The sequence below is a fragment of the Bos grunniens genome, chromosome 9 (genome assembly GCF_055505025.1).
Source record: "Bos grunniens cultivar Pamir isolate PY7600 chromosome 9, Bosgru_T2T1.0, whole genome shotgun sequence".
Classification (NCBI taxonomy): domain Eukaryota; kingdom Metazoa; phylum Chordata; class Mammalia; order Artiodactyla; family Bovidae; genus Bos; species Bos grunniens.
The window spans coordinates 51,717,136-52,005,493 of record NC_141173.1 but is presented as its reverse complement, the minus strand read 5'-3'; the positions used below and the strand labels follow the sequence as shown (position 1 = coordinate 52,005,493).

General features: G+C 40.2%; 4 protein-coding genes and 2 long non-coding RNA genes across 10 annotated transcripts; 4 read left to right on the top strand and 2 right to left on the bottom strand.

The window, feature by feature from the left end:
• Positions 1-114,080: 114,080 nt before the first annotated feature.
• On the bottom strand, positions 114,081-116,679 carry LOC147365957 (uncharacterized). 2 transcript variants are annotated; one of them, XR_015132351.1, is made up of 3 exons: positions 116,542-116,679; positions 116,141-116,270; positions 114,081-115,534 (listed from the first exon to the last, which is right to left on the bottom strand). It is a non-coding gene; the product is annotated as an uncharacterized LOC147365957 (long non-coding RNA). The 2 variants fall into 2 exon arrangements; XR_015132352.1 differs by having other exon boundaries at positions 114,081-115,375.
• Positions 116,303-117,425, top strand: LOC147365956 (uncharacterized). Its single transcript, XM_086316385.1, has 3 exons — positions 116,303-116,677; positions 116,944-117,028; positions 117,159-117,425. The coding sequence occupies exons 1-3, from the start codon at positions 116,510-116,512 to the stop codon at positions 117,260-117,262; spliced, it is 357 nt and encodes a 118-aa protein (XP_086172511.1). The 5' UTR covers positions 116,303-116,509; the 3' UTR covers positions 117,263-117,425.
• Positions 117,426-118,523, top strand: LOC147365955 (uncharacterized). The gene is made up of 2 exons (XR_015132353.1): positions 117,426-118,032; positions 118,124-118,523. It is a non-coding gene; the product is annotated as an uncharacterized LOC147365955 (long non-coding RNA).
• A 416-nt stretch (positions 118,524-118,939) lies between these two features.
• Positions 118,940-125,357, top strand: POU3F2 (POU class 3 homeobox 2). The gene has a single exon (XM_086316384.1). It carries the CDS (start codon positions 119,327-119,329, stop codon positions 120,641-120,643), a length of 1,317 nt encoding a protein of 438 aa, XP_086172510.1. The 5' UTR covers positions 118,940-119,326; the 3' UTR covers positions 120,644-125,357.
• Positions 125,358-156,541: 31,184 nt separating this feature from the next.
• Positions 156,542-233,561, bottom strand: FBXL4 (F-box and leucine rich repeat protein 4). Of its 4 annotated transcripts, none has more exons than XM_086316379.1 (9): positions 233,427-233,561; positions 213,557-213,674; positions 212,329-212,912; positions 202,992-203,337; positions 193,585-193,829; positions 185,203-185,416; positions 165,482-165,553; positions 162,505-162,817; positions 156,542-157,099 (listed from the first exon to the last, which is right to left on the bottom strand). In XM_086316379.1, the coding sequence occupies exons 3-9, from the start codon at positions 212,838-212,840 to the stop codon at positions 156,936-156,938; spliced, it is 1,866 nt and encodes a 621-aa protein (XP_086172505.1). In that variant the 5' UTR covers positions 212,841-212,912; positions 213,557-213,674; positions 233,427-233,561; the 3' UTR covers positions 156,542-156,935. The 4 variants fall into 4 exon arrangements, with proteins under 4 accessions (XP_086172505.1, XP_086172506.1, XP_086172507.1 ...); XM_086316380.1 differs by having other exon boundaries at positions 213,586-213,674; XM_086316381.1 differs by lacking the exons at positions 156,542-157,099; positions 162,505-162,817; positions 165,482-165,553 and adding an exon at positions 184,744-184,945.
• Positions 223,503-274,079, top strand: LOC147365952 (uncharacterized). Its single transcript, XM_086316168.1, has 7 exons — positions 223,503-223,566; positions 233,036-233,232; positions 236,862-236,928; positions 241,815-242,004; positions 265,609-265,707; positions 266,451-266,517; positions 273,933-274,079. The coding sequence occupies exons 1-4, from the start codon at positions 223,503-223,505 to the stop codon at positions 241,841-241,843; spliced, it is 357 nt and encodes a 118-aa protein (XP_086172294.1). The 3' UTR covers positions 241,844-242,004; positions 265,609-265,707; positions 266,451-266,517; positions 273,933-274,079.
• Positions 274,080-288,358: the final 14,279 nt, after the last annotated feature.

The following is a 288,358-nucleotide window of genomic DNA, read 5'->3' as shown; positions in this document are numbered from 1 at the left end:
CCTTGAATAGATGAACCTTTGTTGGCAAAGTAATGTCTGCTTTTGAATATGCTATCTAGGTTGGTCATAACTTTCCTTCCAAGGAGTAAGTGTCTTTTAATTTCATGGCTGCAGTCACCATCTGCAGTGATTTTGGAGCCCAGAAAAATAAAGTCTGACACTGTTTCCACTGTTTCCCCATCTATTTCCCATGAAGTGGTGGGACCGGATGCCATGATCTTCATTTTCTGAATGTTGAGCTTTAAGCCAACTTTTTCACTCTCCACTTTCACTTTAATCAAGAGGCTTTTGAGCTCCTCTTCACTTTCTGCCATAAGGGTGTTGTCATCTGCATATCTGAGGTGATTGATATTTCTCCCGGCAATCTTGATTCCAGCTTGTGCTTCTTCCAGTCCAGCATTTCTCATGATGTACTCTGCATATAAGTTAAATAAACAGGGTGACAATATACAGCCTTGACGAACTCCTTTTCCTATTTGGAACCAGTCTGTTGTTCCATGTCCAGTTCTAACTGTTGCTTCCTGACCTGCATACAAATTTCTCAAGAGGCAGATCAGGTGTTCTGGTATTCCCATCTCTTTCAGAATTTTCCACAGTTGATTGTGATCCACACAGGCAAAGGCTTTGGCATAGTCAATAAAGCAGAAATAGATGTTTTTCTGGAACTCTCTTGCTTTTTTCGATGATCCAGCGGATGTTGGCAATTTGATCTCTGGTTCCTCTGCCTTTTCTAAAACCAGCTTGAACATCAGGAAGTTCACGATTCACATATTGCTGAAGGCTGGCTTGGAGAATTTTGAGCATTACTTTACTAGCGTGTGAGATGATTTACTAGCAATTGTGTGGTAGTTTGAGCATTCTTTGGCATTGCCTTTCTTTGGGATTGGAATGAAAACTAACCTTTTCCAGTCCTGTGGCCACTGCTGAGGTTTCCAAATTTGCTGGCATATTGAGTGCAACACTTTCACAGCATCATCTTTCAGGATTTGAAATAGCTCAACTGGAATTCCATCACCTCCACTAGCTTTGTTCGTAGTGATGCTTTCTAAGGCCTACTTGACTTCACATTCCAGGACATCTGGCTCTGGGTCAGTGATCACACCATCGTGATTATCTGGGTCATGAAGATCTTTTTTTGTACAGTTCTGCTGTGTATTCTTGCCACCTCTTCTTAATATCTTCTGCTTCTGTTAGGTCCATACCATTTCTGTCCTTTATCGAGCTCATCTTTGCATGAAATATTCCTTTGGTATCTCTGATTTTCTTGAAGAGATCCCTAGTCTTTCCCATTCTGTTGTTTTCCTCTATTTCTTTGCATTGATCACTGAAGAAGGCTTTCTTATCTCTCCTTGCTATTCTTTGGAACTCTGCATTCAGATGTTTATATCTTTCCTTTTCTCCTTTGCTTTTCACTTCTCTTCTTTTCACAGCTATTTGTAAGGCCTCCCCAGACAGCCATTTTGCTTTTTTGCATTTCTTTTCTATGGGAATGGTTTTGATCACTGTCTCCTGTACCATGTCACGAACCTCATTCCATAGTTCATCAGGCACTCTATCTATCAGATCTAGGCCCTTAAATCTATTTCTCACTCCCACTGTATAATCATAAGGGATTTGATTTAGGTCTTACCTGAATGGTCTAGTGGTTTTCCCTACTTTCTTCAATTTCAGTCTGAATTTGGCAATAAGGAGTTCATGGTCTGAGCCACAGTCAGCTCCTGGTCTTGTTTTTGCTGACTGTATAGAGCTTCTCCATCTTTGGCTGCAAAGAGGTCAGGGGCGACGGGCGGGGGGAGCTACCACATGCCCCCATGCCCAAGGCCAGGGGCGGCGGCCAGGGGGAGCAACCCCATGTCCAAGGATCCATGGCTGCGCGGGCACAGGAGGGCCTAGAAGAGCTATCCCACGTTGAAGGTCAGGAAGGGAGGCGGTGAGGAGATACCCCTCGTCCAAGGTAAGGAGCAATGGCTGCACTTTGCTGGAACAGCCGTGAAGAGATACCCCATGCCCAAGGTAAGGGAAACCCAAGTAAGACGGTAGGTGTTGCAAGAGGGCATCAGAGAGCAAACACACTCAAACCATACTCACAGAAAACTAGTAAATCTAATCACACTAGGACCACAGCCTTGTCTAACTCAATGAAACTAAGCCATGCCCGTGGGGCAACCCAAGACAGGCAGGTCATGGTGGAGAGATCTGACAGAATGTGGTCCACTGGAGAAGGGAATGGCAAAACACTTCAGTATTCTTGCCTTGAGAACCCCATGAACAGTAGGAAAAGGCAAAGTGATAAGATACTGAAAGAGAAACTCCCCAGAGCAGTAGGTGCCCAATATGCTACTGGAGATCAATGGAGAAATAACTCCAGAAAGAATGAAGGGATGGAGCCAAAGCAGAAACAATACCCAGCTGTGGATGTGACTGGTGATAGAAACAAGGTCCGATGTTGTAAAGAGCAATATTGCATAGGAACCTGGAATGTCAGGTCCATGAATCAAGGCAAATTGGAAGTGGTCAAACAAGAGATGGCAAGAGCGAATGTCGACATTCTAGGAATCAGCGAACTGAAATGGAATGGAATGGGTGAATTTAACTCAGATGACCATTATATCTACTACTGTGGGCAGGAATCCCTCAGAAGAAATGGAGTGGCCATCATGGTCAACAAAAGAGTCCGGAATGCAGTACTTGGATGCAATCTCAAAAACGACAGAATAATCTCTGTTTGTTTCCAAGGCAAACCATTCAATATCACGGTAATCCAAGTCTATGCCTCAACCAGTAACGCTGAAGAAGCTGAAGTTGAACAGTTCTCTGAAGACCTACAAGACCTTTTAGAACTAACACCCAAAAAAGATGTCCTTTTCATTATAGGGGACTGGAATGCAAAAGTAGGAAGTCAAGAAACACCTGGAGTAACAGGCAAATTTGGCCTTGGAATACGGAATGAAGCAGGGCAAAGACTGATAGAGTTTTGCCAAGAAAATTCACTGGTCATAACAAACACCCTCTTCCAACAACACAAGAGAAGACTCTACATGGACATTACCAGATGGTCAACACCGAAATCAGATTGATTAATTCAAATAATAGGCCAAAATAGCTATTTCTAAGCCCACCAGCTTCACCCTCCTCAGACCTCCCCCCGCCCCACACACACACACACACACATTCATCTGTGTTCTATGATATCCCTGCTGCTGCTGCTGCTAAGTCGCTTCAGTCGTGTCCGACTCTGTGAGACCCCATAGACAGCAGCCCACCAGGCTCCTCCGTCCATGGGGTTTTCCAGGCAAGAGTACTGGAGAGGGTGCCATTGCCTTCTCTGATGATATCCCTAAACTGCCCCAAAACAGATTTTCTTATGTGGGGTTAAACATGGACATTCATAGTCTTGAAAAGAATCATTCTAGATTCTCCAATGCTGTATCTTCACAAATAGAATCCAATTTTTGCAAACCCACTAAAAAATGTGTCAGATCAGGTGCTGTGCTTTGCTCAAGTAACACTGCTAGCAGGCAGTGAATAGCAGGCCCTCACGTCTGCTTCACCATTACCACTCACTCTACCTCTGTTATCTGCCTTGTAATAGCTTAGTCCATAACCTCTGTCTGTTCAGGCAGCCTTCAGTTTAACCAGAATAATGCATACTCTTCACTTTGCAAAATAATATATACACTTATATACATATTGGGCTTCCCTTGTGGCTCAGCTGGTAAAGAATTCGCCTGCAATGAGAGAGACCTGGGTTCGATCCCTGGATTGGGAAGATCCCCTGGAGAAGGGAAAGGCCACCCACTTCAGTATTCTGGCCTGGAGAATCACATTGACTCTATAGTCCATAACGTCGTAAAGAGTCGGACACAACTGAGCAACTTTCACTTTCACTTTCATATATACATATTGCTGTGTGTGCTTCATGCAACACACAAATTGCTTCAGTCGTGTCCAACTCTGTGCAACCCTATGACTGTGGCCCACCAGGCTCTTCTGTCCATGGGATTCTCCAGGCAAGAATACTGGAGTGGGCTGCCATGCCCTTCTCAAGGGGATCTTCCCAACACAGGGATCAAACCAGCATCTCTAACATCTACTGTACTGGAAACCAGATTCTTTACCTTAGTGCCACCTGGGAAACCCATATACATATTATATTTATATTAACTATGCAGGTCAGGAAGCAACAGTTAGAACTGGACATGGAACAACAGACTGGTTCCAAATAGAAAAAGGAGTATGCCAAGGCTGTATATTGTCATCCTGCTTATTTAACTTCTATGCAGAGTACATCATGAGAAATGCTGGTCTGGAAGAAGCACAAGCTGGAATCAAGATTGCCAGGAGAAATATCAATAACCTCAGATATGCAGATGACACCACCCTTATGGCAGAAAGTGAAGAGGAACTCAAAAGCCTCTTGATGAAAGTGAAAGAGGAGAGTGAAAAAGTTGGCTTAAAGCTTAACATTCAGAAAACGAAGATCATGGCATCTGGTCCCATCACTTCATGGGAAATAGATGGGGAAACAGTGGAAACAGTGCCAGACTTTATTTTTCTGGGCTCCAAAATCACTGCCGATGGTGACTGCAGCCATGAAATTAAAAGATGCTTACTCCTTGGAAGGAAAGTTATGACCAACCTAGATAGCATATTCAAAAGCAGAGACATTACTTTGCCAACAAAGGTCCATTTAGTCAAGGCTATGGTTTTTCCAGTGGTCATGTATAGATGTGACAGTTGGACTGTGAAGAAAGCTGAGTGCCAAAGAATTGATGCTTTTGAACTGTGGTGTTGGAGAAGACTCTTGAGAGTCCCTTGGACTGCAAGGAGATCCAACCAGTCCATCCTAAAGGAGATCAGTCCTGGGTATTCATTGGAAGGACTGATGCTAAAGCTGAAACTCCAATACTTTGACCACCTGATGCGAAGAGCTGACTCATTGGAAAAGACTCTGATGCTGGGAGGGATTGGGAGCAGGAGGAGAAGGGGACAACAGAGGATGAGATGGCTGGATGGCATTGCCGACTCAATGGACATGAGTCTGAGTGAACTCCAGGAGTTGGTGATGGACAGGGAAGCCTGGTGTGCTGCGATTCATGGGGTCACAAAGAGTCGGGCACCACTGAGCGACTGAACTGAACTGAACACACATATATATGATTACATGATATACTTATGACATGCGATTTTTGGGAGTGTAACTGTACATGTGCAGAATGATTTTTCTGTCTAGCATAAGCAGCGGTTGATGACAATGGGTACCCAGAAGCTCTTTTACAATTCTTGCCTCTTTCTCTGGTCAATCCAAATTTAACACCTGTGTTTAATAGGAACTCAGGGGGAGAGAAAGAAAATGCCTCTCCCCCAGCCTTGAGTGTAGAGCAGTAAAAGATAAAAAGTTATGATAGTATTCTTGTCTTGAGAGAATCAGAATGCCTATTTATTTCTCTTTTGTGAAAGTGCACTTGAAAAGTAAAACGTGAAACCCGACCCCAGTGTGAGATTAAAAGAAGAGGGAGGTTTGCCTCATAACTACAAATGATCTACACGGAGAGAACAAGTAATGATGAGTTTTGGAAAATGATAAGATTGTAGCAATCCAGAGCACTGCAAGAAATTGGCAAATTGTAAACCGACCAGAAGGAGCCCAGTGACACTCTGATTTTGCTGGCTCTCCAGCCTCAATGAAAGAAAGAGATGCAGGTGACAGAAATGCTTTGCCTCTTTCCAGGGGCCACCAAAACTTCAAATCATGACATGCAGGAGGTTAGCTGTGTGGTCTTGGTTGGAGAAAGTTAAATGATAATGGCCACAGGGCACAGGGCAGTTGAGCTATCTGTCAATTCATTTCTGTCATGAGGGAGGGACACAGGTTCCTGTTGGCTTTACTGAAAGGGGTAACTCCCAGCATGTTATGAACACTAACAGGGTCTGCAGAAGTGACCTCCACTGCTGACTGCATGGCTCCCTTTGGGACAGGGTCACAACTTCCAAGCATCAGGCAAATTGATGCCAATTTAAAGAATGAGACCCTCACAGTCAGGGAAGACCTCAGAGGCATCTGAAGCTACTGGTCACCTATCGGTAACTAACTCCTTGATATCTGCAGACCAGAATTTCATCTGTTTAAAATTCTTATTTTTTAACAGAAATATGTGCAAATAAAACATTAACAATGAAACTCAGAAGTTCCCAAACGTTTATACATTTTTATAAATCTGAGACACGCCATCCCCCCAATTTTTGAAAAGTACTTGGGATTTCTTGGCCATAGATGTGAAAGAAATAAACCATTAGATATTCTAAAAAACTATGACTTCAAAGATGGTACTGACAATCCTACACGCAGGACAGCAAAGGAGACACAGATAAAAACCAGACTTTTTGACTCAGTGGGAGGAGAGGGTGGGATGATTTGAGAGAATAGCACTGAAACATATACGTTACGATAAATGGTAAAACAGATAACCAGTGAGCATTTCATGTATGACACAGGGCACCCAAAGCCAGTGTTCTGTGACAACCTGGTGGGATGGAGTGGGAAGGGAGGTGGGATCGGGGTTCAGGATGGAGGGCACACATGTATACCTATGGCTGATTCATGCTGATGAATGCAAAAAACATCACAATATTATAAAGTTCCTAAGGTTGCTCCAGCCTTGACAATGACAAAGCAATACAACACTTCTAGGAAAGTGAATAACTATTGCTATTTCCTTATTTACTATATTCTAATAGCTATTTCTATAAAGTCTTTATTGTTAGTTATTTTCCATATGTCAATGTTGCTTCCTATTTTCTTTAGTTTTTTTGTTCTTAAAGATGTGAGCAATTAACGCAACATCTTAAATATGGTAAAATGTAAAATGAGCTTTATACTAAACTTTATGTCTTAATTTGGTCATCTTCTCTTGATAATACAGTATTTTTATATAATTTTTATAATTATTTTTATATAATTTTATAGTTGATTTACAGTCAATTTCAGGTGTGCAGCAGTGATTCAAAAATTTTACAGATTATATTCCATTTAAAGTTATAAAATGCTGACTATATTCCCTATGCTGTACAATATACCCTTGTAGTTTATTTTATACATATTAGTTCACACCTCTTAATCTCCTACTTCTGTCTGGCCTCTCCCCTCATCCCTCTTTTTAAAGATCTCTAAACTCTTCAATTCACTTGGCTTCTGTTGATTCATTAAATCAAAAAACATTTATCCCTTCCATTTCCTCAATTTTTTTGCATTATTAAATATCTCATCCAAGAGTTTTCCTGTGATTGGTGAGTCATAACTAATGCTTCCAATCTTCCAGTTATTTCAAGGTAAACATTTCCAAACTGCTTTTATTTCCATTGATTTGCACACATATTTACCCTTTCTCATCCTAAGTAATGGATTTTTCTTTTCTCTATGCTTATGTTTAAATATTTCCTTTATTTGTTACATATACCTTTCCTTTGCAAAATAATTATAGCTACAGTGTATAATTGCAGTTTAATCATGGCATGCATTCTGTTCAATGATCCCTTTACTAAGTGGAATTACATGTCGAGTTAACACCCTTATCAAGCACTACTTTTCAAAGAATAATCTGCACAGTCTTGCTGAGTTTTTCCCAGCACTTGCCTTTACCCAGAACAAAAGATTCTTCCAGAGTGAATGGTTTACAAAAATCTGATAACAATTCAGTCTGATAGAAAAAAATGAAAATTCTTTATTTTGGTTGTGTTGTAGGTAAAAAGGAATTATGAAACTGAATCAATCTTCAAAATGTAGAAATTGACTGACTTTTTAGAGATGCATTAAATGGTTCACCTTTTAAGATTCAACTTTTAAAGACATATTTGAATTGAATTTTAGAAATACCAACAACTTTTGCTCTTACAACAGTTTCAGGGTTTTTTTCAGATGTTTTGCTCTGAAGAAAACTTCTCTGGAAATAAATAAAATTAATATATAATCCCCGTTTTACCTTTGATTTTTATTTTATCACTTCAAATGCCCTTTTAAAAATACCATAAACCTATTAATAAATAGAATAGTGTCTTTATTAGTCATACTTATTTTTAAGTTCCTACATGCTGGGTACTCTACTAAAGTCTTTACATGGATCATCTTCTTTGATCCACAGGCAAAATGATGTTGCTCCTATTATTATCCTCATTTTACAGATGAGCTAACAGATTTCTAAAAGGTTAAGTGACTGCCCAAAGTCACACAAGTATTGTAATTATAGCATCAATAGTAAGTGACCTCATTCGAACCCACATGCTGATGAAGTCTGCAAACTTTGGGCTTATATAAGTTTAATAGCATTTCCCAAGGTCATCATGAAAAAAATGGCATCTGTTACCTTAAAATGACTGAGTAAAGGAAACCTATCACTAAACTCACACTTCTGCAGCCACCACTGCAGGTACCATGTGCCCAGAACTTTTGTGGGCTCACTCACAACAGGTACATGAGAACTTCAAATTGCTCTTGATTTCTTTCCACAGTATAGTGATAACCACCTGGCTGCTGTACTATCATTTTTTTTTATTAAAACCAAAAAATTTTCTAGCAGTCAGATTACAAGTTAGAAAAACCTACCATCATTTTGTAAGCTTCAGCCAATGCCTTTGATCTGCCAAGTGTCACAAATGAGCCACAAAACTGTCTTATATATATGCGTGTGTGTGTGTGTCTGTATGTTATATAGGTCTTATTATATAAAATATTATACACATGTCATATTATAAAAGCAAGAATAATTTATTATCTTACATATCTTTAAAGAACATGAACTATTAATGTTTATATGCTTTTATCATGAGATATATTTGTGTGCCTTTTAGTATAAACTCTCAATCAACATGATCTAAATGTGAAATATTTTTGAACAATCTTATAGTTTGTTTCAGAAGTCACCATACATGTCACAGAAAGTCTCTGTTCAAGGAATTCAAAAGCAATAAACATCAAGATTCAATAAGATACCATTTAAGGATTTGACATTGTCTCAGGCTTATGGAACAGATGAGGAGCACAATGAACCACAATCATGTCAATCAATGCACATGTCCAGACAACAAGGTGCTGGTCATAGACATTTTATTATCAATACATATACACACGAACACACATCCACACTATATACAACACAGCAAATAAAATGAAAGTGATATTGATAGTTTAAGCTCCGTTTCTCCACCAAACTCTCCGTAAAAATAATTCACGTTATTTGTAGCCTGGTTGCCCATAAAACTTTCAACAACTGAAAAAATATCTGAGTTCTGCCCTGTCTTTGTTTCAATTTACTTGCTTACCAGCCAGCCTCTTTCCTTTGCCCCTAGATGGAACACCAGGAGCCCCATTCTTAGAGGCATTAATAGGCATTGAGTGCTTAATTTCTTGCATGCTGCATATAAAACTACTCTTATGTGTCAGGTTCCAAAGGCATAATATGAAAAGGAATAAACACTGGTTTTATATGGAATCCTTCATACACAGATGATCCCAAAGAGCTTTACAAACAATGAATTTGACACTGGCAGTCCAGGAGGGTGATGTAAACGAATGTGGCAGCCATTGAGCACTCAGCAATAAGTCACACAGAGGCCTCCTTGAAATGTCAAAAAGTATATATCTTCCCCAGTACTCCTTCCCGAAACAGAGTGTCTGCACATGAAGCCTGCTGTCAATCACAGAACTCCACCAAACTCCACACTTCATCTAAGGGACTTGAAAATCCCTTATTTCAAGGACTGATACGATTACCTGCACAGAAACTTCCCACAGGAAATTGATTTCACCAACGTTAACTAAATTTACTTAGTACCAGGTTTTACTGTACCTATTGATTGCTGGTGGTTAGGATTTAAATATGACTCACCACACCTACCTCATCCTCATTTTCCCCAGCCCCTCCTCATGCATAGACACCCTAAATATCAGTTTCGAACAATCAAAGAGTACTTTAATACTTAGCTTCACTCAGCCTTTTCCCTGCCCTGTCTTTTCTTATTATTCATTTCATTTTAGAGTTGTGTACATGTCTTACTCACCAAATTAACAGTAAGAGATCCAGTGTTGGTGTTTTTCTAGCCACCACTCCCCTCAACTGACAGCATCTACCCAAGTTCAACTGAGCTAGTAGCACTTCCATGAGAGGTTCTCAATATAAGCTGACTAATAAATACAGTTAAGTTATTCCAGGGCATAGACATCAGGAGACACAAAGTGAAACTTTCTAGCTTTTCTTTTGCAAAGCCTGTATCTGCTCTCTACAAGACTGGTCTTTTTTTAATGTTAGTAGAAAAAGTGAGCCTTTCCAACAATCCACTTAGTAACATTCAGATCCCCTTCATCACAACCTCTATGAATTCCTCTGGGTCCAGCAAGCTCGTTCTGATGGAACAGAGTGAAAGACACAGCTTCCACTTTGAATCACCGGCGGTTGCCCTGGGAAGCATCTCCAAAGCATCATTCCTTAGCAGCACTGTACACTGTCCTCTTGAACCTAAGCAGAGTTACTGGCAGGATTTTTGATGTCATGATCTCCCTGAAGGTTGCCAGAAAGGAAAGTGGAAGGGCTCTCTTCTCCCCTTGTGTTTGCAAAAATGGTCTTTGTGAGCTAGTCTCAGGTCACAACCAGGACTGACACCCATGCAGAACTTTTAAAGTCAGAAATCAATAGGGACACAGAGCAGCTGGATAAAATGAATGCTCCACCCCCTCCCCTCCCCTCTGCACCTTGCTCCTCCCAGTAGAGGGCAGTCTCTAAAGGAACAGCCTTCCTGGGACTGCAGTGACCCTGTAAGTTCAAGAGTCTTTCCCTCAGTCTCCACTGAGCTACTTTGCCATACTAGGCACAGCTCATTCAGCCCATCTGTCCTATACCCCCAGCTCTGAGCTCCATAAGCTCAGACCATAATTCATTTTGTCTCTTAACCACCCCATGACCCTCCTCTCCCCTTCCCTTGGCCAGTCCTTCCTTTCTTGTATCTGTGTTCGGGGCTCAGAGACCCATGGCAATCAGGATACTCACACATGTGCCAAAAATCTTACATTCTTTTGATTAAAGAATCTTGGTCTTCTAAAAGACTTCTAAAAGAACCTAACATCAGAGGAAACCTTTCAGATGCTAAAACACAGTAGAGTCTCTGGACATATGCTGCCAAAGTTCAAATGTTGCCCAAATTAGCTCTGGTGTGTGATCTTGAGTAAGTTAATTCACTGGGCCTCATCTCTAAGTAGGGATAATAAGAGTATCTATTTCATATGTTTTTATTTCAGTTAACTGAGTTAACATATGCGAAGTATTCTTGGCCATAGAAGCACTATATATAGGTTGGTTGCTTCCATTATCAATAGTGCTGAATTAGACTATGCTAGTAGCTATAACAGGCAAACACTAACATCTTAGTGGCTTAATAAATTAAAAACTCATTTCTTGGCCTCATAAAGTTCAATTGGGTATTCTGATCAGTGGTAAGGGGTTCTTCTTGGTGTTAATTCAACATGCAGGTACCTTCTCGTGACTCTGCCATCCCTGGTCCTCTGATTGATCTTCTGTTCCAGATCACAGAAGAGAGAGAGCAGGGAGGAAGGAGCATGTGAGGGCAGTGTTTAAGGGCCTGGATGGGAAGGGGTGCACTCTGCTCCCTTGTACATCCCATTGGTGGCCAACACACAAGTCACGTGGCCACATATAGTGAAGGGGAGCTTCCATATAGCCTTGTGCCCAAGAGGAAGAAGGCTTCGGTGATCGTATATTAGTTTAGTCTTTCCCACAGTCACTTGATGACCCTCAAGGGAAAATGTTCCTGAACAGACCTCAGGGCTAATTTAAGACTGAAGCAGTTTAGACACTAATTAACTCACTTTGCATTATCAACTGTTGATATTATCTCCCATCAACCCTAAACCGTCCTTTTTCTCATTTCCTTATCCTTATCAGCATGGAGCAATGGGGTCTTCTAGCTGGATGATTTCTGGGTTAAACAGTTGGGGAGGTGCCTTAGATTTCCAGATTAATTGTTTATGTCATAGGGAATTGTACGATAAAGGATTCACTAAACCAAGTCTGGCCTGGCCCTCTGAAGCTGAGTTGTCATTGCACATAATGACAGTGTGCAATGTACCAGCAAGACTCAACATAATTATTATACTTCCCAAATCCCAGGCTTGTCCCTCACTGAGGAGTCCTGCCACACTCTCTCTTCAGTGAGCTGCTGGGCTTCCAAGTGGAATTTAAGTTACCAGGCCAGGAATAGAACCATCTCTATGGTCCAGGGCCCTCTAACCCTGTCTCTTTCTGAGTTTGGATCTCCTGATTACCCGAAAACCCCTTCTTATCTAGGGATAGAAACCATTGTATAAAAGAGTTCTGCACCAAATCCTGCCTCTTCCTGAAGATTACTAGTTTTATGCTCAAAAATCAAGGGATTCAATTTTCCTATTCCTTCTGCCTAAAATCTGTCATGACTTTGTGTTGGAAGAATTTATCTTTTCCAGATCCCAACCCTGACCTTGGTCTGATGCCTGCTTTTGGTGAGATTTTTCCACTGCCAAGAATTTTCTTAAAGCATTAGGGATCCAGAAGGTTGGGTGCCATATTATATATATTATTGGCACAGTTCACCCCTCCTGCACCACAGCAATACAGAGTAATGGTTAAGAGTAAAATTTCAGAGCCAGCTGCTCAGGGTCCATCACTTACTATGACAAATATATGTGACCTCTGGCTAATAGCTTAGTCCTCACATACCTCAGTCTCCTCTCAGATATTATGGGAATAACAATAACATCTACCTCATGTGTTATGTAAGCATTAAATGATTTAATACAAATGGAGTGCATAGAACAGTGTTTGGCACGCAGAAAATATCTGCCATCATAATTAAAGCTAGGATATAATATTGTCCATCAGGTCATAGACATCATGCCCCTAAAACAAGCCTCTGAGCTAAACAAGCCTCTGGACATATGGAGGATATACACCCCAAGGGTCCTCAGAGAGCCTGGGCTAGACCTTCAGGTGCCCCCTGCTAAAACAGCCTCAATACTTCACCCAAAGCTCTATACCAATATCACCATTCTTCTATGTGCCATGATGTGACAAAGCAAGGAATGCACTCCCTCAAAGATTGCTAGAGAAAATGTAATCAAAAAAAGGAGATCTTTCTCTACTGAATTTGAAATGGAGCAAACAAGGATATCCTCACTGAGTTTTCTATCACACTGAGGTCATTAAAGTTCTGACCCAGGTTGCCTAAAAATCTTTCACAGGGCAGAGGATCACACTAGAGGAGAGAAGACTGAATGCCAGAATTTCTTAAGCCCTTGCCTGAAACTTTCTACCTGTGATTCCTGAACTGGGACTGACGGAGAGTGTCTGACATAGGAAGACCCACGTTGCCAGCCCCAGGATGACATTCATCCTAAGCCTGGCTGCGATTCCCACAGGGACATATCGTGCTCTTTCCACTATGATTGGTCCAGTCTGACTCTCCCAACCTTGGAAACTGTGAGCTAACTGATGCATCCCTGCTCACACTCAGGGCCAAGTCCTCCACGTTCCCCAGCCCTGTCTGGTTCCTAAGGTCACTCATGGAGGGGACGAGTTCAGGCAGCGGCTCCCTAGTTACTCAGATGCCAAACATTACAAAAATGAAAACTATGTACACAAACTGTGTCCACAGTTGTGGGCTCAAAGACAGCCATGTTAAGATTAGGTTTTATACAAAAAAAAAGAATTGCACCAGATATCCAAGAGCCACTCCAGCACTGGTTCAGTCAAGCTCTGAGTCGTTTCAGGTGTCCTTAAATCAGCCCCTCATCAGACCATCCCACAACAAGACAGGTGGTTAATGTACTACTTACAGCCTCAAGTCCACTACACAAAAACTTCTGCAAAAAACAACACTCACGATGGTTTGTCTTTTACATTTTACAGTTTACTGATAAATGTTAGTTCCTCCTGGTATTATGGGGCTTAATTTGGGAGAAGATGATGGTGAGAGTCTTGCTGGAGTCCAAACACCAAAACGGATTTTTCCTCATATTCAGTTCAGTTCAGTTCAGTCACTCAGTCGTGTCCAACTCTTTGCAACCCCATGAACTACAGCATGTCAGGCCTCCCTGTCCATCAACAACTCCCAGAGCCCACCCAAACCCATGTCCACTGAGTCAGTGATGCCATCCAACCATCTCATCCTCTGTCATCCCTTTTTCCTCCTGCCCCCAATCCCTCCCAGCATCAGAGTCTTTTCCAATGAGTCAACTCTTCGCATCAGGTGGCCAAAGTATTGGAGTTTCAGCTTCAACATCAGTCCTTCCAATGAAAACCCAGGACTGATCTCCTTTAAGATGGACTGGTTGGATCTCCTTGCAGTCCAAGGGACTCTCAAGAGTCTTCTCCAACACCACAGTTCAAAAGCATTAATTCTTCGGCACTCAGCTTTCTTTATAGTCCAACTCTCACATTCAACATGACCACTGGAAAAACCATAGCCTTGACTAGATGGACCTTTGTTGACAAAGTAATGTCTCTGCTTTTTAATATGTTGTCTAGGTTGGTCATAACTTTCCTTCCAAGGAGTAAGTGTCTTTTAATTTCATGGCTGCAGTCACCATCTGCAGTGATTTTGGAGCCCAGAAAAATAAAGTCAGCCACTGTTTCCCCATCTATTTGCCATTACAGATGATTAGTAGAGTTATTTAAAGAGCCATGATTTCCTGAGCTCTTAATACATGCCAGGAAAATGCCTCTAATATTAAATAGTTTATCTATTTCCCTCACTAAACTGTAAACCTAGTATCCATCAAAGAACAAGGGGATTCCCATTTTCTTGATGGAGCAGCTTGATACTTCCATTGCTGTTGCTGTTCAGTCACTCAGTCATGTCTGACTCTTTGCGACCCCACAGACTACAGCATGCCAGGCCTCCCTGTCCATCACCAACTCCCATAGTTCACTCAGACTCATGTCCATTGAGTCAGTGATGCCATCCAACCATCTCATCCTCTGTTGTCCCCTTCTCCTCCTGCCTTCAGTCTTTCCCATCATCAGGGTTTTGTCCAATGAGTCAGTTCTTCGCATCAGGTGGCCAAAGTATTGGACTTTCAGCTTCAATATCTGTCCTTCCAATGAATATTCAAGATTGATTTCCTTTAGGATCGACTGGTTGGATATCCTTGAAGTCCAAGGGACTCTCAAGAGTCTTCTCCAGTACCACAATTTGAAAGCATCAATTCTTCAGTGCTCAGCTTTCTTTATAGTCAATCTCTCACATCCATACATGACTACTGGAAAAACCATAGCTTTGACTAGATGGACCTTTGTTGGCAAAGTAATGTCTCTGCTTTTTAATATGCTGTCTAGGTTGGTCGTAACTTTCCTTCCTCTTTTAATTTCATGGCTGCAGTCACCATCTGCAGTGATTTTGGGGCCCAAAAACTAAAGTCTGTCACTGTTTCCACTGTTTCCCATCTATTTGTCATGAAGTGATGGGACCAGATGCCATGATCTTAGTTTTTTAAATGTTGAGCTTTAAGCCAACTTTTTCATTCTCCTCTTTCAATTTCATCAACAGGTTCTTTAGTTCTTCTTCACTTTCTGCCATAAGGGTGGTGTCATCCACATATCTGAGGTTATTGATATTTCTCCTGGAAATCTTGATTCCAGCTTGTGCTTTATCCAGCCCAGCATTTCTCATCTTGCCCAGCGTGTCTTCATATGGTTTGGGACTTCTCAAAAGTTGGATCATAGAAAAAGCAAGAGAGTTCCAGCAAAATATCTATTTCTGCTTTATTGACTATGCCAAAGCCTTTGACTGTGTGGATCACAAAAAACTGGAAAATTCTTCAAGACATGGGAATATCAGACCCATGGCACCTGACCTGCCTCCTGAGAAGTCTGTATGCAGGTCAAGAAGCAACAGACTGCTTCCAAATTGGAAAAGGAGTACGTCAAGGCTGTATACTGTCACTCTGTTTATTTAACTTATATGCAGAGTACATCATGTGAAATGCCAGGCTGGATGAAGGACAAGCTGGAATCAAGATTGCTGGGAAAAATGTCAATAACTTCAGACATGCAAGTGGTCTCACCCTTATGGCAGAAACCAAGGAGGAATTAAAAGGCCTATTTATGACCGTGAAAGAGAAGAGTGAAAAAGCTGGCTTAAACTCAACATTCAGAAAACAAAGATCATGGCATCCTGTCCCATCACTTCATGGCAAATAGATGGGAAACAATTGAAACAGTGACAGACTTTATTTTCTTGGGCGCCAAGATCACTGCAAATGGTGACTGCAGCCATGAAATTAAAAGATGCTTGCTCCTTGGAAGAGAAGTGATGAGATGACCAACCTAGGTAACATATTAAAAAACAGAGACAGTCAGTTGCTGACAAAGGTCCGTCTAATAAAAGCTATGGATTTTCCAGTAGTCATGCATAGATGTGAGCGTTGGACCATAAAGAAAGCTGAGTGCCGAAGAATTGATGCTTTTGAACTGCGGTATTGGAGAAGACTCTTGACAGTCCCTTGGACAGAAAGGAGATAAAACCAGCCAATCCTAAAGGAAATCAGTCCTGCATATTCATTGGAAGGACTGATGCTGAAGCTGAAGCTCCAATACTTTGGCTGCCTGATGTGAAGAACTGACTCATTGAAAAAGACCTTGAGGCTGTGCAAGATTGAAGACAGGAGGAGAAGGGGACGACAGAGGATGAGATGATTGGATAGCATCACCAACTCGATGGACATGAGTTTGAGCAAGCTCTGGTAGCTGGTGATAAACAGGGAAACCTGGCATGCTGCAGTCCATGGGGTCGCAAAGAGTTGGACATGACTGAGTGACTGAACTAAACTTGGGACTTCCCTGGCAGTCCAGTGGTTAAGACTCCAGGCTTCCACTACAGGGGTCATGGGTTCAATCCCAGTTCAGGGCTGCCAGCAAGCTTTGGCATATGCCCAAAAAATAAAAATAAAAAAAGAATTTCATATGGTTTGATCTAATACAAGGACATATCATAGCCTTAAATTATGGCAGTTAATTTTTTTTTCCAAATTCTGGGAGGTTGCCTGGCATAGCAGAAAAGACATGAATAGGGAAGTTAGTTAAACATTGTTTTGAATCTCCCTCTGCCTACATACTAGCTCTGTGATACTGGAACACTTCTTAGCTTCTCTGAGCTCTTAATTTCTTCACCTGTCAAACATAATTACTACCTGGAAGGTTATCATAAGAATTAAATTTAAAGTATATATTTAAAATACCAAGCACATTGCCTGGCACCAAGAAGACAGTCAACAAATAATCTGCCTTTCCTCTTTCTTTCTTCTTTTTCCTAAATGGAAATCTAATCAACTCTAAAAACTGTAGTCTGAAGGGCAACTGACAAATTGATCAAATAAACAGCTCTAATTTGTTGTGTGAGTCAGGGGTGTGTGTGTGTATGTGTGTGTGTGTGTGGTAAGAGTAGCTACATGTCACGCTTTAACTTGATTTGCCTTTCTGGCAAGAGTTGATCTTACTAAGTGCCTCCAATTTATTTTACCTCAAGTGTAAATTCAAGAAAATTTTCATTTTTTTGTTACAAAAGACTGTTTTATGAATTATTAATCATTTAGCAGATTCATTAGATTATGTCAGCATTACTAACTCTGTGCTTTTAAAATATATTAGCTATCTGAATTTTATTACTATGACACTGACTGGCAAAGAAAACTGGAAACTTTTTCCCTTCCAAATCATTTCCTTATTGTTCACTTTGAGAAACCAATGGGCAGCAAGTTTTAGCCCTTTCTGGACTGAAATTCTCCTTTCTTTTAGATGTCCTCTAAGAATTTGTATCACATCTGTTGGTGATTTGAAAAATCTATGACTCCAGGGGAAAAAAATGGTATTTTTAATTTCTACTTAAATTGTTTTCAAAGAAGGCACAATGAAAAGAATCACAGTTTTTAACATTGCAGCATCACAAGGCCAAATGTTTTGTTTGTGCTTTCTATTCTTTGTTGTTGTTTTTTTTTTTTTTAAATCTGTCCAGTTTAATTTCTGAGTTTTACTGAAACCTTACCAAGTTTTCAGTGCAGGCTTCAGTGCTTTATATAGTCCCTGTTTTGTTCTTTGATCTCCTGTTTTAGTCCTCCAGAGTCAAAGTGGAAGTCGGAATTAAACCTTCCTCATTCCTGACTTTGAAGAATGAGAAGCTAGAGGCAGTTAAAATGTTAAGAGCAAAAATATTCAAAGCATTTATACCATACTTGATCAAGTTTTAAATTCTAGCTACTATATAAAAGAAGGGATTATCCTGTTATAGATATTATATTTAAACTCTCTGGGGTTGATGCTTTTCTTACTTATGTCTAAGACTGGAGTACAAGGTCAAGTGCATGCATGCATGTTGAGTCACTTCAGTTGTATCTGACTCTTTGCCACCCCATAGTCTGTAGCCCACCAGGCTCCTCTGTCCATGGGGATTCTTCAGGTAAGAATACTAGAGTGGGCTGCCACGACCTCCTCCAGGGAATCCGCCCAACTGAGGGATCAAAGCCGTGTCTCCAGCATTGCAAGGCGAATTCTCTACCACTAAGACACAGGGGAAGCCCACAAGGTCAAAAAACAGCAACCAAAGCGATCCGACTCTAAAACATAGAACTACGTCCCCTTCCCTGCCAGAAAGTGTTCTTGACCTTCCCTGCACCTAAATAAAACGTAGATTCCTTACTATGGGTTGGTAGCCATTTAACTACACAGCAACTGAATCCCCTTCCTATGTGAAGGAAGATCCCCATTTTGTGAGTCTTTCAGAAGCCAAGGATCCAAGCATTTCGTTCTCCACTCCCAACCAGGGAGGGCATACAGCCATGACCTATGTTTAGCCAGGTGTGCGCCTCTAGGTGGGATGCTCAGTTCTGAAAGGAAGTCACAGAGCTGTCAAGATAGGTGAGAAATTCTTCCTTACTGACATTAATTAGCAGCACTAAATATCCAGTGGAGGCCAAACACCAGCATCACCTAAGAGATAATTTCTCCTCTGCCATTCCTTGGTACCTGCTCATTTTCCAGTCCTGTTCTCCACAGTCCCCATCAATTATGGATGCAAAGACTCTCTACTACATTCTTTTTATTTGTTTGTTTAATTAATTTACTTATTTTAATTGGAGGCTAATTACTTTACAATATTGTAGTGGTTTTTGCCGTACATTCACATGACTCAGCTATGGGTGTACATGTGTCCCCCATCCTGAACCCCCCTCCCACCTCCCTCCCTATCCCATCCCTCAGGGTCATCCCAGTGCACTGGCCCTGAGCACCCTGTCTCATGCATTGAACCTGGACTGGCAATCTATTTCCCATATGGTAATATACATGTTTCAATGCTATTCTCTCAAATAATCCCACCCTTGCCTTCTCCCACAGAGTCCAAAAGTCTGTTCTTTACATCTGTGTCTCTTTTGCTGTCTTGCATATACGGTAATCGTTACCATCTTTCTAAATTCCATATATGTGCAACAATATAATGTACTGGTGTTTTTCTTTCTGATTTACTTCACTCTGTATAATAGGCTCCAGTTTCATCCACCTCATTAGAACTGATTCAAATGAATTCTTTTTAATAGCTGAGTAATATTCTGTTGTTCGTCTGCTGATGGACATCTTGGTTGCTTCCATGTCCTGGCTATTGTAAACAGTGCTGCAATGAACACTGGGGTACATGTGTCTCTTTCAATTCTGGTTCCTCAGTTTGTATGCCCAGCAGTGGGATTGCTGGTTTGTATGGCAGTTCTATTTCCAGTTTTTTAAGGAATCTCCACACTGTCCTCCATAGTAGCTATACTAGTTTACATTCCACTACAATCTTTATCATAAATTTCTTTCTGCTCAGGATAGCTCTTATGCCTTCCTTTGGCAACCACTGACCGATCTATGGGCTATGAATACTCATTTTTATCAAATTCTCCCCAGGGTCGTTGATTGTATTCAGGTTCACTGGACTTTTTTTCAGTTACTCAAACATTTGAAGGAGAAGGCAATGGCAACCCACTCCAGTACTATTGCCTGGAAAATCCCATGGACAGAGGAGCCTGGTGGGCTGCCGTCTATGGGGTCGCACAGAGTCGGACATGACTGAAGCGACTTAGCAGCAGCAGCTGCAGCAGCAAACATTTAAATCTGTTTTCCTTCCTTTTTTGCCCATCTAGTTTCATTCAATGGCACCCCACTCCAGTACTCTTGCCTGAAAACTCCCATGGATGGAGGAGACTGGTGGGCTGCAGTTCATGGGGCCGCTAAGAGTCGGACACGACTGAACGACTTCACTTATACTTTTCACTTTCATGCATTGGAGAAGGAAATGGCAACCCACTCCAGTATTCTTGCCTGGAGAATCCCAGGGACGGGGGAGCCTGGTGGGCTGCCGTCTATGGGGTCACACAGAGTCAGACACGACTGAAGTGATTTAGCAGCAGTTTCGCTCAAAAGAGGTCTTTTTTTTTCCTTCTTCACATGGCTAGTTCATTCCTTCTTTTGGGTCTCAATTCAAATATCACTAATTCAGAGGGACCATTCAATGTGGTAGAAATGACCCAACAGCCATGTTGCTTCCTTCTTTTTTCTTCCTCCGCATGCATATTAGTCCATAACTTGGCAACTGTTAATTTCTGGGAAGCATACAAATAGCAAATCACATATTCCTTAGGTCATAAATAACCAAGAGGCTAAAATTCTATATCTACCACCATTATCACATTAACTGAACATATATTGCATGCAGAATGTACATCACTTTGAACATGAAGTTTAGTGTTAACAAAGGTATAAATATCACACTTTGTGTAAATTTTCTTACCACAAGTAGTCAGAGATAATCCTCAAGCCATAACATAAAATTTCCGAAGAGTCAGGTTTGAACAAAAGGAAACTGGAAACTTAGAAATATTTGAAATTCTAAAAATCAGAAGGTAGTCTTTAATCTGAATGCTATAAACTTTATGCCAAAGAACATTTTCTTAATAGTTATTTTAATGCCAATAAAACAAAAGACTGATGTCCCAGGTTTCTTGAGCTTCTCTAGATAAGCAAGCTTAAAAGGCTTTCTGCTGGGCTTTGTTAAAGCAAGAGTATTACAAGATTCTTACATTTTCCCTATGCTTGGGGACATTAAAATGAATATTCTCCTACCATAAATTAGAAATCCTGAGACTTGGGGGGCACTGAATTAATCTGTGCTGAAGAAGCAAGTAAAGATGACAACAGAGATTGAAGGATCACCTCGGCTTGCTGGAGACCCCTGTGTGGTGGATATATATCATAAGTATGATATGGGTATTACATATGTACTGTGTAACGTTAGCATAGAGCCTTCTGAGAAAGGCATGCTGGAAATCTGCAATAGGCATGCTAAAGAGCATGAGACTTGGGCACAATGCCCGTTTATGGAATAAAAAAAATTTTTTTTTTCCTCACTGGAGTAAGGAGAAGACTGCCTCCAGATTTTGTCAGTTCCACTTCACGTTTCTATGCTCTTCAACCCCTGCATTACAGCACTGGTATGCAAGTGATCACTCCTAATAATAGCCTCTCCACTATTAGAAGTGGGCCTTTTTCATTTTTCACCAAATTATAAAATAGCTTCCCATTATAACTTATGTTCTGTATACTCCAGCCAAGACTTTTTCCTCATCTTAAAATGTTCTGCTTTAAATGGGCCTCTAATGTATAATTTTATTGTTTGAGCATTTCGTTTTCTTTTTGATTTATGTTTCTTTATAGCTGGTTAGACAGCTCTTTGTGATCTTTTGGTGAAAGATTCTACATAAATAAAATTGACTGAGAAGAGAGACCTTGATGCTAGCTTCGAAGAATGCACTCTGCACTCTGCGAACTGGAGATCGAGATTCAAATCTCAAATGAAAGATTCAAAGAAAGCTCTAGCATTCCTTCTTTCTAATTTTTACTTTAAAAAATTTTATTTTAAAACTTAATGTTAGTAATTGTACCCTATGCTGAATTTAACCTGCTATATAATATCTGAAGGGGTGGTTTGTGTTTTTTTTTTAACCATAATGTATCAAACTGCTAAGACTACAATAAAGAAATAATTGTAATCATTATGCTGACTGAATTCAATACCACTTAGCCTTTAAACTTCCAATTTAAAATAGATAGATATGATATGTAGAACAGACAACTAAATAGATGCCATCATTTGAAAAGCAATAGTTATCTAAAAACTTTGAGATCTTTATGCTATTTCCAAAATCATCTTAAGGAAAATTTTTAGTATTTCCTTACTTATGGTCTACATTCAATTAGTTTTAATTGTCAATGAATCACTGATGCTACCTAAGAAAATCCCTCTTTTCTTCAATACTTTCAGATACTCATGAATGTCTTCATGATTATCTGATTTACTTTTTATCTTTCACCTAGAGTATCAATCAATAGAATCTGCCTTGTTTAAGGAGAAATCTGAACTTTTTGCAGTGAACTTTAGAAAAATAGTGTATACTTGTTGTAGTTTGTATTTTAACCTAAATATTCTTTTCTTTTGTTTTTCTTCTCTAAAATAGCAACATTCCATTTTGAATAATGACAACTGCTATTATTAAGAAATGTTTTTTGAAGAATCATCATGAAAGATAAAGAACAAATTTTAACCTGACAAATCTAAGTGTTTCAGTTCAGTTCAGTTCAGTTCAGTCGCTGTCGTGTCCGACTCTTTGTGACCCCATGAATCGCAGCACACCAGGCCTCCCTGTCCATCACCAACTCCCGGAGTTCACCCAAACTCATGTGCATCAAGTCGATGATGCCATCCAGCCATCTCATCCTCTGTCGTCCCCTTCTCCTCCTGACCCCAATCCCTCCCAGCATCAGAGTCTTTTCCAATGAGTCAACTCTTCACATCAGGTGGCCAAAGTATTGGAGTTTCAGCTTCAACATCAGTCCTTCCAGTGAACACCCAGGACTGGTCTCCCTTATGATGTACTGGTTGGATCTCCTTGCAGTCCAAGGGACTCTCAAGAGTCTTCTCCAACACCACAGTTCAAAAGCATCAATTCTTCGGCGCTCAGCTTTCTTCACAGTCCAGGATCCCCTTAAATCATTTATATAATAACATAAATAGAAAATATTTATGGAGCACAAACAATGGTTGGGCAACATGCTAAGTAGCTTAAGGTCATCATTTTATTTCCTTTTAACCAAACAAATCTATGACATGACTACCATGGCGTTTCAGTTCAGTGGAGAGTCAGCTGGTTTGGAATTTGAGATGAAACTAAGGACACTGGCAGGAGATATATGCAGAGGGGCTGGGAGGAAAAGGTGAAAAAAAAATGTATCCATCTATGACTAGCGGAAGGCTCCTCAGAATGAGAAAAAAATGGAAGATCCTAAAATTTACATTCGGGGACTTCCTTGGTGATCCAGTGATTAAGACTTCACCTTCCAATGTAGGAGGTGCCAGTTCCATCCCTGGTCAGGGAGCTAAGATTCCACATGCCTTTCAGTCAAAAATCAAATCAAAACATAAAACAGAAGAAATACTGTAATAAATTCTATAAAGATTTTTAAAAGTGGTTCACACCAAAAAAAACTTTTAAAAAATAAAATTTATAAATCCTAATAACATACAAAAGATACAGTACACAAAAATTAAGATCGTAGAACTAAAAATGTTACACGGTTAGCATTTTTCTAGACATTATAAAGTCCTAAGTAATGAATATACTTTTTCTCATCTTATAATAGTGGTAAATTTAAATTAGTTTTATTTTTCTTTAGCATTGTTTAGTTCTCAGTGTTGTGATAAAAATGGGAAATTATAAATTCATTATTGGATAATAAAGAGACACTGACAATATACATTTTCAGGGAAAGTTATTTTAAATTAAAACATACAAAAATTTAAAGTTAGGTTTAATATGAAGATTCGGGGCAAGAAATTCATTTTAGAGATTATATAGTAATTTAATGGAGATCACTGGGAAAATAAGTGTCTTTTCCATCTATAATGGCATGTTCTATGTTGAATTCTTTAAAGTAAAACATGGAATTTTTGCCTCCTTCATACATGTCCTCCACCATTATACTGTAGAACTGTTTTGAGGCAGATTTCAGTTTTGTGAAATATCATAAATGAATTTCAGTTAAAAGTTATTGATGAGTGTATTAGGATAGGAAGGTCTATACTGTGATAACAAACAACCCCAAAATCTCACTGACTTAACATCACAAAGTTTATTTCTTGTCCATATTACATATCCAATACATTTCCTCTGCTCCATGCAATCACTTAGAGATCCACGCTGACAAGTGGGTGACACCCTGATCTGCACTGACAAGGGCATAACCACAAGGAAAAGAGCTCACTGGCAAGCAAAGTGGAAGAGAGAGAAATGGCTCACAAGCAACTAAATCCTTCATCCCATAGAAACATTAACCACAATGACCCTGCTCAACTGCAAGAAAGCTGAGATGTATTTTTGTCTTGCTTCTGGATGAGAACAAGATATTGCTGGGTACTGGTAATGTCTCCCATAATGGCTTTTATTGTTTCCTATTGTTAAGCATCCTAATAGCTCTTCATCCAAGATCCTAGCTCTACGGCAGAGTAGGGAAAGAACAGAGGAATTTCAGACAGGACCTAAGCCTCCAGGCTTGTCTTTCCCATAACCAGTTGGTTATACAAATTTGGACGGGTATGTTCAACTCTCTGACTCTTGGTTGCTATAGCTACAAAGGAAGAAGGCTGGACTAGTTATCCCTAAGATTCTATAGGACTAAAATTTTGTGACTCTATTGCATACTTTCACACCAAATAAAATAATTATTAAGCTAGCCATAAAAATGTTTTCAAAAGTTGTTTACAAAAACTCAACAGAGACCTAATTCGTGGTTTGGTCTCAATTTTATGTATATTTTATAAATATGTATATGTATATATTTCCCTGGAAAGGAAAGGCTACCCACTCCAGTATTCTGTCCTGGAGAATTCCATGGACTGTACAGTCAAACTAGAGAGTCAGACACGACTTAGTGACTTTTCACTCCACACGTATATATTTACAGACTCCATTTTTTTTTGTTCCAACATCTACAGAAACCTTTTGATTTCTCACTTGGGCAGAGATTACTATTACTAAAATTTTGCCCTTTCCTTTAGCTTTCCTTTGTTTTCCAACTGTTACCTTTGCTGGTATACTTACTTTGAATGTTGATGTCATAATTAGGTCTTTGGCATTATCTGTAGGTTGATTTCAAAGTTGGAACTTGCCTATGAGCCATAGTCAAGTCAATGGAAAGCTCAAATAGCAAGCTATAACTACATTTGCTTTCACATACAGCTTCTTTCTTTCCTGGAATTCCTCATCATTTTTCTTTCTGCTGCTGCTGCTAAGTCACTTCAGCCATGTCCAACTCTGTGTGACCCCATAGACAGCAGCCCACCAGGCTCCCCCATCCCTGGGATTCTCCAGGCAAGAACACTGGAGTGGGTTGCCATTTCCTTCTCCAATGCATGAAAGTGAAAAGTGAAAGTGAAGTCGCTCAGTCGTGCCCGACTCTTAGGGATCCCATGGACCGCAGCCCACCAGGCTCCTCCATCCATGGGATTTTCCAGACAAGAGTACTGGACTGGGTTGCCATTGCCTTCTCCACATTTTTCTTTCTAGCCTCTAATAATCTCTATCATTTTCTTCATTTTCTAATTCTCCATTTTATTGGGTGTTCTATCCATTTCCACTTTATCTAAAAACCATGCTCCCAGGACACCCGTTCCTTCATTTCTTACCTAGATTGGCTGCTGCCCTGGCATGTCGCTTTGCCCTCATCCCAGGAACTCCCCTTCACTGTTTTTTGGGGTTGTTTTCCACATTCCATGATTTCTTGTTCTTGAATTTGCTGAGAGTTCATCTCATCCTCATTTTGCTGGAGTTCATCTTCAAGTATCTCCCTGAGAAAGGGGGTTTGAGAGGTGCCCATGCAATCTACTCTTCAGGATAAACGTATTTACCTCTGTTGCAGATGTTTTTGGTAACGTAGTAACCCATTGCATCACTTCACAACCCCACTGCTCCAGCTACCTTCCAACTGTGGGAATCTGCACTCTGGCCCTGAGAACTCTTTTCTGGAACACTGAAAAAAATAGAGAAGGTTATGCTGCCTTGACCAGTAATCTGGAGATGTATGAAATGCTGTGTGTGAGAGTTGGACTGTAAAGAAAGCTGAGCATTGAAGAATTAATACTTTTGAACTGTGGTGTTGGAGAAGACTCTTGAGAGTCCCGTGGACTGCAAGGAGATCCAACCAGTCCATCCTAAAGGAAATCAGTCCTGAAGATTCATTGGAAGGACTGATGCTGAAGCTGAAACTCCAGTACTTTGGCCACCTGATGCAAAGAACTGACTCATTGGAAAAGACCCTGATGCTGGGAAAGATTGAAGGCAAGAGGAGAAGGGGATGACAGAGGTTAAGATGGTTGGATGGCATCACTGACTCAATGGACATGAGTTTGAGCAAGCTCCGGGAGTTGGTGATGGACAGGGAAGCCTGGCGTGCTGCAGTCCATGGGGTCCCAAAGAGTTGGACACGACCGAGTGACTGAACTGAACTGAACTGATGAAATGTTGGGGCATGAACACCTGTTAGTTACATACCTAAGCAGGCATTTTCAGGCCTGTTGTATCAATACACCAGCTCCCTTGCCCTCGGAAACAATAATCCGAGATGAGTGCTTAGTCCCTCTTTCCAGAGATTCCCTGTGTGATTAAGTTACGGATGCTCTCAATGACAGCTGACTTGATAGCTACTTATCTTCTCTGTTCTGCTTCCCCCATTTCCCTACCAGTATTCCTTACACTTCCCACCCAAACTTTTACAGCTCCAACTTATATCCCAGGACCTACCTCAGGGAAAACCCAAACTAAGTCAAAAACTAGCAGTTTTGATTTCCTATTTTGTGATATATTCTACTTCATTTAATCCCCACAACAACTCTGAGAAAAATTATTATAGAGACGAGAATAACATAGTACACTAATTACAGATATGGAGGTCTGTCATTAGGTCCAAGGCATGCTTACTCAGTCCACCTGAAGTTCTGTTCTGGTACAACATGGCCCTGTTTAGGAGTGCCTGTGAGCATCTCCTTGTAACCTCCACTTAACCCTGAAGAAAATTCTGATTCCCTAATCCACTCAAAAACTAAAAATCTGTTTTCTTTTGCCACTTCAAATTCCTGATTAAACTGCATGGTATTCATAAATAAATATATTTCTTCTATACCTATTGCCTAATTTTCAATAAGCCAGCCCTGATTTCCTTCAGGCCGTAGGCTTATAGGCCAGTGCTTATTTTCATGGCTGATTAATGGTTCTGATTAGTCCTCCAAGCAGGAAATCCAATATCCCTTAGGGGAACCCTAAAGATGCAGATGACCGTGAATTCAAGGAAGCCTATTCACAACAGAAATCAATGGAGAAAGGAGGCAATGTTAATGTAGACAACAGTTCTACCAGCTTCTAAATGCAAGTGCTCAGACAGAGGCAGTGGAGGGAGGGGAGGGGATAACAGAGAATGTATTCAGAATACCAAATTGCAGTTTCATCACTCTAAAAGCCAGCTTTAACAACTCCCTTCCCAATGTGGAAATTTAAAGCTTCCTTTTTGTGAATTTTAACTGGTTTATAGCCCTGAAAGAAAACTTCACCCCTCTCAGAGATTACCTCTTGGATTGAATGTGTATCCAGGGGCAGAGAAGGCTTGAGTTCACAGAAACCACATCACAACCACAGCATGGGCATCACTGGAGTAATTTCAAGACCTTGGAATTTAGAAAATAAAAAACTGTAGAAATGTGAAAATTATGCTAATTTCTATAATATGTAGTTTATCTGAATGCAGATTCCACTTTTAAGATGATCGTAAAGTTTTCTAATGGGTTTTTAATGGAATAAATTTTTTTTCAATCCAACAATTATTACTCTCCTTTGGCCATGATTTAATTATCCTGTTGGTCAGTTCTTTACAAATACCAGGATAATCGCGCACTTCCACTCCTTCTGATCATCCTGCGGAGCCCATCATAACAGAGTGGGCAGTAGTGCAGGCTGTTCAAGGTCATCACCCTGAGGAGAGGGACTTTGCTCAGTAACTGGTTGTCTCTCCCATGCCTGACTCAGCACCAAGAACTATTATCTTCACAGAAGACCATCTTCTCTTTATCCTCTGCAAGCTCCATTTAGGCTGTTAAACAGTAGCCTGAAGTCAAAGGACTTGTACTTGATTTATGAATCAGAAAAACTTACATCTACATTTTGAAACATTAGCCAGCAACAATTATCACTCCTGTTGGTGCCCAACTCTGTGCTAGGCCACAGATGGGCTACAAAATGGCTATTACCACTTATATTTGAATAATATATTACATACACGTGGCTTCAAAATAGTGTCGTAAGTTCTTTGCCAGTACCAAGAAATTGATGGGAAAGGATAGGATATAGAAGTTGACAGCTGTCTGGTCCCACCTACAACAAATGCTGTTACTTAATTTGTTTCTTTAATTCACACCATCATACTATAAAGAAAATTTTTTACCCTGGAAAGCACAATCAAGAATCAGCTTAATATTGGGAACTTCATATACTGGCCATCTTAAAGAGTAGCCTTTCCTCCCTCATGCTACATACACACACATACACACACACACATACACATTTACAACTAACCTGCAGATGAGACAGTCACCAAAAGAGAAGCACTTCAAGTACCCCAAAAAGTGATGTATGTACAGCATTAGCTTACTACATGGGTGAAAGCAGAAAGGTAATAGTCGCTTGTGCCTGTGGGAGACATCTGTTGATTCTGCCAGTCAGTGTTCATACTCCAAATTTCCTTGAGCACACCCAAACTCTACTTTGAACCCATATATTTGGGCAGAATTAACCCCACTGCCAATTCCAAGAATAGCTCCTGATTGGCCTAAACCAATTAGCACCGCTCATTCCTCTCAAAGTGACTGGGGACAGGCATGTGACCTAATCTGAAACAATGTGACCATGGTGGGGACTTTTAGAACAGATACAAGGATCCTTCCCAGATGGACTTGAACTTCAAAGCATGTAGGATAGAACTGCAACTCTCATCTTTACTCCACATGAATTCTTAGAAGGGGAGCAAAGCCAATGGATAGAAAGAAGCCAGGTCCTGATCACCTTCACTCAGCCATGATTAAAAAGCAACACTCCTGGGCCCTTTTGTTACCTGAGCCAATAAGACAGCTTCTTGATTTAATCCAGGTTAGACTCAGTTCTCTGTCACTGGCAATCAAGAGTCCTAAATGAAATGGTCTATATGCTTTTCTTCCATGAATTCAACAAACTTGTATAAACCTGACATTGATGTACTTGCATCACAATATCCAAATTCCCAATATCATTCATCTTATTGGCACGTGGTACCTATATGTGTGGGCTTCCCAGTGGCTCAGTGGTAAAGAATCTGCCTACAGTGCACGAGCCACAGGAGACATGGGTTCGATCCCTGGGTTGGGAAGATCGCCTGCATGAGGGCACAGCAATCCACTTCAGTATTCTTGACTGGAGAAACCTATGGACAAAGGAGCCTGGCAAGCTACAGTCCATTGGGTCACAAAGAGTCTATCTTTAATACATGGAATTATTTCAAAAATGCAGACAAGGCCTAGTGTAAGGCAACAAAGGTGAGTGTAGGACTGACATTCAAGTCTAACATCTCAAATTTTAGAGGCACATGACATAGTCTACTAAAATCAACAAACGTGGCATAAAAATTAATTCACATAAATTCTAAGAACATGTGACTTCAGAATTACACGCCAGATTTAACAAATTCATCAAAAATTTTCCACAAAAGTTTGCACTTCGCCCTTCCAAGGTGACATATGAGCCTGCAGAACCACTGCCACTGTCCCAAATATTTGGTCTTCAAAAGCTAGTAGCACGTTCAATTATTTCTTTTGGCCACACCACACTGCAGCATGCGGGATCCTAGTTCCTCAACCAGGGATCAACCTGTGCCCGCTACATTGTAAGTGTGGAATCTTAACCACTGGACCACCAGGGAAGTCCCTCATTTGAGGGTTTTTAACTGTGTGAAATCTTTATTCTTAAAGAGAGGGCTTGATTTTTGGAAATAAAATTTATTCAGTGCTAAATTTTGTAAAAGCGAAGGCTAAAAGAACTGCAAATGTATTTCAAACACACATTATTACATAAACTTCTAAAGATGGCTTCTTAGAAGAAAAATAGTGCTTGGATAAACATTTAAGATCTTGCAGGCTTGTAAAAAAAAATCCCAGTCTTATTACTTTTGGTCTAGTCTATTGAACTTAAGATTTTTCCTCCTCAAGATATCAAGTTACAAAATAACAAAATTATGCAGAATTTGGCCTATAATCAAAGCTATTTTTATTTTGGGGCCTCTGGTCCTGCATATTTTAAGAGTAATTTGAGACTAAATTTAATAATGCAGTTTCACTAACAATTCCAAAATTTGTGATTATCCATTAAACAAAGAAATATTACTCATGGTATTTTCTTCCTGAATATTCGAATGACATAAAAACTAAGCCTAAAATATGAATTTTGAAGAAATATTTCTAAAAATAGACTAATTGGGATAAAACACAAATTTACACATTAATGCCATGCATCCTGATGGAAAAGAATATCTTAAAACTTGCACCAGCCTGAAGACATTTAATGAGGTACTATTAATATCAATAAGTTTTCATTTCTTAGTCAAATAAAGCATATCATGGAGTGAAAGAAAGCTGTCATGGAAAAGAAAAGTCAGATTTCTTTCAAATTGCTCTATACTTCTTATCAAGATATCTTCAGGGTCAGCCCTATATGGAAACTGGAAACTCCAAGAAAAGACTCAAGTTTCTAGCTCTGACTCAATGGCTGGATTGGCGAAAGAGAAGGCAAGTAAGAATATTTCTCAGTAATCTTCCCCAATTTTTTTCACCACTCTATTATGAATTTGACTTTACATACAAAGGTAGAATGGCAATTACACTTAAAATTAACTCATTAAAAATTTTAAACATCATATCATTGTTGTTCAGTCACTAGGTTCGTCCAACTTTTTTAGGCACCATGGACTACAGCATGCCAGGCTTCCCTGTCCTTCACTGTCTCCTGAAGTTTGCTCAGACTTATGTTCATTGAGTCGATGATGCCATCCTTCCGTCTCATCCTCTGTCACCCCCTTCTCCTCCTGCCTTCAATCTTTCCCAGCATCAGGGTCTTTTCCAATCAGTCGGTTCTTCCCATATAGTTGCCAAAGTATTGGAGCTTCAGCTTCACCATTAGTCCTTCCAACGAATATTCAGGACTGATTTCCTTTAGGATTGGCTGGATTGATCTCCTTGCTGTCCAAGGGTCTCTCAAGAGTCTTCTTCAGCAACACAGTTTGAAAGCATTCATTCTTTGGCACTCAGCCTTCTTTATGGTCCAACTCTCACATCCACACATGACTACTGGAAAAACCATAGCTTTGACTATATGGACCTTTTTTGGCAAAATGATGTCTCTGCATTTTAATATGCTGTCTAGGTTTGTCAGAGCTTTTCTTCCAAGGAGCAAGCCTCTTTGAATTTCATGGCTGCAGTCACCATCTGCAGTGATTTTGGAGCCTAAGAAAATAAAATCTGCCACTGTTTCCACTTTTTCCCCATCTATATTCCATGAAATGATGAAACTAGATGCCATCTTTTTAGTTGAGTTTTTTGAATGTCACAGATATGCACCATCTGAAGTTCAGAATGTATTTAAACGGGTAACAGATATTACTGCCCATCTTCTTTGGACACATAGAATAGTAATATTGCTGAAAGTGCCTCCCAGACATGTATGGACCACCTGCTTCTCTGTAAGGGAAGAGAAGAAGTCATGATCTGCATCATTGTTGATGCAGTGATTCCTAGGTAGTCATTCCATATTATCAATGCCAAAATTAGATTCCCATTCTTACTTTGGGATAAATAGTGGGTTGCCCTATTGCCCTAAGCCTCATACTGCACAAGTCCAGCTATGCTAGAAGGGCATTTAAAAGGCAGTGGCAGCAGCAAGATTCTGGTAACAACTCAACTTCCATAGCTCATGCCAATCGCATCCTCTAAGCAGATGTACCTTGTTCAGCCACAAACCTGACCCTGCCCAAGGTCAATCAAGGACACTGTGTAGCACACATCTACCAGTGGAGAATCATCAAGCTAATTTCTTGCCTTGTTGATATATATTTTACTGAAAAATAGTTGATTTATAATATGTTATTTTCAGGTGTATAGCAGAGATTCAGAGAGATATATACATATGTGTGTGTGTTTGTATCAGTTTTACCTGTTTTTGAACTTCGCATAGGCTTCTTTTGCTCAATGTTATAATGGGAGATTCATCAATGTTAAATGTACAAAAGTAGTTCATTCCTTTTCATTGTAACATAGTATTAGATTCTATGTGTATGCCAAGCAACTTAATTTTTATTTTAAAAAAGTGAACTTTCATTAAATGCATTTCATGTCTTCTTAGACTCTAATTCTCAATTTTGTTTGTCTATTTTTTAATCTGCCCTAGTTGTGCTTTTGGTGGAGTAGTGAAACATATTGTTTGAAGATGAATTTATGTGAAGAATTTATTGATAATTGCATGATATCAGAGGTAAAAGATAATTTTTCTGTCTCCTAACTGACTACTTGGAGAAAAGACCTATTTACAAAGGTATAGGATTCAAGGAGTTTCAGATCTTGACCATGAACTCAATGTGTAATCTTGTTCCATCTCTTTGCCCAACATCATACTCATCTATAAAATCTGTGTCACTGTCAAACAACAACAATAATAATAGGTATCAAATATACAAATTAGATTAAGTGGTAAAACAAGAAAAATTTAATTCATATGACATGAAGAGTTGCTAAGTATTTCAAGTATTACTTCATTTATTTGTAAGCTAATAGTTATTGAAAACCTACTCTGCCCATTGCTATAAGGAGTGTGGGTAATATATACATAATGCTGAGTACTTAGCATATACCATATGAAGATTTTAAACAAATCACCTCATTTAATCTTTTCCTGTGAAATTGGTGCTACTATTAAACAGATTATACACATGAGGCCCAGTGAGATTAAGAAATATGTTCACATGCTGTGCAGTGTGGCTAAAAAATAAAAAGAAAAAATAAATAAAATTGTTAAAAAAAAAAACTTTTTTTAAGAAATTTGTTCAAGATCTCATGGCCAGCTATGAAATTAGCAATATGCTTCAAAATGATTTGCAGATGAAATCAATTTAATAAATAAAGTTAAAATGATCATTAGAGATGTACACAAAATATGTATAAGGACATGTATTATAGTGCAATATCAATAAAACTTTGGAAATTACCTAAGTATCTAACAGTAAAATTTGTTAAACTATGATCGATCCACACAGTGCAAGAATTGAAGCCACTGACAACGACATTATTAAAAATATCTAACAGCATGGGGAAATGGTTATGATGTGTCTTTAGGTGAAAAAAATAAAACAGACCATAAAAGAAAGAGTATGTAGAATATACTACTGATTCTGTTAAAGTCGGGTGAGTACGTGTGTGTTTATGGCTGTGTGGAGGCTTTGACCCTTTAGACAACGGTATCCATTCCCCATTCTTCTTGATAACAACTCTCCAACTTTCATTTGGTGTCTATGTTTTCCTGTGCAGCCTATGTGCTCAGAAAGAGTTGTTCCTGGAGTCACTCAGCTCCTAGGGAGAGTCTTGTCTGACATGAGCAAATCCTCACTTCCATAACTGAATCAGGGATAAGCCCACAATTCAGGCCTATGAGACATCAGATTTTTCTGGGAGGAAAGGAAAACAGTGTCCTGGCTCTTCAGAGAAAGCAACTAAAAGGGCCATCCTGCCTTCCTTTGGTTGGTACAGTGAAAGAATATGACATCAGAACCAGAGCAGCCATCTGCCCTCATAAGAGAACCAAGCTGAGGCCAAGGCCAGGTGAAGAGGAGCCAAGCTCAGAGGACCACTGGGAAGGAAAATCTGAGTCCTGCTGGAGGAACCCACCTACAGTGAGAGAGAGACCCCCGACCTGCTCAGCTCCACAAGCCAACAAATTCTTTTTTCTGCTTAATCCAGTTTGGATGAGAGTTGTTACATCTTAGAGTTTTAAACATTTTTTTTAATGTGGACCGTTTTTAAAGTCTTTAATGAATTTGTTACAATATTGTTAACTGTTTCATGTTTTGGTTATTTTGGCCATGAGGCATGTGGGATCTCAGCTTCCTGACCAGGGATCAAACCCACATCCCCTGCATTGGAAGGTGAAGTCTTAACCATTGAACTGCCAGGGAAGTCCCACATCTCATAGTTTTAATTGAACAGATCTGTGTACAAAGATTGGGGATGCCTGGGGTTTTCTCATTATGCTTTTCTCTATGTTGCATTCTCTCTACAATATTTTATCATCAGGAAGAATAACAAATATTATTTTAAGTAGTCCATTCAAATGCTTCCCAAGAAATACATCTCTTGATTACTAATATCAGGCAGTATACTGAGCTCACCAAGGACCTGAAAAATAAGTCTTTTTTTCAGAATCTTAGTATGATAAGAGTGATGATAATAACACCACATATTTGTATGACAAGACTTTCTTGTTTTTCAAGCATTTTCCTATTTGGTAAACTAAAGAGGTTCTTCCTGAGAAACCTGTATGCAGGTCAAGAAACAACAGTTAGAACCAGACACGGAACAACAGACTGGTTTAAAATTGGGAAGGGTGTCTGTCAAGACTGTATATTGTCACTCTGTTCAATTAACTTATATGCAGAGTACATTGTGCAAAATGCCATGCTAGAAGAAGCACAAGCTGAAATCAAGATTGCCAGAAGAAATATCAATAACCACCGGATATGCAGATGACACCACCCTACTGGCAGATAGTGAAGAGGAATTAAGAGCCTCTTGATGAAGGTGAAAGAGGAGAGTGAAAAAGCCAGCTTAAAACTCAATATTCAAAAAACTAAGATCATGGCATCTGGTCCCATCAGTTAAGTTCAGTTCAGTCATTCAGTCATGTCCAACTCTTTGTGACCCCATGGACTGCAGCACACCAGGCTTTCCTGTCCATCACCAACTCCTGGAGCTTGCTCAAACTCATGTCTATCAAGTCAGTGATGCCATCCAACCATGTCATCATCTCCTGCCTTCAATCTTTCCCAGCATCAGGATCTTTTCAAATGAGTCAGTCCTTCACATCAGGTGGCCAAAGTATTGGAGCATCAGCATCAGTTCTTCCAATGAATATTCAGGACTGATTTCCTTTAGGATTTACTGGCTTGATCTCCTTGGAATCCAAGGGACTTTCAACAGTCTTCTCCAACATCACAGTTCAAAAGCATTAATTCTTCAGCACTCAGCTTTCTTTATGGTCCAATTCTTACATCCATACATGACTACTGGAAAAAATCATAGCTTTGACTATACGGACCTTTGTAGGCAAAGTAATGTCTCTGCTTTTTAATATGCTGTCTAGCTTTTCTTCCAAAGAGCAAGCATCTTTTAATTCAGGACTGCAGTAACCATCTGCAGTGATCTTTGAGCCCAAGAAAATAAAGTCTGACACTGTTTCCAATTTTTCCCCATCTATTTGCCATGAAGTGATGGACCCAGATGCCATGATCTTAGTTTCCTGAATGTTGAGTTTTAAGCCAGCTTTTTCACTTTCCTCTTTCAACTTCATCAAGAGGCTTTTTAGTTCCTCTTCACTTTCTGCCATAAGAGTGGTGTCATGTGCATATCTGAGGTTATTGACATTTTTCTCTACAGTCTTGATTCCAGCTTGTGCTTCATCCAGCCTGGCGTTTTGCATAATGTACTCTGCTGCTGCTGCTAAGTCGCTTCAGTCGTGTCCGACTCTGGGCGACCCCATAGATGGCAGCCCACCAGGCTCCTCCATCCCTGGAATTCTCCAGGCAAGAACACTGGAGTGGGTTGCCATTTCCTTCTCCAAGGCATGAAAGTGAAAAGTAAAAGTGAAGTCACTCAGTCGTGTCCGACTCTTAGTGACCCCATGGACTGCACTACCAGGCTCCTCTGTCCATGGAATTTTCCAGGCAAGAGTCCTGGAGTGGGGTGCCATTGCCTACATGTAAATTAAATAAGCGGGGTGACAATATACAGCCTTGATGTTCTCCTTTTCCAATTTGGAACCAGTCTGTTGTTCCATGTGCAGTTCTAACTGATGCTTCTTGACCTGCATACAGAATTCTCAGGAGGCAGGTAAGGTGGTCTGGTATTCCCATCTCTTTCAGAATTTTCCACAGTTTGTTGTGATCCCCACAGTTAAAGGCTTTGGCATAGTCAATAAAGCAGAAATAGATGTTTTTCTGGAACTCTCTTGCTTTTTCAGTGGTCCAACGGATGTTGGCAATTTGATCTCTGGTTCCTCTGCCTTTTCTAAATCCAGCTTGAAATCTGGAAGTTCTCAGTTCACGTACTTATGAAGCCTGGCTTAGAGAATTTTGAGCACTACTTTGCTAGCATATGAGATGAGTGCAATTGTGCAGTAGTTTGAACATTCTTTGGCATTACCTTTCTTTGGGATTGGAATGAAAACTGACCCTTTCCAGTCCTGTGGCCACTGCTGAGGTTTCCAAATTTGCTGGCATATTGAGTGCAGCACTTTCACACCATCATCTTTCAGGATTTGAAATAGCTCAGCTGGAATTCCATCATGTCCACTAGCTTTGTTCGTAGTGATGCTTTCTAAGGCCCACTTGACTTCACACTCCAGGATGTCTGGCTCTAGGTGAGGGATCACACCACCATGGTTATCTGGGTCATTAAGATCTTTTTTGTATAGTTCTTCTGTGTAGTCTTGTCACCTCTTCTTAATATCTTCTGCTTCTTTTAGGTCCATAGCATTTCTGACTTTTATTGTGCCCATCTTTATATGAAAATTTCCCTTTATATCTCTAATTTTCTTAAAGAGAGCTCTAGTCTTTCCCAGTCTATTGTTTTCCTCTGTTTCTTTGCATTGATCACTTAGGAAGACTTTCTTATCTCTCCTCACTATTCTTTGGAACTCTGCATTCAGATGGGTATATCTTTCTTTTTCTCCTTCTGGCCCCTCACTTCATGGTAAATAGATGGGGAAATAATGGAAATAGTGACAGACTTTATTTTCTCCAAAATCATTATGGATGGTGACTGCAGCCATGAAATTAAAAGATCCTTGCTGCTTGGAAGAAATGCTATGACAAACCTAGACATCATATTAAAAAATGAACACATGGCTTCGCCAACAAAGGTCCATATAGTCAAAGCCCTGGTTTTTCCAGTAATCATATACGGATGTGAGAGTTGAACCATAAAAAAAGCTGAGTGTCAAAGAATTGATGTTTTTGAACTGTGGGGTGCTGAAGAAGACTCTTGAGAGACCCTTGGAGAGTAAGATCAAACCAGTCAATCCTAAAGGAAATCAACCCTGAATATTCATTGGAAGGACTGATGCTGAAGCTACATCTCCAGTACTTTAGCCAGCTGATGGGAAGAGCCAACTCATTGGAAAAGATCCTGATGCTGGGAAAGATTGAGGGCAAAAGGAGAAGGGGGTGACAGAGGATGAGATAGTTGGATGGCCTCATTGACTCAATGGACATGAATATAGCAAATTCCAGGAGACAGTGAAGGATAGGGAAGCCTGGCACGCTGCAGTCCATGGGACTGCAAAGAGTCGGACACAACTTAGCAACTGAACAACAACAAACATATATATGAGTTAGGTTGAAAGCACAGGAATGAGACCCCTGTGAGGTCACAAGGTACATTTCATCTTTCTTCTTGGCACATGGATATACAACATTCCACAGCCTCCCTGGTAGCCTGCCTGGCAGTGGGGTGACCCCATGACCTAACTCAGCCTAATGGGCAATGAGCAGAGTGATAGGTGCTGGTCTAGGACCAATCTAGAAAAACCTCCCACAAATGATAATTTTCTCCTTCCATGTTTGCTCATCAGGTGCAGGGGATCTTAACCTAAATGTCAAGAAAAGAACTTAAAGGCCCTAGAATTAGTTCAAGCCACAAGATGCAAGGTTCTTGGATCCTTAATTAACTAAGTAGAATGCCCTGGGCTAATATGTTAACCAGAACTGAGCAAGAAATTAAATTTTACCTTACTAAGCAGCACTGGTCACAGTTCTCCAGAGAAACAGAAACAGTAGGATATGTATGTGTATCTATAAAGAGATAGAGATTTATTTTAAGGAATTGGCTTACGTGATTGTGGAAGCTGACAAGTCAAAATCTGCAGGGTAGGCCAGCAGGGCTGGAAACAGAGGGAAGAGCTGGTAGAATTGGAGTCTGAAGGCCTTCTGCTGACAGAATTCTCTTCTCCTCCAGGGAGGACACTCTTTTTTCTAGTCAGGCCCTCAAATGATTGGGTGAGGCCCACCCACATTCTGGAGCATAATCTGCTTTCCTCAAAGAATTTTATCTAAGAAAACACCCTTACTAAAACATCTAGAATGACTTCTGACCAAATATCTGGATATCAGGCTTGGCCAAGTTGACATAAAAAGAATCGTCACATAAGGCAGTGGTTAACACTTGCTGGCACTGAGTGGAACTTTTGCTGAGGAATTTCACTTCTGGGCTCTTCTGAAGAATCTCATTAAATGTCCAGTATCACTAATGCTCCTTTAGTCATGAATGTGTCCAGTCTTCTCAGTGTCCTGGAAAACTGCAAGAGCTGGCTTCTTACCATTCTATCTCTACTGAATACATAAATGTTCTGCTTTAGAACATCTTTCCTTGACTTTGTACAGGATGGAGGAGAATTGCTTTTGGTTTTCTTTCCCTTATTTCTTTCTTTCTTTTTTTCCAGTCATCTTCCTTCCTTTGCCTCACTTCTTGGAAAAACTGAAAGTAAGGAGAAACATCTCTCTGCACCAGTATCTTATGTTTTTTCTTTCATCACCACTTTTTAAAGTTCATTAATAAAAACCATACCGTTTTCCTTACTTGACTTCTACTGGGAACTTGGGGCCAGACACTTCACATCGTTTTTAAACTTTGGGAGGAGGGATATCCTGTGATCCTCCTCTACTCTGCCATCTTTATTCCTAGAATCCTGGTTATATTCGGAAGGAAACTCTTCTATGAAAATATGTTCAAAAAATAGGTTGTCCCAAATTGCAAAGTAGACTCACAGTCCAATCTAAAATAAAAGCTAGGGCAGAATATAATCAAATTTAGAGCCAAAAGCCATATACAAAGTATTTCTAAGCAATAACACAAATTCTGAAAGTTTTCTCATTGAGAAATATTTTTATTTCAATATGTATCTTGATGGCTACATTAAATCATTTCTTTGTACCACAAGATGATGCAACTGCTATTTATAAAGCTAAATGCAATTTGATCAAAATTATTTACCATGTGGGATTTAGATATGTCTCAAAAGAGCCATGGATTTGCTAGAAGGCCATTCATTGTATTGAAAGTCATAGGAAAATAATGTTACTTTTAGATAAGACAGCTATGGCCCTTACCCCACCTGCGTGTGCCGATCATTGCTCAGTGCTTATGTTAACTGCTCCCTGTAATAGCAGAAGGATGGGCCTGACGACCTCTCAAGGTCATCTCAAGCCTTTTGATTATATGAATTGTGTGCTGAAAATTACATGCTAAAATATCTACACAAAAGCTATGTCATTTTCTTTCTACAACTGTCATCTTTAATGCTACCTCAGGTTTCATATTTAAAATGTATACCCATGTTTGCTTGTTGCTAAAATGGTTTAAAAACTGTTAAAGGCCATTCTCAACTTTCAACAGCAATAGAGGCAGATTTCATACAAGGTTAAACAAACTGACTATGAACGTTGCATTTTGTATATATTGTTAGAGCTCTCAGTTTCTTTTATTTTCTGTTTAACATAAGCCAGAGAGACTAAGATATCCATATCAAATCGATTTTTTAAAAATTTTATGTTTATATCTTCTCATTTTTAACAAACTAACACCATAATATCCCACAAAATAAAAACTATCACTGTTTAACTTATTAAAGCAGTTTAACAATGTAAATTCTCAATGGACATTAGTTTGAGTAAGTCCGGGAGTTGGTGATGGATAGGGAAGCCTGGCATGCTGCAGTCCATGGGGTAGCAAAGAGTTGGACATGACTGAGTGACTGAACTGAACTGAATGATGTAAATTAAGGTTCCTATAATTTAGCTCTTACAATTGTTACTACTTTATCTGCATTAGGTATAACTTTGAAATATCTCATCAGGAGATAATTATTGAGAGATAACTTGGCTAATTTGGGGGGCCTCAAAACTGACAAAACAAGATCAATGTAGTTGACATTCCTATTTTAGTATTCATTACTTTTAAGCACCTTGAATTTTGTGTCAAAAACGCTAGATTTATGAAGCTCAACTTAACCTTTAGAAGACATTTCCTGGAACACGGAGACTGTCTTTTTATTATTATTTTATTGTGGAAGAAAAGCTTAACATAATATTTGTCCTCCTAACAAATTTTTAAGTGTACAATATTATTGTTGATTACAGGAATAGTGTTGTACAGATTTCTAGAATTCATTCATTTTGCTCGACGAAACTTTATGTTCATTGTTTAGAAGCTCCTCCTCTCCCCCTAGCCCCTGGTAACCACTATTCCACTCTTTCATTCAGTGAGTTTGATTATTTTAGATACCTCATATGTAAGTGGAAACAAGCATTTTTGGTTTTTCTGTGGCTTATTTCACTTAATAAAATGTCCTCAAGATTTACATATTGTCTCACAGTACAAAATTTGCTTCTTTTTTAAAACTGAATCGGAAGTATCCCATTGTAATATCACCTGAAACCTGCCAGGATGGCTGCTATCGGAAAAACAAAAGACAAGAAGTGTTGACGAGCATGTAGGAAAAGCGAATCCTTGTGCACCCACCATTAGTAGGAATGCAAAATAGTGCAGTCACTATGGAAAACAGTATGGAGGCTCCTTGAAAAATTAAAAATACAACTATCATATTATCCAGCAATCTCACTTCTGGGTATTTATCCAAAAGAATTGAGATCTGAATCGTAAAGGTATAATAGTGCCCCTATGTTCCCTGAAGCAATGTTCATAATAGCCAAGGTAAAGAAACAAATCTAAATGTCCAGCAACAGAGACCTTCTTGAGATACACATTTCCTTTCTTTGTTAGACCCTAGGTTACCCTTGATGAAACAGTGAATAGACATTCTGTTTTTATTATACAAAAAGTCACTCTCTCCCCCTCTCTTTCTTTTGTGACCCTCTCTCTCAAAAATTCTCCTTGAGCATGATCTCAGCATCTTTGGTATCTTCCTGGCTCCTTCTCTCCTTTGGGAAAACAGATCCTAATTTCCAAAGTGCAAAATCTTTACCTACCCTGGCAATCTCCATGGCAAAAAGCCAACTAAGAGTCTCAATGACACAGCTTATCTATCACCTACTGCCTTTTTACACCTGGGAAAAGATGTAAAACTCATTTTTAGCTAAACTGTGTTTTATTCTGTTTTTATTTTCTCCATTTAGCAGCCTTCCAGTGGTAATAATTTTCAGTTCAGTTCAGTTCAGTCGCTCAGTTGTGTCCGACTCTTTGCGACCCCATGAATCGCAGCACGCCAGGCCTCCCTGTCCGTCACCAACTCCCAGAGTTCACTCAAGCTCACATCCATCGAGTCGGTGATGCCAAAATTTTAGTAGGTCTCTTTTAATATTCCTTTCTCTAAAACATTATTCTTTATACCTTTTATCTTGTTTCAACTATAGTTGGTAAATCGGCTGTTGGCTTGCTCACTTGGGCACTGTCATGACTTTCAGAGAAAAATGCACTGACATGTCCTATTTTTCTTCCATCAGGTCCTCTCCTATTCTAAATAATTTCAGCTTTCTCTTAAAGTCAGCTATTCCAAAATTCGCTTGCTTCTGCTTTATCTGGTTTCACTTTCATTTTCATCCTGATCCCAAACACAATGAGGTTGGGATTACAATTTCCAAGATTCCTCTGAACCATTCTGCATGCAATCAGACCCCATGCCTCACACACAATACCCGGGCTGGTATTGTTTCTCCTCCTTACTGCCCATCGCGCTCCATGAATGGGAAGCAAGGTTGTATCACAGCTACAAGCACATGGCCTGTCCTATCTGGTCTGCTTTCTGAAACGCACCCTATTCACGAGAAGTGTAATTCTGCTTGCCACTACTGGCCCCTTGGCTGTTTGTATACTTCTTTTCAGTAACGTAGTAACTTCTTTATTTGAACATTTCTTCCAGTTGTGTGACTTATTAAGAATTCCAGCAAATTTAACTAAAACTTTCCAGTGAAATTGTACAGTTGTGGGGTTGAAGAGAAAGATTTCTTCTGTCAGATGCAATACTAAATATGAATCATTTTGTATTATTAATTTTCTATAAATTGATATTAAAGATGTTTTTCAATCAATATAAAAAATGTAAGATATGTAATAGCTTCCTCTTGTCTTTCACCAGAGATGAGATTTTCTAGATCCCTAAGTTGCTGAAAGGAACCTTTACATTTTAATTTAGAAAAGAAGAAATAAAATGAACATACATCAGTAAGGTATGGTTGAAAAAGCCTGAGGTACCTCCAGTTCATGGATATAATGTTGTCATTAAAAGAATGAGCTAGGTAAAATATCAATTGGTTTGAGAAATATTCATGAAGTTTTGTTAAGTAAGAAAAACAAGATACAGTCAAATATGTGTTTGATTTTGCTATTTGTAAAATGTGGCAAAAATCTTTATGTGCACATGTAAATATTTTATAAAACAAGCAATGATGATATATGAATTATATAATATATATATATATTAGATTATTTTAAGAGTTTGAGGAAAGCATAGAAAAATACAACAAATTATTAACATGGGGCCCATTAAGTAAAGGAAAATGATTTGTAGTGGAAGAGAAATATGAGAGGAGAAGGGAAAGATAAGAAAAAGATTTCATTTTTGTTTTGTTTGTTGTTTAGATGAGGCATCCTGCACAGGGTTCTACTGGTGGTTGGGTGATGCCAGGTCTTGTATTCAAGTGGTTTCCTTTATGTTCAGTTTAGTTCAGTCGCTTAGTTGTGTCTGACTCTTTTTGACCCCATGAACTGCAGCACACCAGGCCTCCCCATCCATCACCAACTCCTGGAGTTCACCCAAACCCATGTCCATTGAGTCGGCGATGCCATCCAACCACCTCATCCTCTGTCGTCCCCTTCCCCTCCTGCCCTCAGTCTTTCCCAGCATCAGGGTCTTTTCAAATGAGTCAGCTCTTCGCATCAGGTGGCCAAAGTATTGGAGTTTCAGCTTTAGCATCAGTCCTTCCAATGAACGCCCAGGGCTGATCTCCTTCAGAATGGACTGGTTGGATCTCCTTGCAGTCCAAGGGACTCTCAAGAGTCTTCTCCAACACCACAGTTCAAAAGCATCAATTCTTCAGTGCTCAGCTTTCTTCACAGTCCAACTCTCACATCCATACATGACCACAGGAAAAACCATAGCCTTGACTAGACAGACCTTTGTTGACAAAGTAATGTCTCTGCTTTTCTGTGAGTTCTCACTATTTGACACTCCCTAGGGTTAGTTCTCTGGTAGTCTAGGGTCTTGGAGTCAGTGCTCCTACTCCAAAGTCTCAGGGCTTGATCTCTTTGGTGATTTGCTAGGACACACACTCTTTATTCTAAACCAGGGGGTGGCAAATTTCCTGATTGCTCAGAAAATTCTTAACCTGTTCTGGGAGTATTCTGGTAACATACTTCTCCAGTATTCTTGTTGCATATCTCATTCCAACAGTGTATGCAGTGATCTACCATGATTATGGAGGCTGCAAAGCTCCATGGTCTGCTGTCTGCAAGCTGGAGACTCAGAAAACCTGGTAGTGTAGTTCCATTCTGAGTCTGAAGGTCTTTTTTCCTTTGTGCCTAGTCTGGTTTGACTTGCTCACAGAGTGCCCCACATAGAGAACTTTAATCTGGTACTTCAGACCCAAGTTCCTGGAGAGAAACAGCTGTGGTAACTACACCTCAGCTCTTCCAGCTTTATGAAGAAGCTCCGCCAAGGACACTCCAGAAAAACATTTTAAATAATAATTTAAAGCTCTGTATTAAAAGATAGCATGTGATATGATCCCATTTGTATAAAATGCTGTTAAGTGTCTGTATGTGTAATAAAGAAACATATGAGAGGATGGCCACCAAAACAGCAAAGCTATCCCCTTCATCGAGGGAGGTGGGATTTAAGTCGATTTTTAATTTCTTGTTTATAGTTGTTTTATATTGCTTGCCTTTTTTTTTTCCAGTGAGTATGGCTCAAGTAAACTACTAAGAGAGAAAACTAAAGCTGTCTTCAGTGAAAGATACGGAGGAGTTTTCTGTAATCATGGGGATTTGATTTTGGTGAAACTGGATCCAGCCCAGAGAAGAACAAAGACTTGACCCCACATGCTTTGTGGGGCTCTGACTGATGTTAGGAGCAGAAGAGCTGCAAGAACTGTCCTGAACTTAACTTTCAGCAAAACCTACCAATACTGACATATCCCCCTAAGTGAACATAATAATGCAAAGAGACTGAATTCATCTTTCTCAAGTGTAGGAGGAGGAACCATCACCAACATACTCAGTGGATGACTCTGGAACTTGAACAGGCTAATGTAGGACACAGGAGTCAAACAGCCGGGGTTCAATCCTGATCCCACCACTCAGAGTTCTTCAGTTTCTTCATATAAAAGCAGATATAATAATATATATAAAGCAGATATAATGATGTTATCTTAGGGCTTCCTAAGATAACTATTGAATCATCACTAGTGAAAAAGAGCCTGCCTGCCAATGCAGGAGATGTAAGAGACATGGGTTCTATTCCTGGGTTGGGAAGATCCCCTGGAGAAGGGCATGGCAACCCACTCCAGTGTTCTTGCCTGAAGAACCCCATGGACAGAGGAGCCTAGTGGGCTACAGTCCATGGGGTTGCAAAGTCGGACACGACTGAAGTGACTTAGCAACACACAATAATATTACCTAGTATAAAGGGTATTTGTGAGAATTAAAGGTCAAAGTACAGCCTTTATAATCAACCTCGCCTCATCATAGGTGGCCGGCATGTTAGCTCACATGCATATGCGTTTGCTGTTTCAGAGAGAGCAATAAAAACTTAATTTGAAACATTTTCTTCCATCAGTATTATTTATTTAATTAATCATTCTTATTCAATTATTCACAACTTACAAATCCATGTTGGAGGAGAATGGAACTTTGAAATTACCTTAGATATTTAAATTTTGAGACCAAAGCTCAGAATGTATGATTTATTCAACAAATACTGGGTCTTACAATACCTGGGTGCTGCTACCTCCGAGATCAGGCTATTTGGACATAATAAAACTTGCCCTTTCTTCACATCTCCAGCAAGTGAGTCTCAACTTCCAATCTATATTTAATCAAAGCCTATGCATTAGTTTACTATGTTGAAAGCACGTTCTCTCCCTATCTCAACCCTCCTTAGATTAAAAAAAGAAGAAATACCAAATGAGAAGAGAAAGTCAGTGTAAAAAAATTGTTCTTCAAGTTGATATAAGAGTAGATATTGATCACTATACCCCAGGATCTCTAGAGCTGGCCTTTTTACCACAGAGGAAAATATGCAAGAAGTCTCAATGTGTTTGAAGGTGACGAAGCCATTCAGGGTCAGGAGATAAGTTGCAGAACGTCAGCTGTTTTCTTGGTCCACCATTGTGCAAAGATGGTCCTTCTTAAGCTTCCACTTGGCCTGCACACGTTTTCTATACACTAAGACAATTCCCTGTCTTGAAATAGTTTAAGGTTCTTAGCTGGTACCTATTTCCCATTCACAGAAAGGTCAAAGCATCTAATACGACTACATTTGAAGTTGAAAGGGTTTTGCCCTAATTTTGACTGACATCATTATTCACAAACATCAGTGTAATTATCTTAGCTGCCAGTCTGGTTGTCAGTAGGTTCTTTAGTGATATGGTAGGGCAGAAGGCACTTCCATAGTGAGAGATGCACTAAATCAAAACTTTTTGACTTTTCTTCTCTCCTCATTCAGGATGCAGCTGACTGTTCACTTAAAACAGTGATCCTCAAATTTTGTGGTCTCAGGATATCTGTACACTCTTAAAATTCATAAACAAACACTAAGAGCTTCTAGTTATGAGGGTTGTATTTATTGATGTTTACTGCATTACAAATTAAAACTGAGAACTTCAAAGATTATTTTAAAATAACAATAACAAATTCACTCTATGTTATCATAAATAACATTTTATGAAAGAATATATTTGCCAAACAAAATTATAGTGAGAAGAGTGTCACTGCTTTACACTTTCGCAAATCTCTTTAATGTGTGACTTAAGAAAGGTAAATGAATTCTCATATCAATCACTGGCAATAACATGTATGCAGCCTCGGGAAATTTCATCTTACACTCTTGAAAGAAAGAGAGTGAAAATGCAAATAATGTCTGACTGTTATTACAAAAATAGTCTTGACCTTAGGGAACCTGGAACCAAATTTTGAGAACCACACATTTAAGGAGAAAGAACTGGACATGCGTGGCTCAGCCACTGGGTCTGCTCCCTTTGGGATCTGCCTTTATCTCGAGAACTCTGCCTTCAGCTCCACCTCTCCATCCCGCCTGCAGTTCCCCTGTGCAGCCTGGGGATGAAGAGGGTGACTGCCCCCCTTCATTGCAAGCACGCCTCACTCGTGCTCTCCAGTGTTTCCATCCAGGAATAAAGCTGGAGCTTACACTTTCATCCATCTGATTTCTTCATCTTTCAACTAGTTATGAGTATGGTGGGAATGGGAGCCACTTAGGTGTGCTCAGTTGCTCAGTGTCAGACTCTCTGAAAGCCCATGGACTGTAGCCTGCCAGGTTCCTCTGTCCATGGGGTTCTCCAGACAAGAATACTGGAGTGGGTTGCCATTTCCTCCTCCAGGGGATATTCCCGGCCCAGGGATCAAACCCTCATCTCCTGCATCTCCTGCATAGGCAAGTGGATTCTTTACCACTATGCCACGTGGGAAGCCTGGGAGCCACTTATAAGTCTCCTCAAACACCAGTAACACCGAACACTTTCATACCCCCGTGGGCCTCAGACCCAACACTGAGGGCAGGAAATTCCAACTGGCCCAGTGATCCAATAACCAGAAGATAGAAGGCCTCTTTGATAATTTTCAGGTTATGTTAGACATCCACACTTGAGAGGAGCAGGCCTTCTTAGAAACAACTTAAAAAAAAAGTCACCATGTAAAAGACCCATGTGGTTTCTACTCTCACAAATGAAAGGATCAAAGCAAGTTGGGAGAAAAGAGAAATTGTGGGATAACTGATGAGCCTCTTAGGGTTTTCTGTCAAGGCCCCAAACCATTTTTTTTCTCCCACTTTTGCAGCATACACAGAGCAGGGTGTTTGTTTGGTTCTGATCATCTCCAACCCTCACAAAGTAAAAATGGAGGAAAAGGGGAAGGGGGGCTCCGTTAAAGCTGACAATACAGCGGCACATGGGCAAGACTGCTTTTTCAGTGCCCCTTAGGAGTGGTGTCTGAAAAGAGACCAGGTGAGCCACCTTAAGCTGCAGGTAATAAAGTCCACTACACCTGCATTTCAAAACAGCATTTCTAGGGGCAGGATTTCTGATTTACTGCTCTTTCCATCTGCTTATTCCAAATGATCCAGAAGAAGCCTGCTTTTCCATTTTTATGGCTTTATTTCCACACAGCGGATCAACTCCTCTCCAATCCAGTTATTCACCATGCACAGCATTCATAAGCCCCACCCATAACTATGAACATTCTAAAATGATGCTTCAGCATCATGCTTTGCAGTCTTAAGTCCCCTTCTCAGAAGAGGTATTACCTTTCCTAATGAATACAATGCATCCCACAAACACCAGCCCCATGTAGTGTTAGGACACCACACAACCCTGTTAACCCGTGCTCTTCTTAAGTGCAACAGTGCACCCAGTACAACTTCAGGGCATCAGATAGACGCTCTCTCTTTTTTTTAAGGGTTTCCACTTGTCTGGGAATGAAGGTGCAACTTCAGGATGACTGTCTCAAAGTGAAAGTAAAAGTCTTTCCTAGTTCATTGTTATTTTGGTTGTCATGGCACTAAAGTATTGCTGAATCAGAGGTATTTTACAGTTTGTCAAAATGATGCTTTCCCAATACAAGCCTTCTCCCTTAGGCAAAGATAGATCTCAACATCAGAATATAGTAGTTCTGCTAGTTGTTTATCCTCACTAAGCCTATGAATAGAGAATTAAACTTGGTTAGTTTATCAGAAAGAAATGGAACTTGACTCATTAGTACGTCTTACAGTGCTTCCAGAAACAGGGCTTGGGTGTACCCTTAATAATAAATTGGTAACAGTTACAAACAGCATTGACTTTCATTTCAGAGGCAGAGAAAATGGCTTAACTTTGCTTAACACGTCTGACCTGAACTAATGTTCTTATTCTCAGGCTCTGCCAGTTCCTTGATTACCTGATGGTCACACTCATCATATATAAACCTGAGGGCCTTCACTCTCTTCGATTTCAAAATGTGGTTTCTTCTGGAAGCCTGTACCAGGTTTTGAGGACCTGTATCTCCACAACTCCCACCTGGGGGAGCTCCAGGGACAAGGAGCTGATTATACTATTATGTGCTTTGAAGGAAGGCATGTGCTCATGCCATGCTGGACAGCACCATACAAACACCATTCTCATCCGTCTTCTTCCCTTCTGTCCTGAACATCAGTCCTTGATCCAACTATAAAGAATGTCATGTCACCCCAAGTATGTATGTACATATTTATCTAATGCATGCATATAGTATTTACTACATGCAGGCACTATTGAAAGATTTTAACTAATAACAGATTGTTTAATCCTCATAGTAATCCTACCTAGAGAGGCAGGTGCAGGTATGATTCCCATGACAGATGCTGGGTCAGGCCAATGACTGTAGAGATTCAAACTTAGGCGTCAGCTCCAGAGCCTGTATGCTCTGGAGTCTAGCCCTGACCTTAGCCTGAAGGATCCAGCCCTGGAGTATTTCATATAAATCTCCTGGATAAACATCTGCAACTGATCTCTGTACCACCTTAAACTTCCATTTTGTAAACTAGACACTGCTCCCTTCTCAGGCCATGCGTGTGTGCCCAGTTGCTCAGTCATTTCTGACTCTGCAACCCCATGGACTGTATCCCACCAGGCTCCTCTGTCCATGGGACTTTCCAGGCAAGAATACTGCAGTGGTTGCCATTCCCTACACCAGGGGATCGTCCCGACCCAGGGATAGAACCTGAGTCTCTTCCACAGGTGGGATTATTTTAATGGATATGATATTCTGAAAGACTCAGACAGACTTGGCAACTTCATATTTTCAGTGTCAATGTCCTGTTGAAGCACTGGGAAGCCGTTCCTGTAATGGAACCATTGTTGACAAAAATGGAGGCTGCTATGATCCTTCACGTCTTTCTTTTTAGGCTTTGTAAAGGGCCCTTCCTCTGTTGGTCTGAAGTTTCTGATCCATTCTTCTGGGTCTCAGCACTAAGCTGGGATCCCAGACAATTTATCTGCTTTAGCTGGTTGATGCTCAATCCAAGTAAACTTTGAAAGTCCATCAATGGCTGTCGAAAAAAACTTACACCGCCTTTCACAAAGTGACACTAATGTCCAGATGTGGAAACACAATTCTGTTTCTCTGAGAGACACCAGCAGATTTGACAGGATGCCAAGTTGCCCACTCAGCCATTCTGCTCTGAAAGCCACCTCCCCTCTTCACCCTCCTTCCTGTCTCCTGAGAGACAGACTCCAAAGACAACCACCTCCCCTCACCTGCTGAGTCTGATCTAACAATCAAAGAACTTTAACAGTATCTGAGAATGTTTTAGGAGAACATCTTTATCTAGGCACACTAATCTAGGCTGGGGGATAAAATGTGAACACATTACCTAAGAGATGAATTAAAATCCCAGTTTGAGTCAGTTGTCCATTTGATTCATCAACAGCCTAGTGTTTCTGTAACATATCAGAGCCTCGTGCATTTGGACTGAAAAGTGTTAACAAGCTCCTAGACAAGATATTGATGAAATTTACACTTCTATAACTGCTTTAAATCTTTTTTTTAAATTAACCAATTTAGCTGTCAAACATAAAATATTCATTTTGTGATTCATATAAGTAATGATCCCCAGCACAAAGGCTAGTTTAATTTTCTATGTGAATTTCATTATTTATGTTTTCTTCCTCCCTCATTGCAGGCAGGATTGTGACAGCTGTCCAGGGGCCCTAATTACACACCTAAACTGGTCCATGTTATATTCACTAAGACACTTAAAAATCACCACCTGAAAACAGCCTTCACCAAACAGCTACCAAATATATTCTGATCCTCCTCCTTACCAGCTATGAAAACCCACAGGCCATTAAGCTAAGAACCTTCTACTCTCATATGGAGAAGAAAAGACAAGCAGATCAAAGTTATTTGGGGAGCCACTTCTTTATTAAAGGAAAAATACTACATCTTTCAGATAAGCATGCTCTCTGAAGAGATTTTTCTCCATCCACCGGCCTTATGGGTGGTCCTGAGACAAATGTGCTCCCTCCCAGATTTCCCAACATGCACTGCTCATCAGCCAGGGTGGTGGGGGAGGATCTGGCCACTGGGCATGTTTCTCGGGGCCTCAGACACACTCTTGGCACTCAGAGATGGTTGATCAGCAGTGAATCTGTTTTGGAGCTTACGGCGGCTTTTATGCTTCATCTCTTTGTGGCTATGCCTTTTCTGGCTATTGGCAGTGCCAATTCCTATCTTTTGATAAACCTTTTCCAGAATCATGAATCCCTTCTACCTACTGTACACAGTTTTTAAAAATCAAATAAATGCTCTCTGGCTAACTTTCAGTAAACACTAAAAGGTCATTGCACCCCCAAACAAAATCATCCTATGAGGAGCAAGAGCTCTCAATGTTTCTCTGTTCCTTTCTATGATCAAAACTGATCCAAGAAGACCTGATGAAGGACCCTTGTTGCAGACAAATGTCAAAAAACATTAAACAGCCAGTGATCAGAAGTCAGAAATGGCAGGTGGCTTGCTATCATAACTAAGACCATTCTTCAAAATCCCATGGCTCCTTTTCTGCAAAACAGGGAGAAAGCTATCCAGTCTTCCTGGATGGAACTACCTCCATTTTCTCAAATGGTAATTTTGACTTGAGGTGCCAAACAGGTTTTGTTGGGTGGGTAGTCTGGGTTTTTTACTCATAGAAAGTTAGTAATATTTTAAGACAATGTTGTGAGCTGATGCTGTTTGGTAGGAATACTTTGCAGGAAGGAGCTAGGGTTCTGATATCCTCGTACTGACATCCTAGGGGAGTTGGGACAAGACTGGTAAAGAAATATTAGTGCCGGAGGTGGGCAGCGTTGGTGAATGACTGCGTCCTTTGGTCCTTTGGGTGACTGATTAGATTCCAGTGGGTTATTGATCTCAACTATATTTGTTGGGTGAGTTGTGATAAATGGATTATGCAAATTATGTCTTTGACACTCCTCTAACTTTAGAGAACATTCCCAAATATTAGCCACAAAGCTTTGCTTTCTATAGCTTCCTTCCTCCTTTCTCTCTCTCTCTTTCTTTCTCTATCTCTCTCTCTTTCTTTCTCTCGTGCCCTTTAGCTAAATGATCTCCAGAAAGTACATGGATATTTATGAGCCCTTTCTTAAGACAATTTTGCATTTATTTCAAAAATTTTACATACAAGGAGAGATGTTGATTTATTTAAATTAGTGAAAGAAAATTCTGCAGAGTACCCACTTCAACTACAATCCCAATTACTTTTTTCCTTCTGTCATCACAATCATTTGAAAATTATAGAAGTCTCAGCACCAAAGTTTGCAAACTCAAGAGATAGAGCATTTTCAAGGCTACATGCTTTAAAAATAGAAACAAACATCCCTTTAAGCCACTTCATTTTACAGATACTACAGATGGACCAAATATATTATTCAGAATTATGATTTTATGATAATAACAAACCCATATTGTGCCACAATGCTATCCCTGAGAAGTTACTTTCTAATAATAAGAAATTGCTTTATACATAAATATGTTTATAATTGATTCTGCTGAACCTGCCAGAGGACACAAACTCTGTTCTTCCCCCATAGACTTCCACTGTCCAATAAGGTAACCATATGTGCCTATTTAAATTTAAATTAAATAAAAAATGTGGTAGTGGCTACCTTATTGGACAGAACAGATTGTAAAGCATGCCCATTCTTGCAGAAAGTACTACTGGACAGCACAGCCTTAGCTTAGACCATGCTAAGTCCCATGTAAAAGAGCATGGGGCTCTTTTACATCAGAGACCACAACTATTCTTCAATAGGGATAAGGCAATTTGATAAGACTATAACATTTAGACCTAAAGCATTCCAAGTCTGATTTGTTCATTCCATTTTGTAGTAACAAATTGCTTCACTTTTTTTTTTTTTTTTTTCTTTTTTGCATGGCATTTAGGATCTTAGTTCATTGACCAGGGATTGAACCCCGGCCCCCTGCATTGGGAGCACAGAGTCTTAACCACTGACTGCCAGGGAAGTCCTCAAAACTGCTTCACATTTTGATTTAACAGTTACCTAACAACACTTTCTAGGGGCTTCCTAAGTGGCTCAGTGGTAAAGAATCTGCCTGCCAAGCAGGAGATGCAGATCCGACCCATGGGTCGGGAAGATCCCCTGGAGAAGGAACTGGCAACCCACTCCAGTATTCCCGCCTGAAGAATTCCATGGACAGAGAAGCCTGGCGGGCTACAGTCCATGAAAAAAGTCAGACACAACTGAGCGACTGAGCATACACATGCAATACTTTCTGTCTCCCAGCTAAGCTTGGAAAGGTCTTAAGCACAGAGATTATTAGCCAATCAGCGAGAATTTATTGAGCACCTACAAAGCACAGCATTAGAATAAATAAGTAGGTAGGTTATATCACATTTTAATTCAATCCAAGAGATTTTTTTATGTCTTGTACTTAGTATTAACCTGAGAGGCAATGAAAAGAAAGAAAGATTTAGAACTGTCTCAAAGATAGCTGTACATTCACTTTTTAAGGACAGCAACAGCACTAACTGGAAGCCTTCCCTGACCCCTTCAGGCAGAAACAGGTCTTCCCTCGTCTACGCTCTGCACAGCTCAGCACATTGCTCTACAGTCATCACTTTGAACTCAAGTATTTTTCCAGACTGTGAGCACAACGAACGCATCCCTATAACCACACTTCCTAGGACCGTGCCCAACACACAGCAGGCCCTCAAAAAATGCTTTCTGAATGAGTAAAAGAATGAGAAGTGGAAGTAAATGCAGACTCAGAAACAAGTTTCTATGCTAATTAGTACTAAAAGAAGATTCATTTACTGTCTCTGTAATCAGCCGCTCTGACCTGATTATGTATTGGAGTCCTGAGGTTCTCTGCAAATAATACTATTTATGCAGCATGTAAATGAAGACAACTGGTAGAACACTGAGAGGTTTGAATTCCCATTCTGTAATACAGGTCTTCTCAATTAATTCCAAGTATCCTTTTGTAAATAACAGCCTGAGAAGTGCCAATGGTTCTGCCGAGCAAGTCCTACTCTCTGTCAAAGTTAATATTGCCCTTTATTTCCAGAGTGTAGTCTCTAATCCTCCTGTCCATGGAAAGTGAGCAAGACACACACGCTCCTCCCTGTCCCATAATGAAAATGGTTCAACTGAAGTTTGTTGTCGTTCAGTCGCTCAGTCATGTCCGACTCTTCGACCCCATGGACTGCAGCATACCAGGGTTCGCTGTTCTTCACAATCTCCTGGAGCTTGCTCAAACTCATATCCATTGATTTGGTGATGCCATACAGCCATCTCATCCTCAACTAAAGTTATACAGCTTGTAAGTGGAGAAGCCAATAGTACTAGAATCCATTTCCTAAGATCCTCTTCTTTCTTTTCCACCACAATCTTTGGACCAATGTTTCTCAAAAGTGTCAGTCGCTCGGTTGTGTGCAACTCTTGCAACCCTATGGACTATAGCTCACCAGGCTCCTCTGTCCATTGGATTCTCTGGGCAAGAATACTGGAATGGGCTCCAGGATCCCTTGGAGAAGGGATCCTCCTGACCCAAGGTTCCAACCCAGATCACCTGCATTGCAGGAAAACTCTTTATCACTGAGCCTCCTGGAAACTAGAGGCAGGAGCCTCAGATAGAGTATGTTATAAATGTGAATTCTTGGGCAGCACCCGGGACCTAGTGAATCAAGGGGCTGGGGGGCACCTACTGTCCCCCCTACTAGGGTTGGGAGTTGAAGGGAAGTAGCGGGAAATGAGGGCCAGCAGTGTAACAGTGTTTTATCAAGTCCTCCAAGTGATTCTAATGCACATTTAGGTTTGAGAAGCACTGCTCTAGATAACTCATTTTAAAACAGACTAATTATCAAAAATTGATTCAAACTATATACCACTTATTTGAAGTAGTGCAAACTTTTCTGCCTAAACTAAAGTTAAAATACAACTTGAAATTTTGGACTTATTCATTACTGATTTTTCATTTTATTACATTGTCTTACTAAATACTGCTTGTGCAAGGATATAAAACTTGCTTTATATGATATTGTTAAACAGTTTGTCACAACTTTCAAATCACTGTTAAGCTCAAATAAAATAATTGTGATAAATTAAAATTTTCATTTACAGTTAATCTGTTTCCATCAACATTATATCAGCTTTAGTGCATACAGCTTATCATCATACTTTAAGGGCAAAAGGACATAGCAGAAGTTATACTACAGAGTCCATTTCAGGAAGAGATGTTTATTGGTTAAATAGTGAAATAAATGGGGAAAGGTAGTGCAATTTTCCATAAATATGACTAATGAAATCTTTGCTTAAGAAATTCATCCAAAATAGAAACTTGGCAGCTTTCCCTTGGAGAAGCTATGGAGGGTGATTATGTCCTTGAATGATCCCTGAATTATAGGCTTCAAGCATCTGAGAGCTAAGCAAAAGTCTATGAAAGGGTCTCAAATAGATTCTACTTAGAAAGATGTAAGAAACATATACTATTAACAAGTACAGCAAAAAACAAAATGTACAGCAGAATAAGTCATTGAAATTACATAAGAGGGGGAGCAAATATCCTTGTGAATTTCCATTATTAAATATTCTTAATTTAGGGAAAAACAGCTTAAAGGTGGTAATGTCAATGATTCTGATTTTATATTTTCAAATGAATAGGCACTCCACTGTGGTCTGCACAGTAGCTGTGTGTAGTCTATATTGAGAATTCTTGGTCTTCACTTTGGTCGTCACTTTCAGGAGGAAAAGAGATTGGCATCAAACCTAGAAATAACCTATAATATTTCAGAGCTGATAATCCAACCTAACCATTATGAACTTTTCACCTTTCTGCTTTTGAAAGTTTAGCTGCTAACTGGCCTCTTTTCCCCCATCCTTTCTTCCCCTCCCCCGCTGGAATATGAGAGATTTCAACAGGCTGTTAATACTCCTTGATTAACTTTGGCAGATTCTACAGTCTCTAAATCATTTTCATGGAGCACACTGCATTCTGGGACAAGTTATCAATTTTGCGTTCCAATGACAGCCTTGTCCTTTTCCATTCACATCCTTTACTCTCACCCCTAAGGGAGTTAATCCTAACCATAAAGTGGAAAACTGTAAAGGGGAAAGTGTCTAAAAGGTTTGAGTACTGAGAAGCACAAAATTGAGCTAAAATAAAGATGTGAGACTACTTAAAGCCTCAGCAATTGGCACAATACCTAGGGTGAAGTTAGTGATCAATTAAAGTTCGAGTGGGTGCAAAACATTAACAGTTATGTCTTTTATTGATGATATACTTCTATATACCAGGCCATTTTTCTAAGCAGTTGATCAACATTATCTCACTGAACGTTCACAAGGAAGCTTCCAACATAGGCAGTGTTGTTCCCACTTCACAATTAGCAAGTGAAATTCAGAAGTTATGCGGTAACAACCATAACACAATCATATGGGAAAAATTCCAAGCCCAGGTGTTCCTGACCTCATGGTCTATGCCCCCTTTATGACCCCAAAATGAATGAAGGGATAATCGCTTTTTTATTGTGGTTTCCAATGACAATTCAGAGCACTGATGCTCAACGACTCCTTCACCCATAGCAGACTGATTTGGAAATCCCATGGACAGAGGACCCTGGAGGGCTACAGTCCCATGGGGGTCACAAAGTGTTGGACATGACTGAGTGACTAACACTTTCACTATGGGGCTTCCCAGGTTGCACTAGTGGTAAAGAAACTGCCTGCCAAGGCAGGAGACACAAGAGACGTAGGTTCAGTCCCTGGGCTGGGAAAATCCCCTGGAGGAGGGCATGGCAATCCACTCCAGTATTCTAGCCTGGAGAATCCCATGGACAGGGGAGCCTAGTGGGCTACAGTCCATGGGGTCACAAAGAATCAGAGAGGACTGAAACCACTTAGCAGGCTCGCATCCTTGACTCCTGCACAACTCTGGTAAGGGATATGCTACTGACAGCACTAAAGTGTCTCCTTTGGGTCAAAGATCATTTCCAAGATGCTGAGGTGCAGGTCATTTATGTGATATGGGGCCAGAAGAACACTGTTCCATCTTGGATTGAGTGCAACAGTCACTGAGTTTGTATAGACAGAAGTTAGGAAAGTGGTTCGGACAAGGCAATGGTAACCCACTCCAGTACTCTTGCCTGGCAAATCCCATGGACGGAGGAGCCTGGTAGGCTGCAGTCCATGGGGTTTTTAGGAGTCGGACTCGACTGAGCGACTTCACTTTCACTTTTCACTTTCATGCATTGGAGAAGGAAATGGCAATCCACTCCAGTGATCTTGCCTGGAGAATCCCAGGGACAGAGGAGTCTGGTGGGCTGCAGTCCATGGAGTCGCTAACAGTCGGAGACGACTGAGCAACTTCACTTTCACTTTTCACTTTCATGCATTGGAGAAGGAAATGGCAACCCACTCCAGTGATCTTGCCTGGAGAATCCCAGGGACAGAGGAGCCTGGTGGGCTGCAGTCCATGGGGTCGCTAAGAGTCGGACACGACTGAGCAACTTCACTTTCACTTTTCACTTTCATGCATTGGAGAAGGAAATGGCAACCCACTCCAGTGATCTTGCCTGGAGAATCCCAGGGACGGGGGAGCCTGGTGGGCTGCTGTGTCTGGGGTTGCACAGAGTCGGACATGACTGAAGCGACTTAGCAGCAGCAGCAGCAGCAGGAAAGTGGTTCAGCCAGACCCCTAATGAGGCCAACTGACAATTTAGGCAAGAGAAAGCAGAGTTCATCGTGAGAACAGAGGATACCAGAGGGAGAGGAAGGGATGGGGGTAGAGGCTTCAAACCATACTTCACCTGCTTTGACATTCCGCTTTGATACAGTAATTCTAATATTTGCAAGACCAGACTCAAAAATTCTCACCATGTCTAACTGTGTTACTGATCAGCTTCCCTGGTAATTGAAAAGTTTTGAGTGTAAAATAACAGAATCATCCTCAGGAGAATCATCCAAAATAAGAGAAAATTCCTTTTAAATTTTTTTTCTCTAGATACTTCATATTTTCCCAATAAAAATAAAATAAAGCCTAATCTAAGTTAATTTTCATCAGGGTAACACTGTACTCATTTTGCTCACATCAGCAGGATAGAAGTTCCCAGAGAAGAAAAACTATTCATCCTAAACAAAGTGTGGATTTTTTAAAAAAAAATCACAAAATGATTAAATCTCTCTTCGGAATACTATTGTCTTCTAGAAAAAAAAAAATTTTTTTATAGGACCAAAAAAACATGAGCCCAAGAAAAGAGAGAGAACCACAATTAATCCATTTCTTTAACAAATGTTTATTAAACATTTCTTCTGTGACAGGCACTGAGGGAAATAAAAACATGAATGGGATCATCCTCTCCAACTGTCTATTTGAGGACACATACACATAAACAACTACAAAACAATTCAACAGGGGCAGCAGCAAAGGTTTACACAAGGCCCAGCTGGAACAGAGAGAAGGGAGTCAGGTGTTCAGCCTCTCTGTATGGAAGAAAATTCCAGAGAAAGGACATTTAAGTTGTTCTTAAAGGAACAGTCCCACGTGCAAATTTCTGGAGGCAAGACAACATGAGGCCTGTTTGGGACCAGAGTGAAATTCCACATGCACTTGAAGGAAGAGTTTTGTATTTCTTGAACATTATGTAGCTGATGTCTACTTTTCAAAGGACTTTGAATGCATGCACTCATGCATTTTTCAATCTTCAAAATACCTTTCAAAATAACTCAGATTTTACAGATGAGAATACTGAGGTTTAGAGAAGTTCAATAATGTGTCTAAGATCTCATTTGAACAAAACTAATATACAAATAGCTGTACTCTAGCACAGGTGTCTTTTTTATAATTTCTACATAACTGACATATAACATTGGATAAGTTTAAAGTGTACAATGTGTTGATTTGATCCATTTATGCATTGAGATATAACCACCACCCGAGCATGAACCAACACCTCTATCACAGCATGTAATGATTTCTTTTTTGTAATGGGAATAAGTAAGGTCTAGTCTCTTAGCAATTTTGAAGTTTATAATACACACTTGTTGTCCATAATCACTATGCTGTAGCACAAGTTCTAACCATTACACCACACTGCCCATGAGGATAGAAAAATAAATTGTGAAGGACTTTATATGTCCTGCAGTAGAATTTGAACTTGATAGAATATGACCATCAAAGGTTTCAACAGAGTCAGAATTAGGATATGGAAATGTTTCTCTAATGGCAGCATGTAGAATGGACTAGAGGGCTTCCCTCGTGTCTCAGTGGTAAAGAATCTGCTAGACAATGCAGGAGACACAGGTTTGATCCCTGATCTGGGAAGATTCCACATGCTGCAGAAGAGCTAAGCTCGTGTGCCACAGCTACTGAGCCTGTGCTCTAGAGCCCAGAAGCTGAAATTACCAAGCCCATGTGTCACCACTACTGAAGCCCAAGCACCTTAGAGCCTGTGCTCCACAAGAGAAGCCACCACAATGAGAAGCCTGCCCACAACAACGAGAGAAAAGCCCGTGCAGCAGTGAAAACCCAGAACAGCCAAAAATAAATTAATTCATTAAATTAAAAAAAAAGAATGCATTGACTTTGGTGGAGAATTTGTTACTTAGAAGATATATTTGTTAGTTATTTGAAGTGCTGCTGCTGCTGCTAAGTCGCTTCAGTCGTGTCCGACTCTGGGCGACCCCATAGACGGCAGCCCACCAGGCTCCCCCGTCCCTGGGATTCTCCAGGCAAGAACACTGGAGTGGGTTGCCATGTCCTTCTCCAATGCATGAAAGTGAAAAGTGAAAGTGAAGTCGCTCAGTCATGTCCGACTCTAGCGACCCCATGGACTGCAGCCTACCAGGCTCCTCCATCCTATTTGAAGTGAGAATTATACCAATTAATGGATCAGACATCAAGGAAATTAGAGGTAAGAAGACCTGTTAAAATTTTATTGCAAAAGCATAAGCAAGACACAGTGAAGATTTTCATCATGATGGTGAGTCTGTGCAGGAAGAAACAGAACAAACAAAAATTTAATGGTTACATTAACAGGGTTTGGTGACCCTAGGAACAGGAGGTGGAGAATGAGGTGGAAACTGGAGTCGAGGGTGACATAGTTTCTAGCCTGAGCCACTGGGGAGATGCTAAGTCCCTTGGTCAAGCATCAACAAAGGTGGAAATGCAAGAAAAGGAAGTTTGATTATGGATGTTAGTAAGTTCCCTTTCAATTCAGTTCAGATCAGTCGCTTAGTCGTCTCCGACTCTCTGTGACCCCATGAATTGCAGCACGCCAGGCCTCCCTATCCATCACCAACTTGCGGACTTCACTCAAACTCACGTCCATCGAGTCGGTGATGCCATCCAGGCATCTCATCCTCTGTCGTCCCCTTCTCCTCCTGCCCCCAATCTCTCCCAGCATCAGAGTCTTTTCCAATGAGTCAACTCTTCGAATCAGGTGGCCTAAGTATTGGAGTTTCAGCTTTAGCATCATTCCTTCCAAAGAAATCCCAGGGCTGATCTCCTTCAGAATGGACTGATTGGATCTCCTTGCAGTCCAAGGGACTCTCAAGAGTCTTCTCCAACACCACAGTTCAAAAGCATCAATTCTTTGGCCCTCAGCCTTCTTCACAGTTCAACTCTCACATCCATACATGACCACAGGAAAAACCATAGCCTTGACTAGACGGACCTTTGTTGGCAAATGTCTCTGCTTTTGAATATGTTATCTAGGTTGGTCATAACTTTCCTTCCAAGGAGTAAGAGTCTTTTAATTTCATGGCTGCAGTCACCATCTGCAGTGATTTTGGAGCCCAGAAAAATAAAGTCTGACACTGTTGCCACTGTTTCCCCATCTATTTCCCATGAAGTGATGGGACCGGATGCCATGATCTTCATTTTCTGAATGTTGAGCTTTAAGCCAACTTTTTCACTCTCCACTTTCACTTTCATCAAGAGGCTTTTGAGTTCCTCTTCACTTTCTGCCATTAGGGTGTTGTCATCTGCATATCTGAGGTTATTGATATTTCTCTCAGCAATCTTGATTCTAGCTTGTGCTTCTTCTAGCCCAGCGTTTCTCATGATGTACTCTGCATATAAGTTAAATAAGCAGGGTGACAATATACAGCCTTGACATACTCCTTTTCCTCTTTGGAACCAGTCTGTTGTTCCATGTCCAGTTCTAACTGTTCCTTCCTGACCTGCATACAGGTTTCTCAAGAGGCAGGTCAGGTGGTCTGGTATTCCCATCTCTTTCAGAATTTTCCACAGTTTATTGTGATCCACACAGTCAAAAGTTTTGGCATAGTCAATAAAGCAGAAATAGATGTTTTTCTGGAACTCTCTTGCTTTTTCGATGATCCAGCAGATGTTGGCAATTTGGTCTCTGGTTCCTCTGCCTTTTCTAAAACCAGCTTGAACATCTGGAAGTTCACAGTTCACGTATTGCTGAAGCCTAGCTTGGAGAATTTTGAGCATTACTTTACTAGTGTGTGAGATGAGTGCAATTATGTGGTAGTTTGAGCATTATTTCGGAGATGTTAAATTTGAGGTACTCCTTGAAATACATTTCAAGTGTTGAGAGGAGGTAAAGCCAGAAGATAAAAATTTGTTTGTCACTGTCAGAGGCATGGCTGAAGCCATGGAGGGACATGAGTGAACTCAGCAGTGATGATAAATTTCGTCCAGAGGTAGAAGAAGAGATCACCTAGGATGTGACTCGTGGGTGAAAGAGCTGAGATGAGGAAGAGAAGTCCACAGACAAAAAAGGAAAAGAGGGAGGAGACAGGGGGGAAAGGAAGCAAAAACAGAGAGAAGTAATAAAAGAAAAGTTGAAGTAAAATAAAGAATTGTTGTTGTTCAGTCATTCAGTTGCTCAGTCGTGTCCAACTCTTTTCAACCCCGTGCACTGCAGCACGCCAGGTTTCCCTGTCCTTCACCATCTCCAAGAGTTTGCTCAAACGCATGCCCATTGAATCGGTGATGACATCCAACCATCTCATCCTCTGTCATCCCCCTCTCCTCCTGCCTTCACCTTTCCCAGCATCAGGGTCTTTTCTTGATGAGTCAGCTCTTTGCATCAGGTGGCCAAAGTATTGGAGCTTCAGCATCAGTCCTTCCAATAAATATTCAGCGTTGATTTCCTTTAGGATTGACTGGGTTTATCTCCTTGCTGTCCAAGGGACTCTCAAGAGTCTTCACCAGCTCCACAGTTCGAAGGCATCAATTCTTCGCCACTCAGCTCAGCTCTCACAGCCATAAATGACTACTGGAAAAGCCATAGATTTGACTCTACAGACCTTTTGTCAGCATAAGGAATCTGACCATCTTAAATTTCAAAAACATAATCTTACTTTTAATAGAAATTTGGCTTGTAATTTCCTTATATTTCATTTTCCCTTTCATTAATGGTATTTAAAAATATGATTATTTTAATAGCTGAATAGCCATTGTGTGGGTTTCCCTGATAGCTCAGCTGGTAAAGAATCTGCCTGCAATGCAGAAGACCCCAGTTTGATTCCAGGGGTGGGAAGATCCCCTGGAGAAGGGATAGGCTACCCAATCTAGTATTCTTGGGGGCTTCCCTGGTGCCTCAGACAGTAAAGAATCTGCCTGCAATGCGGGAGACTGGGTTTGATCCCTTGGTTGGGAGGATCCCCTGGAGGAGGGCATGGCAACTCTCTCAGTATTCTGGCCTGGAGAAACCCCATGGACAGAGGAGCCTGGAAGGTTACAGTCCATGGGGTTGCAAAGAGTCAGACAAAACTGAGCAACTAAGCACACACAGGCACTGTATTATCTGTAAATAACTAACAAATATATCTTTTAAGTAACAAATTCTCCACCAAAGTCAATAATTTCTTAAACATAGAGAGGAGAAGTTTGTCACAGACCTTGGGAAAACCCTGTCCCCCTAAAAAAGAAAGAAGACACTTTCACACAGGAGGAGTTTAGGCATTTTCTACTTTTGCTTTTCCATGAGAGCAAATTCAGATCATTGAACAAAGAGCATTGGTAAATAATTTTCAATGAAGTGAGAATTATACCAATTAAGCAAACATTGACAGAATTCTCATTTGTAACTTGTCTCCACTAATTAAAAAAGAGATAAATATTTGCGTTTCTGATAAATTAATGATAATCATTAAAAATCATATTTGTCTAATACAAAAATGAGTTGGGTTCTTTTTGAAACACTTTTTCAAAGACATGAACATGAATCTCTGTATGTGAGAATTTTTTACATACTGTAACACTGTATCAAGAGAAACAGGACTTATATTTAGTACCCAAATGTGTGCTTCGTGGACCAGTATACCTAGTCTGGAAATAACCAGAGCTGGTGACATCTATGAATCTCACAGCCAGCACTGGATAATTTGATCTCAAATGAATAACAGTGGTTTGAAAGCCAGAACCATGGAACCATGAATGACAGCTCCCTTGGCTATCTTCCTTCTCTCTTTGGTTATTTGTTCTTCCAGCAGTCAGATTTCAATGAAAATCAAAATTATTGGCAATACAAATACCACTTGTTGTTTGAATAGGATAATAAAACTTAAGACGCATACATTATCCATATATGGGTATGAACATTCCTCACATTACATAATCAATATATCCCTTCAAAGTGTTATACAAATAAATTATAGTAAATGAGCTAATATTTTAAGTGCCTGCCACTTAAAGAAATATTATGTTTCTATAAAGTGTCAGTCAGTCAGTTCAGTTGCTCAGTCATGTCCAATTCTTTGCAAACCCATGGACTGCAGCACGCCAGGCTTCCCTGTCCATCACAAACTCCCAGAGTTTATTCAAACTCATGTCCGTCGAGTCAGTGATGCCACTCAACCATCTCATCATCTGTCGTCCCCTTCTCCCATCTTCAATCTTTCCCAGCATCAGGGTCTTTTCCAAGGAGTCAGTTCTTCACATCAGGTAGCCAAAGTATTGGAGTTTCAGCTTCAGCATCAGCCCTTCCAATGAATATTCAGGACTGATGTCCTTTAGGATGAACTGGTTGGCTCTCCTTGCAGTCCAAGGGACTCTCAAGAGTCTTCTCCAACACCACAGTTCAAAAGCATCAATTCTTCAGCACTCAGCTTTCTTTATAGTCCAACTCTCACATCCATACATGACTACTGGAAAAGCCATAGCTTTGACCAGATGGATCTTTGTTGGCAAAGTAATGTCTCTGCTTTTTAATATGCTGTCTGGGTATATGCTATAAAGTATAGCATTTTCCAATAAAATAATTATCTCCTAGGTTTGCTTACAGATGCCTCTGCTAATCCCTTCATAAGTGAATCAGTCCTTACTTGATATTTTTAAAGAACTTAAATTTTCAAACATTTCCCCTAAAGCAGAGCACAAGTACAGCCACACTGCTAATATCATCAAGTCAAACCAGTAGGTAGCTTTCACAGCCACCCTCAGAATGTGGCCACTCCTGGGTTGTGATGAGATTCAAGGACTACAGGCTGCTGTGTAGGGAATGGAGTGCAGGTGGATGGAAGGAGAGTCCAGTTAGGAGGTACTTGTACTGGTCTGGAAAAGATGACGATGGCCTGGACTGGGATGGGGCAGTGGAAATGAGGAAAATCAGATGGATCAGGAGTAGTCAACTAGACATGTTCATGGTTTAGATGTGAGATGACAAAGCAGTGAGTGGAGATTATCTGGATGGATGAGACCCTGCTTCCTGAGATGCAGAAGACTTGATTGGAGCAAGTGTGGCCAATAGTTCTTTTGAGGCCAAGTTTGAGACGCCTTCTAGGTATCCAAGTGGATGTCAATTTTCTCTGACTCTAAAATATTGATAATACGTACCTTGGTGGGTTGTTGGACAGAGTACAAATAGTATATTTAAATCACCCAGAAGACTGGCTAGCCCACAACAGGTACCTCATAGCAGAAGCTGTTTTTATTATTATTGGACATACACAGGAAGGAGGTAATGTTATTGGGACTAAAAGTCAGAATTATCGATTCAGACTTTGGAATCATCTGCACAGCTTAAATTCACTGCAATAGACTTAGAGCGCCTACCTAGCCCAGGTATTGGGCTAAGCAATAAGGAACAGATACAAGAATGACAAAAACACAGTGTTCCCTCTTTCACAAAGCTCAGAGTAAATTGCAGAGGAGAACAAAATGCTCAAAGGGCTGAAATTAAAAAAGAAAAAGAAGAGGCTTCAACTTGGTGAATCCTCTGTTGAACATGCAAGAATTAAGAGGAGCCAACAGAGACAGGGTGGAGAAAACTAGGAAAACAAGCTGGATAAGCCCAGGGTCCCTGCCACCCAAACAGGGCTGTGTTTCAACAATGGGACTCGATGGATATCATTAACTAGAAGGAAAGCTGAAGGTGAATCAAGGCTAGGAAAATGTCAGAAGATCACAGGTGACTTTTGTCATTTTCATGGAGAGTTAAAAAAGTCAGAAACTAGATTGCCAAAGATTAATTAATGAGAAAGCATATAGAAAGTAGTGTCCCTAGGATTAAGAATGCCCCACAGCAGAAGTCTGACAGGGTAAAGAAGGATGGAAAGAAACAAGAGCAGCTCACCTGGCAGGACCTAGGACTCAAAGCCATCAAAGACACAGATGAAAGGTTTTCACCCAATTCTCCCCAAGAGACAAACTGAAGAGTGAACAAAACTCTGGCCCTCAAACAACGGAAGACCTAGGGACAGCTGTCTGATATCTTCTCCAGTGCTTCATTTTATTTACACAGGCTATATATGCATATGTGTGTTTCTATAGACTTATACACACACACACTTAAGGACCTCTTTTATCAATTCTCTTTACCTTATGAGAAAGTTGAACCAATGTAGCATCAATTCATGGTTATAGTTTCAAAAAAAATACCATATTTTACGTTCTCATACTTGAGTTTTTCTGTCTTAACACTGTTTTGCACTCAGGTTTTATTGTGAATTCAAGAGCACCATGGAATGCTGGTTCTTTATTCCAGGTTTCACTATTAGCTGATGCGTTAATAGTGGACACAGAATCTCTGGACACAGAACTAAGCATTTGCAAGATTCTATTCTGATACTTATAAAAGGTGGTTGGAAACCACTTTCTTATGGAAAAAAAGTATGACTGTCTCCACCTCAGGTCACCCTAAGTAGATGAAGGACAATTCTAAGCCTCTAAAAATTAAGGAAAACACTAATTTTAAAATTCAGTAAGCTTGATATTGCCAGGTTTTAGAGATGGATAGGATATAAAGATGGACACAGTCAGCTTGATAGCCAAGTCCATTGCTGGTGCTGCTGGGTGAGGTCACTGTTATAACAGAGAGAAAAAAAGATGAAGAGACACAGGTCACTGTGTAAAAGTGTACATGGCCACGCTCTCGGCATGACTAAAGGGAAAGTCTAGATTGAGATTTATATTATTTAAATGGGAAACATGTTCAACTAATTGAGTTACAGACTCAATTTAATATGCACAACTAGTTCATAAAGGTGTGTAAAGATGTGACCATTCTCAGTTGAAGATATATCTATAGCTATAGATGATAGATAGCTTCACACTGCTTTTAAACGGCCATATTAAATATTTTAATGACTATCCGTAGTCAATTGTGTGCTTAATCTGTGCTAGGCACTGTTCTAAACAGTTTACATGTAGTAATTCAATGACCAACACAACCACATCAGGTGAGGACTATTAAAATCCCCACCTTTCAGATAAGAAAGCAAGACCTAGAAGAGTTAAATAACTTATCCAAGATTATATGGCAAGTAACTGGCAGTCTCGGAATTTGAACCCAGGCAGTATGGTTCCTGTTCATCTATCTCACCATCACTTTATACACTCTGCTACAAATATTTATTTGCCCCCTCACTATATTACAAATATTGGGGTGTGCACTGGGACACAACAGTAAATGAGGAAAATAGGGATTTTATAAAACAATGGAGGATATAAACAAATGTGTATGTAAAATAAAGGATTCTAGGTATCAGCCTAGAGGAGATACAGGGTGCCCTAGGAGCACTGGGTCAGAGCAAAACTCAGATATGTTTGGAGGGAGGAGGAATCTCAGGGAAGGAATCCTTGAAACAAAAACTGGAAACAAGATTAGGGAATCACCAGGAGAAATGAAGTGGGGGTGAGAGGGTGAAGAGTAGGAGAGGGAGAGAGAGAGAGTCCTAAGGGAAGAGAGTGCATAGAGCATCTGCAGAACTGAAGAAGCACTTTTGGAGTTGGGGAAAGACAGACAAGAAAGGCGAGGTAAACTCAGACACGTGAACAGGAGCCAGATCACCCAGGTACCTGCCATGATGAAAACTTTGGATTCTGCTTTCAACCAAAAGGGAGCCAGTAAATGGTGATAGAAGTGGAGTTTCTTGATCGTATTTGAAATGTATGAAGAACATTGACTGCTGTGTGGAGTCACCTGTAGGAAGACAAGCACTAAGGTAGAGACTCATTAGCAACTCAGTGCAGTGATGTACGTGAAAGAGTATAGTGCCCTGATCAGAGCATCAGTCAGTTTAGTTCAGTCGCTCAGTCGTGTCCAACTCTTCGCAACTCCATGAATCACAGCACGCCAGGCCTCCCTGTCCATCACCAACCCCCAGAGTTCACCCAAACTCATGTCCATCTAGTCAGTGATGCCATCCAGCCATCTCATCCTCTGTCATCCCCTTCTCCTCCTGCCCCCAATCCTTCCCAGCATCAGGGTCTTTTCCAATGAGTCAACTCTGGTCACGGGCAAAATGAGAAGAGAACACGTTTAAGAGGAATTTAGGTAAGAAACACAGAACCTTCAGGGAATGGAAATAGGGAAAAGAGCTGTCAGGGTTGACTAACAAATTTCTGGTTTGCCAAGCAGTCTTTTCCAGCAGGTTAAGGCAGCCTGGTATAGGTCTGAAGGAGGCAAAGAACTAGAGTGACCCAGGACTGCAGTTCTGTAGGCCTGTGGGGCAATGGGGCAAGTGGGTGGAGGCTGCTGGCAAGAGAATAATTTAAAGGATGGAGTATAATATCTAAGTTAAGTAGGGAAGAAAAGAGAGAGAAGTTAGAAGGTAAGAAATTAAAGGAACTAGAGGTTTTTACCAGGCTACAGAAAAGATTCACTGAGAAGAAATGATGGATTGTGGTCAGCAACTGGGATGCTGAAACAGAAAAGTTGGAACAGTCCCATGGAACACAGACTTTAACATAGAATGGAGGGAAATATCAAAAGAGGGTTGGGTGTTACCTTAAAGTCAACAGGGTGTCATGTCACAGAGGGGAGACAGGTCTGAATGACGAAGAGGGGGCTGTGTTGTGCTTAGTCCCTCAATCGTGTCTGACACTTTGTGACCCCATGGACTGTAGCCAACCAGGCTCCTCCATCCATGGGGATTCTCCAGGCAAGAACACTGGAGTGGTTTGCCATGCCCTCCTCCAGGGGATCTTCCCAAACCAGGGATTGAACCAGGTCTCCTGCATTGCAGGGGGATTCTTTAGCATCTGAGCTACCACTGACCAAAAACTAAGGATGCCTCTGCCAACCCCTTCTCCCAACCCCAGGCTCTCCCATCCCCTCCAATAGAATCATCTACTCTTTACAGTGACAGCAGGGCTGTGAGGTTTGGTGAATTTCATTACTCCCAACAGGGGCACAAAGGGCTGTTGCAGCCTAGTCTCTAGAGGACCAGGAAAACCAAAGCTTATTCTCATGAAACCTCTGTGACCCTTACCCTGGCTGTTGCCCTCTCAAATGCTATGGTTTCTTCACATGTAGAGAAGAGGAGGGGCATAATGCTTCCCCCTACATTTGCATAAATCACCAGAGGTCTTTCTCCAGCCATGCATTCAAAAATTATTTATTGAGTGCCAGCTATGTGCCAGGCATACAGTACCAAGCAGGACAGATGTCCTACCCGGCAAGCAACCCAGGTCTGTCTCTGAGGACTTTTAAAACCACTATTCCAGCTGGAGGGTGAAGAATCATGCTTGTGCTGGCCTCAAAGAGACACCATACTGGCAATGCAACTGGAGAAATAATAAATAAAGCTAATGTGTGAGGATTTTTTAAGTAAGCAAATTATCATAGATCTCATTATTATTTTCTTGTGTGAATTCCTTGAAGGAAAAAAGTGCAAATTGAGCAGCATAAATATGCAAAATAGTTGGCATGCAAAGGAGAATTTTTTTGCTTTTCCAAAGATTCAAGAATCATTTATTTAATTGATAAATAATTGACATGTAACATTATATTAGTTTCAGGTATACCACATAATGATTTGATATCTATATACACTGTGGAATTAGCACCACATTATGTCTAGTTACCATCTGTGGTGAATGGATGGATAAAGATGTGGCATATTTACATACAATGGAATACTACTCGGCCACAAAAAAAGAGTGAAATTTTGACATTTGCAACAATATGGATGGACCTAGAGGATATTATGCTAAGTGAAGTCAGTCAGATAAAAAAAGACAAATACCGTATGACTTAATTTATATGTGAAATAAAAAAACAAAACAAAACTCAGTGATCCAGAACAGAATGGGGATTGCCAAGATTCATTCTTGAATTATAAAAATGAAAATATTAAGCCTGTGAGAAGAACTGTAATGCTATATGTAATCCAAATAAGTATGTATATGCATTAAAAAAACCTAATAATTTAGAAGCAAGACCATGTTTTAACACCTTCCCAAATAACCAGTTTTAGTTGCCCAACTTGTAATATTCACAAAAGAAACTATTTGCTCCTTTATATTTATTTTCAAAAAATACCCTGCAAATTGTAGAATAGTAGAATGATTCAAATTTCTCTTCTCTATTGATAGATTTTATTTTAATACATTTATAAACATACAGCTCATTAAAATCTTTGGTCTAGACAAAGCCTACAGAACACAAAGATAATTTTAATGCCAAACAGATCACAAAAGGAGGCAAATTTTTGCTTTAGTTATACCAGCACAGTTATAGTACTCAGCTTAAAGCTACAAGAAAAGGTGCATTGTTTTCTCTGTCTACCTGCTTATCTTCCTATTTATCAAAATTTAATTCGAACACATTATTTCAGATCAAGCTAAGATCATTTTAGCAGGCGAAGACTTGACCTACATGCTACTGAATGAAATACATGGTATCTGTGCTCTTCATAGAAATATGGTGAGAAAAAAAATTCATATATATATACACATATATTTGTGTTTATCTTATACCTACACAATAGGTCTGTAGCAATTCAACGACCTATTCGTTAGCATGCCTAAAATATTAAATCTCTAGATAGTTTTAAGTGAACTTGAACTTGATTGTTTCTTAGTTCTGCCTCAGAACCCCATGTTCACGTGCATGCAATTTCCACAGAAGCGGAAATGTGGATGTTGTGGGTCAGTGAGCATTCCTTTCCAGGGTGCTTCTGAGATGAAGCCCCACGATTAACACAGTGCCCTTAATGACGGGCGGGGGACTAAACATTCCAAGATTGGCCTGGATTCTTGCCAGAAGGGAGAGAAAGGGGTCTTTGTATGTGGACATCTGAAGGGCGGGCATAAACATGTTAGTTGATACTTAACACCCAAATCCAGTGCCAAAACCGTTAGCTCCCCTCAATAGCTTCCTCTGATTTCAACTGTCCACGACAATGGAGCAGCCACCTCAATATACAAAACTTGCTCTTTAAACATCCTCCGAGGAATTCCCAAAATAGCAGCTGTTAGAAGCAAACAGACTCCAATTCATAGACCTAAGCAGACCTTCTAATGTTTTTCTGCAGACTTTACTTTTTTTTTTTTTTTTTGGTACCTACGCGACCATCTATGCATTTTTAATAATTACCTTGTAGATTACGTGATGCCATTCCTCCAGGCACTTGGAGAATGAGCCGCGGGATTCACATTCAGATGAAATTGCTAGTTTTTGCGGCAAGCGGCCCAGCTAATTTATGTGGTGAATTTTTTATACGTTTCTCCCCCGGTTCTCCTTCCCTGCTGTCCTCGCCCCCTTTCTTCTTCGGTACATTAAGAGATTCTATGGCGCCTGCAGCCACATCCGCCCCGGTGGCTGACTGCGGCGAAGCCAGCCCAGACTTGCCCGCCGGGGAGCGGACCCTGCGCGCCGCCTCAGCACTGCTCCGCTCCCTCGGAATCCCCTCTGGGGTCTCGTCTGCCACCCCCTTCCACCAGGCCTGGATCTAATCTCACACCTTCAGTAACTTTTGTGGGCTCAGTTTAGTTCCTGGCAGTTATCTGTGTTACATAAATTCCACTCGGAAAGCAAGCAACCTCCTATCTCTAGAGAACCGTAGGCCAGGCAGGTTGCTGCAGTAGCGGCAGCTCCAGAAACTTTGGCTTAGGAGTGGCCACGTGTAGCCAGATAAGAGAATAAAACGGTATGCTTGCAATTCCAAGGGCTTTGATTGCCTTCTCCCCATATTTATTTATGCAAAATAGTAAGTCTACATTAAGAGGCCATTCGGTGATTTTTTTAATATACATAAAAATATATATAGTATACATTATGTATATATATACGTATATAGGACGGACGGTTAATACATTTTCAAAAGAACTAGGGCTTAACTCAGAAATGTCAGTTTTCAACGATCTGCTCAGCAAACAAGTCTGGTCAGCACAGGAGGTTGGCATCAACCTGGATGTTTATTTGGGAAGGCAACATTCCCACAAGCATCAGCCACTCTAAGTAGATCACTATTCCTCATGAGGAAGCCACTTAATGGAGATACCTACAAAACACTATTAAATTTGAAACTAGTTAACACATTTTAAAAATTAAGTCTAAGAATATACATAATAGCTTTTAAATATAAAAATGATAACATGAAGTGGCCATTAGTAAGAATGAAAATAATTTTTTGTTATCCTTAAATATCTTCCATAATTTTTAAATCATCAAGCACTCTAATATATTTTATTTATAGTGTTCAGAAGTTTCATTTAATAAACATCCATTCATTTGGAGTAGAATTACAGTGCTACGGTGAGAAACAACACACTTTTGGTTAACTAGAGATTCCAGTAAAGGTGAAAGCAGACATTACAAACTTAACAAGCCTTTTGTGTGACCTAATTGCATTAGAATATATTAGTAAGGTTGCATATTGTAGGTTTTATGTTTCATTAGAAAGGTCATCTCTGATTTAGGTGGAATCGTTAGAGAAAAGAGACCACACTAGCAGAGTGTTCTACAGGATGAATGTACTTTGCTTCATTAGAATTATCTCACTGTACCTTTGTATTCTGATTTTACAGTAGGAAGAGACCATAGGACAGGTTGGAAGTCCCAGATTCCATACTCCTCTAGTTGAAAACCGATGGTTAATTACACCATGACATTGTTTCTCCAAAACACAAACAACACTGTAAATGCAGCCTACCTATTTGTTCTGATTGTAATCAAAGATATCAGCCCCCAAACCTGGTAAATCATAGAAGACCTTACCTTCCAAAGTGTAGTGTTCTTTAACATTTGGGCCACTGTATTCAGAAATCTTGTGCTGTTTTGGGAATTCCCTGGTTGCTCAGTGGTTAGGACTCTGTGCTTTCACTGCTGAGAGCACAGGTTCAATCCCTGGTTAGGGAACTAACATACCCCAAGCAGCACAGCATGGCCAAAAAAAAAAGAAAGAAATCTTATGCTGTTTTAAGACATCACAATGTTCAATGCCAGAGTTGTTATTGAAACAAATACATTTCAAGTTTTCTGTGCAGAATTCCTAAATGTTTTTATAGATTTAATAAAAACAGAAGCCTCAATAATCCTCAATTGGTATTATCTGTAATTACACCAGGAAGAAATTTTAGTTGCTCTCTTTCTCTCACTCATGACAAATAAATAAATAAACATACATTAATGATTCATTCTAGTAAGAATTTTGTGAGAATTCCTAATTTCTGTTAAAGGATAAAAAAGTATTCTTTCATTTAATCTCTAGATAACATGGGTTGGCACTTGTGTTTGGTTCTTTTTGGTTACAAAGAACTATGCAGATTACCTAGTATAATGGGCCTTATGTAAGGATGCCGAAGAGAGTAAGGAATCAGGATAAATTTTTTCCAAGCAAGACCTGTGAAAATGCTAACCATCACTCACCATCCCACTGAAAAACCTGTCCAGCAGCTACCATCATGTGCCTCCACTTCCTGCTCCTTCTCTAACTTGGGGTTGTGCTTGTCTCATTTCAGAGCCTCCCTTCACTTCAGAGCCATCCTTTTTGGCCTCATTTCGTTCTGTTTAAAGCCAAGCTCTTTAAGAACAAGGATGCAATTTGGGTAATCAATCCTCATGCTGCTGAGAGCAGCCACAATGGAAGGACCTATCTTACCTGACCATTCAAATACTGACCCAGAAGATGGCCCTGGCTCTTAGCACAAAACAAACTCTGGCTGTGGCCAAAGTAGCAAGGTCCTGTGACAAAGCAGGAAATGAGTATACAAGGAACTACTTGCTCACAGGGGACTCTGCGTTTGTGACGATCACTCATAGCACCTAGAGGATGTATCACCTCGGCGCACACAGAGAATACCTCACCAGAGTCAGCGCCAAACTACTTACCACCCATGAGAGAAATTTAAGGGACTTGCTAGCTAACCATCCCTCTACCAGGGTGGATATCAAATGCTCTCATTAGTGCCATATTTTCTACACCCCTGTGCAATTGTTCAGAAACAAAACAGGACACATTTGAAAAAGCTGTGCTTTATATTTAGGTTTAAGCTTTCTGGTGGTCTAAGTAAAAAGGGAAAATTGGACACTGTAAGATAGGGAAATAAACATTTTCTCTGGTGCACGTAAATTTTTTCTTAGCACATATCCCTGAAGGAAATTATTCTTTTATTCTTTTCAGAATATTCAGAACTATTCTTTTCAGTCTTCCTTTTGCTTTCATTTATATTAATGAAAAGGGGAAAATCTTTGTTTTGGAGAACCTTTATTGCATTCTCTGTACGAACACAATTAAGAACATCACATACGAGTCTTCTCACATACAGCTCTACAAGAGAAATTTCCTTCGGGGATATGTGCTAAGAAAAATTTTATGTGCACCAGAGAAAATGTTTGTTTCTCCCTCTTGAACAATTATCCAAGTTTCCCTTTTCACTTAGGCCACCAGAAAGCTTAAACCTAAATATAGAGCACAGTTATTTCAAATGTGTCCTGTTTTCTTTCTGATCTTGTCTTTTGCTCTAATTCCATTTTCCCTTAATCCTGATGTTTTAAATGTTTTATATTTTGCCATTCTTTGTGCAAATTAATTCAAATCCCTTGAGGAAATAAACAGAGTAAAATAAATAATACTTTAAAGACATACATGACAAAATACAGCCTAAAACCCAAGAAAACAGCGTGCTAGTTTATCCTATCATACTAAAGTTCAGAGACCACACAAAGGGCCCTTGCTGGCTGGCTGTTACATTGAACTAAGCGGTCAATTCAAAACCACTGCAGAGGAAGACCTTACCAAAAAGAACTGTCCTAAATGTAAGTAAATATCATAAGCAATTTTAACTATGAAAAATATCACAAGTATTTAACCTCTATGGACTTTCAAACAGCAGTTTATATTATCATAATCACAATGTATTAGTCAACACCGTTTCTAACAACATTTTTGTCATGGACAGTACTGTATAGATGTAAGAACCCAAGTTAAAACTGACATAAATAGAAATATATAAATTTCCATATTTTACCAATAAAAAAGGAAGAAGACTAATCAGCATGATTAGGTGACTTTTTTGTGAAAGAGAGGGAGGGAGGAAGTGAGGAAGGAAGAAATGTAGGTAGGTTAAGGCGCCTCAAATCCTTATTTCCATTGTTTATTCTATAGCGTGAATAAATAATTCCTATTTTTAGTAGAAGAAGGAGATACAGTGCCAAATGGCCCTTACTGAGTCTGCTTCCCCAGTGTTCTTAAATAAAAGGTTGTCCAATAGTACATAATGTTCTTTTAATTTAACCCTAAACCACCTTTGGTCTCCACAAAGTGGGTTTTAGGTGGGTTTTAGGTTTTAGCCAGTGTTCAAAAGTACTCCCGTTCTGAGAAAAAGGGAAACATCCCTGTTAAATGTGCAAATCTAACCCCCAAAACCTTCTCAGGTGGAGCAAAATAATCATTTTATGTTGTCCTTCCAAACAAGATCTCTCTGTATCTCATACATACACATACCCCCTTGTATTCTTCCACCAGACAAACGAAGATACTTTGCTACATCCACAGATTCAGGCAACATGCTGCCTTACAAAATCAAATAGGAACAATAAAATTACACAGAGATACTCTTTCAAGGCAGAAGAATTTTCAAAGTGATAAAGGAGACTCCTAAGTTTCACATCTCTCTCTAATGAAGATGAAAATCATGTTAAATACCAAATACACTTGTCTAATTACATCAGGAAATACTGTTCTGTATTTGCTAATGAAATGTGATGCTACTGTGTTCACTGAGAGCCAAAACAAAGTGAAGATATAACATTCTAATTACAAAAAGGCAATTGGTAAAATGGTTGTATGCTTTGAACTGTAATAAAAATTAATAAAATTATGTAAATACTAACACAGTTACTGAAAACGTGACACTCTAATTTTAGAAAAGCCACAGAACATAATGACTTAAGAAACTTCAAACCATTTTTAACCTCGTTCTCTTCACAGAGAGAAAACTAATGAGAAAATGTTTGTCTAAAAGGCTAATATTTGTTTTAATATATTTACCCCATTGCTCTATGTATGGAAGCCACTCCATATCCTTTTGGCAGTTAAGGGGAAATTTCTAAATAAATAAATATGCAAGCATGAGTTTTCCAGCCACAGCATTTTGCAATCTCCCAGCTAAGTCACCATTGATGCATTCATAAACTTAAGGTCTTAATGGCCTTACTACATAGAATCCTGTTATAATGCAGGAGCCAGAGGATACACACAGCCCCCTTATCATATGCTTTCCAAGTTTCAAGAAAGAAGGAAAGAAGATGTATCATACATCACTATGTACACAAAGAACAGGAGTCGACCTCCACGATCAAGTCCATGGTATAACCAGGTGCCTTGCAGTAGGTCATTATCGTAGCTGGTACTTAGTGGTTCTCCACAGTGGGCTTTGTTCTATACTAATTTTTCATCCTAAAATCTCTTTTAGAGTGTTCATGTTGACTCAAGAAATGTAGTGTCTTTAAAATTAACCTTAGGAATATATGTTCTATTAAATTTTCTAATAATTTAAACATGAAACTCATTACTAAAATTCATATAGCCTACTCCTACAATTTAATTCTTTAAAATTAATGTCTCCATTGGCTGTGACAGAGATCAGTGAAATGATAAGCTTTCTTACTTTCATCACTTAATAATATCTTAGTCAAGAAGTGAATATGGCTCTAAACCAAATAAGCAATTTAAAAACTCTTCAAACGTTGTGTCTCTGAATCATCTGAATAAATATCATATTCTTTACTAACAGTCTTCACTGATAAATGTGCTTATTTGCAATACACTTACTCAAGGAGTTATAAAGAGACTAGAGATAATGTAAAAGGTCCCCACTTGCTTTAGTATGCAGGAAAAAAAAAAACTACTTCAAGCCTGAAAATATATGATGAAGAGTATATCTTCCATTTGGTTCTGATTACTTTTTGTAATCTACCGGGAGTTAATGTAACTGCACATATCTTCTGTGTTTCTATAGAAGTCTTCCCTAAGGTAGGTATGAGAATTAAACCAGCTGCAGAGGGTGTGAATTTACTCCAGTAAAATTGGTACAAATACACTATCAAAATTATGTGTATATGAAAATTGGGAAGATTTTTATTTTCAGTCACTTTCAAGATGTGATTACATCAACAATGAAGGATTTACTTAATCCATAAAAATATAACATTTTTTGTGCTTTTAATGCAGCTCTTAAAAATACACACTTCACGTATCAAGCACACTGGAACAAAACCGGAGTAGTATTTAAAACACCCAGATTAAACATCTAAATGATAACTACTGCATGGTCCTGCACATCTGTTCTTTGTAGTGTTTTCCAGTAATGCAGCGGAGTGCAGCATTTCAGCAAACCAATTCAAACATGAGAATCACTATAGCGCAAAAGCTCTTGTCACTGTTTGTGATTGTCTAATGGTATATGGTTCAGTCATAAAGGGCAGCTGACAGGCTGGTATAAGAAATGAATTTTCTTCTTCCTCCTGACACATCAGGGTAGGGCCCCCTGCTGTAATGCAGAAAATCTTTTATGCAAAAAGAATACACCATCTTTCAGCACATGATTACTATTCAGAAGATTCTGATTAGGTTTTTTGGTGCATTTTTAAAATATTGATACAAAATTGCACAAAGAGTACACTAGGTCTAGGCTGATGCCTTATCTTTCCCCCTTAGTCCTTCTGTGACCTTGGACATGTTACCTTCATTTCCCCATCTTTGAAATGGGAATAGTAATAGTAAAATATAGTACCTGTCCTCCAGCAAAATGAAATAAATAAAATGAATGCTTATTTATTAGTTAAGAATTTCAGCAATGTGGAAAAATATCACCAGGCAATGTTAGGGAGACAATGTTATCTTTTCAAATACTTAAAGAAAAACAATCATAATAAAAGCCCTAGTCAAAAATTAATTAAACACATGACATTTTTAATTTTGATATTTTATATATACTGTATAAAATGTAAACATTTCACTCTCCTGGACACAGAGCAATCAGCAGTCCTGAATAAATCTGTGATGAAAACTAACATTTATTGTCTGTGGGCTGTGTGCTAAGCACTGTGGGAAATACATTATGTTTATTTTTTCATTTAATCCTCACAACTTCTCTAAGAAGTTAGCGCTATTGTTAATTCCATATTACGAAAAAAGAAAACTGAAGCCTGGAGACTTCTGTAAAACAGCCCCTACTCAAAATATCCAGGGACAGGAGGATGTTTTGAACTTTTTAAGAACTCTGGCTGTCCAGCCTGCAGTCATGAACTACTACGTTATCCTGTATTTATTCACTGGATGAGCTACCCAGTATCAGGGGAAAGATGAGAGAGTGGAAAAAAAAAAAAAAACCAGGGAGATGTGGGGGCTGGAGAAGAGATGGGTGCTCACATGGGAGAGGAGCCCTCAGTCCTCTAGACAAAACCCCATGGAAGAGGGGCTCCAACAGGAGGCACATGTAGGTGAGTGGAGGGGCAGGTGCAGAGGCTTGTCAGAGCAGGAGCAGAGTCCTGGGCCTCAGCTAAATTGGTGTGAGAATCAAGAAGGAATGAGGTTTATCTGTACCATTTTTCTAGATTCTGCATATATGCATTAATATATAATATTTGTGTTTCTCTTTCTGTCTTACTTCATGCTGTATGACAGACTCTAGGTCCACCCACATCTCTACAAATGACCCAGTTTCATTCCATTTTACAACTGAGTAGTACTCCACTGCAGACTTAGAGAATAGACATGTGGTCACGGGGAAAGCGGGATGAACTGAAGAGATTGGGATTGACATACATACACTACCACACGTAACACAGACAGCTAGTGGGAACCTGCTATGAAGCACAAGGAGCTCAGCTCAGTGCTCTGCGATGACCTAGAGAGGTGGGGTGGGGAGGGGCATGGGAGGGAGGTCCTAGAGGGAGGAAATGGAACCCGCCTCCCAATGCAAGAGACACAAGTTTGATCCCTGGGTCAGGAAGATCCCCTGGAGCAGGAACTGGCAACCCACTCCAGTATTCTTGCCTGGGGAAATCCCATGGACAGAGGAGCCTGGAGGGCTACAGGCCATGGGGTCTTAGAGTCAGATACTACTGAGGGACTAAACACCATCATAGTTGATTCACTTCATTGTACAGTAGAAACTAACACAACATTGTAAAGCAACTGTACCCCAGTAAAAAAAAGAAAAAGAGTGAGGAAAAGGACTGGGCAGGTGGGCTTCCCCTGGGAGAGTCAGGATGATTATACCAATAACAGAGGTGAAGCTGAGGTTGGGAGGAAGGCTGGAGGCACACTAGTCACCTGGGAAAGGAAGCTCGAAGGGAAGCAGTACTTATGAATGTGATTTATGTGAGTTCATGTTCATAAGGCCATATAAATGCAAGTTGTTATTGCTTGAGGAGTCTTATATTCACCAGAAGACAAGTGTTACAAAAGAGAGATGAAGGAATAAGATATCTCGTGCAAATTAACTGGAGCTGCTAGTCTGTGGCTAAGAACGGCCTCCCTCTGGCTGAGTATCACATTATCTGAGATGGGCAGGGAATGGATTAGTGTTACTTCCAGAGGTGGGGAGAGAGATCTTCAAAGCACACCCTCTCAGAAACTGAGGTGCTGCTGGAATTTTTAAGAAACACAAAGATGCCTCATTCTCTGAGGAAGAAGAGGGGCAACCAGCAGAAATACTTAAAGGGAGGCTACAGTTGGTGGGGGAGTAAGACAAGTCTGGGTGGTATGGGCATCCATGGAAGATACTCTTGTAGGAAGCCTGAATGGGAAAAGGCCTCATCTTGTGAGTTTGAAAACATCTAAATTGACTAAAATGCCAAGTTTTATGTTTACACATCAGTGTTTCTTGAACTGAGGTCTGTGAGTATATTCTGATAACTCTAAGATTTTGTTTGCTGGCTATTTATGGTCACAGTACTTTCTCACAACTACTTGATTGATTTATCACACCTGACATTGTCCATTATTTTAATTCAGAGAAATGGGGCAGAGATTATAGCAAAACCCTGGGACAAGACTATAGAACCCTAATACCATACAGCAGACCCTTCAGTTTTATATGGCCCACAGAGTCAAGTCATAAGCAAAGTAAACTGAGTGGTTACGAGAAGAATCTTAAATAGATTAAACCACTGTGCTGAAAACTTAGGATTTTGACTCCTTTCCAAGAAACCTCACTAAAACGGGGCTGATGTCCCTTAGGAAGAGCCTCATTATGGAGTTAAATGACTAGTCTGAGGTGTTTTTTGAGGTGATTTTTAAATATTCAAGGGGAAACTGTTTTAAATCATTTAGAAAGTCTCTTAAAAGCTATTGCAGAGGATTGGGAAGACCAAGGTCATAAAATGTAAATTAATCCCAAAGTAAAGGGTTTATAATACAAAAGAAACAAAGGGACAAATTCAGGTTTCCTGGGACCTTAAACTTACATAAGTCGGGGTCTTTTTTAAGAAAAAGAATTTTAAATTATAAATTAAAAATACATACTAAAATGAGTATTTCCAAATGATGCTGGTAGGAGCCCAGGCAAATGAGGAGTCTTGAAAATTCAGCATCATCAGCCTCATAGTACATCCACTTCTGGGAGGAGCTAAGAAAGAGGACATTCCCTCATCTTCTGAATCTCACAACACAGGGCCTAAGATCCTTTCACTGGAATAAATTAAAGGTGATCTTTCTCATAATTAGAGACAGCAATAAAGAGAGGTCAGTTGGTGTTCAAATTAATGTATCAAAATGATTCCTATAAGGAGCCAAGAGCCAGGAATACAGTGATTAAGCAGCAGTGGGGGATAAGTCATGGATAATCCTATAGTTTAAAAAAAAAATTTAATGAGCACCGTGTATTAGAAAATAATGTGGCATGACCTTGTCAAGTTAACATCCACATGCTGTAAACCTGACAATTCTGCTCTAAGCGTGTGCATATGTATGTGTGTGTGTATATGTTAGAACAGTTTTGCATATGTCCACCACAAAACATGTACAAAAATGTTCAGAGCAGTGTTTCTTGTAACCGCGAATAATGATCATAACAGCCTAAACCTCCACTGCATGTGTGTGTGCTAAGTTGCTTCAGTCATGTCCGACTCTTTGCTACCCCATGGACTGTAGTCTTCCAGGCTCTTCAGTCCATGGGATTCTCCAGGCAAGAATATTGGAGTGGGTTGCCATGCCCTCCCCAGGGGATCTTCCCAACCCAGGGATGGAACCTGAGTCTCTTAATCTTCCACATTGGCAGGCGGGTTCCTTACTGCTGGGCCACCTGGGAAGCCCCAAACCTCCACTGCCACATTAGAAATAACTGTGGTTAATTTATTCAATAGAATATTAGGCAGCATTAAAAATGCACAATGTAGACCAATTGCAGAAACCACAATACTGAAGAGAGAAAAAGTAAAGTCACAGAAGACTAAGCTATATAATTCCATTTTAATGAAATTTAAGGACAAGAAATACAAAACAATATATCATTTAGGGATACATACATAGAAGGTTCCAGAAAAACATCTACTTCTGCTTCACTGACTATGCTAAAGCCTTTGACTGTGTGGATCACAACAAACTGTGGAAAATTCTTAAAGAGATGGGAGTACAAGATCACCTTACCTGTCTCCTGAGAAATCTGTATGTCAGTCAAGAAGCAACAATTAGAACTGGACATGGAACTACTGGCTGGTTCAAAATGGGGAAAGGAGGACAAGACTGTATATTGTCACCTTGCTTATTTAACTTATATGCAGAATCAAGATTGCTGGGAGAAATATCAGCAACCTCAGATATGAAGATGATAATACTCTAATGGCAGAAAGTGAAGAGGAACTAAAGAGCCTCTTGATAAGGGTGAAAGAGAAGAGTGAAAAGCTGGCTTAAAATTCAACATTCGAAAAATTAAGATCATGACGTCCCATCCCATCACTTCATGGCAAATAGAAGGGGTAAAGTAGAAGGAGAAACAGATTTTATTTTCTTGAGCTCCAAAATCACTGTGGATGATGACTGCAACCATGAAATTAAAAGACACTTGCTCCTTAGAAAGAAAGTTATCACAAACTAGACAGTGTATTAAAAAGCAGAGACATCACTTTGCCAACAAAGGTCCATAGTCAAAGCTATGATTCTTCCAATAGTCATGAACGAATGTGAAAGTTGGACCATACAAGGCTGAGCACTGAGAAATTGATGCTTTTGAATTGTGGTGCTAGAGAAGACTTTTGAGAGTCCCTTGGACAGCAGAGGATGAGATGGGTGTATCCATCATTGACATCGATAGCATCATCAATGGGCATGAGTTTGAGTAAACTCTGAGAAATAGTGAAGGACAGGGAAGCCTGGAGTGCTACAGTCCATAGGGTCACAGAGGGTCCGACACAAATTAGCAACTGAACAACAACGAAGTGTTGAATAAGTGGGTTAATGATTGATCCAAGCAGTAGAGCATGGGGAACTCAAGCAAAGCAATGACAGAAGAGATAGGAGGAAAACTGTGACTACAAAATTAATTAAAAGTCAATTTTCATTTCAAATCCAAAGAACAGAGGGGACATTGGAGACACTGTGGTTTTAATCCAAAGGGATTCTAATTTGCTTATACTGTGCTGTGCTATGCGGTGCTAAGTCACTTTAGTCATGTCCGATTCTTTGTGATCCTACGGGGTGTCCTGCCAGGCTGTCTGTGCATGGGATTCTCCAGGCAAGAATTCTGGAGTGAGTTGCCAGTATGTCCTCCAAGGGATCTTCCTAACCCAGGGATTGAACCCAGGTCTCTTACATCTCCTGCATTAGCAGATGGGTTCTTTACCACTAACAACACCTGGGAAGCCCTTATACTACTTCCAAATAACACCACAGTGAAAATCTCTGTGTAACAAATTGCTCATTCCCTAAACTTCAACAATGACCAATTAAATCATATAATGCAACCAAATTTCAGTAAAAATTTGACTAGTGTCCTGAAATTCGTCAGGATAAATTTTTAGGATGAAATTTGAACTGCAATAGTGAGAGAAAAAGAAGGAACCAATAGAAAAATAGTAAAACTTGCTTTGACACTTATCCTGGTAGAGGTAGGGACATAATAAAAGTATAAACTATTAAAGTGTTCATAAACCATTTTCATTATTGATTGATGTGCTGATCCATGGTCAGTCATCAGAAGCTATTTGGGAAGGCTTGGTATCCATTGCTCATTTTTTAATTACTGAAACCAAAGGGCTCCCCACAATGAGTGCTGGACTCATACTTTAGTGTTCTCACTGTTTCTTGAGACCCAGGTTGGATCTGTTTACTTAAGGATGGGCTGATAGTGACTCTGCTCATTTCACACCCCAACCAATCCTCCTCCTCTACTCCCTGTCCATTCTCTGTATTGCAATAACCTGTCAGGTAAAAAATAAATTCATCTCTCCCAGAAAGTGTCACGAGGTCTAAGAAAACCACAGAGAATGAAAGCACAATAACAGTATACATGTACACATTTGTAAAATATTTAATAGATTTCCTGTCACATAGCAGAAGATCAATAAATGGAAACTGATTGATTATTTCTTCTACTTGACTTCTGCTGTCACTGCCCAGATCATTGCAATAGAAGACGATGAAAGGAAGTAAACATGAGGCCCCTGCCCTCAATGAGCCCAAAGGATGATATCACACCCACATCAAACATGGAGATGCCATTCCAGCAAATAGCAAGGCCAAGCAAATATAACTCTTGGCCACTTCAAACACTGTACATGCTTGTACAGTAACACAGTGCACATTGTACATACCACTAGCCAGAGGAACAACAAATTCAAACCACAACTGTCAACCACAGGTAAGGAAAGGATTGAAGAAACCACCTCTCTCATTTATACAGAAGTCAAACCCCCGAAGGATACACCTTGAACGGATGTGCTCACCTCCTACCCCGGTTGATTTTCCTTCAGTTTCTTTGGTCCTGTCATCCCACTCTACTGTCCTGAGCAGGGAATACAGCCGTTGGGGTCAGGATTTGCAAGTCTTACATGTGTCCTGTAGCCCCACAGTCAGGAACATCAAAGCTTTGGCTCCATCTCTTCTCATTCCGAATTTCTGTCCAGATAAAGGGTGCCATCTTTTGACTTACCATATAGAAACTGCCACTTACATACATTGAGACTTTCTGCTAAAGCTTAAGAGTGATTCTCAAAAACCCACAAGCCTAGAGAAATGTTCCAATTTGAGAGATAAACTCCTTCCTCCGTGACTAACAAATGACAATAACTAAACAGGTGAAACTCCACCTCCTTAGGCCTAACAAGGTAATAATGTATTAATCGTTTGACTGAATGGTATACGAATTACACTCAGAAAAGAACAACAAGGGATTTCTACCACAGAAATTGAACAAAAATAAAACAATTGCCCACGTGGCTAAAATCTTTAGCTATCTTCTCATCTGTCGAAAGTGTCCTGCTTATGTAAGTCAACTACACTTCAATTAAAAACCAATTTTTAAGTGTCATCTTTAGATGTTTGCCAACCAATAATTTAAATTCTCAATTGTAGCACCATGGTAAACATTTTGGCAGAAAAGTTGAAATATGGGTTGTTTTTTTTTTTCTGGCGAGGTCTTTTTCCTGCAAATGACCATTTGAAAGTGAAAATGTTAGTCACTTAGTTGTGTCCAACTCTTTGCCACCCCAGGGACTGTATCCCACCTGGCTCCTCTGTCCATGGGGTTTCCCAGGCAAGAGTACTTGAGTAGGGTGCCATTCCCTTCACCAGGGAATCTTCCCTACCCAGAGATCAAACCCAGGTCCCTTACTTTGCAGGCAGATTCTTTACCAACTGAGCCAAAAGGGAAGCCTCCAATGGCCATTTGATCATTAATAAACATTGAGCTTTTACTTTGTCTTAGGTACTGTTCTAGGCCTTGGGATATACCACTGAACAAAAATAAATCCCAATCCTCATGGGGCTTCTGTGCTACTGTAGAGAGACCAACCACAAAATTAATAATACAACAATAAAAATAATAAATAAGTAAATTACATAGTAGGTCAGAATGTAATAAAAACTATAGGATAAAGTAGAGCAGGGTAGGCAGTTAGGGGAGCAAGGAGGGGACTTGAAGCCAAGATGTTATAACTTCAAATAGGGCTGTCGGGATAGATCTAATGGAAACATTAAAGTTTGAACAAAGATCTGATTGAGGTGAAGGAGTTATCCATGAGACTGTCTGGAGAGAAAGTGTGACAGAGAGAAAACAGTGCAGAAATCTAAGAGGGGACATGTGTGGTGTGCTGGAAACACAGCAAGAAGGCCAGTTGTTTGAGTAGAATGAGTAGACAAGGAAATGACTCACAGAGAAGGCAGAGAATCAGATCATTCCGGGCTATGGACCACTGTAAAGGTTTCAGATTTTACACTGAGAGAAGGCGAAACACAGGTTGGGGTAGAGGGTGTTGAAAAGAAGAGGACATGATTTGACTTTAAATGGATAAACATATTATTATGGGGCAAGAATGAAGGAGCAAATCCACATAAAGATCATCATGGGACTTCCCTGGTAGTCCAGTACTACTGTTCTCCACCCAGGTACCCTTTCCCAATAAAATCTCTTGCTTTGTCAGCAAAAAAAAAAAAAAAAAAAATCCACCTGCCAGTGCAGGAAACACAGGTTCGACCCCTGGTCCAGGAACTAAGATCCCATATGCCGTGGAACAACTAAACCTTTGTGCCGCAACTACTGAAGCCCAGGCACCCTAGAGCCGGTGCTCCACAGCAAGAAAAACAATCACAATGAGAAGTCCTAGCTCCGCAACAAGGAGTAGCCCCCGCTCATCACAGCTAGAGAAAGCCTATCCACAGCAATGAAGACCTAGTGCAGCCAAAATTAAATTAATTAATTTAAAAAATTTTAAAAGACCATCCCAGTGACTGGGATGATAGTAGCTTGAAGGAGGTAAGAGCAATGAGGGTGATAGGAGATCCGATTATGGGTACATCTTGGAGGTAAAGCAGACACCTGGTAAGATGTGAAGAGTGAGAGAGGGAAGATGAAAGGAGGACCCCAGACTCAGCATAAGCAACTGTGGGCTTACTACCAAGTGGAATGAGAATGCTTGTTCATGTTTGGGGGGAAGTTCAGGGCATTCAGAGAACAACACCAAAGAGAAAAAATAATAATAAAAGGAGGAATCCTCATGAGGAAAGAAAGAAAATTCCCGTGTCTTCTTTTGACTCAAAATCAGACAGAGAGCTAAGAATTTATTCTGTATTTGCGTACTAATTTGACACAAACCCCCTCTGTCTTTCTCTGCCTCTCTCTGTCTCTATCTCTTGAAAAAAGAGTGTTTTAAAAGAAAGATATGCATGGAGGAGCTTTCTATGTCTGCAGTTTTTAAAACTGTAGTTGAAAAATCACATTGCTGAAAGAGATCAGGGCAAGATTTAGTCTTTGTAAAATTTTTATTTCAGACTACATAAAGAGATGAATACTTTGTAAAACCCCTCTTGAAGGTAATTTGTCATTCTTGATGGTACTTTGTCTAACATTAATACAGCCACTTCAGCATTGTCTGATTAGCGTGGTGTATCTTTTCCCATCCTCTTACTTGTAATACATTTGTGTCATTATATTTAAAGCACATTTTTGTTGTAGACAGTATATACTTGAGGCTTGCTCTTTTATCCAATCTGAGTATCTCTACCTTTTAAATGAGATATCAAGACTATTTATAGTTAATGTGATTAATAATATAATTTGGTTTAGTCTCCCACGTTCTATTTGCTTGCTATTTATTCCACCGGCCTTTTTTTCTTTTTGTTCCCCTTTTCTTCTTTTTGTTTCTGATTTCCTTTGAACTAATTGAGCATTTTTCATGATTTTGTCTTCTCTTTTGTTGGCTTATCAGATAAGGTTCTTTGCTGCGTTATTTTAGTGATTGTTTTAGGATTCATGTGTAAAATCGCAGCCTACCTTCAAATGACATTATACCACCTCATGTATAATATAAGAATTTTACAATACTGTTTTTATTTCTCTTTCCTGAACTTTGTTCAATTTTTCTCATACGTATGTCATAACCCCAAAATACATTATTATTTTTGCTTTAAACAGTCAACTATATTTTAAAGGGGTTTAAATGTCTTATGTTTATCCATATAGCTACTAATCCAGTATTTTCATTTCTCTCTGCAGATCCAGATTTCCATCTGGTACCATTTTCCTTCTGCCTAAAGGACTTCCACGAACATTTCTTATAGTACTATTCTGCTAGTGATGAGGTCTTTCAGCTTATGTCTGAAAAGCTGAAAAAGTCATTATTTCACCATTGCTTTAAAAAAAAAACTTTCACTGGTTACAGAATTCAGATAAACTGCAAACATCCACTTGGGTTCCCCCTCTCCGCACTGTAGCTCAAAATTCTCTCTCAGAAGTAAGCTGGAGCAATCAGGAGGCTTTCCTCTCTACTGCCCCATTTCTTAGGAATCACTGTCCTTCACTGCATGATGCCAATGTCTTGCAAACTATTACTTCATGTATATTTCTTTCAGTTTTGTAATTGCTTAAAGTGAGAGGGTAAATCTGGTTCTTCTAAAGCAGGTTTTTTAAGATAGGAAAAAAAAAAAAAAACAGGCAATTCCATCCAAAATGACCAGAGTTATTTTCAATTGATGGCTAGTTAAGGAACGGTCTAGGAAAAAGGAGAGAATTATAAATTTGAAATCATGTTGATCCTCCAACTAAGAAAAATTGCTGCTCACCTCCTGTTTGGCTAATTAGCTATTACAGTCTTCAGTGGGATGCTTATCATTTCTATCAAAAATCAAGTTGAACCAAAGTAAAAGAGGAGGAGGAGCAGGGGCAGGAGGAGAGGAAAAAGGAGAAGAAACTTGAAGAGTGGGACTTATTGTAAAAATACAGAATACTAAGGTCAACACTAAATTCCTGTCATATGCTTCTTGTTATGTATTTCCCAGCAAAACATAAAGCAAAGATAAAATTCTCCATCTTCAATACTCTGGGAAAGTTTGCTTCCTTCAAATCTAGGACTTAATTGGATTATCCAGTTTTTAAACTTTGAAGAGCATGATACATAATCTTTTCATATTATTTCGGGCAATAGAATTTAGGGGAAATTTTGATGCAAAATTGACAGCAGTTTTCAGATAGTGACCAGTTAAATTTAAGGAACCCAGCTGACTATGCTAGAACCTGTATTACACTATGGTTTCAAGTTTGATTGGGTGCTACTATTATTTTTTCCCATGAAATAAACATTTTTATTCGGGGCTTCCCTGGTGGTTCAGTCTAAAAGAATCTGTCTGCCAATGCAGGAGATGTGGGCTCAATCCCCAGGTCAGGAAGACCCCCTGGAGAAGGGAATGGCAACCCTCTCCAATATTCTTGCCTCGGAAATCCCATGGACAGAGGAGCCTGGCAGGCTACAGTTCATGGGGTTGCAAAAACAGGGAGTTACAATGTTTCCTGAAACTTTTTAACTTATTCCCAGCAAAACAAAAAGTAGCCTACACTTTGTAGAAAATGAAAACTAGGAATTTAAAATCCAGATTAATACTAGGAATGAAAGATGGTACTTATCTTTTCACATGAGACGATATAACAATATATTTCTCAATGAATAATATAATAATACTCTATACACTTATGTAGAGGTGATAAGACATCTATTAGATGTCTTATAAATATGAATTTGCTTTCTTAAGAAATGGGAAGCTTTTAATATGTGGTATAGAAACATATGATTCTGCATTAAAAATGCAAAGTTAAATTTATTAAATAACCTTGTCAGTAAATAATAATGTTTCTCCAGCAGAGAATCATCCTACATCTCTATTGTACAGAAAGGACATCAATTTCATCTCATTTTGTCTATCAATCAGCTTTGAAATGCAAATTCCAAGAGATCACAGAGCGATCACATCGCCTATGAAAACTATCTGATCGACACAGTAAAATTTTCAATAAAGGTAAGAGTTTTCAATCTATAATGCTGCTTAAAGAATATCACTTTAATTAATAGATACACACACATATATATGAAATTCAACAAAGCAGAATTGCTAGGGATAGAGGACACAATCCAATGGATTAATAGTTGTTGTATTTCAAAACTCTTCTTAGACAATCTCAAGCTCTTTCCTGAAGATTCTTTCTACCCAGAAAATGTGGAAGGGAGCATGAAGGATGTTCATTGATATAAAATTAAGCTAAAAGATACTTTGGCCTCAATTATCTAGATATTTTGAGCAAATGCCAGATGGTTTCCTCATTTTTCACTTCCTTTGCAAGAAACAAACAGCCTATGTCTTCTTTACAGGAAAAACTTTGCTCCCATTATATCACTGACAAATTTAAAAAGTATAAAATGACTTAGAGATGAATCATCTCTTAAGAGACCAGAGACTTGAATAGTTTCCCCTTTTGAGATTGGACTTCTTCATGATTTCACAAAGATCTTGGCACTTTAAGTCTGGGAGAGCGGTGTGTGATCCCACCCAAGTAGAACTCTAGTGTCTGTACTAGTTTAACCCTGTGACACTTTTCTGGGCTCCTAGGCACACTGTCTCCCCCCTCACCACCCAGCACAGTCCTGAGACTTCACTCCTTCCCTCCACCTGCTTTGATCAGTCCAGGCTCCCCTAGACAGACTGGCTCCCAGGTCCACCGGTTGCATTTTCTCAGCTCATTCTCCTAGCAGTTTCTGCACTGATGACAGAAAAAAGGAAGGGAAAAGGGCATTGAAGGCACATGCTCTGGCTGGATTTACTTGTACCAACCCCACAAGCTGAAATTTGAAAAATTTAGTCAGTGTGCATCAAAACACTTGATTTGACTATATTTTAATTGTGGTGTTTGCTTATTTGACTGAACTGAACACTAAATGGCTCTCTTCTTAAGTGCCAAATGATCCTAGTAGCCACTTACTTTCAGGAATAACAAACTAAAAATATTTGTTAAATGAAAATTACAATTCTGGGATGATATACGCCAACCTTTAAGAGATCAATAATAAATAATTCCATTCATGAGTCTAATCATCTAAGGGGTGTGTTCTGCAACTCTGGGAGGCCCGTCAGGATGCAGGATGCCTAGATGGTAAGTATACACTGTACAACATAACATTTTGATTTGGCTGTGGATGTCTGGTAGCACCCTCTCTGGAAAACACTAAAGTGAAAATCATTTCTGTCATGCTACTTGGGTTGTCTTAACAAAACAGTTTCAACTGCCTTGGAAAACTATGGCTTTGCCCACAGGTCTGTCTATGACTCTACATGTGAGGTATAAAGGCATCAGTTCAGTTCAGTTCAGTCGCTCAGTCGTGTCCGACTCTTTGCGACCCCATGAATTGCAGCACGCCAGGCCTCCCTGTCCATCACCAACTCCCGGAGTTCACTCAGACTCACGTCCATCGAGTCAGTGATGCCATCCAGCCATCTCATCCTCTGTTGTCCCCTTCTCCTCATGCCCCCAATCCCTCCAAGCATCAGAGTCTTTTCCAGTGAGTCAACTCTTCACATGAGGTGGCCAAAGTACTGGAGTTTCAGCTTTAGCATCATTCCTTCCAAAGAAATCCCAGAGCTGATCTCCTTCAGAATGGACTGGTTGGATGTCCCTGCAGTCCAAGGGACTCTCAAGAGTCTTCTCCAACACCACAGTTCAAAAGCATCAATTCTTCGACGCTCAGCCTTTTTCATAGTCCAACTCTCACATCCATACATGACCACAGGAAAAACCATAGCCTTGACTAGATGGACCTTTGTTGGCAAAGTAATGTCTCTGCTTTTGAATATGTTATCTAGGTTGGTCATAACTTTCCTTCCGAGGAGTAAGCGTCTTTTAATTTCATGGCTGCAGGCACCATCTGCAGTGATTTTGGAGCCCCCCAAAAATAAAGTCTGACACTGTTTCCACTGTTTCCCCATCTATTTCCTATGAAGTGATGGGACTGGATGCCATGATCTTCATTTTTTGAATGTTGAGCTTTAAGCCAACTTTTTCACTCTCCTCTTTCACTTTCATCAAGAGGCTTTTGAGTTCCTCTTCACTTTCTGCCATAAGGGTGGTGTCATCTGCATATCTGAGGTTATTGATATTTCTCCCGGCAATCTTGATTCCAGCTTGTGCTTCTTCCAGCCCAGCGTTTCTCATAATGTACTCTGCATAGAAGTTAAATAAGCAGGGTGACAATATACAGCCTTGACGTACTCCTTTTCCTATTTGGAACCAGTCTGTTGTTCCATGTCCGGTTCTAACTGTTGCTTCCTGACCTGCATACAAATTTCTCAAGAGGCAGATCAGGTGGTCTGGTATTCCCATCTCTTTCAGAATTTTCCACAGTTTACTGTGATCCACACAGTCAAAGGCTTTGGCATAGTCAATAAAGCAGAAATAGATGTTTTTCTGGAACTCTCTTGCTTTTTCCATGATCCAGCAGATGTTGGCAATTTGATCTCTGGTTCCTCTGCCTTTTCTAAAACCAGCTTGAGCATCAGGAATTTCACAGTTCACGTATTGCTGAAGCCTGGCTTGGAGAATTTTGAGCATTACTTTACTAGCGTGTGAGATGAGTGCAATTGTGTGGTAGTTTGAGCATTCTTTGGCATTGCCTTTCTTTGGGATTGGAATGAAAACTGACCTTTTCCAGTCCTGTGGCCACTGCTGAGTTTTCCAAATTTGCTGGCATATTGAGTGCAGCACTTTCACAGCATCATCTTTCAGGATTTGAAATAGCTCAACTGGAATTCCATCACCTCCACTAGCTTTCATGAGGGCAAAAACACAAAGCAACCTCCTTACTTTCTTAAATGTGTGAATACCACCACTTGGTTATGAGTTCTATCTTTAATCCACAGGAATTAATCCATAGGAATGAGTTCTGTCTTTAATCCACAACGGAGCAGAGCTGATAGACTATTCACCAAGCTAGACAGAATGACCTTGATGTGTTTGACAATGAGATTCAGACAGAAAGTAAGTTTAAGCTGCCTGTACCTCTAGAGTCGAAGTTCTACAGATACAGTATGTGTGTGTGTGTGTGTGTGTATGTGTGTGTGGTGTGTGTTAGTCACTCAGTTGTGTCCAACTTGTTGCTACCCCTATGGACTTAGCCCACCTGGCTCCTCTGTTCATGGAATTCTCCAGGCAAGAATACTGGAGTGAGTTGCCATTTCCTCCTCCAGGGGATCTTCCCAACCCAGGGATCAAACCCTGGTCTCCCGCATTGCAGGCAGATTCTTTACCATCTGAGCCACCAGAGAAGTCCAAAGATATGTCATATTAAATAGCGAAAGGTTAAATACTTAGACAACTTCCCTTCATAGCATAGGACATGGCCTTTTCTCAAAGGAGAGCATAAGAATGATCCACATTGCCTGCACTTTTGTTTGGGTGAGGCCAACAGTTGCTAAGGATGTTTACCCCTTCTGTTACACATGCCACATATGCAGTAGTTACAGGGGTCAGTTCTAGGAGCAGCTCCTCCATGAAGTGATCGTTGTATTTCTTCCTCTCCATAATAAGTTAGGTCATTTATATCATCTCACTATTGTCTTTGCTGCCAGAAATGCTCACAATCACAACCACTGCTCTTTAGTGTTATTTTTCCCTTCTTAAACTGCTTTTCCTCTTTTAAGAATTCATATGGGACTTCCCTGGGGGTCCAGTGGTTAAGAATCTATGTGCTAATGCAGGGATCGATCCCTGGTCCCAGAAGATTCCGCACACCTGGGGGCAACTAAGCCCGAGAGCTGCAACTACTGAGCTTGAGCACCTAGAGCCTGTGCTCCACAACAAGAGAAGCCACCACGAAGAGAAGCCATGCAGTGCAACCGGAGAGTAGCCTCCATTCACCACGACCAGAGAAATCCCACATGCAGCAGCAGAGACCCAGGGCCGCAAATAATAATCATAATAATTAATTTCCTCCTCCATGGATCACAATAAACTGTGGAAGATTCTGAAAGAGATGGGAATACCAGACCACCTGATCTGCCTCTTGAGAAATTTGTATGCAGGTCAGGAAGCAACAGTTAGAACTGGACATGGAACAACAGACTGGTTCCAAATAGGAAAAGGAGTTCGTCAAGGCTGTGTATTGTCACCCTGCTTATTTAACTTCTATGCAGAGTACATCATGAGAAACGCTGGGCTGGAAGAAACACAAGCTGGAATCAAGATTGCTGGGAGAAATATCAGTCACCTCAGATATGCAGATGACACCACCCTTATGGCAGAAAGTGAAGAGGAACTCAAAAGTCTCTTGATGAAAGTGAAAGTGGAGAGTGAAAAAGTTGGCTTAAAGCTCAACATTCAAAAAATGAAGATCATGGCATCCGGTCCCACCACTTCATGGGAAATAGATGGGGAAACAGTGGAAACAGTGTCAGACTTTATTTTTCTGGTCTCCAGAATCACTGCATATGGTGATTGCAGCCATGAAATTAAAAGACGCTTACTCCTTGGAAGGAAAGTTATGACCAATCTAGATAGCATATTGAAAAGCAGAGACATTATTTTGCCAAAAAAGGTTCATCTAGTCAAGGCTATGGTTTTTCCTGTGGTCATGTATGGATGTGAGAGTTGGACTGTGAAGAAGGCTGAGCATCGAAGAATTGATGCTTTTGAACTGTGGTGTTGGAGAAGACTCTTGAGAGTCCCTTGGACTGCAAGGAGATCCAACCAGTCCATTCTGAAGGAGATCAGCTCTGGGATTTCTTTGGAAGGAATGATGCTAAAGCTGAAACTCCAGTACTTTGGCCACCTCATGTGAAGAGTTGACTCATTGGAAAAGACTCTGATGCTTGGAGGGATTGGGGGCATGAGGAGAAGGGGACAACAGAGGATGAGATGGCTGGATGGCATCACTGACTTGATGGACGTGAGTCTGAGTGAACTCCGGGAGTTGGTGATGGATAGGGAGGCCTGGCGTGCTGCGATTCATGGGGTCACAAGGAGTCGGACACGACTGAGCGACTGATCTGATCTGATCTGATCTGATTAACTTAAAAAAAAAAAGAATTCATATGTTCTTAACATTTGTCCTTTTGTAAACTGACTTGATTTGCTTCCGGTAAAAGTGAAAATATCTCCCTGTCTTTACTCCAAGCCATAGACTCCCTCCTCATCAGCACAGTCGCATCCACAACTTTCCAGCATCTGCTCTCTTTATGGTATACATCCCTTCTTGTAAATGATCAACCCGCCAACTTCTCTATCTTTCTCTCTGCATATAAACCTGCTGTAATAGTCTCTATATGAACTAGAACCTGGTTTGGAACCCATGTGCCCTGAGGCTTATGTCCATTTCTCCATGCTTCATTCATAGCAAAATTCTTTAAAAGAAGAGTCTGGGTTCACTGTCTTCAATTCTCCTCCTCCCATGCCTTCTTGAACCCTCCCTGGTTACATGTTTCTTCACAGCACAACTGAGTTAGTTTTCATCAGAATCACCACTGACTCTATATTCTATTTTTTTTTAAGTTGGACTTTTTAATTAACTTTTTGGAGTTATGTTGTGTCAGTTTCTACTGTACAGCACAATGAATCAGCCATACATAGACTCTCACTTTTGGACTTTCTTCCCATTCCCACCACAGTGACCTGCAGTAAGTAGAGTTCCCTGGGCTATACAGTAGGTTCTCATTAGTTATCTACTTTATATGTAATATCAATAGTGTATATGTGTCAACCCCAGCTCTGTATTCTTCAACCCAATCCATCCTCTGCCTCTCTTTAACCCTGAGTGTAGGTAAGGCAAGTGAGGTGTTCATTGCAGCTGCAAATTTTAAGCAAGTGCCCCAAACATTGAAAGTAATATTTCACTGTAATATTTTCAAAGGAAAATAAATACAAAAAATTCATGATGAACCAAATACCAAAACTGTAAATAAAGATAAAATCTGGCCAGGCCAGGACCAAAGTGAGAGGCGTAAGTTAAGTGGTGTGAGTTGGAGGGTCTGATCTTGTCTTGACTTAAATTGTGATATTTTGTTTATCACGGATTGTTTAAGTAAAATTTTCTTTTTATAAATATTACATTGATATTAATTATTTTGATGACTGAGTTTCTTGCTACCTCCTTTAGATTTTGCACCGAAGGCAAGTGCCTGGCTCTCCTCACCCTATCTCAACCCCTGCTGCCACTCCCTTCAATCGCTTTCTGAATTTGGCTTTGAGGGCATCATCTTCTCTTTCTCTTTCAATCTGTAGTGACTCAGATGGTAAAGAATTGGCCTGCAATGTGGGAGACCTGGGTTCGATCCCAGGGTTGGGAAGATCCCTTGGAGGAAAGCATGGCAACCCACTTCAGTATTCTTGCCTGGAGAATTCCATGGATAGAGGAGCCTGGTGGGCTACAGTCCATGGGGTCACAAAGAGTTGGACCCAACTGAGCAACTAAGAACATCCTAAGAACATCCAATCTCACAGGTTACTCTTTTTCAGTTTCCTCTGTTGGTTTCTCCTCATCCCCTATCTCTCAGATATTCAGGGCTCAGCTCTAAGACTGCTTCTCCATCTGTACTCATCCCCTAAATGATCTCATCTGCACCCATTGTTTTATAATTTTTAATATTTATCTTATTTATTTAGCTGCCTTGGGTCTTGGTTGTGACACAAGATCTTCCATCTTTGTTGTGGCATGCAGGGTCTTTAGTTGTGGCATGTAGAATCTAGTTCCCTGACCAGGGATCAAGCTTGGGCACCTTGCTTTGGAAGCAGAGTCTTACCCACTGGACCACTAGGCAAGTCCTCAGGCCCATTGCTTTAAATAGCACATATGCCCTGACAACAGCCAAAATGTATCCCCAAACCACACTCTTCATTTTCACCCTTAAACCATCCACCCCTATGGTTTTCTGCATCTCCATAAAGAGCTATTCCATCCTTCCAGTTGCTAAAACCAAAACCTTTGGGGTCCTTCCTATCTACTCTCTCCCTCTCCTCTCATATCATATATATTCCATCAGCAATTCTTGTTGGCTATGCCTCAAAATAAATGCAGAATCCAACCACTTCTCACCACCTCTATTACCATTCCAGTCCAGGGCACCATCATTTCTTGCTCAGACAATGACAGTAATCTCCAGCTGATTTCTTGGCTTCTTTCCTTTGCTTCCCTATACTTCGTATTGAACAAAGCAGCCAGGGTGATCAGTTTTCAATGAAAATCCAGTTTTGTCCTATGCTTAAAACACTTCAATGGCTCTCCATTTAACTCAGAATAAAATCCAAACGTAGCCTCCAACTCTGGGTCTCAAACCTGAGCTGCAACAGAATCAGAAATGTCTGGAGTCTTTTTAAAACACAGATCAGATTGCTGGGCCATACCTGGAGTTTCTTGACTCAGGAAGCTGAGGTGCAGCACAGTAATTTGCGTCTCTATCAAGTTCTGGAAGGTGCTGATGCTGCTGGTCTGGAGAATACACTTAGAGAACCATGGCCAACAGTGCTCTGTGTGATCTGTGACTGCTCTCAACTCATTGCTAGCTGCCTTATTCTGTACTCAAGCCACACTAACTTTCTTGGCCTTCAAGCCAGCTCCTACACCAGGATCTTTGTATCTTCCATTTCCTCTGCCTGGAACATTCCTCCCCTAGATATCCTCATGGCCACACCCTCCTTGAATTCTCTCATCAAATACTTTTAATAAGGTTCTCGTGTGCATGCATGTAAAGTCACTTCACTCATATCCAACTCTTTGCAACTCTGTGGACTGTAGCCTGCCAGGCTCTGTCGTGGGATTCTCCAGGCAAGTATTCTGGAGTGGGTTGCCATCCCCTCCTCCAAGGGATCTTCCCAACCCAGGGATCCAATCTGTCTCAAGTCTCCTGCATTGGCAGGAGGGTTCATTACCACTAGCGCCACCTGGGAAGCCCAGTAAGATCCTTACTAAACATATAAAAACACCAAATTTGCCTCATCTTACCTTGCATTGCTTTTTCTCCGTAGAACTTATCACCATCTGTTCTTTATATATTCACTTGATAACTTGATTATTTCTTGTGCTACAATGTAAGATTCATGTGGGCATAGACTTTCTTTTCATAGTTTAATACAAAATCCAGAGCTTAAAATGGCACCTAGAACATGGATGCTCAATAAATACTTGTGCAGAAATGAATGAATAAATGATGTCAGAGGCATTCACAAGAAACCATTCCCATGTCTATTTGCAGATTGGAAGTGATCATCGAATGTATCATGTGAACCTGAGCAAGTCGTTTAAACACTGCACCCTCATCTTGATTCATTGTAAAAATTACTTTAACTGGCTTAATCATCCAGAAAACAAAATGGACATCAATTCAGTGACCAGGAGGCAGTTTCCAAATCCTTTTTATGTTTTACCCACAATCCTGACCTGTTATACATAGAGATCCACTTTGGTTGGCTAAAAATAGAGTCCTTTTACTGTGTTGCTTCCTATAGTCCGCCTGTTCCTATAAAGAAGCATCTCTGAGTCTTATTTCCCTGAATGGTTTTTTTCCTCTATCACTCTCCTCTATCATTTTCTTTATAATCCCCCAGAGAGTCACCCATTTTTGCCCAGCTAACAGTCATTCACTTTCTCCCTTACGAGAAGTGGCCCCAGTTCAGTTAAAGTGTCCATCCTCTCATATGACTCAGAATAAAACCTGGCAAGGAATACAATTCAGATCATTCTGATTCCTTTGTGAGTACCTGGTTTAGATAAGTGCACAACACTGAGTTCCAGTCTATGGACATAGTCTTCTGGGGACTTCAGGAAACTTTCACTTCCTCTCAATAAAGAGACACATGAGATGAAACATCTTTCTTCTACTATTGGACACTGTGATATGTTATGCCTGAAACTGCATGAACAATTTTGCAACAACGAGGAAAAAAGAAATGGCAAGAACGTGGGTTCTTAATGAATCAGTGAGCCAATAAATTGACAACACTCTGACTCAGGATTTCTTGATATGTAGGACAACAGAAGTTTCTTATTGTTAAGATAGTTGGCTTTGGTGTTGGGAGTCATTACTCACATGCTTGCTGATACAGAGGGCTGTGTTCACAATAACATTACTACACAACGGCCCAGTTACACACATAATTTGTAGAAAAGGCAAACTCCATATCCCACATATAACCTTATATCCTGGAATAGCTCTTTCCATACTCCATAAACTGCTTCCTCAGGTTTGAATGCCCACCATGAAGCATCTTATGCTGAGCTGCCCATGTTAAATTTCATATGGGCCCCAGTCTCTTTGAGATAACAGCAAAAACCCCAGACATCTGCTTCCTGGATGTGGCTCCAAAAGAAGCTGGCTTACATATATAAACCAATGGATGGAAATAACTAAAGTTTTTATTCCATATAATGACCAAAAGCAGTAACCTCTGATTATTATTATCATGAGATCTAGGGAAGAAAATGTATCTTGAACTTTGTAGGACCTTTCCATACAATCAGCTCAACAGAACTTCAGTCGAGTCTCACAGATAAAAATGGAACAGCTATATGACATTTAAAAGAACCCCTACAGATATGCATAATTTGAATAATTGTAATATTTTAAAGTTTCAGAAATTTCCAAATCAAAAACATTCTAATATAACTATTAAATATCTCAATGATGCTCAAATGTTTATCCTCCCAAAATATTTGCATCACTGAGGTTTTTTTTTTTCTTTTTAAAATCACTTTAAGAAATGGAATCTTTACCTAACTGGGTTGCTGCTGCAATATGGATAGAAAATTCAGTTTGTTTGTTTGTTTTTGTCAGTTCCACCTCCAGCCTTCTTTTGGCAAGATCTAGGGGTTTCTTCTAGGGTTTAGCTAATAATCCTTATTCAGGAAACCTCCAGATGGACATCGCTGAGATGCTGCTTCAGTTTTTTTCTTTTCAATTTGGACATGCCATGCACAACCTCACTGATGTATAAAACATTAGTACAAAATACAGAAAAGTTCTTTTGCTTTTTGCCTGCGTAGACCCTTTTTATGATGAGCTGAGATGTTTTTCCACAGGCAAAAGTTTTCCCAAAGAAAAAAAAATGAAAAATAAAAAGCTAAAATAGAACAAACAGAAACTTTGCATTCAGATTTTTACAGTTTCCTGCATAAAAATATGAGGATGCTGTGAAGTCTCTGGGAAAGCAAAGGAGCCCAACTAGAGTGGCACTTTCGAGAAAGGATGCCCAGAGTACCGTTGCACATTTCAAGAGTTAATCATTATGGATCAGATTATCAAAGAGGCCTCCATCCTAACGTCCAAAATTATATTCACTGTTTCCATATTTTCATGAGAATCATAAGTAAATAAACATTGCCCAATTGTGTTAAGTGGATATAATAAGAGACGTAGGAATCATGATGCAAAAATATTGACTTTGCATGATTTCCTTATAGTAGATTTGGTAAATACTTTAAGAACATGGAATCATATCAGTATTTTTATGTTGTTATAGTTCTTCACCTACAAACCTTTAGAAATTCACGTGAGCACTTTATCCATACTAGAGCACTGTAAACATCTTTCTAAAATAATGAAAATAAATCCTGGTTTTTAGCTTTCCCTTCTATTGGGAAGTATAGTTTCTATTTTCTGGGAGTTAGTGTAGTGATCTGATCTGACAGATCTAGGTTTCTATCCTGACTCTGTCGCCTACATGCTCAATCCATGTTGGACAAATCCACTAACATGAGAAACCCTCAGATTCTTCATTTGTAAAATGAGAAGAAAGACCACAGCTCCCCACACTCATGTTTATCAAAGGCTTTGCACACTGGATTATAATTGTCTGGTTGCTTGTCTGTTTCTCCCAGGATATTATGATATTCTTCTTCCCTGAAGAAAGGAAGAATACCTTTCTCTCTTTAGAACAGTGGTTCTCAGCCTTGAGGGCAATTTGAATCTCCCAGGACGTTGTTCCCAGCCCCAGTGCCCATGCTGCATCCCAACCACTGAAACCATTATCTCCGAAGGTGAACCAAGATATCTTTGTTAAGTTTTCCAGGGGATTCTCTGCATTAGAACCAAAGTTGTGAACCACGGCTTTAAAAGGCTTAGCACAGTACCTGCTGTGTGGGCGTGTTACATCGAATGAATAGGAAATTTCATCAGTAAATGAGTGAAGATGTCAGAGACTACATTATGCTATCTCCCCCAGCAGACTGTGAGCTCATGAGAGAACCAAGGGGCGTATTGCTTCCTCTCCCCATCTCTTAACACAGTGTCTCATTCACCTTTACATCCCTTGGCTCAATGTTTGTTTGAAAAAATATGAAACATGAAAGAAGAAGAAAAGAGTTTTCTTGGTCAATGAATTTTTTAAAATATTTTTTTAAGTAGAAGAGAGTTAGAGATTAGATTTTGCTCACGTGTTTCCAGTGGAAGGAGAGAAACAAGTGTTCTGCTGTTCCACTTCCACATATATTGTGTGCTAACTCCATAAACACAGAACCGTGTATTGAATAGTCAATGTACAACAATTTGGCCTTGACTGATTACTCTGAGAAAATCATGAAACAAGTGGGAAAATACATCCTTTTTGGCTTTTCTCTGGACTTTTGGGGGCTCTCCTGGAAGAGCTGAGCACATCACCCAAAAAGGACAGGCTCACACCTCATGAACACAAATGTAAACAATGCATCCTTTACTGGATGGCCATTTATTATAAACCATCCTGAGTAGCCAGGGAGGCCTGCTTCCAGTTTCAGTGAATGTTTGCTCTTATGCTTCCCTCACCCACAGCGTGAATGAGATGAGGTTTACTTGCTCTCCTGGCTTAAATATAGCTAGAATGTTCCTGAATTCTGTGAGACAAAGCCAGAGAGACTCTCATTTTTGAGGGTGAAATATTTGCTGAGTCTCTTCTGCAAATTTTTTCTTCAGCACATAAAATAGCTGAAAAATGTGTGAATATTTACTTATTTTCTCATTGTTTTATTTATACATCTTGGTAAATTTATATCCTTTAAATAGTGTGATAGAATTATCATGACATTTCTTTAATTCCCTTTGAATTCTCACAGGAAGTTGTATATGTGAGTAAATACAAATTGCAATGAAAGCAAAGTTAAAATAAATACATACATAAAACAAAAGCCAAAACATAAAATCTGCCAAGTGTTTGAATGATGATGATTTCACTTCATCTATACAATAAATTTATTTTCCTTAGAGAGTCACTGGTTCCACCTACTGGAATTTTGACATCCTTATTATGCAATAATGTTATTGTATAAATGCCTAAGATAATAAGACTGATGGCCCAGCTGAACTTAACTGAGCAAAGTTATTGAAGAACAAATCTTACTGGGTCAGCTATTAGAATAGATCTGAAGTTCTTCTTACAATTATAAACTGAGAACTGAATATATGCCCTGTGTAGAATGTAGAATCTGCTCTTGTGTACAACAAAGCACACACACACACACACACACACACACGGGCAGTCCTCACTTCACATAGTAGGAGTGTAAAAAGACCATTCAAGCTGAAACCATGTAGAGTGATCTTAATAATCAGTGAAAAATTCACTGATGAATTCTATGAAACATTTGAAGAATTACCATCAAGACTTCTCAAACTCTTCCAAAAAATAGAAGAGGAGGCAATACTTCCTAACTCGTGCTATGAAACCATTATTATCCTGATACCAAATATAGACAAAGGTATCACAAGAAAACTGGAGACCAATATTCCTTATAAACATAGATGTAAAAGTCCTCAATAAATACTAGTTAACTCAATCCAGGAGCATATTAAATGAGTATACATCATGACCAAGTGGGATTTATTCCAGGAGTGCAAGGTTGGTTCAACATGAAAATCAATCAATGCACCATATTAATAGATTAAAGGTAGGAAAAACCACATAACTGTCTCAATAGACAGAAAAATCATTTGACAAAATCCATCACCCTTTCATGATAAAATCACTGAACAAACAAGGAACTTTCTCTGTTTGACAAAGGGACCCACACTAACATCATACCTGATGCTAAAAGACCGAAAGCTTTCCCTCAAGATCAGAAACAAGACAAGGACATATATTCCCACCACAGCTATTTATGCTGCACTAGAAGTTCCACCCAAGGGAATCAGACAAAAGGAAGAACTAAAATTATCTCTGCTCATAGATTATATGATATGATATGACATGTAGTAAGAAAAAATTATTGGAACTAATAAATGAGTTCCAAAAGTTACAGGATTTAAGATCATATAAGATCAACATATAAAAATCAGTCTCATTTCTGTACACAAGAAATGCATAATGTAAAAATAAAATTAAGAAAAATATTTCATTTATAATAGCATTAAAAGAATAAAATATTTGGGAATACATTTAACCAAAGTACAAGATAGGTGTGTTCCCTGAAACTACAAAACATTATTAAAAGAACTTAAAGAAGATCTAAATAAATGGAAAGATGCACCATGTTTATGGTTTATAAGACTTAATATTGTTAAAATGGCAACAACCCCCAAACTGTTCTGCAAATCAATATAATCCCTGTTAAAATTTTAGCTGTGTTTTTTTCCAGAAATGATCAAATTGATCCTAAAATGCATTTGGAATTGCAAGGAACACAGAACTCCCAAAACAATCTTGAAAAAGAACAAAATTGCAGCAACCACACTTCCCAATTTTCAAAACTTACTTCAAATCTACAGTAAACAAAACAATGTATGGTACTGACAAAGGAATAGGCATACCCTGTTAACGGAATACAACTGAGAGTCCAGTTGAGGCCATTAGTGGCTGAAAACTAAAATATGTATGCTAATAGCATCCCCAGCAGCTGGGATAACAGGTCTCTCTTGAACAGGGAGTTGGATGGCATACCCCTGGATCCACTTTGCTGATGTGTATGATTCCATTAAAATTAAATATTTTTTGGTGAAGAATACCTTGGATTAAGTTAATAGGCAGGAAGCAAACACTGTGAAGACATCAACAATGTTTATAACTAATAATTACAAATATCTAGAGTCTACAAAGAAACCCTGTAGCAATCCCAACTGAAGAAAGATGGATAATGCATATAAACAGGTAATTTACAGAAAAGAAAATCCAAGCATGAAAAATGTGCTTAAACATAATCAGAGAAAAACAAGAGAAAATGAAAAGGAACGCACCTTCATACAAGTAGACCGGCAGAAATAGGAAGGCTGGATAATATCAAGTTGGCCAGGATGTAGGATAGCTCAAGGTGACTGTACATCCCAATTTGTCTGAAACAGTCCTCAGTTCAGTTCAGTTCAGTCGCTCAGTTGTGTCCGACTCTTTGCGACCCCATGAATCTCAGCACACCAGGCCTCCCTGTCCATCACCAACTCCCAGAGTTCACTCAAACTCATGTGCATCGAGTCAGTGATGCCATCCAGCCATCTCATCCTCTGTCGTCCCCTTCTCCTCCTGCCCCCAATCCCTCCCAGCATCAGAGTCTTTTCCAATGAGTCAACTCTTCACATGAGGTGGCCAAAGTACTGGAGTTTCAGCTTTAGCATCAGTCCTTCCAATGAACACCCAGGACTGATCTCCTTTAGAATGGACTGGTTGCATCTCCCTGCAGTCCAAGGGACTCTCAAGAGTCTTCTCCAACACCACAGTTCAAAAGCATCAATTCTTCGGCGCTCAGCTTTCTTCACAGTCCAACTCTCACATCCATACATGACCACAGGAAAAACCATAGCCTTGACTAGATGGAACTCTGTTGGCAAAATAATGTCTCTGCTTTTCAATATGCTATCTAGATTGGTCATAACTTTCCTTCCAAGGAGTAAGCGTCTTTTAATTTCATGGCTGCAGTCACCATCTGCAGTGATTTTGCAGCCCAAAAAAATAAAGTCTGACACTGTTTCCACTGTTTCCCCATCTATTTCCCATGAAGTGATGGGACCAGATGCCACAGTCCTAGTTTACATTTAATGTCCATCATAATTAATATCTGCTTTCATTGTCAAAAGTGTCTCTCTCCATTTAGAGCATAAATCACATGATCTCCCTGGGATAGAGGAATCATCATAGATAGTTGGTATAAATATAGACTAGTATAGCCATTTGGGAAAACAATCTGACAGATTATTCAATCACATCAAGTATTTAAATAAATAATGGTGCTGCAATTTCCCTCTGGATATCTGGATTATGGTCTTCCCTGGTAATTCAGCAGTAAAGAATCTGTCTGCAATGCAGGAGATAATGCAGGAGACCCAGGTTCAATCTCTGGGCTGGGAAGATCCCCTGGAGAAGGAAATGGCAATCCACTCCAGCATTCTTGCCTGGGAAATCCCATGAACAGAGGAATCTGGAAGACCACAGTCCATGGGGTCGCAAAAGTCAGACATGACTTAGCAACTAAACTATCACCATTTGAATTATGAAATATATATATCTGATATATACATACGTACATATATACATACAAAACTCACACAAAAGTCTATAAGGAGATATCTAATAACCTGGTTAGTGTAGCATTATGTGTAGTGGCAAAGAGTTAGAGGCTATCTGAGTATCCATAATTGGAAGAGTAAAGCATGAGGACACATGAGGAGCAACACAAAAAGTGTAAACATTAGAGCACAGATGGATTTTAAGACAATGCTGAAAGACTAGAGAAGAAGTGTGCGGCTATACAGACTGAGCGCAGAGCACAATCTCCAACTTTTTTGTATGGTTTATTTTTTTACCTACTGAAGCTTGACAGATACATACACAATCAAGAACTGTGTAGCAATTATAAACAATGGATTAGATGTACACATAGCAACATAGATATTCAGTTCAGTTCAGTTCAATCGCTCAGTCATGTCCAACTCTTTGCGACCCCATGAATCGCAGCACGCCAGGCCTCCCTGTCCGTCACCAACTCCCGGAGTTCACTCAGACTCACGTTCGAGTCAATGATGCCATCCAGCTATCTCATCCTCTGTCGTCCCCTTGTCCTCCTGCCCCCAATCCCTCCCAGCATCAGAGTCTTTTCCAATGAGTCAACTCTTCGCATGAGGTGGCCAAAGTACTGGAGTTTCAGCTTTAGCATCATTCTTTCCAAAGAATACCCATACTGATCTCCTTCAGAATGGACTGGTTGGATCTCCTTGCAGTCCAAGGGACTCTCAAGAGTCTTCTCCAACACCACAGTTCAAAAGCATCAATTCTTCAGCGCTCAGCCTACTTCACAGTCCAACTCTCACATCCATACATGACCACAGGAAAAGCCATAGCCTTGACTAGACGAACCTTTGTTGGCAAAGTAATGTCTCTGCTTTTCAATGTGCTGTCTAGGTTGGTCATAACTTTCCTTCCAAGGAGTAAGCGTCTTTTAATTTCATGGCTGCAGTCACCATATGCAGTGGTTTTGCAGCCCAAAAAAATAAAGTCTGACACTGTTTCCACTGTTTCCCCATCTATTTCCCATGAAGTGATGGGACTGGATGCCATGATCTTCATTTTCTGAATGTTGAGCTTTAAGCCAACTTTTTCACTCTCCACTTTCACTTTCATCAGGAGGCTTTTTAGTTCCTCTTCACTTTCTGCCATAATATACAGTAATGAGTGAAAATGCAAGAAACAGAACAAGGTTTTCAACACAATGCCACTTACATGAATCAAAAATAATTCCTTCAGAAAAACAACATGTATTTTCAAGAATACATGGAATTCTTGGTGGGAATGTAAATTGTTGCAGTCACTATGGAAAACAGTACGGAGGGTCCTTAAAAAACTAATAATAAAACTATCATAAGATACAGCAATCCCATTCTTGGGCATATATCCAGAGAAAACTATAACTTGAAAAGACACAGGTACTCAACGTTCATAGTAGCATGATTCACAAAAAGCCAAGATATGGAAGCAACCTAAATGTCCATCAACAGATGAATGGATAAAGAAGATGTGGTACATGTATACAATGCAATATTATTCAGTCATAATAAAGAATGAAATAATGCCATTTGCCACAACATGGTTGCAACTAGAGATCATCATACTAAGTAAAGTAAGTCAGAAAGAGAAAGACAAGTATCATATGAGATCACTTACACTGGAATCTAATATATGATACAAATGAACTTAACTATAAAACAGAAACAGACTCACAGACATAGAAAACAACAGATGGTTACCAAAGGGGAGAGGAAGTGTGGGAAAGGGATAAATTAGGAGCTTAGGATTTTAAAAAAAAGAAGAAGAAGAATATATACAAACAGAACGGTGGCCTATGACAGAGACAGGAATCTGAGTGAGATATGGGGATAAAGGAGAAGGAAGGAAGGAAAAGAGGAAGGAAGGAAGAAGGGAGGGGAGAAGGAAGGAAGGAAGATAGATATGAAAAGGGCTTTGCACAACCCAACAATGATGCTATGCCATGAGCTGAGCCTTTTGATTAACTTAACTCTCTGCCCTTAAGAGCATAAGAATCATGAAGGAATCAAGCCTGTTTCCATTTCAAGCAACAGAAACTCAGACTAATTTCGGGGGGGTGGGGTGGAGGAGTGGGAGTGATTTTTTGGCTTACATAAAAAAAGAATCCAAGGGTAAAGGTGCAGCTGAATCCAAGAGCTCCACTATGTCATCTTATGTTACTTGTCATATGTGTTTCCCTGTATTGGTTTCTTTCAAGCATCTCCTCTTCATAACAGAGCTCTAAGAGGATGAATGATTTTACTTTAGCAGGTAGGGTAATGAGAACTTTAACTTTTTTCTTCTTCCTCACCATTCTAGACAAAATTATGAAACTCCAGTACTTTGGCCACCTCATGCGAAGAGTTGACTCATTGGAAAAGACTCTGATGCTGGGAGGGATTGGGGGTAGGAGGAGAAGGGGATGACAGAGGATGAGATGGCTGGATGGCATCACTGACTCGATGCACATGAGTTTGAGTGAACTCTGGGAGTTGGTGATGGACAGGGAGGCCTGGTGTGCTGCGATTCATCGGGTCGCAAAGATTCATCGGGTCGCAAAGAGTCGGACACGACTGAGCGACTGAACTGAACTGAACTGAATTTTCATCGACTCTGATTGGCCTATTCAGGTCATGTGCATTTTCTGAACCAGTCATGATAGGGTGCAAATAGTTTCATAGGCCAAAATAGGTCATTCTTCCCCAGACTGTGGGGTCAGTCCCATGAAAACCTGTTACTAAAGACAAATTCTACAATACAACTCCATTAAAACAGTTCCAACACTGCCCAGTTACTAATAAAGAATTCTATAATGGCACCGTTTTTCCAGTAGAAATTTCGTATCTGGGTAAATCACAGAGGTAGAACTGGTCTCTAAAGAGAGGACAAAGAAGGTGACTCATGGCCATGTGGCTATATTTTAGGAATGCTGCAAATTCCTCTTGCCTAAAATATCTTCCCCATCTGCCAACCACAGTCTTAAATTCCAGTTCCACTACTGAGATTCATTGTTTGGGGCCTATAACATGGACCCTCCAACATGCTTTGGAAACACATGTAAATACTTCTTAGCATGTATCAGCTTTTAACACCTTGACACTGATTACCTTACCAGACTGATGATGACAGGGAAGAGTCTAAATGGGCTAAAATGTCACAAAGGGCAGACCTGGAACTGTGGGATCAGGGTGATAGGCAATAATGAGAAGGGTAGAAAGGGATAGGATGCTCGAGACCCAGCCTGACTACAATTTTTCTTGGTAACAACTTTACTGTGTGTCAGAAAGAGCATCCAACGAGAGGATGTTTGGGAGTCTAGTCCCTTCCCCTAACAAGACAAGTCCCATGTTGGAGACCTAGCTGTAGAAGAGCACCTGGCTGTGTCTGCTGAGAGAGGTGAGATTGTTTAAATAGAAGATGCTCAACGGGAAGAACCTTGGACTCTAAGAACCTTACTGATATATTTCTAGCTTTTAATAGTTAAAGAAAGATGTTCCCAGAACGTTTGTTGATCTCTTCTATTGACTCTATTGACATGAAAGTGCCAGTTCCTAAATGATATTTTGCTTTGTCTTGTTTCTGGCTAGTGCAGTAGCAGTGATAAAGCAATACTCCAAAGCTCACTTCCCACATCATTTGGGACAAGTTTTTTTGTTTCCCTGGGGTTCAGTGGTAAGGAATCCACTTGCCAGTGCAGGAGACTTGGGTTCAGTCCCTGGTCCGGAAGATCCCTTGGAGGCAGAAATGGTAACCCACTTCAGTATTCTTGCCTGGGAAATCCCATGGGCAGAGAAGGTTGGTGGACTACAGTACTTGGGGTGGCAAAAGAGTCAGACAGGGCTTAGTGACTAGACAACATTTTCCTTCTTTAGAGTATCCCAAACTTGAACTCTTCATTACTAAGTTTCTTATTTCATCAGGCCCCATCTTGCTAAAAGGAATTGTAACAATGCATAACAATAAAAATCTGGCCCAAAGTTTAGTAAGTAGATGGGGGGCCGGGGAGGGAAGGGAACTTAAACTATCAGCAGTGGTTATCTCAAGGATGGGAACTGTGATGTAGATGAAGGTAGTGAAAAAGAAAAGTTACATTTTATTCCATATATTTTATTTTTGCTTGATTTTTGTTGACAGTGATCATGTATTCATGGATCCTTTTAGTAATTTAGAATTTAGTTAAATTTGCACTTAATTGATTCTACTAACTAAAACTTGTCCTCACATTTGGGATTAAACTTGAGAGAGGCAGGGCTAGCTCTGTGGCCTAGATAAATGCTGACCTCACAGAGAACAAAAGTATCCTATAAATGTCCCCACTGTCTGAATTAAGCTTAAGAGTGATGCTCAAATTACAAGACACCAAGTTGAATAAAAATGCAAAATGTTCCAACTCTTTGTTACATCTACTTTTTCCTTTTTTCAAGAATGAACTACTGCTGTTCCTGAGAGCATCATAAAGATACAGGTCGTTTATGCTGCTACCCTGTATGGGTTTCAGTTGGTAGTAAATGGTTTTCTGAGAGGTTTGAGTTAAAGCTCTTATGTAAATAGAGAGAGGCTTACATAATGCTCTTTAAACTAGAACTTTGAAGACAATCTGCAGTAGGCATATGAGATCTGTCTGTGCAGCAAATGGCATCTGAAAAGTATCAGGAAGCCATCCAAGATTTGGTTCAAGAAAACAGGAAGAATAAACACCCACGGTGCAAGCTTCTGATCAATCGTTTAGCCAAACCTCAGCCACAACCAAACAGACAATGTGTAAGAGATGTGCCTTAGGTTTATAGTAGTGCTACTAAGCCAAAGTATATTTCAGCAGCGCTCTTGAGCACGGTTCATTGTCAATTTCTACGAAAAATTCTCCAGGGGCTGGAGCCATGCCTTCGGCCGGGCCGTTTCCCTCCCTGTAATGTTAGACAGTGCATCATCTCACGGAAGAGGCTAAACTGGTATTGATTCTCCTATGTTTAAAAGGAGTAACCGTTTCCAGCAAAGGCACGCTGGGGGCGGGAGGTGGGGGAAAGGGGTGGTCTGTGTAACGGAGAAAACACTTCAAACTGAAAGCGCTGCCGAGAAGGGAGGAGGGAAGCTGCGGTGAGCGAGCGGCGGCTTCTCTCTGCCCAAGTATCCGGGCTGCAAAGTTCTGGCCACAACAGCTGCGACGCTTTCTTTCGGTAGACCTGCGGCGAGAGTTGTTTCTCTGTCAAAAGAGAGAGATTTCTGTACTTCTCAGGGAGGCGGGCCGCACCGTCTTCCGACCGTTTCCACTGTCGCCTCGGTTACTCCGGTCCTTACGACCTCCGTTCGGAACCCCGTCCTTGTACAGCCAGGAGGGAGAGACCGGGGAGGAGGAGCGCGCGCGCTGGGTTTCAAACTCGGGCGAACTTTGCAGAAGCCCCCGGTCTTCACCGGGCTCCGTGCAGGCGCCCCTCCCGATTTCCCAGTCCTACAGCCCCGGGGCCCAGAGAGAAAGTGGTCTCTAACTTTCAGGTCCATTCCAACCCGGAGATTGGGTTGCACCGGGAGTTAGAGGTTCGCGAAATAACTACTGCGGCCGAGCGAGCTCGGGGCCGCGCGCTCGAGGTCGGAGGGCAGACGGCTGGAGGAAGCCTCCGGGCCTGGAGCCCCGGGAAGTGTCCCGCCCTGCTCGGCCCGGGATGAGTCCCTCTTCGCCGGCCCCCTCCTCATCCCTCCGCTCCCACCTCCCCCTACCCCACTCCGGTCCCTACAGCTCCGCGGAAAGGGGACTCCGCAAGCAGAGTCCCCAGCAGCCGGCATCTGCCAACTGCCCTGACACCCCTTTTCCCCTGCCACGTAAACACCATTGAGAACTGCGTAGACTCGCGTTCCCGCACCTGCCCTTTCCCCAGAAGCCTGAAAGTGGCTGAATGGAAACACTGACACGTGAAAACTCTATTCTGAGTGACTTAGCGTCCGCCGCCTTGAGGTTTTAATCTTGCTCTGCTCGTCCTGCCCGGCGCTCGGGGCAGATGTCCACAAGGTCCCGGAGTTCTTTACTGTCCCCGGGGGAAGGTGAGACGAGGAGGATGGGGAAGGTGGAGAAGGAAACGTGAGAGGTCTGGGGCCACTTGGTATATACAAGAGGATATCCTAATCCCAGGAACTGAGGTCCCCTGCATTGTTTCCAAGCCAAATGCACAGAGCAGCTTTTTTCGAAGCCCTGGGACCCCCAAGTCACGTCTTATGAACCGAGAGAACGGACGCGCGCGCCACCACTGACCATCTTGTCCTGGAGGTGGGGGCCGGTGGCTGTACTGTTCACGTTAACCCTGCCGCCTGCATCAGCAACAGGTATTAAAGTAAGGAGACCCATGGAACATCTGGTCCTCCTCCCCAGCCACCTTGTGGCCGACGCCCCGGCCCTGTGTTGCCCCAGACAGGGTAAGACAGAGTCTCAAGGTCACTTGTGGCCAACAAGGTGTGAGATTTCAAAATGTCAGGGCACTGCTTGGGGGACAAGCTTCTTGTCAAACCTCTTCTCAAAGGAACTGAGTGCCCTTGTCTTGGCCTTTGACTGTTTCCCACCTAAGAAAACCTTTTTTCTTTTGCAAATACAACATCGAGGATCTCTCGCGTCCCGGCAATTCTAGCTTTGACATTTCTTCTGAAAAGTGTTCGCGGCGGTGCATTTTGACTGGACTTCCCTTCCTTCCGCTTCCCTGCAGGGATCTTACTGCCTAGTTTTCTCAGCCTGAGACAATGACCGGTGACCCAGGTTTTCTCCAGACAGTTGATACGGGTTTCTCTGGCGTTCCAGGTCTACTTGAGGACCGCCCACCAAGCTCCTTGCTCTCCAACTACCACTGTCTGTACAGATTGGAAGAGATTCACTCTCTAAAATATGACCTCTTCCAACCTGAGGGCTCTTTCCCATGAAGCCAACGGAAAGAAGCAAAGGAAAGCAGCGGAGTTGGTGGCTGGACACCCCAAACTTTGCCCTCAGAGAAGGAAAACCTTCCATTCCTGCCTCTCACCACCGTGCATTGTATTCCTGAAACCCGGGAATGAAAATGGAAATTGTTTGATGTATGAGGAGACGTTATCTAATTAGGGCATAAGAAATTTAATCTTTCCAGCATGCAGGTCATATAATTAATGTTAATTTAACGCTCAAATTCTCAGTCATTAATTTTTATTCTCTTAGATGCAGTTTGGCAGGGGCCCCTGATCCATGGCAATGGATTTTACTAGATGTGAGAGCACACTTGGTCTTAGGAGTGACTCACCGCAGACCTTCCCATCCCAGTAACAAGATCGCATCATGTATGCATTATTAAGCCACGTAATTGAACGGTCCATAGTTTGCATATCAGACTATTAAAATAATGTGTTTTGCTTTTCTCCGAACACGAATTGTTCAAGCCTCTGCGAATATGTGGCGATTCTGATAATTATCACCAAATTACTGCAAATGTTCTCTTCATTAACATGATTTCTTTCAAGCATTTTCAAAAATGTGAATATTATCATGAATTAAGGAACTTCTTACAAAGTTGTCTCAACTTTTTTTTTTCAAAGAGACCTGTCACTTGGAAGGAAAGGATATAATTTAAGTCGGGAAGGGAGAGAACTTCTCTTGCTATGCTTTTCAAATGGCTTCCTCCAGCCAAATAAAAGTTTTCTGTCTGGATTTTCACACAGTTTCTAGGCAAGAGGCAGATACAGAGAGAAGAAAGGGAATATAAAAGTCACAGGAGAGTAAGAGAATTGATTTTTTTTTTTTTTAAGTTTTTACTATCTGATTCCCTCCTGGCATAGATAACTTGTCCCCACAAACAAATCATAACTTTTTTGCCACGCCCAGAGTAAACGAATATTCCCCCCTTTAAAAAATACCAACTCAAATTTTTCTAAAACTAACAGATTGTAATTAATTAAATAGTGCTGTTTTCCCTAGTTGTCCTAAGCTTTGTGGTTGGAGAAATTATAAGCCAAATCGTAAGGAGCCTTTATTGTAACCCTCCCTTCACACACTGTGTTCAAAGTTGAATAGTAAGATATTAAGAAAACAGAAAAGGAAGAAAGAACACTATTGCAAAATAAGAGTCTCTTTTAAATGTAAGAAATTTGCATCTATACACCATTCCAGTAAAATTTCCCTTTGGGTGATTTTTTAAACTCATAACAAACAGCTCATTCTGCCTCTGGTGTCACCGCTCCTTCCCGGTACAGCGTCGCTGTCGCGTGCAGGTCTCTCTCCTCCGACGGCGCTTCCAGAGCGGAGACGCTCCCACCAGTCTAAGCAAGGAGGGGGTTTCACCCATCGAAACGTCTCTCGAGTTTGAGAGGGTTGTAAGAGTTTTCCTAAATAAAATATGGCAGGGAAAGTGTAGGGAGGGAGAGAGAGTGTGTGGCGCATCCGCCCGCTCCAGCAGTAATCTGCATGGCTGTTCCCTGCTGGGCTGGATACCCCCTCCCCTCGTTCGGTGCCCGGATCCTCCCGGCCCCTCTTCTCGAGCCCGCTGTCAGCTCTCCGGGGAAGGGGTGCCAGGCCCCGGGCGGCACTTTTATTTTGGCTGAGAGGAGGGAACGTTGCTCCCAGGCCCGAGGGAGGCGAACTGAGCCCTTCTGTTTGGATTTCCCTCCTCGCTATAGCAACCAGCAGCATCCGGACAAAAATGCGCCCTCCCTGGACAATGGCCGGGCCTCCCGCTTCTCGCCCTCGCCTTCCTCCCCCGGATCGCAGCCAGGACCTGCCTAGGAGCTCAGTGGCTCGGTGGCCGGCAACGCCCCCACCCCCAGCCCGCGGCGTTCCCTAGCGGTACCCCCGGGAGGTCAAGCCGGGGCGCCCGGACGCCGCCGCCCGTTCTCCCTACCCGGGCTTACGCCCCACGCAGGTCGAGGCCCGGACACACTGCCTCCCGGCGGAGTACGCGGGATCCCACCGCGGAGTTTTCCGCGAGATTGTGTGGGTGGTTGGATGCCCCTGAGGGGCACCAACTCCAGCTTTTTTCAGTGTTTTTAAAAAAAGGTTAGTATAATGCACGAAGCAGACTACTCCTCCACCCCGCACATTCACGTAAATATAAGCATCCTAAACCACGGACCTAGGCTTGATCTCTGACTTTCTTTCACTCTCCCAAGGTTAATTAAGTTCCCTTCCACGAGCTCCTCGCCTATTCATTATTCTCTTCCTCTGACCTAGGGCGTCAATATGATCAGGCCTGTGACTCTGCCTGTCCTGTTTTCCTATTTTTGCATTTAATGCTGGGACCCAGCTGCCCCCAGATTACCATCAAAACTCGCAGCAAAGACCAGAGGGGTGAGATGGTCTCATTGCTCCAACCTAAGGCTCCTTTTTTCTGAGTCTTCTTCCAGACAATGCCAGCCTCTGCATTCCCAGGACCCACATTCTGGAAACCAGTCTTTTTAAAAAATAGTCATCTCTAGCTTCACTAAGCCCCAAAGTGCCTAGAATGACAGTTTTGAAACTCAGAGATCTAGAAGAAGATCCCAGTCCACAGCTATTATCGCTGTGGTCAACTGTACAAAAGAAAAACTTCGCTCAGTGCACCCGGACACTAACAATAGGACTTAGTGCATTCTTACACTTTAGCGGGGATTTGTATCCATACTCTGTCCAACCAGAATAAGAAAAATGAAGTCCGACTTCAACTAAACGCAGCCTTGTTTCCCCCAGTGATGGAAACCCAGCCCTAAATCTTGGACACATCACCATAAAGTAGCTGAGGATACTCTTCCCCTGCACCTGTGCACAGGTGTGTGGGGGTGCTCTTGGCCCCTCCTTCTGCTTCTCAGACTGTGCCCCAGAAGATAAGAAAGAGAAAGGACTGTGGCAAGAACTTAATCTCAGTACTATCTCTAAAAGCTTTGGAGCGAAGGAGGTTTCTGTTTAAATTACTTTTATCTATTAAAAAGTTGTCATTTCCTTCTGCTTTAGGGCAAGGGATAAGGGTGGGAAACACCTTCAGGCTTCATTGTTAGGAAGTCATTGAATGTTAGTCCTTTGAAAAGGAAATTTCAGAAAGGTAACTAAGAGCCACCAATCCCCTCAAGTTGTGTCCCTGCTATTTCAGTATAAACAAGCTGTATTAATGCCAAATAGAATTTGCCTTGTACACTGATGGAATGTGTCCTTTATGCTGTCTCCCCTGTAAGGCCTCATACTCACCACTCAAAATTTAGCAGACTTTCTTTGATAAATTACTCAATGTAATCCTTGAAATAGCTAGACTGCCTGCGTGATATGGTTTTAGAAGTCTTCAAGCCATGCCTGTCTATAAAATATTCACTTGTGGACTACAAAAGAGGGGGTCACTTTTAATGATGAGATTGAGAACATGAGAAAAGGAGAAACAGAATATCCACAAATTCAAATAATTTCATTTTACAATACTGAACTTAGAACATTACATCTTACTGGTTTACACAGTAGTAAAGGTAAAATAGAATCATCCATATGTGAGACATGGACAAACACAGATTTGGCAAGAATATGAAGAATGGGCGTTTCAACTTTCAGAAAACTTTTCCTTCTTCAAAACCGTTTATGACATGGAGACGGACGCACATTTAGAAACTTGTAAAATGTATATATAGACAATAACATATAAATCTATGTGGAAATTTTTTAATTGGGAAGACATCGTGCTGCATAATTAAAGATATTAACTTCTGTTCTTTTTAAAAGTAAATGTTTATTGTGTCTCACAAGAACTGGCAGCTTGGAAATGCATTTTCCTTGCTTCTTACAAATGCATCTCTAAGCCTGTAAGTCTTCAAGCTCTAAGGAGGTTTTCATTAAAGGAGCCAGCTGCCTCTTTGTGTGGATTGGTTGTTCAAAGCTGAAGCTCTAAAGTGGAAACCTCAGTTTTGACATTCTGTAGGCCCTTAGCAAAGAAGTTCCATTTAAATGTGGGGAAGCTCTCAAACAACTCCTGGATACTAGCAGAAGAGCAGAAAGTACAGGAATACAATGACTGGAATAAGGGAGAAAGGAGAATAAGAGAAGGGACTTGGAATCCTCCTCCAAGGTGGATATATTAAAAAGAAAATCCCAGTAGGTAATTTTACCCAAGTTTAAACCAGCTGCCACCTTGGAAGAAAATTCCCTTTGTTTCCTGATTTCCATTATCATAAAACTATTAAAACATCAATAAGAAATAAATTAAGATCTATCAAATGAATAAATACCATCTCACCTCTATCTTAATAAGTGCATCCTTTCAGCTCAATGTTTAGGAGTGATTATGGCGGTTTTTCTGCCAAGACTTGGTATGGAGCAATACAATAAATGATATTTTACACATGGTGTGTTTACTAGATGAAGTTAAAATCTAGTTCAAATTAGAGTGTACAGGTTGATATCATTAGTGTTACTCATGTGAAGACTTTGGGAGATTCTGGTCAAGGTGCTGGGCACTACTAAGACCCAGGTCTGGCTCACGCTTTTGAGAAGTGTGACAATGTGGGGATAAATATCTTTTTGGTTTAGCTCGGATTCTGAGTTATTTTCTCTCCAAGCAGTGCAGTAGGAAGTCCGCACCAATTCCTTAGACCAGTCCAGGTCAGGATACCGACTCAGCTGAGCCCTTGCTGAGACCTAGAGGAAGGGGATGGGCTGGTGAGGTTGCTCAGGACGCCTGGAGCTTGTTCTCGTGAAAGGGGCCCGGGGGACCCAGCAGTCAGCCAAGGAGGCTGCGAGGCCGGCGTGAACCGCTTGCTCAGCCATTGTCCTAGCCAGTGATCTCGGGGAACTGTACTGGAGTGAGGGAGATATCAAGACACCTTGTCAGTTCAAAGCATTTTAGGTTTGTTTGAAATCCTCTCCACGTCAACGTAAGCAGCCTCTGTATTCGAACAGTGCTTTGAACAGTGAAAGGGAATGAGCTGAATCAAAACCTGGAGGTGTCTCCCCGAGACACTTTCAACGTGCTTTTATGAGGGTGGAGAAATGCAGGGAGACGCGTGGACTCTGCTCCGGTGGTGTCAGCCGCAAAGAAAGGCGCCCACGACGGTGGGAGGAAAGGAAGGGAGGACCAAAAACCCCTCATCGGGGGTCTAAAACCTCTGAGGTTCCTGGAGCCCCAGGAAGGGGCTTCGCCGGGAGGCAGACTGGAAGCCGAGGTACCCAGGACCCGGCGTTCGCGCCAACCGGGCCTCCGGCGACAGGCGGAGAGGCGGGGGTGGCTCGGGGGGAGGTGGTACCCAGAGACACTGTGCGCGCCCAGCCCAGCCCGCCCGGTGATTGGCCAGGCTGCGGGGGTGGGGGTGGGGTGCAGAGGCTGAGGCTCAGGGGTAGGGCAGTGCTTTGTGTACTCCCGGGGATTTATTGGGTGCATTAATCGAGTAGAACCACCCGGCTTACCCTGTTGGGAATGTTTCGGCTCCGTTGCCTGCCAGCGAAATGAAGCGAAGGTGGGGGGAAGGGGTGGAGTGGAGACCTGGGACGTCAGCATGGGCTGAATCTCCGAGCAGTCATCGTCAGTGAAGTCCCGCTGCAGACAGGAAGTTTGGATGTACACATGCAGCCTATTCTTGTTCCCCCACCCAAAACCCCAGCGCCCAAAGCCTGAAACTGGGGGAAGGGAGGCAGAAGGAGAGGAGGGTTTGGGTTGGGGGGAATTTTAAACTGACTCCGAGTCTGGCCGCCTTGGTTCCCTCGGAGATTGGAAACCTTTTTCTTCCCTCGAGTGTTTCACCCCCACCGGCTGCAAAGGGCCTTGTCCCTTGAGAAATGAGAAATCAAATCCAGAGAAAAGCAGACACCTGCCCCGGAAGGGGGAGGGGGCGAGCTTTTCAGCATCCGGACGCGGCCCTTCCCGGCGGCTGGATCCATCCATCTGTGGGAGCTCCGAGTTGTCCCAGCCGAGCGGTTGGGGAGGAGGACAGCCGGCGGCCAGGGGTAGCGGGGCGGGGGCGGGGGGGGGGGGTGGGGGTGGAGGTGATGAAAAGAGGCGCGGCGGGTTGGGCCAGGACGTGGCTGGCGAGTGGCCCGTGCGCTCCCAAAGCCCCAGGAGAACCAGGCGCCCAGCGCTGGGGACACGGAGGCGCTGCTGAGGGAGGCGGTCCTGCCCTCCACCCAGCCCCTTCACTCCCGGTCGAGCAGCCGCGGGCGCCAGCGGCCGAGTCTGCGCGCTTCCAGGCTTGGACTTTTTCATTTTTTCCTAGCCGGGCAAAGTTACGGGATTCCTAGCAGCCCCCAGGCGCGCGGCCAGAGTGGCTCCGCGCTTGCGCGAGAACCCAGCGCCAGAAGGTGTGTATCCTCGCCTCGCCGCGCGGGTGCGCGCGTGGGGAGATGTAGGTCCGTTCGGTTGGCGGCCTGTGGGCTCGCCCCTCCCCTAACCATTTCTCTCTCTCTCCCCCACACACGCTCATAAACACAGGGCACGTGGAAATTCTCCGCCAAAGCGCCTTGCCCGGGCGAGTGCTCAACGCGGTGATTTATAAACAGCTCAGCCACTCCCCAAAGACCTCCGCTCCTCGTTAGTCATGATGAATTCTCTGGCCCGTTCCACTTTGCTGTCTAGATTAAGATGCTCGGAGGCCCCAAAGTGCTCCCCTTGAGCGTTGATTTGGCTTCCCTCACAAACTCACGATCGCCGGCAACGCCAGCACTAAAGGCAACGACGGAGGGTCGGAGGGCGGAGGGTGAGAGGTGGGGACGCAATTCACTTTCCCTGTGGTTGTGTTTTTACACCCCCCCCCCCCACGCCACCCCCTTCCAGGGCAGCAACTTCTGATTCGTTTTGCAGTATTCGCGCGGTACACTCGAGCGTGCGTGGTTGCTCCGCTGCTACAGCACCCGCCTGCGCCGGATCCTCCTACCCTTGCTAGCAGGCTCCGAAAGCGGCGGCAGGCACCTGCTCCGGGTGGCTGCGGCGCTGACGGCGCGACGCGCTCGTGCTGGGTAGAACCGTACTGCCGGTGCAGAGTCCCGCAGTCTCGCTCCGGAGTTCTCTGCTGAAGGCTAAGCAGACAGCTTCGCCAGTGAGCGCCTGGAAGCTGAGTTAGACCACCCCACCCGCTGGCGTCCGCCGAAGTTTAGGATTCGGAAGATTCCCCTAGTACAGCCCATTTTCCTTCACTCGCTCTTCCTCTCTTTCGAAGCAGCTAACGGAAAAAGTTGCATCCAAAAGCTCAAGGAACACGGAAAGCGCTCACGCAGTCGAAGCCGCCCTTGGTGCCTCCCTGCCCCTTACCCAGAGGCCGAACACCCCCTTGACAGCGCTCCTTGTCACAAAGAGAAGGTCTACTCGAGTAGGATCCTAGTTTTCCCTAAATCCAAACCTGTGCGCGCCCCCAGTGTTTGAATGTGTCAGAGACTTTTAGAGTTTTGTTTTGTTTTCAGTCCAGACCGCTGCGCTGTTAGAACAGGCAACTCCTCCGCTCCTGAACAAGTAGTCTCTTACAAAACCGAGGCGCCGGTGGAGCCTGCCTTTAATGCGGTCCTCACTCCGAGGTGCTGGAAGACCATCCGGTCTGGAACCTAAAAGGAGGAGATCTGGCGCTAGCGGGGTGGGGAGAGGCGAATAAAAGCACCTTTGGGGAGGCAAAAGTGTCACACCTGGAGCAAGAAGCACATGGGCACTGAAATTCTAATAGTTGGGGAAAGGAGACTTCAACGTGTGTGTGTGTGAGGGGGGGTGTAGCCTGACTTCTGGCTCTAGGTATGAGACGTTGGGGTGTATGTGTGTATGTGTGTCCCAAGGTGAATAAAAGTCGGACTCCCCCTGGATTGTGGGGACTCAGCCTTTCTCTTCCTCTTTCTTCACTCCTTCTCCCGCCCTATTGGGAGGAGAAGGTGGACCGACACCCCGCCCCCCCACCGCCACCCAAGTCTTGCAAGTGGCTGTGGTCGATAGAGGGCCGGGGCGCCCCCGCCCCCCGCCACTTCTCCGCCCGGACCGCCAGGCGCGTCTGCTTGGGAGACAGATGGGGGGCGGGCCCATCCTAGAGGGTCGGAGGAGGCCGGGGGTGGGGGAGAAGGGGAGGTGAGAACTCTGAGAATCTGAATGGGGCCGGGGTGGAGGGGGGTGGGGATCAGAGAACAGCTAAAAGGACTCCGCGCCCGGGGTGGGGGGGGGGAGCGGAGGAGGGGGCATCTCTGCGCCAATCAGTGGCGCCGGCCTGGGAGGTTGCTAGCGGTATCCACGTAAATCAAAGGGCGCGGAGCCAATGGGAGGGGGTGGAGGGGGCGGGGCCCAGGCGCGTGCCGCTGCGAGCTGGCGCTGCCAAGAGAGCGGGAGAGAGCTGGAGAGAGCAGGGAGAGGGGGGAGCGCTGAGCTAGTCGGAGAGTGAGCGAGAGCAAGGAGGGAGAGGAGGAGAAAGAGAGCGAGGGCGGGCGGGCGGGCGGGCGGGAGGCGGCGGCGGCGGCAGTAATAGCAGGAGCAGCCACAGAAGGCGTCGGAGCGGGCGTCGGAGCTGCCTGCTGGCTGGGAGAGAGAGAGAGGAGAGAGACGGAAAGCGAGCGAGGAGAGGAGCCCGAGGCGAAAAAGTAACTGTCAAATGCGCGGCTCCTTTAACCGGAGCGCTCAGTCCGGCTCCGAGAGTCATGGCGACCGCAGCGTCTAACCACTACAGCCTGCTCACCTCCAGCGCCTCCATCGTGCACACCGAGCCGCCGGGCGGCATGCAGCAGGGCGCGGGGGGCTACCGCGAGGCGCAGAGCCTGGTGCAGGGCGACTACGGCGCGCTGCAGAGCAACGGGCACCCGCTCAGCCACGCTCACCAGTGGATCACCGCGCTGTCCCACGGCGGCGGCGGCGGGGGCGGTGGCGGCGGCGGCGGGGGCGGGGGTGGCGGCGGGGGCGGCGGCGACGGCTCCCCCTGGTCCACCAGCCCCCTGGGCCAGCCGGACATCAAGCCCTCGGTGGTGGTACAGCAGGGGGGCCGAGGCGACGAGCTGCACGGGCCGGGTACCCTGCAGCAGCAGCAGCAGCAGCAACAACAACAGCAGCAGCAGCAGCAGCAACAGCAGCAGCAGCGGCCACCGCATCTGGTGCACCACGCCGCCAACCACCACCCGGGGCCCGGGGCATGGCGGAGCGCAGCGGCTGCGGCGCACCTTCCGCCCTCCATGGGAGCGTCCAACGGCGGCTTGCTCTACTCGCAGCCCAGCTTCACCGTGAACGGCATGCTGGGCGCCGGCGGGCAGCCGGCGGGGCTGCACCACCACGGCCTGCGGGACGCGCACGACGAACCGCACCACGCGGACCACCACCCGCACCCGCACTCGCACGCGCACCAGCAGCCACCGCCCCCGCCGCCCCCGCAGGGCCCGCCTGGCCACCCTGGCGCGCACCACGACCCGCACTCGGATGAGGACACGCCGACCTCGGATGACCTGGAGCAGTTTGCCAAGCAGTTCAAGCAGCGGCGGATCAAACTGGGATTTACCCAAGCGGACGTGGGGCTGGCGCTGGGCACCCTGTACGGCAACGTGTTCTCGCAGACCACCATCTGCAGGTTTGAGGCCCTGCAGCTGAGCTTCAAGAACATGTGCAAGCTGAAGCCTTTGTTGAACAAGTGGTTGGAGGAGGCGGACTCGTCCTCGGGCAGCCCCACGAGCATAGACAAGATCGCAGCGCAGGGGCGCAAGAGGAAAAAGCGGACCTCCATCGAGGTGAGCGTCAAGGGGGCTCTGGAGAGCCATTTCCTCAAATGCCCCAAGCCCTCGGCCCAGGAGATCACCTCCCTCGCGGACAGCTTACAGCTGGAGAAGGAGGTGGTGAGAGTTTGGTTTTGTAACAGGAGACAGAAAGAGAAAAGGATGACCCCTCCCGGAGGGACTCTGCCGGGCGCCGAGGATGTGTACGGGGGGAGTAGGGACACGCCACCACACCATGGGGTGCAGACACCCGTCCAGTGAACTCGAGCGGGAGGGGGAGGGGCAGAGCGCGGGGCTCCCCCTCCCCTTTGGTCCGCGGCCCTTTCCCGACCCCCTTGTTCCCTCTCTAACTTCTGATTGTTATTTTCTTTTTAATTATTATTTCCCCGTCCCTTAAAAAGAAAAAAAATAATAATAAGGAAAACAACTAAGGCACTGGACTATCCTTTAAACGGTAGCAGGTGTAATGATGTTTTGACCTTTACAGACTAGTACCCAGGCAATGGAGTGGAGTGTCTCCTAGAGAGAGTGAGCAGAGTATGTGTGTGTGTGTGTGTGTGTGTGAGAGAGAGAGAGAGAGAGAGAGAGAGAGAAAGAGAAAGAGAGAGATGGCGAACACTGAGTTAAATACCTGGCAAAACTAAATAAATTACCAAAAAGAAAAAATTCCACCAAACCGTAGTAAATACAAAACACAGCTCCTGATGCTCGGTGTTGGCACATGCTGCTGTGTTTATTCAATGTGGATCCCCATCAGGAAAGAGGGAAAAATACACACGTTCTTTGATGTAGGCAAAACTTAACCACATAAATTTGCACTGCAGGAAAATTGAAGTTTACATGAACAAAGTCACGAGCATGTTTTTTCTTTCTCCCACCGTTAATTTTGAAATTGCCGGGTTGGGTTTGGTTTGATTTCTGGGAGAGAGTTGAAGCCAGCTTTTGGCCACTCTCCATTTCTAATGCTCTTGTGTTGCCCCTCCTTATTCCTACTGTTTGTGAACTTTGGTTACCTTCAGATCCCATCTCCTTACATTAGGATAACGTTTATTTGCTCCTTTTACCAAAGCAAACCCGATCGTCTTCATACAAAATAAACAATTCTCTGCTTTCAGGAAATGGGCATGTTCTACCCGCTTTATCCAAGGCAAGAATCCTGTTTGGAATACAAAAATGAAAGTGAAGCATTGGTTTCGGTGACCAGCCACAAAGTAAACTTCATTTTCAGGCAGTGTTTCTGGGGGAGGTTGTGGAGGGGAGAAAAAGCGAAATCGATAGTGAGTGACTGATTGCTTCATTTTATCAGGCGGGGCCCATTGTGAAAGAGCTCAGAGGAAATGCCGAGGTTAAATATATTTTCAGAGTTGTCCAACAGAAGGAAAGTGGCACCTTGAAAGGAACAAGGGAAATATATATCTTCAGACACCACCGCTCAGTTGTTTGCCTTCAGTTTTAATAACTTAATTATGAGGAATTATTTGTGCTGACAGCAGCAGTTAAACTTTGTTCCTCTAATAGCTTTTTTTTTTTTTTAACATAAAATAATCTGGGAACTTAATGGTGTATGCATAGACTATGATTCTTAGCACACAAAATACCCACATGCCTACAGAGAATATCTCCACTCTAGGCTGACTTTTGTCTTCACTAGCTCATTTGTTTATCAAATCATATATAAGGTCCCACACCCTATTCGTATGTAATTTATTGCAGAACATACCAGTTTGACTTGGACAGCTTTCCCCCCTCTTTTACTAAAGAAGCCAAATGAAGTATAGGAAAACAATGTTATTTTCAATCCTTCCTACTCTCCCTTTGTTAACAGTTTTAAGTGCGTTTTTTTTTTTTTTTTTTGACCTTATCTTGATGGAAAACGGTTGACTCCCTTAACAAAAGACTCTGCTGAGAAGTTTAAGTGGGGGGGAAAAAAAAAAACTTGTAACTTTACTGAAAATAAATACCATTAAACTGTGATCAGTTAAAATATTAAATAATAATCAGCACAAAAGGGCGCTAAAAGGGAAAATACTTTGTATTCACCTTAAAAGTTTGGGGCTTTTTTTCCTGGTTAGGTCTTAGACAAATTTTTATTTTAAAAAATTAAATTCTCACTACCAGAAAATGATGGTTCAGCATCAAATTAGCATTGCAATTAGTAGTTAAGGTTTTAGGAACTATGCTTTATATTGTCTTTTCAAACACCTGTGATTGTTTCATTTTCAGTGTTTTTGCAAGATAAATGATGGCTTATAAATGGGCATATTTATTTGCCTGTATTTCATTTCCCCCAGTGAAGGTCTCAAGGAGATGGGCATGGAGCTCCTTGGGGGTGCATCATGCCGCCTGTTCCTGAGGTGTGGGAACTGGCCTTTAGAGAAGCAATCCAGAGCAGGGCATAGAGCCAATGGTAAAGGGAGGAAATGAATTTTCAAATTCTTATTACCAAGTGGGTAAGGTCAGAAGCTGGAGTTCAGGGGATGTGTCTGTAGCCTCTAACTCTCATAGGTTTACTAAGATGAAAGTTACCACTGAACCTTACCACTATGTATATATGTTTAATATCTGTCTTTTGAAATGCAGAAATAGTTTAAATGTTTCTTTGTCTATTTTCTTTTTTTTAAATGCTACCCAGGGAAATATTTTCATATCATTTTTAAGTGGCCTGCCTCAATGTATATTTATTTCTTTTAAAGCAAAAAGGTTCTGGAAACTGTTTTTCTGTAGCTTTAAATGAGTAGGTAAGCAAAATCTATATGGGATGTAATTTTTTTTTGTTCAGTCTCTTTAAAAATACTTTGTTTTGGTACATTTGGTTGTGCTTGTGGGGAAAATAAAAACGCAGAGATCCTTATATATTTATGTTAAAGTAATATTTTATTATCTACATAAAACAGAAATGCACAATACCTTCGTAGTTTGTTCTAATTATTGAAATATCTTTATTTTATTTTAAAAATAGTGCCAAGTTTTAAGGGGGGAAAACCCTAGACCTTATACTGACTGAGTTGAGTTGTGTGTAAACACTTCCCTTCCTTTATACTTCATAAAGTTTTGGAATAAATTTTATGCATATACTGCCAGATTTCATGTTTATAACTTTCAGGAGCTTTTTTTTTTTTTTTAAGAGCAATTACTCTTCTGGTTCACTTTTCTTTGCAAAAACTATCGGTCCCAAACCTTGCAGTTACTATGCCTGTAGCATTTCATTGAAATGGTCCCTGGGTTTGAGCTTCAATTTGTTTCCATTTCATGGTCTGACAAAGAGATATTTGTCCTCTGATATATCTGCAGTGTCCCTGCATCTTTCTTCTAGGTTAGCTTTACCTTATCTGATTGTGCTTTTTTGGAGAGCATCCATGAAACTAGGTGAACTTTGATCTTTACCCACATGTCCTCACATAATTTGGGACCTACAGAAGAGCAAGGCTTAGTTAAGAGAGTTATTCTTTTTCATGATTAACAAATATCTTTCAACAAAGAATGCTTCTGGCAATATGCACTATGTGTGTTTGCCAGGTGATTAGAGGTGGGTGCTATATGTTTTTCCTTTCAGGCTTACAGAAAAAAAATGGGATTTGCAATGGTTTATACGGTAGTGTCTATTTCTCATCAGCCAAGCAAACAGGATCTGAAACAGGAAATAAAAGAAAAAGAAAAGAACATATGAAAGAGACTCAAGATTGGGATGTGAATAACATTGTTTCAGATAGTCTTAGAGGGAACATCACACTTAACCAAAATCAGTTTTAAGGTTAGTGAGAAATACAAGCAGTGTTGCATTAGTTTACAAGTTTGCTGATGTATTTAAAACCCTCCTTGGAACAGTGGTTTAAGTATATATGCCCATTTGAAAGGTAGTTTCTGGGCTTATTACATCTGATCATCCTTTCTAACTCCTAGTCAATAATACCCAGGTCCCAAACAGATTCAGCCAAATGACCTTATCAATAGTCTGAAAGAGAAGTGACAGAAAGAAGAAGTATTTTGTGACCGCAGTCATGCTGATGGGTAAAATGTTTAAGCTGGCTATAGATTTGAGTTCTGGGTCAATATCCCCCTCCATTGTAGGCAGAAAACAAGCAGCATGTGCCCTCTGCAGGGCATTTGAGTGGACCTTGAGAAGGTGTTTTTTGTTCTTAGCCACAGGGGCTACTGACTGGAAACCGTCACGTGTTAAACGGACACGCCATGGTTTTGACCCACGCCTGCCATTCCGACTCTAGAACTACTCTGGCAGTTTTTGATGCCCTTTTGGGGAGTGTATGGCATGCTAAGATGAAAAACTCCGTCATTGCCACTGAGAGAAATCTGTGGGGCAGTCATCCCTAAAATGCAGACTAGCCATGACCAACCCTTTCGTTTTCCTAAAGACAATAACACAGAATACAGCCATCCTGAAAGAGTTCCTGTGTTTCCTTTTAAAATTTATGGTGTAAGATGGGGAAGAAACAATCCTGTGGGAGAGTTATGTGATGGTCAGCTGGAGGGAATGGCCATAAATAATATTATGCTTGGCACTTCTAAACATTCTCGGTTCCCACGAAGTTACCTCCTTTATATTTCAGATGCAACAACAATAGCAATATTCTCCTTCCCCTCCAGCTCCTACTGGGGGAGCCACACTGGTTGGCAAAATTTTCTGGTGAAATGGCTTTAATAAAGGCACTCATCTTTCTATCATTTTATTTCTCCAAAAGCAACTAATAAAGAGATGCAACAGCAACAATGGGGGTGGGGGGGGGCGGTATGTGAACGCACTGGTACCTGCCCTTGTGTGTCTATATGCTGCATTCATTTGCCTTTTATTTGCCTTACTGTGGAAGCAGCGACTTGGATAGTGCTGGATTGCAGGGTGAGAGAAATGATCTTTTTATCACTGGTCTCTGTGATTTGTCTTTGTTGATTTTTCAATCAGTTTATAGAACTCAGTTCTAGATTCTATTAAATTCCTAGACAAGGTAAAGAATGAGGGAAAGAACGGAGCTTATACAGAAAAAAGGAAGAAGGATGGTGAAGGGAAGGTCAAAGGTATAAGTGTTTTTTGGGGTCTGCTTGTATATCTCAGTGAGGCAAAAGGGACGGTGTTTATTTAAAATGAAAAGAAAAAGATGCATCTTGAAGTACTATGGACAAATCTTGACAACATGACTAAATGGGACCTACAGCTAAATTTTAAACAAATGTTTTCCCTGTTCAGGGAAGTTTACTTTTTCAATGATGCATAGTCTCTTAACAGGGGGCAGATGGTGGTAGGAGAGAACCAGGGTTCCTGGTACCTATCACCACTTGATTCAGGATGGGAAATAATGCACAAGTGGCAGGGGCTTGCCACTTAACTAGCAAATTATGGAATAAACTTGCTCACCTTTGTAGAACTTAAGCCAGACTTATTTCAATGCCCCTTATGTAGATGTGAGTACAGAGGGCCAGAAAATGGCTTTTTAGTTTTCTTTAAGGCTTTGCTTGGTTATGGAGATAAAGAAAAATCAAAATATTTTCACATTGTTCTTGTATTTGGTGGGAAGCTAGGAAATATGTTTCCTCCCCCCCTTTTTTTTAAGAAAAAAAGTTAATTAACTTTATCATGTAGTACTTTCCCTTTACCATAATAACAACTCTGCTTGGCTTAGCTATTAGAGATTTTAAATACAATATCATGTCGCATCAAAACAACCCTGGCCTCTCTCATTGTTCCCAGAATTCTGGTTGTTGATAACATGAAGATGTATTACTTTTTTTAATGTCTTAAATGTTATTTAATACATCAGTAAAAGTGCATCTATATCTTAAACTTCATTTCTTCCACGTCTTTTCTGAGTTTTTATAGCTCTTTGTCTGGGATTGGGGTGGGGGGGACTTCCTTAGGCGCCTCGCCTATGAGGAGCCTGGGCTCTGGGGTGGTGTGTAGCTGGCAGCAAACAGCTCTCTGCTCTCAGAATGGGGAGCTGTCATCTAGAGAAAAGAAGAAAATAAATGCCCCACAAAGACTCACTTGTCACTGATTTCAGAAAGACAGGGGAGCACTTGGACCCCATCTGAGTAATATGGAGGGGATTTTGATTGTTATACATTGTATACGATTAACTCTCAGTGTGCAGAACGACGGTGATAGGAAACCTCGCGGTGGAGTAAATTTGAATCTGCATCCATTTTGATTTGGAGCATGTATTTTTCCTCCCACCAGTGTTTCCTCTGGGTTTGTTGTTCAAAAAGAAAGAAAGAAAAAAGCCACGCACAACTAAATATGGCCAAAGTTTGGCAGCAGAGTGGGAAAAAGAAAAAGTTTCTTGCGGGCTTGTAAAATCAGCCATTGTGAATTACTGGGCTCTACTGTTTGGGCAAATCCTTGTGCAAAGTGTTGGGAGTCCTCCGTCCTGCTCTTAAGAAATCTCATTCCGTCCGAGGAATTTTGTGTTCCACAGCACTGGATTCTGGAGAGAATAATTTGACATTAACAACTTTGTGTTTATTTGTTTGCTCTCCTAACAATACTCCTTCCAAGTTGTTACAGCGACTGAGCCAGGCGGACTAGTGTCCTGCGCGCGGGTCTCGGCTTGGCGCCCGGGAGACACCGCAGCCCGGCTGCGCGCCCCCTACCTCGGAGAGCCCAGCTTGGAAAGGTAGACCCGGTTTGCTCCCCTCATCCCCCTCCGGCTGGGCGGTTGGGGGACAGAAGGGAGAGGAGCCCCGCTTTCTCCCGATTCCAGCCCTGGCCTTCGCTGAGGGATGCAGAACCACCTCTAAGTGTTTTCGCCAGACATGGAGATTCTCTGAGGCTCCAGAGGCGGACGCCTCAACCCTTTAGGGGGAGGTTGAACAGCCCAGACCTTCTGGGCCATTCCAGCACACTCCTTGTCCAGGCAGATCCTGGGAGGCCGAGAGAGGGTAGACGACGGGCAGATCTGGTTATCTGGCGAGAGGAGATCTGATGGTCAGGAGAACGAGGGCAGATGCCCAGGGTGCGACCGCCGCCCCCGGGGAAGTTGTAGTCGCGCTGAGTTGGCGAGGTCTCTCCGGGGGCGCGCTTGGCCCGGGCATAGATGCCATGGGGGCACAGAGGTGACTAAGGGTCGAGGGTCCAGGGGCAGTGAATCTCCTAGCTTTCTGCCTGCGCAGCTTTTCCGTTTGTCTCTGCAAAGTTGGGCCCAGGACACGGTTTTCTGATTGATAGAGGCAATCGTGGAAGAAGGAGCCCCAAGAGAAGAGGGCAGAGGAGGCAACTGCAAGACAACTGGGGAGGGAAAAAGGATAAGCTGCCTGTGAAGTAGATAATTGGGCCTTTTCCTGTTTGTCGCTTTTGGGGGAGAAGGGGTGGGGAAACGGGGAGGGCCAAGGAATGGAGCAGGGGAGCCGAGAGCTGATAAGCGATCTTGTGTAGCGTGTTCAGCCCACAGCCGTCAAACTTGTGGCTGCCAGTTACCTCAGCTCCCAAACGCTGAAACTGGGAGAAAAACGAATCTCTAAACCCCCGGACATTGATCTCTCCCTGCTGGGCCTAAAGTCACTTTTAGATCTATACAGGAGGAAACTCGGTTCCCCAGAGAAGGGAACCTGGGAGCCCCTCTGGACACCCCATCATCCCAAGTTAGAGCTGAAGGCAGCGAGCGGGGAGGGGCCGCGCCACACCACCCGAGGCCCGAGATTCTCCTCTGGGGTCTGGGTACCCAATGCCCAGGCGGATGGTCCCTTGGTCCCCCAAGGCTCCTGGGAAGCGTCGCTTGGTGGAAGGAAATAACTCAATTCTTAAAACCCCTGTCGACGGGCGCAGGGAGTTCTACCAAGGCCTTTCGCCTCCGGAGGAGGGGAAGCCCAGCGGGACACTGGGGTTCCTGGGGCCTGAGGTGCGCGACTGGGCCCCAAGGCGGGAAGCCGGCCTAGGAGGGGTGGGAAGGCGGCCAGGACAGAGGCAGGGGCTCCGGCGGGCGCAGGTCCGTGCTGGCGCCTGGCCCGGCCTCCGCCCCGCGCGCGGGCCTCCTGCTCGCTCCCGCCGCGCCCGCCCGCGGCCACTCACCCGGCCCCGGGGCCGGTCCGGGCGGGGACGCACGCAAACAAGGATGCTTCTATTTACTCGCCTCTGCCTGTGGATTTCTAAGACATTCAGCAGGCACAATCATTAAACTAATTTGTATTTGATTGTTTGGGCGGACGGAGGGTAGTTTTATTGCGCTAAGCATTCAAGCAGGCACGCATCGCTGATTACCAGTATACATTAAATAAAGTTGTTTGTACACATTGTCTTACCACATATAGGCAGAGGCTTATTATTCTAATTACTCTAATTAGTGCATTGAAATGTTTTCTACTTGATTTGAGGAGACAGTGATTAGTTCTATTACTTCTTTTAACTCGTATTTTATGGAAAACTGTTGGTGCATGTTCAAATTACTTTATTTGCCCCTGGAATATAACGCTGACCCAAACGCAGTGAACTGCATGGCCCTTGCGGGGCCCCAACTTTGATGTGAGCCTCGGCTTGGAAGAGGCGTCTGTTATGTATTATTTCCCTCCCACCCGCGCGGCCGCGTCTCGTAGAGCTGGGTCCGCCGCCCCCACCCCATCCTGAGTCCCAGATGCGCGCCCCGCACTGACCAAGTCCGAGCAGACGCGGGTCCGAAACCTGCTCGGACGCCGCTTCGCTGGCCCGCTGCCTCGTTAGTTGCCCAGGTGCGATTACTTTTAAGAGACGTCCTGAAGCATATTTCCCGTGAATCTGTTTCTTGAGCTTTAATGTTACTATTAATTGATAAGATCAGCTCATCAAACATACTATTTCGATAGGGAATTGTAATTAAAACCTTAATCCTGTTTGAGACTTTTTTTCCCTTTAAATTCCTTTTTCTTATGGAAGGGGTGCAAAGTTCACTATAAAAAGTATTATAACAGGGAGATTAATTCGTTATCTAAATAACAATCTTTGCTATTGATCCAACGCACTTTCCGCCACCTTTTGTTGGTCAGGGAGGCCCTTAAAAAGAAGAATATGACAAAGCAGAAGATTCGGAGCGAGCCCCACAGACTCCGATCCACTTGGCCAAGCGAGGGGGGGTCCGCGGCCCTCCCCACTTAACTACAATCCGAGGACGCTCCCGAGGTGAGTCTTGGGTGGCTCCCGTGATGCCACTGGGAAAAGCCCAGCCGGAGCCCCAGGCCTGAGACCGGGGCCTCCTGCGTGCTCCTCTCCCCTGGCAGAAGGAGATCTGCTCAGTTTCTAGGTAAATATTCCACCGGCTCTGCTTTTACTGTTAATATTTAAACTCGGATTATCCCATCTCCAAATGCGCGTTCCTAACCTTTGCCGGTGGCGGGGATGTAATAAACCCTGGCGGGGCTGGGGCGTTCAGTCTACCCGGGTTGCGGCGGCAGCCTCCCGCCTCCTGCCCTCACCCCGCCCCCGCCGGCCCCCGCCCTGCGCCCCCAGCCGCCTGCAGCGATAGCCGCGCGGGAATGAAATCAGCGCCTCCCGACAGCTGACGGCTGAGCATCCCGGCGCTCGGGGGCTGGGGTGGCCGCCCTTTATCACCGCCAAGGAGTCCTCGGGGGGCTGCAGATGGAGTTGGGCAACCCCGCGGCGTCCCGGAGGAGAAAGGGACCGGCTTCTCCGAGGCGGCAGCCCCCAAATGGGGGGTGGGGGGCTGGGAGGAGGAGAGGTTGGGCGGAGTAGCTGGTGTGATAGTGGAGAGAGGAGCCTCTCCAAATCTATAGCCCCTCCTCGCACGTCCCCTTTAAAAGTGGTCGTGGCCTCTGTTTGAGAAGAAACCCAAGAAGTCCTGAAGCGAAGGGGTGCGTCGCTGCTCCTTGGTCAGCTCAGTGGTCCGAGATCTTTTCTAAGAGCTTCCCCCAACTCACACCCTCCTTCCTTCCTTCCTTCTAACAAAGTCTTTTTGCCTCCACGCACAGACTTGTTATGTAACAAAGTCTCCCAGGCGAGTTTAACTGGAGAATAAAGGACACCCCAGCCCCACCCCTCCTTTCCCTTCCCTCCTTCCTCCCCTCTTTCTTCCCCCGGTGCATCTGTTCTCCAGGACGTCTGTCCTCGCACCCAAGAAGACCGCAGGCCTTAGCCGAGTAGAACTTTGGCGCCCCACAGTGGCACCGGCTCAGAATTACTTTGAATTTTACAGCCTCCTAAATCTATTCAAATGTTTTGTTGAAGATCCAATTCTCCTTCCCTATCCTCCTCCTTTGCCTCCTCTGTCTATATTCCTTCCCTGAGTTCCTTCTAACCAAACACTTGTGAAGGTGACTCTATGCATCTGACTTACTCAAAAGTTTCTAAACATCCAGTTCTAGAAAGTAAGTATTGATAGTTTGTATACCACTTAGTTCCTAAGTAGGGGTTTGAAAAACTATCTGCAAAGACCATACATTCAACACCAGAAAAATTCCCAAAGAAAGATAAAAGACCAGGTCCCCCAGTCCTTGGTTCCTGCATGTTTGGACTGGGGTGGGCAAGTCTTCAGTCTCTCACAGAAGCCCCAGATTTTCAGGGCCATCAAAGACCAGAAAGCCAGGCTAAACAAAATGGTTAACAGCAGGAGAAAGGGAGCCCAGTGAATGCTATTTCAATTCAGGTTTCACTTGTGATTTCTTCCTGTCTAGTAAGTTTGTTCAGTTTTAGGGTTCAAAAGAGAGTTTCCATATTTCACTTGAATAGAGACCCATCCATGAAAGAACTTTCCAGAATAGGGAAAACATCTCCTCCTCCCCGAAACACCTAACCAGAGATACCAGCTCAGCATTTGGAGCTGAACTTTGCTTCCTTCAGAGCCCACAGTATTAGTTCCTCTCTGACTGTGTAGGCATGTTCATCATGGATGGTGATTTTCCTCTCTGCCTTCTCCCAAGTAACATGACAAGAGGCAAAAGAGGAAATCAAGGCCTGGCGGCACTGATGGAGCTGGAACTGGGCCTGCAGTCAGAACACCTGCATTTGTGCACCAGCTGTGCACTTCTGTATGAGCAGCCTGAGGGGAGTCAGTGGACACTTCTGAATCTCAGTTTCTTCCTGTGCAGAATGTGGTTAATACCACTTCTTTCTTTCCAACAGGATTTAAGTAAGGCTCAAATGAAAGAATGTCCATGAATGCGTATAAAAGTGCAACCCTAATGGAAAGGGCTACTGTTGCCAACTCCAGTGGAGCCTCTGGCTGTGACCATCCAACAAGAAAAGTTTTTCACTTAAAAATAACGATGCAGTCTTATGTCTACCAGTGTGGGGAAAGAGAAATTCATGGCCATCTCAGTTGCATTATCCAGAAAAGGCATCACCAATTCTGGTTAGCTTTAAAACTGGGCTGCTGCTGCACTCGATTTTTTGTATTTAGGATATTCAGGCTCTTCATGTTCAGTCACTCAATCGTGTCTGACTCTCCGTGGTCCCATGGACTGTAGCCTGCCAGGCTCCTCTGTCCATGAAATTTTACAGGCAAGAATACTGGAGTGGATTGCCACTTCCTACTCCAGGGGATCTTCCCCACCAAGGGATGGAACCCATGTCTCCTGCATTGGCAGGTGGATTCTTGATCACCAAGCCACAGACCCTCCCTGGTAGCTATAACCCTCAAGAGGACCTCTGGCACCACATATTAGTAACCACAACAATTTTAGCCGCACCCTGATGGCAGGCCTAGCCCAGGACGCCTGCAAACTACTCAATATCTTTAACATCTTACAACCTCTTCACATTTATTGCGTCCTTTTCTGGGTGTCATTTATAGCAGCCCGCATTAGTCAGGAAGGGAATAGTGGGACGGTACACTTAAAGCCAATGGCACACACACAAAGTAGCAGCAGGAACAACAGCACTAACCACCAGCAGCTCATCCTGAATCGATGCAGGCCTCCCACCTGTAGAGAGGTCCAAAGCTTGAGGGCCACATCCAGTCACTAGGCTTGCAAATAAAGACAGTTTGCATCCATCAGGAGCTCTGCGACATTCCGGAGTTGCCCGGAGAGGCTGTGTCGGAAGCCGATCTCCCACTCCGCCGTTCAGGGGGGTCCCATCCGACTCAGAGAGTCCTGCCACCACCCTCAGGTCCCTTCCACCACCTTAGAGAGTAGCCCGGCCAGTCCCTCCCTGTGCCAGCGCCAGAAGGCCCCCGTGGGGCGCGCAGCCGGGTAGGGACAGAGGTTCCCGGTGACGCCGGGCCTCACCAGAGCTGGAATCCCAGGTGAGGGTCGCACCCTGGCAAAGCGGAGTCCGCGCGCCTGTCGCGGCTGGAGACCCGAAGGCGCGGGCTGGGCCCGGCGCCTGAAGTGCAGGCGGGGCGAGGTTCGCCCGAGGCCGCTCAGAGCTGCCCTCCCTCTTCTTGTTGGCAAAGTGGGGCGGACGGGGCTGGGCCAGGGCCAAGTTTTACAAACACTGTCTCCCCAGGAGTTCAAGTGGGGGAGGCAAGAGGCGATCGGTTGGCGGCCCGAGCCGCCACGCGGAAGGGAGCAGCGGGGGGCCCAGCATCCTGCAGCCGGGGACCGGGAGAAGCCGCCCAGCTCAAACGAGGTGGTGTTCCCGCCGGGAAATGACCTGCGCGACCCGCGATCCGCTCCCGGGGGACCCCAGCCGCGCTCCAAGGTCTGTAGCCTAGATGGTTTCCTTCTGAACGCTTGGGGAGCCCTGGGGCTTCCCCGGCCCCTCCGCGCCGGGATGCGGGCGGAGGGTCTGCGGAAGTTGCTGAAAACCCCAGGGGCAGCGCGCCTTGCGGGCGAGGAAGAGAAGAGAAGGCGGAACGGGGAAGTCTCCGGGCGGGAACCAAGGACTGCACACTAGATGAACCGTCACTGTTTGCAAGAAAAACCAAAACACTAGCCCCAAGCCCGCAAGCCTTCTACCAAACGCATGGAGTCCTGAACCAATGTGTGGGCGCTGCTCCCTGAAACAAGGCGTTGCTAATGCCTGGACGTGAAAACACACGCATTTCCAAAAGGACACACCCACGTTTCACCGATTAGGATCCTTAGTTGGAGTAATCAAAGTTGGGAGGGAAAGGTAATTTAGCACTCTTTCTGTTAAAAAAAACAGAGTGCCTTGGCAGATAAAAAGAAAAAAATGGTCCCTCTAGGTAGGAGGAGATGGGCCCAAGGAGAGGAGCGGAAGCAGGAAAAGGAAGTAGCTGGTTTGGTCGCTGGGCCAGAGCACAGGAGGCACCCGGCTTGAGATGGCCGCTAAGGGAGCCTCCTATGGAGTTAATTAGAAGAGGGTCTTGAAGAAGTTTTAATTAGATTCGAAAGGCAATTAAGAGCCATTGTAGAGGGGTGATCGGATGACAGTCACGCTTCAAGAAGGAAGAGAGGCGGGGCAATGCATTGGGTAGGTTGGGGAGAACAGAAAGCAAGGAGGTGAGCTGGGGGGCCTGCCGGAGTCCTGACTCCAAGTAGTCGAAGAAGTCTGCAACAGACAGCAGCTGGTGGAAAGGAGAGAGAGAATGGCCAGGCCATGATCACAGGTGAGGGGGATTAGATGGACAAGGATTGAGAAATAGAAGCGAGGGGAGTTGTAGAAAAACTTTAGTTTCAGATGTGCTAATTTCACTAGTTTCTTCTCTCTCTGTCTCTCTCTTACACACACACATACACACACACACACACACACACACACACACACACATCATGCCATCAGGATAGGTTTCTCAGCAACATTTCCCAATTTATTGAACCTGTCTCTAAGGCAGACCCTAGTAAAATCAACCTAATTTCAATTAGGAAATTTTCATTAAGCACCTACCGTATGTGAGGCTCTTTCCTAAATGGTGTTTCTGTAACTGAGCTGAAGAGAATAGGAAGGAAGAGAAAAGTAACATATATCAGAGGCCACACGGTTTTCATACTTAGTAGGTGGGATCCACAAACTGAGAAACCTTTACAAAAGGACCTCAGCCAGGCTTCCTGTAACTTGCCAGAAGCCTCTGTGAGCCATATCACTTCTTTTTTTCATGTATCTTCTACCATGAATTTCCATCCAAATCTTTATTTGTTTCCAAGGGAGTTAAAGAAAGGAGTCTATTTTAAAGAAACTTGGACATACATTAAACTTTCCTTATTTAACATGTCAAGTCATCTATAGCTAGAGGGGTTAGATTTGAGCATAATATTTGTATACATTTAATACTACTTTCCAATTAAGGTACAGAAACCCCTTTCTCAGATTTCCTAGCTGTCAAAAGATAGGAATGGTATACTGGATGGCTTTTTGTTAGGAGAAACACAGGCAATTTGAGTAGAGGCCAGTGGAATACAAGTGTGTCAACATTCTCGTGATTATAGTATAAAGGAACTGAGACTGCCTGGCTTAAACACCAGAGCACAAACTGCCTTCCACATCATTCATTTCTCTTTCTCTTTTACATGCCACAGATAGTCAACCTACAGTGTTTTTTGTTTGTTTTTTTTTGCCACACCGCGGCTTCTGGGATGGTCTTAGTTTCTAGACCAGGCATTGAACCCCGGGGCCACAGCAGTGAAAGTGCCAAATTCAAACCACTGCAGCACCAGGGAATTCCCTCCTGGCTCTATTTCCTGTTTAAAACTAAGCTGAAAAGAGGACCTTTTTTTATTTTTATTTTTTTTTTCCTTAGGAGCTTCATAAGTGGTATTCAGAAAAGAACTTTTCACCTGAAAATGTTTGTTAGAAATTAATATTTGGAGGATATTGGAAGAAAAATGGGAAACTATTTTCTGCAATAGTTGTCTGAATAAGATGTAGTCCCAATATATCAAGAGAATTAAAGTTTTTGGAGTCCTTTCAAAAGCACTTTTTTTCAGGTGTAGACATACTACTACAAGCCTGGCCCATCCTGTGCAATATTTTATAAAAAATACCACATAATAAACCTCAGGTACAATGAAGTAAACTGGCCAGGCTGTTGGCTCTGAGTTGGAAGATGTATATATGCAATGGAGTCTGTCTGCTTGTCATCACATAATTAATTTGAAAAGAAGACAAAAGGGTTTTATGAAATGATAGTGCATGGGGGCTGCCTTAGCAGCATAATCTGTATAGGGAGGCAACATTTTAGAAACCAATTGTAAAAATACTTCTGAAAGAGTTTCAGGTAGCATAGATCTGAATGCTGTCTTAATCAGATGATAACTATAAAGATAACATTCTTTTTATAATTTTGCAGTGTTTCATATAGAAAGGTCTAGGGAAAATATAACAAATACCTGCACACCTACTACCCCATTTAAGAAATAAAACAATATGTTATTCACCCCTCAGTTATAGCTCCTTAATGGCCTTCTCCTCTCTTTCCTACCAGAGGAACTGCCATCCTGAATATAGTTTTGCCACTTGAATTTTAAAATATTTTTCTAGATATTTTTACACACATAAGTTTATTTTTCATGTTTTAAAACCTTATGTAACTGATATAAAACTTTTGAATAAACCACACTTTATAAAAAATATATTAAATATCTCAAATGCAAAGGCATCTTAGAAATGCTGCTACACTTTTCAGGCTTACATAATGTAAGATATTGGTTCAAAGGCCTGTTTGCTCTTCCAAACCAGTTATATTTTCAAAAATTGAAGTTCTACAAAACAGTAAGAGGCAGAATTAGTGATTACAGTATGTTTTGCCTTTTTCAATAAGAGCAAAACCTATATATATTACAAACTATCTGCTTAGTTGTGTATATAAGCCAAAAAAAACAAAATAGACTAGTAGGTATGTGTTATTTTAAATAACTGTACGTTCTAATACTTGCCCCTTCAGAAACACTTTCCAATAAAAATTACTACTTTTCATTTGGAGTACTTTTATGAATACAACAGGAAGGATTCTGCTGTATGTGTCAAGAGTATTAGGAAATAAAAAGTATCCTAGTTTCTTTCTCCATTATGAATAAAAACAAGAGTGAGGTAGACTGTTTCCAAAGATGGTCACACTAGAGGCCCTATGCAGCACCCCTTTCTGCAATGAGATTTTGCCACTCTTCCTCCTATCAAGTGATAGAGTTATTCTTCTACCACTGTTCCTACCTAAGCTGGGCTAGTCCTCACTTTATTAAGAAGATGCAGCCATAGACCTGACTCTACATGGCTTACAGGCTAATCTTTAAAAGACCTTGTAACTTCTGTTTTTGCACTCTTGGAACCTCTGATGGGAGAGCAGAAGTGAGGTGCCTCAGCCAACAACCTGGCTGAATGCAAGCCCAGCCAATCAGCTAGCTGAAGGTGGCCGTAAGAATGCTCACGAAAGATCAGACCAACTGCCCAAACAATCCGCAGAATCGGGAGAAACAATACATCATTATTCTTTTAAACCAGACATTCTCAGATGGTTACAATGCAGCAATAAACAACTGAAAGAAAGTAATATGAGAATGGGCTTGTACTGGTCAGGCAAATGGACAGGCACATTTGACAGTAAGCTGAAGTCATAAGAAAATGTTCACAAAGGGAAGTCTTACCAGTTCAATGTCACAGTACAATTAAATATTTTAAAATTCTTGGGGCATCATTCCTTCCCAACTCACAGTCCTCTGAGGGATGTCTATGAACTGAAACTACACTAGATGAAATTTTTCACACAACCAACTCATATGACACTGTACTTATTGCTAAGTATGTGTGGGAGCCCTGAACTCCTCTGTTATCAGTATTATTTATACTTACACAGGAGTTTATAATCCAAATACACAAATATATACCAATTTCCAGAACAATAGAAGCAGTAGGTATTATGTGTAAGCTGACTCAATTAAAAATCTTCGTTGGAGGAGAATCCAAAGCTAGGAAGTTTAAGGTAAGAAAATTATTTAGCAGTGTTTTAATAAAATGAGAGGCTTCTCAGGTGGCACAGTGGTAAAGAATCTGCTTGCAATGCAGGAGACACAAGAGACTCAGGTTTGATCTCTGGGTTGGAAAGATCCTGTGGAGTAGGAAATGACAACCCACTCCAGTATTCTTGCCTGGAAAATTCCATGGACAGAGGAGCCTGGCAATGGGATCTGGCAGGAAGTGGGATGGCACTCTATAGAGGGAACAAATGGAAAAGACAAAGAGAACTTGCCCTTTGTAGGAAATGGGTGGGAGGAAGAGTTGTCTATAAGAACATTCTTCAGCATAGTAGGATCTGATGGTTAGGATGCTTCCATTTGCAACTAAACCGAAATTCAATCAAACAGGCTTTTAAAACCCTCAAAATCAAAACAAAACCCGAAAACAAAATAGGGAATTTATTCAATCAGACAACATAACCCTTCTGCAATGACTCAGTCCTGGAGGACAAAAGGCATCAGCAGGACTGATTCTGGCTCATTTCATCTCCTGGCAACTGAATGCATTCTGGTGACCAGAACTGCTGGTCAGAAGATGGTGTAAGTTTGTATTCAGTACAAAAAGGAGCCACAGCTTGAAGAGTTCTACCTGAGGCCCAGAATTAGTTTTATTGCCCATCATTTTAAACAATCTGTGTGTGTGTGTGTACAGGTGTGTGTAAGGAGGGTTGCAATGCTCTGGTCAGTCCTGAGTTCACACACTAACTTCTAAAACCAAAGAATCAGCTGCTTTCTAATCATATGTTCTAAGAGTCCGAGAGTCAAATTTTCCCAAAGAAAATCAGGGTGGTGGTTCAAGAATGGTTAAATTTGGCTTGAACAGGCAAAATAAATAAAATAAAAAATGTCTACTATAATCAATGTACTTTTAATACAGTAACACTTGCATTTTTATCATCTCTTGGTTATGACTTGGAGTAAGTATACTTGGAAAACTCTTTCTCTTCTATCCTGACTTAACAACTTGAAATAGGTTGTATCGATATTTAAGTGAGTTGCAAAAACAAAGGTTATTTATCTCTTAACCTACAGTTTCCCTATTTCTTACTGTAGAGGTAATAGACCTTTCTAGGAAACTACTCTTAGAAGATTAGAAGATTTCATCTAAAAAATGTACTTATTTGAAATTCCACAACATTCTTAACGAAAAAATATTATCTGCATAATTACATTAAATGGCTTCTGGAATACATTACCACTAATGATGCTAATAGAGCTAGCCCAGATGCAAACTATAAAAACATCCATTATCTTTTGTCCTTGAAGGAACTTCAAAAATTGCTTTTTTTCTTGTAGGAAGCCTACCAATGCTGTAGTCTAATTTCTTATATGTTGTTTTGTAACGTGTTCTACACAGCCCTGATAGCTCATAGAAGTTTCTGAAATGATTCTGAAAATATATCTCATAATTTCATATTTTTTTCTGTGGCCCAGTTTTATCTGTAATTGATTTAACATCTGTACTCACCAACATATTTAAATCTAATTTTTATTTCCCTTCCTATCTTGTATTCAGCCTATAGATATTGGCACTATACACAACAAAAACATTTTCTACTATTTTATAAGAAATAAATTGTTACCATTATTGGTAATACATAAAGTTTCAAATGTATTTCATTGTGCATCAGTGTTCTATTAATTTATAGAATTTACAAATATCTTTAGTGATAAAGAAATATATATGCTGGATCTCAAGTTTATAAAAGAACAAATGTCCTACAAAAATGATGTTCATTAAAAACGAAGTAAAGGTGTTGTAAAGTAGGCAAGAGCATGATGATACAAATTATATGTAATGGAAACTTCTGCTAGCTTTGAGTGGTCATATGACATGTCATTGATACTATACAATGTTTTGAATATAGTTATTAAAATGTCTTTATTTTCTTGTATATAGGTCATAACCTTTTTTTGGATTAGTCAGTGTTCTCTGGAGAAAGGATATATGTGTAGGTAGATACGTATGCATGTACATGGGGTTAACAGATGGCTCAGATGGTAAAGAATCCACCTGCAATGCAGAAGACTCAGGTTCTATCCCTGGGTCGGAAAGATCCCCTGGAGAAGGGCATGGCAACCCATTCCAGTATTCTTGCCTAGAGAATCCCACGGACAGAGGAGCCTTGCAGGCTACAGTTCATGGGTGGTGCAGTCGGACATGACTGAGCAACTAACACTTTCACTTGTACTTCATGCATGTACATATGTTTACACAGTATTATAAGGAATTGGGTCATGGATTATGGATGCTGGTGAGTCCAGAATCTGTAGGGTGGACTGGTAGACTGGATACTCATGAGAACCAGTGTTTTAGTTCAAGTCCAAAGGCAGTCTGCTAGAGAAAGAGGAAGAGCCAGTGCTGCTGATGAAGTCTGAGGCAGTATGCTTGAGAAATTCTCTCTTGCTTGGAAGAGGCTAAGCTTTTTGTTCTATTCAGACCTTTAGTTGATTGTATAAGGCCCACCTACATTAGAAAGGCATTATGCTTTACTTGAAATACATTGATTTAAATGTTAATCTCACCCAAACACGAAGAGTACATCCAGAATAATGTTTGACCCAAAAATCTGGGCATTCCATAGTGCCAAGTTGACATGTAAAATTAACCATCACAAATGCACTTTTGGTCAACTTGGTATCCATACATAACTCCTGAAACCATGAGTTGTGTCCGACTCTTGTGACCCCATGAACTGTAGCCCACTAGGCTCCTCTGTCCATGGGATTTTCCAGGCAAGAATACTGGATTGGGTTGCCATTTACTTCTCCAGAGGATCTTCCTGACCCAGGGATCAAACCCAGGTCTCCTGCATTGCAGGTGGATTCTTTATCACTTAGTCACCTGGGAAGCCCCTATTAAAGACAATAAGAAGGTCACAATTCTGCCTAACATGGTACAACTGTACCTTGTTGTATACAAGGTTGTCTGCGTACAACCAAAAATGCACTAGCCCTTTCCCCAGAAGAGGATACAGGGTCCTTAGATGTTTACTCTCCTTGATATCCTGTAACTTAAATACTATGGTGGAAAGTTAACAATACTTAAATATCCTGATATAAAGATAATATATCTTATACTGCCTGATAAGGAGATCGAATAAGGAACAACCAAGCTATTTGCTATATAAATACACACAGAGACATATTCATAGCAAAATAAGGAGGAAATATGGCAATCTTAGTCCTTGTTTCTCTAACTGGTCACGTGGTCCTGGCTGGTATTCATAACTGCTTTCTTCCACTACCCAGTCCGTGTTCTCTTTGCTTTTGGCAAGCATCTCTGCTGGTTCTGGTTCTCTACCTGGTGAGGTGACCCAAACCTTAATACCTGACAGTACACTAGCACATAGGGAATATCTAGGCATCAGACCAGGCAGTAAGCGACAAGCAGGAAAGTCAGGTGAGGACAGGGAAAATGCCCAAAGAAGCAGACTATTTTAATGTGTTTTAATCTTATTCTACTAAAAGTGCTGTAAACATTTCAACAACTACTTTTTTCCTTCAGTTTTCTAAGTGCTTTAGACCTATTGTTTGAATAATCTCATTTCTCTCCCAATCAGCTTATTTTTATGGTACAAAAACCTCTACCAGTATATGTGCTGGTTTTAGAGGCCATGTATCGGAGGATGCTGAGGAATAAATTATCCTCTTGTTTTTTAATCAAGATGTTTTCTAGTTTTCAAAGGAAATCCTGAATGCTATTACCCATTCATGTACTATCGCATATATGTTTCATATGAAGGTAAGTGTGCGGTTTTATGGGAATGTAAATCTCATGCCTCTCACCAACACTGAATTCATAGTTGAAGTTTCATATTTCAATTAAGTAATTAAAACTTGTTGAAATGAAAAATCAACTTTAAATTGCCACCATTCAAAATAAAGTATCATGCATAATTAAACAATAGACTAGAAAAAGATGGAAAGTAGAGAGTTTGCAAAAGAGATGATAAATCTGAAAGTAATAAATTAAAATGACTCAAAATAGATGAGACATTAAGAGAAAATATAACTGCCTTTTAAAACATTGCCTATTTTATAAAACTTGGATCTTAATAGCTGTGCCTTTTACTAGAGACAGGCTAAGCTGTGGATCATCTCCAAAATTTTTTTCAACAAATATTTACTGAGTACCTACTATGTTTCAGGTATTATTCTAAACCCTGAAGACTGGGCTGTGAACAAAGCACTCTTAGTGCTTATCAAGCTAAAAATGGTAGGGGATAAATATAAATCAATCCACAGTTTGTCAAATAGTCATGATGGATGGAAGAGCCCATATTATTTTATTTTGGATTATCAATAAGGGTCTGATTTTTGTAGGCAATATTTGAGCAGAGATATAAGTAAAGTCAGAACTGGCATGGAGAAGATATATTGGGAAGAGCATTTCATCAAAGAGCAAGATGTTGAGGGCGGGGGGGAGGCCATTGAGGAGCTAAGATCCGATAGAATACAGGCTTTGGCTGTTATTCTGGAGAATTTTAAGCAGAGAAATGACACGAGTACAAGTTACAAGAAGTATATGGATGTCGAGATTAGACTGAAAGGAAGCAAGGGAAGAACCAGAGGACTGGACGTAATAATCCAGCAGTAGTACTAATTTTGTAGTATTCAATATTTCATTTTGTGGTACTATTTATCCTGAGATGGATCTGCCCTGTATGCATTTCGACAAGGCTAATACTAATCAAAGCACTTTTACTTCAAAGGAATATTAAGATATTTTGGTTTCCACATCTCTAAAACTTATATATGAACATAATTGTACTACTTACAGAGGTCCCATACACTAAATGTGATAACAGAAAAACTAAATTCCCAAAGACAAAATACAAAAACCAAATAATGAATGTATAATTGAGAAGCGTGGTATTAACTAATCTTAAATTCTTATGCTAAGTATATAGTATCCCAGTATGTGGGTTTGTAAAAAATTATTATTTCCGAAATAATTTATAGGATTTGTACTGCTTAGACTAGTTTGGACACCTGGGATGCTTTCTAAAAATATTGTTTTCTAGATTCTATCTAGTCTCAAAGTCTCCAGGGGTTTGAGGACTGGAAATTTACATTTTAAACAAGTTTCCAGATGATTCTTATATACAGTGATGTTTAAACCAGCAAATCTCAGAGTAACAGAAGAGTAGTAGTTTAAATATTAAGATAAAAGCAAGTAGGACTGTATTCTATTACTTTATTTCAAATCTGTTTTTTAATTGGGCACAAGATGAATAAAAGAAAATTAAAATCCCATTCAGTTCACTTCAGTCACTCAGTCGTGTCCGACTCTTTGCGACCGCATGAATCGCAGCACACCAGGCCTCCCTGTCCATCACCAACTCCTGGAGTTTACCCAAACTCATGTCCATCAAGTCAGTGATGCCATCCAGCCATCTCATCCTCTGTCATCCCCTTCTTCTCATGCCCCCAATCCCTCCCAGCATCAGGGTCTTTTCCAATGAGTCAACTCTTCGCATCAGGTGGCCAAAGTATTGGAGTTTCAGCTTCAGCATCAGTCCTTCCAATGAACACCCAGGATTGACCTCCTTTAGGATGGACTGGTTGGCTCTCCTTGCAGTCCAAGAGACTCTCAAGAGTCTTCTCCAACACCATAGTTCAAAAGCATCAATTCTTCGGCACTCAGCTTTCTTCATTCCAACTCTCACATCCATACATGACCACTGGAAAAACCATAGCCTTGACTAGATGGACCTTTGTTGGCAAAGTAATGTCTCTGCTTTTTAATATGCTACCTAGGAGAAGGCAGTGGCACCCCACTCCAGTACTCTTGCCTGGAAAATCTCATGGACGGAGGAGCCTGGTAGGCTGCAGTCCATGGGATCGCTACGAGTCGGACATGACTGAGCGACTTCACTTTCACTTTTCACTTTCATGCATTGGAGAAGGAAATGGCAGCCCACTCCAGTGTTCTTGCCTGGAGAATCCCAGGGACGAGGGAGCCTAGTGGGCTGCCATCTATGGGGTCGCACAGAGTCGGACACGACTGAATCGACTTAGCAGCAGCAGCAGCAGGTTGGTCATAACTTTCCTTCCAAGGAGTAAGTGTCTTTTAATTTCATGGCTGCAATCACCATCTGCAGTGATTTTGGAGCCCCCCAAAATAAAGTCTGACACTGTTTCGCCATCTATTTCCCATGAAGTGATGGGACCAGATGCCATGATCCTAGTTTTCTGAATGTTGAGCTTTAAGCCAACTTTTTCACTCTCTACTTTCACTTTCATCAAGAGACTTTTTAGTTCCTCTTCACTTTCTGCCATAAGGGTGGTGTCATCTGTATATCTGAGGTTATTGATATTTCTCCCAGCAATCTTAATTCCAGCTTGTGCTTCCTCCAGCCCAGCGTTTCTCATGATGTACTCTGCATAGAAGTTAAATAAGCAGGGTGACAGTATACAGCCTTGACGTACTCCTTTTCCTATTTGGAACCAGTCTGTTGTTCCATGTCCAGTTCTAACTGTTGCTTCCTGACCTGCATATAGGTTTCTCAAGAAGCAGGTCAGGTGGTCTGGTATTCCCATCTCTTTCAGAATTTTGCACAGTTTATTGTGATCCACACAGTCAAAGGCTTTGGCATAGTCAATAAAGCAGACATAGATGTTTCTGGAATTCTCTTAATTCTAAGAAAAAGTGAGTTAAACTATAATAAAAAATTGTAGAAGGATATGCTTTGTTGATTAGATGACAATAAGAAACCATTAGAATGAGACATTTACAGTAAGAATGACCTTAGGAAACTTGTAGAACAACTTTCTTACAGATGAGAAAATTGAGACTCAGAAAAACTGAATTAATAGCCAAACAGTCCAGACTGGACACATGGCTCCCATTTTGCCTCTGCTGTTTCCATCACTACACCATCACTTGTCTATAAATATTCCTGTGATTTTTATCATATTTTTAATTTCATACAGGCTTAAGTGATAGTAATATTTGGGAATCTTTTTATTTTCCAAAAAATGAAATAGAAAAATACAAAGAGTGAGAATCCTTCCAAAAATCCTGAACCCAAACCAATGTAATCAGTAATCTATTTCTTCTTTAAAAACATTAACATGGTATTTTCTTTCATATTACTTTGACATACTTGGGCTACTCATAGTGACCACACATATTTGTGGTAGACCGAGGCTTCCCTGGTGGCTCAGTGGTAAAGAATCCGCCTGCCAGTGCAGGAGACGCAGGAGACCTGGGTTCAATCCCTGGGTTGTAAAGATCCCTTGGAGGAGGAAATGGCAACCCACTCCAGTATGCTTGCTTGGAAAATCCCATGGACAGAGGAGTCTAGCCCATGGGGTTGCAAAGAGTCCACCATGACTTAGCTACTGAGCACCCACGTGCATGCACATGGTATCAGTGTTCAGAATTACCTGTTCCCAACACTGCTGGTGATGACTCACCATGGTTCCAATAGGATGAGTAGCCTTCTTGCCCAATGACTGAGCTGGGTCACATGACTTTCTTTGACCAACACAATATGAAGACTTGATGAGCACTATTCACACTTAAGGGACTTCCCAGGTGGCACTAGTAGTAAAGAACCCACCTGCCAATGCAGGAGACATAAAAAAATGTGGATCTGATCCCTGGATCTGGAAGATCCCCTGGAGGAGGGCATTGCAACCCACTTCAGTATTCTTGCCGGGAGAATCCATGGACAGAGGAGCCTAGTGGCTACAGTCCGTTGAGTCACAAAGAGTCGGACATGACCAAAACTATTTAGCACACACGCACACATACACACTTAAACACTTTGGGATGCATTTCTTGTTGCTGCCAATTCTCCTGCATCAGTGGCCCCTGCCACTGCAAGGGTATATCCCAAATGAGCCCTTCTCTTTCAGCCTGGGTCCTGGTGAGGCAGACCTGAGCCGGAACCACACCTTGAAGGACAGCCACAGCAACCAATCCAGAGAAGCCCACTTGCCACGAGTGAGAAATAGATGTTACTGAAAGCCACTGACATTTTGAGATTGTTATTCATTGTAACCTGATAAAGCTAGCACACAAATGCTTCCATATCCAGAGCAAAAATCTGGTACCTGAAGCAGAAAAATATCAAAAGTTTTGAGGTTCCCAAGCCCCAAATCTTTGTTATAAAAAATGTGTAAATATCTTATCAATGTGCCTGTGATATATTAGTGATAGAATGATCTTACATAGTTTAGCTGTCAGTATATGAATAGGTACATATTTCAGTTATGGTCATTTGTGTCTAGAAAATAGGTGTAATGAATCTACATGACAATTTCATAATATAAAATTGCACCAACATGCAGAGAGGAAATGTCACAATTTATCTGGGGATATAACTTTCAGAGTCCATGGAAATATAAGGAAATATTTTTTTAAAATTATAATCTCATGGCCAGTGTTGGTTTCACAGTAGAAGAAACAACTTGCTTCTCTTATGAGTTTTTTTCAAAGTTTTTCTTCTTAATATTCTTCATTCTCCTACCGATTACTGAATATCAGCTCAGACAAAATATTTTTGAATTTTATTCTTTCAGTGTATTCAGTGGCAGGGAAAATTTTCATAGAGTTTGAAGGACCACTTGATTACAGATAATATTAATATCACCTCTGGGAAAAAGCTAGCAATAGGTGTATTTTGCCTATCAGTGTTTAATAATATCATCCGGTGGTGGTGTGAACTGAAGCCAGTTCACAGTGTGCGAATCTCATCCCAACTCAGCCTTGAAGGGCTTCACCTTGATAGCCTGAAATCAGTCACAGTGGGAGAGTTTAGAAGACAAAAATTGGAAAGCACTACAAATCAGGGCTTTTCCCCCCTCCACCAGAAAGTTGGTGTCTAAACACTTATCAGTGTACCAATAGGGTTATAAATTCAACTTCTTTAACATTTCATATTTTAATGTTCAAAGCATTAATAAAATAGACATTCTAATTTGATTTATGGGGTAAGGATTTGAAGCTACAGAATTACAATGGGAGCTAGTGGCTTTTTATAGTCTTCCCTGGCGGCCTCAGTGGTAAAGAATCTGCCTGCCATTGCAGGAGATGTGGGCTCAATCCCAGGGTCAGGAAGACACCCTGGAGGAGGAAATGGCAACCCACTCCAGTATTCTTGCCTGGAGAATTTCATAGACAGAGGAGCATGGCTACAGTCCACAGGGTCACAGAGAGTCAGACATGACTTAGTGACTGAACAGCACCACCACCAGTGGCTTGGTACAGAGGTTGAGAAGAACAGAAGGCAGTGAGGAGAGAGCACCAGGAGAGCTGCTCCACTGACTCGAGACAGAAAATTGGTGCGCCCAGCATAAGACATGGGACCCTTGATTTTGACAAGGAGTGCCCACAGATGGGAAGTCAGAAGATACTCTGGAAGACAGAAGCTGAACAGTCATTCAATAGTCTACAAGTTTTTCTACTTTCTGGGCAGATACACAGGGCCAGATACTGCTGACAAATAGTAAGAGTAACGTATGCTGAAAACACAGTTAAAGGTCTTTCAACTTTAGAAATATTTCTGATTATAAAAATGTATACCTATTTATTTTAGACTTTATTGGGTATGATTATCTTTAAGACTTTTAAACAAGTTAGCAGGGCTTCAACACTCTCAGTTCTTTATTTGAGGTGTCTGTCAGCAAAAAATCTCTCGAGTAAGAACAACTGTATGCCAGAATGTGTGTTAGTATTAACAGTTTTCTAGCTTTTGTTGTAATCTTAGCATCAATTTATAAATATTCTGTAGAACACATTGCTGAAATATAACTTCCTACTTTAAAAAGGTTTATAAGAGAAATTAAACACACATTTATTTGTGAGATTGAAATAAATACATGTATATATAGGTAACTAACATGTAATACTACTACTACTAAGTCACTTCAGTTGTGTCCAACTCTGGGCGACCCCAGAGATGGCAGCCCACCAGGCTCCCCCGTCCCTGGGATTCTCCAGGCAAGAACACTGGAATGGGTTGCCATTTCCTTCTCCAATTCATGAATAGGGTTCATGTAAAAGTATCTATTAGGGAAGAAATGGTTCTCATAATAAATTACTACCTTCCTTTATTTGAAGACTTTAGCAAAACAGATGACAGTAGTAAATGCTCTTACTATACCTTTAAAAATATATTATATATAAATATTTTAAAAATAGTCACTGATAAAGTTAACCTAAAATTTCTAGTTTTTTCTGTTACTACACAGTTGATTATTAGAATAGTTTATGGGCTAGTATAACATACAAATTAACTTGACAGTGAAATTCTATTGCGATTCAATGTTATTAATACTGAAATAAATATTAAAAATAATCAGATGCTGCAGCAGTTCCTTTATGCATTTCCAATGGGTAGACCATGATTCATATTTCACAGAATTTTAGGATACCAATGGTAAACACATATTCTGAAAATCTAATATATGAATAAAAATTGAGTTAGAAATTATGGGCCAAAGTATAAAGTAATCATGCTCAGAATTTTTTTTTAATTTATATCATCAAAGTATTAGTCAACTTCCTAATCTTCTTAAATAAAAATTAAAAATATTTTTCATAGAAACAAATTACAATGCATAATCTTTAGCAAATAATTAAAAATTACTGTAGTGAATACTTTTGATACTATACTATATTATGCTGCTTAGCAGCATTTTCCAAACTGTGCTCTAAGAAATTAAAGTTTCCAAGAAATGTTTACAGGTATTCCCTGGAAAATTGGCAATCACTACAAATCTCCACTCTATCTCACCTTTATCATGTCCATTATATAGAAGAGGTTCTAAAGTTCAGCAGTAAAGAAACCTAACTTTGTTGAATTCATTGTATCCCATACTTATTCACCATAAAATTTCTTCTTGGCACATAACCATTTTTGAAAATTACTTTGTTTTTATACACATTCTGCAAACCTGCCCCACCCCTAATCTTTGCCTAGCACACATATCAAAATAGTTTTGTTGTCAATATATACTGTTGACTAAATGGATGGATGAATGTGTTTTATCTCATGACATTTATTCCAGTCTAGCTCACTAGAAGTAGCTTGGGTGTGACTAAAGACTGTGGAACAGCTTAGGAGCTAACTATACATCCATGGAGTTCTCTAGGCCAGAGTACTGGAGTGGGTAGCCTTTCCCTTCTTTAGGGGATCTTCCCAACCCAGGGATCAAACCCAGGTCTCCTGCATTGCAGGCAAATTCTTTACCAGTTAAGCCACAAGAGAAGCCCAAGAATACCGGAGTGAGTAGCCTATCCCTTCTCTAGCAGATCTTCCCGAGCCAGGAATTGAACCAGGGTCTCCTGCATTGCAGGTGAATTCTTTACCAACTGAGCTACCAGTGTCAATACATACCGTTGACTAAGTGGATGGATGAATGTGTTTTATCTCATGACATTTATTCCAGTCTAGCTCACTAGAAGTAGCTTGGGTGTGACTAAAGACTGTGGAACAGCTTAGGAGCTAACTATACATCCATGGAGTTCTCTAGGCCAGAGTACTGGAGTGGGTAGCCTTTCCCTTCTTTAGGGGATCTTCCCAACCCAGGGATCAAACCCAGGTCTCCTGCATTGCAGGCAAATTCTTTACCAGTTAAGCCACAAGAGAAGCCCAAGAATACCGGAGTGAGTAGCCTATCCCTTCTCTAGCAGATCTTCCCGAGCCAGGAATTGAACCAGGGTCTCCTGCATTGCAGGTGAATTCTTTACCAACTGAGCTACCAGTGTCAATACATACCGTTGACTAAGTGGATGGATGAATGTGTTTTATCTTGACATTTATTCCAGTCTAGCTCACTAGAAGTAGTTTGGGTGTGACTAAAAACTGTGGAACAACTTAGGAGCTAACTGGTAGGGAAGTACTTGGCTTCTACAAAAAGCATGTACCACAGTACACAATACTTTATAACTAAAAGTAGGCAAACACTATATTAAACTAATAACAATACCAAACAATACAAAACTAATAAATTAAACAAACTGCAAGTGAATAACTCTTATTTGGGGTAACTACTGAGAAAGTATAAAGGAAAAGTAAATAACAGTGTGACTGCAGTTTACAGTTTAATTGCAGACTCATGTAATTTTACAGTTTACAATATGCACCCGAGCCAATGGCATTTCATAGCATAAGGATGGATTGCTACCGTTCAGCACATAGATGATAGCTTATCTTCCAGGCTTATTCTCGTCTAATTTCATAGAAACTGTGACACAAACCTATTTACCCAAACCTTCCATTATATTCAGCAGTGTCCTGAAATGATCAGTTTTGAAAGTGAGCTAATGAGATACTCAAGCTTATCTTATTATTCTAAAGTACAGAATAATATGAACAATAAAAATCATTAGGCATTGAACAGAATTTTTATACAAATAAAATTTTAAACATCTCAGTCAGTTGTCTGTACAGATTTCTCATTTGTAACAGAGCTTTTTTTTTTTTCCTTTGGTGTAATCTATATAACTTATCTGATCATATGACTGTTTTGCTTTAAAATTTTTCCTTAAAAATTTTACAGCTAAGACTGCACTAATCTACTTTACCAAATACATTGATAAAAATCTTCCTTCATCTGAAAATGTCTATTTTAACATAATAGCCTTTTTCCTTTCAAAATCAAATCAACCATTAATTGTATTCATATGCACAAAAATTTAAGCCAAAAATTTAGACTTATAAACAAAAATATTAAAGACACTCTGCTCTGCCAAAGGAAAAATCTTGGCCTCTATCCACATTCATAAAGCAATATATAAAATATACATAATAAATCATCTCTGATTAATTTATCTCTTCCCTTTTGACTTGCAGCTGTAGGTGCCAATCACCTCATTTGCTTATTGACATTAATGTACTGCTAGAGAACTGGGCTACACGTATAAAACCAGAGCTGCTAGAATAGTGTTTTGGCAATAGATAACAATCTGTTAGGGGTCACTGACAAAATTTTTGGAGTAACTTAAAAAAAGAGTTATTCTGAAGTATCAATATTAAATGTGCTAAATGGAGAACTAAGATGCAACACTGATAAATGGCTTTGAAAAGTACTGTCAGTAATAGGCATCCTTTAATACCTTAAAGCAAAAAAGCATCCTTTAATACCTTTAAGTAAAAAATGAAAATCCAGAAAATTCACTAATAATATACATGGTACGTAATTTTTACTTACTTTCTTGGTTAGTATTTTTACACTTGCAAATTATGAGTTTTCAGTTTCTAAGTTAATTCCTAGGGAAACGCTAAAAAATAAAAACAATTCTGCCAAGAAATCAGTTTTGCTTTGCTACATATTGGCTCACAATTAATCACTCAAAAGGAAAGGAAGAATTTTAACTGCCTAAACATTTTGCTGCATATTGTTTATTTTTATACAAGCAATTTAAATTGAGAGGATCCTTTAATTATGCTCCCAGAGTCAGGGAGATATCTTTGTCTATTAAGAGCCACCAGGAAGGTCATTTGTCTTACCAAAATTCTAAGATAAATAATAATAAAAAATTTAAAAAGTCAGTTGACAATGCTAGCACTAATGGGTCATCAGGCTTTAAACTTTAATGGATAATCTACATATTCACTTTTATTAAGGGAACCCTTGTACACTGTTGGTAGGAATATAAATTGGTATGGCCTTTATGAAAACAATATGGCGGTTTCTCAAAAAAGTAAAAACAGAAATACCACAGCATCCAGCAATCCCATTTCTAAGAATCTGCACTTCCACATTCATTTCAGCATTATTCACACATTCACAGAAGCCAAGATAGGGAAGCAACCTAAATGTCTGTTAAGAGATGAATTAATAAAAAAATGTGGTGCATCTATGTGTAAAATAGAATATTATTCAGCCTTAAAAAAGAAATCCTGCTATCTACAACAAGGATGAAACTGGAGGACATTGTGCTAAGTGAAACAAGACAGAGAAAAAAATACTACATGATCTCACTTCTATGTGAAATCTAAAATAGTCAAATTCATAGAAACAGAGAATATAATAGTGGTTACCAGGGACTTAGGAGGAAGAAATGGGGAGATGTTGGTGAAAAAGTACAAAGTTTCAGTTAAGCATAGTAAGTTCTGGAGCCTTAATGTACAACAGTGTGACTAGAGTTACCAATACTTCGCTGTATACTTAAAATTCGCTAATAGGGTGGATCTTATTGTCACCACCAAAAAAAAAGTGTTAACTATCTGAATAGGAGAATATATTAAGTAGCTTGAATGTGGTGATTTTTTTCACAATGTATATCAAATTAACAAATTGTATACCTTAAAATATATACCATTCTTAATTGTCAAATATACCTCAACAAAAAATATCTCAATCAAAAGATCCAAAATTCTTGTCATGACAGAAGTTTTATTTTCTCTAAGTCAGCAAAATGGCTTTCCTGGTCTCTCAGCTGGTAAAGAATCTGCCTGCAACAAAGGAAACCCTGGTTTGATTCCTGGGTCAGGAAGATACCCTGGAGAAGGGAATGGCTACCCACCCCAGTATTCTGGCATGGAGAATTCCATGGACTGTATAGTCGATGGGGTCACAAAGAATCAGACGCAACTGAGCTACTTTCACTTAGCTTAGTTTAGCTTAAGTTAGCAAAATACTGTTCTTAATTCTAAAATCTAAATGGTAAAATGAAAAAGATAAAAGCTGAGAACAGGTTTGATTCTGATTTATAAAATTAGGAATGGGCAAAGCTGCACTAACTGATTTCAGAATCTCCTCCTAAAGGGGTCAAAAATTAGGCCCACAAGCCAAATTCAGACTGCAACTTAAAAATGTTTTTTACCATTTCCATTAGAAAAAAGCTAATAATAAACATATCAAAAGAAGAATTATATTTTGTGACACATGAAAATTACATGAAATTCAACTTTAAGTGTCCAGAAATACAGTTTTATTGGAATGTTACTACACGTATTCACTTATCAATGGTGGCTTCCAGACTATAAAGGCAGAGTTGAGTAGCAGCGACAGAGACCTACCTGATGCTCTCATCATTTTGCACTGCTGCTTGGCACATTATAAATCGTAGTGATACAGTTATTACTACCAACATTCTGAAAGCCACACGTATTGTCATTCCACAATATTTTAAAAGTTTTTATTACTAATGCATACCCATAAAGTTGGAACAACAAAACAGAAAAGTAAATTCAAGTGTCATGTATTTAAGGCACGGAGGAGTATGGATTATTTTGTTACCAAATTAGAGGGCAAAGCATTGTGTTTAAAATGCAGTGACACTGTAGCCACTCTGGAAGACTATTACATACATGGGAATTACCATACTACGCACTCACCACAATAGTCTCAATTCATAGGAATGCAATGGCCAGAAAAATTAGAAAATTTAAAACAAGGTATCTTATCACAGCAGAATGTCTGCAATAATTAAAAAATGAAAATAAAGCTGCAAAGTAAGTTTGTAAGTGGCTCATTTGTTAGCCAAGCAAGGAAAGCCTTTTACTAATGGTGAGTTAATTAAATTGTTTTTGATTCATCAGCTGAAGAAATGTGTCCAAAGTAAACCTGCTTAAGACTAATAAATTAGCCTTTTGGACCAAAGAATTGAGAACACTGGGAACAACATCATTAGTCAATACAAAACCAAAGCAAATGATTCTGAGTGGTTCTCCTTGGCTCTTGACATGTCAACAGATGTTACTGATACTGCCAAGTTATCATTATTTATTTGATGAGTCAATGCCAAGGTTGAAGTGACTGAAGAGTTGGTTTCTATGAGTGGTCTGCATGGAACAATTACAGACAAGAATATTTTCTAGGAAGTTAAGAAAATATGAATTCAGTATAACCTAAAGTAGAATCAGAATAACCTAAAGCAGAAAACAAAAGGTTTAGTTGGTCAAATTTACAAAGCTTGTGAAAATGCAGTTTAAAACCTATAATTGTTTACTGTATTATTCATCAACAAGTACTTCATGAAATATATATGATTTAATATTGTGTTATTGTGCTACTGGAATAGCAATGTCAGTGGAAAACTTCATCTAACCATCATTAGTTCTGCTATTTTTCATCAGATAAAGAAGCTGAGTATCCTTATTTGTCCTCTCATACAACAGTTAGCTAAACAGTGGTAGTTTTATTGTGAGTTTTTGAGATCAGAGCTGATACTGAGATTTTTCTGAACTAGAAGAAATGCCCTCAACCACTATTACAGAATACTGAATGGCTTTGGAATTTAGCTTTTGTTGCAGGCTTGATAATGTTTTGTAAAGAATTCAACCAAAAATTCAAACAGTGCACAACAATATGACAATAGTTATTCCCACTATATTGGATTCACTGGGATTAAGGGAAAAATTCAGACTTAAGGAGAACTGTAGAGCAGTGTTTCTCAAAGCGTGGCTCTCAGAGCAGCAGGAGCTGCTGCTAAGTCGCTTCAGTCATGTCCGACTCTGTGTGACTCCATAGATGGCAGCCCACCAGGCTCTGCCATCCCTGGGATTCTCCAGGCAAGAACACTGGAGTGGGTTGCCATTTCCTTCTCCAATGCATGAAAGTGAAGTCTCTCAGTCATGTCCGACTCTTACTGACCCCATGGACTGCAGCCTACCAGGCTCTACCATCCATGGGATTTTCCAGGCAAGAGCAGCAAGAGCAGCAATGCGTAACTAGTATTATAAACGCAAATTCTACTGAATCAGAAGGCTTCCCAGGTGGCTCAGTGTTAAAGAATCTGCCAGACAACGCAGGAGATGTGGGTTTCATCCCTGGGTCAGGAAGATTTCCTGGAGAAGGAAATGGCAACACACTACAGTATTCTTGCCTGAGAAATCCCATGGGCAGAGAAGCCTTGCAGGCTACAGTCCGTGGGGTCACAAAGAGTCAGACACCACTTAGTGACTAAACAACAACAACTGAATCAGAAGCTCTGGAGGTGAAACCACCAAAAGAGTGCTTCTACATGAAACTTAATACAACAAAGTAATACTGATGACAACTAACACCGAATCCTAAAGTTAACACAGAGCTGCTTTATTACTTCCTGTGCTATGGAAAGGTAAGACAAATGACAGGAGCTCCATTCTCACATGAATTTGCAGCAGATGTATTTTCTGAGTTCCAACAGGAGGTCTGGCAGTGTTTTCTGGATCTCTGAATGTAAGTATAAAGAAAACACCTACTTGTCAAAATCTATTCAATTGTGCAATTGAGGAACTTCCACCTAAACTTCAATCAGGAAGTGAGTCGGGAAGTGAATAATCTGCAATGTAATATCCTGAAAGGAAAATATCAAGGGAAGAAAGAACCTAATGAAATTCTATTAATGCCTTCCAAGTGATAAATCTGCTCCATGAAAATCATATTCTCATGGATTAATGTATTTGGCAATCCTTATCTATATGAAAAGATATTTTCAAAGACAAAATATGTAAAATCTTACTGCAGATGAACATTAACAGATGAATATGTACAATCAATTTTTTTCTATTTTGATGACAGTAAATATTAACACTGAGTCCAAATAAGTGAAACGTTACCCTCCTCCAAAGTATTTCTTTCAGTTAGTAGAACTACAATACAGAAAACTTCAATTATTTTTATGTTTTGAATTCTGTCAATAAAAATTTTGTGGAAATTCATTTTCTCTTTAGTTACATATGTACTTACAAAATAATCTCAAGTTTTTGCCTCTTAGCCCACAGTATTCAGTCTCCAAGTCTGCCTGAAATACTGCCTGAAATATTCAGTATCCAGGTCTTTACAGAAAATGTTTGTCAACCTCTGCCCTAGAACCAGATGCCTCACCTGGACACTTTTAAAGCACAGACTGACCGTACAGTATCTAAGGCCAGATTGCTTGAGTGTGTATGCTTGGCTCTGCCAGTAGCAGCTATGGTCATGAGATAAGTTCTTTGATCTTTCTTTGTCTTAGTTTCCTCGCCTGTAAATGGGAGTAACCAATGATATCTATCATACAGGGTTATTATGAAGACTAAATGAGTTATAAATGCAATCCACAGGAAACAGTGCCTCACAGGAAGTATTAATTCAATGATAGCTGTTAGCTTAACAGAAAAGCACTACTTCACCCAGTTGGTAGTCAAATTATAAATCCCATCCTCCACTGGAAAAGACATTTAAGATGCTTACATACATTCCTGAGTGAAAAGCAAGTGCTTGAAGATAGTAATGGAGAATAAGCAAGCCCTTTTCTTACTGCCCTTTGCTTCTGCCATCAAACAGAAGATGTGGGGCGTATCAAAAGGACAGCAACTCTCATACAATGGTTTCTTATGTGGAGGAGACTGGATTACTATTTTAATATTTTAAATGTCACATACTACATTCTTTATATTCTATAAAAGAATAGGCACAGTACTACTTGTAATTTATAATTTTAAAATTTGACATATGGCTGAATTCAATAATATATTCTTATTCATTCAACAACTATTTACTGAATGCCTACTTTTTTTCCCACATGTATAAATTCACTAGCTTAAGAACTCTGGTAGGGGTAAAAATGCTTTCCTATACATACTATTGAGATTATCTTCAAAAATTTCCTAGAGATATATATTAACTATGCTAATTTTTAACCCAAATATGCTTCTTCTTAAATGACTACATCTTATAACAAGAAATTATAGAGTAGTGCTGTCCAACATGATAACCACTAGCCTCAGGGAACTACTGAACACTTGAAATGTGGCTAGTACAACCTAGGAATGGAATTTTTAATTAAATTCAAGTTAAATAAAACAGCCACATGTGGCTAGTGGCTGCTGTGTTGGACAGCAGAGTTCTATAGGATCACTCTAGGATGTGTGGATATTGGAAATTAACACTCTGCCCTGTGTGGGAAAATAAATTTTGTTACAGTAAACATTTAATATTAGTTTGGTATTTGGAACAGCCCTGCTTTTTCATTCCACAAAATATTTTCTGTCTACTTTCTTAGCAGCAGAACTAAATCAATTTACAATTAACAAAACAATGTTTCTTTTCTTTGTTTCCTCCACTATAGCTGGTTTCTGATTATTTAAGGTGCTGGGGCACAGAAAAAACAAATAAATAAAATCCACATATAATTCAGATGACTTAAACCTTTCCCTCTGGCAAATTTTTAAGGCATCTGCTGAGCAGTTGTAAAATTATTTCATTTAGGACCTCTTGTTCTTATCTTTGCCCATCTTTTTATACTCTTACTATCCAACAGTAAAATAGATAAATATATCAGAAAAGTGGAGAAACTAAAAACTTTCAACTTGAATAATTAGTACATCAACTTAAAAAATAACCTTAACAGATGAAAAATAAGATTCTTCTTTCAAACAACTCTGACAATTTTGTACATACCAAACAGAATACTGGCCAGGTCATAAGACTCATTATTAATAAGGCATCCTTACATGGAGGTGTGAAAAATTAATTTTATTTTTGCATAAATATCATGATACTTTATTGTCCAAAGTGCTCCTTTCAAAATAAGTTAAAATGTTTCCATATTACTTTTATCAAACATGTAGTTACTGACTAAAGCATTATACCACTGATTAACCAAAGATAAAAATAATATGAGCCACTCAAATATTCTTGAAGGAAAGTGCTTACATTATTTTGTGAAAACATTTGTTTAAATCATTGATGCAGTGATTTAAGGGACAATTCCACATTTTTCTTTAAAATCCACAAATGTCTTAATGGGACATTAAGACATGCCCACCATTATAAAAACTAAACAAAACCAACCCCAAAACAAAATCCTACAAAAGCACATTCATTTTATTACAGGACATGTATGAAGTCACTGGGTAAAGCTCTTTTTTATGAACACTTTCGGAAAGCTCGCACTGAGTTCCAGCACAGCTCTATTATCAATCTGAGAACAGAAGGACACATCAAGTAAGGAGAGATCTTTGCAGGATTCCAGGAGTTTTCTTAAGGATGCCGGACTTACCATTCTTGTTCCTGTTTAAAAACAATACAAAACAAAACATTACACAACATTTATATAATATCCTGATGAAGAGTTCCTTTTGCTAATTATTTAAAATACATTTAAAATAGCCTTTTAAAAATTAAAAACATTTCTTAAAAGACTTAATGTTGAAATTGTCCTGTAAAAAAATTTTTTCCAGCCAAGCTGGTCAATCTAGGACCTGAATTTCATCAATAACCTACCCATTTGATTTTCATTCCTACCTCCTACCCTTTCCAATCAGCTCCTCCAGACTTTCCTATTTCTGTTCACCCCAGTTCAAAACTGTTTGCACATCTCATTTTCCTGAACCCGTGGGTCAAATCAGGCCTCAATACTTACAATGATTCAACCTCTAATTCCATGCAGTGCAATTACTGAGCGACTACCCTGTAGAAACTTCTGTCTCAGGGCACTGGAGATACAAAGATGAGTAAGACATGTACCTGCCTTAAAGAACTCATTGACCAGAGTTGAAAGCAAATAAGTACAATACAACTTGGTAAGTTTTACAGTAAGTATAAGATGGCATGACTGGAAGACAAATGATGGCTGATGAGTACTATTTAGCTCATAATAAATTTGAAGTGATTATGGGGTATTCAGATGGAATATAAATCATATAAATCATGTAAAGCACCCGATACATGGCAGGTACTCAATATATACCAAATATGACTAGGCTCTAAGATGTCATGTGTAGTAACTACAGGTTTTCTAGAGAGGGAAAAAAAAAAACAACAACCCACAATGGTATTGCGTATACATTCGTGGGATGTGGATTAAAGTTTCTGAAACAGTAGTCTATGCCTTTTGCTCTGAGAAATCCTATCTCCTCCCCTTCCTGCCACAGACTCTAGAAGCTGTGACTATACTGCGATCCTGACTGTAACCAACCCTGTGACAAACCAATGCAGATCCTCCTGGGAATTCAGAATTGGGATTCAGTAAAGTCTCCAGTGCCCACTCAATCTCTTGAACTAAAGACATGGAAAACTGGGTCAGGATTGCTATATTTGGCCATGTGTACCCAGAGAAGCAGAGATGGCCAGCATGACAAAAGAAGAACAAAGCAAGACCAGAGGGAGATGCAGACACAGCGCCTAAGGCAGCAGAGGGAGGGCATGGGGGACGGGGGCCTCAGCAGGCAAGACAGGAGAAGGAAGGAAAAAGAGAAAAAGGTCCCTCGACTTTTGAGGGTTTTCAGTCCCTTCTGAGGTCTGACCACAGCCAGCTTCTACCCAAGGGATCTGAGATGGATACCTGTATCTTCATGATAATTGTCTTTTTCATATGCTTTAGTTGGTGGCTCAGACGGTAAAGAATCTGCCTGCGATGTGGGAGATTGGGTGGGGCAGATTCCCTGGAGAAGGGAATGGCTACCCACTCCAGTATTCATGCCTGGAGAATTCCATGGACAGAAGAGTCTGGTGGGCTACAGTCCAAGGGGTCACAAAGAGTCAGACACAACTGAGAGATTAACACTATACTGTAAGCTATCCTGATGGGGATTTCGTTATATAAGATCAGAAAACTTCACCGAAGCCTGTGAAGTTTTTCACCCAGGGTTGTGACCATTGTCTATTTGCCAGTCTTGGTCATTTGAATCTGAGTTTCCTGATAAACTGTTGTTGTTCAGTTACTAAGTCATGTCCAACTCTTTTGTGACCCCATGGACTGTAGCCCGCCAGACTCCTCTGTCCATCAGATTCCCCAGGCAAGAATACTGGAGTGGGTTGCCATTTCGTCCTCCAAGGGATCTTCTGGACCCAGGGATCAAACCTGTGTTTCCTGCATTGCAGCTTGGATTCTTTACCACTGAGCCACTAGGGAAGACTTTCCTGATAAATTCAGAGCTCCTAAAGCCCAAGAGAATTTCAGGGAAGGAAGTCAGAGACTGAACGTTTAACTGGGCTGGTGTCCCCTGTCGTATTCTTCCAGGGCACTCTCTGCTGTTGTTCTGTTGTCTCCTTAGGACACAGTCCTGTTTTCAGGCAGCTTGCTCTTTCAGGGCACTGAGTATCTCCAGTGTTGAGAACAAGGCCAAACAGTATATGCTCAATAGGTGTGTACTCAACAAAAGGATGAAGGGGTGCTGGCTAATTTCCCAATGCCATCGCCCTGGTGTAGACCCTCCTTAGATGGATTATTGCAGCCAATCTCTCTGATTTTGATCTCTTCCTTCTCCAAGTCACCTACTACTCACTTCCAGGTAAGGATTCCTAAAACATAGCTCTAAATACATCACTCATACCCCTAACTGAAGCCCAGTAAGAGCTCTTCCTTGTTTAATTTTGTGCAGATTCCTCATCCTGGTGTTCAAAACTCCCCATGTTACTCTCCATTATACCAACATTTTAGATCAAATAAGACTGCCTATTCTCTAAAGATAGTCTTGTGACTTCAACTCCTCTGCTTTTGCTTCATGCTATTCTTTCTGCCTAAAATGCCCTCCTCCCCCAATTTCCTGCTCATTTTTTAAGTCTATCTTTAAAATACCTATTAGCCTTTAAAAAATTTTTATTTTATATATTTATTTATTTTGGGCTATGCTGGATCTTTGTTGCTAAGCACGGGTTTTCTCTAGTTGCAGCAAGTAGGGGCTACTCTCTAGTTGTAGCACGTGGGTTTCTCACTGCAATGGCTTCTCTTCTTGCAGAGCATGGGCTCTAAGACAACTGGGCTTCAGTAGTTGTGGCACATGGGCTCATCTGCCCCGCAGCCTGTGGGATCTTCCTGGACCAGGGATCGAACCAGTGTCCCCTGCATTGACAGACGGATTCTCAACCACTGGACCACCAGGGCAGTCCCCTATTAGCCTTTTGAATTAGCCTTTCCTTATTTCTCTGATCATCCATATTTCTCTGATTCCATGTCTCTGATATATATATAAATATATATATATTTCTCTTTGCTTTGAGCCTCATCAAGATGGACTTGCTTCTAGCTTGCATTACAGTTATTTATATGCCTGTTTTATTCCTTCTTGCTAGGTTATCAACTCTCTGAAGACAGGTACTCTATCTTATTCAGCTTTGTACTGATAGATAAGTACGTTTAGTATGAAGAAGTTATGCCGCTTAACATTCATATGTGCTAATCACAAAATGACAAATAAAATAATGAATATCAGCATGGTTTAACTAAGAATCCCTTTTAAAAGAAAACAATAAGGAGTCTAACACTAAATGGTGAAAAGAAACCAAAAAACAATAAAAATACAGCACAGTGGTTAGAAGCAGAGACTCTGGTTCAAGTCCAGATTCCTTACTAGTCAGGAGCCCCGGACAAATCATTTAACCTGTTTCCACCTGTTTTCTCCTCTGTGGCTAATATATCTATTAATACCTCATGAGGTTATGATGATGATTAAATAAGTTAAAATATGCTCAGAACAGTATAAAGCATACAGTCACTTTGGTGTTAACATTATTAGTTATTATTAGTGATATTCTTTTACTGTGCTCTTTATATTTGAAATAAGATGCTCCAATATATTTGCATGATGGTCATCTTCCATTGAAAATTATATAATTATACTCAGCAAAATAAATAATGATACTCCCTTGCTCATACAAGTCACAAATATTTCAAAAGAAGTCATGATACTTCTTACCTGTGTTTCTTTTATGTCTCCGTCAAGTAAATCATACATTCATAGACCAAACTTACACTATCTGACAACAGAACCCATGGTCCATAACAACTGTGCTTTGTTTTGGGATCAGTGTTACTTGTGTCTTTGTAGTTTGGTTGCATCTCTTTCAGATACTGGCTACTCTCCATCTCTAGTGTATGTTTCAGGGTTTATTTGAGGGTTTTTTTGGATGGGAAACTGTAAAATAGATTTTAAACAACACTGGCACCATCCTCTGAAGTGAAGCCTGATGGAATTCATGATTATTATTTTTTTTAATATAAATTTATTTATTTTAATTGGAGGCTAATTACTTTACAATATTGTATTGGTTTTACCATACATCAACATGAATCCACCACAGCATGATTATTTTTAAAGGCCTTTGGCTGCTTTTTCTCATTGTCCCTGTGACTGACTTTTTTTTGAAAATTCCAAAATATTTATCTTATAAAAAAGTCTAGGCTAATTCAAGGGAGAATGTGAATACGCAGGAAAAGAAACAAGCAAGTTAAGCGGGCGTGGTGTTTTGAAAAGACAGTACTGATCCTGGGGTCAAAATCCTTGTGCTTGACCCTTGCTCTGCTACATGTCAACTGCTGGCTCCAGCACCCTCAACTATGAAAAGACAAATGATATCCAGCTTTCTGAGCTATGAAGATGAAGGAGAATATAACACAGACGAAGAATCTAGCCCAAAGTGTGTATATAATAAACAAGAAGTTTTTCCTAAATTTTTTTTAATCAACTGTTTTTTTACTGATTTTTAAAAATGTATTTACTTTTACTGAAGTATAGTTGATTTATAATATTGTATTAGTTTCAGGTATATGGTATAATGATTCAGTAATTTTTGAAGATTATATTCCATTATAAGTTATTATAAGATACTGGATATAATTCTAGCATATATATATCTTTGTTGCTTAGTTTGTAACTATTAATCCCATATGCTTAATTTTCCATTCCTAAGTTTTTAAGAAACAATTTCTGCCTTATAAGTAACTTTGATAAGTAACATGTGACTATATAAGCAATACCTACAAAGGTACCATAAGCCTGGACTGTGGAGAGATTTTAAGTGAAACCAGAAACACCAGTGCTGAAAATCTTCAGGTTTCCCTTTGGTTAAATGTTGAATAAACAGGAAAAGATATAACTAGCACTTCAAGGACTACTCTATTAGTATTAATAGATTACCAGAAACACAGTGCAAGTGTTTTGGGTTCACAACTGTGTGGGCAATTATAACTGTGGCATCCTAGCAATTCTGGCCAACATCAGAAGTAACAAAATATCACACAGTTTCTGGCTGTAAATTGCAATAAAGACACAAGGAATCCCAGAACTGGGAAGGATTTTCAATAGCTCTGCCTTAGGGTAGAACTACTCCTAAAAGCACAGTCATCAGGGATAGAGACCGTATTCTTTAATCAAGAATTTAACATCAAGAAGCTGTGTGTGTGTCTTGAATTCATTACACAAACGGATTATTTCTTATCTGTCAATAAAAATGGAGAACACGGCTCATCCAAACTCTCATTCTTCTCACTAGACCAAGAACTAAGGATTATTCAGAGCTTTCTGATAAGTTCAGTGATAAAATTCTGTTATTGCCCTCCCTCTCTTACTTAAGGACAGTTATAATTATCAAGACAACATTTTGATTGCATCCAAGATTTTTTTTTTCTTTATAAAATGTCTGAGATTAGCTTTTATGTCAAGGCTTTAAAACAAAACTTACAGACTGCACCTTACCTAATATGTCCAGTTGGCGTAATCTGGTACAATTACTGGCCAGTTCTTCGATGTCTGTGTCACACACCGACCTGTTAGCCGTTAGAAAGAGTTTCTGCAAGTTTGGAAGCTGGCGTGCCAGTCTGGCAAAGCACCCGGTGCTGCTCTGCAGAGTAGGGCACCAGCCGAGGTCAAGTTCCTCCAGAAGCGGACACCCAGAAGCCAGTTCGGCTATCCCACTCTCAGTGATGTTCTTACACCTCCACAGATCCAGAGTCCGGAGTTTTTTACACTTGGCTCCTATCATGCTAGCTGTCACGTCGTAGTCTTCAATCTGGAAATCAAGTAATTTCAGTCTTTCCCATACTATGCTCAGAAACAGAAACTGTCTGGAGCATGTTCAAACATCCTTAATCACCTCCTGTTGTTTGCTTCCATGTAAACATCCCCACATTGAGGTTAATACAGATCTGCTCGCTCATCTCCCAGAGCGGCCGCTGTTTCATAAAACAGCAAGAGTAATCACGTCCTTAAAAAGCCACTTAAAAGAATTCCAGACAGGATGTTAATGAATTAAATCCAAAGGCAGCCTGAAATCCTCAGGATTATTTCGTGTATGCCTCCCATTCTGACAGTGCTGTTGCCGCTTTGATAGGAATGTAAGATCTCCCTGAGAAAGGCCTGTACTTTGATAGGCTCTAAAATAGTAAGTGAATATGTTGATAGTACTAATAAGGATACTAGTTTTGGTTACATGAGGTCCTTGGAGACTGAAAATGCAACCTGAAAATAATTTAGATGGTGATACATTAGCTGTTGTCAGTTACCAGAGGTGTCTAGTGATTTAACTCATGATCATGGGATAAGCTTCTACTAATCAAGAATTAAACATTGTTCATGGACTTTGACTGTTTTAATGATGTTTCTTTAAACAGATTCTTTTAAGAGTTTTATTTGCTTTTGTTATAATCAGGTATTGGCATTATCACCAGACATCAAAAGGAAATGAAACAGCAAACATTTCCAATGATTACTTCCTTTTATTTCTTTATTCATAGTTTCATCTACAATGTGCCAGCACTACTCCAGATATCAGCAACAACAGTGAACCAAAAAAAAAAAAATACCATGTTCACATTCCTTGGAAAGACATACAGACAGATAAGTGAGCAAAATAAATTCAGAGAGTGATAAGTAAAATAACAAACAAGGTGCTATGACAGTGAGTACAGTGGCAGGGGTTGAAGGAGGGAGTAGCGGCTGCCGGGGTCTCTGGGAGTGAGTGGGACATGTTCATAGATGTGATATGGAAAAACAGGTTCAGTGTCAGGTAAAGCTAGAAAATACTGGCTTAAGAAAAGGCAAACTGTCTATTGTAGGAAATACTATTGAAAATGTCAGGACGAGGATATAGGAGCATTGTTTCCTAATTTTGACCCAGAATTCCTATCTGCCCTACTCTTTCTCATAGATACACAATTTTCTAAATTGAATATCTTTTAAGACTAACGTTCCATAGGTCAACTTTGGAAAATGTTGCCTGCTACTACACCTAATTCCAACTATAAACATACATAATTCCAACTCTAAAGTGCCTGTGATCAGAGGCCTGTTTTTCTAGAGAATGCTGCTCTACTTTATGGGGAGGTAATTAACAGGCAGAAACCTGTAGCCAAAGTTAAAACAGGGTCCTTACCACTCTAAAGAAGGCGGGCTAACAATAGGCAAAGATCCAAGTGACAGTAACTGGCTGGTGTGTTGTCACAGAAAGTGCCACGGAATGTCACTGAGCTCATGTAGAAGAGAAACTAGAAGGACCCAACAGAAGCCCATGAAATGGCTTCCTGCTGTTGTTGCTGCTGCTGCTAAGTCGCTTCGGTCGTGTCCGACTCTGTGCGACCCCATAGAGGGCAGCCTACCAGACTTCCCAGTCCCTGGGATTCTCCAGGCAAGAATACTGGAGTGGGTTGCCATTTCTTTCTCCAATGGATGAAAGTGAAAAGTGAAAGTGAAGTCACTCAGTCATGTCCAACTCTTAGAAACCCCATGGACTGCAGCCCACCAAGCTCCTCCATCCATGGGATTTTCCAGGCAAGAGTACTGGAGTGGGGTGCCATTACCTTCATCCTGCTTATTAAGGTCTTCCTAATAAGTGGATGAAAAACTGGAATGATTTAGGATTTCCTGAGTCGGCTTTGAGTGTGTGCGTGGAGGCGGGGGCAGGAGCAGGAAATGAAAATAAAAAGGAATAGGTTGCTCTACAGTTAGTTACACTGGGAGATGCATTTCCTTTGAGTGTGTATGCACACACACGTACACAGAACACACATACATACACACACCAAGGGCTCTGCTGTCCCTTAAGTGTCAGCACTATCTACTAACCATGCCATTTAGTTGAAAAACATTTAATTCATGCCATGAACTCTTTTAATGGCATGTAAACTACAATTTTAAATCTCAAGATTATTTATTCCAAGAGTCCCTAGACTTTTGGATTTCATAGACCAGTGACGCTTCAAAAAATATGTGAGCATCAACATAGGCTTGTGGCCATCATTTTATCTTACTCAATAAGGGCACTAAAACAAACACAGGAGCAAACAAAATGAAATTATCTACTATCATCAACATTTCCAGGAAATAATCTCAGATCTCAAAAACTAAAATTAGCCTCGTGAAAAAGTTACCAAACTACTGGCCTTTGGGTATGACTGATGCACTATTTTGTAAAGAAGCCCAGACAGGTAAATAGCTTGTCTGAGATAACATATTACTTGAGGCAGAACCACCCACTTTACACCACACTATACTTCTCTCCTTGTTCTCACAGATAAGTAATGTCCATGTTTCAAAGACAAACTCTTCAATTTAAGAAAAATGTTTGAAAGTGGGGTGCACAGTTGTTAACCATAAATCTGAAAAGCTGCGGGTGGGTGTGGGGTGAGTCAGGATAAAATTCACCTATGGGAAGAAAAAATAATTTTCCAATACTTACCATGACACAACTACCCAAACTGAGGTGCTGAAGGTCTGAACAGAAGTTCAAAATGCTGAGCAGGGCTGTTTGCTGCCATTGGGACCCACATCAGACGCAAATAAGGAAAAAGAAAGAAAGTGAAACAAAGAGGTCAATTAGACATTAGGGGCTGTCACTGCTTTTCCTGAAACAGAGCTCAAAACCTCAGTTACAGACACCACAAATGCCATTTAATGAGTCCCCAGGTGTTCACACCATTGATTGGCTTGGAGTCAAGGTAATCATTACTCGTCTCCACATAAGTCGTCACTCTGTATATGATTTTGCATGTCCTAAAGACACTTATATTCCCTATGACCTCTCAGTGCATTTCCCAAAGGTAAGCAATTTGAAAGCCTGGTGAAGACGAAATAACAAGATAAGCCAAACCATCCCTCCTAAAACACACACACACACACACACACACACCGAGAGCTGGTGACAGTGTAGAACAGCACAGCTTTGACATTCACTGATCAGCTGCAGCCTGATGGAACTGCCAATAGCCACCCCAAATCAGGATGGAGCCAGTGACTTTAATGTCAAAGGATTCTCTTTGTTGACAAGGATCCCAACAACCATCGAGCACCTGTCACTAGCAACATGCTGACTGAAACGTATATAACGTGAGCTTTCTAGTCATGTTCCTGCCATTTCAGCCCATCCATCCTGGGCAGTGAAAACAGTCTCACCACTAAAGAAACCCAAAGGTGTGTGAGACTGCTACATAATCATGGTTCCTGAAACATCTCTAAACAATCAAAATCTCACTTGATTACATGCCCACTGTGACAAATTTTAAAACAATGCAAAACATTCAGATTACTAGTTTTTTCTTTTATAAACTAAAAAAAAACTACTACTCAAACGTGGCAAACTTTCTAAATATTTGAGCTAAATAAATAACATCTAACAAAATTAAAATGATAGTATTTAACTTCTGTTTAATCTATTTCAAGTGTTACAAAACCAAAAAAAAAAAAAAAAGCAGTGCTATATTTAAAATGGATTACCAACAAAGACCTACTGAATAGTAATGGAACTCTGCCTAATGTTATGTGGCAGCCTGGATGGGAGGGGTGTTTGGGGGAGAATGGATACATGTACATGTATGGCTGAGTTCCTTCACTGTTCACAGCTAATTCTACTTATTTAGGCAAATATTTTACAATAACTTACACAGTCTGCATATTAAATTGAGAATTAAAACTTCATTTAATTGTAGATAAAAATGATCATTTTTCATTCCTACCTTAAAAAAGGAACTAACATAGAACATAAGAGATTCATATTGAATGATACCACACATCTTTCCTAAATAAGAGATGAGAGATCAAATGCTGATACCAAGCTATGAGGGGATAAGAATGACCTTGGAAGAGATGCTGTGAGGAATGTAACAAGGAGTCAAATAGAGATAAATAAAACGGTTGACTGGTAGCACTGAGGTGAGCAAGCACAAGTTAACAGTTTCCTGACTTTCTCCAGCAGAGCTCATGATAAACCAGAGACTGTGGGAATACCCAGGTATCAGTTCAGGTCGGTCACTCAGTTGTGTCCGACCCTGCAACCCCATAGACTGTAGCACACCAGGCATCCCTGTCCATCACCAACTCCCAGAGCTTGCTCAAACTCATGTCCATCGAGTCAGTGATGCCATCCAACCATCTCATCCTCTGTTGTCCCCTTCTCCTGCTTTCAATCTTTCCCAGGTATAGAGCACACCTCTATAGATCAGCCGGCAATCTCTCCAAATCCAGTTAACCAATCTAGAGTATCTTTAGTATCTTTTCTTTTCTCTATTCTATTAGTATTCAGAATGAAAGTACTACTATTGATGATAAAGCAAAAAGCAGAAACTGCCTCTTCACTTCCAGGCATAAAATGACCTGATTTTAGAGAGACCACAGACTCAATGATTTAGAGCGGGAGTCGATGAAACACGGCTCATTGGCCTATTGTCTGTTTTTATAAATAAAGTTTTGTTGAAACAAGGCACACCCATTTCTTTCTGTATTGTTTATAACTTTTCACTCTACAGCAGCAGGGCTGAGTAGTTAAGACAGAGACCATATGGCCTGCAAGGTCGAAAATATTTACTATCCTCAGAATGAACGGGCCCACCTCCAACTTAAGAAAACAATTCTACCTTAATGACTATTTGAAGCACTTCTACACTTCTAGAACACACAAACAGATGGATTAAAGCTACATTAAGGGTACTACAAAAAAGGTATTCAGAAATAAAAACTGAACAATTTTATGAACCTCTCATTTAAAAGATTTAAGATACCTTTAAGGTCCCCAAATTGACAAATTCTGCTGGTTAGTCCTGTAAAATTCAATATAAGCATAAGAGTAGCTCTATAAAATTAAAATACAATTTAAATAGTTAGTAGCTTTAATAATGCAAAGCAGCAGATTCATTTTCAAATGAGTTTGCAATTTTTAAACAAAGGTCAACGTTATTTAAATCACTGTGGAAGGGAGTTACTAAGAAATGACTGGATCCATGTTAATTCCTTCTACAGAATTTTCAAACCATACTCTAGGTCAGTAGTCCCCAGCCTTTTAGGCACCAGTGAGAGGTTTCCTGGAAGATAATTTTTCCACGGACCAGGGTTGGGGGGACCAGTTTGGGGATGATTAAAGTACACTATATTTATTGTGCACTTTATTTCTATTATTACATCAGCTCTACCTCAGATCATCAGGCATTAGATCCCAGAGGTCGGGGACCCCTGCTCTAGATGAATGCTGGCACCTGGTAAGTAGGATTTCCACTCATAAAGAAAGAATCCTTTTGCATTCTACCTGAAATCTACCTACTGGCCTTGATCAGCAGCTTCAAAATCCAATGGATAACTATAGGTTACAGGGAATTATTACTGCCTCTACTTGTTACAAGGAAATTTATTAAGAAATAAAGGAGGGATTCCCTGGTGGCTTGTGGGAAAGAAGCTGCCTGCCAGTGAAGGAGACACTGGTACATTGCCTGGTCCAGGAAGATCCCACATGCCGTGGAGCAACGAAGCCCTTGCACCACAACTATTAAGCCTGTGCTCTAGAACCCAGGAGTCCCAAATACTGAGCCCACATGCCACAACTACTAAAGCCCTAGCACTCTGGAGCCTGATCTGCAGCAAGAGAAACCACTGCAATGAGAAGCCTGCACATCACCCTGAAGAAGAGCCTCTGCTCACGGAAACTAGACAGAGCCTCTGCAGCCATGGAGACCTAGCACAGCCAAAAATAAATAAATAAAAAGTTTTAAAAAGCATATGTAAAAGATGAAAGAAGATAGAAATTCAAATTTTCATTGACGGTTTTTTTAAGTGATGCTATCCATAAAGTAATCTCCTATCATAATCTCCTTTCTTCCAGACTTCTAAAGTGCTAAGCAAAAATACTTAATAAAATGATAACTGATGCTTATTATACTCACATATAAGTTTTAGATAGTCCAGATTTAGAGCTTAGTAGAATAACAATTATATATACATCATGCACATTTTATAATATAATGAGACCTTATATAATCTACATCTGCAATATTATGATCACTATTTTACATTAATATAGGTTTATAATTATTTTAACTAGTTAATACATCTTACAATTAAAATTTTTTACAGTTAAAAATTGTTGCTTATCTTTAATAACGAATACAACCCTTACTTACAACACTCTTAATATAGGATGGTAGAATTTTTTAAATCAGTATTTCCTACTCTAAAACATGATTCCTAGACAGCATATTAATGAAACAGATAACAAGTCTATATATCACAAACATACATTAACTAAAATAGACTAGTGACATCACCTTATCACAAATGTGCTTTCACTGATGATGTTTCAAACACATCAGAGCAGTAACTACAAGTAATGAGATGAGATGTTAGAAAAGTGTATTCACTAATGAATATTTATAAATTTACATAAGAAATACCACCAAAGAAATCCTAAGAACACAATAACTCAATTATTGAAATTTAAGATACACATACATGTATGAATTTCTCTTTCTCTAATTTAATTTTTTGGGGGCCCAGCATTCCAATATCAATAAATTTGGGTAAGGGAAATATAAACTAAAAGTTGAAGTATTTTAAGAACTATTTAAAGTACTTGAAACTAACTATATTTAGGATATTTAAATTCAATTACTTTATAGATGTTTGTATAAATCACCTACTATAAACTGTTTCTTTTATACTGTTTAAATATATAATATGATACAGTTTATATACTGATACATAACCACAACTTGAAAATAATATTGTCTTTAATAGGTTAAACCTGAAGATCAACATTGTGGTAGAAAAGTTAGACTTGTGATTGAGCTCTAAAAAGAGAATGTTCAAGATCATGTCATTATTCAGTCGCTCAGCGAGTCTGACTCTTTGCAACTTCATGGACACCAGGCTTCCCTGTCCCTCACCATCTCCCAGAGTTTGCCCAAGAAACTATCTTGGGCGAGTTAAATAAGCAGAGTGACAATATAGAGTCTTGTCATACTCCTTTCCAATTTTGAACCAGTTCATCGTTCCATGTCAGATTCTGTTTCTTCTTGAACTTCATACAGGTTTCTTAGGAGAGCTAAGGTGGTCTGGTATTTCCATCTCTTTGAGAATTTTCCAGTTTGTTGTGATCCACACAGTCAAAGGCTTTCACATAGTCAATGAAGCACATGTTTTTCTGGAATTCTCTTGCTTTCTGTATAATCCAGTGAATGCTGGCAATTTGATCTTTGGTTCCTCTGTATTTTCTAAATCCAGCTTGTACATCTGGAATTTCTCAGTTCACGTTCTGCTGAAGGTTAGCTTGAAGGATTTTGAGCATTACCTTGCAAGTATGAGTGCAATTGTGTGGTAGTTTGAACATTCTTTGGTACTGCCCTTCTTTAGGGTTGGAATGAAAACTGACCTTTTCCAGAGTCAAATTCTAAAAACCAATGTGTGTGAAACAACAAAACCTAAGACTAAATCACACACATTTGCCTTGCCCTAGAGCCAGACATCCTGGAATGTGAAGTCAAGTGGGCCTTAGAAAGCATCACTACGAACAAAGCTAGTGGAGGTGATGGAATTCCAGTTGAGCTATTCCAAATCCTGAAAGATGATGCTGTGAAAGTGCTGCACTCAATATGCCAGCAAATGTGGAAAACTCAGCAGTGGCCACAGGACTGGAAAAGGTCAGTTTTCATTCCAATCCCAAAGAAAGGCAATGCCAAAGAATGCTCAAACTACCGTACAATTGCACTCATCTCACACGCTAGTAAAGTAATGCTCAAAATTCTCCAAGCCAGGCTTCAGCAATACGTGAACCGTGAACTTCCAGATGTTCAAGCTGGTTTTAGAAAAGGCAGACGAACCAGAGATCAAATTGCCAACATCCGCTGGATCATGGAAAAAGCAAGACGGTTCCAGTAAAACATCTATCTGCTCTATCGACTATGCCAAAGCCTTTGACTGTGTGGATCACAATAAACTGTGGAAAATTCTGAAAGAGATGGGAATACCAGACCACCTGATCTGCCTCTTGAGAAATCTATGCAGGTCAGGAAGCAACAGTTAGAACTGGACATGGAACAAGAGACTGGTTCCAAATAGGAAAAGGAGTACGTCAAGGCTGTATATTGTCACCCTGCTTATTTAACTTATATGCAGAGTACATCATGAGAAAAGCTGGACTGGAAGAAGCACAAGCTGGAATCAAGATTGCCAGGAGAAATATCAATAACCTCAGATATGCAGATGACACCACCCTTATGGCAGAAAGTGAAGAGGAACTCAAAAGCCTCTTGATAAAAGTGAAAGTAGAGAGTGAAAAAGTTGGCTTAAAGCTCAACATTCAGAAAACGAAGATCATGGCATCCAGTCCCATCACTTCATGGGAAATAGATGGGTAAACAGCGGAAAAAGTGTCAGACTTTATTTTTGGGGGCTCCAAAATCACTGCAGATGGTGCCTGTAGCCATGAAATTAAAAAACACTTACTCCTTGGAAGGAAAGTTATGACCAACCTAGATAGCATATTCAAAAGCAGAGACATTACTTTGCCAATAAAGGTCCGTCTAGTCAAGGCTATGGTTTTTCCTGTGGTCATGTATGGATGTGAGAGTTGGACTGTGAAGAAGGCTGAGCACCGAAGAATTGATGCTTTTGAACTGTGGTGTTGGAGAAGACTCTTGAGAGTCCCTTGGACTGCAAGGAGATCCAACCAGTCCATTCTGAAGGAGATCCATTCCTTTCTTTGGAAGGAATGATGCTAAAGCTGAAACTCCAGTACTTTGGCCACACATGCAAAGAATTGACTCATTGGAAAAGACTCTGATGCTGGGAGGGATTGGGGGCAGGAGGAGAAGGGGACGACAGAGGATGAGATGGCTGGATGGCATCACTGACTCGATGGACGTGAGTCTGAGTGAACTCCGGGAGTTGGTGATGGACAGGGAGGCCTGGCGTGCTGCGATTCATGGGGTCGCAAAGAGTCAGACACAACTGAGCGACTGAACTGGCGACTGAACTGAACTGAACTGATAGTCTCATTTCAGAGTTTATTTTTACCATGGTAGTGAATCTCTCCTATAATAATACAGTTGAACACATCTTTGGTCACAGATGACTAAACCAATCATTTTCCATATCAACCCATGATGGATGATGGCAGAGATGTACAGTCAAAAAGTCATAGCACTTTGCATACCAGCTGAACTGGGCTGTAACCTTACTGCCTACATTAAGAGAAAGAATGCTTTGATCTGAGGGTTAAGGGTTGGATTATTTAGAGAGCACTGGAGACAAGTCTGAAGCACACTTGGTGAAGCACACAAGATGAACACTTGACATTGTTCATCTAAATGATGCTCAGGTGAAGAGGGTACACGTGTCCAAAGACTATCTTCTTCCAAAAGCATACCTTTCCTTCCTGTTAAGAGAAAGTTATCGATCTGCTTTGTGCTGAAGTCTTGAAGCATTTAAGTCACATAAGTAACACTCATGGTTCTCATTCTAAACTCACTATACAGGTCTCATAACTGTAATTTGGTTTCCCCTGTGATGTGTTAACAGTGAAAGAGTGTGTTAATCAGCCGTCTCTAACAAATGTGTCCTTACCAGGTAGATTGCTTATACCTGGTATATTGCTTACTGTAATGATTGTGGATGATAACGAATCTGACCCCCAAGAAGCCAAAAGGCTTCTCACTGTAGCTGAATCATAGCCAATCACACAGGTCACAAACACTCACCTCCACCAAAAGCCTCATATTTCCCCTGGCACTTCTATAAACCCATCCAAGATAGAAAAGAAGTATAGACAAATTCTTTCCTGGAGACCTATATTAAGGACTTTAAAAAGTTTGTTAGTTTTGGAATATAATATACGAGAAGTTATTTAAATCTTAATTCTTGATTCTGTTTAAAAACAAATAATTATTAATATCTTTTGTTTTCAGTTCAGTGCAGTTCAGTTGCTCAGTCATGTCCAACTCTGCGACCCCATGAATCGCAGCACGCCAGGCCTCCCTGTCCATCACCAACTCCCGGAGTTCACCCAAACTCATGTCCATCGAGTCAGTGATGCCATCCAGCCATCTCATCCTCTGTCATCCCCTTCTCCTCCTGCCCCCAATCCCTCCCAGCATCAGGGTCTTTTCCAATGAGTCAACTCTTTGCATGAGGTGGCCAAAGTATTGGAGTTTCAGCTTTAGCGTCAGTCCTTCCAATGAACACCCAGGATTGATCTCCTTTAGGATGGACTGGTTGGATCTCCTTGCAGTCCAAGGGACTCTCAAGAGTCTTCTCCAACACCACAGTTCAAAAGCATCAATTCTTTGACACTCAGCTTTCTTCACAGTCCAACTCTCACATCCATACATGACCACTGGAAAAACCATAGCCTTGACTAGACAAACCTTTGTTGGCAAAGTAATGTCTCTGCTTTTGAATATGCTATCTACGTTGGTCATAACATTCCTTCCAAGGAGTAAGCATCTTTTAATTTAATGGCTGCAATCACCATCTGCAGTGATTTTGGAGCCCCCAAAAATAAAGTCTGACACTGTTTCCACGGTTTACATGTTATCTAGCTAAATGAAGCTGTTTAAAATGGACTGCATTTTAGATACAGCTAACAACAGCCTGTATTAGTCAACAGAAGTGACCAAAGTAGGTTCTTCCTACTTCAAGTGTTCCTCTTGATCTCAGTTAGTAATCAGCACTGGTTTTGGCAAGAGGCCATTCCTCCTCCTGAGTTTGTTAGCTGCACTCGCTCTACTAAAAGAAAGATCAGGGACTTTCCATGCCGTCCAGTGGTTAAGGCTCTGCACACTTCCACTGCAGGAGGTCTAGGTTCGATCCCTGGTCAGGCAGCTAAGATCCCACAGTCCTGTGACTTGGCCAAAAGCTTTTAAAAATAAATAAACAATATAAAGGCCATGTGTGCTCTACTTACCAATATACATAAATGTGTTCTTTAAATCAAGTAAGAATGCAGCCAGAAGAACATCATTATCTATGTGTCAGAAAGCAAATTCATGGCACTAAATCAAATCATACTATTTTCAAAAGACATGCTTCTTCTGTAGGAAAGCCCAGGTGCTCTCATCAACAGATGGGAGTGGTACACATTTTACTTATATATAAACCAGCACAGAAAAAAGAAAACAGGAAGTGAGTTTTTATATTCAACAGAAGTAAAGATTAACTGCTTTTGTTTGTCCTCTAGTCCATGAAGATGAAGGCAGTGGGGCCCTTGAAACTGTTGTCCCAGCGCAGTGAGCCAGGTAAACAGTTGCTGTACCACACTTACGGGTCACTGTCATATACTAGTCCCCTACAAAACCTATAATCAGTTTTTTCACTTCTTCAAATTCTTTCAATTTATGCTCTATCATTCTTGAAGCGAGGCAATCAAAACTGGATGCAGGTGTTCCATTTATAACTCCAACTTTTAAAAAAACACTCTTGGTTCTCTTGTCTGCTGCTAAGCAACAGAATGACATTCTTACTGAGCAACCTGCACACCCCAACTCACCCCCAACTCCAGATATTTTTTCCCCCAAAACAAAGAAAAAGTAAATAGGTTGAAACTCCTAACACTAATCCAGATTGCTTTAGACAATGTGAAGGCCTTCTCTTGAAGTCACTTTTTGTGCAGTATGTTAAAAAGCTATCCTGTACAAGTTGTATTAGTTTGCTAGAACTGTCATGACAAAATGCTGTAGACTGGGTAACTTAAACAACAGAGATTAATTTTTTCACAATTCTGGAGGCTAGACGTCTGAGATCGAGGTGTTAGCAGGGCTAATTTCTTCTCAGGCCTCTCCTCTTGGCTTGAAACCTGCCATTTACTTTTGGTGCTTTCATATGGTCTCCCCTCTGTGTGTCTGTGACCTAATCTCTGCTCATAAGGAGACCACTCATATTGGATTAGGCCCCGCCCTAATGACCTCATTTAACTTAATCATCCCTTGAAAGACCCTATCTCCAAATACCGTCATATTATGAGGTACTAGGGGTCAGGACTTCAACATAATAAATTTCGGGGAGACACAATTCAGCCCATGGAACAAGTATTTAAGAATAGTTGCAGATATATGCCCCTTTAGGGGTAAAGGAGAGTTATATCTTTATTACTTTCAAATGGTTCAGGAAAAAATATGCATAAAGTAGAGCAATCTATTTTGTATGCAACTTTTCGTAAGTCTAAAATTATTTCAAAATAAAAGCTCTTTCCTTGTAAATATTTAAGAGTCTATTTCATGAGTTAAATTTCTACAGCTCTCTCTCACAAAAATATATCATCATGTATGGCTAAAGAAGGACTTGTAATTAATGTTTATCATAAGTAACAAGAATCCTGTGAATAGAGATAAAAAGAACAAAAAGAACTTAAAAATCTTTCCAATCTTACATATCTCACTCTACTATCCTAACTTCCTTGTCATTAATGGTAGAAGAAACTACCTACAATTAAAGTCTTCTTCATGTTTGTCCCCATCTTTTGCCTTAAGTCTTGCCTATACAATCATCAAGGACCTACCAAATTCAGTAAAAAGAAAATTACTGCATTTAACCACTCGTTTCACTAGTTATTCTGAGATCACGCATTAAACAGGGTCTTAACCTCAGCATATGGGTCATTTCTGTTCTCCATCCCTTTGCACTATCTTTTCATCAGGCATACAGTTACAGCCCTGCATCTACTGAAATTCAATCAATGTATATATACCCGTAACTCTGAAAAGAGATTATCTAATGATTTTTTCTCTCTCTTTTTTTTTTTTGATGTTTTAAAAAAACACTTGCCATCTCTGATGAAGTAATTTTTCATCACAATCCTAAACATATCTAAGGAAGGAAAAAGATCTGATAAAATAAACAAAACAAATAGAAATATATTTCACTATCTTTTTTTAGAGCTAAAAATTCTGAACAAATACAAGTTCAAAAAAATTTTTTACAAGTTTTCCAAGTTGTAGATCTCCCATCCATCTGCTTAGCTGATGTGGTTATTCTGTAGAAAGACAAACTTATCTGATGCTTATGAACTTATCGAACAAAGAAAAGAGAAATTGACAAGCAAGAGCTATCACTCATTCATTCAACACAGGTTTACCAAGTATCTACTATATATATTCACTATAGTGAATACCAGACAATGTTCTACATACTAGCTGTAAAGACATAAACAGTCAAACATGATCCCTCTCATTATGGAGTTTATAGTTAGGAATGTACTTTCCTTTTACCAGAAACAGATCAGAAGCATGAAAGCAGTAATTTAACCTAAGTCCCTCATAGCACATGCTGCTGCTGCTAAGTCACTTCAGTTGTGTCCGACTCTGTGCAACCCCATAGACGGCAGCCCACCAGGCTCCCCCATCCCTGGGATTCTCCAGGCAAGAGTACTGGAGTGGGTTGCCATTTTCTTCCCCAATGCATGAAAGCGAAAAGTGAAAGTGAAGTCCCTCAGTGGTGTCCGACTCTTAGCGACCTTATGGACTGCAGCCTACCAGGATCTTCCATCCATGGGATTTTCCAGGCAAGAGTACTGGAGTGGGGTGCCATTGCCTTCTCCCATAGCACATGATGGAAAAGATATTCCTATTTAGGAGGATCTATAAGAATACTTCACAAAGTTGGGAATAATTTGTAGGATTATGCTGAAAAAATCTATACTATCATTTTCACATGTACACAAGTCTATCTAATTTACAGTGTGATGTTATTTACAAGTACGATCTAATTTGGTCTTCTCAATAGCCTATGTGATAGGGTAAATTTTTTAAAAGGTAAACTTTCAGCTTAGTATAAGTGACTTTCTCAAGCACATAAATCTTTAAAGTGGGAAAACCAAGAGAACTGTTTTATGATGTGGGTCTCTGATACAGACTAAAAAACAAATATCTTCCCAATTTTTACATTATAAAATAATGTCTGAATCAGATACCCAGAACTTGCTGCTGAGCAGTTTTAACCATAGTTAAAGTCTGCTAAAGATCTTACTGCTGTTTCTTCTCACAGTAGGGTACTGCTGCTGCTGCTGCTGCTGCTGCTAAGTCGCTTCAGTCGTGTCCGACTCTGTGCGACCCCATAGACGGCAGCCCACCAGGCTCCCCGTCCCTGGGATTCTCCAGGCAAGAACACTGGAGTGGGTTGCCATTTCCTCCTCCAATGCATGAAAGTGAAAAGTGAAAGTGAAGTCGCTCAGTTGTGTCCGACTCTCCACGACCCCATGGACTGCAGCCCACCAGGCTCCTCCGTCCATGGGATTTTCCAGGCAAGAGTGGGTTGCCATTGCCTTCTCCACAGTAGGGTACTAGCTATGGTATAATCAAAAGCAGTGGAGCTGGGGAGAAAAATCTTAATGAACTAGGCCAGGGCATAAAAGGCTGGGTTTCAAAATGACACTTGGGGCTTGTTTTAAGGTTGCTTTCATTTTAATTGACTACCAAAGCAGCAATCAGACAGTACACACAAAATGCATTGTGATACAACCCCAGTTTCTAACAAGGTTATACATGAGGCTCAGTGGTCACTGCAGCAGGTCTTGTTGGTAAAATCTGTCAGGTAGAGAGAAGCGTAGTGCTCTGGACCCACTGTTTCACCACTGGCTCAGGGAAGTGCCACATCAGCATACCAGGCTCTACCTACCAGCATATAGGGCAATTCTGACCCTGCTGCTGCTGCTAAGTCGCTTCAGTCGTGTCTGACTCTGTGTGACCCCATAGACGGCAGCCTACCAGGCTCCCCCATCCCTGGGATTCTCCAGGCAAGAACACTGGATCGGGTTGCCATTTCCTTCTCCAAGGCATGGAAGTGAAAAGTGAAAGTGAAGTCGGTCAGTCGTGTCCGACTCTTAGCAACACCATGGACTGCAGCCTACCAGGCTCCTCCGTCCACGGGATTTTCCAGGCAAGAGTACTGGAGTGGGGTGCCATTGTCCAACTGTGACCCCATGAGAATAGCCCACCAGGCTCCTCTCTCCATGGAATTCTCCAGACAAGAAAACTGGAGTGGGCTGCATTCCCTTCTCCAGGGGATTTTCCTGACCCAGGGATCAAACCCAAGTCTCCCAAATTGCAGGCAGATTCTTAACCATCTGAGCTACCAGGGAAGCCCATAATGTTTTGCTTAAGTAACAAGGGAGGTGCTTACAGATTGATACGATTACCAGTGTTGTCACTTTGGTTTGTTTTAAAAGAGACCAGTTGATTGTGTTGTCTTTTCCCTTTATTCCTCTGAGTCACTTAGTGCCTATAGGGGAGTCTGATGCAGATCCCGAGAATGACAAGATAACAGATGTAAATAAAGTATAGGCAGAGAGCACTGAATACAGAGCTGGGAAGCTGTTAAAAGTCAACACTGCCTGGGTAGGTTTTTCTCCATTTTGAATTTTGCCATTTGTATCACTAAAATGAGATTATTTTTTATTTTATTGTAAGTCCAATGCAGATCAACGAAAATCAATTTTATAATTTTTTCTATGTACTAAATGTCAGAAAAATCATCTAGAATAAATTTAAAAATGATTTTATGGTCTTTTGGCAGCTGGATTAATAAAAACAAACTTTAATAGGTAGTAACATATGGTACAAACCAAATTTTACTTAATGAAATCATACAGTGATTTCACATCTATGTTTAAGTGACTGGGGGAAGCAGAGTTGATGCTATTTAGACTTGGATACATATGTATAAGGTCTCCAGTCTTGAGCTATGAAATCTTCTCAATCTCTATAAAATCAAACTTTTTATGAAATATATAATCATATACTATCAGCTTCTGGAGGTAAATTGAAGAAAATTGTAGACTATTTAATGATTCCCTCACACTTAGATGATGTGAATTTGTAACATTTCAAAAGCATATCATGGGAAACGTTTTTACAAATCAACCCAGATGTAAGATGCCTAGCAAGTTATATAATTTATTAGTTTTTACCCTACTTTTCTTTCTGAAGGTTTACTTAATAATGAACTAAGCTACATTTCTTCTTAAAGTTAAATTTAATCTTACAAATTACAAATAGCTGTGAAAAGAAGAGAAGCAAAAGCAAAGGAGAAAAGGAAAGATATAAGCATCTGAATGCAGAGTTCCAAAGAATAGCAAGAAGAGATAAGAAAGCCTTCCATAGCAATCAATGCAAAGAAATAGAGGAAAACAACAGAATGGGAAAGACTACAGATTTCTTCAAGAAAATTAGAGATACCAAGGGAACATTTCATGCAAAGATGGTCTCGATAAACGACAGAAATGGTATGGACATAACAGAAGCAGAAGATATTAAGAAGAGATGGCAAGAATACACAGAACTATACAAAAAAGATCTTCATGACCCAGATAATCACAATGGTGTGATCACTGACCTAGAGCCAGACATCCTGGAATGTGAAGTCAAGTGGGCCTTAGAAAGCATCACTACGAACAAAGTTAGTGGAGATGATGGAATTCCAGTTGAGCTATTTCAAATCCTGAAAGATGATGCTGTGAAAGTGCTGCACTCAATATGTCAGCAAATGTGGAAAACGCAGCAGTGGCCACAGGACTGGAAAAGGTCAGTTTTCATTCCAATCCCAAAGAAAGGCAATGCCAAAGAATGCTCAAACTACCGTACAATTGCACTCATCTCACACGCTAGTAAAGTAATGCTCAAAATTCTCCAAGCCAGGCTTCAGCAATACGTGAACCGTGAAATTCCAGATGTTCAAGCTGGTTTTAGAAAAGGCAGACGAACCAGAGATCAAATTGCCAACATCCGCTGGATCATGGAAAAAGCAAGAGAGTTCCAGTAAAACATCTATTTCTGCTTTATTGACTATGCCAAAGCCTTTGACTGTGTGGATCACAATAAACTGTGCAAAATTCTGAAAGAGATGGGAATACCAGACCACCTGACCTGCCTCTTGAGAAATCTGTATGCAGGTCAGGAAGCAACAGTTAGAACTGGACATGGAACAACAGACTGGTTCCAAATAGGAAAAGGAGTATGTCAAGGCTGTATATTGTCACCCTGCCTATTTAACTTATATGCAGAGTACATCATGAGAAACGCTGGGCTGGAAGAAGCACAAGCTGGAATCAAGATTGCCGGGAGAAATATCAATAACCTCAGATATGCAGATGACACCACCCTTATGGCAGAAAGTGAAGAGGAACTAAAAAGTCTCTTGATGAAAGTGAAAGTAGAGAGTGAAAAAGTTGGCTTAAAGCTCAACATTCAGAAAACGAAGATCATGGCATCTGGTCCCATCACTTCATGGGAAATAGATGGGGAAACAGTGGAAACAGTGTCAGACTTTATTTTTTGGGCTCCAAAATCACTGCAGATGGTGCCTGCAGCCATGAAATTAAAAGACGCTTACTCCTTGGAAGGAAAGTTATGACCAACCTAGATAGCATATTCAAAAGCAGAGACATTACTTTGCCAACAAAGGTCCATCTAGTCAAGGCTATGGTTTTTCCAGTGGTCATGTATGGATGTGAGAGTTGGACTGTGAAGAAAGCTGAGAGCCAAAGAATTGATGCTTTTGAACTGTGGTGCTAGAGAAGACTCTTGAGAGTCCCTTGGACTGCAAGGAGATCCAACCAGTCCATTCTGAAGGAGATCAGCCCTGGTATTTCTTTGGAAGGAATGATGCTAAAGCTGAAACTCCAGTACTTTGGCCACACATGCAAAGAGTTGACTCATTGGAAAAGACTCTGATGCTGGGAGGGATTGGGGGCAGGAGGAGAAGGGGACGACAGAGGATGAGATGGCTGGATAGCATCACTGACTCGATGGACTGAGTCTGAGTGAACTCCGGGAGTTGGTGATGGACAGGGAGGCCTGGCGTGCTGCGATTCATGGGGTCGCAAAGAGTCGGACATGACTGAGCAACTGAACTGAACTGAAGCTACATTTCTTCATAAAGTTAAATTTAATCAGAATATTTTTTAAATGAGGTGTTATCTTGCTCAGAGGGTATCAAACTTTACAGCACACAAGGCAATATAAAACAGTAAATATAGCAGTAAAACACAGGTGTGTCATAATTTCAGAATGCAAAATCTACTCAAGAAAAGTTAGCTGACAATTTTACACCCTCATAAATAGTGAGTCACTTCACCATGGACTAATGAAAACATGGACTAACACTATCTTTAAACTGGCATTCAGGGACAAAAGTCTTCTCATTTTACAGATAAAGAATCCTGGAACTTGAGAGACTATGTGAAAGAGATCACCAAGAGATCACTAAGCTTGTTACTGGTAGGGCTAGAACTAGCATCAAAGTCTTCTTTCCACCAAATCACCAGTTAAACTCTAGCTAAAATTCTGTCCCAAGTCAGGAATACTATATTCACATTTCTGTGGATTAGTTTAAAAACTATGTCAAGCTAAAGATATCTACTCTGATCTACCAATAAAAAACCTATACACCCAGATAGTTTTATAGGTAAATTCTATCTAACAGATAATACTCATTTATTACAGTTATTCCACCACTCTAATTGCAGAAAGCAAAGGGAAACTATAGAGCCTCTTGAAAGGTGAAAGAGGAGAGTGAAAAAGCTGGCTTAAAACTCAAAATTCATAAAACTAAAATCATGGCATTCCAGTCCCATTACTTCATGGCTAATAGATGGGGAAAAAGTGGAACAGTGGCAGATTTTATTTTCTTGGACTCCAAAATCACTGCAGATGGTAACTGCAGCCATGAAACTGAAAGATGCTTACTGCCTAAAGAAAAGCTGTAACAAACCTAGAAAGTGTATTAAAAAGCAGAGACACCACTTTGCCGACAAAGTCAAAGCTATGGTTTTCTCAGTAGTCATGTATGGATGTGAGAGTTACTATAAAGAAGGTGCCGAAGAATTGATGCTTCGAACTGTGGTATTGGAGAAGACTCTTGAGAGTCCCTTGTACAGCAAGGAGATCAAATCAATAAACCCTAAAGGAAATCAACACTGAATATTCATGAAGGACTGATGCTGAAGGTGAAGCTCCAATACTCTGGCCACCTGATGCGAAGAGTTGACTCACTGGAATGAGAAAGATTGAGGGCAGGAGAAGGGGGCAACAGAGGATGAGACGATTGGATGGCATTACCGACTCAAAGGATGTGAGTTTGAGCAAACTCCAGACGATAGTGAAAGACAAGGAAGCCTGGCGTGTTGCAGTCCCTGGGGTTGCACAGAGTCAGACACAACTTAGCAACTGAATAACAAATATCAAAAAAGAAGATGTCAATGTCACAAATCCTTTTTGACAAGATGTTACACTCCAAGCTCCAAACATGATAAAATGGCGTGAAAAGGAAAAACACAGCTCAATTTCATTTAAGAAAGTAGATGTAAAAAGTATTGATAAATAAGTCTTAACTCTTAAAGAATGTTTACTGTGAAACAGGTACTGTTGTAAACTCTTCATGTATATTAAATCATGTTTATTCTCACAACAACCATTTGAAAGGTATATTATCATTATATCCACTTATATAGAAGGAAACAGGGCATCAAGAAATTTCCTCAAGGTAATATAATTAGTAAGTGATATCCAAAGTAGAATCCAAATCCAGGCAATTTGGCTCAAAAATATTAGGAAAATAGCCTAGCTATGTATTAAGCTAAAACATGTAGGAATTATCCCAGGAATATAAGGATTGTCCAGCATAAGTCATTATATTAACAAATAAAAGAAGAAAAAAGATCAGGGTGGTAATGGAGGCTTTAAAAAAATTTAATATAATACACATTTTTGATAAAAATAGTCTTACTCAAATGATATTTATCACAAATAACATCAAACAATAGATAAAACTAGTAAGTTACATGAGGAGTTGTCTAGTTCATTAATGAAGTCTCAGTGCCTACACCAGTACCTGCCACATATTTGTCATATAAATATTTAAAAAAGAAAAAATTCCCTCCATATTAGAAATAAGATTGGTATACCTATTGTGACTCTATTATCCTACATTATTTATGAAGTTCTACTTAGTGTAGCAATACTTTAAACATTGGAAGAGAAAGAAAAGGTATATTAATTTCCAGATTATACAATTACATCATTAGGAAACTCAAAAGATATAAGTTATTAGAACAATTATAAGCATTCAGATTTCTTTGGAAGGAATGATGTTAAAGCTGAAACTCCAGTACTTTGGCCACCTCATGAGAAGAGTTGACTCATTGGAAAAGACTCTGATGCTGGGAGGGATTGGGGGCAGGAGGAGAAGGGGACGACAGAGGATGAGATGGCTGGATGGCATCACGGACTCGATGGACTGAGTCTGAGTGAACTCCGGGAGTTGGTGATGGACAGGGAGGCCTGGCATGTTGCGATTCATGGGGTCGCAAAGAGTCGGACACGACTGAGCGACTGAACTGAACTGAACTGTAGGGGAGCAGATACAAGATAAATATACAAAACTCAATTTTTCTTTATATGAAAAATAACCAATTAAAATGAAAGAAAATAGTGTCTGAGACTATGAAAGACAAGGGATAAATTTAACCAGAAGGATATAAAATCTAAATGAAGAAAACTATAACATGCTCTTGAATGTAAAACAAGACATATATGAACAGATATGAAATCTTATTAAAGAGCAAAATGAAATATAATAAAGGCACTCCCAACAAAATCTTTGCTGAAAGATATAGCTGGAAGAATAATAATACACAAGGATTTCTTTTAAGTTTAAAAAGAATAGAGAGAGAAGACCTTCCCTACCACACAGCAAAACGTATACAGAATTGCCATAATAATGATTATTACTCTTACTACTGTTTTAGCAGATAATATTTATTGAGAGTTTATTATGTATTTGGCATCCTCTAAGTACATTTCATGTAAATGATTCTCAAAATATTTGGCCAAGGCAACATTCAAAGCAGGCAAGGGTTCACTAGAGTGGAGAGGCAACTGGTACATCATTTTGGAAAAGTAATTTGTCTATCTTATTCATTTCTTTAAAAATTTACGGAATGGCCAATCTTTACCAGATACTATACTAGATATCAGGAACATGGCAATGAAAAAGATAGACAACTGAATGAAACATATATCCTAGTCTAAGGAGACAGATGATCATAAGAACATATATCCTACTGTCATGAAACATATATCCTAGTATAAGGAGACAGATGATCATAAGAAAACCAACATGATGGTCTAAAGTTGTTAGAAAATACACTAGGTGATATAATATGACAGGAGCCAACCAGAAGAGGGTGGGGAGGCTACCTTTTATCAATGCCTAAGAAACCATCTCTGAAAAAAAAAATATTTAAGTAGGACACTGAGTTGAGAAGAGGACAGCCATATAACAAGCTGGAAGAATATTCCAGACAGGCATAGGACAAAAAGCCATGAGCTGGGATTGGATCAGAATGTTCAAGGGACAGAAAGAAGGCCAAAAAGACTGGAATAGAGGAAACAGGTGTACAGCAGTAAGTGGATGTTTACATTCTGACCAGCAGTACTACTTACAGAACTCTATCCTATAGCAACAATAGCCAGTATATAGAAAACTGTGCAAAATAATGCTAATGCTAGATGGTCTGTAAAAGAAAAACAGCTGGGAAAACTGAAATGTTGACCATTTGGGGAACAACTAACTGAGTTGATCATGGTAAAACATAAACTACACAGTTAATGAAAAGAGTCAGGTGGTAATATATATAATGGTCTGGTAAGATGTCCTAGAGCTAAGTGGAAAAAAAGCAAGGAGATCAATAAATATTACGTGACTCCACTCTTCTTTAATGAGACTCCCAAACTATGTATTAGGAATTTTAACTGTGAAGTTCGCTCCTGGATGAATTCCACTTTGCTTCCTCTCACTCCAAGCAAACGTCCTCCTACACACTTTCCTCCCAGCACTTTCACGAATTAATTCCCTGCCAGCATTTCAGCTCACCTCAGCCTATTGCTTGCTTCTTTACCTAGAAACATGAACAGCATTACAAAAATTTTAAGAGCACAGAGGGTAACATTTTCCTAAATTGAAAAACAAAGAAACAACAAAAAAAAATACTATAGACTAATTATGAAATGACTGAATCAGCTCTAATTGTTTTAGGATAGTCAGGTGGTGTCATAAACTTAATTTATTTAAAAATCATAAATCATATTATTATGAGCAATTACAGGCAACTGATCATTCCGTTGGTCATTATATTACTAAAAGTATAAATCTTACCTCTACTTTTGTTCGATAGAGAACGAGTCGTTTCAGGCCGCACAACTTGGCGATGTGGCTGAAAGCTTGAGGTGGTAGTTTATCACAGGAGGAGAGATTTAAGTCCTGTAGATTTGGGCACATCTCAGAAATAATCTCCAAGCAAGTTTCATTAAGGAAGTGGCTGCAGGATAATTCAAGGCGCACTAATTCAGATCCACAGACCTTCAGAAACCTGTAAACACAATGCTCCGTGTGAATTTCATAAAACTAAAACATATTTTTTGCAAGCACTTTGGAATTATATCAACTCTAAGCAGACACCCTCAGAATAGATTTCTATCAGGGAAAATAAAAAAAACTTGTTTCACTTAAATTCTCATTTACTGCCTGCCGAAACAGGCATGGTTAGGCTACAATAAATCAACCTGAGAAGATAAAATGGATTCATATCACATAAAAAGTCAGCTACTGTTAAGTGGGAAATTAAGAAAGCAAGAGGGTGTATTTCTTCTACTTACCTGTAATTCACACCTGAGCTGGTAGAGCCAACAAACAAAATATAACAAAACTCTCAACTTCTGGAAGATATTTCTTCCTAAACAGTACCCTAAACAGTACTGGATAATTTATTTTGAACAAGGCACACAAAGTGACCGCTCTAACTAAATGACCTCAAAACAGATCAGACTAGCCTCCTCTCAACTCAGAAAACTTCTGGGTTGCGTCAGTCGTGTCCGACTGTGCGACCCCACAGACGGCAGCCCACCAGGCTTGCCGTCCAAGGGATTCTCCATAGACAGAAAAGTTTGGTGGATTCCTCTGTTCATGTGGTCGCAGAGGCGGATGTGACAAAGGGTGTGTGCACATGTGCGCGCATTTGTGCACACTCCCACCCGCACACACACAGCACTCCCTCAGCAGTAGAAGGCAGGCTAGAAACATGTAACAGCACTCACCACACTGCTTGTGGTTTTGAACATTCTACAATAACATGAAAGAAGTCTGTAAAGGCCAGAGTACCCCACAAATATTAACAATGAAATCTTAGCCAACACACAAACAATAAAAAATGTAATCGCTACACATTTATTTTAAATATTGCATATAAGTCAGTAGCCCACACAGCTTATTTACACCCAAACATCCAAGAACATCTGCTTATTCTTAATCCATTGCAGTCTATGTTCTGCTTTCCCTAAATTCATCCTTTCCTTTTAAATGCTAAATCAAAGGGCCTTTTTTACCAGCCCTTGTATTACTTGATTTATTGGGGCATCTCACACCATTTCACACGCCCTCCCCTTCCTTCAAACTCTCGTGCACTCTTCAAGCTGTCCCCTCACCTTGATCTCCTCCCATGTGTTTCACTACTGTTCTCTGCTACTGTACTGGCTAAAAGGACAGTTTACATCAAGCACCTTCAGGGATTCACTCAACAAATATTAACTGAGCTCCTACTATGACCCTGCGTTACTCTAGACACTGGGAAGTTGGCAGTGGGCAAAGTCCCTGCTCTCATGGAGCTTACTTACATTTCAGTAGGAGAGGCAGACCATGAACAAATAAATGAGTAAAATTAATAGTATATTAGAGAGTGAAGAGTGCCAAGAAGAAAAGAAAAGGAGAGAAGGACAACAGAAAGTGTGAAGAGTAGACAGGGAAGCCTCACTGAGGTGAGTCAAGAGAAGCGAGAGGGGGAGCAAAGCAGTTCCCCAGAGAAGTGGCAAGCCGGCAGCAGCAAGGATGACAGCTCAGAGGCAGGGCACCTCAGACAACGCCTAGAGTTGGGAACTGCAAGCAGGCACAAAGTGAGAGGCAGATGGGAGCAGATCGGAGTGGTAAGGGGCAGGTCATACAGTGTGTATCCTATAAAGACTCAGGCTTTTATTTTGAGGGAGACAGGATTCTCAGACATCAGAGGGTTTTTGAGCAGAGGTGTGGCACCACTTGCTTGTGTTTTAACAGGATCACTCTGGTTTCTGTGTGGAGAATAAGCTGAAGGGGAACAGGGGTGAAAACTGGGAGATCATCAGGACACCATAACCATATTCAGGGAAGAGGGGATGGTGCACTGGATGGAGGTGGTGGCGCTGATTGTGGTGCTCAATATTCAGACTGGGGATCTATTTCAAAGGGAAGCAATGGGTACTAAATTAACAACGTATCTTCTACACGCTGAACTGAATGAACTCAGCTCCTCTGTTTCTCAACCAAAATTCCTTTTTCTGTTAACCATAATTTCCTTATTTACTGATTTGTTTACATTGAGTCTATCTGTGGTATACTTAGTACTTAGCATGATGTCAGATGCATAAAAACACTTGATGAATTTGCTTAATAACTCTTCCAATTATGAAAATGCATTTGAGGAATTTAAATTTCCTCTACTCTGGAGCAGACTAGGTTCTATGGACTCAGTATTTTTCCTTTAAGAGGGTCAAACTAGGACATATAACAAAATGAACATTTTTACCTTACTTTGAATATATATTGTAGGTATGGCTAGTTCATCATCATTTAGAAGCTAGCAATCTAGAAATGAATGTAGGGCACCAGAGATCTAGAGTATCCTATTTGGATTTGATCCTTCTAAAATTATTTGCAGATTATAAAAGTTAAATGAGTATATTAACTCTTAAAATCTTTAGGCATCTTATCTATTGAAGGTCTTCATTATTTGGCAAAGCACGTTGTTCTACAGTTCTTTTTAGTATTAGACTTGGAATGCTTTGACACCCCTTGTCTCTTTTCTCTCGTTAATGAACTCTTCCCTTCTAAAGATAGCAAGCCAATCATCAGAAAGCTGTTAATAGACTAGAAAACTTCCCAAATTGATTTAATGAATGATAGAATTTGGAAGCACAATAATGACAATGATCATGCTTATATCACCTTTATGACTCTCTCCCTTTTTCTATATCCTATATTTTTATTGAGTAGGTTATTTAGTCAATATCCCCATAGTCAACTCTTCCTTAACTTATGAGATCTACACCACCGGCTTTTTCATATTTCCACTACAAGAAGGCAGAAATAGCAGAATCAATTAATTAGCTGAACACAACTCATTTCCTTCCTTAATGTTCCTCATAAAGTTTTAACACATAATTACAGATCTTAGTCATCTATTTATTCATCTCAATTGTAATACTGGTCACCTGAAAAGAGAACTATAGCTTGTTTATTTCCTGAAGCCTGTTCATTTCATCTTATGAATTCTCATCAAGTATTTCTTGATATTGAGGATATTATGAGAAAACCTAAGTTCAGATAAACAATCCCAAACTAGGTCTCCTGCTATGAGAAAAGGAGTCTCTGGAGAGAGAAATAAATTGCCTATCCTTATAAGGTGAATTAATTTGTCCAGAGTGATACAGGTACATAAGAAGTAATTTACTAAATGGTAATTTGTACCCTAAAATAATTAACATTACGTGAATAAATGATTTAATCTGAGTTTATTCATCACAAAATAAAAGGCACCAAACCTTACAACCTGCCTGAAGTTTCAAGGTAAAGAGGAGAATTAGGTATAAATATCCATGGCTCTGAATCCTAATCTCATGTTTTGTAGCTGGCCCTCACTGAGTTGTTTTTTTTTTTTTTTTAATTTTTTTTTATTCTTCCAATTTTATTTTATTTTTAAACTTTACATAATTGTATTAGTTTTGCCAAATATCAAAATGAATCCGCCACAGGTATACATGTGTTCCCCATCCCGAACCCTCCTCCCTCCTCCCTCCCCATACCATCCCTCTGGGCCGTCCCAGTGCACCAGCCCCAAGCATCCAGCATCATGCATCGAACCTGGACTGGCAACTCGTTTCCTACATGATATTTTACATGTTTCATTGCCATTCTCCCAAATCTTCCCACCCTCTCCCTCTCCCACAGAGTCCATAAGACTGTTCTATACAACAGTGTCTCTTTTGCTGTCTCGTACACCGGGTTATTGTTACCATCTTTCTAAATTCCATATATGTGCCTTAGTATACTGTATTTATGTTTTTCCTTCTGGCTTACTTCACTCTGTATAATAGGCTCCAGTTTCATCCACCTCATTAGAACTGATTCAAATGTATTCTTTTTAATGGCTGAGTAATACTCCATTGTGTATATGTACCACAGCTTTCTTATCCATTCATCTGCTGATGGACATCTAGGTTGCTTCCATGTCTTGGCTATTATAAACAGTGCTGCGATGAACATTGGGGTACACGTGTCTCTTTCCCTTCTGGTTTCCTCAGTGTGTATGCCCAGCAGTGGGGTTGCTGGATCATAAGGCAGTTCTATTTCCAGTTTTTTAAGGAATCTCCACACTGTTCTCCATAGTGGCTGTACTAGTTTGCATTCCCACCAACAGTGTAAGAGGGTTCCCTTTTCTCCACACCCTCTCCAGCATTTATTATTTGTAGACTTTTGGATCGCAGCCATTCTGACTGGTGTGAAATGGTACCTCATAGTGGTTTTGATTTGCATTTCTCTGATAATGCAAGGATTCTTCAATATCCGCAAATCAATCAATGTAATACACCACATTAACAAATTGAAAAATAAAAACCATATGATTATCTCAATAGATGCAGAGAAAGCCTTTGACAAAATTCAACATCCATTTATGATAAAAACTCTCCAGAAAGCAGGAATAGAAGGAACATACCTCAACATAATAAAAGCTATATATGACAAACCCACTGCAAACATTATCCTCAATGGTGAAAAATTGAAAGCATTTCCTCTAAAGTCAGGAACAAGACAAGGGTGCCCACTTTCACCATTACTATTCAACATAGTTTTGGAAGTTTTGGCCACAGCAATCAGAGCAGAAAAAGAAATAAAAGGAATCCAAATTGGAAAAGAAGAAGTAAAACTCTCACTATTTGCAGATGACATGATCCTCTACATAGAAAACCCTAAAGAGTCCACCAGAAAATTACTAGAAATAATCAATGACTACAGTAAAGTTGCAGGATATAAAATCAACACACAGAAATCCCTGGCATTCCTATTCACTGAGTTTTATAAAACAGTATATTTAAGATATTTTTAATTCCAAATAGCTGGAGCATTATTTACTATATCAGATCCAAAATAAAGTTATTAAAAACAAAACTTCTTGCTTAACTGTGTACGGCACCATCCAGCAATGGTAGAAGGACATGAAAAGAAACTGTCGTAAATGGTCTTTAATCTCTAGGAGTTGACCATCAAAAAGATACAACAGTGTAAAACATTGGCAGGCAACTGAATAAACAAATATATGAATACGCAAAAAGCTCTCTATTCCATAAAACTGTAGTTTTGTGTCAAAACATCAAATCCTTAAACGTAAAAAGCATCCAACAATGTTTTCTGAAGGGAACAAGTAGATGGGCTAGGGGTAGAAATCTCTACATAACTGAGGTGGCGCTCAAGGTGATTAGTTTGAGCAACTATCTGAAGAAAAACTATAGCATAAAAAAATGAGTCTAAGGCTTTTTGAACATCAAAATGGTATAATTAAGCCTCAGAGCACAAACAAACAGGGTGGCAAAGGAATATCCAAGACTTTAGGGAGTGTATTGCAAGAGGAAAGTGTAATTACAATAGATGTGACTTTAATGAATAATGATATACATGAGCAGGACTTGAAGTTACAAGTCACAAATCTGTAGATAGAATAGGATTTTAATAACTGATTAAAAGTTTTAAGTTCTCATTATTCCACTTCCTCTGCTATTTTGAATAAAATAAATTTCTAACTTCTTTAAAATGCAGTGAAACAGTTTCAGTTTGTGAGGATAAGGTTTTTAGGCAACAAAAATTACCTATATCAAACTTTTCCCAAAGACTTGCTCAAAAGGCAACTCATCATCATCGGTTTCTAGTTCAAAAATGTACTTTTTTTCCCTTTAAAGTATTATAAATAAGCCTTCTTCACAGTAATGAGCATAAATAGACCACACTTACTCATAGATTATTCATTAATAATCAAGCCATGAATATTTATTGTTTATTCTGGGAATGCTGCCTACAAGCCATAATGACTATCAATTCAGCAGTCAAGTCAAGGGGGCCAACAGTAATCAGTAGGCAAAGCTCCAGTATCTCCCATCCCCAAAAAGACTCTCTCTCTGTTATTTCAACTTTTTCTTTTCTTAATGGGAACAATGACTATGCTCAAAGGAATGCTATCAAGATATATGGTTTTACAGGCTGAAATACTGTGAAATACGGAAAACTTAAATTTATGTATGTACTTTTGTGATTATTCAAACAGATCCACAGCAACTAAAGGGGCAAATTGAAAATGGAAGAGAAATTGCTGGTGAGAAAGTAGATTGGAGCTTTAAACTTATAAAAGAAGATCTTTATCCACTGCACGTCTAAAATTCTTAAAATAGCATTGTGAAGTTTTCTTTTAACAACTTATGTTTCTGCTAATGCACCAGAAGAAGCTACAAAAAGAGAATTTCTAAAAACTGATTTAATATTATCTTTATATTTTACTCATTATACTATGGGTATATGCCACATTTTGCCTAGGAAGTTGGACTTGGTCATTCATTACCGAAGTTTTCTTTAATGTCTTTACTCATTAGCTGCCTCCCTGCTATTTTATTTATAAAAATATAGGAATGATATGTTTAAATGTTTATCTTTATATCTGTATTGTTTTTGTAGTAGGAACTATATCATCTACCTCTTCACATGGTCCACAATACTCACCATAATGCCTTACACACTACACACCAACAGTGAAAACACACACATAAGAAGTCCCAAATAGTGGGAAACATTTAAGAAAGAGCTATGAGGGGAATTAAAATACCCCAAAGTCCTTATAAGGTAAAATAATGCTTACTGATACCAATGGTTCTATCTGCTCTCGGTTAGTCTTGGTTTATGATCCATAGTGCACTCTCTGAATACCCACAGTCATCATTAGCTTCAGTTCTTCTTGGTCCCATTAGCAGTGAGGACAATTTGCCAATGAAGGGTGTGTTTGCAGAAAGGGAAACAGAAAGGACTAAGCTGTGTTCCAATGGAGAGCTGTCAAAAATCCAGCAATTTTCAAAATGTGGATTCTATCAAAATTCACCAAAACTACACTGCCAAAAAGAACAACTCATTTTCTTACATATATATAATACCTACTATTTTATATATATATATATATATATATATATATCCCCTCTTAAGCAAATTTACATAATAAAAAATAATTTTGTATACACAGCACATTACAGAATCTTTAGATTCTGACCCTCAAATCCCAGAACACTTTATCTAAGAACCCCTTCCTCTAGTTCTGTTTCTGGCAGAAAAGAAAGAAACCCAGTGCGTCCATGGTTTCAACATGTGCTGTAAGCCATTATTGCCTGTGTTTTTTTAATTTGATGCACAAACTATTAATATTAGCATTTTGAACACATTGGTGCTATTTCAAACATGATTTCATCTGAATCTAAGGTATCAAATATTTATTTCTGGAACTGCATCTTTAATTTTATACTCTAAGTCAAGGAGAAACAAAGCTCAAAATACAAATTTCTAATTCATAAGCCACTGGAATGCATCCACTTGGGGATGTGTGTAGGGAAAGCTGTAGTTCATTCTAACTTCTAAAAACACGATAGGCGATTATTCGTTAATCAAAAATAACAGGTAATTTCCCCAAAGTGTCTATTTCTTCATTATTTAACTTAATGAAATGGATTATACTGTAACTTACAATGAGAATAACCATCATCAAGGTTAAGAGAAAAACACCTGTTTGTATCACAAGAAAAAATGACTATGGCATTGCTAAATGAATATGCACGCATGCAGGCTTTCAAATGTTTAACAGGTGACATTTAATAGTAAGGAAACTAAACGCTTAAATAGAAAGGAGCAGAAACACCTGGGCAGGTCTGCAAGTGTGGTCGCCTATTTAACATGCAATTGCATTTTCAACATAATTAGTTTAAATGAGCTTCTAAATTTGGGTGATGTATTGCACATGTAATTAAGATTTAATTAAAAATGTTCTATAATAAATTGTTTTCCATTTCTGACAAATCACATTAGAGAGGTAGATTTTGATTTGGAAATAGTTCTTAAAATGTGTTAATCATCTGTGCTGAAAATATGAGAAAGAAAAAAAAAGGAGCTCTGTTGAAAGTTACTTGGGATTTTGAACAATTTGAGGTAAAGGACATAATTTCCCCTCCATCTTATGAAGCTGAGATGTAAGAGGATGGCGAAATGAACTCATCCACTTTTGTAAGCAGAAGCATTCTGAACAAGATACACAAATGTATTTCTCTTGATTTCTATAAAGTACATGGTACATAATTTCAAACTTTTATTATGTTAACTACTATATAGTAAGTACAGTCTGCTGGTAAAATAACCTCAACGAGGTTTGGCACTAACCTGCTAAATCCCGCAACAGAGATGAATCCCCTATTGCCAGTCCAAGATAAATTAAGCCACTGCACGAGAGTGCAGCGAGCCTGCAGAAATTCTAGAGAGGTGTCATTCAGTTTCGCCCAGTACGGTTGCAGATTGAGGTGGATGTACTGCAGAGGATCACAGCAATGTTGGTTCAGTAGTTTGCAAGTCTGTGCTAATCTACACAGGTCTGGTAGCGTAAGATGATTCAGAATCAGTTGAATGAGCTACATAAAACAGAGAAACCAAGTTCACTCAGACTGAAAAAATAGTATCACTTTATGAAGCATATGATATGATCTAATAAAGAACAGTATCATACATTTTATAACAGTATTTTCACATACTAAATAAATCAATATTCAACAGAATTATCCACATCAGTAGTACCCATACATACATAAGGCTATATATATTACATTTCAAGAGCGTTCACTGTATACTCAATTCATGTTAGTTACTCTTTTTTTTTTTAACAGTGCAAAAAGTATATATTGGTAATCTATTGAATAATACAATTTTTCACAGACTTAACCTTTACTGAACATCGATTACACATCTATCACTGGTGATAGAAGAGCTCCCCCTCTCAGGGTGTTCAGAGTTCAGTGGGATGTTGATAAGGACAATGACTGTTTTAATAACTTTGCTAGGAGCATAGACTGCCACTAGAGCCTGACACAAGATACAAGCTTAACCGCAGTAAAAGTAGACTTAGACCACGAAGGCTCTACTTTAAAAGACTGAGGCAAAACTGGGGAGAGGAAAGACTAGTTGGTGGTGGATTAGGTCAGAGAGCCTCACAGAGGAGACTGGATTTACACAAAAAGCAGTGAGGAGTCTCTAAGGGATTTGAGCTGCAGAGTGATAGAGTCAGATTTGTGTTTTAGCATTGCAGGGAGCACTCCTGGAGGCAGGAAGGGAAACCAGCCAGGGGGCAACTGCAGAATTCCAGGGAAGAGGAATCAGGAGCCTGCTTAAAGCCACTGGCAATGATGATGGGGTAGCTAACAAATACCAAAAAAAGTATTAAGGAGGAGGAAACAAAAAGATATTTATCTCTAATTCTAATAGTTTCTTTGAACTGTTAGTAGTTCAAGATTTGTTTTTTCTTAATGGTGAACAGTTGGGGGCTTCTAAACTAATTTTCAAAGAATCATAGCTAAGTAGCCTATTCTGAACCAAGAAACACAAAGAAAAAAAATCGAGTATTTGCTGAATGGTAAAAAAAGAAACCTCTAGATGAGAGAGAAGGATGACTTTTTCACTTAATGCAGTGCACTTATCTAGCTATACTTTTTGATTTGTGATTATGCCCTTTAACCTAAATGTTCTTCATCAATTTATTTAACTATGTAAGCCCGGTGTTATTTTCAGGTCAGAGTAACTCTGTGTGAGGCCAAAGTACAAAAAAGAGTGACAACAATATATTTAAAATAAGCTTAAAAAGTACATATAAAAATGCACACTGATTATACACATATTAAGTATAAGAAGGCTTGGGGTGTTTTGTTATTTATTTTTAACATGTGAACTTGACTTTTGAAAATAACATTAAGGGGTGTGGGTGTTTGTGTTATAAAAACAGGGAAATACAGGGAAATTAAAAATTAGTCTAAACTCTCACCATCCAGATGACATGCAAACTGTCGACACGCAAAATATTAAACAAATAACAAGAGAAAATTCAGGTAAAATATTAGAAAACCCAAACACTGCAGGCAGGTATAAAATGATAAGTTCTTCCCTCTCTACCCTCAAATCTAGTAATCCCTCAACCCCTTGGTAAACACTGCTAACAGTTTTTCTGCTCTTTTCCAGATAAATATGCATGAAATTCTATTCCTGGATTTGCACCAAAAGAATGATACTTTATACACTGTTCTTCACCTTGCTTTTCTCATTGAATGATGTATCTTGCAGATATTTCTACATTTGCACACACAAATCCACCCCATGCCACTTTGTAGATATGACACACTAATTCAACTAATTTCTCATTGATGTATTTCCTGGTTTGTTCCCTACTGTAAATAACACTGCAATATCATTGTGTGTATGTATGCATATCTTGATAAATTTTGCAAATATATCATAGGGTAAATTTCATGCACTTAAAAGTTTTGATATAAACACAAAATTGCCCTTCAGAATGTTTGCATCAATTTACACAAACAGTGTATAAAAGTACCCATTCACTCATAACCTATCCAGACTAGTATCAATACTTTTAATGTTGCCATCCTGAAAGGCAGGAAAAGGAAAAACATTAAAAAAAAATAATAATAACAAAAAAACAGCACAAAAATAGTAGGGCACTGTCATCTTAGAGTTTTGTTTGTTTTGCTTTTAACTACAGAAATGTAACTCTTGCCAAGGGAGTTCCCAATGTTTCCTTCTTTCTTGTTGGTGTCTATTCTATTCCATTTATTTCTCCCATAGCAATAGCCCACTGGGTCAAATAAGTAAGTTCTGTTCTGTCTTTTTAAAAGTTTACATGTGGCATGAAAAGATGCTCAACATCACTCATTATCAGAGAAATGCAAATCAAAACCACAATGAGGTACCATCTCACGCCAGTCAGAATGGCTGCCATCAAAAAGTCTACAAACAATAAATGCTGGAGAGGGTGTGGAGAAAAGGGAACCCTCTTACTTTGTTGGTGGGAATGCAAACTAGTACAGTCATTATGGAGAAAAGTGTGCGGATTCCTTAAAAAACTGGAAATAGAACTGCCATATGACCCAGCAATCCCACTGCTGGGCATATATACTGAGAAAACCAGAATTGAAAGAGGCACGTATTCCCCAATGTTCACTGCAGCACTGTTCACAATAGCCAGGACGTGGAAGCAACCTAGATGTCCATCAGCAGACAAATGGATAAACAAGTTGTGGTACATATACATAATGGAAAATTATTCAGCTATAAGAAAGAACACATTTGAGTCAGTTCTAATGAGGTGGATGAAACTGGAGCCTATTATACAGAGTGAAGTAAGTCAGAAAGAAAAACACCAACACAGTATATTAATGCATACATATGGAATTTAGAAAGATGGTAACGATGACCCTATATGCAAGACAGCAAAAGAGACATAGTGTAAAGAACAGACTTTTGGACTCTATGGGAGAAGGCAAGCGTGGGATGATTTGCTAGAATAGCATTGAAACATGTATATTACCATATGTGAAACAGATCGCCAGTCCAAGTTCAAAGCATGAAACAGTGCACTCAAAGCTGGTGCACTGGGACACCCAGAGGGATGGGGTGGGGAGGGAGGTGGGAGGGGGGTTCGGGACGAGGGGACACATGTACACCCATGGCTGATTCATGTAAGTGTATGGCAAACACCGCCACAATACTGTAATTAGCCTCCAATTAAAATAAATATATTAAAAAAGTTTATGTGAGAATCTACCTTCATTGTTCACCCACAAATATCAGTACTATGGCTTCATAATATATTTTATTCTCTGGTGGGACTAGGGCTCCCTCCATCACTCTTCTTTTCCAAAATTTTCCTGAGTATTTTCATAGTGTTTAGGTGAACTTTTATATTAAAAAGTAAACAAATTATGTTTGCATTTTACCTGGAACTTCATTGAACACATAGATTTTATTAAAGAAAACTGATCTCTTTGTTGTGTCTTCCTACTCAAGAGCATGACATAATTTATCATTTAACTATCTTTTTTGATCCTAGAGTTCTTAAATCTATTGATTTTTTTAATCTATTAATTTTGTAACCTGCCAACTTACTTATTGTTCTGAATAGTTTTTCGTCTATTCTCCTGAGTGTTCTAATACATAATCATATTGTCTGCAAATGACAATAATTTTACAGCTTTCTTTTCAAAAATCACGCCTCTTATTTATTTCTCCCATCTTCCAGCACTGGATAGTATATCCGGAACAATGTTAAGTAAAATTGTTGTCTTGTTCCTGACTCTAATTTGTATGTGAGCCAAAAATGTGAGGCACATATGTAATTTAAAATTTTTTTAGTAACTACAAGTTGTTAGAAGTCAAAAGACTCTAGTTAATAATATAGTACTGTATACTTGAAAGTTGCTTAGAGTAGATCTTAAGCATTCTCACCACAAACACTCACACAAAAGAGTTAAAAACAGGAGGTGATATATGTGTCAGTTATCTTGATCTTGGTAATCACTGCTGCTGCTGCTAATAAGTCACTTTGGTCATGTCAGACTCTGTGCGACCCCATAGACAGCAGCCCACCAGGCTCCACCATCCCTGGGATTCTCCAGGCAAGAACACTGGAGTGGGTTGCTATACACAATGTATATCAAGCCATGTTGTACACTTTAAATACAAATAATTATATTTGTCAATTATTCCTCAATGAAATTAAAAAATAAAATAAATTAAAAAATAGGTGATACTAATTTTAATGTATTTTATTTGATGAGATATTTAAAATGATCATCTCAACATGTGCTCAACCTAAAAATTATTACTGAGAAACTAAATCTTTTTTTGTCATATTAAGTCTTTGAAATCTTACGTGTATATTTTCAGCTTATTTTACTTAAGATTAGACATAAAGTACTCAATAGTACATGTGCTAGTGACTACCATACTGAACATTTCTAGTGTTTGATAATTAAATATGATGTTAGCTCTTGGTTACTAATACCTGGTAGTAGACAATTCATCAGATCAGATCAGATCAGTCGCTCAGTCGTGTCTGACTCTTTGCGACCCCATGAATCGAAGCACACCAGGCCTCCCTGTCCATCACCAACTCCCGGAGTTCACTCAGACTCACGTCCATCGAATCAGTGATGCCATCCAGCCATCTCATCCTCTGTCGTCCCCTTCTCCTGCCCCCAATCCCTCCCAGCATCAGGGTTTTTTCCAATGAGTCAACTCTTCTCATGAGGTGGCCAAAGTACTGGAGTTTCAACTTCAGCATCATTCCTTCCAAAGAAATCCCAGGGCTGATCTCCTTCAGAATGGACTGGTTGGATCTCCTTGCAGTCCAAGGGACTCTCAAGAGTCTTCTCCAACACCACAGTTCAAAAGCATCAATTCTTCGGCGCTCAGCCTTCTTCACAGTCCAGCTCTCACATCCATACATGACCACGGGAAAAACATAGCCTTGACTAGACGAACCTTTTTTGGCAAAGTAATGTCTCTGCTTTTCAATGTGCTATCTAGGTTGGTCATAACTTTCCTTCCAAGGAATAAGCGTCTTTTAATTTCATGACTGCAGTCACCATCTGCAGTGATTCTGGTGCCCAGAAAAATAAAGTCTGACACTGTTTCCACTGTTTCCCCATCTATTTCCCATGAAGTGGTGGGACCAGATGCCATGATCTTCGTTTTCTGAATGTTGAGCTTTAAGCCAACTTTTTCATTCTCCACTTTCACTTTCATCAAGAGGCTTTTGAGTTCCTCTTCACTTTCTGCCATAAGGGTGGTGTCATCTGTATATCTGAGGTTATTGATATTTCTCCCAGCAATCTTGATTCCAGCTTGTGTTTCTTCCAGTCCAACGTTTCTCATGATGTACTCTGCATATAAGTTAAATAAACAGGGTGACAATATACAGCCTTGACGAACTCCTTTTCCTATTTGGAACCAGTCTGTTGTTCCATGTCCAGTTCTAACTGTTGCTTCCTCACCTGCATACAAATTTCTCAAGAGGCAGTTCAGGTGGTCTGGTATTCCCATCTCTTTCAGAATTTTCCACAGTTTATTGTGATCCACACAGTCAAAGGTTTTGGCATAGTCAAGAAAGCAGAAATAGATGTTTTACTGGAACTCTCTTGCTTTTTCCATGATCCAGCGGATGTTGGCAATTTGATCTCTGGTTCGTCTGCCTTTTCTAAAACCAGCTTGAACATCAGGAAGTTCACGATTCACATATTGCTGAAGCCTGGCTTGGAGAATTTTGAGCATTACTTTACTAGCGTGTGAGATGAGTGCAATTGTACGGTAGTTTGAGCATTCTTTGGCATTGCCTTTCTTTGGGATTAGAATGAAAACTGACCTTTTCCAGTCCTGTGGCCACTGCTGAGTTTTCCACATTTGCTGACATATTGAGTGCAGCACTTTCACAGCATCATCTTTCAGAATTTGGAATAGCTCAACTGGAATTCCATCACCTCCACTAGCTTTGTTCGTAGTGATGCTTTCTAAGGCCCACTTGACTTTACATTCCAGGATGTCTAGCTCTAGGTCAGTGATCACACCATTGTGATTATCCGGGTCGTGAAGATCTTTTTTGTACAGTTCTTCTGTGTATTCTTGCCACCTCTTCTTAATATCTTCTGCTTCTGTTAGGTCCATACCATTTCTGTCCTTTATCGAGCTCATCTTTGCATGAAATGTTCATAGCTAGCTTAATATTTACTTTTAAACTGACACTGGTAAAAATTTGGATTTCTATCCAGCTGCAATTTGTCAACCAATTTTGCACATCTACTGAGATGACCGTAGAATTTTTCTCCTTTGACTATGTTACCATTTTATAGTATTGTATATTATCATATATATTATCTAATACCTAAATACCCTTAATTCCAGGACTACATCCTGAATGATTTTTTTATTTTTAGGTAATTCTATTCACTATATTTTGATGCAGAAGTAAAATTAGTCTGTAAGTTTATTTTTATGTGCTATACTATGTATCAGCTTCATTAAGAAGTTAAAAACTTTCCTTTTTCTTTATTCCATGAAAAAGTTTAAATAATACAGAAAGTGATCACTTCTTAAATGTCTGAAGGAACCTATGATCCATCCAGGCTTGGCAAAAGTAGGACCTTAAATATTTGTGTTTTAACTGCAATATTAAAAGTTATTTCAGTAAAATTTTAAAGCAGTTAGTACAAAGAAGCATTAAAAGTTAAATGTATCCCTGTACCAGAGGATAAATAATTGATTTTTTTCCAGATGATTTGTAATTTAAATAACTCCCAGCAATTGCTGGCATCATTCCAAACAAAAGTCATATTAAAAGATGTATACTGTGTGAAAACATTTCCTGATCCTTAATATTCTCCAGGCAACAATACTGGAGTGAGTAGCCATTCCCTTCTCTAAGGGATCTTACCAACCCAGGGGTTAAACCTGGGACTCCCACATTGCAGGTAGATTCTTCACCATCTGAGATACCATGGAAGCCCCCTAATGTTATATTTTAAGCAAATATCAAAATAAAAAAAGAACAGTGAAATTACTGAGACCATGACATTGGCATGTGAAAAAGCACTTTTGGATTTTAATTAAGTGAAAAATAACAGGCTTTAGGCCCACAATACCCTTTAATCATTACTCATCCAATAGCTAGTGTCTGTCAACCATGTTTTTATATGGGAGTATCCTAGCCTAAGAGACTTTTCAGGTGACTCAGTGGTAAAGAATCCATCTGCCAATGCAGGAGACGTGGGTTCAATCCTTGGGTCAGGAAGATCTCCTGGAGAAGGAAATGCAACCCACTTCAGTAATTCTTGTCTAGGATATCCCATGGACAGAGGAGCCTGGTGGGCTACAGTCCATGGGGTCACAAAAGAGTCAGACACGACTTAGCAACTAAACAACAAAAACATTCTAGTCTAAAGTACCATTTGACACCATGCAATGTAGGAAAGGACTCTCAAAAAAGTTGACCTGCCCTCAAAATTCATTTTACTCATAATACAATTATTTTCAACTATGGAAAGATGATATCACTTGGCTTATTATTTCAATGTGGGTTTTTCCCCCCTTAAAATAACTTGAAGTACCTATAATTTGGGTAACTTTAGAAAACAGTTTCTCCTTTTACTCACTGTGAAATCACTTGGTGTTTTGGGACATTAATTCTCTATACGTTGCACTGCTTCCATCATGGCTATTTAATGTCCTTTCTTCCACATGCCTTTGTTGTATTGACTAAACCCCCTGCATGTACTAGAAGCTTTAACTCTCTACAGTCTCCTTCCCTACAGCATAAAAACATGCTGAAATCTCTCCCAACCTGTGTTACAAACAGCAACCTTCCTACTCTGTTGCATCTTCTGCCACCCATCTTTTCTCCTTTTAAGTGACAAATTAGAGCAAATAATATCTATAAAAATGTCATACTCTCCCTCATTTTGATATGCCCTTCTCTGAATATGACATGAAGGACTGGAGTGTTAGTCAGGATGCCAAGTATTATTCATTATTGGTGAACAGTCTTATCCATGTTATAGCCCATAATTAGAGTACATTAACAGAAGGGTTTTTTCTGCCTATGCTCAGACAGCAAATATTTTTGTCTCTGCTTCTTCCCCACCCCTTGATGCCTTAACCAGATATGGTAAATTTTTCCCATCTCCCACCTATGGTCATAGTTCCATTGAACTGATAATGGTAAAGGATTACCAAAGCTCTCGCAATGACCAAGAGCAGGGGCCACCGTCACTGAGCTCTGCAGTAGTGTGGCTGACCACACCCATTTTATGTTCTCTATGCCTCTTTAGCTTCCTATCGCTGCTTTTAAGACACTCTCATCTTTGTCCCAAGTGCCTTTTCTGACTTGTCCGCCTGTATTTGACTCTTAGATGGTAGTAATTCCAGAATTCTGTTCTTGATCCTTTATTCAGACCCTCAGAGTATGAATATCCTCAGAGATTTCCTGGTCAGTTTCATCTACATGATAGCCCTCTCCATGGTAGTTTGAGTTTAGAAAATTTTCTTTAAAAGATCTGATTATATTATTAATATTTTAAACCACACACAGCTCTTCTCAGCAGGGGCCAGAAATGCCTGGCCCCACCCCCATTCCAGGAGATGTGCCAATGGCACTGGATGCCTGGGAGCCAGGAGTGCTAAATATACCCCAGAAACAACCCTGCGGAGACACACTGAAAACCTCCCTGAACCTGCCTAGACCAAAAATTACAGCTAGTTAGAAGAACATAGGATAGAGTTAGTAGAGAAGAATAAGTTACACTTGGAGACACTGTGCACTATTAAACAGCATGAGGATTCCTCTCACAACTGTATTAATACTATTTTCACAACGAATCATCTTTAAAATAACTGGCATCACGTTAAACACATATTGCCCATGCTTACGCTGTGGAAGTGTGAATTAAAGTGGAGTGTAATTTATTACTGCTTTATGTATTTTGGTTATTATTAATCAGTGATAAAACAACATATATCTAAGAATTTGTCCAAAATCACTGAAGTCAATCCAAAACAAAACTGGTGAAGTTACTGAACACAATTTTGTCTGGTTTTTCCAAAGTCAAAACACACAATACATCAGATTATGTATACTTCACTAATGCTCCAATTTCTCTGACATTCAGCAAAATAAACATTAATATCTAAATATTTTTAAATGATAGTATGTCCAATATTGCTACTGAATATCTTTGGCTTACCTCATAGGGTAGTTTATCAAAATATCCATTACTTGGCCCTTCTCTGAGAGCAGTACTGCTAAACTTTTTGTTCAGATTGTCGATTTCACAATCATCCTTTTCTTCATAGTCATCTTCATCTAGATCATTCATGTCAATAAGTGAAGTCTTGAGAGAAAGCATGGGCTTGTCCTTCATACCGTGTAATACAACTGCATCTAATTCAGTGTAGTAATCCAGAAGAGAACTATTTATTTCCAGGCGTATAAGATTTGTAGGAAAATTTATCTGCTTAATACAAGGTTTAAACTGGCGAGCTTGAGAAGCATTCACCTTTGTAGGTTTCTCTGACCAAAGAGTCTCCCATCTGCCAAAGAAAGAAATTTCTCTATAATACCATTTAGAATGACATTTCTGTTACTATAAAGTTAGGGTCCCATGCCCAATATGTTCCACTATGAAGCAAAACCATTAAACAAAGCAGATAGATACAATCGAACCAATAATTATTACCAGGACATGAAAAAAATTTAAATCTAAATGCCATAGACCTTATACTTAAAATATTTTTACTACTTAAATTATTTTAAAACTCCTTAGAAAGTAATTTTAGGCATATTTCACAGTTAGTTAAAAATTGGAATCACTAGTCAGAGGTACCGGAGAAGGCAATGGCACCCCACTCCAGTACTCTTGCCTGGAAACTCCCATGGATGGAGGAGCCTGGTAGGCTGCAGTCCATGGGGTCGCTGAGGGTCGGACACGACTGAGCGACTTCACTTTGACTTTTCACTTTCATGCACTGGCGAAGGAAATGGCAACCCACTCCAGTGTTCTTGCCTGGAGAATCCCAGAGACGGGAGAGCCTGGTGGGCTGCCGTCTATGGGGTCACACAGAATTGGACACGACTGAAGTGACTTAGCAGCAGCAGCAGCAGTCAGAGGTACATAAACAACATTCAGTTTTACAGAAAAAGTAAACTCCAAGTATTAAAGCACATGAAAGAAAGCACTCCTGGACTTCCCTGACAGTGCAGTGGATAAGATTCTGCCTGCCAATGCAGCGGACACAGGTTCAGTCCCTGGTCTGGGAAGATCCCACATGCCATGAAGCAACTAAGCCCATGTGCTACAACTGCCTAGCCCACATGCCTAGAGCCTGTGATCCGCAACAAGAGAAGGCACCACCATAAGAAACCCGAGCACTGCAACAAAGGGAAGCCCCCACTTGCCGCAACTAGAGAAAGCCTGTGGAGCAATGAAGACCCACTGCAGCCATAAATAAATTAATTAACCTAAAAAAAAAGAAAGCAAGCACTCCTGTGTGTGTGCCCTAAACCAACTGTGGAAACTAAACTGACCACCTTGCCTTATAAAGGTCTCCTTTCCCATTTCTATTACTGGCATCATACAAATTAAAAAATTTTCATTATTCTTGATTTTCTTTTACCCAGTCATTAAGTTTTATCAAAGTTTTCATGAAACTGTCTCACATATGCCCTTCTCCTAAATTTCCATTATTGTCATCTTTGAGTCATCCTTGTATCCTCCATACCTAGCAACTAGCTAACACGTTAACAGGTAAGTAACATTTTCTCCTATTTCTTCAAAATGAACTTTTACTATTCAGCCAGGTTATTCATTACTTTCCAGATAATAAATCTATTTTCACAGAAAGGTATCTGCTCATGTTGCCTCTCCTCTCAATGAAATGCCTAAATTACAATCATCAGCTCATCTTTTCTTCAAGGACTAACTCATATTCCATGTCTTTACATAGATATTCTTATAAAATTATTTTCCAAAATTATTTAAAGATTCTTCATAACAAAGCATCATTAAATATATATACTCTCACATATACGGCATAAATAACCTTTTTTCTAATACATTTTTCTAATCTATCAGAGAAAATTAAAAACATGGACAGAAATACTTCAATAAATACTTCTTTTGCTGTTTAAATTTACTTTAGCTGGCAGAACTTTTAAATAAAGATTTTATGTCAAGGTCTAAGTACACTTTTAAGTCTCCCAATAAATACTGCAAACTATTTTCAAAGGAGCTTAGGCCAACAGTATATAAGAATAACCACTGAAAGCATCCTCTATTTTTATTATATATTTATTTATTTGGCTGTGCCAAGTCTCAGTTACAGCATTCAGGATCTTTGGTTGTGGTATGTGAGATCTAATTCCCCAACCCGGGATTGAACCCAGGCGCCCTTCCTTGGGAGCCTGGAGTTTTAACCACTGGACCACCAGAGAGTTCCCAGTATTCTCTGTTTAAAAAATAATAATCTCTAAATTCATAGTGACCCATATCTCTGTGACATAATTTATAGTTCACTATTAATAATACTTAAAATGTTTTCATATGCCTATTGATCATATCAAATTTTCTTCCTTCCAGTATATTGTCAGTTCATTTCCTTGCCCCAATGACTTACTGATACCTATGTAAAAATTGACTACAGCAAAGCATTTAGGAAACTGAAATATACAAAAGACTGTGAAACTCAGGGAAGAAATCTGAGCCAAGACTATAGAAGTCATCGACATACAAGTACCATAATGGTCTTTAGGCCAAGATGGGGCATGCATACAGCACCAATTTCAGGAGAAGGGAATTTTGGTAATTTCTACCTTTAGGAATAAAGGCATAAGGCACAAACTCAATGGGGATTCCAGTAAACATATCACTGACAATAACAGTAGGAACTTTTACAGTTAACAAAACCCTTATAATCACCCCATATTTGTGAGATTTGCTACTTCTCTCCTGAACACTAGGAATAAAACCCATCAAACATATAAAGAGACTCTGAGTATGTGTATTTAGAGACAAACTGAAAGTAGGAATAGAGAGACTGGCCCCGCTGTATAACCAGCCTTGGGAGGCAGGGGAAGAGTTCAAGGAACACAGCAGGTTGTGGCAGATTTAAGGAGCAAACGAAAGCAGGATGAGCATTCTCACTTTCTGTGACAGGCAAAACAGCAAATTAGAAATGCCAGCCTAGATTAAGAAGTGCTCCTAAAGTCTAAATGCAAAAATCTTGAGGGTTTCTAACAATGGTATTGATCTGAACACTCTACTGAAGATCCAGGCAGTTCAACAGAGCTAGCCGTATAGGAACAGAAGTATGAAATATTTAAAACCATGTTCGTAGGGAAATGCATTCCTAACTTTGGACAGATTGTTTCCAAGAATCCTGGGGTACGTGGCAGAAGGTATGAGAAAACTCAGACTTGGTTCTGCTCATCCTTTTGTTGCTGCTGGAAAATGACATCAAGTGATGTTGGAAGTTTTTCTCATGTCGAAGAAGCAAGGACCACTCAGGACCCTGTGAAATAACTGCCTGTGCTGGTTCACAGCACATGTGGACAAAACCAGCCTCGTTTATTGTTTAGCGTCAATGAGAAGTTTTTATGAAGCTTAACAGAAACACTGAAAATGTAAAACAGAAATCACCTCTGCCAGGTCCTTTGCAATAAATAAAGACAGACAAAACATGTTCTTTATGCAGAGCTGGACCTGTATTATAATGCAAATTACATTATAAAATTACAAATATAAGCTTGAAAACAAGCATTGATTAGAGCAGAAATATTCTATTGAAATAATGTATTAATCTACTAAAGTCTCCCCTCTCTCTCTCTCTACTTTGCAAAATGGACAAGGTTAAGATGATACTTTAAAACAACTTCCTTAACATTTCTAGCATGTTTAAACATATAAGGGTTAATGCTATTTTAGTATCACTTTTGCTTCTGACTTTAGATAGTATAAATATTATATATTTAGTTATACATAAATCATAAGTTTAAATATGATAGAAGTAGAATAATATCAAATCATCAGTTTTTAGAAATATTTTTAAATGTCTAAACATAAAAAAAATTCAGGTATCATTACTTATATTTTATTTTGATTTTTCTTGATAACCTAAAAAGTAACTAAGAAAAGTGCTAAAAAGATGAAAAATTATTTTATAGGTCTGTGGCCATTTAAATTAACATTAACTATGAGACCAATACAATTGATTTAGGAGTATCTGCACTAAAGTGAATTTTTGTTTAAAATTCTACCAGAACTAGACTATATTATTTTAAAGTTAGAAAAATATCTACCCAACAAGAGAATATATCAATATCTTTTTAAAATTATACTATAGTTGATTTATAACATTAGTTTCAGGTGTACAACACAATGATTCAATATTTTCATAGGTTATAAAATGTTATTATATTACAAAATAATGACTATTTTAAAATATTGGTTGTATTTCCTATGCCAAAATCTTTCTGTTTAGAAAACTAAAGCCTGAACTTTAAAAACTAGTGAGTGAAAGCAAGCACGCAGATACAAATAAATGCACACGTGCATGCCTGTGTACACATAATACACACAAACACGCACACTTGCACATAATTTTCCATGAGACAGCCCTGACCCTCTTAATCCTTTAGACCCAGAGCTGCGCTGATGAGATTAAACTGCTCCAAGTCATGGCTTCTGTAGTCTGCACATTTACATGCTAACTTTATCTGCCCATACAGTACATTCTTCTACTGGACAAATCTGACAAACAATTGTTTTAAATCTACAGTTGCATGTAAAGAATTTAGTGTGGAATCCCCATCAGATTGTGCTTCGTCTGCACTTGAAGCACTTAATTCCGGGGTGGTATCAGCATTCTCTTCACCAGTCCACTTATTTTTCCTTCTCTTGATTGTACTGAATGCCCACTATGTGTCTAGTGCTTGGACACTAGACACTCTGTCTCTAAATGTTGACCTGCTGTTACCCACTGAGAAAGTCTCTCTAGGGCTCCCAGGAAGCAGCAGGTGGACAAGACAGGAAGAGAGATGTTTATCAATAGAAACTGGATAAAGCAAGTTTTCTAACATATTCAGGTTGGAAGCCAGGCACATGGATGCAAATTACTTCCCTGTAACCAAAATTTTTCCTGGTTACTAAGCACATCTAGTAGTCAGCACAAAGAAAGATCTCTTGCCAACACTTCCATTTTACCAGCTGAAAGTGAAAGGAGAGAATAGGAAAACAAGAATAAAATTAAAGTATTCTAAGAGGTATACTTAACTCACTCTGTGTTTCTCAGCCCCTGCTAATGGGCACTATAACAAACTGGCATCTGCTTTAAAAAGAACCAGTAAAGGGTCTGATTATTTCTGACTTAAATGACAAAATCATGCTTCACAAAGTCAAGGGGACCAGATCATGACCAATTCGTGAAATCACTGCTTAAGCAACTTCCTTTGGCAGCAAATCCTGTGACAGCCATTTTCTTTCTCATTGCTTTCTTAACTTCAATACTATATAGTGAAAATGCTTTCAACACTCAGAGTACCACTAAATTTTAACCCCAAATAGCTTTATTCCAATCAGTTTATTTAATATGACCTCAATTTCTCTTCTCTTTTCCCTGTCTCTCTCTCTTCCAATGTGTAACCCTGCACTTGCCTTTTTTCTGACTCTTACATAAGCATCTATTAAGATCTTATCCTCAGGACCAGGACACTCTATACGATTTTCTTTTCTCTTGGTAGAACACTAGGCAAGAAGTCAAAAGACTTTGAGATCTTACAGGACTACTTGTAACTTTCCCATTTCACTCACCGAATATAAGAAATGTAATCAGACAAAATGGGGAAAGATTGCTTTTCAATTTTCTGGGACACATTCATTTCCCATCAACAAATTCTTGAACTACTCCAACACACTCGATTACTTGCTAAGCCTTAAGGTGGAAATGAGGGCTTCCCAGGTGTCTCAGTGGTTAAGAAACCGCCTGCAATGCAGGAGACTCAGATTTGATCCCTGGGTCGCGAAGATCCCCTAGAGAAGGAAATGGCAATCTGCTCCAGTAATCCTGCCAGGAAAATCCCATGAACAGAGGAGCCTAGTGGGCTACAGTCCACAGGGTCACGAAGAGTCATAATCAGACACGACTGAGAGACTGAGCACACACATACACGCACACATATACATGTAAAGTTGCCAACTGCTCTTTATTTGAGATTCTGAGCATGCTAATTTCTCCGTATAAACTGGGGTTTCTTTTACGAAATGACAGTGATGAAAATGACATTGGTAGCAAAGTAAATAATCTGACAACTCTGTACCAGTTCTCTTTTATTATCAATATATTGTGTCTACCAGTGTATTAGAGCTGACTTTCTCTACCTATGCTCAGCTTATTTCCTGGTAGTTCCATGCTCATACCCCAGATCTGCAGCCTTGCTCCTTAGGGCTCCCAATTGCAGCCTTCTACAGGGAACTACATGGGCTCCCAGAGCCTCTTCATCAGAGAGTGGCAGGTCTCTGGAAGACTTCCATCCCCATCCCACTCCCCCAGCTCACAGCCCAAGACAGACCAGCAGGGGTGTCTGAGTCCAGCTCCCTGGCAACTCAGCCTCCAGGCTAACTGGGCCTTCACAGACACTGCATCCTTGCCTTCTTCCCTTCCTTACAGCACTTTCCCTGCTCCCTTACTGGTTTCTCCAGGAGCACTTTCCTAACAAACCCTTGGTGGAGGAACAGTCTTCTCAGGTCCGCTTCTGGGAAACTGGATCCAAGAGCTCTACGAATTCCCACAGCTTGTGACTCCTTGACAGCTTGTTCTCTCCACTTTGGGACTTGTCTCACTTCTTGGAACACCAGGATTTCACCTTATGATTCCACTTTTGCACGTGCTGTTCTCACTTCACCTTTCCTATCCAAACTAAAGCCTTACTTAACCCTCAGTCCCAAGTAAGTCACTTCCTCTGGGAGGACTTCTCTGAGCCCCACAGGTTTTCCTCTGTCAGCACAGGCACCCGGCAGTACCCCAGCCCTTTTCCAGGCTGGCCTGTAAAACTCAAAGAACAAGACTCACATCAGTCCAGTCCTCTGTTTTGTTCCAAGCAGTGAGTGGGCAGAGAAGGTGTTCAATCAATGTTTCTGACTGCCGACAGAGTCACCAGAATGCTACCACTTACTAAATCTGGGCAGAAGAATTGTGGGGTTTTTTATACAAATTGTGGGGTATTTTCTAACAAGTTTTTTACACAATGAAACTGATTTCATAATCAGTAAAAATTTTAGGCCCTTTTTCTATCCTGCAGTAATATATATTAGTTAGATTCTTTTCCTCAAAAGCTAATGGTGTTTTCTGTGGAATAAGGCTAAAAATCAGTTAGGCAAAGTAGACTTACATCTGTAAATATAAAGTTGTCATTTTCATCACAATCACACACTACAACTCTCAGCTAGGAACCCAAGAGCATGATTTATAGTCACAATCAGTTATGCAGAAATTAAGTTTTATATCTTATCCAGATACTGATTCATCTTTTTAAGGAAAAACTAGATAGCTTTGTGGGAAAGAGGCAGAGAATGACAGACTCCAACAAAACAATTTTCACATAAGCAAGCATCCTATTCAAAGAAATTCAAAGCATCCCCTTTCAGAAAAAAAGAAAAAATATAATAAAGGATATGTATAATAAAGGATACCGGTTTTCTGTGTTTTAAAAAACTGATTCATTAATAACATTGTTAACAATGAATTATCAAACTTGTTCTTATAATAATGAATAAAGATTATACCAGGGGTGTCCAGCTTGAGCTGAGCTGTATTCTGCATTTGCTTCCTGGTAGCCTGGGAGGTGTTCCTTGGAGCTGAGGAGACAAGGACCTCTTCTCAACTCAAAGGGAGGAGAGTGTTAAGCCACACCAGATCTGTGCTTACTCCTCCTCCATGGGCAGTTGAGCTCCTACAGTTTAACAAGTGCCCACAAACTGCTCTTGGCCTAGAATAAGCTCATAAGGGCAGAGATTTTTATCTATTTTGTTCATTGTTCATTAATGTACCTCAACACAGAGAACAATGCTTAGTACATGGTAGACACTCAAATATTTAATGAATGAATAGATGAAGCAAGAAAAAGATTTTAAACTGGTAAGATCAACAAGTAATAGAACATGGACAAATTAATAACATGATAGACAGTTCAAAGAGAAGGAAATATAAATGGCTCTTAAACATGAGAAAACATTCAACCTCAGAGATGATAAAATAATTTTAACTTAAAGTTAACATGAGATAACATTTTTCACCTACCAAATTAACAAAAATGCTAAAATTTCTTAAAACACTCTACAGGTGAGGCTTTGGTAAAACACACATGCATGTACACTGCTGGTGGGAATATAAATAGGTAGAGCCTCCTTGAAGGGAAATCTGGTGCGTGTTAACACTACAAATACACAGACCCTTGGCCCCGCAAAATTTCTCGCAAGTTACCCACATGCATGCTTGTACACATGCAAAGTGACTCAATAGCAAGGTTATTCATTGTATTAACACTAATAATAGCAAAGTATGGAAACAACTAAGAAGCCATCAATAGGGGAGTGGTTAATAAGTTGGCGTATACATATACTGTACATTACTTGCAACTGTAGAAAAGAATAAGGAAGCTCTCTGCATTTATATGAAAAGATCCAATAAATACCACTAAGTGAAACAAATAAGGTGTAGAACAATGTAAATGGTGTGCTTATTTTTGTGTATAAAGAAAAGTAAAATGAATATATTTGTATTTGTTTATATCTGCATAACAAAACTCTGGAACAATGCAAAGGAAGTGGATGAAAGTGGTTATTTTGAGTGTAGAGTGGATCCTAGGCACATGGAGAACAGGGTGTAAGAATGCATTATGTACTTTTTAGATTACTGAATATAATAACCTAATCAAATAATTAGAAAAAAATCAGAAGGCTGAACTACAGAAACAAGACAGGAAGAGAGAGGCGCCATGATGCAAATCAATGATGTAAATAAATAGGTTTTTAGGGAGAATGCATGAACACTTAAGGCAGCATTTATTTTTAAAGGAATATACTTGTTACAAAAACATCCATTTAACATTAAAGCTAATCCCCTAAGGACCTCCTCTAAAGTATTACTCTGTAGGCTGACTTTGAGTTAACCAAAGTGTTTAAAAGCAATAACATGATGCCTGTTTGAAAATATGTTAGAAATCATACTTCCAACTAACTTCTCAGATTGGCTCATGTTCCAGTTAGTTCAAATCATGCTTTTCATTTACAGTAAACTCACACAAAAATCTCACAATCCATGATTATTATGGAGTGAGGTATTATAGGTATAAAGAATGCATTAAATTTATCTGATCCTTCTTTCCCTATCAGAAAAGTAAGGGAAATTTTAAAAAATTGAATTTGTTTAAATTACCTAAGAGAATGCTTTCAATGAAAAAAGACCTCCAGTATTGAAACCACCACCATCTTTCAGCAGTAAAATGTAGTCATTAAAAAAAATGAGTCTTACCTGACTTCAGCCGGTGGACCTGGGGAATAGGGATTTGCAGAACAAGCTAGAATTCTAATGACTGCTCCAGGATGATAGGTTTCCAGAACGTGAACAGCTGTAGGATACACCTGTTGTTCAAAAGCAAGTTCCACATAGTCTTGGCTCTGGAAATTTGCCGGTGTCCTCTTGAATGGCACAGGAGCACTGGGACACTGATCCCACCATGTTCCGTAAGTTCGAAACACAGCTGTCTGAGTAAAGTCACCGGAACTTGGAAATACATTTGGGACACCTGCTAAGTTCCACATGGTATAGGACATGCTATTCTCACTCCCATAGTGGGAGCTGAAATCCACTACCTCTTTGGCATACTGGACCACCTCTGCATTCAGAGGGGAGGTCCGGCTGTTTGATTCTACAGTTCTATGGCTGTTCATTATTTCTCCTCTTGTAGCCGTCCTGGCTCGGCGCCGAAGGCACATATAATAAAACATAGTCAGAACTGTTAACATGGGAAAGACCGGTGACATCTAGGTGTGAATTATGAAGCTTCAAAAGGTCAGGTGTCCTCAGTAAGACGCATGAACTCTTTGAAGGATGTTCTAAAAAAATGAATGGCTTGGTGAAATAAAATAATTTAAATAAGTAGAAAAATGCATGGATAAGGTAACAAACAGGCTTTTTACCCAATGTAATTTCCCAGAGTGAAACAAACAAAAAATGCACTATAAGTGTGAATCTCTAAATAATCTAATGTACTTTTAAGAAACCTGAATATTGAAAATGTATACACTTTTATGCTATATGGGAAGCAAACTGATATTATAAGGCAAAGGAAGACGTACAACCCAAAAAACCCATTTTGTACAAAATTATAACTATCCTTCAAGAAATACTAAGTCCTTGAACTTTTAAAATTAAAATTATTTAAAATATATGGCAAACCACTAAAATACTGCTGTAAATCCAAAAGGATCTTAGGCATTTTATAACTTCACATTTTAACAAATGATTCCCTATTGTTAATTATGACTCACTTCTGAACATGCTAAGTACAGATTTCACATTATGGGAATATAGTTTTCTAGAGCTGACAGTTAATCCAGACCAACTAAATTAACTGCCTTACACATCACAGATCACCAGACAGTGTTTAATTTATTCTAACTCCCAGCATTATTTGTGAGGGCAGTCCATGGCTGGCTGGCATCTGGTTGGTTGCCAGCTCCTCTTAGAAATCACTCACCCCAGACAGATCGGTCACAGGATACACACCGGAAATGCAAAGGTTGGCACTCATCCATGTGGCCTAACAGTTACACCCTGATTTCAGGTGCAAATATTGCAATATGACATTCTTTTACCTGTAAGACAAGAGTTTTAGAAAATATTTTTATTTCTAACTTAGGAAGCCAAATATCCCAACAAGATTATTATCATAGAGAAACAGCTACTTATTAGATACAGAACACTCAAATAGAACAGTCACATTTTTCTGAATTGCATGGATAATTTTGAATAATATATTTTTTTAATTTTATGATAGAATGTAACAAAATTATTATAAATGAACCCTTTCTACATGAAGGTTACAAACCCACAGCTTATGGTCAAACCACACCAGCAGATATACTCATGTTAAGTGCTTAGCTGCTCAGTCATGTCTGACTCTTTGTGACCCCATGGACTATAGCCCACCAGGCTCCTCTGTCCATGGGACTTCCCAGGCAAGACTACTGGAGTGAGTTGTCATTTCCTTCCCCAGGGCATCTTCCCAACCTAGGGACTGAACCTGAATCTCCTGCACTGCAGGCAGATTCTTTACCATCTGAGCCACCAGGGAAGCCCAAGGGTAAGATGTGTCCCTGGGTGGATATACTTTAATAGGACCAAATAGTGATTTGTAAAGTTGAAGAAGTTTGTAACTTTTAATAGTCAAGAAGACCCCGTGAGAAGAGGCCTGGGCTTCCCTGGTGGCCGCTCCTGTTCTCAGCCAGCTCTCCTAGTTCACGACAGACCTGGCCCCTGTCTGGACTGACTAGCTAACCTCTTGGCTACACAAACAAGGCAATCAAGCATACTCATTTTTCTACCTACGAAGCCTTGAGTTTAACCTCTCCTAAGTAAAAGAAGGAAAATACAGCAATTTTTCTTTAGTAGAGCAATGTGCCAGCCTTTCAAAACAGTATACAAAGATTATAAAATATTAGACAGCTCTCCTATCCAAAACCTCTCACAGCTTTTTGTTCTTACATACCAGATACAATCTAAACCTCTTGGTTTGACATTTCAAGGCTCTCCTCAAGCTAGACAGACCCATTTCTTTACATCTAATGCAGTAAACTCTGTCACCTTCTAAACATCCTTCATATTTTACTTTAATCTCCCTGACTACCATTTCTCTTCCAGCCCCTTTATTCCACAAATAGGCTTATTATCTGGCACCACCTTTGTATCACGTACGTACTCTTGTTTCCACAAGGGCCTACATCAGGACCAAGTTTCTTGGAGGAAGGAATATAGCCCAAGACTTCATTTATCAAAGTACTCCGTACATGAAATATGACACATGTTGACAGGAAGATGATGAGAAAAAAAAACTATAAAAATCTAAAATAAGTTAAAACTAGATAACAGCATCTTCACAGGTGATGCTAGCGGTAAATAACCGACTGCAATGCAGGAGATGCAGGAGACAGGTTGGATCCCTGGGTCGGGAAGATCCCCTGGAGGAAGAAATGGCAACCCACTCCAGTATTCCTGCCTGGAGAATCCCATGGACAGAGGAGTCTGGCAGGCTGCAGTCCATAGGGTCACAAGGAGTCAGTCATGACTGAAGCGACTTAGCACAGCACATACAATGGCATCTTCTGCCTCTCAGTCCTGGCCAGATCCAAACACACCGAAATGCTTGACAAAATATAACCAGTAAAACAGGAAATAGAGGGCTGAGTTAGAAACAAATGAGGAAAACCTACGGTTGTGAGAAACAAAGAGGAAAATCAAAAAGCAGACAACAGTAACTGAAGCTATGGCTCAAGGAACTCATTATAGGTCTCAGTGGTTGTAATAAGAGGACTTTCAACACACCCATGCAGAGAGGTGATTTCAAGCCACAGGTCCCATTTGGAAGAATCTTCCTAAAGCCAAAATTCAGGAGAAATCACCCTATCTGTGAAACCAGGAACATGAAAGCTTAGCTCACTGGCCAGGAAGCCAAAGGATACTTGACATCAACGTGGGCAGTGGGGAGAAAGTCAGCGGAGGGAAGTCAGAACCCTGTTAGGCAAGTACCACGCAGAGTATGGGCCTAGATTCACACTGCCTTCATGGCTGAGAATCGCTATACCATCCCCAAGCCAAAAGATCTAAAAAGAAACAGTGGTCCTGAACTGGTAGAGGCAGATGGGAACCTCTCTGCAGGGATGCTTCCACACACAGGACTGACTAAACCCTTAAAGAGATGCATCACAGCACAAACTTACAGACCACAGCAGAAAATGAGCCACTATGACACAGTCAGTAGGCAGACTCACTAAATGGAAGAACCTACACCCTAAGAACAAGAAACAATAGAACACTCTGGACAAGAATTTTTTTGGGAAAGAGTAGCAAACACACGTATTGAAATAAATAAGGTACTTTTGCAACACGTTACATGTTCTCGTCCTGATAAACCATGAATCAATGAATCAGATTCATCTCAGGACAGACAACACGGAGTGCTGAAGTATAGGACAGGTTGTAAAGGTGGGGAAAATAATGATTTAGAATATCACCTCTTTATTCAAACATTCCACCCACCACAAGGATAAATCTGTCAAAGAAAAAAATTTACCAATGCACAAATATCAATCTAATCTTTAACACCAAAACCTGAAAAGACATAGCTCTTTCTTTTACCACTTATACTTTACTTCAAAATAGGCCCCCAGGTAAATTAAGAAGCATAATTTCCCAAAGAAGTTACTTGGTCCCCCTCTTTCTTGAAAGAAAAAGAATTAATGAAATAAAATTAAACTGCAAAAGTGAAATTCAGAAAATCCCACTCAATTGACATCTCAGCTAATTTGGGAAGACTGTGGGTGTTTTATTCCTGGAAATCTTCAAGGGAAGGACAGAAACCTATTTGTCAAGGTGGATGGATGGGTTTGACTCTATAATCTTTAGATATCACTTCTCCCTCCACAGTCTATAAATTGCTGCAATGGAGCTCCTTTTACTTTCTTTATAAAACTGCATTTATCAGAAAGTAATAGTTTTATAAAACCAAAGAAACATCTGCAAAATAAGATATCATCATTCATGTGATCTTGCACAATCATTCTTGGCAAAAAGATTGAGACAAATTCTATTTGACCTACTGAACCACAAACTTTATAACTGTTTCCCAGCTAGCTTTTACCATCAGATTACGGGATAATATCAAAAGCAGCAAGACTATCATGTGGGCAGTATCATTTTTAAGCTGGTGTTAAGTAAAATTTTGCATTGCAGCAACATACATAAAGGTGAGTTATAAATATACATATTATATGTGAGAGTTATGAATACATGTGTTATATATATGCTATAAATATACATACGTTCAACGAACTTTGGTGTAGAAAAGATGCTTTATTTTTTTCAACTATGGATAACAATAATCTACAGGGTTAATTTTCTATGAGATAAAGTTATACTGACAAAAAGAAGGAAAGGCACTGGAAAACCTAATATATTTATTCTTTTACCAGCCATAATATTTAGAAAAATATAATGCAGCTAACACCTGTTTTTTTTTTTAATAAACATGGCATAGAAATAAAAAAGGAAAATGTACAAGTCCATTGTTAACATCCTTCATTAATTCTAAACTCCTTCCCAGTCAACTAAGATGACACATAACAGTGTCTGGGGGTGAGGACGAACATATGGAGAAGAAAGGATAGCTCACTCTACTTTTCCCTGGGAAATGAAGCTGAAAAGGGGAATAGAGCCGCAGTTTCAGGACTCATGTGGGCAGCAACGACCAATACACAAGTTCAAATTGTCCATGTACTGTCTGGACTTCTGCCAAGGCATTGAGGCAATTTGTGATAACCAATGAATATCCCAATGGGCAATGAACCAAATGTGAAAGATACAGTAACTCCCCTTTAGGAGGAGAATGGAATTCAAAGACAAAATGATTTTCCCCCCAGATGCAAGTAAACAAACATTAGTCTGGTACACTAAATTTGTCCAAGAGGGTGACTAGAATATATACCTTTGGGGAGACATTTTCTTTCCCAGTTCATTCAAAAAACTACATTACTATTAAACACAACATATAAAAACACGATTTTCCATTTAACAAAAATGTCTGAATTAGAAATACAATGATCTTTATTCATTTAATCCAATAACTTGTCAACAATGATTACAAAGTAAAAAATTCCCCACAACACACTGAACGCTTATACTAGCACAATCAAGGAATACAAAACAACAGCTATTTCAACTGTATCAGGAGACTTTAATACTCCTTGGGAAACAACTTGCTTTATGCGACATCATTTTATTATAATACAACTTTATTTTCAACCTCATCTTTCATATTATAAAATGTTTAACAAAGTTAAATAATACAATTACAGAGAAGGCAATAACAGTGGAAAAGAGAAATTAAGAGGTATAGACAAGGGAGAACATATGTTTACTACTGAGATTTGAAGTGAGATGGGGAGTCGATGAGGCGGAGAGAAACAGGATGGCAGGAACTGCAGAGAAGAGGGCAGAGGAACCAGGAGGAAGGAAAGGGGGCTTTTCATGAAATCAACAAAAGGAGGTAACTGCGATGAACGTGAAAGCTTAGGTTCATGGTTCAGTGGAAGAACCTGGAGAACAAGTTTAAAACTCCAGAGGATTCTCAACTTATTTTAAAGTGAAAAGATATGGGAAAAGATAAAAAAGCTAGGCAAAAAGGCACAGTCCTACACTGAAGGCAAGTCATAACAATACGTACTTGCAAAATAGCCCACAGAGACATGTCAGCGAAGTGACAGAAAAAAACTGAGAGTTTCGGCAGCCTTGCAGGATGTTACCGAAATGTCATGGAGGGTGGAATGTGGTAACAAATCCAGAAAAAAAGCTGAACTTTAAATGCTGTCATTTCTGAATCCTGCTGAAACTGATCAAGAGACACTCCTTTGAGGAAAGGACTTTTCAGGTTGAGTCCAGAAATCCAGACACAGCGGAATGGGGGAAAATATCAGTCAAGAAAAGAAAGGGGTTATATTTGAACTTGGTATAGCAGCTGACACTCCCAACCAGCCCTCTTCCCCTGGCCTGCCCTCTGTAGGCTTCCACGCAATCACATGCTCTCCTATCTCCTCCTGCCTTTCTGGTAACTTCTGTGTCCTCCCTCAGACTGCTCTCTCCTCATTCTCCTAAAATATTTAGAGGTTCCATTAAAGGAAAGCTGTCTTTTTAATAACTTCCCACTTACCTTGGACTAGTCTTCTCCCTGTGTCTTCCACTTCACACACCCCACCCTTCTTCCTACAGACCCAGAACACCTACCAGGGCTCAGCTGCACCAGTACTTTCACACCTCAGCATCCCCAGGTCTCGCACTGAGGCTCTGTGGCTCTGAAACTCCCTTACTCTTCCTCTGTTTGACACCCTCTTACTCACCTTTAAGGTTCAGACCTTAACCACTACTCACTTTTTCCTTGCTCTTATCTTTCGTGTTCATTTCTTACGTGTGTGTGTGCTCATTCACGTCCAACTCTTTATGGCCCCCTGGACTGTATATAGCCTGCCAGGCTCCTCTGCCCATGGAATTTTCCACACAAAAATATGGGAGTTGGTTGCCACCTCCTATTCCTTGCGGGGTGGGGGGGGGGGGGAGTCCTAACCCCTAGGGATCGAGCCCGTATCTCTTGCATTTCCTGCATTGACAAATGGATTGTTTACCACTGCGCCACCTGGGAAGCCCACCATTTCTTACATGCTGAGATATTTTTTTCTACTATAATAGACTACAAAGTCCTCAAGTTAAAAGAATGTTTCTTAATGAGAAGTATATCCTTATGGCTTAGCACATGCCAATATATGTTCAGTAAACATTTATTCATTTTTTTGAGATCAGCAGAGTAGATGGCAGAAGAGAATTAAAATAAATAAGTTTAAAACAGACACAAAAATAAACCAGTGACCCTTCTAAGATAAGGCACATGTAGAACCCCCTCCCAAAAAAGAAGCAAAAAACAATGTTCCACATCTTGATACAGAGAAAAAGAGAAAAATGGACAACAAAAACAGAAACACAATAGGTAAGAATCAAATATATGACCTTCCTTGAAGCCATCCAATAAGGAATGGTGTATATATATACTGAAATTTTACTATTTGAAGAGAATGTAAAAAAGTGGTAACTTCTGTTAATACAAAAGCAGCCTTGAATACATAAAAGAGACCTAACCTTGGCCACAAAGAAACTCTGATTGAAATTAAAGAAAGATTCATGAAAGACATGATTGGAGAGGTAAAAGAAGCTATTTTCTCAAATATGATGATTTTTTTTAACACTCCAAATCTATGTTAAGACCATATGGTGATTATGGAGGACTGGAAAAAACTGTGGATGAAAAAGTTCTTTAAAAAGCGAGAGAGAGAGAGATAACTTCAGAGTAAAAGAGAAGAGATAGGCCAAAAAGGGCAGTAAATAAGAATAAGGGTAAAAAAGACAGGTTAGTATTTTTCTGCTATTAGATACACGAGGGAGGACCAAAGGTCGAGTCTTACAAAAGCATCCCTCTTCCTCCATCATTATTCACAAGGCACTACATTGAAAACACACGGAAGTGTCAGTAAGGAGACTACTGTGGGCGGAATATTATGACATTAAGTGCCTCTCTCTTCCTCTATGTAAATTCTTCTCCAGTTGCAACATTTTTATTATGACTACAGGTTTTAATCAACAAGGTCCCAATACAGAATAAACAGGTAGAGTTTAACCGAACCATGTGGATGAACAAAGAAAAAGACCAGCTTCATGGCTATTTGAAAACCCAGGCAAATAAAGTAAAAGGAGAAGCAACCAGGAAGAAAAACCTGAAGGCCAGGGAAAATACTTCAAAACCAAAGAGGTAAACAAAAATCTTCCAGAAATCAAGGTAGGCCTTGAAAATACAAAAACTATGGAACACAATGGGCTCTTCAGAATTTCTGCTGAGTTAACACCCAAATGGTGAGAATGAAGCAGGAAATGTCTAACAAGTGAAACTAGGAATAAACTTGTCAGAAACAAAGGATGAGGTTTAGAACCAACTTAAACTAGGAACTGACAATGGTTAGTTCTGTACAATGCTTTATTTCTTCTCTTTCTTTCCTATACTTTAACAAGCAAATCTAAATTTATGAAATATTTCACAAGCAATCTTAGTAGCAAGAAAAAGGAATTTAGGAGTCAATGTTAAAAAAAAAAAAAGCCACATAACGGTAGGATAAGTGAATTGTAATTTTCTGACACAATAGACATGGAAACCCTCTTTCTACCAAAGATACTATTTCACAAGTGACAAATAAGGAAGTTTCTAGTCACACAGGCATGATACTATAAAGTACCTTACTTACAAATGCCACTAATGCTATCTGTTTTACATTTTTCTTAATTATTTATGATGAGTAGGAATAAATCATCTGAGTTGGAAGAACTATAAATTAGAATAACCCGAAACCTTTAACAGACACATGATGTATATTTAACTAAAACCTACAGTATTAAAACTTAAGAATATCTGGTTGCAGATAATTTTAAATGGACGCACTGAAGAAAGGAAAAAAAACCTCTCTAGCTCTTAAAACCGCAAGGTAAATGTAAATTTATTTTAGCCAAATAGTAGTGATACATTCGGAGAAGGCAATGGCACCCTACTCCAGTACTCATGCCTGGAAAATCCCATGGACAGAGGGGCCTGGTGGGCTGCAGTCCATGGGGTCGCTAAGAGTCAGACACGACTGAGCGACTTCACTTTATTTTTTCACTTTCATGCACTGGAGAATGAAATGGCAACCCACTCCAGTGTTCTTGCCTGGAGTATCCCAGGGACGGGGGAGCCTGGCGGGCTGCCGTCTATGGGGTCACACAGAGTCGGACACGACTGAAGCAACTTAGCAGCAGTAGCAGTGATACATTTGTACATTAAAATAAAAAGTATTTTACCTAATAAAAAAATAACTGAATTTAGTTAGCCTTCCTAACAAAAATCCAAGTACAAAATCATAGGTATGTCACTCACTGCTAGCCATTCAAGCTAAAGAGCAATTAATTAAAATGGCATAATACTGTTAAATTAACTTTGGAGTACAATTTACATTCTAAAACATGTACTCCATTTTAAGTGTACAGTTCAATGAGGTTTGACAAAGACATATAACAATGCAAACCACCACCAGGACCAAGATATAATGGTTGGCCAAAAAGCTAGTTTGGGTCTTCCCATAAGATGTTACAGAAAAACCCAAATTTTTTTACCAACCCAATAAAAAATTTCTCTTCTCCCAATCACCCATCTGGGCTGGAGGAAGCACAAGCTGGAATCAAGATTTCGGGGAGAAGTATCAATAACCTCAGATATGCAAATAACACCACCCTTACGGCAGAAAGTGAAAAAGAACTAAAGAGCCTCTTGATGAAAGTGAAAGCTTAAAGCTCAACATTCAGAAAACTAAGATCATGGCATCCGGTCCATCACTTCATGGTAAATAGACAGGGAAACTGGAAACAGTGGCTGACTTTATTTTTCTGGGCTCCAAAATCACTGCAGATGGTGACTGCAGCCATGAAATTAAAAGACGCTTACTCCTTAGAAGGAAATTTATGACCAACCTAGACAGCATATTAAAAAGCAGAGACATTACTTTGCCAACAAAGGTCCATCTAGTCAAGGCTATGGCTTTTCCAGTGGTCACGTATGGATGTGACAGTTGAACTATAAAGAAAGCTGAGCACAGAAGAATTGATCCTTTTGAACTATGGTGTTAGAGAAGACTCTTGAGAGTCCCTTGGACTGCAAGGAGATCCAACCAGTCCATCCTAAAGGAGATCAGTTCTGGGTGTTCATTGGAAGGACTGATGTTGAAGCTGCAACTCCAATCCTTTGGCCACCTGATGCAAAGAGCTGACTCACTGGAAAAGACCCTGATGCTGGGAAAGACTGAGGGCAGGAGAAGGGGATGGCATCACCGACTCAATGGACATAGGTTTGGGTGGACTCCAGGAGTTGGTGATGGGCAGGGAGGCCTGGCATGCTGTGGTTCATGAGGTCGCAAAGAGTCGGACATGACTGAGTGACTGAACTAAACTGAATCACCCATCCATTCCCTGTGCCAGGGAAAAAAAAAAACATACTGCTGTTGTCACTATAAATTAGACTACCTTTTATTCTAGTTACATAAAGTGAAATATGTCTGTACTTTTATGTCTATTTTGCTCAGCATAACTGAGATTTATCCCTCTTGTTATGTTTATCAGTCATTTGTTCCTTTATTGCTGAATCATCTCTATTAAGCAGACCTATTCATTCACCTGCTGATAGACATTTGGGTTGTTTCGAGAACCAAAATGTTTACAAAATGAGTGTAACATTTTACATTCCCACCAACAATGTATGAGAGTTCTAGTTGCTCCAAATCTTCACCAACAGTTATTATTGTCGATCTTTAGCCATTCCAGTGGGTGGGTCATGACACCTTGTGGTTTTAGTCTGCATTTCTCAATTGACTAGTAATGATGTGTCCTATTTTCATGTCTTTATTTGCCACATGTATCTTCTTTAGTGAAATGGGTATTTTTCCCATTTTTTAATTGTCTTTATATTAATCATTTTTTTTGTTTTCTTATTGAGTTGTAAGAGTTCTTTATACATTCTAGATACAATCTTTTCTAGATATATGTTTTGCAAATGGCTTCTTTCAGTCTCTCCCTATTTGTGCTTGCCTTTTCATCTACTTGATAACAGATTTATCTTTAGAAAATAGCTTCTCTTTAGAAAAGTTTTTAATTTTTAAGTCCAATTTATCATTTATTTTTCTTTTATGACATACTTTTGTGTATCCTGGCAAATGTTTTACTTAGGAGCAGTTTCAAAAGATTAAACCCTAAGACAGATAGTGTTTAATATCTTAAATCTGAGAACAGTTAAATACAGATTAATCAATTCTAAGATGATATCAAACTGGATGCTACAAACATTTGTGGTGGGAATACGAAATGGTACAGTCACTCTGGGTAAGTCTGAAAGTTTATAAAGTTATATACCCTTACCAAACCATCTAGCATTCCACTCCTAGGATATTTACTCAAATGTATTAAAACCTATATTCAAACAAAAACCTGTACACAAATGTTTAGAGCAGATTTATTCATTCTCATTCCAATCTGGAGATGTCCAAGATGTCCTTCAACAGGCAAATGGATAAACAGTGTTACACCTATTCGGTGAAATACTATTCAGTAATAACAAAGAATGAGTTACTAACTCAGGTAACAGCAAAGATGACTTAAAATGCATTTTGTAAGTGAAAGAAGACACACACAAAGGCTACACAATTGTTTAATTTCATGTATATGATACTCTGGAAAAGGTAAAATTATAGGGAAGGAAAGCAGATCAGTGTTTACTGGGGAGTTAGGGAAGAAGACAGGATTGAATCTGATGACTACAAAGGGGCCACACAAAGGAATTCTTATGGCAATGAAACGATTCTGTATGCTTTTATTTTCAGTCTTCGCTGTGGACCAAGACAGGCTAGAGATCTGGTATCCCAGAATTGGGTTGTTCATGGGCATCCTAGCTTATTAGTCAGTTTTTGACCAGCACACCCTGATAAATATCTACTAGTTGACATGTTCTGCTCATTCATTATGCTCAGGGCAAAGCCTGATCTCAGAGCCCCGACCAACTCACCTGGCCTTAGACATCCATCCTAAAGACCTAAAAGCAACTTGGGCAATTAGAGCAACCGGTCTCCAACAAAAGTTAACACAAAAAATAGAAGAAGTGTTTTAAAATAATAACTATTATCTTTAGTGTGAATTAACATGGCATAGGCTCCATAAAACAAGTATAAGCTAATTAAAAATTTTTAATTTTTAGAAATTAAAATCATAGTAGTCGAAATAAATTGAAAATTTAAATGAAAAAATAGGAACACAGATGCAAGAAACCCAACATCTATATAAAGTGAATTCAAGATGAGGCTGATGAAAGTTCAAAAAAACGCTAAAAGATAATGGAACATTTTAGAAATTACAAAGGAAAAAGAACTGACTCAAAGTTTTATTCACATAGAAAAACAAGCCAGAAACTATTTCTGGACATGCAAGTATTCCTCCCATAACTCTTCTTAAAAACATTACTCAAGAAAGTATTCCAGTCAAAAAACAAATGAATTAAAGTAAATAAACTTTAAAAGAGGAAGACACAATATTCGAGTGACCAGTGACCTTATAGTTAAATCTAAATCATTACAGATGCAGTACTAGTAAAGTTGAAAAGGATGGTTAGGGGAAAACAGAAGTGATATGAAAGGAAATCAAATCAATAGAACCAAGAATGTGGGGAAGGCAAAGAGTCAAGGTCTTGCCTCATTAAATGGAGGAATAAGGGCAAAAGAAAGTCAGTTCTACATCATTTTAGAATTTCCAAACTTTCAGGGAAGAAAAAAAGTAAATACGAATAGGTTAAATTTTCCTGTGAAAAAGTAAGTCCCTTTGCACAAGGGATCCTTGTAATGGAGTGAGTCTACATTTTGACTATGGTGGTGGTGACAAGATCTACATAAAATGTCAGAGAACACACACACAAAGGTATGAAAACTGAGGAAACCTGAGTAAAGCGTGTAGACTGGGTCAATGTCAATTCTCCAGGTGTACTATAGTGTTACAGTCATGCAAGATGTTACCACAGGAAGAAACTGGGCGAAGTACACTTAAGATATTCCTTTATTCTTTCTTTCAATTGCATGTGAACTTATAATTGTCTTTTATAAAAAGTTCTTTAACAAAGCAAAATAAATAATAAACACAAACTTTCAGGTTGGGAGAGCAAAGGTTGGAAGGAAAAATAAAAGTCTGACTAAATGATGCTTGATATTTATAAGAGAGTAAAGCAAAATGATGTAAGTAACTGAAAGAAACATATGAGCAATAAAAATCTATCCAGTACACACAAAACTGACAGAGATAGCAACAGTAATATCAGAAATCATCAAACAGAGCAAAAAATATTTTATATTTTGTAAGATTGAAATCCACTAAGAACAAACATCTATAAAGATGAATCCAATCAAATTCATAGTCACGGTAAGAGACTAATATATTCTGCTTACTGATTTATCAGTTTTGAGAAAACACTAAATAGTGACATGGTACAAGGAATGTGTCAAGCCAAAAAACAGGGAAATGACAGCTTATCAAAAATATTTTGGGAGAATGTCTCACACTTAGAAAAGTAAATTTAGAATACAGTTGATCCTTGAACAATGCAGGGGTTAGGAGCACCAGCCTTCTGTGCAGCTAAAAACCCATGTATAACTTACAACTGGCCATGCATATACACAGTTCCTCCTTATCCACAGTTTTGTATCCCTAGGTTCATCCAACAGTGAATTGTTTAGTACTGAGCATTTACTACTGAAAAAAATCCATATGTATATGGATTCCTGCAAGTCAAACCCATGTTATTCAAGGGTCAACTGTATTATCCAAGAAACTATTTTTTAAAATTTAAATAAGTAACACAAAATATCCAGTAAGAGAGTATGTACAAAGAGCATTTTAATAACCTTGGGATGGAAACTCAGGATGTCATAAAGGAAGAGAATACAGAACTGACAACATACATATTAAAACTTTCTAGATGATTAGATAGCATCACCAACTAACTCTGGGAGGTAGAGAAGGACAGAGGAACCTGGTGTCTGCAGTCCATGTGGTCGCAGAGTCAGGCAAGACTTAGTGACTGAACAACAGAAACAATATGGCAAAAGCTCCCAGAAAAAGCATTTAAAGAATAAACTATGAAAAAATACTAGCAATGGTGTACCAAGTCACTGATAGCCATGACATATAAAGAGCTATTACAAAGTAACATGAAAAAGAGGAACATCAACAGAAAATTAAGCAAAGAATATGAACAGGCAAGTAGATATTCAACTCCATCAATAAGCAAACAAATGCAAAATTAAAACAGTAAAAGCACCTGTCATCCATAAAATCATAAAATGTAAAAAATGATAATTTTAGCAGTGATTGTTTCAGAACAATTCTTCACAGGTCTCTCACATTTCTGCACATCTCATAAGCAGGGACACTGATAATCTCTGTTCCAGACTATCCTATCAAAGGTCTTTATACAGCGAACATTGTTGGCAGATAGAGAAGTCTCCCTCTGCAGTAGAGGGCAGATCTTTTTTTTACTATCCAGCATAATAAAGATAATGTCTCTCTCTAGGGTAAAGGTTAGGCAGACTTGCTTGCAGCCTATTATGAACAGTCAGGTTCCCTAAACTCAGGGTTTCACTCCTATAATGTAATCTACTGCATATGCTTGAACTACCTGGCCCTCATCACATCACCCTGTGGAAATCAGGGTTCGAGGAAGTGACAGAAGAAAAGAATGGGAGAAGGACATGTGCTCACCTCCTCCTGGGAAAGCACTGGAACCACAACTAACTGCTGAACAACTAGCAACAGAAAGATGCTGAAACTGACACAAGAGATACTCCACGTTAAAAGACAAAGAAGAGTCAATGAGACGGCTGAAGGGGTGCAATTAGGATAAGATCAAATCCCATACCTGCCAGGTGGCGGACCCACAAACTGGAGAACAATTAAACCACACAAGTTCTCCCACTACTGTGAAGGTTCTGAGCCCCACATCAGGATTCTCAGCCTGCAGGTCCAGCAAAGCGACTAGGAATCCCCAAGGAATCTGACTTTGAAGGCCAGTGGGATTTGACTGCTGGACTTCCATGGAACTGGGGGAAACAGAGACTCCACTCTTAGAGGGTACACACAAAATCTTGGGCACAGCAGGACGCAGGGGGAAGGAGCTGTGTGTGACCCCACAGGAAACTGAACCAAGCCTACCTATGGTGTTGGAGGGTCTCCTGCAGAGGTGTGGGGTGGCAGTGGTTCACCTCAAGGACAAGGGGACTGGCAGCAGCAGTTCTAGGAAGTACCAACTGATGTGAGCTCTCTTGGAGGCCACCGTAAGCGGGACCATAGGGTCTGTAGGCTCCAGGGCTAGGTCCTTAGGCCAAACTAAGAGAGAGGGATCACAGCCCCACCCAGCAGCAGACAAACAGATTAAAGTTTTACTGAGCAAGGCCCTAACCACCAGAGCAAGAACCAGTTCTTCACACTGCCAGTCCCTCCCATCAGGAAGCTTGCATTTTAGATAGCCTCTTGAGGCTTAGTATCATCAAAACAGACAACCCAATCAAAAAATGGGCAAAAGATCTAAACAGACATTTCTCCAAAGAAGACAGGTGGCCTAAAAGCACATGAAAAAATATTCAGCATCACTAATTATTAGAGAAATGCAAATCAAAACTGCATTGAGTTATCACCTCACACCAGTCAAAATGGTCATCATCAAAAAAATCCATAAACAATAAATGCTGGAGAGGGTGTGGAGAAAAGAGGACCCTCCTACACTCTTGGTGGGAATGTAAATTGGTACTGCCACTAAGGAGAACAGTATGCTTCTGCTGCTGCTAAGTCACTTCAGTCGTGTCCGACTCTGTATGACCCCATAGACGGCAGCCAACCAGGCTCCATCCCTGGGATTCTCCAGGCAAGAACACTGGAGTAGGGTGCCATTTCCTTCTCCAATGCATGAAAGTGAAAAGTGAAAGTGAAGTCGCTCAGTCGTGTCTGACTCTTAGCGACCCCATGGACTGCAGCCTACCAGGCTCCTCCATCCATGGGATGTTCCAGGCCAGAGTACTGGAGTGGGGTGCCATTGCCTTCTCCAGGAGAACAGTATGGAGGTTCCTCAAAAATCTAAAAATAAAGCTACTATATCACCCCAGAATCCCACTCCTGGGCACATGAAAGTGAAGTGAAAGTGTTGGTCACTTCAGTCATGTCCAACTCTTTGTGATCCCATGGACTGAAGCCCTCCAGATTCCTCTCTCCATGGGATTCTCCAGGCAAGAATACTGGAATGGGTTGCCATTCCCTTCTCCAAGGGATCTTCCCAACCCAGGCATAGCACCCAGGTCTCCCGCACTGCAGGCAGACTCTACCATCTGAGCCACCAGGGAAATTATATATCCAGAGAAAAACATGGTCTGAAAGGATACACGCACCTCAACGTTCACTGCAGTACTGTGTACAATAGCCAAGACATGGAAGGAAGCTAAATGTCCATCGACAGAGGAATGGATACAGAAGATGTGGTAAATACATACAGTGGAATATTACTCAGCCATTAAAAATACAGAAATAATGCCATTTGCGGCATCATGGATGGACCTAGAGATTGTGAAGTCAGACAGAGAAGGAGAAATATCATAGGACATTTTTTATATGCAAAATATAAAAAGAAATATTTGTTGTTGTTTAGTCACTAAGTTGTGTCCAACTCTTTTGAAACCCTATGGACTGGGACCCCATGGACTGTAGCCCTCCAGGCTCCTCTGTCCACGGGATTTCCCAGAATCCTGGAGTGGGCTGCCACTTCCTTCTCCAGGGGATCTTCTGTACCCAGGGATCAAACCCACATCTCCTACATTGCAGGCAGATTCTTTACCACTAAGCCACCAGGGAAGCCTCAAAAAATACACAAATGAACTTATTTACAAAACAGATATAGATTCACAGACTTAGAGAATGAATTTATGGTTGCTGGGGGAAGGGATAGTTAGGGAGTTTGGGACTGACATGTACATACTGCTATATTTAAAATGGATAACCAAGAAAGGCTTTAGCAACTAAAAAACAACAAGAACTGTATAGCACAGGAAATTCTCTCAATGTTATGTGGCAGCCTGGATGGAAGGGGAGTTTAGGGGAGAATGGATTCATGTATATATATGAATGAGTTCCTTTGCTGTCTACCTGAAACTACAACAAAATTGTTAATCTGCTGTACTCCAATATAAAATAAAAAGTTTAAATAATTATCTAAACTTTCTAAAGTTTAGATAATTTTATCTAATTATCTAATTAGATAAAATTATCTAAACTTATCTAATTTAAATAATTATTAGTTTAAATAATTATCTCTGGCTACTGTTATTGCTGGCTCCTGTCTTCTACCAGCATCCGTGAAACTGTGAGCTTGCAAATAGGGTAAAATTCAATCTTGACAATTCCCGGCAATGATACAGCAACAGTAGGCAACATTTTCAGAAACTGTATAAACTGACTCTGACAACAACCTTTTGAAGAGAAATATGGAACGATCTATCATAATTTAAAACATATGTAACTTTTTATTTTTTAAAAAAGGTATATAACTTTTGACCCAGCAATACCATGTCTAAGCATTCACACTAAGGAACTAAATAAATGTGCAAATATATACACACAGTAGGAATCCGTGAGGCTTTGTTTCTAATAGAAAAAAATTCAGAATAGCCTAAATATCACCAGGGGATTGGTTAAATTTTAGGTTATTCCTACAATGAAATATCAAAAAGACTTTTAAAAGATAGTTATAAGCATCAACATAGAAAGATGTTCATCAATTATTACTAACTGGAAGTTACTTAACATTATATATAGTATACTGCTAGTTATGAAACGCACATAGACTTACACACATGTATTTTTAATGTCTGGAAGGAAAAGAGAACAAATGATTAAAAGTGACGATCTCTGGGGAATGGGGTTACTAGAGAGATGGACACACAACATTTTTACTTTATCCTTTGGCTAGTTCTGTATTGCTTCTCTAAAAGAATGTATGCATTTATTTTATGATCTAATAACATTTCTAAGTATCTATTATAACAACACTTGAAAAGTCATTATATTTAAGTTGTTCAATCATTTAAAAAAAAAAAAAAAATGGACATGGGGCAGTCTCAGGGATCACGTCTACAGGCATTTATCCCTCGTCAGTGAGTGAAAGTCACTGGGTTACATCCAACTCTTTGGGACTCTATAGTCCATGGAATTCTCCAGACCAAAATACTGGAGATGGTAGCCTTTCCCTTCTCCAGGGAATCTTCGGATCTTCCCAACCCAGAGATTGAACCCATGTCTCCCGCATTACAGGCACATTCTTTACCAGCTAAGCCACAAGAGAAGCCCCAAAATACTGAAGTGGGTAGCCTATCCCTTCTCCAGTGGATCTTTCTGACCCAGGAATTGAACTGGGGTCTCCTGCATTGCAGGTGGATTTTTTACCAACTGAGCTATCTATTTCCAGCATTGCAGGTGGATTTTTTACCAACAGAGCTATCAGGGAAACCCAATTTACCCCTTAGAGCTACTGAAACCAGCTACAGAACATCCTGAGTCCTAACTGAAGAGGAGAGCAACACTCACTAGTACACAACACAAAGTCAAAAGACACCCAGATTTTGAATCAAGCTGCTTTTCTAGGTATAATTCTGAGGAGCAACTCTAACAGGGCAAGTTCTAACTTAGCAAGAGAAGGGATTTATTTAACAATGGTTAATAATTCAACTGACCATGAGGAAGGCAAGCTAAAAAATAATTTCAAGAGGCAAGACACTTTAAGGAAGGGGTGGGGCAGAAAGGAAGGGGTAAAAAGGGAGTCAAGTTACTCTCTCTAAATGGGTTCATTTCAAAACTATTTAGAGATGTCTACAAATGCCAAGCACTGTTTGAAGCACTAGACATGAAAACACATTATAAAACTAAAGTAATAAGAGCAGCATGGTATCAGCACAGGAAGCCAGAGATTGCTGAACATTAATCAGTAAAAGTTTCAAGAATATACTAGAATTAGGGCCTCAGATAAAAACAGTATTTGCTATCAGTAGGGGAAAATGGAATTCTACAATTGCTGATGGGGACAATGGCTAACAACTACGAGAGAAAAAGGGTGCTTTATTTCCTTGCTTATATTAAATATAATTGAGGTAAAGACTTAAATATGAAGAATGCTTGGTTACTAAGTCATGTCCAACTCTTTGCAACCCCATGGATTAGCCCACCAGGCTTCTCTTTCCATGAGATTTTCCAGGCAAGAATACTGGAGTGGGTTGCCATTTCCTTCTCCAGGGGATCCTCCCACCCCAGGGATCAAACCTGCATCTCCGGTATCTCCTGCATTGGCAGGCAGATACTTTACCACTGAGCCACCTGGGAAGCCCAAATATGAAGAATAAGACTATTAAAAGTACTAGAAGAAAATAAAGGAGTATATTCATATACAATTCATGTGGCAAAACACCATTCTTAAGAGGATACCAGAGTTAGACCCATGAAATTAAAACTGATTACGTTCATCACAGCAAAAGTTAAAGAGGATGCGGCAATGAAACTAACACAGTTAAGAAATAAGAGGGAGTTTTCCCTTTACTGGCCATGGTTAGAAGTAAAAGATAAATAGCAACATTTTAAGATGCCTCATACACAGGCCTATAATTGCATTACTGGATCATGGGTGCTGGTAAAAAGGATATAACTATCTATACTGATTTGACCTCTCTGATTTTTACGTCCATAATAAAAGGGAAGAGTATGAAAACGCAGGGCCCAAAATCTGCTTTGGAGGGATTTTGGGGGTAGTAGTAAAAAGGGAGTAAGAGGGAAGAAAAGAAATTGTACTCTGAAAGGAAGTGCAGAAAGAAGGATCCAATTCAATGAACAAGTAGAGTGTCTACTATGGGGTGATGCACACAGTACCACTGCTGCTGCTGCTGCTGCTAAGTCGCTTCAGTCGTGTCCGACTCTGTGCAACCCCACAGACGGCAGCCCACCAGGCTCCTCCGTCCCTGGGATTCTTCAGGCAAGAACACTGGAGTGGGTTGCCATTTCCTTCTCCAATGCATGAAAGTGAAAGGTGAAAGTGAAGTCGCTCAGTCGTGTCTGACTCTTAGCGACCCCATGGACTGCAGCCTACCAGGCTCCTCGGTCCATGGGGTTTTCCAAGCAAGAGTACTGGAGTGGGGTGCCATTGCCTTCTCCGCACAGTACCACTAGAAAGAGTAAATATAACTGTCCCTTTCCCCCAAGAGCTTAGTATCTAATAAAGGACTAGAGAAGCCTTGGTGTCTCAGGAAAATCTCCCTCTACTCAGCCAACAGGTACAATATGTAATACAGGACAACACAAGCATGAAGTGACCTTTAGAGGGGGAAATGTACTAATATTCTGAACTTAAGACACCAGAGAGTGCATGCCAAGAAGCAGTAAAGGCAGACTGTGTCCTCTAATACATCAAAGCAAACAAGATCCCCGCACTTTGTGAGTCCTCCAAGGCATAAAGCCAGACGCCCCCTCAACTACCTGATCACAGGTTTATAGCATCTTGACTTTCTAATTACTTGTATATTTTAACTAGTGACTAAATGAGAGGCTTTGTGGCAACGAGTATTTGGGAAACCATGAAGGAAATCCAAAACCGCTCCCACTGCAAACAGGCTGACAAGGAGGCCAAGTGAATGCTCACCATCTCACTGCATTCTAATGATAGCTCTAAACACAGAAACAGGGCTGCTGCCGGGCATCTCGTGGCAGTCCTGAATTAAGACACTGGCCTGACTAGGCGAAAACCATCGGGTGCCAAAGAGAAATCAAAGTAGCACGCGCAGGAGCAACAAGTATACAGGCGGGAGGGTGGCCAACTCGGGGTTGCAGGGTCAGCGCTACCTGCCAACCCCGCAGCGTAAACAACCCTGCGCCGCCCGCATTGGGCGACGCCTCACGCCTAGCAGACAGCCGTGCAGAGAAGCGGCGCCAGAGGTAAGTTAGATGCTTGCAGGGTCCCCAGCAAGCCCAGCAAACGCAAGCTGGCGGCGGGGGGCGGAAAGCCGGAGCGGGGACCTCTGCCGGGCGCCCGGGCTCCCCAAAGAGCGCCTCCGCCCGGGCCCGGCCCAGCCCCAGCGCCGAAAGAAGACGGAGACACCTAGGAGGGAGAAGTAAAGGAAGGGCCGTACCCTGTAGGGTCCGGGAGAGGCGCACGCCGTGGGCTTCACTAGCGACCAGACGGCGCGGGAAGGCCGGGGCGCGGGGGCGGATCCCAGGCTCCCGCGCTGCGGCGAGACCGCGGCGAGCCCAGCCCAGGGCTACCCGGAAGGAAGACGCTCGAGCCGCGCTGAGGGGCGGAGCCAGGGACGGGGCGGGGCCACGTCGGCGTCTGGACCGCCCCCTCCCAGGCCGAGGGGAGGAGCTTCCTACTGCGGTCCTGGCCTGAGTGGTACCCTACGAATTGCCAGTTACTCCTCAAGGGGCAGTGGTTGCACATGTGCTGTGGAAAGAATTTCTTCCTCTAATCGGCCTTCCATCAGTAATGTAGCAGAGCTAGGGCTTCTTCAGTCTAGAGTTGTTGGGTCAAAGGATGCACAAGGATTATGGGTGTTAATGTTCTCAGAAGAAAAGGGGAACAAAAGTAATAGGTGTTCTAAAGGGATACTTCACCAAGTTTGCAAAACTCTTCTGTCCCAGACAAATCCTTTCTGCAGGCTCATCTCCCTCCCAACATTACGAAGCCCATGATTATTACCTCTGTTGAAGAAGATGATCTCATGGTCTCCCTTAATCATTTTAATGTATTTGCAATAGATACAATATTACCCTTTTTTTAGTTTGCATATTTATCTTGCATATTGCACGGTTTCCATTAAGATGAAAAAATATTTAATAATGAATAAAACTACACATTACTTGCTATCTAATTACTCCTAAAGAGGCAAAATAATAAGTATATTTATTCTTAGAAATTATATACCTGAACAGAACTAATATATGATGTACAGTATAAATTGTATACAAAACTGGAAATTTTTTAAATAAATTGAAGTTTAATCCCCATTCTACCCTCAACTCTCCTTGAGTGTAGCCAGCACCTGGTGACTTGCTTCCAAAGAATATAGAAAGGAGAGAAAAGTAGCTATACTGTGGAGAAAGCTGGGTAACACAATCTTGGTCAGATGGAAGTTAACACCATTAGTGATAAGCCAAGTTGATAGCATATATCTTGACATGGTGTGATGAAAAGGGTACTTCATCTCTGTGATAGTCTTCCTCAAAACCCATAAACCCTGTCTGACCTTGAGAAAGCATCAGGAAGTCCAGGTATCCTAATAAAATACCTGAACAAAATGCCAAATTTTTTTCATGGGGAAAAAAACTGAGAAATCTTCACAGACCAGAGCTCTCTGCCTTAGGAAACAGGGCCACTACATGTAACATGGTATTTTTGATCCTGGAACATGGAAAGAACATTAGTGGGAAAACTAATTGTAGTAGAGTAATGAATGAATTTTAGTTTAGTTAATAGTGATATACCAGTGTTAGTTTCTTAGTTGTAACAAACACACTATTTAACATACAATATTAACAATAAAGGGAAAATGGATGAGTGGTATAAGGGAACTCTCTGTACCATCATTGGAACTTTTATGTAAATCTAGATCTATTCTAAAATAAAGAGTGGATTGCAAATAATAAATTAATTACAAGTAAATGAAACTGACCCTTTTATGGTTGCCAGTGAGACTTGAGTTGATGTCCATGAAGTACTCAGACTCAGTCTTCCTAAAACAGGTTCTCATTTAATTTCTAAATAAACTTTTCATTGAAGTATTAAAATATATTCAGAAAAGGCACAAAATATAAGTGAAGAGTTTAATAAAAAGTGAGCATACACATATATTCACCACTCAGATAAAAAAATTAATTACTAGCACTCAGAACCCTATCACTACTGTTTATACTTCCTCAAAGGTAACTATTCTCCTGACTTCTAATACCAGAGAGGCATTTTGCTAACTTTTGCCTTTATATAGTTAGGTTCATACATGATACACTCTTCTGAATCTGACTTCTTTCTCTCAACATTAGATTTGGGACAGTTATTTATGTTTTTAAGTGTGGTAGTTTATTGAGTTTCTGTTGCCCAAATATGCCTTAATTTATTTACCTATTCTACTCGTGATCAACATTGAGTTGTTTTTAGTTTTGATTATTAGAAGTGATGATACCATGAAATTCTTACTCATATCTTTCAGTGCCTATCTTCTGCATGCCCTCCCATACCTTTCTCTTTTTTTGGTGAGTAAGAAATGTAGTAGTTGGTGCTGTTGTTTCATGCAGTATTTTGGTTTAGTTTTGTTTCTAAAGGCATTTGAAGTCCTGCTTGGAGTGTATATAAGGTTATATTCAAAGAAAGGAAAAGACTAGGGCAAAGTTACATTTCTGTGAGTAAATGGAATTTTGATCATCATTGTTCAATCTGTTCTCCCTCCAACCTTCTCATCTCATGGGCCATGCCGTTGTATGCTTTGTTTGCTGGGCAGAAGAGCCAAGTGAGGCCAAGGCAAAGGGTGATACTTATCAGTTCGTGATGGCGCTGATTTGATAGATGAACTAATGCCTGGTTATTAAATGGACTGTTGTTTGCAACTGAATAGCATCCCACGCCATAACAGTGCTATTACAAATAAATAAAGTCCCAACAAAGCTTAATTGTGCTTAAAGTCACCAGCTCAGCAAGCTGGTTATGATCTATTCTATGTTAGCTTCAAAAGTTACAGTGTTCTACTCAGATGGGAAGGCGGGCAAAGAAGCAGCAGGTTCAAAACTCTTCTTTGTCTCTAACTCTTGAAGCACTCACCATCATAACCTCTATTTTCAAGCGATTTTTCTTCATCTTAGAAAGAAATGTCTACCAGTTGTAATAAGCTTTCATGGCAAGGAGTAAGCGTGGCAATGAGATAATATACCAGAGAGGCAGAGATCTCATTCATCATTCTTCCCAAGGGACCCAAAATGTCTTCACAGGCAGATGAAGAGAAAACCCTTAGGTTTTCTGTTACTGGTTCCTAAACAAGCTCTTCTGAAAAGACCTCTCAGAAAATGCAGTCCTATACATTTCTTACATAACTCAGCCAAAATAATTTACCCCTCTGTGAAATTTTAAGTTAACTAGTTTGTTGGAAAATGACTTTCACTCAGTAATATTAGTCCAAGGTTTTTAATATGCAGCTGGTGAAAGAGCATGAATAATCAGCAGTAGATGTGGTCTCTCTGTGTACTTTTTTTAACTTCTTACAATCTAGTAAAAAGCTTCAATTTAGCAATAATGTGTCACAAAATTAGTCTAGATATAGCCACAGCCATTAAAAAGAAAATACGAATTTTAAGCAAGAAGCCCCAAAGTCATGTCCAAATCCCTTTTTTACAGATAAGGAAACTGGGACTCAGAGAGGTTAGGTGACTTCCCCAAATCAAAGTGTCAGAACTGTCTGTGAAACCTACTTCTGTGATTTTAAATCCAGAGTCTTTTTTGTTTAATGATACCACGTTATTATTTTATGATTTAACAAAACCTTTACTAATCATGCTTCTATCTTACTATCATAACCTTGAAGGAGCTGAATACAATAGAAAGAAAATTGAACTTGGGAGTAGGAAGACCTGACTATCCTGCTCCTCTATGTAAGTAACTCTGTGATCTTGGGTAGGCTACAACTTATCTGAGCTTGTCCTCGGGTCTATGAAATACGCCTAACTCACAGGCAGTGGAGAGGTTTAAAAGAAATCATACATGTGAAAGCACTTTGTGAATTATAAAGTAGTATGCAAATATATGAATATTATTAATATTTAGTAAAATGTATTGAAGATCAGAAATTGAGTCTGAATAGAACCTTCAAATTCACAAAATGTCAGAATAGAACCTTCAAATTCACTCTAGTCTAACCCTTCCCATTGTCATCAGAAGAGAGAAAAGCCTAGAAAAAGTGAATAATTGATTCAAAGGCTTATGGTAAATTTCTGGCAAAGCCAGGACTTGAATATAAGTCTCCTAACTTATATGCATTGGAGAAGGAAATGGAAACCCACTCCAGGGTTCTTGCCTGGAGAATCCCAGGGATGGGAGAGCCTGGTTGGCTTCCATCTATGGGATGGCACAGAGTCAGACACGACTGAAGCAACTTAGCAGCAGCAGCAACTTACAACTGCTAATGTCTTTGATAGTGAAGTGAAAGCTGCTCAGTCGTGTCCAACTCTTTGTGACCCCATGGACTGTAGCCTGCCAGGCCCCTCTGTCCATGAAATTCTCCAGACGAGAATACTGGAGTGGGTAGCCATTCCCTTCTCCAGGGGATCTTCCCAACCCAGGGACCGAATCCAGGTCTCCCACATCACAGGCAGATTCTTTACCATCTGAGCAACAAGGGAAGCCCAATAATAAGTGAATACTAATTACAAACCAGTAACATGGCTTAAAATAACCAGATAAACCTTTAGACAATTTACATAGGCCTAGAAGGGATATCTTGAAATATTAAAAAAAAATATTTTAGGGGACTTCCCTAAGGTATAGTGACATACAATGTGGCATCTAAGCCTGCACACCACAGCTAGAGAAAATCACAGCAAAGACTCAGTGCAGCACCCCCAAAAATTTTTTTAATGTTTTCACGTGTACTGTTCTTTCTTCTGTAGCTTGGATCATTTACTTAAAATTTTAAGCGTTAATAAAAGATTGTCAGTGGTGGAGAATAAAAGAGAAACTCCACCTGGAAGCAGTGGACAAAATAGATCTCTTCCTGAGGTAACTTCACACCTATGGTTCTGTGATAGATGGAACACACAGCTTGAAAATGAAGATTGTGGTCAGGACCTCCACTGAGCCCAAATGAAGCTACAATCTCTCTCCTTCCAACTTACTCCTGTTTTAAGTGGAGGTGCTTTTGAAAGAGTCCATGTGTGTCTGCATTAGGCAGATCCCTGTGGTCTATACATAGGGTGACATAGTAATCAATAGAAAAAGATCAGTTTCTCTGCCATACTGATAAAGCAAAAGTAACATGTGACTTTCTGAAGTTTCAGTAGTAATGTTCCATATAATTCAAAGTTTTTAATCCTCAGTAGAAGACTTGTCCTCAGTAGAAGACTTGGGGGGACTGAACTATCCAGATAAACACTCAGTATTCATTCATTTATTCGTGCCCTGGCACAAGTGTGAATATCCTGGCCCCCCTGTAACTTAATGTGTGTATTTATTTAAAAGAAAAATATGAAAAAATTTTTTTCTGGGTTATATCCATTGGCACATAGAGAAGTATATCCTATTTTTACCAATGATTCCTAATATTTTCCTCATCAAGTTAATATAAATAATGTCATCTATATAGTGAGTACACATGCCCCAAGAATAATTTATTCTGCATAATTTAAAATGAAATATTTATAATTGATGAATCTTTATTATAAAGCTTCTCCCAAACTCAGTACCCTTTGACGATGCATTTCTTTCATCCAGCGGTATCTCTCACCTCTCTGCTCTGCTTAGTTGCCCAGTCATGTCCAACTCTTTGCAACCCTACTGTCTGTAGACCCCAGGCTCCTCTGCCCATGGGGATTTGCCAGGCAAGAATGATGGAATACTTTGCAATGGCCTCCTCCAGGGGATCTTCCCAACCCAGAGATCGAACCCAGGTCTCCTGCATTGCAGGCAGATTCTTTACCATCTGAGCCAGCTAGGAAGCCCATTTGTCTATGATGTAATAAAATAGAGGCAACAGATTATGTTTCTTTTTTGGATAGTGTGTAAAGGGACAAACATCGTCTGACAAGAAGCTCCCTAAAAGTGCATTTTTAAGTATCCTTCTTTATGATGCTATAACTGTTTGGGATTTTGTAACTAGAATCCTCAGTACCTTACAGGGAAAAATCCCTCCATGTCAAAGAAATATAGGAGAACAAATTTAAAAAATAGCTTTCCTTCTTTCTCTTTCTTCTGATTATAAATTGTAGAAGTTTTCCAAGTTTTGAGGAGAAATTGACTTTCCTCTTTAAAGGGTTTCTCAAAATGTTACCAAGGATAAAGTTCCCTATTATACACTATCCTTTTGCTATTTTTTTTTGCTTGTTTATCATTTCACCCTTTAATGGTGAGCGATCTGATTGCTTTAGAGTAGGGGGTCTTTCCTCCAAATCAAATAACTCACAAAGCAAGTCATTAAAAGAAGAGGTGAAAAGCCAGGATGATCTGCTGGCAGCGGTCCCCCTTCCACCTGCCTCTTGGCCTCCTGCCCCCTGAGAATGCCTGCGGCTGCCAGGATAGCACAAACATCTTGGAGATGGGCCAAGCAAGATTTAACAATGGTCAGCAGGATCGATCTGTTATGGAACCAAGCACTTTATTTACTATTTCCTAAGTAGATTGCTATTCATATAGTGTTGGACTATTTTGTAGGATGAGAGGTCTTGAGCTAATTTCATATTTGGATGTCCTCTTTCCCTAATAATGAATATTTTTTCATAGTCTTTAGTGCAGCAAGAAAACAAACTTAATGCAATCATTCAAAAGTACCTCCTTAGGGAAACAACACAAGTATTTGAAATTCAAAAGAGTGGGTTTTTAAGCTACTTTTTGTGAAGGTCATATTTTGAGGATGGGAGGGGCCATTTGAGGGGAAGGACAATATCAGTATTTATTCTCTCACTAATAAGCATTTATGTTCATTTAGACTGAGAGTTGGACCTCACATAGAAATTGTGTTTGGTGGTTTATTCTATTTCAGTTCTGTCTGTGCCTCTTACTGTAAGTAGGAATCTAAGTAGGCATTCTTTTCAGGGAATGCTTGACAAATACCATTTGTAGTAAAAATAGTAAAAGTCATATATGCCAGTACTTCCCAAACTTTACTGAGCATTTGAATCTCCTGGAAATCATATTAAAGTATAGATTCTGATTTTGGGTGGATCCTGAGTTCTGAACTTATAACAAGCTCCCAGGCAATGTGGATGCTACTGAGGCTTGACTTACACTTTGAAGAGAACGCTCTAGGCCGTTTCACTTGCGAATATTGTATCTGAATGATGAGGATTTGGCAAGACCAAGTACCAATATTACAGAGCAGTATCTCAACTTTGACTGAAGTCTTAAACAAGGTATTGAATGGATAGAATCTTGTTAAACATGTGTGTGACTCCTTTAGATGGTTTTAAATTTCTTTGGGAATAGGCCAAGTAGTGGTGGCTCGGTGTTAAAGAATCTGCCTGCAGTGCAGGGGCTGCAGGTTCAGTCACTAGGTCAGGAAGACCCCCTGAAGAAGGAGATGTCAACCCTCTCCAGTGATCTTGCCTGGAGAATCCCATGGACAGAGGAGCCTGGTGGGCTACAATCCATGGGGTCACAAAAGAATCGAGACATGACTTAACAACTGAATAATAACAACCAAGTCCAGATTCTATTTTCATTTTACTGAAAGAGTCAATGCAAGAGAAAAATCTATAAGTGATGCCACAAGTGGGCATCCCTACAGTCTCAGAACACTGTCTCTGATCCATCTTGCAAGGTAACTGAGGAAGCCAGCAGCCAGTATTAGCAGAGTTTTGTAGATACAATTCTGGCATGGGCCAAGACTGAATGAACTGGAGGAGTTTAGCTTTCTGTGTGTCAAAGTTCTCAACCAGTAATGTCAGTCTCTAGGGGCTGTTCTGCTCTGGCCTGCTTTTGTTTTTACCAAGTCCAAGTACAGCACAGAAATGAGAGCAGAAGAAAAAGATTTGTTATTCACAGCAACAGCTCGAAGCCCAGAAAGCTTCAGGGTAAATCTGAGCAAGGTCTTGCTGTGACTTTGTGACCAAAGACTTACTGGTCTCATATCATTAATGGGCTCTGGCATTTTATCAAACCTGTGATATTGACCAACTACCAGTAATTGCTGATTTATGGGCAAAGTTTTCTCTGCCTTATTTCTGATTTATGGGCAAAGTTTTCCCTACCTTATTTCCTTCAGGATTCTAATATACCTTCATCTTCTGGAAATGGGTTGAATCAAGTCAGTTCACGTTCTCTGTGAGCTTTGCTGTTGACATATCTAAACAGAGCACATCTTGCTGTTTTACCTGTTGCTGTTGAGATGACCTTGTAGCACTTTATGTGCCTTAAGCTATCCCTTTAAGAGAACCACCACACTTTCACGCATTCAGGGAGGGCAGTTAACAGACTAGAGCATTGGGGAAATAAATTTTCTTGTTCTATAATTGTCAAAACCTCTTTATTTAAGCAGGATACAGTAATGATAGAACTAGAAGGATTTATAAACTAATCCAGGGTGACAAACGGGTTTCCCTTCCAGTGTCACAGGACAGAGGAGTGAGGGCAGATATGCCTTTTATTTTCCAATCCAGATCTAGTATCAACCCTAACTTCTTTCTTTAAATTTATTTTTAATTGGAGGCTAATTGCTTTACAATGTTGTATTGGTTTCTCCCATACAACAGTGTGACCCTAACTTTTGAGTTTTTCTATTTTTTCCTTCTTTCTTTCTCTCTCTCTCTTTTTGTTTTATTTCCCTTTCCAGATACAAATACTAACCAGGCCTCAAAGTAACATCTGAGGAAGGATTGGAGACATACTGCGAGCCTGGGACAACTCTGCAATTTCATCTCCCCTTCACACTTTCTCTACCCTTTATCGCATGACTGACCAGCATCCGGGGCTCCCCGGAACCACATACATGGCAACCATCATCCTCCAGCATTTTTAAAGGGGTCTGTATTATAACTGAGTGCTTTGTGCCTGATTCCATGATCACAAATGTTCATGTTACAGCAGTCCTTGAATCATACTATGGAATGTTTATGACCAAGTCACAGCTCACAGTAGTTGGATGCATAGATACATCTCTGGATTCCATTTATATCCTTTTCCAGAATCAAGGCTTCAAAACTGCTTTCAGGTGCCCCCTTCCCTTTTCACACTTCCTCATTCATTGCCTATAGCACTGGGAGGGAGGCAGAGGTTGGTGACAGCACCATTTGAGACCGTATAATATCCTGGAAGCATCCACGTGTAGAAATATATTTTGTCCTGTTTACTTCTGACTTCAGGAGAGTGTTAATTGAAGCCAAGACGTCTAGAGCGATTTAGATCTCTCTCTGGCACTATGACCTTGGCTAAGTTACTTCACCTTTTTGATATTTTGTAAAGTGTGGATAATGGCATCTGCTCTTAAATGTGGTTAATCAAAGATATGCAAAAGAACTTCACTCTCTCCACAGGAAAGTTTCTAGTCTATATAAACACAAGGAATTATTAAGATACTGATATTTTCAGGCTGAGTTAAGTGTGATTGAATTTTGCACCATTAAATGTGCATGTTCAGTGATTTTGTTATTGGTGGGCTGATTCTTGGTATGTTAATGAGGACCTATGTATAGTTTTCTTGATTAACTCATGGCTCAGGACTTGTTACTTCAAGCACCAAACAAGATTCAGTTTTTTGAGACATTGCATCCAATATCTCAATTATTCATCTTAGGAATTAGTATAAAATTAGCACAGATCCCTGTTCATATGGAAATAGATGGGTATGTTAATTGAAATGCTGTAGCTGGAAAAAATTTTGCATAATGAAAGGATTGATATTAATATCTTTGAATGGAAGATGTATATCATATTGTTAGTAAGGAACAATTCATTCATGTGTACTTGTTCTAAGCAATTATTTTATGTAGTTTATCTCACTTCCAAAATAGAAGCTATTCAATATATCTAGCAAATATTTTGAAATAGAAATATGCTAATAACACTTTTTAACTTAAAGTTAAATGATGTTAAAACACAGAAAATTTTTTCTTGCTTCTTCTTATCATATTTTCTATCACTTTCCATGGTCAAATTTTCACATTTAGCTGCTGTAAGGGTTTATTAATTCTTGATCAGAACCAAATAATTAGAGTACACTTCTACCAACAATCCAAACTAAACACCAGGTGTGTGTAATAATTTGCCATCACTAAACTTCCTTGTTCCTCCCAGGTAAGTCCTTTGAATTCATTTCTGAAATTAAATCCAAAGTTAAGCCCCAATAGTAAGAACAATAATTTACAGAAATGTGAAGGAAATGAGACACTGATTTATATCATATATAAATATATATGTATATATTTATACTTATGTACACATACACATATATACCAAACTCAAGTCAAGGACAGATCCTTGACTTGAGTTTGGTATATATGTGTATGACAGATAGGTTTTAAATTTCTGAAGCTTATTATAATATATAAGAAATACATGCATATCATATAAACTTTATTACAATATGATAACCTTATATTATTTCACTGTTCCTTGTCATTTAGAAATTTAACTCAGAAATTTAATTCAACAAGCTTGTATTGAGGATCTCTCATGTGAAAGACATTCTGCTAAATGCAAAGGAAATAAACACTAACGGAGACTCACTTTCTAGTCAAGGACATAATCCATGTGTACAGATATCTTAATCACAAGAAGAAGATTTTAAAGTATTATACTTTTTTTTTAATAAAATTCTGAGGGAGCATAAAGTTGGATAAGATGAAACCAAGCATGGCTACTTGAGCTGGTCAGCTTCCCAGGTGGCTCAGCAGTAAAGAAATGGTCTGCAAAGCAGGAGCTGTGGGTTCAGGCCCTGGGTCAGGAGAATCCCCTGGAGAAGGAAATGGCTCCCCGTTCCAGTATTCTTGCCTGGAGAATTCCATGGACAGAGGAGTCTTGTGAAGTCCATGAGGTCACAAAAGAGTTGGACATGACTTAGTGAATAAACAACAAGTTTTTAACTGAGATAAAAAGATAGGTACAATTCTGGGGCTTCCCTAATAGCTCAGCTGGTAAAGAATCCTCCTGCAATGCGGGAGAGCTGGGTTCGATCCCTGGGTTGGGAAGATCCCCTGGAGAAGGGAAAGGCTACCCACTCCAGTATTCTGGCCTGGAGAATTCCATGGACTGTATAGTCTACAGGGTCGCAAAGAGTCGGACATGACTGAGCGACTTTCACTCATTCACTCACTCACGATTCTGGGGATTTCCAGGCAAAGGCAAGGACATGAAGAAAAGCCTGCAGAGGAATAAAGAGGCAGGAAGCATTTTGGCACTGGTGATGGGAGAGAGCTGCCAAGAGAAGCAAAATATCTCCAATCCTTTTTTTGCTTTTTTGTTTACAGCATATTGTGATCATTTTACCTCCTTTTTATCCATGATGTGAAAACGTTTTTGAACGCAGATTAGTATGTGAAGAAATTCCAAAGCAGGAATGATTTTCTAGAAAGCACATACACAATAATTTCAGAGCTTCAAATGGCCCAAGATGACTGAGGTTGGCATTAACTGACATTGTCAGCATTGACTAGGAGCCTAAGGAGTGCCCAAGAGGGAAGAAGAATCATCTGGCAATACTGAGCTGGCAGCCAGCTGACAAGCTTAGAGCACAGGGAAGATGGCAAGGGGGTCACAGGAGGGCCCTGGGGTGACGGGCTGTCAACTGAGACTGCCAGTCCTGGCCCTGGTACCACTTCATAGTCCAGTGCAACCCAGTAGTAAATGAGAGTAGGAGCTGGGGATAAGAACATTGAGCAAGTAGTCCTCAAATGAAGGGATTTCTTCAACCATTTCTAAGTTAAAATTCTGAGACAAGGATCCCTAAACATACTATTTACTTATTTGTACAAAGGGCCTATTTCAGTTACTGTGATTATACAACAAATTACTTCAATATTTGATGGAGAAAAACAACAGTTAATCATGCTCACAGATTCTGTGGGTTGGGCTTTTGGACAGAGTATAGTGGAGTCAGCTTGCCTGTGTCCTATACTTTCTGGGTCTCAGCTGAAAGACTTCAAAGCTGAGGGCTGAAATCTTCTGGAGGCTCATTTGCTCACATGTCATGCAGTTAACACTGTCAACTGGGGCTGGAGTTCCTCTCCACTTGGGCTTCTCCATGTGGTCTCTTAGCCAAAAAAACCTAGTCTGACTTCATTACAATATGGTGGCAGAGTTCAAAGGGCAAGCATCCTACAGGAGAGAGTCAAATGGAGATTATATCCTTTCTATTCCCTGGTTTTGGAAGTTATATAGCATCAGTTCTATCATATACTATTTGCAGAGGTAGTTAACAAGTTCCTGCCCAAACTTATGACCAGAAAACAGAGATCCTACCTCTTGGAGGAAAGAATGGCAAAGTTCTGAAGGGCATATTTGAACCAGAAATTTTACCATAGTCATACCAGGAAGATCTGCCCCTAAGCCTTGGAGAGATCATAGAACCAACCTATCCTGCATGCTTTGTTTCTCCCTTTCTCTGACCCTTTCCTACACCCCTTATAGCTATTGCAGTTTCTAGAATATACAGAGGGGCAGAGGACTTAATAGAAACCTGGAGTCTGCTTGCGTGGGTCTGTGCTCAGTCACAACAGTGGTGTTCTATTCTTCGCGATCCAATGGGCCATAGCCCTCCAGGCTCCTCTGTCCATGGGATTCTCCAGGCAAGAATACTGGAATGGGTTGCCATGCCCTCCTTCAAGGGATCTTCCCAACCCAGGGATCAAATCTGCATCTCCTGCATTGCAGGTGGATTCTTTACCACTGAGCCACTGGGAAAGCCCTGACTCTGCTTAAGGGAATTATTAATAAAATTGATTATGAGTTTTCAAAATCCAAGCTCAATATAGGTTAGTATTTCTGGCTCATGGAAGAGGAAAATGTATTTAGAGAGATGGTTTGGGATAAATCACTGAGGATTTTAAATGCCATGCTGAGTATTTAGGTTTTCTGATGGACTCAGGACTTTGTTTCATGGCATTGGAGAAATGGCTGCATATTTTTGATCGAGAAAGCAACATAACCATTCAGAAAAATGACTCAGAATGAAAGCCCTGAGCAGAATGGATCAGAATGGCAAGAGACTGGAAATTGAGAAAAAGTAGAAGTTCTCTTAACTGACCCCTGTTAACTGAAACACCTCATTAAGCCCTGCTGTCAATGCTGCTTCTCAAATCTCTGGATGCTGAGGCCAGGAAGACATATTCTAACACGCCCTTGTATTCCTCCTCCTCCTTCCAGATAAGTTGCCTGCTGACCAAGAGTCAGGATGTTTGCTACTAAATGTGTGTGAACTTTAATTGCTATTGTTTTATTTAATTAAATACTTTAAGACAAAGTTAACCGAGTACAAAATGAAAGAGAGTAGTTGTTTCTGTGAAAACAAAACTACTTGCTTTGGGAAAGATCACTGCAGATGGTGATTGCAGCCATGAAATTAAAATACACTTACTCCTTGGAAGGAAAGTTATGACCTACCTAGATAACATATTCAAAAGCAGAGACATTACTTTGCCAACAAAGGTCCATCTAGTCAAGGCTATGATTTTTCCAGTGGTCACGTATGGATGTGAGAGTTGGACTGTGAAGAAAGCTGAGCGCCAAAGAATTAATGCTTTTGAACTTGTGGTGTTGGAGAAGACTCTTGAGAGTCCCTTGGACTGCAAGGAGATCCAACCAGTCCATTCTGAAGGAGATCAGCCCTGGGTGTTCTTTGGAAGGAATGATGCTAAAGCTGAAACTCCAATACTTTGGCCATCTGATGCGAAGAGTTGACTCATTGGAAAAGATTCTGATGCTGGGAGGGATTGGGGGCAGGAGGAGAAGGGGACAACAGAGGATGAGATGGCTGGATGGCATCACTGACTCGATGGACATGAGTTTGAGTGAACTCCGCGAGTTGGTGATGGACAGGGAGGCCTGGCGTGCTGCGATTCATGGGGTCGCAAAGAGTTGGACACGACTGAGCGACTGAACTGAACTGAAGAGTGTAATAAACACTGTAGGATTAAGGGTGGCTGAGACGGGTAAAAGACTGGGCAGGGACCAGTGGAAAGGAACATCAAGAAAGATTCTATAGTCAAGTTACTTTGTAAGAGTTTTCCACTTTCGGAATACAGCACAGTAATCAAGCACCTACAGAGCTAAACTTAGTAAATCCAATTCCAATTCTACCATTTGTCGTCTATGACTTTGGGTAATTTGCATAAACCTTTATGTGCCTCAGTTTCCTTATCTGTAAAATAAGGTTATAATAGTACCTACCTCATAGACTGCAGTAAGGATTGAGTTAAAAGGGTATAAAAAGATTCTGCTACATTGAAAGTGTTACAAAAAAGACTTATTATTACTGTTATTAGTATTCACTATGGATATGGCTTCAAGAGGATAATAAAAAACAGCAATAAATGGATCAACAGTCAGGAAAATATCATGGCTACATCAAAAGATGAATGAGTGTAAATTTATAGGTTCTTAAGGTATATGAATGTTTGTATTTTTATAATTCCTTAAACAGACTTAAAAACAACATTGACAAGCCATTGACCCAAACAATCTCAGGTAAAAGAGCTTTTTGATATCCGGAGGGCTCTTGCCAGGTGGCTGATGCTAGGGCCCTAGGGAAGGGGCCGAGAGAATGGAGAGTTAGGGACAGAGAGGAGACACTTAATGAGAGGGGACTCAAGAGGAGAGTAGGGGGTATGACTCAAAATTTTGAGCCCCAGAATTTGAAAATATATTCATCAGAAGAGAGGACCTAATGTGGGAAGGGAGTGGAGAAATATTATATTTAAATATAACTTTTTAAATTTGGTATTTCCCAGGATTTGGTCCTGGGCCCTCTTCATTCTTCCACAAAACAGTCTTTAGGCAAACTCATCTCATACCTTTGGTTAGTGTATTCTGATCGTGCCAAAATTCATGATCCAACTCAAACCTCTCTGCTGAATTTTAGACTAGTTTTTACAGCTGGCTCCCACACATAGCTCTTCTTGAAGGTTCCGTAGAACATTCACTGAACATTCAATATGTGCAAAGTGATTTATTATCTTCCCACTAACATCTGTTCCTTTTCCAAATTACCTTAACAAATGATGCCATCATTTACCCAATCACTCAGGCCATGGGTGATCTGGAAACCAATCTAAAAATATCTTCTTTTACTCTACTTTTCACATTCAATTGGTCTTTAAGACTTGGCATTTCATCTTTTAAATATTGTTTGAATCTATCCCTTCTGCCTTCTAACTTACTTCATAACTCATATCTCTGCCTTCATGTTTTCTTCCTTCTAATCCATGTCTCACATTAACAGAGTTATATTTATAAAATGCAATATGATCATTTACACTAATGGTTAAAACTTTTCAATGGCTCTCCATTGCCTATAAGGATCTAGCCCCAAATTTTTGTAGATGGTACATAACATACAGGATACATCATAATAAGCTCTCTGCCTCTCTCTCCAGATTCATCTCTACCCCTTGTATCCTATGATCAGTCATATAGAATTATCATGAAAATAACTCTACTGTCCAGAATTTCCTGTTCAAAAACTCTGCACAATGGAATTCTCAAGGCAGAAGATCTTACTTTGATCAACAAAAAGCACCTGTATTTTGATTCAAGGAAACTTTCAAGAAACAGAGAAAAGCAATCTCAATCCAAACTTTCTGAATTCATTTTAAGAACACTTACCTAGTATAATTCCACAGAGAAAAATTCTCAAAAAGGGATATATGCAATATATATTTTATTCTAAATATTTGTTTTATGGAGTTATAAATATTTGCTTCTAATTACCTATATTTTGTAATTTCCTTGCCTTTACTTTTATGATGAACATTGTATAGTACGATTAGAGCCAGAGCTCTAATTCTTAACACTGTTCTCTACAGGACTTTATCTAAAGAATTTATCTAAAAATGACTTGACTCGTAACAATCATACAAGAAGCAATTATGCTGCCAGAAATGCCCCTACACAAAGATAGAAATGAAAAAGAGAACAGAAAGGATATTAAAAGAACTCCAAGAAAATGCTTTGCACATCTCTATAATAATAAAATCAGAAAGAAATGAACAGTAGTCTAAGAAAATATAAATTACCAAAATTGGCCCTTGACGAGGTAGAAAATCTAAATAAATCAATTTTCATGGAAAAAATAAAGTTGTCACAGAACTACTCCTCAAAAATGTGCAGGACGCAGATGGTTTTACAGATGAATTATTTCAAACTTTCCAGGAACAAATTTTTTCCATGTTATATAAACTGGTCCAGAACATAGATAAAGAAAGAAACTGTTTCTCTCCCTCATATGAAGTTAGCATCCATTCTAACAAGGAGAATACAAACTTCAAACCAACTGCCCTTAAAAGAACTGACACAAAAGTCTTAAGTAAAAGATAAGCCCGTTTACTTTGAATATTTTTAGATGTTACAGAATGACCTAGCAAAGTTAATTTTAAAAATGCAAGGATAGTTCAATAGTAAAAAATGTATTAATAGATCAAAAGAGGAAAATCATATTATAGTTCTGTAATGAAAAAAGAGCATGTATTTTGATACACTTAAACTAGGAAAATGCAGACAATCCATTTTTAGTATAACTATCACCTACTCTTAAAATGGGTATGAAATGGTTAAACAATAAACCCCTGAGATGCCACAAGGTATCATAAACGCCATACATTTTGTGCAGAGCCTGTTTCAGTCCAATTCTGGCTACTCCCTCCCCCGAGAAATGTAGCATGAGATGTAAAGTGCTTCCCACGTAACTGCCCTGGACCAGAGTAGGTATAGACAGACCACAGGGAGGCAAGGCAGGGAGCAGAGAGCACTGCACAGGTATGAAAGCCCCACTCCTGGAAAAGCAGGCAGTCACAGCAGGCATTTCAAGAAATGATGTCAGGAAAAAATATAATTGATGAAGCAACTGCTAATGCGAAGTCTATTCATTCTCTGGAACTGGCATCACAGATCTGGTGTAGAGAAGTGCTCATTTAACATAGATGACTGAAGACCTGATCAGTGGGGGAGAGAGGAAAAAAAAATTCAGTGATCCAGCTCAATATAAGAAGAGCACCCAAACTGGGGCAGGACAGAAATATGTTACCTTCATTATACCTGGAACCACACTGGGGATGTGCTATAGTCTGGGATATTTATTTATAGCTGAGTTCATCATACAATTCGTAGGATGAAGGAAGAGGGAGGTACTTACTGATCATGCTACACAAGCCCATGAAGACTGCAGGGTCTACAGTGTACTTTGCCCGCTTCTAAAAAAAATGTCTCCTGAACTGCTTTGTTTTGCTTTGTTTTTTTCTCCCTTTAAAAGCTGGGATGAGATGTGCTTCAACTTCATGTGAAAACAAACTTTCACTGTGGCCACTGCTAATTGGGGAAAAGACTGTATGTGAAGCAAAGACAGCCTTTGAGGGGGACCCATGAACCAGGCATTAAACTATAAGAGGTGATGAAAATTGTTTACATATGCAATAAATTTCAATGAAAAGATGATGCTTGAACTAAACATATGATTCAGTTCAGTTCAGTCATTCAGTCGTGTCTGACTCTTTGCGACCCCATGGACTGCAGGGCTTCCCTGCAGGACAACAGGCTTCCCTGTCCATTACCAACTCCTGGAGCTTACTCAAATTCATGTCCATTGAGTAGGTGATGCCATCCAACCATCTCATCCTCTGTCGTCCCCTTCTCCTCCAGTCTTCAATCTTTCCCAGCATCAGGGTCTTTTCAAATGAGTCAGTTCTTTGCATCAGGTGGCCAAAGTATTGGAGTTTCAGCTTCAGCATCAGTCCTTCCAGTGAATATTCCGGACTGATTTCCTTTAGGATGGACTGGTTGGATCTCCTGGCAGTCCAAGGGACTCTCAAAGTCTTCTCCAACACAGTTCAAAAGCATCAATTCTTTGGCACTCAGCTTTCTTTATAGTCCAACTCTCACATCCATACATGACTACTGGAAAAACGAAAGCTTTGACTAGACAGACCTTTGTTGGCAAAGGTGTCTGTCTTTGCTTTTTAATATGCTGTCTAGGTTGGTCATAACTTTTCTTCCAAGGAGCAAGCGTCTTTTAATTTCATGGCTGCAGTCACCATCTGCAGTGATTTTGGAGCCCAGAAAAATAAAGTCTGTTTCCATTGTTTCCCCATCTATTTTCCATGAAGTGATAGGACCCGATGCCATGATTTAAGTTTTCTGAATGTTGAGTTTTAAGCCAACTTTTTCACTCTCCTCTTTCACTTTCATTAAGAGGCTCTTTAGTTCTTTGCTTTCTGCCATAAGGGTGGTGTCATCTGCATATCTAAGGTTATTGATATTTGTCCCGGAAATCTTGATTTCAGCTTGTGCTTCATCCAGTCCAGCATTTCTCATGATGTACTCTGCATTGGAGAAGGCAATGGCAACCCACTCCAGTGTTCTTGCCTGGAGAATCCCATGGACAGGAGCCTGGTGGGCTGCTGTCTATGGGGTCGCACAGAGTTGGACATGACTGAAGCGACTTAGCAGCAGCAGCAACTCTGCATATAAGTTAAATAAGCAGGGTAACAATATACATGTGATTACTTTTTAAAAATACCCTTTGGTGGTTTCTATGCCTAGGCAGCCATGTCACAAGTTCCAAGACTACTGTCAGGGTGAATGTCTTGCTGAAAGGACTCAAGAAAGCGTTGTACTCATGCTTATGATTTATTACACAGAAAATATAAAGAAGACAAGAAAAGGGTAAAGGTGCATAGGGTGAAGTCCAGGAAACACCAGGCACAATTTTCTAAATGTCTCATTCCAGTGGAATTGCACAAGGACACACTTAACTTTCCCAGCAATGATATTTGACAACACATACAAAATGTTTCCCAAAAAAGCATGTCTACTGAATCTTGGTGTTTAGGGTTTATACTGGACACCAGTCATACAGGTTGACTTAAAAAAAAAAAAAAGAACATGTTCTGCACCCAATTAGCATGAGAAGAGTGTAAACACTGCGATTTTCATCCAGACATCCTTAAGTAACAGGCAATGCCCACTGGCTGTGCTCAGAAGGGGCATTTTCATCGTTCCTGGGATGATGCTACTTCAATCTCTTTTCTCACCATCACCTCTAGCTAGTACGGCATCTTGCCTGGAGACATGAAAAATAAAACCTTCTACTGTTCTCTGGGCTGAAAATGCAGCCCCTCCCTACTCATGGGGTCTGAGGGAGGCTGGAAAGAAGCACTGAAACTTGTCTGAGTTTGCTCTGGCATTGGTGAGGTGCAGTTCTTAGAGAATCCATTTGGTTAGAGGAAAAGAACCTGCTCTCAGTTCCTACTCTGGAATTCAGTAAAATATTAATCTTTAACTAGACTACTTTAGAAAAGTGACAGTTCTTTGTAAGGCCAGGATGTGATGCTATAGAAGGAAGCATGTGCTCTGGGCTAGCAATGCTCCATCTCTCTCTTAGCCAGAATGTTTGGGTCTGGGACACAGAGAGGAGATGAGAATGATGCCCCTCATAAAAACACCTAAGGACCCACTCTCAACATATCAACTTTAGACAAGGCCAAAGCGAGAAACATAATGCATGCATGTTAAGAAGGCTGGATTTATCCTGGAGTTAATGGGAAGCTATTGAAGAAATTTACAAGGGCCATGGCAGACTAATATTTATATTTTTAAAATATTGCTCTGCACACAATGAGGATTGAGGGAAACAAGAATGCATGCCAATCTAGGAGATTAGTGCATTAATTAAGGCAAAACTGAATGGATTAAGATAGTATCAGTGGGGATGGAAAGGATTTGGGGTAAGAGATATTCAGACAAAACTGACATGTGCTGGAAAGAAGCTGACAAGATGCCCATATTCCAGGCTGAATGAGAGAAGGATGGAGAATCCACTAGTCTGAAATTCGCTAGTAGGAAATACAAAGAAGTAACACCTAGCATGGTGGACTACACTTAGAAGGGGCTAACACATCTTTATTAAGTTGAATGTTGGAATAGGAATTTTAAGAAGATTATTCTGAAAGCCACAAGTCACAGGCCCTGGTTAAACAAGAAACAAAAGCCAGAGACCCCAGTTAGAGTGTAGCCGTGATAAAAGGAAAGGAAAGAAAAATCACTAACTTGAAACCATAACAACTCCTAGAAGAAAACATGGGCTGTTTTCAAACATCCTGTCGCTCCTGTTGTTTAGTCGCTCGGTCATATCTGACTTTCTACAACCCCATGGACTATAGTCCACCAGGCTCCTATGTCCATGGAGATTCTCCAGGCAAGAATACTGAAGTGGGTAGCCATTCCCTTCTCCAGGGGATCTTCCCAACCCAGGGATTGAACCTATGTCTACTGCTTGGCAGACAGATTCCTTACCACTGAGCCCCCTGTGAAACCCTGCCCAACATCACTAGGTATCAGGAAATACAAATCAAAAGGACAATGAGATATTGCCTATGCAATTGTCTCCTCTGTCCTCCACTATCTCCCAGGGTTTGCTCAAATTCATGTTCATTGAGTCCACGCTGTTATCTAACAATCTCATCCTCTGTCGCCCCCTTCTCTTTGAATATTATCAAAAATTCTACAAAGAACAAATGTTGGGGAGAATATGGAGAAAAGAGAACTCTGGAGCACTGTAGATGGAAGTGTAAATTGGTGCAGCCACTATGGAAAACAGTATGGAGATTCCTCAAAAATTAAAAATAGAACTACCATGTCATCCAGCAACTCCACTTCTGGGTATCTATCTGAAGTAAAGAAAACACTAACTTGAAAAAATATGTGCATCCTCATGTTTATTGCAACATTATTTACAATAGCCAAGGCATGGAAGTAACCTAAGTGTTCATTATCTATGAATGAATGGAGAGAGAAAAAGTGATTTTACATATATATATATATATACATATACATATAGTGAATGTCCTCAGTCATGTCTGACTCTTTGTGACCACATGGACTGTAGCCAGCCAGACTCCTCTGTCCATGGGATTCTCCAGGAAAGAATACTGGAATAGGTTGCCATGTCCTTCCCAAGGGGATCTTTCCAACCCAGGGATCAAACCCACATCTCTTGTATCTCCTGCATTGGCAGGCAGACCCTTTACCACTAAGCCACCAGGAAAGTTTATACACATACATACACACACATATAATCATTATATTGTATAATATAATGTATATATACATATATTGTTGATAATATAATGTATCAGTTCAGTTCAGTCACTCAGTCATGTTCGACTCTTTGTGACCCCATGAACCATAGCACGCCAGGCCTCCCTGTCCATCATTAACTCCCGGAGTCTACCCAAACCCATGTCCATCAAATTGGTAATGCCATCCAACCATCTCATCCTCTGTCCTCCCCTTCTCCTCACACCTTCAATCTTTCCCAGCATCAGGGTCTTTTCAAATGAGTCAGCTCTTCGCATCAGGTGGCCAAAGTATTGGAGTTTCAGCTTCAACATCAGTCCTTCTAATTGAACACCCAGGGCTGATCTCCTTTAGGATGGACTGGTTGGATCTCCTTGCAGTCCAAGGGACTCTCAAAAGTCTTCTCCAACACCACAGTTCAAAAGCATCAATTCTTCGGCACTCAGCTTTCTTTATAGTCCAACTCTCACATCCATACATGACCACTGGAAAAACCATAGCCTCGCATATAAATATATTGTTGTTACTGTCGCTTGGTCACTAAGTCGTGTCCGACTCTTTGTGACCCCATGGACTGTAGCACACCAGGCACCTCTGTCCTCCACTATCTCTCAGAGTTTGCTCAAATTCATGTCCATTGAGTCCATGATGTTATCTAACCATCTTATCCTCTGTTACCCCCTTCTCCTTTTGCTTTCAATCTTTCCCAGCATAAGGATGTTTTCTAATGAATCAGTTCTTCACATCAGGTGGCCAAAGTATTGGAGCTTCAGCTTCAGCAACAGTCCTTCCAATGAATATTCAGGGTGATTTCTTTTAGGATTGACTGATTTTATCTCCTTGCAGTCCAAGAGACTCTCAAGAGTCTTCTCCAGCACCATATTTTGACAGCATCAATTCTTTGGTGCTCAGCCTTCTTTACACTCTAACTCTCACATCCATACATGACTACCAGAAAAACCATAGCTTTGACTACACGGACCTTTCTTGGTAAAGTGATGTCCCTGCTTTTTAATACTCTTTCTAGGTTTGTCATAGCTTTCCTTCCAAGGAGCAAGCAGTCACCATCAAAATTGAGCAGTAAAAAAGAATGAAATATTGCCATTTGCAACAACATGAGTGGACCTTGAGGGCATTGTGCTAAATGAAATAAGTCAGACAGAAGAGAAACACTGTGTGATCTCACTTATATGTGGAATCTAAAATAAAAGAAAACTTACGAACTCTGTTGATTGGTTAGTAGAATACAATGTATGATGGGGGAAGATGGGGAAGAGCTAAGATGATTCCTGTCTTCCAACTTTAATTCCTGGGTAAAGTACCAGTGTCATATGACAGGAATAAATAGTATTATTAATTTTAATAAGAAACTTCAATTTGAATTTTCATTGTATGACTAAATTATTTTTCCATTTGGCACAAAAGTCTCATTATATTTACAACAACCATTATCATTGGGAAAATAAGTTTTCTTGTCCAGAATTGAGCTGACTGCCAAATTGCCATTTGTGCCAACAAGGTTTAAGTGCCATAGTTTTCTTCCTTCATTACTCTTGCTCCCTGATGAATGGTGATTTAGTTTGTATAACTATTCAACGCACCAAGTTCCGATTGTAACTTATTGTTCGAGAAGTTTGACCTTTTATCCACATTTAAATATCTGAAAAACATTTGGAAACTTCATCTGGGAGATCAAAAACTTCTGTCAGTTTCCTGACCTTTCTGCGTTCCTGAGGAAAGGAATTAAGACTCCAGGCTTTCTTAATACATTCTTGAAACAAAGTTCACTGATGCAGTTTCCTGTTCTGCATCAACTAATGCATTGTGAAGTCTCGGGCTCTTCACCCAGCATTGTTTAGTTGCTAAGTCATGTCCGACTCTTTGCGACCCCATGGATTGTAGCCCACCAAGCTCATCTGTCCATGGGATTTCCCAGGCAAGAATATTGCAGTAGGTACCTATTTCCTTCTTCAGGGGATCTTCCCAACCCAGGGATTGAACCCTCGTCTCCTACAGTGGCAGGCAGATCCTTTACCGCTGAGCCACCATTACCTTCCATTTCCTTCTCTTTTTACCCTTACCTCTATAGAGTTCAAGTGACTTTCAGTAAATACTGAAATTCTGTTTAGGTTTGAGAATGTATTACCAAAGTGGTCAGAATACTAAACTGGGAAGCTAAAACATCAATATTCCTAACATTGGTTGGCAAAGGATTTACTTCAATTTGAATCCTCAATCTTGTTTTCATTGTAGTAAAATTGGATATTTTCCACTTCTTCATTTATTCATTCAGTGAGTCCTTATTGAGGGGATACTGTGTGCCAGACACTTGGCCTACATCTGTGAACAAAACAAAGACCTTTTACTCACAAAGTTTACCCTTGAGTAAGGATATAAAACAATAAGCATAATAAATAAATTAATCTATGGTATGTGAGGAGATGATTAGAGCTTTGAGAATAAGAAAGTGCAGAGGAGGCTCTGGAGGATTTAGGAAAAGAAGCAGGGTGGAGGAGTTGCTATATTAAATATGGAGATCAAGGTGGGCCTCATGGAGGTGGTGACACAGCATAAACCTGAAGGATGTGAGGGAAACAGCCAAAAAGATGTCTGGGGAAAGAATATTTCAGGCTGAGGAAACAACAAAAGCAAAGGCCTTAATACAGGATGGTGCTTAGAATGTTCAAGAAACAGCAAGGATTGGGGTGTAGGGGGTTTAGCAGAGTCTGTAGGCTGTTGCAACCATAGGTATGGATAGGTACTCAGAAATATACCTGTTGACAAACTGAAGGCCCCATGTGATCTGGCTATAACTATGCAATCTTTTTTTTCAGTCCCTAATGGCTAGTCTGCTTGTTAATATCACATTTCACCATTCCTCCAAGACATTTTGTCTCTTTTTACCTGTATGCATGCGCATTTGCTCTTGCATTACATTTTGCACCTTTCTTTTAGTAGTAAAATCCTCTTCTTTGCACACCAACATGGATGAACTTGGAGGGCATCATGCCCTCAGAGAAAGACAACCACTGTATGATATCATTTATATGTGGAATATAAAAAATACAACAAACTAGTGACTATAACAAAACATAAGCAGATCAGAGCACAAACTACTGGCTATCAGTGGGGAGAGGGTAGCAAGGAGGGGCCAGATAAGGGTGGCGGACTGAGAGGTACAAAGTACTAGGTATAAAATAAGCTACAAGGACATATACAACATAGGGAATACAGCCAATATTTTATAATAACTATAAATGCAGTGTAACCTTTAAAACTGTGAATCACTATATTGTACCCCTGTAACATATAATTTTGTACAACAATTGTACTTCATTTTTTTAAGAAATTGGCCCCACAATTCCTCTTCTTTGCCAAGATCTACCTCATGGTTCATTCATTCTCAATTATGTGTTCCCTAACTTCACTTTTTTTTTAATGTACTCAGTGCCACACATTTTATCCCTTAAGTATTTGTTATCTTGTCTCATTCTTTTAGTCATTCAATCATGCATGTTACTCTTTATATATATACATAAAGAGGTTTTATATATATATATATAAAGAGGTTACTCTCTCTCTCTCTCTCTCTCTCTCTCTCTATATATATATATATATATATATATAAAGTGATATATATAAAGCATATACATATGCTTCCTGAAGTCCCAGATCACACATCACACATTCACCTGTATTTGACTAGCCCTTGACTAGCAGAGTGTTTGTATCACATCAGGCACTGGTTGTACAGAGATGATGAGTAAGACTCCATGCTTATCTTAGAGGAGTACAATCCGGAAAGGATGACTGGCAAGTCAATAAAGATGATACTATACAATCAATGTACAGCTATGATTCTGAGAGTGACAGCACTATGAACAGAAAGGAAAAAAGAAACCAATATGGATCAGATGCCACACGTTATCTCATTTAATTCTTACGATAGACTGGCAGATGGAGGTTAGAAACCTCATTTCAGAAGATGAGGAAATTGAGGTCCAGAGAGGTGAAGTTTCTTGACCATGGTTACTCAGGTAGACAAGATCAGTCCTGGGACAGGAACTGGGCCTTTGGTTTTCATTTAAGTACACAATTCTTCCACTTACCTATTATCCTTTCCCAGTGCAAAGAACACAGCAACTAAGAAATATGCTTCATACCAGCCAAATAAAATAGCGATTTCTTTCATTTGCCTTACGTTGTCTTTCAAATATCAAAGGATGCTCCTGGTAAACATACTTCTCTTTATTTTATAAACTTCAATCTTGTCTCTCCTCGGATTTTGATTTAAAAAAAAAATTAAATCTAGTTCTAGCTATATTTTTCTCTTACAATCCCTATTATATGTTTGTTTAAAGATAAGTTGTGAAACGAAAATGTCAAGTTCGAATTCTTAGTCTGCCTTTTAGTTATTATAGGTTACTCAATTTAGCAGTTTTAAGTTGTTCCATTTATAAAATAGAGATGCCAAGATGAAGACCCTGATAGAAGTAATAAATATTTTTTAAATAACTGATACTATGCAGCTAATAAATGTTAAGTGGGCAGCATTACAGTTTTCCTTGCGTGCTTAACAAACACTAAAGGATACATGCATTCATTTATTGTGTGACGTCTCAGATAACTGTTGTGGGAAAAAACTAAGACCATTCAAATGAGAACAGAGGATAATTATGCAAAAACTTGTTATATACCAAGAGAGTCAGCCACCATTATTTACATTCTGGCAGAGAGGCAAAGGCAGGCAGAGGAGTGGGAAAACTTTATAGCAGAAAAGGAAAGAACTTTCAGGTATGCCTTGACTGAAGACTGTTGGCATGGGAAACCTCAGGGGGCTTCAAAGTCCTGTGAGATTGGTTAAGAGTATATATTTCTCTGGTTGATCTTCATTTGAGAGTAGGGACAACAATTGGGGAAGCTATTGGGGAAGTCAGTTATTAATCACGCCCCAGCCATTTCATTACAGAGGTTAGCATTTGGCTTTCTGGGTTGGTTACTGGAGATAGTGGTCTGAGTACAAGCCTAACTTACAGTGGGCTGGTTTCATAGACTAGTTACTGCAGATAATGTATTGGTTTCCTGCTCTGGTTGCTGCAGATTTTGGGGTCTGAGTTTTATTTGTATTTATAACCTGGCCATTATCTTTTTGGATAGTCAGTCTCTCTCTTACTATAGGTCTATCAATAGTTGATTTAGCAGGTGTCTATGATTTACAGAACTTTATATGTGTTTTAATAAATTGTTACTTTTTAATTTAGTCCCAGAGTCATCTAGAATACATACATCACATTTTCTAAGCATTAATCTCATTAAATTTAATATAGTAATAATTTAAGTATTTCCTTCTCTTGTCAAAAATTTTAGCTAAATATTCCAAATGTGACATAAAATTTCTATCATAATTTATTGGACAATATATGTAAGGTGGGACCTGTATGGCATGGAGAACTCTACTCAGTGCTCTGTGGTGGTCTAAATGAGAAGGAAATACAAGGAAGAGGAGGTATATGTATACATTTGCTTGATTCACTTTGCTGTACAGCATAAACCAACACAACACTGAAAAGCAACCACACTCCAACAAAAATATAAGTATGATGGAGAAATCATTGCTGTAGTCTAAAGAGTTTACTACCATTGATAATTACCATTTTTATCATTGTTAATTAGCCCTCCAAAGATAAGTTAGGCTGATCATATATGTATTCATATATTTCAAAGGCTAAAAGGAAATAAACTGTAGTGAACTCAAGGGTGCTCTATGCTAAACAATATGAAATTTATGGAAAATTAAATCATTTTCAAAAGTCTCCATGATGAAAATCTATGTAGCCAACACAAGAAAGGTGTTTCAGATATTTGCTGAGAGAGTCCTAAGACTACTATCAACATTGTGACTTTAGTAACTCTTCTTTTGGTCACTTCCCATGAAGCTGGCCAGAAAGACAGAGTGGACATTTGTTGTTACCCTGCCTGGATAATTTTTGATTAGTAATGCACCCCTTCTCCACACTTAGCTCTCACTGTCACGGGTTAGAGAAGACTCCTAAGGGGTAGACCCAGGTGTAATCCACTCAAAATGGCAAACTTCATAATCACTGTGATTGGTTCAAAGGCAAGCTCATAATATAAACTGGTCTAATCAAAATAAATGTCAGGAATTTAAAGGACAGCATTGGAAAAAATACTCCCACACTTTCCGGAGTAGGCATGAGCCAGAAATCTTGTAGCCAAGGGCATTTGGCAACCATCTTGCACTGACAAGAAGAGTCACAAGTTTGAAAGTAAAATCAACAGAGATAAAATATATGGTACAGATGAACTTAGTTCCAGGGAGTAGTAGAGAGGCAAATGTAAAGAACGAACATGTGGATGCAGTGGGGTAAGGAGAGGGTAAGATGAATGGGGAGATCAGGTTTCACATAAATCCACTACCATGCATAAAATAGATAGCAGGTGGGAACCTGCTGTACAGCACAGGGAGCTCAGCTCAGCTCAGTTCTGTGATGACTTAAGATAGGTAGAATGCAGGTGAGGGAGTCCGAGAGGAAAGGGATATATGTATACATATAGCTGATTCACTTCATTGTACAACAGAAACTAACACAACATTGTATAGAAATTATACCTCTCTCTCTCTCTTTCCTAGTACAGTAGCAAAAAGAGGGAAACCAGAAAGCAACTGATGAGATCATTTGAATCTGCATATTTTCTATGTGTACATTTACAGTTTTTTCCTAATTTTAAAACAAACATGGCAAAGCATAAAGACAACATAAACAAGGCTGCCATAGCCTTATCATGAAGAGATGACCAGGCTAACATTTCAGGAGGCAGAATTTCAAAAGGCAGAGTCAACTGGATGAAGACAAACTTGTAGTTGGAAAATGAGGGTGGGATTTGGGGAGCAAACTAGAACAGCAACATCATATAACACATAGCATCAAGCAATCAGCAGTGATTGTCAGACAAGATGAAACCATCTCTTTGCTGAAAGCTCTGTGGCAAAGATTATAATTATTCCTTGCAAACAAGAAATTGCTATGATAGCTCCAAACCAAAAGGCAGGGTTTGACTAACCCAGGTTTGATTAGACAAATTCACACATGTAAATCTCTATGTCAAAGAAGAACTGCAGTCATTAACGGAAGCCAAGCAAAAATCATAGCTTGAAAAGGGGCATCTGTTTAAATGTCCCTGTCCTCAGGAAGCTTCCCAGTCAGAAAGAAGAAAAGGGAAATCACAGCCATGACTTAGTGTGACTTCAGGAGTAGCCTTCATTTGAAGAGAAAAGTGCCTTCACTCTGGGTCTTTTATAGGCACTCCCACCTGAGCCCCAAACTCCCACCCCCAGAGACATTCCTGGGCATTAGAGAACAAAAGCTAATGCATTAGTCCTAAAGAGGTATTTTTTACCTCTGTGTGCTGTGTGCTTAGTCGCTCAGTCATGTCCGACTCTTTGCGATCCCATGGACTGCAGCCCACCAAGTTCCTCTGTCCGTGGGGATTCTCCAGGTAAGAACACTGGAGTGGGTTGCCATGCCCTTCTCCAGGGGATCTTCCCAACCCAGGAATCGAACCCAGGTCTCCACTAATAGAGTCAGAGTTATGTCAATGAGCAAGATACAGCCCCTACTCATTCACCTAAAATGGCCCCAAAGTTATGACTTCACTGCAGACTCAGACCATCAGCCAGCCGGCGCCAAACTCAAATTCTCACACATCCAGTTGCTTTAAATAGAGTCCACATAACTGTATTTTTAGCCATTTGGAGCCTACCTACTTTACACACCCCACAAAACTGCACCCAGTATCTGCTAACCATGAATAAGACAAAGCCTGTAACTATAAAAGACTTCACACCACTGTTGCCCTTCACAGCTCCCAGACTCAGAAACTCCCCGCCTGGAAGCTGAGGAGCATCACTAGACACCAAGCGCCCCTCCGGTTTCCCCTCTGGCCCTCGTGCCCTGTAGGTGGTGGACTCTCTGTGCTGCTATCTTGGGAAGTTTCCTGCTGGGAGGGGCTTCCCTGTCTCACCATCCTGTCCAAGCACCCCTCAGTAAAGTTTCCTGTGGGCCTCTCGTGTTCCTGTCTTCTCTTTGTTCAACCCCAGCCTCTCTGAATAGTCAGCTGAATTCCAAGCTTTCCTAACGCATTTGTACACTTGCATTGAGAAGAAATATGTTCCCCCAATCTTATTAATGTAATGGCCTTTATTGCACTTTAGTATTAACATATTTCCCCTCCTCCCTCCAGTTCCAAACTGATTAAGAAAAAAAGAAGTCAGGGGAAGGTGATAACATTTCTGATAAAACTACTGAAGGCAACAACATTCATGTATGAACTCAACAGTGGGCTTCCTCATGCTACAGCCTGAATTATGAGGAAGATTTACTCAATCTCAGGAGGGGCTGGAGATCCAACCCACCCACTCTAGGGGCACGTCAGAGCTCATGCACTCTCCAGGCAGCCCAGGAAAATGCACCCCAGGAGATTCACCCCCAAAGCAATAAGCAGAGAAAGAAACTCAGTTTTTTCCCAAGTGCATCACCCAGAGAGCCCCCTAAGTGATGGGGATGATAGAGGCCAAGAGCTTCCCAAATGGCTCAGCGGTAAAGAATTTGACTGCAATGCAGGAGACGCAGGAGATGTGGGTTCCATCTCCAAGTCAGGAAGATCCCCTGGAGAAGGGAATGGCAACCCACTTCAGTATTCTTGCCTGGAGAATCCCGTGGACAGAGAAGTCTGGCGGGCTACAGTCCATAGGTTAGCAAAGAGTTGGACATGACTAAGCACACACGCCACATAGAAGGAAACAGCAGCTTTGGGGACAAAGTGTTCTCCCCTAATAATCATGTTTTCTTTTTGTGATTGCACCTTACAGAAGTGGAAATACTTCTGTAGAGAAAGTTTAGATCCAAGATGACATGAATGATTTTACTTGAGAACGTCTACTTTTACAACCATACATTTAAAGGGAAGAACACTACTATTTCTTTAAATAAAACACTCATTGGGATGCTCAAATTATATCAATGAAAATGACTTAAATTTATTTTTATGTTTAAGGTAATAATATACAGGTCACAAAATGTGTCAGTTTACCCAACTGAAAAACAGTGGAATGCAAACCACTAACCAGTAGTTGATTCTCAAACGATAATTTAGTGTTGTATTCTGTGCAAGGAGAGCATACCACAGTTTGGGGTGTGTTTAGAACCTCTTCTCGTGATTGCAGTTATTTCCTGGCTTTTCAAGATGAACAGTTCCATCTTGGTTCTAAGAAAGAGGAGACCCTCACTGCCAGCGGTGGTGACAGCTGAAAATAAAACAACAAAGGAAGGAAAGCACATGGAAGAATACACCATCCTAAAAGTCCCGAAAGCAGGCCATCCTGAGGCATTTGTCAACTCACAACCTGGATTTAAAGATTCCATAAGCTCACATATCCGCCTGGCAGGTTTCAGGTGTTTTGAGGTATACTTGTAAATATTCGCTGGGTGGAAATGCACACAAGACTCAAGTCCCAGGAAACAAGAAGGGAAAAGTTTTGAACACATGAGAACTAGAGGTTATATGAGGGTACTGTGGCTTTAACTATAAGCCCTGAAACCCTGAGTATGTTGTGACATTGTTGTGACATTTAAGAAGAGTTACACCAGACAATTTAGATTTCACTGTGACATATGCTGTATAAATTCTTTAATGTTTAGCTTATCTTGCACTAAACAGCAGAAGAATACTTAGTAAGTGCAAGTAGGTCAACATCACTTTAATTTGCATTATCAGTTCAGAAGAACATTTTACACTATATGTGTTGTGATAAAACACTGTGTCATTTCTGTCACCCAATGCAGAGTATTTTTAGGTCTTTGCACATTATGTGTAGAGATATTTGGTATTGCCTTTAATGTAACTTGCCATCTGTGTTCTAGTTTCTAAGCTTTGGCAGAAGTGAGCTAAAAGCATTGGCCAAACTTCAAGGGGTTAAGATTTTTGCTAACAAATATGGACTATTTGATATGAAAACCATCATTGTTTGATATGTCAAATAAAACATTTGTCAATCAAAAGTCTTTAAGCACTGGGCTATGTGACATTTACTCTTTTATAAACCAATGAAGCCCCTGGTGGCATGCCTTTTTTCCTCTCATTTAAATAGTGGTAGGAGAACAAATCACACTTCAGGGCAAGTTGATAACTGCCAGTCACGATTCCTGCCTTGTTTACTATAATGAGGAGGGTAATAAATGCATCTGACCATTTCGGCTGGCATTTGCATAGATGAATGATTTGTCCAGTCAGTCGCTCTCCAGTGATTTGGGTCTTTTTGTCAGCACAAAGAGCATTCAGTCTCTCTGGAATTTCCAGTGCCAAGCTCTCATTAGCAAACATCCTTTACCATGAATGATTCAAATAATTACCACTGAAATAATAAACTGTTTCACAAAAACATTTTATTTGATGGCTCCAAACATCAGCTTTTCTGAATTGTTGACATTCAAATAAGCCAGAGAGCTTCATGGTTAAGGAACAATGGCGCTCTTGTTAAAGGGTGGGCATTGTTTTACCTCCAATAGACCTTTAAACTTGGCCGGCTATCAAATGCGTCCCTCAAACTGCCAGCCAACATTCTGGGTAATCAGAGGGCAGGGCACCAGATGGAGCTGTTAAAACTTTGCATATTCAAACTCCAGGAAATATTCTTTAGATTTTCTTTTGAGGTTGCAAACCTAGAACTCCAGATTAATTAGCAGCTGTTACTTTGTATCTTTTTTTGCACCTATTGGAGCCAAATAATATTAAATGTCCTCACTTATGCTGAGCAATTCAAGTGCGAGTTCTTTGCTGTAATGGTATTCTATGTGTATAATTAAGTGTTATTTGATATAGTTTTGGAGTTCAAACAAATGAGCAAGCAACAATTATACCTTATTATGATCTTCTCTAGTGCATAGCCATAGGCTTGCTCTCTGTGCATTACCAAGTTCATAGCACCAGGCAGACAGCAGTTCCTGTTATCAACTTTTTCACCCTCTGCGCCATGCATAATTTAGAGAGTTTTATTAATTTTGAGCTGGTTTAATGTATGCGCATGTTCTCAAGATCTAGGTAGATTGTATGACTAAGTTTAGCTTTCATAGGGCAATTGTTTATGCATGTAAATGTCTGAAAAATAGTTTTCCTCGAAGCTTAAAAAGCTACAGTTTCATTTAAATAGATTAACTTGCACATTGCACCTTCTTCTTTACCTGCAAGAAAAATTCAGGAAGGGAACGAGGGGAATGTATTTCTGTGCTTTGCAAATTTCCTCATTACTTTGCTTTCACTTTCAAATTTAGACATTTTATATATAGCAAGAATGGAAAACCGTCAACAATACTGAAATACCTTGATGTTCATACACAATTACAACTCAGTAAAGAACATCTGGATCATTGGTAAGCAAAATTTTTAAATGTTAGCTTTGTGGACTAGCTTAAGGATATTAGTAACACCAGCTATATTATAGCCATGCTCTCATAGAAGCCAAGGACATCAAAATTACCCTTTGAGATGTGCCTGATACAGACGGCCACTTAAAATGGCATACAATTCCTTAAGCTTGCATTTCTATCCCACAAAGATAGGTGCAAATTAGAAGCATACTTTGTCATACCTAAAATAATTTACTTTACTGGGACTTTGTGCACAAATCCTCAAGTTTCTCCTTTGCCGCTAGCTGGGAATCCTTTGCACCAAACGGTGTGACTTTTTGTTTCCCCCACCTGCTCTGGTTGCAATCATGGTCAACACTACAGAGCCCATTTTTCATTTTGTTATTTGGCTTGTCAAATCAAAGGTCAAGAGATGATGAAGAAACCCCAAAATAGCCCAGGATTGGCAGATTTCCCCCCCAGTTTTCTAACGGAATTTGGTCCTTATAAAAGTGAGGGAATAAAGAACTGGCTCCAGCCATAAATCATGCAGACGAGAGCTTTCCAAGTTTTGCACGGTTTCACTGCCTAGTGCCTAGAGGCCCAGAAAACAAAAGCAGGCGTCCTCGCATTAAGAGTTCTATCCTCACGATCACAGGGCTGGGGGCACAGGAAGATGGCTTTCTGACACTGCCTCATCATTTATGACTGGCGATGTGGACAAGGAGTAATTGCAGCCTTACCTCTTTAACTGTGATCCCTTTCAGACATGACTTGATGGAGGAGGGGTATAGAACCACAGAATGCCTGTGTCAGGAGCGACACCAGCATCAGGTGCGTACCGAGTCACTTTAGTTGTGTCCAACTCTTTGTGACCCTATGCATCGTAGCCTCCCAGGCTCCTCTGTCCATAGGATTTTCCAGGCAAGGATACTGGAGTGAACTGCCATGTCCTCCCCTCCAGGGGATCTTCCTGATCCAAGGATCGAACCTACCTCTCCAGTGTCTCCGGCCTTGGCAGGTGGCTTTTTTATTTTTTTATTTTTACCACTACTGCCACCTGGGAAGCATCACAGAAAGCAGGAAAACTTGTTCTTGAATCCAAGGCTCTTGACAGCATAGGCAGAGGTCATTCTCTTAGAGCTAAACCATAATCATGTGTTGCTAAGCCTTGAACCTCACCTGTGAGGACCTTTCTCACGACAAATTTACACAGACACATGCCCTAAACATGCATGAACTTCCTTTCATGTTAATAACAGTGATTCTACACAGTGCCACCCTAGCTCAACAGGTCTTTTTGTGTTGATGTCACTCCAGATTCTGGGACAAGAATCATTCACCATAGTGTTGTCAGTTCACCCTGAGTGACAGAAAGAACTGTCTGGAATTGACCTCATAGAGAGTGGGAAGCTGCTGTACAACACAGGGAGCTCAGCTTGGTGTGCTGTGATGATCTTGAGAGGTGGGTGGAAGGTTCAAGAGGGAGGACATATATGTATACATATAGCTGATTCACTTTCTTGTATAGCAGAAACTAACAAAACATTGGAAAGCAATTATACTCCAATAAAATCATTTTAAGACAAATACAAAAAAGTAAATAAATAAATAGCAAGGATTTCCATTTGTTTGTTTAACAAAATAATCCTGAGACTTCTCCTATCGAGTTGCTGAGATTTTTCAAGCCCAGCTCTTCAACTCATGTGAGCAAAGTGTTGTCTTCAGTTCCATTTGGAAGGAAGAGGAGAAAGCCTCAAAGGGCCATTTGAAACAATGCATTCTCTTGAGTTTCCCCAAAATACTGATGCATTTGACACTGTGGTTTGCTTGTAGAATTCAGGCAAGTACTTCCTTTTTCATAAATGGTCAAATGATATTAAATTTTGCTTTAAGCTCTGTTATAGGTTGGACTGTGTCTCCCCTCCCCAAATTCATAGGTTGAAGCCATAACTCCCCGTTTCTCAGATGTGATTGTGTTTGGAGACAGGGTCTTTAAAAATGTGATTATCTTAAAATGAGACTATCAGCATAGTCCTAATCTAACCTGACTATTGTCCTTATAAGAAGGGAAAATTTAGACACAAAAAAAGACACCGGGGATGCTACCACACAGAGAAAAGACCACTTGAAGAGGCATCAGGAAGGCTGCCAACTACAAGTCAGAGAGGCCTCAGAGGAAGCCAACCTTGCCAGCCCTTTGATCTTGGACTTCCAGCCTCCAGAACTGTGAGGAAATAAATTTCTGTTGTTGCAGCCACCCAGTCTGCAGTATTTTGTTACGGCAGCCTTAGCCAACTAAAACAAGTTCCTTCAATGTATACCTTTCTTGAACCTCTAAAATAGCCCTTGCCCAGGCCTCTGCCTGAAAAGCGCTCCCTCCCCTCTGTCTTTTCCCAGCCAAACTCCTACTCATCCTTCAGTCCTTAACTTAGACAACACTTTCTCTAGGAAGACTTTCTTCTGTGCAGCCCTGGTCCACCCCCCTCTTTTGGGTTCAGTATAGTGTCATGACTGGAGAAGGCAGTGGCACCCCACTCCAGTACTCTTGCCTGGAAAATCCCATGGGTGGAGGAGCCTGGTGGGCTGCAGTCCATGGGGTCACGAAGAGTCGGACACGACTGAGCGACTTCACTATCATGCGTTGGAGAAAGCAATGGCAACCCACTCCAGTGTTCTTGCCTGGAGAATCCCAGGGATGGGTGAAGCCTGGTGGGCTGCAGTCTATGGGGTTGCACAGAGTCAGACACGACTGAAGCAACTTAGCAGCAGCAGCAGAATGTCATGACACATCAGATGGCACTAAGGGGAAAACCTGAGTTCAAACTCTTGCAACCAACAGCCAAGGGCTAACAAGTTTGGCACCGAACTCTACTTTGCCCAATTTTAATGGAAAAATGCATTCTGTTACGAATGGAAAATCACCAACTTGAGAAATAGAAGAGTGGTGCAAAAGTAGGATTGTTAAGGTCCTGGACATAGGCCCTTGGACTTGCAGTATTCCATGAAGTGCTAAATGCATGTATAGATGTACATGCATGCACACACACATGCTGATACTTACACATCTGGGTCCCCATGTGCATAGACATGCACATACATGTGCATTTGAGGGAGAGACAAACTAGACAGGGCTTCCCTGCTGGGTCAGATGATAAAGAATTTGCCTGCAATTCAGGAGACTCCAGAAGCAATGGTGAGAACCAGGCACGGAACTGACCAGTCCAAAATTGGGAAAGGAGTACGACAAGGCTGTATATCATCACCCTGCTCATTTAACTTATATGCAGAGTGTGCACGTGTCTAAGTCGTTTGAGTCACGTCCAACTCTTTGCAACCCTAAGGACTATAGCCCTCCAGTCTCCTCTGTCCATGGGATTCTCCAGGCAAGAACACTGGCAGGAGTTGCCATGCCCTCCTCCAGGGGATCTTCCCAACCCACAGATCATATTTGTGTCTCCTGTGACTCTTACATTGCAGGCAGATTCTTAACCACTGAGCCACTGGGGAAGCCCTATATGCAGAATGAAGTGAAGTGAAAGTCCCTCAGTCATGTCCAGCTCTTTGTGACCCCATGGACTGTCCATGGAATTCCCCAGGCCAGAATAATGGAGTGAGTAGCCTTTCCCTTCTCCAGGGGATTTTCCCAACCAAGGGATCAAACCCAGGTCTCCCACATTGCAGGAGAATTCTTTACCAGCTGAGCCACAAGGGAAGCCCAAGAACACTGGAGTGGGTAGCCTATCCCTTCTCCAGGGGATCTTCCTGACCCAGAAATCAAACCAGGGTCTCCCGGATTGCAGACAGATTCTTTACCAATTTAGCTATCAGGGAAGCCCATATGCAGAGTTCAGTTCAGTTCAGTCACTCAGTTGTGTCTGACTCTTTGCGGCCCCATGAATTGCAGCACGCCAGGCCTCCCTGTCCATCACCAACTCCCTGAGTTCACTCAAACTCATGTCCGTTGAGTTGGTGATGCCATCCAGCCATCTCATCCTCTGTCGTCCCCTTCTCCTCCTGCCCCCAATCCCTCCCAGCATCAGAGTCTTTTCCAATGAGTCAACTCTTCGTATGAGGTGGCCAAAGTATTGGAGTTTCAGCTTTAGCATCATTCCTTCCAAAGAACACCCAGGACTGATCTCCTTTAGAATGAACTGGTTGGATCTCCTTGCAGTCCAAGGGACTCTCAAGAGTCTTCTCTAGCACCACAGTTCAAAAGCATCAATTCTTTGGCGCTCAGCTTTCTTCACAGTCCAACTCTCACATCCATACATGACCACTGGAAAAACCATAGCCTTGGCTAGACGGACCTTTGTTGGCAAAGTAATGTCTCTGCTTTTGAATATGCTATCTAGGTTGGTCATAACTTTCTTTCCAAGGAGTAAGCGTCTTTTAACTTCATGGCTGCAATCACCATCTGCAGAGATTTTGGAGCCCCCCAAAATAAATTCTGACACTGTTTCCACTGTTTCCCCATCTATGCAGAGTACATCATGCTAAATGCCTGGTTGGATGAATCACAACCTGGAATAAATATTTCTGGGAGAAATATCAACAGCCTCAGATATGCAAATGATACCACTGTAATAGCAGAAAGCGAAGAGGGATTAAAGATCCTCTTGATGAGGGTAAAAGAGGAGAGAGAAAAAGTTGGGTTAAACTCAGCATTCAAAAACTAAGATCATGACATCTGGTCCCATCACTTCATGGCAAATAGAAGGGGAAAAAGTGGAAGCAGTGACAGATTTTATTTTCTTAGGCTCCAAAATCACTGTAGACAGTGACTGCTGCCATGGAATTAAAAGACGCTTCATCCTTGGAAGGAAAGCTATGACAAAGTTAGACAGCATATTAAAAAGAAGAGACATCACTTTGCCAACAAAGTCTGTTTGGTCAAAACTATGGTTTTTCCAGTAGTCACGTATGGATGTGAGAGTTGGACCATAAAGAAGGCTGAGTGCCAAAGTGCTTTAGAACTGTAGTGTTAGAGGAGACTCTTGAGAGTCCCTTGGACAGAAAAGAGATCAAAGCAGTCAATTCTAAAGGAAATCAATCCTGAATATTCATTGGAAGGACTGATGCTGAAACTACAGCTCCAATATTTTGGTTACCTGATGCAAAAAGCTGACTCATTGGAGTTGTTGGAAAAGACCCTGACTCATTGGAGTTGTTGGAAAAGACCCTGATGCTGGGAAAGATTGAAGGCAGGAGGAGAAGTGGGTGACAGAGGATGAGATGGTTGGATGGTATCACCGATTCAATGGACATGAGTTTGAGCAAACGTCAGGAGATAGTGAAGGACAAGGGAGCCTGGCATGCTGCAGTCCATGGAGTAGCAAAGAGTTGGACACCACTGAGTGACTGAACAACAAACCAGACGATCCCAGAAGGGAGCTGTCACTCAGTAACACTTTAATTAACATTGTGTATTTTTCCTTTGAGTATGCTTTTAATATCTAGTCTGATGTGGAAACTCTTCTGATTGGGCAACACTTAACTAAAGCAAGAATTCACCTTGCTGTTGTTGTTCAGTCACTAAGTCATGTTCGACTCTTTGCTACCCCATGGACTGCAGCACACCAGGCCTCCCTGTCTTTCACTGTCTCCCAGAGCTTGCTCTAAATCATGTCTATTGAGGCAGTGATGCCATCCAACCATCTCATCCTCTGTCACCCACTTCTCCTGCTGCACTCAATCTTTCCTAGCATCAGGGTCTTTTCCAACAAGTCGGCTCTTCACATCAGGTGGCCAAAGTATTAGAGCTGTAGCTTCAGCATTAGTCCTTTCAATGAATATTCAGGACTGACTTTCTTTAGGATTGATTGGTTGATCTCCTTGCTGTCCAAGGAACTCTCAAGAGTCTTCTCCAGCACCACAATTCAAAAGCATCAGTTCTACACACAGAGCCTTCTTTATGGTCCAACTCTCATATCCCTACATGACTACTGGAAAAACCATAGCTTTGACCAAATGGACATTTGTTGGCAAAGTGATGTCTCTGCTTTTTAATGTGCTGTCTAGGTTTGTCATAACTTTCCTTCCAAGAAGCAAGCGTCTTTTAATTTTGTGTCTGTAGTCACCATCTGCGGTGATTTTGGAGCCCAAGAAAACAAAATCTCCCACTGTTTCACCTAATCACCGCAATAAGAAGCCTGAGCACCGCCAACTAGAGAGTAGCCCTTGCTCACTGCAATTAGAGAAAGCCCGCAGGCAGCAACGAAGACCCAGTGTAGCCAAAAACTAATTAATTAATTTTTTAAAAAGGAATTCGCCTAATGAAATTATCTTCTTCCTTGAAATTCCCTGAGAGCAGGAATTCTTCATTAGCAGCCTCAAGGGCCATGGGCGCAGTACCTGAACTTAGTATAAGGTCCAATAAATGTTGTTCTCAAAGTGGAAAGAACTAAGGGGGAAAGAGTGAAGCGCAAAAGGAAGAAGAGATCAGGCTTTCTTATCATTTATTCCTCAGCAGCTTGCCTCAAACCCTACCACCTCCAGTGTTTCCATTTATTCTTTTTATACATGAGCTTTTCTTCAATGACCACGTTTCTATTTTTTGGTCATTCTGAAAGTGATGGATTTGAACCCAAGTTTTCTGAGCCAGAATGACAAATTCTGCCTTTCCTGGCTTACTAGATAAATATTCAGCCGCAAACCTCTGATAAGTTTCCCTGTTTGACTCTAAATAGTTATCATGAAATAATTACAGATGCTTTCTCCTGTTGTGTGGAATAATTGCCTCCTCTGCCCCCACTCCTGAACTTATTCACTAAGCTTTAATCATCACAAAAAATGTATTTATGCAAGGAAATAGCAAGTTATTCACTCAGCTCATTTTATTCACCATTGTCTTCTGATTTTTTCACACTACTTAATTTAGCACATCAAGGTGAAACGATTAGTTTATCTCACCTTGACACGACTAGAGTCCACTGACAAAACGCGTTTGTGACATTCTTGTTGGCTCCTTCCTCTCTCCTAATAGTTATCTCCTGAATTACTTATTGTTGGTTGATATTTCCAAGTCAGAATAAGTATGTGACCAGCAGGTAAATCTGGTTGATAATAAATCAGAACAAATAAGAGCATCAAAGAAAATGCCATCTCTTTGGACCACAATGAGGGGTTATTTCAAATCAACATCTGCTTTTAACTCCTTTTGATGATAAGAAAAGCCCAATTAACACCCGCAGTTTAAAAAGATGCAACTTTTTATTTATCTAAGACTCTACTGCTAAAAACCTTGCCAGATTTACAATTCTAAAGACAACAGCTTTTTGTAAATGTGCTTTATTTGCAGTTATAATATCTATAGTTAAATCAGTTCATTAAAAATAGAGTTTTAAACTATCTCCCAAACTGCCATATTTGAGCATTTAAAGCAAAAATGATTAATTCATATTTTCATACTGCCGTTGGGTAGAACTGTGAAGTCACCTAGCGTACAAAACAATGTCCTTAGATAGGAAACCCTTAATTAAGATAGAGGTTAGGACTGCGTAATCTTACATTGCACATTTAGTTACTCAACCTAGAATTAAGTGAGCATTGTCCCTAAGCACTGTGCCAGGGGCACATTCACTGCACTTCACTCCTAAAGAGTTGTTACCTATCCAGGTCTTAACGCAAATGAGCAATACCATATACTTAGTGGAAAAAGATGGCACCTTCTAAAGCCCAGAAACCATCATATATTTACCACATTATAGGTGCAAAGCCTCCAGTCTGGGTGAAAGGAAGCTGTATTTTGCCTTTTGAATTGTATTATTTTTTAGAGCCCTACTTGGCATCATTCTTTTCACAAGAAACCTGAGGAATTTTGTTTTAATAGGAACTGAAAAGATCCTAGAATTCCCATGAGGCTCTACCATGGAAAGAGTCCTGTGAGTGAGAGGGTACAGGCAGGAGAAGGAACTCTGGACCCAGAGCCAGAGACTTGGGTCCAATGTGCAGCCCTGCTCTGCTGATTATGTGATCTGGGTTTGCCTCTTAATTGCTCTCTACCTTTCTGTCTTCATTGTTAAAAAAGGAATACTAATAGCTGCCCTGCCTGCATAGTTGTTATGAAGATCAAATGAATTAATAAACCTAAGTGTGCTTTGGAAAAGTTAAAAGTGCCCCTCTAGCATTAGTTATTCTTATTTGGCTTTCATATTCTTCGAAAATCCCATTTATAATAAGGCTGTCCTGGAGAAGTAGCTGTTTCTTGAAATCCCGTGAAAGCTTTGTCTTTGTATTACCTTTTACAGGCTCCCTGGGAACTTCAGCAAATCTCTGATCCCTACTGTGCTGTGCATACATTGCTCAGAGGCATTCCAGGACCTGCCTTTATGCTGCACATGGTCAGATCATCGAGGATTGGTGCTATGGCAGTGAGATTAAAAGCATACGTACTATGTAGAGTGTTTTTTTTCTGATTACAAATGTAATGGTGATGGTTGTTTAGTCACTAAGTTGCGTCCAACTCTTGCGACCCCATGGACTGTAGCCTGCCAGGCTCCTCTGCCCACAGGATTTCCCAGGCAAGGATACTGGAGTGGGTTGCCATTTCCTTCTCCAATAAACACAATACACATTCATCACAGAACATTTTGAAATGACAGGAACTCACAAGGAAAGAAAAAATGTAAATTACCTCCAATCCTACTACCTAAAGGCAAAGACTGTTAATATTTTGACAAATCTGCTCCAAGCCTTTTTCCATGTGCTTATAACACACGATGTGTATTTGCAAACACACACGTTGCTATGTGCTGCATGTTTGTCCCTATTCTCAATACCTCCCCGTTCGTATGTTGAAGCCCTACCTCTCAATGTGACCATGTCTGAAAACAGGGCCTTTAGGAGGTAATTATGTTAAATGAAGTCATAAGGATGGAGCCCTGATCCAATAGGATTAATATTCTTATAAGAAGAGGCACCAAAGTTTTTACTCTCTTTCTCTCTCCCATGTGAGAACACAGAGAGGAGGTAATTGCCTTCCACAAGCCAGGAAGAAAGTTCTCACCAGGAACTAAATTGGCTGGTACCTTGATCTTGGACTTCTCAGCATCCAGAACTGTGGGAAATAAATTTCTGTTGTTTAAGCCACCCAGTCCATAGTATTCTGCTTTGGTAGCCTGAACAGACTAACAACATGTGCATCATACCTGCTATATCATTTGTGCTTCTTTCATTTAGCATATAATGAATATTTCTCCATTCATTAACTATTCTACAATGTGATTTTAATGGCTTTAAAAGGTGACAAAACATGGATGCAATCTAAATTTTTAACCATCTCCTATTCTTGGTCATTTTGATGGTTTTCGATGTTTTATTATTCTTGTAAGAAATGTGGTAATGAATAGCCTTGGATTTACCTTCTTGTGTAGCTCTCACTCATCAACACAAAATTGATTAGAAAGAATGAATATTTTTAAAGTTCTTGATATATGTATTAAAATATCCTCCAGAAAGACCGTATCAATTTACCCTCCTATTGACAGTTATTTGAGAGTGCTTAGTTTGAAGAACTCCTGCTGAAAATAGGCACTATCATTATAAAATGGCATTTGTTGATTTGGAGACAAAATGATCTCTCCTTGCTATTTGAGTGTGTATTCTTAATTACTAAATGAATTATGTGTTGTTGTTTTTTTTTTTACTTTAGGGACAGGAAAGAATATTCCTCTTCTCATATGTTCACACTAGTAACACTTTTATTATTTAAATCTTAATTTTTAGGTATGTTAGACATTTTGTTTTACAACACACACTTGACCACATGTAGAATACATTAATGTTATCAGCAGTCCTGCAATTTCCAACATCATTTGCACAGGTTGACTGCTTTGCTTTTCATAATTCTCAGAAAATTCCAGAAATTTTGTGGTAGCTGGAATTTAAGTCTGAATTCGCCTGAAAAAATCTTCTAGGAATCCTTAAGACAGAGGATTATGAAATGCTTTAAGGTAAAGGATATGATAGGATAAGGCTCTTCAAAATAATAGGTTTATAACATGATTAGTTTCTTCTATGAATCTTAATTATCCACTCTTACTCTTCATTGGGCTTTCCTTGTGGCTCAGCTGGTAAAGAATCTTCATGCAATGCAGGAGACCTGGGTTCGATTCCAGGGTTGGGAAGATCCCCTGGAGAAGGGAAAGGCTACCCGCTCCAGTATTCTGGCCTAGAGAATTTCACGGACTGCTTAGTCCATGGGGTAGCAAAGAGTCAGACACGACTGAGAGACTTTCACTTACTCTTCATTATGACACATGGCATATGCAAACTAAATATTTGTTAGATGGTTAAACGGATTAATGGCAGAATCATCTACTATTTTTCTGTTTCAAATAGAAGCAAAAAGAATCTAAGTCTATTCCAGACCACTTTAAATTAATACCTGTAATCCTATTCTTTCCTATCCTCAATGTAGTCCTCCTTAACATTCTCCTCTTTTATAATAAATTTTACATTTTTTCTTCCAAGATCTCCTGAAAGACCACCTTCCTAGAAATTGCTAAGTGACTAAAGGTTCAAGGAATCACACTCCCAATGCTCTAACTTATGAGCAAGTCTTTCACTAAGTTTCAAACTTAGCAAGGGATAAAACTAGGGGAAGTATGGTTCAGTTTCTCCAAGCCAGGTGAAGAACAAATAACAAGTAAAAGCTTATATTTATTCTTTCATTTAATAAGCAATTACCATAGAAAATTTGCCCTAAAGTGGCCTTGGAAAACTCATTGTTTTTTTTTTTTCAGCTCATTACCCCAGGAGGCATTTTGATCTTTACTTTCTTTGAGTGAGACTAACCTTGATCTACCCTCCACTTTTGTTCACTCCCAATGAAAATATCCTTTTTAAAAATTAGTGTCTATTTTATGTTCATTTGTGAAGAGGCAATTGCTGAGAGATCTGTCATAACACTTTTGATACAGTTAAAAAAGAGTTAAAAGAAATTTTCTTCAAAAAGACCAGTACAAAAGTACTCCTACATGTACTAGGCTTTCGAATGCCTTGAATATTTTCATGAATGAAAGCTCTTTTGGTTATTTTCATTATAGGAGAAATTCTTTTATGGAAAATTCAAACCAACAAAGGAAGCTCAGATTGCAGTTCTAACATTTTTCAGCAGAGTTGACCAAACACGAGTCCTAAATTGACGTATTATGAACACAATAAATAAGGTTTTAAAGGCTGGCTAACACTGCAAAGCTTTCTGAAACAAACTTCTTCTTTATGTATCTGTCTTTCTGGGAGTTCATGGATCATGAGAGGACATGGAATTTGAAGGCCTCTAGTTATTCTTACAATAGCCATGGCTAACAGACATCTGCTCAGTGGGGGCCAGTCACTTCCTGTAGAATTATCTGTAATGAATTGTCCCAGATTGGAAATGGAAGAACTCTTACATTGCCTGACCAGGCAGAGTTATTAAAAGACTGCACCAGCATTGTGAGAGGTTAATTGCTAACAGATAAACAATTCAACTCAAACAATTTGTGTTGAATTTCTACTTTGTACAAGGCACAAAGATACCAGTGTTGAAAGCTGTGGCATGGGCGGTGGTGGAGATGGAGGTGGTGGTGATGGGGTATGTGTGTGTGTGTGTGTGTGTGAAGGGGAGAGAGTTACAAAGGGGAATGACCTAGTCCCTGCCCTTAAGTGTGGAAATGCTGTCATGGAGGCATGGATATGGGTTGTGTGCTGTGCTGGGCTTAGTGTGTTTTAGTCACTCTTTGTGACCCCAAGGACTGTAGCCTGCCAGGCTCCTCTGTCCATGGGGATTTTCCAGGTAAGAGTTGCTTATCCCTTCTCCAGGGGGTCTTCCTGACCTAGGAATCGATCTGGGGTCTCCTACACTGCAGGTGGATTCTTTACCAGCTGAGCTACCAGGGAAGCCCAACGGCTATGTAGGAGCCCCAAAAAAGACATCCATTCTGAAAGATGGGGAAAACATGTGGCTCATCCAGGATAAGCCCAGTGATTTTAGTCTCAGGGTAGAAGAGATGAAAATTAAACTCCTTGCAATGGTTCAAGAAGCAGAGAACTATGGATGGAGGTTCGTGACATTGTACAGGAGACAGGAATCAAGACCATCCCCAAGAAAAAGAAATGCAAAAAAAGCAAATTGGCTGTCTGAGGAGGCCTTACAAATAGCTGTGAAAAGAAGGGAAGCGAAAAGCAAAGGAGAAAAGGAAAGATATATCCATTTGAATGCAGAGTTCCAAAGAATAGCAAGGAGAGATAAGAAAGCGATCAATGCAAAGAAATAGAGGAAAACAACAGAATGGGAAAGACTAGAGATCTCTTCAAGAAAATTAGAGATACCAAGGGAACATTTCATGCAGAGGTGGGCTCAATAAAGGACAGAAATGTTATGGGCCTAACAGAAGCAGAAGATATTAAGAAGAGGTGGCAAGAATACAAAGAAGAACTGTACAAAAAAGATCTTCACGACCCAGATAATCACAATAATGTGATCACTCACCTAGAGCCAGATATCCTGGAATGTGAAGTCAAGTGGGTGTTAGGAAGCATTACTACGAACAAAGCTAGTGGAGGTGATGGTATTCCAGTTGAGCTATTTCAAATCCTGAAAGATGATGCTGTGAAAGTGCTGCACTCAATATGCCAGCAAATGTGGAAAACTCAGCAGTGGCCACAGGCCTAGAAAAAGTCAGTATTCATTCCAATCCCAAAGAAAGGCAATGCCAAAGAATGCTCAAACTACTGCACAATTGCACTCATCTAACACACTAGTAAACTAATGCTCAAAATTCTCCAAGCCAGGCTTCAGCAATACGTGAACCATGAACTTCCAGATGTTCAAGCTGGTTTTAGAAAAGGCAGACGAACCAGAGATCAAATTGCCAACATCCACTGAATCATCGAAAAAGCAAGAGAGTTCCAGAAAAACATCTATTTCTGCTTTATTGACTATGCCAAAGCCTTTGACTGTGTGGATCACAATAAACTGTGGAAAATTCTGAAAGAGATGGGAATACCAGACCACCTGAACTGCCTCTTGAGAAATCTGTATGCAGGTCAGAAAGCAACAGTTAGAACTGGGCATGGAACAACAGACTGGTTCCAAATAGGAAAAGGAGTACGTCAAGGCTGTATATTGTCACCCTGCTTATTTAACTTATATGCAGAGTACATCATGAGAAATGCTGGGCTGGAGGAACCACAAGCTGGAATCAAGACTGGCGGGAGAAATATCAATAACCTCAGATATGCAGATGACACCACCTTTATGGTAGAAAGTGAAGAAGAACTAAAGAGCCTCTTGATGAAAGTGAAAGTAGAGAGTGAAAAAGTTGGCTTAAAGCTCAACATTCAGAAAACTAAGATCATGGTATTCGTTCCCATCACTTCATGGTAAATAGATGGGGAAACAGTGACTGACTTTATTTTTCTGGGCTCCAAAATCACTACAGATGGTGACTGCAGCCATGAAATTAAAAGATGCTTACTACTTGGAAGGAATGTTTTAACCAACCTAGATAGCATATTAAAAAGCAGAGACATTACTTTGTCAACAAAGGTCCATCTAGTCAAAGCTATGGTTTTTCCAGTGGTCACGTATGGATGTGAGAGTTGGACTATAAAGAAAGCTGAGCGCCAAAGAATTGATGCTTTTGAATTGTGGTGTTGGAGAAGACTCTTGAGAGTCCCTTGGACTGCAAGGAGAGCCAACCAATCCATCCTAAAGGAGATCAGTCCTGGGTGTTCTTTGGAAGGATTGATGTTGAAGCTGAAACTCCAATACTTAGGCCACCTGATGCGAAGAGCTAACTTATTTGAAAAGACCCTGATGCTGGGAAAGATTGAGGGCAGGAGGAGAAGGGGATGATGGAGGATGGAATGGTTGGATGGAATCACCAACTCAATGGACATGGATTTGGGTGGACTCCGGGAGTTGGTGATGGACAGGGAGGCCTGGCATGATGCAGTTCATGGGGTCGCAAAGAGTCGGACACAACTGAGCGACTGAACTGAACTGAACTGAAGAGGCAGAGAGCAATTTTAGAAAGAAGGCTCTTGTAAGTGGCCAAAGGAATGTAGCTTAGACTGATTAAAGATTAGTAGATAAGAGAGAGAGAGAAGCAGAAGTTTCATTGTAAAAGAACCACAGTTTAAAACAGCCCAAGTCATTCACTCGGAGAAGGCAATGGCACCCCACTCCAGTACTCTTGCCTGGAAAATCCCATGGACGGAGGAGCCTGGAAGGCTGCAGTCCATGAGGTCGCTGAGGGTTGGACACGACTGAGCAACTTCAGTTTCACTTTTCACTTTGATGCGTTGGAGAAGGAGATGGCAACCCACTCCAGTGTTCTTGCTTGGAGAATTCCAGGGACAGGGGAGCCTGGTGGGCTGCCGTCTATGGAGTCGCACAGAGTCGGACACGACTGAAGTGACTTACCAGTAGCAAGGCATTCAGTGAGACCTAGCTCTTTTCAGGCTCTTACCTGTAATAATCTACCTACATGTAGAATGCTTGTTCCATCTGCAGAGTGCAAGCTCCATGGAAGCAGCCAAGTCATCTGTTTTGTTCATGGCCCTCCCTCTGCAAATAGTACGGGGCACCTGTAGAAACATAAAAATTCAGCAGAAAGAATATATGAAAGTGTGTGATGGATGAATTACAGAGGCCTGTGTTCCAGGAGGTGGGATTTGAGGAACTATTCTCAACCCCAGTATCAACTGGTAGTATGTATCTGTAAATAGCAAGTGATGAAAAATGTGTAGGATACAAGATATTAATTAGAAATTTTTTTATTAATCTGGAATCGGCATCTAGGACCCAATACTGACATTAAAGAGGAATCAATTACCTCTCATTATAAAGAGAGCAGAAAAGAGAAACACCTATTTAGAGCTTATTAAGAATTGGACAAATAAACACTGTAAACCAAGTATACTCAATAAATTTTTTAAAAATTCATGTAAAAAGAAAAAAAGTTTCAGCCAAATTGTTTCTACTATTACAAGGATGGGGGACTTAAAGAAATCACTGGAGTCAAAAATCAACTCAGTGGGGAGTGCTGTGTGGGTTTTCTTTCTCTTTCATCCTTGCTGCCAGTCCTCAATTTCTCAAGCCAGTTAGGAGGAAGGCTTTGAGAGAATTATTTGTAGAGACTGACTGAGCATGCACTATGCAGCCTACTACACTTGGCTCCACTTTGAGTAGGAGGGGAAGAGGGGGATGGCAGAGTGGAGAGAGGAGCAGACACACGTAGCCTGACTCCCACCTTTTAGGGCAGCAAAGATGGCTGAGTTACCCATGGATCAAACAGATACAAAAGCAGGTAGTAGGGCTGAATTCGAGAGTGAGAGGACACCAGAAACAGGAGGTAAGGGGGCCTATTCCTAGAGATGAAGGTGGAGGGAGTGGAAGAGATGGAGCTGAGTGGACCACCAGGCAGGGCACCATGCCGCGGGCCTCCCCAAAGAGCAAGTCTCTTCCTGGGGTAGGATACTTGGAACAACTTCATTCCATGAGAGAGAAGCAGGTGGATACCTGTCACCTAGAGGATTGCATGGGCATTCATTCTCATCCAGGGAAGCAGAGACAGTAATGAGGAGACCATGGAAAATAAGAGACTGCTGTCCTTTTCCATTGTCCCCCTTTCTGTGCCAATCCATGGGAGGAGAACAAGATCCAGTGTGAGAAGAAGCCAAGCTCTTCCATCAAAGCCTGGTGCTAGAAGGAAAGAAAATGGATGAGCAGTTACTCGGATATGAAACTGAAGATTTCAATAAGAATAGATTCTATTCAACTGAAAGAGACTGTTGAAGATGTTATGGAATGGTGAAAAAGGAGGATTTGGCAGAATCCAAATTAAAGTTAAATCCAAGTTAAAGGCTGGGATTCTGGGGAGTGGAGATCATGTTTCTACTCCATCAACATCAGACTATTTAACAACCGATTATGGTTATTAATCATGGTCTCTCCTAACTGAGGAATCAAGGAGTCTCTCAGGTAGGAGGGAGTAGGTTGGCAATGCTTTTATAATGCTGGCCAGAAGCCTTGTCCTTCAGTATCCTGATACTGCCTCCTCTATTTGACACGTCGGTGATTCATTCAACAAACTCTTACTGAACACAATTATTATCCACCAAATGGTCAGCTTATTGTTACAACTGGCAATCAGTAAATATTTGCTGAATTAATACAAAAGCCAATAGTATTGAGGGCTCATGATGTGACAAGTACTCTTGAAACTGCCTTTACATTTTTTTTTTTTAATCCTTCGATCGCCCTATGAGGAGGGTATTATCATCCACCCTAGTTTACTGATAAGGAAGCTGAAGTACAAAGAGGTTTATTAACTTGCTCAGAGTCACGCTGAAAAATGGTAAAAACAAGTTAAGGAAATTTCCAGATTATGACGTACATTATTGGTTTCCAGTGGGTTTTTTGTAAATGCTTTCTTATCTTCGGCACCCTCTTTTCTGGCCAAAACCAGAATTGTTAGCAAACAACACTATCTTATATGAAAACACTTATTTTATGCGATAAGTACTGAAAATAGATAATTTTTAAAAGCACAATCAAGTAATCAAGGGAACCTCATCTGTGATCACATACATTTCTCCCATAATTCAATAAAGTGTATCATTTGCATCAAGGTCATTTTGTTTTTTGTTTTTATTGGACACATGCAAATTTGGAAGGTATCTTAAAATCTGCCAGCCTTGAATTGCATAATCACCACAGCATTGATGTAAATATAAATCACTTAAAATATATCAAAGTAGGAATTCTAGGAAAAGTTTGATTGAGGAAAAAAAATCATAGACATCTATTTTTGGCTATGTTCACATCTACCTATGTAAATAACGGTCTACTCACACTCATGAATATTTAATTCAGCAACATTTTAAATTTGGATCCCTACCTTTGAATGGAGCTTACACATTGCTCACTGACTACTTTAACTTAAAAAAATCTTTAGGCAAGTCATCCACAGAAAGCATTTTGCCCAGAAAGCTAATCATTTTTTTCCTGTTTAAACAATACACTGCACAGTATTGAATAGTATTTCCTTCTAAGTTGCATCTTTATTAAATGTACAGAAAGTCAATAGGCTGGGCAATTAGAAGCTCAGGCTCTTGCATTATACTGACTTGGAATTCAAATCCTAACATGAACTTGTCAAGATATTTAAGTTGCCTAACCCTCAATGTCTCCATCTGTAAAATGGGATAATAATAGTATCTACCTCAAGGACTGTCTGCAGTAACCATCAAGTAAGATAATACTTGTGAAAGGCTCAAACATTTAACGACTATAAGGGCTAATCTACATTAAGAAAAATAAATTCCGGTTGTGTATATTAGTGATTCCCAAAGAACACTTGATAGATATTTACATTATCATTGTGGAACTGAATCAAAATTCAGAAGAGAGCTGTTTAGAGTCAGACCACACAGTTGTATGATGAGTTACTATTTAGTCTTTCCCCAGTATGTTCTAAGACAGGCTGCATAGGACTCACTTTGAAAGCTTTTGACAGTGTGAAATTCCGGTCCTCTGAAGGTCCTGAGTCACTCAGAAAGCCTGGTACTAGGCCAGGAAAATACAGGTTTTAAAGGTCCCTGCAGGGATTCTGACAGCCAGCCAGGTTTGGGAACATTGCCCAAATGCATTTTCAATTCAATTAAAAAAAAAAATGTCCTCACTACTTCTGTTTGGCCAGCGAAGCCTCCAGGAGAAAGAAACCCAATCCCACAAGTTTCCATATCATAGCCTCTGCAGCCTCATTGCATAAATGACCTTTTCAACTCACCCAAACTTTGGTCAATGTGAGAAGGTCCCAGAACTGCATCAGGAAAACCATAGGGAGGGGGCCGTGACCCTGAGCGTCTTTCAAGATACCAGTGCCCCCAACACAGGGCCCCACAACTCTTCTCAACCAGACCTGGAACAAGTGGCATGGAGTTAAAAGAAAACAAAATTCTTTCACATCCTCATTGGATTTCTGTTCTTTTGTATGTCTCTGTGCCATGGAGTACAAAGACAGTCCATAAACACTCATTGACTAATTACTGTAAGCTTAGAAAGAGCCTTTCTTTATATCAGCACTTAAGACACATCACCCATGGGATGTGAATTCAGCCAGTGAGGCTGAGTTCATTAATATGCCTCCTCGTTGAATCCTATGAAAAACTGCATACGTTTTATCTTCTCCCACCTTCCTGTCTCTCTTTTTCTAGTCGTATGTTTCAACCCCTTCTCACATGTATTACTCTTCTTTCCTGCTCTAACACCTTCAGGCATGCCATAAAGTCACATGCTACGGGATATAAATAACTGAAAAACATTAATCTCTGTGGTGGCAAGTAAGCTGCTGCCACTTTTTTTTCCCCCTGGAAACCTGCCTTTAATGTGACAGTATACTACAGCAGTTTGAAACATTTTCACAAAACATTTCTGAGTGAAGCCGGGAGGAGAGAGAGAGAAGTTAAGATACTGCTGTGGCCTTCACACATCAGTTTATAACTTGCCTAAATATTTATTTGTCATCATGTCAACAGGGCTTAAACATGAGCCAATAATTCATTTCAATCCAGATCTGTATTCTCTGAAGTGTTCTTGGGGGAAAAAGAAAGTTTCTCTGTACTTCTAAACTTTTATTATCACTGGGAAAATACCAGTGATTTACTTATTTAGGGTTTTCTTTGAAAGTGCTAGTTGCTCAGTCATGTCCAACTCTTTGCAATGCCATGGACTGTAGCCCACTAGGCTCCTCTGCCCATGGGATTCTCCAGACAAGAATACTGGAGTGGGTTGCCATTCCCTTCTCCAGGGGCTCTTCCTGACCCAGGGTCAAACCCTGGTCACCTGCATTGCAGGCAGATTCTTTACCATCTGAGCCACCACTGGGTTTTCTTTGGGAAATTATAACATATGCCAATTCCAAGAGCAGATAGTGGTCTGTTTTGCCTAATGTTGTACCTCCTATACTTAGCACAATGCCTAGACATACTAGGTGCTTAAAAAAATTATTTTAGAAAAGAGAATTGAAGGATTCAAGGTGATATAGAAGCCTTTGGAAGACTATGTTAGGACAGAGAGAACCCCAATTTTCCCCAGAGAATGGGAAATTCTCTTCTACCAGCACACACACATACACCTTCACACACTCCCAGGAGTATGAGATGAAGAGGACAATATGGTATCTGTCAAAAAAAGGAATTAAGTGTCTGTAATCCCTTTTCTTGCCATGATAATAAGGTTAGTGTAGATACACAATGGAATATTACTCAGGCATAAAAAGGAAGGAAGTTGGGTCATTTGTTGAGAGGTATATGGGCCTAGAGAGTGTCATACAGTGTGAGGTAAGTCAGAAAAACAAATATCATATGTTAATACATATTTGTGGAATCTAGAAAAATGGTAAAAATGATCTTATTTGCAAAACAGAAATAGAGATATAGACATAGAGGACAAAAATATGGACTCCAAGGGGAAAGGGGAGGTGGGATGAAATGGGAGATTGGAATTGACATATATATACTACTATGTGTAAAATAGATAACTAATGAGAACCCACCGGATAGTAGCAGAGAACCCTACTTAGTGCTCTGTGGTGACCTAAATGGAAAGGAAATCCAAAAAAGAGGGAATACATGCATACATATAGTGATTCACTTTGCTGTACAACAGAAACTAACACAACACAGTAAAGCAACAATACTCCAAAAAAATTAAAAAAAAAAAGAAAACATACGTGTGCTTCAAATAGCAGCTCCTGGAATGGCTCCCCATTTATCCAAAGATTAAATCTTAGCAAGGTTTCAGTCCAGTTCAGTTCAGTCACTCAGTCGTGTCTGACTCTGCAACCTCATGAATTGCAGCACGCCAGGCCTCCCTGTCCATCACCAACTCCCGGAGTTCACTCAAACTGGTTTATAAGGCCCCAAATGATCTTGCCCTTGCACACCTGCCTAGCTTCAATGTCACCACCACCACCTCCACTCCCTCACAGTTGTCCTATATTTCAGACATAGTGAATCGCCTTCCCATTCTTTTGCATATGGGCCTTGATATACTCTGCACCATCTTCCAGGAATACATTCCACCACGTCACTGACCAATTCCCTTTCATCCTTTAGGTGTCTGCTTATGCTTTTTCCTACAGGAAGTCCCCCAGGCCTTTGTTCTGGGTTCCCCTCCTATGTTGACTCTGTATGGCATCCCTTATATTGCTTTATACTTTTTTGTTGTTGCCTCTACAGAGACTGTAGGCTCTAGCAGGCAGTGATCAAGTCTATATTGTACACAGGTGTTTCTTTAGCATTGAGCACAGTCCAACACATAGTCAATAAATATTTATTGAATAAATGAACAAGAGGGGAAGGAAAGAAATCTGCAGTTTGAACAAACAGAAAGGGATGGGGGGCACAGAGAGAGGGCAAGTATATTGAGTCAGCATTGTCTTGGTTTCTTCGGCTCCTGTGAAATCCACTCAGTGGAGTTCCCAAAAGATGTGAAAAGGTCATCAGTGAAGTAATTGAGCCCAAAATTATGTTAGGGAAAGGAGAGAAAAAAAAGAGTAAATGATTGCTGATGGGATTAATAGGTTTGAAAATCAAAGACTATTTTTATGTAATATACTCATTACTAGCTATACACATTACAAAGTGGTTCTTACTAAACAGAAGTGTTATTTAATATCAGACTGGTTAAGTAACAAGGCTCTTGTCCCATTTTTTTTTTCAGTTGTATCTTCTGAGGAATATGCCAACCAAGATAATTCCATGCAACAATTTCCAAGGAAATCATAAGACAAATAACTTGGGTGTACAGAGCTCACCAAAAAGAGAGTGCTTAACTGACTTTGCTGTACAACAGAAACTAACACAACACAGTAAAGCAACAATACTCCAAAAAAATTCAAAAAAAAGAAAACATATGTGTGCTTCAAATAGCAGCACATGGACATGAGTTTAAGCAAACTCCGAGAGATGGTGAGGGACAGGGAAGCCTAGCATGCTGCAGTCCATGGAGTTGCAGAGAGTTGGAAACAACTTAGCAATTGAACAACAACAAAATTTATCATTCCACATTTGTAAAAATTATAAAACTGAAAGTCAATTTACAAAGCATTAAACAAAGACAGAAAAGTATAAAATAAAAAAATAATGATAAAGTACAAAATCTTGGGCGTTGAATTTACATTGCTCACAACTCACTTTCCTTTGAAGACAGTTGATCGGTTTTTAAAAACTTCTTAGTTCCCCCCACTCCCTCTCTTTCTTTCTCATTCTCTGTGATTGAAACACACTAATTTCAATTCAATAATAAAGTATCTAATGTATACTTAAAAATCTTAAGAAGAAGCTTTCCTTTCATTTTTGGGGTATTTGTTTAAATGTTGTCTTGTTTCTCTTCACATTTATAGAAAAACTAAGTTCCCTTTTATAAAAGCCACTTAAATTGTACTTAATTCTTAAAAGTGTCTATTAAATTAGCATCATTTAAAATTGAAAGTCAAAGCTGAAAGATAAATGACTACTTCATGCAAATTTCCACAGATAGTAAAATATCAGGTATAAAGCTATTATCCAGAGCATTTTTGCTTTAAATTCAATTAAGAATCTGTGAAGAATTTCTTTGGACATTTCCATTATTGTATTTATCCAACTAGAACAATAAAAATTATTGTTATTTTAACTCCTATTATTGAAATAGTTTTATTATTTTCTTACTCTGACCAGATTTATTTGAATTTTCATTCCCTCATTTTTCCATTTATAATGGGAAATTTTCTTATAATTAGATTTATATGATTATGTATAACTGCCTTAGAAAATACCCACCTTATTTAAAACTCTTATGTAACCTGACTATATTATAACCATTTTGTATTTTTCTATCATATAATTAGTTAAGGGCTTTGCAAATGAAAACCAATTATTTAGAGATTAAAGAAAAAGAGAAACCTGACAAGAAGCATTCATTTAATAAGGAAATCTATTTTCTACATTTTTCTATTTTATATCTCAACTGCTTTATTAGTGAGAAAAAATATGTCCAATAATTCTTTTGAGCACCACCAAGACACAGCACATGGATATCTGACAAGTCCTCATCAATACACTATTCTAAGCATACGAGGCATTGATCAAATACTCTTTATCAGCCTGTGATAATTTTTATCTATGGGGTAACAGGGCTTCCCCGGTGGCACTAGTGGTAAAGAACCTGCCTGCCAATGCCGGAGACTCAAGTGACCCTGGTTGGGTCACTGCATCAGGAAGATCCCCTGGAGGAGGGCATGGCAACCCACTACAGAATCCTTGCTGGAGAATCCCATGGACAGAGGAGCCTGGCGGACTACAGTCTCGCAAAGAGTCGGACATGACTGGAGCGACTTCGCACACATGCACGTGGAGTAAGAGTTTGACCAATAAGGTTTAACTGATACAAAAATCATAAAATTAAGCTTCAAAAAAAAACATAGAGTTTCAAGAAACTGAAGGACGGAATAAAAGCATGCATTAAAAAGGTGCTAGTAATGCATTAAATGTCATACTTTTGAAATTACCTTGTTTCTTAATTAGAATTCTTCAAGCATATCAATTGAACTTGTCCTCACTGAGAACCACACCCTAGGCAAATTCAAAGCATGGAAAGGAATTATTTTCTAGTTAATGGAGCATGTAAGTTTATTTT

Coding starts and splice junctions, on each gene's coding strand:
- FBXL4 (XM_086316379.1), bottom strand. CDS start 212,840: ATGTCACCGGTCTTTCCCATGTTAACAGTTCTGACTATGTTTTATTAT. Junction 193,830..202,991: donor TTGATAAACTACCCTATGAG/GTAAGCCAAAGA, acceptor TGTTTTATGTAG/CTCATTCAACTGATTCTGAA. Junction 185,417..193,584: donor TCTGTTGCGGGATTTAGCAG/GTTAGTGCCAAA, acceptor TTGTGTTTACAG/GTTTCTGAAGGTCTGTGGAT.
- LOC147365956 (XM_086316385.1), top strand. CDS start 116,510: ATGAGAAATCAAATCCAGAGAAAAGCAGACACCTGCCCCGGAAGGGGG. Junction 116,678..116,943: donor AGGACAGCCGGCGGCCAGGG/GTAGCGGGGCGG, acceptor ATTTTTTCCTAG/CCGGGCAAAGTTACGGGATT. Junction 117,029..117,158: donor CGAGAACCCAGCGCCAGAAG/GTGTGTATCCTC, acceptor TCATAAACACAG/GGCACGTGGAAATTCTCCGC.
- LOC147365952 (XM_086316168.1), top strand. CDS start 223,503: ATGATATCAAACTGGATGCTACAAACATTTGTGGTGGGAATACGAAAT. Junction 223,567..233,035: donor AAATGGTACAGTCACTCTGG/GTAAGTCTGAAA, acceptor TGGCCTGACTAG/GCGAAAACCATCGGGTGCCA. Junction 236,929..241,814: donor TGACTATCCTGCTCCTCTAT/GTAAGTAACTCT, acceptor TTCCCTTTCCAG/ATACAAATACTAACCAGGCC.
- POU3F2 (XM_086316384.1), top strand. CDS start 119,327: ATGGCGACCGCAGCGTCTAACCACTACAGCCTGCTCACCTCCAGCGCC.